Here is a 212,569-nt window from a genome sequence, read left to right on the forward strand (position 1 = left end):
CATTAAAATTTTAGACAAAGCTACAACAGAATGTGGCCTAGAGAGCCCCTTTGCAAAGTCTGATATTCACAGGTAACAGTCTTTGACTTCAAAGAGTAACAGAATACCTCAGGACTAGACTGGTCACCCCACAGAGATGCCAGAAGTCACAAGGAGCATTTGAAATGCACAACAGTATGGATACTCTTGCTTCCTGAGTTCTCTTGTGTCCTGCCATGTAAACAGACTCACTGCCTGGCTCTCCATAGGTTGGTTTGTTTGTTTTGAGACAGGCTCTTGCTATGTAGCCCAGGCTCTTCTTGAATTATTTATTTTCGTTTTGTTTTATGTGTATTGAGTGTTTTGCCTGCATATTTGCTGTGCACCATATGCATGCAATACCCGAGGAGGCCAGTGGAGGGCATCAGATCATCTGGAATTGGAGTTACGGAGGGTTGTGAGCTACTGTGTAGGTGCTGGGAACTGAACCAGTGTCCTCTGCGAGAGCAGCCAGTGTTCTTAACTACTGAGCCACCTCTCCAGCCCTCATTTGTGAATTCTTGCTCTTCCTGCCTCTATCTTCTAAATGCTAGGATCACAGCGGTGTGTCACCATGCTTGCTCTTCTTAGGTATTCTGAGAGCTGAGTCATTACTTAGAGTTACCTAATGGGCACAAGGCTACTGAACACACCAGCATGGTGGTACAATGTGTGGCCTTATCAAAGGATCAGGGCCTGGTAAGTTGACTTCTCAGAGCTTGGATACCCAGTATATGGCAAAGGAACAGATTAGGTGAGACTCAGATGTTAATGTTTAATAAAAATACATTATGATACTTTTCTGTTTTATGTACACCCTGAATGTCTGAACATTCTGGACACTACTGTATAGTTATGTACAAGTGCAAGGTCGGTGTCTTCATGACTATTTTATATACATGCTCTCCCATGCCACACAGTTCTGGGTCACAACTCCACGTCCTCTTGGTAACTGGCTCTGAGCTGAGCTCTTTGTCCCTGCCATTCCCTTCTGCTGCAAGCCTGAAGGGAGCTGTTGGCTATAAAGGAGATGCAGGTGGAGTTGGCTGTTTCTCCACTACTGGAGCAGAATCAAATGCCATTTGCTTCTTCCTTTTCAAAGAATAAACAGTATCTCTAAGGGGAAAAAAATGTAAGCAGGTAGGTGGGAACCATGGTACATATTATTTAAAGGTATGGAGCTAACATAGAAGCAATTTCTTTGGCCAAAGAAATTTGGTCCTTTGAGCAAAGCAGGGGAAATTTCCTTGTAGAACAAACCCTAGTGGGACTTCTCTCTCTCTCTCTCTCTCTCTCTCTTTCTCTCTCTCTGGCCAAGAATCCCTTTGGTGATTATGGAGATGAAGGGCTAGGCCGCTGCAAATGCTTATAGGTGCTGGGTTTTGGTGGGGGTGTGGGGCACTCTTAACTGCACAGGGAATGAGATTGGGATCTTTTCTGGAACTTCTGTCCTTTAATAACGTTATGAGAAAGCAGTGTTTTGAGAGGCGAGTCTTCCAGCAGTGCTTTGTGCATCAGTGTTTTATGGTTCAGCTTGGAAGTCTCTCTCCAGGAGTGTCTTGGCGGCAATGGGGTTAGTGCTGGCCTTAGAGAAACGCCCCCCTCTCTTGGCACTGCATTTAAAGGTGAAATGCTACGGCTTTTGTTCTTTTGAGTGTTAACTTCTCCAAAGTCCTAACTTTGAGCATGGTTGCCTAGAGGTCTGTTCTAGTCAGGCACTAGCAGAATCACAGGACATGCAGCAGGTGAAGGACGGAGAGGCTGCTGTAACGCCAGAACACTGAGCACCATAAGAGGAGAGATGCAATGTCCAGGCAGGATTCCAGGGCACAGAGCAGAGGCCATTCACCCCTCTTAGCTGTCGTTTTCTGTTAGAAGAGGGTCTTGTCCCTTCCATTCTCCCCATGTGCTTTTCATCCTCATTAGCATCCACTTCCTCCTCACACCACCAGCTGGGTCTGGGAGGAGACTGGGCAACCCACACTTGGGAGAGATGGAACCAGGGCCCTTTTCTGGCTCTGAGCAGATGCTGCCCCAATGCAAGACATCATCCCTCTTCTAGTGTCTGCGCCATCCAACCTAGGGATGGTCCACAGGCACAGGGAGAGCGGGCTGCAGGAAGACAGGGCCAAGTGTCCCACACATTCAGTGCTCTTATCGGCTCAGAGAGGCACACGACATGAGTGAGTACACTTCTGTGTGCCTTGGCAGAAGGAACCCAGAGGGTTGGCCCAGCATCAGGCTTAGAGTGATACTAGGCTGGGGCTGGTGGTCACTCAGTCCCTATTGCGAGTCCCTCTTAAATGTTTCTTGGGATGAGAAGTCTCTGCTGGCTGCAAACTAGACTTTAGAAAAAGAACAGATTGCAATGGTAGTTACTTAAATTCTACAAGAATGGAGAAACAGAGTCATGTAAAAACTTAGGCTTATTAACTTTCCAGTTGCTAGATCTATTTAAAGTCTAGGCACTTAGTGTGTGTGTGTGTGTGTGTGTGTGTGTGTGTGTGTGTGTGTGTGTATGTGTGTGCATGACAGCGTGAGATAAAGAGGAAAATGAATTAAAATTAATCAAGCTGCTATAGAGAATTATCTATTACATTTGTTTATATTCTAACACAATTGACCTTGACATTTAAAATAGCCCCCTTTGCTGGACCTGGTGGTGCATGCTTTTTATCCCAGCACTTGTGAGGCAGAGGCAGAAAGATCCCTGTGAGTTCAGTTCAGCCTGATCTACATAGTGAGTTCCAGGCCAGTTAGGGCTACACAGTGAGACCCTGTCTCCAAAAACAAAACAAGGCCCCATTGATTATACTTTGATATGACTTTCAAAGAGACACACCGTTATTAGTTCTCAGCTAGAAAAAAGCTACTTCCTGGAAGAGAGTAAAAGCACATCTTGTAAAAAGACAACAAGCTTCAAATAAGAACAATCCATCTGAGGAGTGTCGGAAGACCCTGCTGGAGAGCTGCTGGCAAGGTCATCACTTTTGCAGTTGAGACCCCCAAGAGGACTTTCCACAAGGGACCTCAGCATCACTCTCAGCTCTCACTGGTTCTATGCTGGTCTCCTCCACCCATGAGTAGAGCAGCTTATTCTTGGACTTGTAATTAAATTATTTCCTATGCGAAAGTAAAAGGTCAGATGCTGGACACAGAAGGGACGAGCCATCAACACGGCTTGTATGATCATGCACATGAGGTGGATGCTTCAAGGGTTTCCAGTCTTCTGTTCTGCACCTGCTTCCTGCCCGCACCCTCCCCTGCGACAGCTTGGTGTACCATGTGCCCTCTTTGAGGGAGAGTCCCTGGCGCAGTATCAGATGCAGGTTCCAGGCTGCGCAGGGGGCTGCTGCTTCCGGTTTCTTACTGCTCCTGACTTCTCTTTGTACACTATTGGCATCTGTTGAGAAATGTCCACCAGAGCACTGGCCACAGCAAGACCTTGGAAGAACCCATAAGAGGGACACATGTCATGATGAGCTTACTTTAAAAAAGATAATTTCTAATTTCCCTTTACACTTCCATGGTGAAAGATGAAGGTATTCACGGTAGTCCTTCCATCTCACCTTTCCTTTTCCATCTGGGTGATGGCATCAGCTCTATGCTCTTGCAGAGTTTATTTGTGCACACCTAACTACTCACTTTCCTCTCCTCCACAGCACATCACAGAAGCAGCGTGCTCTGCCTCAGGGTAGAAGCAAGGGAATGAGAATGCAGCCATACTCTGAATGTGCACCTCATCCTCTATCATTGGTTCAGCACAAGCTACTAAAATTTTAGTTATTTATTTATTTGTGTGTGTGTGAACAATGCTGCACATGTGAACCAGAGGGCAACCTTTAGAAGTTAACTCTTTCCTTCTACCTTGTGAATTCTGGGTATCTAGCTCAGGCTTGGGAAGCCTGGAGGTGAGTGACTTTATGGGCTGAGCCCCCTCACCATTCTGCATGACTTGTCTTATATCTACCATGGGCAGTGCTATACAGTGTCGTGGGCTAAGTTTTAGAATGAGCAAGGTTTTTTAACCTCCCATAGGGCAGTTTCCTTATGTGTGAAATGGGGCTGGGAGTAAGAACATCACAAAGCTTGTGTTGGAGTCAAAGAGTGACTGAGGTAATGTTTCAGAGCACACAGCAATTATCAGAACCTTTACCATTTATTCTCACAGACACTCCCAGTGACTGGCTTGTCCTTTTTGCATTGATATAATAAACCTGGCATTTGTCAGGGAAATCAGCATTCCAGGTGTGGTGGTTTGAAAAAAATGCCCCCCAAAGGGATTGGCACTATTAGGAAGCGTGACCTTGCTGGAGTAGGTGTGGTCTTGGAGGAAGTATGTCACTGTGGAGGTGGGCTTTGATGGCTCATATATGCTCAACATACCATCCAGTGTCTCAGACCATTTCCCGTTGCCTGCAAGATGTAGGACTCTCAGCTACTTCTCCAGCAAGCACTATATCTGCCTGCATGCCACCATGTCCCACGATGATAATAATGGATTGAATGTCTGAACTGAAAGGGAGCCACCCCAATTAAATGTTTTTAAGAGTTGCCATGGTCATGGTGTCTCTTCACAGCAATAGAAACCTTGATTAAGACAGCAGAGAAGTTGGAATTCTAACACTGGAGGAAGTGGCCAGCCCATACTCAGCATTTTGCCAAGGCTGTTTTAATGAGCAGAGGAGTAAGTTTGTTAATCTACTCTATTTGGTCTGTAAAGGGAGGAGGAGGAGGAAGGGGCCAGGGCCAGCGTCTGATACACAGAGAGGAGTCCACACTAGTGACGACTGTCGTTCAAGCAAAGGCATATCCAGGAAAGGGACCATTAAAAAGAAGAGGTGGGTAATGGTAGAGCACTTGCTCAGGCCCTGGATTTGGTCCCAGAAAAGATTTTAAAAAGGAACAGGCATAGGAGTTTGGCATAATGACACGTGTCTACAATCCCAGCACTGGAGATACTGAGGCAAGAGGATTAAGTCTGGGGCTAACTTGTACTACCTCATAAAGAAAAAGTATGGGAGGATTGGCATGGATAGCCCTCCCCTGATGGGGTGGCCCCAAGAACTGAGAGGGTGGGAGCATTACGTAAAGGAGGAGATAGGAAAGGCTACAAGACCTGTTGCGTCCCTATGCCCACCGGAGACCTAGCCTTTTTGAAGCACCTGTCAGTGTTTGCAGAGCTGGGTGGTAGCAGGAGACACTGGCCAGATTCCCAGATCATAGAGTGACTTGGTCCTCAGTAAGGCTAACTTAGGGGCCCAGTGTCTGGGGATGCCAAGGGAAGATGAAGACTGAGTCCTGAACTCATCATACCTAAGGCTTTCATTCTGAGGACACCACAGAGTCCTCCTAGTCTGCCAGGTAACTGGAGACCCTTCTGGACGGTTGATGAAGGGGACATGAAGTTCAGGGCTGGACAAGGATAAAAGAATACTTCTCTACTAAACTCTTCTGGCTGAGGCAATCCTGAGCCCCTAGCACCACTGCAACTGAACTGATCTACAATGTTCACATTGTTTGAGGCATTTCTAGGCAAAACTTCATAATCAATATACTCCGAAACTACATCCATACTGCCTTTGCCTTTGTGTTAAAAGTAAGAACTTTCCTTCTGGGACAGGGTTCCTCTGTGTAACCCTGGCTGGTCTGGACCCCACTATGTAGCAATCTCCCTATCTCTGCCTCCAGCTTTAAGACAAGGTTTATATAAATTAATGGCTTACATGTTTGATGGAAAGTATAAAAGACATTGGTAAAATATGTAGTAAACTGTAAAAATGTAAATGATTGTAATGAAGAAAGAATAAATGATAGATTTAGATTTGAGCCTCAGCAAAAAGGAAGAAAAAAATCTCAAAGTATAAAATAGTATACAGTAAAAGTAATTTCTCCTCCCTATTCCTGCCCAAATCACCACTAGTACCTGTTTCCTGTAGAGATGCTATTTTAGGGGAAAAATGCTGAGGAATAATTGTTTGTAATAAAAATGCCTATCTAGCTATGGGTGTAGCTTGGTTAGAAGAGGGTTTGCCTGGCACGCATTAGGCCTTAGCATTGATCCTTCGTGCCTCATAAACCAGGAATGGTGGTACATCTCAGCCCTGGGGAGGTGGAGACAGGACGATCAGAAGTTCAAAGTCATCCTTGGCTATAAACTGTGCTTAAAAACTGTTCGGGGTTCTCCCACTCCCAAAGCCTATATAATTATTTAAATTAAATTGCTAGAGAAGGCTGGGGAAAAAGAATGAAAATTGGTCTGAATTAGCCTAATGAAACTATAATTTTCAAAAATCATCTTTATGTTGTTATAATACTTCTTTATGCCCTATATTTAATATAGAGTAAAAAGCTGGGCATGGTGAGTAGTACTCTGGAAACTGAGACAGGAGGATGACTATGACTTTGAGGGCATTCTGGGTTATGTAATGAGTTCTAGTTCAGCTTGAGCTGCATAACAAGACCTTAAACAAGATGAAGAGCATGGCTAGAAATATTTACTAAAACAACACAAACTTTGAGGACATGGTTGGATGCTAGGAGCATGGAGATGATTAGTAGCATATGAAGAAGGAGAAAGTTGAAATTTAAGTTAAGAACAAGGTTTTTTTTTGTTTTTTTTTTTTTTAATTAAAAAAAGGGAGCAATAGAGCCAAGGAATCAGAAATACTGGGTGCAGAAGGAGGTGTGTGTGGCTGAGGAAGCTGTGCACTGTGAGAAGGGTCCTGGACTTCCACCCCAGGACAGAAATGTCAGTGCTCAGAACACAGTTTACGGAGTACGGAATTATCTCACGAAAGCTCTGTGCCAGACGGCACTACAGCACAGTGCCCCATACCCAGGTTCTTGGCCAGGAAGAAATGTCTGTGGTGTAGCTCTTCACAGACCTGTGTTTGCCACTGCTCCATCTACTCACCTGACTGACCAGGAGGAGGGATTCCGCCCAGTCCTCGAGGGAGCCTCACAAATACGGAGAGGACTGCAGCTTTGTTACCAAAGCAGGGCTCCAGGGCAATGGGCTTGGGAACAGTCTGGAGGAAAAAAACAAACAAGTGCCTTCACCACACTTCAGAGTCAGGCGCCTATAAGGTCGACAATCTTGGCTATGAGTGTTTCCCATAGCACTTTTCTAAAGAGCCACATGAGTGCCAAGGAAGGGCCCGTGCCAACAGTTCTCTCTAGGTCGCTGGGTTGGCAGTGTGCGTCTGGTGATCTGTCAGATAGTCCTGTACACTTGGCACAAACAGAGACCCTGATGTTAAGGAGACAGTTGTCTGTTTTATATTCAAGCTTATCCATGCATCTTTCATCCACTAAGTCATAGCCTGTTGGGTTTCAGAGCTTGTGAAAGATAGACAGCTCACCAAACGGATTCCTCATCTGCTTACTGGATGCTTTGACTCTGGAAAATTTATTCATTTTCTGTTGCAGACTTTATTTTTTTAAAAGAATTTTACAGGCTTGAGAGATAGCTTTGTTATTACTAATCTCTCTCTCTCTCTCTCTCTCTCTCTCTCTCTCTCTCTCTCTCTCTCTCTCTCTCTCTCTCTCGGCTTTATGCATGCTGCGTGATCAACCCTTCATAAAATAAAGGAAAATGGAAGTATGTTTTAGCTACTTTCTCCATCTTCAGACTGTTTTTTTAATGTTGCAAAAAGAAAAACTGAAATTCTATACTACTCATTAAACAACAGCTCCTTCATCTCCTCTCCCAAGCTTTTGGCAGTTATTATTTTATTTTGTCTCAGTGTATACCAGACACCTCTCCTTTTAAAGTATAAATCATTTCCAGTAGCAAACATCACACTCTGCTTATCTACTCGCCACTGGCAGGCACTTGGCTGCATTTCCTTTCTGGCAATTATGATGTGCTGTCATGAACACTGACATACAAAGAATGCCATACATTTTGTATTGCTTTTGTTTTCTTGAGACAAAATACTGTTTGGTGATTCTCCTGCATCTGCATTCTAAGGGCTGGAATTATAGGCATGCACCACCATGCCCAGTATACCATTTTCTAGTGGCTGCATAATTTTGTAGTATACCAACAGTGCACAAAGATTCCAACTTCTAAACATGATGTATGGTGTGTGTGCGCGCATATATGCGTGTACAAGTGCATGTGCAGGTATGCGTGCACAAGGAGGTCTTCCTCAGTTCTTCGCTTTACTTACTGAGGAGGATATCTCGTGAACCTGAAGCTCGTCAATTCCAGCTAGTCTAGCCAGCCAGTTTGCCCTGGGAATCCTATCTCTGCCTCCTGAGTATTGTCACCATATCTGCCTGGTTTTTACTTGAGTTCTGGGGCTCTGAACTCCATTCCTCATATTTATCCACTGAGCCATTTCTTCAGCTCTGTGTTTTTTTTTTGTTGTTGTTGTTGTTTTTTTTTTTTTTTTTTTTTTTTTACTCTGGGGTTTTCTGGGTGTATAGCACATACCTTTAATTCCTACACTCAGAAGGCAGATGGGTCTCTGAATTCAAGGCCAGCATAGTCTACATAGTGAGTTCTAGGACAGCCAGAGCTACATAGTAAGACCCTGTCTTGAAAAACAAACAATGAAACAAACAAAAACCCCTAAACCAAACAACAACAACAACAAAACCAAACCCAAAGTCTCTCTGTGTGTGGGAGGGGAGTAATTAATAGTAAATTGAGCTGTCCCCACCACCCCTTTAAGACAGGCTCTCTCTCACTCTGTAGCCGTGGCTATTCTGAAACTCAATATACAGACCAGGCTGGCCCGGAACTCACAGAGATTTGCCTGCCTCTGCCTCCTAAATGCTGGGATTAAATATGCGTGCCACCACACCTTGCCCAGTTTAGATATTTTCATATAAAAACTTTTAAGTATTTGGCACAAAACACTGAGAGAATAACCACCATGATTTACACGTTAAACTCTCCTCACCATGACTGACTGACGACAAGAACCAGCAACTGGGAAAGGAGAGCAAGAGCGCCTCAGTCTTCAGCTGAGCGGCAGAGAGGAGGAAAACAGGACTAATGCAGCACAACACTTGCTTCCTCTGGTTCTCCAGACTCAGACCTGAGTTTTGGAAAGCTGTTATATGAACTTTTGAACCGCTTCTCACCTTTATACTTCCCCCAATAAGATCAGGAGGCTCTTCATCTGTTTCCAAGGCAACATTTACAGAAGCAAAGGGACGGCTGGCCATCTGTTGCATCTCCCGAAGAAGTTGCTAATGAATAATATAGTATGTATTAATATGCTGAGTACTGAGATTTTATTAGTGAATACTAGATATTAAGGATGCTGCATTCTCCCCAGTTCAAACTGATCAGATGTAAACTGTTTCTGTGGCAGCGACAGAAAACTGAACTCGATTAGGCACTAGACAGTACAAGGTATTAAATTCTGTCAGACAGAGTAACACTATTGTATTTTATAAAAAGTCTACCAGTAAGAGACATAAGCTAAAATTGTGGTGGATATAATGCTATGGTATCTGCTGGCTGAATATATAAAAGGACAGAGACTTACCTCTTCATATTTCTGTTACTAGACTAAAGTCAGTCTACCCTGCTTTATGTCAAATCCTGAACCAGTATTCCCAAAGCAATGACAATAAAGAAAGATGTGCCCCCCCACATGGCCGATAGGACACGAGACTACTCTCCCTTAAGAGAGATATAAGATGAAAACAAAAATAAATGTGGTATCACAGACTAGAACAAGCAGGGCTCTGGATTTAGGGAGGGGTGGATATGTTAGGACAGGTGTTCAAAGTATCAAGGCTTTCATTTCTTCTTTCAATGTGCTTTGTGTGGTTTTCAAGACAGGGTCTCATACTGACCTCACACTCACTGGATAACCTAGAGCTTCTTTTTTTTTTTTTTTTGTTTTTCGAGACAGGGTTTCCCTGTAGTTTCTAGAGCCTGTCCTGGAACTAGCTCTTGTAGACCAGGCTGGCCTCGAACTCAGAGATCAGCCTGCCTCTGCCTCCCGAGTGCTGGGATTAAAGGCGTGCGCCACCACCGCCCGGCTAACCTAGAGCTTCTTATAGTCCTACCTCACTCAACCACACAAGGCTTGAGATGTGTTTCTGTGTTGGGTGCGATACTACAGCATATGCCTCAAATTTGGAATGTGGGCATCCCTATATCATCAATAATATGAGAGATCTTCTGAGGTGATGCCACAGAAGACAAACAGACCTTGCTTTAAGCCACCTTCTAGGAGGCAGGGTTTTGAGGCTCATAAGCCACTGTTCTGTTCTAGAAGGGAGTTTTTATGTTAAAAATTTTCTTAACATCCAGAAATAGGTTCTTATTTGTTACATCATAAGGGCTGCTCCTGTGAAGGGATCAGCCATACCTTATATCCTAATTCCTTCACTACTCTGCTGACTCCTCCCTTAGAACGTCCATAAATGGAAGGAACTTTCTTCACTCTAAGTTGCTGCTAGGTATCCTGTCCCAGCCTCCTAGACTTATAAAAAGGCCTGACTGATGACCTAATCAATCTCAGTACATCTCTTTACTGAACCTGGAAAGAATCTCCACTTACTCAGCAAACACACAGCAAAGCTGCCTGGGTTCTGTAATACTCTTAAGTGAAGAATCACAGGAAGACAGCTTCTACCCTATTACAACTCCCATTCTAAAACCTTTGCCAAGAGTCCAGGAGGTAAGGTAGGTGAAAGAACCTCCATCAGGGCCTGGGAACACAAAACAGCATCCTAACTGGGGTCAAGTCACGACTGACCTTGTATATTTAGAATGGTCATGTTCAGAGCTATAGTGGAACTCCAAACCAAGGGTAAACAATTAGCATATTAGCCGACTGAATACAACTTAAGGATATTAAAAAAAATTTCTTGAAAGGGTGTTCATCTAGTATTCTCTCTTATGATGTTGCAAATATTTTCTAGTTAATTGTTACTTTCTGTATTATCTACTTATTTAGTTTCATATACTTAAGTGATATTTTGTATACAGACAAATCTCTACTGTATTGTCTCAGTAACTTATATGAAAATCATTTTGTCTTCCTCCCAACACTAACAAGCTGCTTTTTTGCTCTTACTTTTAGTGTACAGTCTCATGTAGGTTGCCTGGCTCATTCAGTCAGCAGAACATGAGATTCTTAAGGGTATAGTCTAGAACATACAGAACAAAGCCAAGTGTTTGTGGAAACTGTGTTTAGGAACATGGGCTGTGAAGGCAGAGACCTTTCAGTAGCTACAAGGTATGGGCAAGTTACTTGACCTCCCTGAGCCTCATGGAGGGTTGAGACGAAGAAGAGTAGCTAGTCTAAGTAAAACTACCTAAAACAGTGTCTGGGATGTAGAGGTGCTCAGCTATCTAGATAATGGGTCTGTTGGCACCAACTCTAGAGCTTCATCATAATCAATGATACTGGCTATAGCTATAGTTTGGTTTTGGATCCTCCTCCTGCCCCAGTTAAAAGCTTTGTCCCTACCTTTGTGCTGTTAGAGGGTGCTGAGCCCAGAACCAAGGGCCTCAGGTTCATGCTAGGCAAGGGCTCCATCACTGACGCAAACCTGCCCTTTCACTCAAATTCTTATGAACGGCTCTTAGAAGATTGCTAAGTCAGTAAGTGGTTGTGGCTGTGGCAGAATTAATATTTATGGAACAATAATTGAAATCTACTGATATAGCATACAGTAGAATCATACAATGCAGACAAAGCAGTATGCTTTTCATATGAGTATTAGTTTCACAGAACGGGTAAAAGTGATGCCTGGAGAGGAAATGAAGTTTTCAAGGGGATTTATTACTCTTATCTGCACGGGCTTACCTCTCTCCGCCTGGATGCCCAGCAGCTCTGCTTGATCTTCCAGACCACTGCAGCCACCAGAAGCAGAGAGAGGAAACAGCTGCAGGGAAAGAGCACACAGAGAGTCAGCACCACACTGCCAAGCCTGCCTCCCACAGTGAGCAATCCTCAACATCCCAACTCCCAAGCTCCTGATGCTGTATGTGACAGACTGGCTCACAGGAAGTGGAATGTGAGAAAACCCTGGCTAGCTGACCCAAGTTTCCAATCCTGACTTCTGGAAGGTGTTACCAAGCCTTGACTTCTCACTAAGCCTCCCAGAAGGGTCAACAATGGCTTACCACAAGTAAGAAAATAAGAAAAGCAATTTTGTTAAAATGCTATACATGATAACAGATAATAATTTAATTTAAGCAAACAAATTAATCAATGTGGTAAACTTGATTGGTAAGCTCAAACAGAATGAGAAAAATAAATTTCAATTAATAATAACTTTTAATAAGAGGTAGGCCAAAGAAATTTATGTATAATGATTCTGTAATTATACATACATACGTGGTGATAAACACTGATTGTCAACTTGACAGGATCTAGAGTCACATAGGAGACAAGCATCTGGTATGTCTATGAGAGAGTTTCTATACTGAGCTAACTGAGTATCGATAATCCACCCTAAATATGGGCAGCACCATTCTATGGGCTGAGATCCCAGACTGAATAAAAAGAAGGAAGTGAGCTGAACAGCAACACTCATCTTTCTTGTTGCTGACTGCAGATGAAGGGTGACAGCCTCCCCATGGCCTGCGGTCACGACTCCTGGGCTACGAGGGGTTGGACCCCTAGACTACTCTGAGCCAAACAAACACTTCCTACCTTAAGCAGCTTCTTATCAAGGACTTGGTTGCACTACTGAAATAAAAGTAAGAATAACTCTGTTGCGAGTGTGGGTATGTGTGTACTAATTATTTTTCTTTTCAAAGATTGGGTCTTGCTATGTATCCCAGCTAGCTTGAAATATGTGATCTCTCATCTTAGATTCTTGAATGCTAGGGTGTGCCACCATGCCCAGCAATATATGCATTTACCAATAAAATAAACTTAAAATGATCAAATTTAAGCCAACAAATTTCTTAATATTAGGAGGAAAAACTTCTAATTGTCTAATGATTGTAAAGAGTTTCAGCTTTCTTTCCTCTGTAAACCATGTATTGAATGGGAAAAGCTACTATGATTCCAGAGGCAATGTTTGGTCCCTAGTTGGTGCAACTGTTTGGGAAGGATAAGGAGGTGTGGCCTTGTTGAGGGAGATGTGTTATTAGGGGTGGACTTTGAGGTTTCAAAAGCCCATATCATTCCCAGTTAGCTCTCTCTCTGCCTTACGCTTGTGGATCAGAGCTAAGCTCTAGCTACTGCTCCAACGCCATGCCTGCTCTGCCCTTGCTGTGCTCTCTGCCGTGATGGCCATGGATTCTAACCTTCTGGAACTGGGATCTCCTGATTAAACTTTTCAAGTTGCCTTATCATAGTGCTTTGTCACGGCAATAAAAAGTAACTCAGACAATGACAATTACATAGCAGGCCTTAGAGACTAGTACATTTAAGGACAGGAGGCTGGAGCATTCTAGGGTGGAGTGCCCCAAGAGAGACTAAAGGCAAGAGAACCATCGTGAAAGATCTTTGTTTTGTCAGAACACAGGTATAACTCTGGAGAAGACTCATAGGGGGAAAACAATAGTAAATAAAATTATTACATGTTGAATAAGCAAAAAGTGACCTTTTTCATCTAAAAACCTAGCAAGTAGAATCATAAGTCAATTCATGATTTTTATGGCTGGTCAAAGCATTGTGATTATAACTATTAAATGAATGGAAGGGAGTTTTTGTGTGTACCTGGTGTGTGTACCTGGTGTGTGTGTGTGTGTGTGTGTGTGTGTGTGTGTGTGTGTGTGATGGAGTATGGTAGTGTAGAGAACACCAAAAAAAAAAAAAAAACTGAGTTGGCCGGTGGCACACACCTTAATCCCAGTACTTGGGAGACAGAGCAGAAGGAACTCTGTGATTTCAAGGCCAGCCTCTTCTACAAAGAGTTTCAGGAAATCAAGCATACTATAGAGAGACCCTCAAAGTAAAAAAAGTACCTGAGTTGAAAAATCAAGATTTAGTGTTAAATGTAAAAAAGTAAATCACTAAAGCAATTTCTGTTTTGGAGGAGGATACAGGAAAGTGAGGTCAGCTCTGCTGCTTCTCTATGAGCACTGCAATAACATCATTCTCAGAGAATAAAGTATTACCAAGAAGACTATAAAACACGGGGGTTAGAAATAAAAGAGTTACCTTACTTTCACTATGGATGCTCACCAGAATCATGTCTCAAATAAGACGGAGCATATATGTAGCTCACACAGCAGTGACCACTGCTAAAACTATTTCAGCCCAAGCTTTTCCTCATATAGAAAGCCAAATTACACACACACACACACACACACACACACACACACACACACACGTGCGCGCCACACAAAATTCCCTTCCATTCATTTAAGGGTTATATTGTAATGTTAAAACAGGTCAGATTAAAATTACATTATTGTGAGTACATGCAGCTTTGCAAGAATACATAAGAACTAAGCTGGAATTAAGGGGCTGTTTCATAGGAATAGTACAGTCAGTATGAGAGGAATTACCTGAAGAAAGTCACGAAGAACTGTACCAGGTCCATAAAATTGCTGTGCTGGGAGAAGGCAATCTGTGGCAGAAAATAGCAGTGGTTACACGGGCTACAAAACGGCTCCACTGACTCAGCTTCTGCTGTTTTTTTGTTTTGTTTTGTTTTGTTTTTAACAAAATGATCTCAGCTACAGGCTACAACCTGAAACCAATAGGTTATAATTTCTAACTCAGTAACTTTACTATAAATGAACATGTTTTAGTACCAAGAATACAAAAAAAATTCCTAATGTATTTCAATACTAAGATCCAAAAGAGGCAACATTATTTTATGTAGAAGAAAAACACTGCAAATTAAACGCTGGCATAATGCTTTTTATAGCACTGTTGTATTGGTGGCAGGTATCATCTATTGTGTATCTCAGAATTGATTAAGTATGGAATCTGTAACCTTATTATCACACACTAACACCTCCCACTGGTCTGATGTCACCAGGTTCACAGGACCAGGGCTTTATTGGGAAGATAATGGTACAGCTGAGATCCTTTATCTAAAATGTTTGTGACTGCCAGGAAGTGGTGGCACACACTTTTAATTCCAGCACCCAAGAGACCCTACCTCAAATAAAATAAAATAAAATAAAATAAAATAAATGCTTGGGACTAATAAGCTTGAGATTTCAGGGTTCTTTTGGGATATTTGGCTAGACTTTTCTAGTAACTGAACATTCCTATTCTGATATTTTGAGATCCGTATAATTTAATTTCATCAGAGACAGGATCTCAAAAAGCTTGGAGTGCCCTTGAGCTCACAATTCGACCTCCAGCTTCCCAATGCTGAAATTATAGGCTTGCATCACCATCACCTGCCTGGCAAATCTGAAACTTTTTAAGCATTAGTCTTAGATTTCAGACTAGTATATGTTCAAATGAAACAATTACTAAGAAATGATAACTGTTTCACTAACGATGGTAAGCAGGATAACAACTGGGAAGCTGAACCATCAAGATGCTTGGTTCAGCAGGTGAAATCCAACTGTGGTGGAGAACTGCGATCCAGGGCCTTTGTCCCTCCAACACACACATCAGAAACACACATAAATATAAAATAGTAACAAATTACATAAAAATTTAAAAAAGATAGTCAATTGTGGAATATTTAACTAGGCAAAGATGAATCACTTTTGTCTATGCTGCATTTGTATAATTATGTAAAGATGTGTTGTTGTTTTATCTTGCCTGCCTTAGATACCTGACTGGTATAATAAAAATGTGAATGGCCAATAGCAAGGCAGTATAGGGATAGGAGGGGCTGGTGGGCAGAGAGAATAAGTAGGAGAGAGAAAAGAGAACAAGAAGAGAGAATGAGGGAGAAAGAGAGGCAGCTGCAAGCTAGCCAGACATGGAGAAAGACATACAGAATAAAAGAAAGGTAAAAAGTCCATGGCAAAATATAGATGGAGAGAAATGGGTTAAATAAGTTATAAGAGCTAGTGGGACAAACATAAGGTAAGATTGAACATTTGTAACTAATAATAAGTCTCTGTGTCATGATTTGGGAGCTTGTTGGTGCCCCCCGCCCAAAAAGCCTGTTACATTTGGTACCCAAGATGGGGCCCAAATTTCCACAAAGGGCCTGAAAATTCTAAACAAACAATAACAACAAAAAATGGATACACCTCACGAGGCTCTGCCATACAGTGATCACCTGAGCAGCTGGCATGTTAAGTAAAAACAATAAGCTAAGTAAAAGTGCCTGACACAGTGTGAGTACTGGCTTCCTAGAGCTGGGGTGGGTGAATACAGCTCCCAGTTTGACTCAGCTGCCAGTTGTACATAACCCTCAACCAAGAACGTAGGGGATAAAGCTTGGCTCTCATGGCCTGAGCAGGACATGGCCAGCATCCAACACAAAGCCACTTAGCAGTTTAAGGCTTGGCTCACATGGTCGAAAAAGGCTAGAGACATGTAGTAAAGGCAGGTCCAGATGAAAAAAACCTCTAAAGAGGTTACACTATGTTTAAAAATGTACATGGGTTTAAGAAAGAAAAGAAAATAGGTACAGATAGTAATAGAAAAAGTAAATAGTTTAAAAATAAAGTCTTTAAAGAGAAGTAAAGTAATATAAAGGAAAACAATCCATGAAAAGATGGGAAATGCACAGGGAATCTGGACCCTGTATGGTGTTGTGTTAACTCTGCATTTTTTTAAATGTTGATGAATGAATGACTGCCGCCGAGAGACATGGCATTATAAAAGAGTTTGCTGAATTAAACCAGCCTAGACACTTTAGGGATGTCTTAACTTTAAAATGGAATTCAAAAAATATATTGTGTTGGGGAAGAGATTATGCTTTTGTTTTCACAGGAAACAAAAAGCTGTAGGTTCCTTCAGGGTTGATAGAGATCAGATTTGGTCAGGGGAGACCTCCTGGAAACCCTGGCTACAGACATAAAGAGATAAACCAGGAAAACTACATGGCAGGTGATGTATATACTGACCCTCTGCATGGGAACAGTTATGAGACTGACAACAATGTTACAACTAGTTTTCCCAGGACTTGACCATTATTTAAATTTTATCAGGATTCCCTAAGATTCTGTTGCCCTCAGACTACAGGAAGAAATCTATAAAACACAACACCCAGATTCCCAAGAGATGGGGTGGGTGATTTTTGGTCATTTGGTGGGTTATGGATGTTTGTCATCATTTGGCAGGGGATAGGAATATAGGATAAAAAGACAACTATTAACCTTACCTATTTTACATTGGTATGGATTTTGGTATAGTGATACAAATTTAAAGTTATTTTTGTTATACTGTATATATGTTTCTACTTTTATTTGGGGTATTGTGCATATGCAGCTCATTTAAAAATGTAATGTAAATTAAATGTAGGTTAGTAGTTAGTCATCTATAACAATCAAACTTGTAGCTATGTTAAATATGTTTTAAGATCATACAGAGATATATTTTAGATGTAGATGGTCTTCAAACATTTCAAAGATCTATAGAATATGGCATTTAAAATGATTTGTTAACATGGGGATTTTTATGACAGTGAGACATATCTGCTACTGGCAGCACCAATCTACTTCATAAAAGAACTTCTGAGTTTGCTTTCAGTGTGGTAAAACTAGCCATTTGGGCAAGAAACTACCCTTGCCTCGACTGCTGACAATACACCATCCAAACCAGACATGCAGGACACAAAGGAAAACTACTGCTGAACTTTGCCAAGACAAAGCTTACAGTCCTTCAAAATTCCTGCTTCACAGAAAAGTCTGCCAGATATTCACAGGCTGAATATGGATGACCCAATGTTTAAGAGAAACCTTGGGTGATGGTCCAGGCAGACAGGTGTCTCTGTTATTTCTATAGTTTTGGAAGCTGCTTGCTGCTGTGAGATAATGTCGTGTACCTTGTAAAGATTTGTCATTTCTATTGATTTACTAAAACACTGATTGGCCAATAGCTAGGCAAGACAACCAGACTAGGAGAATTCTGGGAAGAGGAAAGGCTCAGTCTGCAGTCACCAGTCAGATGCAGAAGAAGCAAGATGAGAATGTCTCATTGATAAAAGGTACCAAGCCATGTGGCTAATATAGAATTATGGGTTAATTTAAGTTGTAAGAGTTAGTTAATAATAAGTCTGAGCTAATAGGCCAAACAGTTTATAATTACTATAAGCCTCTGTTTCTTTGGGACTGAATGGCTGTGGAACAGGGCAGGACAGAAACTTCCATCTACAGCTTGCACTGTACTTTCTGTTAACTCAGATAATATATCCTTTTGGGATCTTTGATGGAGTTGAAGAGTAGACAGTTATAGTTTTCCTTATGAAAACTTAATGAAAGAAGGTAAATTAGATACTGAGCTTTAGATTCATCAAGATAGGACAGATAATAGAGTGATTTCTCCAAATTTGCCAAATGCAAAGGGACTGCATATTGTAAATGTAATTCTTACTAGATAGCTGTCCTTATTTATGTAGTTTTATTATGTCAAAGTTAAAAGCTTTCCTTTTTATTTAGACAAAAGGGGGAAATGTTGTGGAATATTTAAGTAGACAAAGATATGTTACATTTGCTTACGCTTCATTTGTTTAACTATGTAAAGATGTGTTGTATTTGTGCAAATCAAATAAAATTAACCTGGGCCAGAGAGGTGAGGTTAGCAACTAGTTGGTAGAAAGTACCAGGGAAGAGCACAGTGAGGGTCTTTAAGTTGGGGCAGTGTGGAAGGAGATAGGCTTCCTGGGATGTCAGCTAAGAGAGAAAGTTAGCTGCTACTCTAACTCTCTGAGCTTGTGGGTTTCCACCCTACACTTTTAAGTTTTATTAGAATGATAGAGATTTAATTAAAGCTACCTTTAGCCACAGCAAGAGAGTCATTGCTTGCAGGGACAGAATTAACCGCTGGCTCAGTACCCTGGCTAGCAGTTTAAAGGGCAGCCATTATGATGAAGGTAACAAAGCAGTAAATGATTAGCATCTTATTCTTCTAAATTTATCTGCCCCACCCTTTCATCTGTGGTGCTGAGGATCACTCAATTCCACACAAGCTCTGTGAGTAAATCAGGTTCCAATGGTATCATAGAAGCCATAATGTGAGTTTCTGTGTCTTTATCACGTATACTCAGAAATGCAAGGTAAACAATTTTGGGTTTTGTTTTCTCACTATATAGACTAGACTGGCCTTGGCTGAACAGAGATCCACTTGCTTCTGCCTCCCAAGTGCTAAGATTAAAGGTGTGCACCATCACTATGCATGGCTTAGATTTGACTTTTTTTTTTCTTGTTTTTTTTTTTTTTTTTTCAAGACAGAGTTTTTCTGTGTATATCTAGCTGTCCTGAAACTCATTCCATAAATGAGGCTGGCCTCAAACTCACACAGATCTGCCTACCTCTGCCTCCCTCAGTGTTGGGATATATACCACTGTCGCCTGTTTTAGATTTGACTTTTAAGAATAGCTTTTATGTGCCTGGAGAGCTGGCTCAATCGTTAAGAGCACTTCTTGCTCTTGTAAAGGACTTGGGCTCAATTTATAGCACCTACATGGAAGCTCACAACTGTCTGTAACTCCAGTTCCAAGATCCAATGCCCTCTTCTGACCTTTGCACACATGTAGTACATATGCATACACATAGGCAAAACACTTATAAAATAAAATAAATAACTCCAATAAATAAAAAATTACTTTCTCTTAGCGTTTACACTTAAAGGAATCCATGAGATACTTTTACTAATTACTAGATGCTAAAACCCATGGATGCTAATATCACATTCTGAGGACCCATCTGTGGTATAATGCTTCTTAGGTATTTTCTCTTAATGTGGAGATCTTAGCCATGGTCCGATTTCTTGGCAAAGTAGAACCATACCAGTTAATGTTCTGTGTATACTCACAAAGAGCCTGAATAAACTAGGGTAGTTGGCTGGGATACCCAAGACTCTCAAGTCTTCTGTTCAGCACTGATCATCTAAAGTCTCCGTAATCACAGCCACACCATGTTTAGGAATATACCGACAACCCACCCAGAAACACCTACCCACTGTGTCAGTCTTTGTTGGTCAATCTTGAACTTAATGCTCAAGCTGAGAACTTCTGAGAATGAGAGAGTGCTATTACAATATAGACTGGTTATTTCCTTTTTCTTATTCCTCTCTTCTCCCTACCTGCTTTCCTGTCTTCCCCCACTTCCCTTCTCTCCTCTATCCTCTCTCTCCCCTCTTCTTTTCTATCCCCCTTCTTTTCTCCCATTCTCTTCTTGGCTGAGAATTAAACCCAGGGCCTGTACACACTATGGAAGCATGCAGGCACTCTACACTGTGCTGGTCTGAATGAGATGTTTCCTATAGCCTCAGGCATCTGAATACTTGTTTCCCAGTTGGTGTTGCTGTTTGGGGAGGTTTAGGAGGAGTGGGATTGTGGAGGAAGTACATCACTATGTTAATGATCTTAGCATTAAAAAGAACCCCACCATCTAGTTTACTTTCTCTGTTTTGTGTCTGAGCCCTTAGCTTCCTGTTCTTGCACCCCTGTCTGTCATGCTCCCTTGTCAGGACAAACATTTGTCGCTCTGGAACCATGAGTTCAAATAAACTTATGGGATGTACTCACTCATAATCGGTTTCTAGCCATAATTAAAGGACATCAAGCCTATAATTTGGGATCCTTGAGAAGATAATAAGAAGGTGAACCCCCCCAAAAAGATATAGTAATCCTCCTGGATATTGGAAGTAGACACGATCGCCAGGCAAAAATTGGGAACTTGAGGGTTGGGTGAGACGCGGGACCAAGGGAAGATGGGGAGAGAAAAGCGTGAAGGGGAGAATGGGGGGAGCTCGGAGGAATGGGATGCTTGGGATACAGGAAGGGTGGATATGGGAGCAGGGAAGCATATATCTTAATTTAGGGAGCCACCTGAGGGTTGTCAAGAGACTTGACCCTAGAGGGGTTCCCAGGTTTCCAGGGAGACGCCCCCACTTAGTTCCTTGGGCAGCTGAGGAGAGGGAGCCTGAAAAGGCCAGTTCCTATAGCCATACTGATGAATTTCTTGCATATCACCATAGAACCTCCACCTGGCGATAGATGAAGAAAATGACTGAGCCCCACATTGGAGCACTGGACTGAGCTCCCAAGGTCCTGATGAGGAGCAGAAGGAGAGAGAACATGAGAAAAAAAGTCAGGACCGTAAGGGGTGCGTTCACTCACTGAGTCGGTGGGACAGAACTAATGGGAGATCACCAACTCCAGTTGGAATGGGACTGATGGATCATGCGACCAAACCTGTCTCTCTGAATGTGGCCAACAGTGGGGGCAGACTGAGAAGCAAAGGACAATGGCGCTGGGCTCTGACTCTTCTGCATGGATAGGCTCTCTGGGGGCCTTCTCAGCTTGGTCGATCACCTTCCTGGACCTGGGGGGAGTTGGGAGGACCTTGGTCTTAACATTGAGTAGGGAACCCTGATGGCTCCTTGGCCTGGAGAGGGAGGGAGGGGAGGGAAGAGGGTGGAGGAGGGGAGGGAAGGGGGAGGAGGAGGGGAGGGAAGGGGGAGGAGGGGAGGAGATGGAAATTTTTAAATATAAAAAAATAAACCATGAAAAAAAAGATGCCTTGGTCATGGTGTTTTATCACAGCAATAGAAAAGTAGCTAACACAGACACCAAGCTTCATCCCTATAAATTTGGTTTTAAACATAAAGTAGGTCGTCCTTATTCAGACAATGTCAGACAACACAAACTAAATGAAAAATTAATCTTACAAAGGTAAGATTTTAGGCTGGGTGCCGTGATGCTATCAGAGGGTGAAGTGTTTGCCTCACAAGATCAATGGCCTGAGTTCAATTCCAGAGCCATGTGAAGGTGGGAAGAGAAGTGACACCACAAAGCTGTCCTCTGACCTCCACGGGAGGGCTATGGCACTCCCATGCTTTCTCTCCTCACATGTGGTAACACACATAATAAAAAATTAAAAATAGCTGATCATGGTTTTGAAAGCTTTTTGGCGGCAGGGTCCATGGACGCCTACCCCTCTGAGGAACTTTTGGCAGTAAATGGTGGGGAAGAGAGACTTTCTCCATTGGTGTCATCCTGGTAAACTGCCCATTCTGGTAAATAGCTCTCCTACCCACACTCATGGAGGCAACCCCAGTGAGACTCAGTGGGTCACTAAGGTAACAAATAAACAAATGCAGAGGGGGCTTGGCTGGGAGGAAGGGATTCAGCAGAGGGGAAAGAAAAAAAGGTAATAAGAAATAAATGTGAGCAAAATATATACCATATACATGTATGAAATTGTCAAATAATTAGTTTTAAAACATGTTTTGAATTTGGGGTTTTTTCTGATAGCGAAGGTAATAAGAACTTTCTAAACTAAAGAAATTTTGATAGGGCTTAGAGCCCAGGTTGGCCTTGAATTCACTCTTCTCCTTCCCCTCTTCCTATTCTTCTTTCCTCTCTTCATTTCCCTCCTTCCCTTTTCCCTGATGTGTTATTGCACTCAGTTTCTAAAATCTACTTATTACAAAGAAAATCTCATTATACTCTAGTAATAAAACTTCCAGGTGCTGGGGAGATAGTTGTCTACAAAGTGCTTGCCATGTAGCATGAGGACCTAAGCAGGATCCCCAGAACTCACACAGAGAGCTGGGATAGTGGTACAGTAACCCCAGCGCTGAGGAGGTAGAGACATGAGGTTCCCTGGGGTTTGTTGGCCATCCAGTCTAGCCAAATCAGCAAGCCCCAAGGTCCAGAGAGAGACTAAAAAAATAAGGTGGATGGTTCCTGAGGAATGATATCTGGAGACCTGTGGCCTCCACATGTGTACACATGTACATCTCTACCTTCTCCTGTACACACACACACACACACACACACACACACACACACACCTGTACAAAAAATTTAAAAAGACAAACTTACAACCTCATTTCCTACTCAACAGAAGGTAACTATTTATACATATTCCCAGAAATCTAAAATTCATGCCCCTACATTTCTACAACCTGATTCCAACTCACTTCCATCAACTGTTTCATTAAGAAATATTTGTCCTGGGAGATAAATGCTAAGAAACTTGGCAATCCCCAGGCTTGGGGAAAGATATTATAGATCTGCAATTCCAGAGCACTAAGTCTATCCTTCATTCAAACAAGTATTTTAAGTGATTGTACTACTGTCCTTAATACTAGAGAGTCAGCCCAGAGTGACCCTGCTTTCCTGTAGTCAGGTTCTCTTTATCTTTCATGGCCCAACACAGTTGCTCCTCCCCTATTTAGCTGGCTCTGGGGATGACTCCTGCTACTCTCTACTCTCAAACATCTAGTCTGAGATTAGACATCTAGGGCTGATGCCTATGCCCAAAGCTAAAGCCTTCCAGGAGGTTCTGATGTTTCAGTTTATAGGCCTCAGAAATCAGAAATCAGGAAATGATTCCCTTGCCTGAGCCTTTCCTGAATGATGTCTATAGCAGTTGGAACTGCACTGAAAACAAAAACCAAAACCAAAATCTTCATTTTGAAATGGAAGCTCTGGAGGGTAGGCAGTAAGTTGGGGAGGAAGTGGCAGGGAAAAGGCACTATTCTGAAGCAAAGTGAGAGCCAGGGCCCACACCCGGAGACTAGGAGATGGAATACAGAGTGGAGGCTTTATTCAAAGAACCTGGGAATATGGGATGTTGGCATGGTGGATTTGTGGAGGAGGCTGGAGCCAAGCTTGTCACATACTAGTGAGGATGGCTGTTCTCCAGAGGGTGCGAGAGAGCCCAGGGCTCTAAGAGAAGCAGTCAGTGGGCTCTCGCCATGTCTGGATTTTCTATATGTCCTTGAGTTAAGAGAAATAGTCTCTGTGAAAATATGCTTTGAATGAATTTCTCTTCATGCATGGAGTATCACCAAAAGAATAAAGAATTTAGGTAAATGACCACAGATATTTTCTTTTAAAAACTGTATACTTTGCATTTACTAAGTTATATACAAAGTACTCAAAAAACTGAGTAGACATTTCTGACTAGGGAAAAAGCAATCAAAATTTGGAGAAAGAAGAAAGGATCTATAATTTGTCCTTATCTTCCCCATCACGACCATTATATGAACATGCAAATAGGAGTTAGTTGCACTGTGAGGCAAAGCCTGTGGCTTCAGGGAGACACCTGGGAATGAGAGTTCATTCACCCAGAGTTCATTCACCTGGCTGGCTTTCTGAACACCATTCCTGCAGCTGAGAGCCTTCCTGGACCAATACCCATATACTCTAGAATCATCTGAAGGCTCTGGAGACCTCAGAAGTATCTACCCTTCACATCAGGTCTGGAGAGAGCCGAGTCAGAATGTCTGCCATGCAGAGTCTTGGTATGACCATGCTGTTCTTGCAGCAGAATTCTGACCACTGTAAGGCTGAAAACTAGGGGAGGACTGGGTCCTCCCATAGGTCTCAGCTTTGCCAAGAATGGTAGCGTCTGTGTACGCTAGCGGAGTATACTGTAAACTGGGATTGGGTTATCACCTCTTAAGAATTTTCCTATGAAACAAAAGAATTTCTTTTCCCTCTTATAATGCTAAGCATTTTATTTTTATTATGTTTAATTATGGGTGTGTATATGGGGGGGGGTAGTATGTGCATGTGAGATGAGCCCAGATAAACCCTGGGACTAGAATTACAAGCAGTTGTGAACTGCCTGACATTGATGCTCCTCCTTTATTTTTTCAAAGCCAAAATTCCATATGGATCTCTGTGTTGTGACCACAGCCCTGCACTGATTTCCAGTACCACCACCTGACCTTACACGACACCTGCCTTAATGCTGGTTTGTGTTGGAACCAAAACCGTATGACTCAGCTCTGGTCAGAACTGCCAAACCAGCTGATGCCAATGAACATGTGCCAAACACGCTAACATTCATTTACTTTTAGCCCCTCCTATGGCTTTGAACTACTTTCCAGCATCTCCACACCATTCTCTTTATCACATATATTACTAACTTAAATTTTTTGGTGGTTTAAATGAGAATGGCCCCAGAGGCTCACAGGTTTGAATACTTGGTTCCCAGTTGGTGGAAATGTTTGGGAAGGAAGTGTGTGGCTGGGGGTGAGCCTTGAGCTTTGAAAAGCCCATGCTATTCCCAGTTAGTTCTCTCTGCCTCCTATTTATGGATAAATGCTGTGTGATATTTTGATCACATTCTGATGCTCCTGATACTGACAATAAAATTTGATTTGAATCTGAGGGTGGGGCAAGCTACTAGCTGAGCAAAATTAACCATAGAGGTTTGGGAGGACTAAGGACAGAAAAAAAAGGAAGTAGCAGGGTGGGGCTTAGAGATGGTCTTGACGTCTGTTGGATGGTGGAATGACAGAGAGAAGTGTGTGTGAGAGAGATGTGTGTGTGTGTGTGTGTGAGAGAGAGAGAGAGAGAGAGAGAGTCACTTCTCTGCCATTTCTCTGTTCATGTTCTTACCCCAATATCTGACTCCTGAGTTTTTATTGATAAAGAATAATTAGATAAATGCTTTTCTGGTGTCCAACTCAGGGCATGAGATCACAAGGTAGCCACTTGCTCCTGGCTTTGCAGCTCCCTAAGCTGCTGCCATTACTGGCTTTTCTTCCTTCTCCCCCAGGCCTCTGAGCAAGTCTGGGATTTTCCTGTTGCAGCCTCTCTACAACAGCCTCCAGCGGCCGCCCATCCCTAGCCTCAAACTCCACAGGTGCCTGGGCTCCAAATGCCACTGGAGTTAGCTGCTCACCAGCAGCTGGCACTGTCCTGTGTCCTCACTTCCTGCAATGTGTGCTTCCTCTCTATGTCCCCCTGTGTCTGCTTTTCAAGTGGCTGGCTCCCTCTCCCCGTGGGGTTCAGATTTCCCCTTGACCCCCTCTTTGGGCCACTGCCACACCAAGTCAGTATCCTTGATACCCACTTGAGCTTCTACTGATGCAGCCCCCACCACACACTCTTAGACCCCAGCTACACGAAAGCAGCTGCAGCTGCCCTCAGCCAGGCCATGAACCACATATTCTCTGCCAAGTGTGCAGTGTGGTGACAGCCAGCCTCACACTTCACTGTTACCAGCAGATCTGGTGAGACACCTCCTGGGTGTTTTTTTAAAATTTAATGTCTTTATTGACTCATTGGGAGTTTCATATCATGGACTCCAATTCTGCTCTGCTCGCCTGGGAATTCTTAAGGGGAAAATTAGTTTTTTTTTTTCTTAAGGGGAAAATTAGGTTTTTTTTTTTTTTAAAGTTTTTTCCCCCATGTTAAGAATGGGGAACAATATTCCAATGCAAGGAGTTAGATCTCTGTGTAGTTCTACAAAAGACAGTTTGAAAATGGAACATTAAAATGAAAGAATAACCAACATATCTGAGATTTACATAATGTCAATTATAATCACTATCAGTTTGGTAATTCATATTTTATCCTTAAAAAAGTTGTTTGATATCAGTGCCAAATACAAAAAGTTGACTGGTAAGATATAATACTTAGAAAGACCTACTAATGAAACTAGGAAAAATATTCTCACACAGACAGAGGAGTTTAGAGCAGAACCCAACTGCACCACTGCATTATAAAACTGAAGAGGAGTAGCCCAAGTTTATTAGAAAAACAAGATTAGACAAGGCCCAAAAGAAGCTTTCATTGGCTTTTTACAAAGACTGACTTCAACTGAAAATAGAATGATATCAGATCTAAAAATTAGACAAACACTAATTGAATCTATGGCTTTTAAAAATGCTAATTCAGAATGTAAAAAGGTGATTAGGCCTTTAAAGACAAGATCAGTATCAACAGATGAGTGGGTCATAAAAACAGGCGATACTGGATCTCACCCTTATGATGATACTTGGACAGGAGAAGTGATTTCTAAAAATTTTAAGAAAAATCAAAAGGTTAGATGTTTTAATTGTGGTAAACCAGATGGTCTGAAAAGGGATTGTAGGCAAGGCATTCTTAAGAACAATGTTTTTTCTAGAGACAATCCAAATAGAAGGCCCTAGCCTTCTGGAATATGCAGAAGGCATGGCAAAGGCCAGCACTGGACTGATGAGTGCAGATCAACATGGGGCGGGGGCAAGGTAAATCTTGCAAGTACCTGTGTCAAATTTGTTTCAATCATCCCTGTTGCGTGGGGGCAACTCCTCCACAGGGCAATTAAAAGACTTAATTGCCTGTTGTGAAAAACCATACTGCTGTGGATGATAGAATTGCCTCATTTGATAAAACAAAACTTACAGGAGAGAGCATAAAACAAATATTTTGGCAACTGTCTATAGATGATGAAAGACCAAAGTTAAAAATACAAATAAGGTCGGGCGGTGGTGGCACATGCCTTTAATACCAGCACTCAGGAGGTAGTGGTAGGTGGATCTCTGTGAGTTTGAGGCCAGCCTGGTCTACAAGAGCTAGTTCCAGAATAGACCCCAAAGCTACAAAGAAACCCTCAAAAAACAAACAACAAAACAAATAAATGGCATTGAAATTGAGGGTAGACATAAGTTTGGTAGACACAGGGACAGATTTAACAATAATTGCACCAAAATCTTGGTATTCAAATTAGCCTCTTTAGGAGGTAAATGTTCAGCTTCTAGGAATTGGAGCTTCATCTCACATAAAACAAAGTGCAAGAGAAGTCAAGTGTACAGGGCCAGAAGGATGGATAGGAAAATTAAAGGCATACATGGCTAACATAGCAATAAATTTACGGGGACATGATTTGTTACAGCAATGGAAAACCCAGATTAACATTCCTCCAATCTCAGAAACAAACCATAGTATGCTTCTGAGAAAAATATTAAAAAGCATTATCAAGAATGGTCACTGAGTATTCAGGCTGTACATAAGCAGGGCATAACAGCAGCTGATCTTTCAAAGGTACCAACAGCCCTAACTTTAAAATGGTTAACTAACAAGCCTGTCTGGGTGAAACAATGGCTTTTGACATCATAGAAATTACAGGCATTAGAACAGCTGGTATAGAAGCAGTTAAATGCTCAACATATTGAAAAATAAACCAGTCCTTGGAATTCTCCTATATTTGTCACTAAAAAGAAATCTGGAAAATGGAGAATGGCAACAGATCAAAGAGCTATTAATGAGGTCATTCAGTCAATGGGCTCTTTACAGCCTGGAATTCCCTTGCTTTCTCTATTACCCGAAGGATGGTCTATTATAGTGATTGATGTAAAAGACTGCTTTTTAACTATACCTTTACAAGAACAGGATAGAGAGAAGTTTGCCTTCACAGTGCCTACTTTTAATAATTCCCAGCCTGTTAAGAGATATCAGTGGAAAATTCTTCCACAAGGGGTGTTAAACAGCCCTACCTCTGTCAATATTTTGTCAAATAGTCACTGGAAACAATTCATAAACAGTTTCCTCAATCTATATTTACTGTTCTATGGATGATATTTTACTAGCTGATTCAAATATAAATACTTTAAAGAATATGTTTGAAGAAGTAAGGAAAATTTTGCCTTGTTAGGGATTACAAGTTGCTCCTGAAAAAAATACAGACAGGAGATTCTATTAAATACCTAGGATACAAGAGGTTTACAAAAATTCAACCACAGAAAGTACAAATCATGAGAGAACAATTGTGAACTCTTGATGATTTTCAAAAACTGCAGGGAGATATTAAATGGCTATGGCCCACATCTGGATTGACAACTCCAGAGCTAGGTAATTTATTTTAAACCTTTAAAGGTGATAAGGATTTAAATAGTCTAAGAAAACTATCAGTGAGGCTGACAGAGAATTGGCTTTGGTACAAAAAAAAATACAGGATGTACATGTGGATCATTTGGATCCAGAGCTTGATCACATTATGTTTATTTTACCTACTATGCATTCCCCTACAGGGATTTTAATTCAGAGAGAAGATAATATCTTAGGATGTATATTTTTACCACATAAACAGAGTAAAATATTAAAGACCTATGAAGAAAAGGTTTCTGAATTGATTCTGAAAGAAAAATTAAGACTTTGCCAATTAGCAGGAATAGACCCAGTAGAAATTGGTACCTTTTACTAATGCTGAAATTTTCTAAAAATAGACAGAAAATGAACACTGGCAAAGAGTTTAGTAATTTTTGGAGGGGAGTGGTGTAGGAGGGTCTTCTTTCTATGTATTGCTTTCATTGGTTGAATAAAGAGACTGCCTTGGCCTTTTGATAGCACAGCCTTTAGATGGGCCTGGTAGACAGAACAGAATGCTTGGAGAAAGGAGGCAGGGTCAGAGGGAGCCACCATGGAGTCAGCCGCCGGGTCAGACATGTTGAACCTTTCCCAGTAACCCATGACATCGTGGTGAAATACAGATTAATAGAAATGGGTTAATCAAGATGTGAGAGTTAGCCATAAGAGGCTAGAAATAATGGGTCCGGCAGTGATTTAAATGAATACAGTTTGTGTTGTTATTTCGGGGATTAAGCTAGCCGGGTGGCGGGATGCGCCCGTTGCTCCTCTTACAACAGGGGACAGATTAGCAACAAATATAACAAAGCAAGAGACTTCAGTTTATAAAGAGAACTAATTGGATCCTTCCTCACACTGAACAGGGTCCACCAATTTCAGGAGCCCTACATTCTATACTGATGCAAATAAATTAGGAAATGCAGGTTATAAGTCAGGAAATTTAAATAAAGTGGCTAAATCCCTTATGATTCTGTTTAAAAGCCACAATTCTATGCTATTCTAATATTATTAGATTTTCCAGACCCTCTTAATATAGTAACTGACTCTCAATATGCAAAAAGGGTTATTTTACATATTGAAACTGCTGAACTTATTCCAAATGATTCAGAATTAACTTAATTATTAAATTAATTAATTTAATTATTTAATTAAATTAATTATTTATTCAATTAAAAGAAATAATCAGAGAAATCATCTCTTATATATAACACATATCAGATCCCATACAGGTCTACCAGGCAGGTTCTTTAGCACAAGGTAATGATGAAATTGATCAGCTATTGGTAGCAAATGCTCTAGAAGCCTCAGAACTTCAAAGAAACACCATGCTAATAGCAAGGATTTGAAGAAAGATTTTTCTATCACTTGGTAACAAGCCAAGGAAATTATAGGGAAATGTCCTACTTGTCCTTTGTATAACCAAACTCCACTATCTGCAGGAAATAACCTAAAGGGTACTCAAAGAAATTAAATTTGGCCAATGGCTGTGTTTCATTTTATAGAGTTTGGAAAATTAAAATATGATCATATAGCATGGATACATATTCAGGATTTCAATAGGCAACTGCTTTAAGTTCTGAAAAGGCTGATTCTGTAATTACAAATTTATTAGAAGTTCTAGTCATTATGGGGATACTTGTACATATTAAGACTGACAATGTTCCAGCATATGTCTCTAGTAATATGAAACAGTTTTTTCATATTACAACATAAAGCATATTACAGGTATATCACACAATACTACAGAGCAAGCAGTTATAGAAAGATCTAATCACACTCTAAAAAATATGCTTAATAAACTGAAAGGGGAAATAAAGACCCCCACAGATAGATTGCACAATGCTTTATTAACTTTAAATTTTTTAAACGTTAATGAGAAAGGAAAGACAGCTGCAGAGAGACACTGGATAATAGAAAAAAAACTACCGTATTAAATCAGCCTACATACTTTAAAGATGTTTTGACCTCAGAATGGAAACCAGGATATGTGTTACATTGGGAAAGGGGTTTTGCTTTTGTTTCCATAGGAGAAGAAAAGCTATGGATACCATCAAAGTTGATAAAGATTAGATACAGACAGGAGAGACCTCTTGATTAGAAGAGGTAACAGTTCATCAAACAGTGTGACCATTCAATACAAACTAATTTATGGTTTTGTTTGTTTGTTTGTTTGTTTGTTTGTTTTGGTTTATCAAGACAGGGTTTCTCTGTAGCTTTAGAGCCTGCCCTGGAACTAGCTCTTGTAGACCCGGCTGGCCTCAAACTCACAGAGATACGCCTGCCCCTGCCTCCCAAGTGCTAGGATTAAAGGTGTGCACCACCACTGCACCGTACAAACTAATTTATAAGACTAACAAATACCTTTCATTTGATCACATATAACTTTCCAAAAAGGAAAACTCCCCAAAGTCAGGGTTGAGGCAGGGTTTTGTTTTTGTTTTTCCAGGAGAATGAAGGCATCCAACTAAGGAATCTGAAGACCACTGGACAAATGAGACATCTGAAGAAAAAGGATGAATCATCCAGCAGAAACATCCCAAGAAAAAGAGTAAAATGAACTAATAGTATATCACATTTCCAAAAGGATAAAATTTCATAAATCTTCCCAAATGTTTGTTTCTGCTGTTCTCTATAAACATGTAATACAAATGGTCTTTTTGCAGTCCCAGTTCAATTAAAAATTAAAGCTGGCTTTGGAGTTGGAGCATGGCTCTCTCCTTCTCTAAGTCCAAGCATGCTTGTTAAAGGAAAATCCAAAATCTCTGTCACACTGTCACAACAGCCACCTGGTATGGGACAGAAGAAAAACCAAAATTAAGGGGCTAGTCTATTGCCACTAACTTTATAATCCTTTGGTTTTATTTTGACACTTTAAAGCTATTATCTCAAAATTTACAAGATTAATATGTATATATGTATTCAAACTTTCTGTCATGATGTTATGGGCATAGAGAATACTAACTAATTCTAGAAAAAAAACTTCTTCTAGCTTCCTGTACATGATTTCAGGCTTGAGTCTCTATCAGACAACTAGGAATTAAGTCTGTATACTCCAGATGTTCTTAATAAATTGTGGCCCTTTAACCTCTCTGATATCTGCTGCATATGATATTTAAAATGTTTAATTTTTTGCAGTGAATGTGACCATTCCTAACAATGACCTTTGAAGTCTCCAAACTGAAAGATGGGGGCCCCACAACAATGATTCCACCTGGACTGCGGTAATGCCACTAAGCTGACAAATACAATCCAAAGATCAGCTTTGGACTACTAACTCCTCCTAGGTGAGATGGTCCAACTTCATGCACCACTCCAGCCAGGATTTCAGATAAGCCCTATACTTTCCCATTACATGGAGACTGGCAATGATATAGCTAGCCCTTCCGGGACTTGACCATTATCTCTATTTTCTCAGGGTCCCCTAGAGATACCGTTGTCGCCTGGACAACTAGAAGCAATCTAGAGTACATAATACCCACATTACCAAGAGATGGGGTGGGTGGTTTTTGATCATGAGTTATGGATATTTGTGGATATTTGTCATTATTTAGGAGGTTGTTATTGGTAATGGTCAGGAAAAAAGCTAAACAAAGGAGGTTAGACTCAAGAATCTCATTCTGAAAACAAAAAGGGAAATATAGAAATGATAGGATAAAGGGGGTAGATTACTGAATCTACTTTTAAGCTAAAACGCAACTACTAGTTTTAAATATTTTACACTGGCATGGATTTTTGTATACTGATTCAAATTTAAGGCTATTTTTGTTATACTGTATATATGTTTCTACTTTTGTTTAAGGTATTTTTGTATATTGATATAAATTTAAGATTATTTTTGTTAGAACATACTGTGTATATGTTTCTACTCTTGTTTAAGGTATTATACATGTGCAGCTCATGGTAACAATTTAATATAAATTTCTAGTTCTTGAAAGTAATTATTACAAGCTATTTAGGACAATAAAGAAATGCAGGTTAGTAGTTAGTCACCTATAACAAGCAAACTTGTAGTCATGTTAGGTAAGTTTTCAAGGTCAACAGTTATATTTTAGATAGGTGGTCTTCAAACACTTCAGAGATCTACAGAATATGGCATTTAAGATGTTTTAACACCATAAGGCTTTTCATGAAAATGAGACACATCTGCTCCTGGCAGCATCAATTTACTTCAAAAGGGGATGATGGGCATTGAAGAATCTCCATTTGGAGTTGCTTTCTTTGTAGCCAAAGTTAGTGACTAGGCAAAGAGACTGCCCTTGCCTCAACTGTTGACAGTGTGCTGACCAAGTTGGACATGCAGGAGACAAAGACTGCTGAACTTTGCCAAGACAGTTGGGACAGTCCTTCAAATTTCCTGTTTCGCAGAAAAGTCTGTCAGATATTCTAGTCCTGAAGGTCAAAGATGGATGCCCCAACGTTACAGAGGAACCCTCGGTGACTGTCCAGGCAGTCAGCTGTTTCTGTCATTTCTATAATTTTGGAAAATTGTTTGCTCTGCACTTTCTGTTTACTCAAATAATATTTTATCCTTCTTGGGTCTCCGATGGAGATTGAAGACTAGATAGTTATAGCTTTATAGTTTTCCTTGTTACCAAATTCAAAAAAGAAACTCAAAAAACAAAGTGTATAAGGTTGACAGACATAAAAGTTTAAATTGTTTATCTAAAAAAATGTTTTGAGGTCTGAAAAAATAGTTTTAGGTTCGTAATACAAGTTAGGATAGAAAGTGAATTAGATACAAAACTTTGACCTAATCAAGATAGATAGATAATGAAGTATTTTCTCTAAATCTGCCAAGAGCAAATGGACTGAGCATTATGGCTGTAGTTCTTACCTGATAATTGTTCTTACTGTATATAGGTTTTCTGTGTCAGAGTTAAAATCTTTTCTTTATTTAGACAAAAGGGGGAAATATTGTGTGATAGTTTGATAATATTCTGATGCTCTCAAGACTGCCAATAAAATTTGCTCTGAATCAGAGAGCAAATAAGCTATTGAATCAGCTACTAGCTGACCAAAATTAACTACAGAGGTTTTGGAGAACCGAGAACAGAGAGACACAAGAGTAGTAGGGTGGGGCTTTGAGAGGGTCTGGGCCTTTTTGGATAAAGGAACCAGGGGGGAGGGAGGAAGGGAGGGAGAGAGGGAGGGAGGGAGGGAGGGAGGGAGGGAGGGAGGGAGGGAGAGAGAGAGAGAGAGAGACAGAGGAAGGGGTGACTGGTTGCTTCTGCACTACTTCTCTGATCATTCAGGTTCTTACCCTGATATCTGACTCCCGAGTTTTTATTGATAAAGAATAATTAGATAAACACTTCAGATAAGGATGTGAGCTCTCAACTATTCCTCTCTACAATGCCTGTCTTCCTGCTGCCATGTTTCCTGCCATGATAGCTATTGATTATAATCCTTTGAAACTGCAGGTCCTAATAAATGCTTTCTTTTATAAGCTGCCTTGGTTATGACATGAACATAGTAAGAGAAGAGTAACCAAGACATAAGTTGTCCCAGGAAGCGGGCTATTACTGTGATAGAGAGAGCTGAACAAGCTGCTTTTGGGTGAATGTGAAAGACTTTCAGACTTTGGAGTAGAAAAGCAGTTAAATGCTGTAAGTGGAGTTTACTGGGCCATCCTCACATCCTAATAGGAGCTTGGAAGAGAGCGGTGCTGATAGCCATGAGGCAGAAGAGGTTTCAGAGGGGAGCAATATTACCAGCTGGACTAGATAGCATTCTTAGAATACCTTGGCAATAATGTACGTGCTTTTTGCCCCTGTCCTACGAATTCATCTGAGGCTAAGTTGAAAACACTGCCCAGCTAAGCTTCCAAGTTGTAAAAAGAAAAGTCCTGAGGAATTTCCTGCTTGAAAAAGCAACAAAGGCCACTGTGTGAAGCTGTGAATGTGAAGCTTGGATTGCATAGGAGATCCCAAGTTGTTGGAGATGCCAGATCCATGAGACATCTACTAAGGAGAGTTGCAGACAGTGACTAGAACCAGTGCAAGAGAGAGAAGTGTGCTGCTGTCAGCAAAACTGGAAGGTGGGAATGAAAATTCCTGAAAAGAAGTTGGTTTTGCCTGTGAACCAGGAAACAAACAAACAAAAAACCAAAAACTCCTGTGTCTGTAGAGACTGGGACTGACTGGTATCTCAGAACTGTGGAGAAATTGGAACTTTGTAGCTTCAGAGGCTAATTATTGTGAGCTAGTTCTAGCCTTCTGGAACAGCCATTTCTGCTCTACTCTGTATCTGAACTAACACCTGGTGATAATAAATAAAAACCTCTTAGAAGCTACTAACTTAGCAAAACATTTGCCTCTACCAATCTAAGTTAATGTCATCAGATAACATCTTGGGCCTACAGAGTAGACAGACATCTCCTCCCATCTTGTACCCGCCTCTCTGATGCACCCACCAATGTATCTTAAACTTGCCTTATTTATAATTTTCTTTGTTCTGTAAAACTGTACCCCCCCCCCCAAAAAAAACCCTTCTATGTTGGAACATGGAATTTGGGGTAACCTAAATCTGTGTTCCTGGGTCATGGTCACTTAAATGACTCCAGAATAAAGTATCTTTTGTTCCCTTTAAGATGAGAGCTGTGGTTTTTATGTCAACAAAGGAAAGAATTGCCCTGCTAGGTTTTGGTCTTGCTTTGGTCCAGGATTTCCTCACTTTGCCGCAATTCCTCCCTTTTGGAATGGTTGTCTTGTGTCATTGTATGCTGGAAATACGTGATTTGCTTTTTGCTTTTGTAAGAGGTTAACAGTTAAGAGACTGCCTTGAGTCTCAGAAGACACTTTGGACTTTTAAACAGTTGAGACTGAAAGAATATGGGGACTTGGGAAGTTGGACTAAATACATCTTGCATTATAATGTGATCCCAAGCCTATGAAGCCCAGGGAATGGAATATAGTAATTTGAATGAAAATGATCCCATGGGTTCCTCTGTTGAGTATTTGGTCCCCAGCTTGATAGAAGTATTTGGGAATGACTAGGAGGTATGGCCTTGTTGGAGGAAGTACGTCACTGCGTTGAAGGTTTCAAAAGCAAAACAACATTCCCAGTTAGCTCTGTCTCATAGTTGTGTCTCCAGATGTGAGCTCTCAACTACTGCTCCTGGACCATTCCTGCCTATCTGTTACCATGCTTTCTGCCATGGTAGTCATGGGCTTTAACTCTCTCCAACTGTGAGGTCCAAATAAATGCTTTTTTTCTATAAGTTGCAATAGAAAAGTAACCAAAACAAAAAAAATCAGATAATTTTATATATATACTTGGTTAAAGTATCAGAGTATGGGCGTGGTGCTGAAGGAATGGCTCAGAGATGGCTAAGAGCACTGGCTGCTCTTCTAGAGAACCCAGGTTCAATTCCCACAGCCAACTTATCTGTAATGTAACTCCAGCTCAAGGGATCTGACAAGTTCTTCTAGCCTCTGCAGGCACCAGGCATGCATCTGGCCCACACATACATGCAGGAATAACACCCATACACAGGAAATAAAAGTAAATATTTTCTTTGAAAAATGCTATTTAAAAAAAGTATAACCAGGCCTGTTGACATAGTCCTATATTCCAGTTAGAGAGGATGATGTAATAGTATGGCAATTCAAGGCTAGCTGGGCTATAGGGTGAGTTCAAAGGCAGTCTGGGCAACTTAAGAGACCCTGTCTCAAAATAAAATGTAAAAAACGGGCTTGAAAAGTATTCTCAGAGGTGGAGCACCATGCTCACCCTTAAATTAAGCCCTACTACCAAAATAAAAATAAATAAACAAACAAAAAGAACCGAAAGACTAACTGTGAGAAAAACAAGTGCCTCTTTGTGGGCCTTGAGGTGGGCCTTCATCAGGCTCAGTCTCTCTCTCTCTCTCTCTCTCTCTCTCTCTCTCTCTCTCTCTCTCTCTCTCTCTCTCTCTCTCAGCACTGAATCTTCTGGAAGTAGAGTTACAGATGGTTGTTAGCTGCCACATGGGTGCTGGGAACTGAACCCAGGTCCTCTAGAAGAGGAGCAGCCAGTGCTCTTAACTGTTGAGACATCTAAGCAGCCCCATGTTTTCATTATTTCCTAGTCTACTGACTTTCAGCATCATCTGATCCCTTCCTGTAATAGAATCAGGCTCAGTCGCCCTTCCTCCCAGCAGGCTGCATTACTGCTACTGTCGGTTGGCTTTTCTATGGCCACTCTGAGGACGATACTGATGGAAAGATGCTGACAGACAGAATGTCCATAGAGCACCCTTGGATACGGAAGTGTGTGACTATTATCAGACAGATGCAAGAGCAGGGGACAGTGCAACTGTGCCCGCTGGAGGCGTCTTCACAGGCCTCATACTACCATCTGAGAGCTGTAGACAGGAAGCCCCCTGTGCTGGCTAGTTTTATGTCAAGTGGACAGAAGCTAAAGTCATCTGAGAAGAGGGAACCTCAATTGAGAAAATGCATCTGTAAGAGCTGTAGGCAAGCATGTAGATCATTGTCTTAACTAGTGATTGATGTGGGAGGGTCCAGCCCACAGCAGGAGGTGTCATCCCTGGGTAGGTGGTCTAGGGTCTCTAAGAAAGCAGGCTGAGCAAGCCAACACCCTCCACGGCCTTTGTCAGCATCAGCTCCTGCCTTCAGGTTCCTGCCCTGTAAACCCTTTCCTCCCCAAGTTGTGGCATTTTATCACAGCAATACTAACCCTAACCAGGGCAGCCAGTTGCTACTTTTACCAGGTAGGTAGGCTAGTTGAGGGAGAAGAGGCTCTGATCCTGATTTCTGATATTTCTAGAGTTTGCTCTGAGCATAAAACCCTAGGAAATGCCATGTGCTCACAGAGGAAGAGGACAGTACAATTTTGGGATACATCCAGGAGAGGTATATTTCCAATGACATCACAGCCTTATTTCTTGTTCCATCCCATTTGTCCTTTTTTTTAGTTATAAGAAATTATAAACCGTAAAAAAGCACAGAGAATAATCATTCCAATGTGTTCATCATGCAGCTTTAATAATTATCAGCTCATGATAAAAATGTTGTGTGTATATGTGATGTAAGCACTCTATCACTGATCCATCAACCTGGCTAATGCCTGGTCTTGTTTCTCCCTCTCTCTGAAATGGTTTCTCACAGTGTAGCCCTGAACTCACAGAGAGCCACATGCCTCTGCCTCCCTCTTAAGATGTACACCATCACACTGGGCCTTGTTTTTACCTATATTTTATCTGCTTTTACCAAGACAGCATCATTACTGTCATTTGTCATCATTATCACCATCACCCAGACAGGGTCTCCGTACCTTAGCCTGGCCTGGAACTTGCTATTTAGCTGGCTGGCCTTAAACTTTTGGTGATCTTCCTGCCCCATTACCTCTGACCTCCACAGGCATGCAATCCTCCCCACAAAATACATACATAAATAAATAAACAAGCCCTACACCAATGCAAGCACTTCTAGTTAAACACAGGGGCCACAAAGAGAGATTTGAAAGTAAGAAGGGGGCTTATTGGGAAGAAAGGATTGGGAATAAGAGGACAATAAGGGGACAGGATCAAAGTATATATTGTGAAACAAAGAATTAGTGGTTTAAGAACACTTTAGTGTTTATTTTTTTTGTTGTTCATTTGTTTGTTTTGAGACAGGGTCTGTGGTAGTTTGAACGAGAATGGCCCCCATAGGCTCCCATATATAAATGTCTGGTTCCTAGCTGGTGAAACAGATTGGTGAAGAGCTACAAGGTGTGGCCATGTTGGAGGAGGTGTGTCATTGGGGGTGGGCTTTGAAGTTACAAAAGCCTTTATCAGGCTTGGTCTCTCTTCGCCTGCTGCTTGTGGGTAAGATATGATCTCTCAGCTACTGTTCCAACTCCATGCCCACCTGCCTTGTTGCTGTCATGTTCCCCTGATAGCCACAGACTAACCCTCTGAAACTGTAATCAAGCCCCCAACTAATGCTTTCTTGTATAAGTTTTCTTGACCATGGTGTCTCTTCACAGCAATAGAAAAGTAGCTAAGACAGAGTCTCATGTAGCCTATGGTGGCCCTTGAATTCCTGATCCTCCAGTATCCATTTCCCAAGTGCTAGATTACTGGGTATACCACCACACCCAGATTATTTATAAAGATTTTTAAACATTACTTTTAACCATGTGTATGGGTATGTAAGTATGCATATGTAAACAGGTACCCAAGGAAGAAAAAGGTAGTAGAAACCCCTGGAGCTGAGTTACAGGCAGCTGGGAATTGAACTCTGGTCTTTCTGGAGGGCAGTGCATACTCTTAAGCACTGGGCCATCTCCCAAGCCCATTTTCCAGCCAGGGTCTTCTTATTCTGTAGGCCAGGTAGGCCTGGGACTCAATATGCAGCCCAGGCCTACCGTAGACTCCTAGCAATCCTTCTATCCTGGCTTCCCAAGCTCTGAGATTATAAACTACCACAACAGGCACTACAATTTTGTTTTTAGAGTATTATGACTTTATAATTCTTAAAATTCCTGAGGTATAGATAATTTAATAGGTGGTGAATATGTGCATTAATGGTATACAATAAACATAAAAGTATAGATTGGGGTTAGGGTATAGCTCATGGGAGATTATATAACTAGCAAGAGCTGGGTTTAATCATCAGCACTGCAAACACATGAGTAAATAAATAAATGTACTGTACCTGACTATTCATGACAACTAAAAACTGAAAACACCAAAACCCCCAGAAGATAAATGGGTAAACAAAAGATGGTATAACACCGATGGAATGGTCTTCTATTTTAATAAAATACTGAAACAGACTAAACATGAATATTGAAGCCAATCATAAATGACAGTATGTAGGATATTTAATAGTTGACAAGGGACAGAGATATGGGCTACTAACAGGCTTCATTTGGAAATGAAAATTTCTAAAATTTATTGTGCGGGTAGCTATAGAACTCTGAATATAATAAAAGCCAATGTTTTTTGTTTTTTTACTTTTAATGGGGTGAACTGTAATGTGTGTGAATCATTTTAATAAGCAAAGCATACTGAATGAATAATTTTCACATATCCTCTCTTGGATACAATAATTCTCTTAGCACTTATAAACATCACTCTAAAATCCAAATGAGTGCCCTGTTTGCAAGGCCAATTCTGTACTGCCTTCCCTTGTGAACACTGGTCTCTTACATGAAACACCCAGTATAGAGGAGGTTTTAATGTTAGTTCCATGTTAGAATAACAACCTCTGCTGTCGTCAGTAGCAAGCCAGGGCCTTGCTTTTACAGCTGTGGGCATGACAGAAGCCATCTGAGTCCCTGCTTCTGGGGGAGAAGAGTGAAGACAGCCTTTAGAAAGCCAGAGCTGAGGGAGAGCCCTCATTCACAACCGACCAGGAAATAGGTGTTGCTGCCCACAAAACGCCAATCACCCTCCTCACAGAACCTCTTCAGGCTTGGTGTTTATTTTTACTTTTTAAATTGCATCTACAAAGATTTTTATAGTTACTTTCAAATTCCTTCAGCAGCTATGGTGTTTGATCTGCTCCTGACTAAGAAAGGAGCCCTGAGATGAGACGCTGGAGGAAATGGAGTTTACAGCAGCCACTTGGAAAGCACCACTGTTGGGAAGAACTTCCGGGTAGGGAATTAAGATTCCCTCAGTTACTGTGCTTTAAAAAATGATGCTCAAGGTAAAAAGTTTTGCTTGCACAGAAATCATCATTTAGATATTTTCTACTGTCTACATTCAAAATATTTTTGTTTTTATTACTAGCACAGCTGCTAAGTGTAGGTGTGTGCCTATTTAGGAGCCATAGGAAAACTCAAAGAGAAACTCCAAAAAGCCCCCCTTGTTGAGAACCTGATACATTCACACCAAAACACTCCCTCAGGCTCCACCCACCAAACAATCATTGCCAGAAGTGAGAGAATGGGTGTGTTAATGACCAAGCGCACCCGGTTTCCTTGCATACATCTTTCAAACACTGAAAACACAGCAGTTATTTGTACCAGAGAGGAAGGCACACTCAGAAGAGAACTTACCTGTGCCTCTCAAGGAAAGTTTGGCTAATTCAATGCTGAGCACGCCATCGTTATTTTCCAAGAAGCCCTGAATGCAGCTCACAAGGGGATCTTTACCAAGTCACTGATCCAGTCCAGATAAGGAACACCAAAAAGTCAGGGGAATATTAACACCTCATTCAATCTTCAATGTAAAATGATTACTTTTTAAAGTAAGTGTGGGCAAGAGCTCCCCCTAGAAGGCCAGCTCTAAACCATGCCAGTGACTTTCAGAAGGTGGAGGAAGAGGGCACTGGCAGGAAAAGACTAGAGCTCAGCACTGGCAATACCAAGATGGGCTCTAGACAAAGCCACATTGGAGGAGGCCTCTTTCAAACTGGGGAAGACAGCAGTAGCAGAAGTCAAAATGCTCACTAACCATCTGAAAACTACTATGTTTTCTGGCTCTGAGCAACAGCTTGGCACTCAGCTGCACTGTCCCCATGATGAGGTCAGTTTGAAAACCATCTAAACTCCAATTATTAAGTGAGCCAAGTCCAGTGGTTCACAGAGCAATCTGACAGTGGGTGGAGACGCGGCCCAGCCATTAAGAGTAGATACTGCTCTTGCAGAGGGCTGGCATTCTGTTTCCAGTACACACATCCTGTGGCTCAGAAACGCCTGTTAACTCCGGTTCCAGAAAATTCAACACTTCTGGCCTCCTCAAGTACCTACACACATACCCATAATTCCAAATAAAATAAAGCCTTAAAAATTCTAACAAACGTCTATGACACCCAACTGAAAAGGGTAGGGAGGGAGAGGGTGGTTAATTATGCTGACTGGAGCCTAGGCCCAACCTTGCTGGGATCTTGGAAGTCATCGAAAGCCCTGCTTATCTCACTCTAAATAATCGGTGGCAGATGCCTATGTAATTCCCACTCCTGAGAGGCACACCCTGTGTATTTACTTTTTCCTGCATGGTGATCATAGATACTTCTAAAACAGACTCAGAAACTGTAAGGGAAACTTGAAGCTTTGGTATGTGTATTCATCTTATGTATGTGTGTATAATATCATATATAATGCTATAATATTTTCAAATATTTTATATAAATTGAACTATGAAGTATGCAAACTTCTAAAATTTTTTAAATAGCAAAATTTCCACAGAATTTACCAGTTGCATGATCAACAGCGCCTCCCTTTCCCTTCCCATTTTCCCCTCTCTGTGTCTGTCTGATTTGTTCTTTCCAATGTTTCAAGACAAGGGCTTCTGTAGCTCAGGCTGGATCCAAGACTTGAACACACTACATGGCCCCAACACAACATGGCCCCAACTACCATAAATTGCAATCTTTTTGCCTTATTTCCTGAACGCTAGGACTGTAAGTGTGCAATCACAATGTCCTGAATGCTAGGATGGTAGGTGTGCAATCACAATGTCCTGAATGCTAGGACTGTAGGTGTGCAATCACAATGTCCTGAATGCTAGGACTGTAGGTGTGCAATCACAATGTCCTGAACTCTAGGGTCGTAGGTGTGCAATCACAATGTCCTGAACGCTAGGGCTGTAGGTGTGCAATCACAATGTCCTGAACGCTAGGGCCGTAGGTGTGCAATCACAATGTCCTGAACGCTAGGGCTGTAGGTGTGCAATCACAATGTCCTGAATGCCAGGACTGTAGGTGTGCAATCACAATGTCCTGAATGCCAAGACTGTAAGTGTGCAATCACAATGTCCTGAATGCCAGAACTGTAGGTGTGCAATCACAATGTCCTGAATGCCAGAACTGTAGGTGTGCAATCACAATGTCCTGAATGCCAGAACTGTAGGTGTGCAATCACAATGTCCTGAACGCCAGGGCTGTAAGTGTGCAATCACAATGTCCTGAATGCCAGAACTGTAGGTGTGCAATCACAATGTCCTGAATGCTAGGATGGTAGGTGTGCAATCACAATGTCCTGAACGCTAGGATGGTAGGTGTGCAATCACAATGTCCTGAATGCTAGGATGGTAGGTGTGCAATCATAATGTTCTGCAGCTCATTTCTTTTCACCACTGCCAATTTTTTCACAGAGTACAGGCACCACAGTTTATTCATTTATTAAAGAATTATTATTTATATTATTATTATTATTATTAAGGAATTATTTATTATGGAATATTTGGGTTTCCTCTAGTTTTTGGTTATTACAAATAAAGTTGCTATATATTGCTATAAAATGCTAAAAAATTTGTATATCAGGTATTTATGTGACCCTTGGTTTTCATTTCTCTTGGTGAGGAATACAATTGCTGAGTAGTATAACCAGTACAGATTTAGCTTTGTAAGAAAGTGTCAAACTATTTCCCAAAGTAGCTAAATCATCTTATATAGCCAGCAGCAACACCAGAGTACTGGGGTTTCATCTCTTTTCCAGTAATTATTAGCTCTAAACATCTTTTCATGTGTTACCTGATATATGCAAATTATCTTGGGTGAAATGTCTCTGAGTTATTTGACTATTTTCTAATTGAACTTCAATGCCTCTATAGTTAAGTTTTGAGAGTTCTTAAATTTTGTTTTGTTTCTTTTCTTTTTTTCTTTCTCTCTCTCTTTTTTTTTTTTTTTTTTTTGAGACAGTATTTCTATGCGTAGCCCTGAGTAATTCACACTGTAGACCAGGCTTCTCTGGAACTCACAGATTTGACTGCCTCTACCTCCCAAGTGCTGGGATTAAAAGTGTGTGTGTGTGTGTGTGTGTGTGTGTGTGTGTGACTACTACCTGGTGCCTAAAAATAATTTTATGTGTTCCCAGTATGTAGCTTGCCTTTTTATCCTTTTCTTTAAAGATAAAATCTATGTAGTCCTGGCCTTGCCTGGAACAGGGTGGCCTTGAATTCAAGAGTTTCACCTGCAATACACATAGGCCAAACACTCAAACACATAAAATAAATAAATCTTAAAGAAGACAAAAAATGGTATTGATATTGTCCAATTTATTAATTTTTCTTTTCATGAATTATATTTTTAATATCAAGTCTAAAAAACTTTGTTGAACCCTTGGAGACAGAGATTCACTTTTTTTCTAAAAATTTTATACTTTTATTTATTTTTAATTAAAAAAATTTTCATGTGTATGGGTGTTTTATACCATGTGTGCCTAATGTCTGAGGAGTCCAGGGGAGGGCATCAGATCTCCTGGAACTGGAGCTACAGCTGATTGTGAGCTGTCATGTGGGTGCTGGGAATCAAACCCAGGTCCTCTGCAAGAGCAGTCATTGCTCTTTACAGCTGAGTCGTTTCTACAGTCCCTAGTTTATATCTCACATTTAGATCTGTGATCCACACTGAGGTGAATTTTGTGAGGTTCAGACTGAAGTTTGTTTTTACCTATGGCTGGCCATGTATGTTAGAACTACTTGTTAGAAAGGCCACACTTCTAAGGCCTTTGCATACTTGTTAAAAATCAGCTGACTCTTTATATGCTTTGATTTCTGGGTTCTAAAGCTACACTCCTAGCCTTTTCATGATTCAGGCCTCTAGCAGAATGCCCGAGTGCCATGCTGAAACAGCAGGCCTTAACACTGGCACAGTGCTTCCTTCCATTCTATGCTTTTCCAAAACCGTTATATCTGTTCTGTAATTTTTGTCTCTTATAGATTCTATAACATCTTTATGTATATGTATGTGTGTGTGTGAAGTTATTTTACACTGTGGTAGATACAAATAATAGTGTTCATAGCAGTCTTATTTTTAATAGTCAGAACCTAAAAACAACCTAGATGCCTCTCAACTGAAGAATGGATAAAGAAAATGTGGTACACTTACACAATGGAGTTCTACTCAGTGGTTAAAAGAAAAAAAAACCAATGACATCTTGAAATTTGCAGGCAAATGGATGGAACTAGAAAAAAATCATCCTGAGTGAGGTGACCCAGTCCCAGAAAGACAAACTTGATGTACTCACTTATAAGTAGATATTAGACATAAAGCAAAGGATAACCAGTCAGTCTATAGTACACAACCTCAGAGAAGCTAGGTAACAAGGAGAACCCTAACATAGATGGGAAAAATCCTCCTCAAATTCTTCTTACTAAAAGTTAGTTCAGGTCAGTTAAGGTACTTGCTGCCAAGCCTGATTTTGCTACAAAGCCTATGTTTGATCCCCTGATCCCCTGTGACCATGTGGTGGAAAGAGAGAACTGAGTCCTTAAAGTTTGCCTATGAGACACTCTCTCTCTCTCTCTCTCTCTCTCTCTTCTCTCTCTCTCTCTCTCTCTCTCTCTCTCTCTCTCTCTCTCTCTCTCTCTCTCTCTCTCCCTCTCTCTCTCTCTCTCTCTCTCACACACACACACACACTAAAATGTAAATGTAATAAAAATGTAAAAGATTAATTTAGTTTAGCCTTGACATCAAAACCAACACAAGGATAGGGAAGGAAAATTATTAGACACTCTTAGATGCAAATCAAGCAGATACTATAGGCAAACTTAATCTAATAATGTATAAACTAAGGAAATAGCACATCATCCCCAAGTTGAATTTATACCAGGACTACAACAGGCCCAGCTTGTACAACAGAGAGAACAGTCCTCATACTCACTAAGGAGGGAAGCTGCAGGATGTTGGGGTTAAGCTAATATGAATGACTATATGCACTTAACACAGGAAGTTTGTGAATATCCAGGGAGAGATGTCAAGGCAGCAACAAAGAATACTGGCATGACATCTCCATGGGAGCCAGGCTGGAGGCAGCACTAAGAAGCACCACCAAACACCAGTACGATTAAGTTACCCAGTAACTTCTGTGGAATGAAGCAAGAAGACAACCAAGGCCAGATTGTAGGCTACCCTAGTGTTTAATGAAGTCAAGTCTCCAAATGAATGATCAGAAAATAAAGGAAAGGAGAAACAAAATAGTGACTCAAGTGGGTGGTATGTGACAGGTGTGGGAAGGAAAAAAGCTATCTATACTGTGGGCTGATGCGTGAGAAGATAAAAAGAAATGCAAAATGCATGTGCACACGCATACAGAGGTGAGAGATCACTGGGTGTGCCTTCCTCAATCACCTGTACCTTATTTTTTGAGACAGGGTCTCTCACAATCTAGAGCTCACAGACTCAGCTTGGACTGTCTAGCCAGCAAGCCATACAGATCTTCCTGTCTCCTGCTTCCCAGTTCTGGGGTGACAGGCACTTTTTCTTTTTACTTTTTCCCTGAGACAGGGTTTCTCTATAACTTTGGGGTCTGTCCTGGAACTAGCTCTTGTAGACCAGGCTGGCCTCAAACTCACAGAGATCCTCCTGCCTCTACCTCCCAAGGGTTGGAATTAAAGGTGTGTGTCACCACCACCTGGCATGCATGTCCCACTTTTTATGTGAGTGCCAAGGATACAAATCCAGGTCCCCATGCTTGTGCAGCAAGCCCCGCACTCACTGAGCATCTCTCCAACCCCTAGAACAACATCCACGTGCTACTCAATCTCACACCAAGAATCCTCAAAGGCAAGGCATCATGGTACCATTCAGTTGCCACTGACTCCAAAAGAGTGAATTTAGTCTTCACTAAATCCATACAGTGAAGTTCAAAAGCATTTCTTACCTGAATTTTGATGGGCCAGGTGAAATTACTGACATAAACAAAGAAAGTAATGTTTGGATGGTTGCGAAAATCAAATTTCTCATTAGAGAAGCTATCTTTGTATTCCTTGATGTTGGTTTTTGAAACAACAGGCATCTCTTCTCCAGTCTGGGTTCCAGCTAAAAGGAAGCAAAGAATGAAAATAAAGACTCTTTTTTGGAAGGGGTGAGGCATGGCAGTAGACAAGAGTATTCCCTCATTAGTAATGAGGGTAATGGTTTACTGACCACTTACCACGGCAAAGGAATAGCCTTTTGAGCTCAGTCTCTACTCCACACAACACATTCTATCCCTCATCTATAGATTAGAAACACTGAAATTCTAAGAAATCATTAACTGGCCTCAGGGTTGACAGCCTACAGGGAATGGATCTTGGATATTTGAACCTAAGAAAACTGACACATAAACTTGTATCCAAACCGTCCACACTGAAATGGCACATGTGGCAATGAAATTATCACCAGAGTCCTTCCTATAAGAGGCACTGGTGGGAGCTGGAGAGATGGCCCAAGAGTTAAGAGCATCAACAGTTCTTCCAGATTAGAATCCCAACACCCACACAGCAGCTCATGGTCACCTGTTATTTCAGTTCTAGGGCACCCAACACCCTCTTCTGAGCTCCATAGGCACCAGACACATTGATGCACAGACATGCATGTAAGCAAAACATTTATACACATAAAACAGGCACTGACATTCACTCTGTACTTAACACTTTATGTCCTTTGTATTTCTTCTTCACACTGTGACATGTGACAATGTTTCAGGCCTCTGTACCAGGGACATTTATTCATCCTTCACTAAGCAGGAATGTCCTCACGTAGTCACTCAGTCCTTCCTTCTGTTACCAGCCAACACTGCACTCAGGACCTATCTAGTATAACATTGCTTCTACATGGCCTCACATTTTATATACTTCGTTGGCCAAGAACATGAGTATATTTAGATTCTAAATAAATAAATAATTTCTTTGAGAATGAGTTAAATTTCAAGCACTATAACAAGTACTTCCTTTTTTTCACTTATTCCTGTGACACTCTATATTTCAGGCACAGCTGTGAATATGGCCCAACACATTTGTAGATATCATGTTGCAACATAAGAAGGTCGGACACAATAATAAATAACAAGGTATTTTTACCATATCATTCCATAAGAAGGAAACAATCAGAAAATGTAGGTAACTTGGGGCTGGAGAGATGGCTCAACAGTTAAGAGCACTGGTTGCTCTTTCAGAGGATCTGAGTTCAATTATCAGGACAGACGTGGTAGCTCAAAATTGTCTTTAACTCCAGCTGGGAGGAGGGAGGGCACCCAATGCCCTCTTCTGGCCTTCTCAAGCACTGCACATACCTGGTACATTTACATACACACAGGCAATGGCAAACATAGACTCAAATAAAACAAACTTAACCAATTTAAAAAGGAAAGGAAAATTTGATAACTTGTTCAACACCACAGTGCAGATAAATTCAAACCAAGGTCTATCTACAGAGTTATCAAGTTACAGAGTGGTTTTCTATCTTAACTGCTATACTAGGGCCATCAGAATTGTAATGAATCACCATAAGATAAATAAGAAAGGAAAAGCTGTACTTTTGAGACTTAGTTTAATTCCTAAAGTATGGTTATCTATACATATTAAAACATTGAAAGAGTTTTCATTTCTTAACACTATGAGTCATTTTAATTGTTCACCTATGAAGAACAGACAGAGATTATCACAACACTAGAAGGTGGCACAGAAAGGACATAAGAGGTGGCAGCAGAGCAGAGAGTGAATGCCCAACAACCCACACCTACGATGTTGGAGATTATTCATTCTGAGTAATCCTAAGGTTAGATGGGAGTCTTATTTGCTCATTCAAGGTGTCATGGCTACCAAGCGGCAAAGGTGGACTATGAGCTCATTCATTTAGCTCCAGAGGCCACTTTCCCAACTCCTATCCTACATTGCTAACCCATCATTCCTCTAGCTGTGTCTTTTACCTGAGAAGCTGGTAGCCCAGGTGATGTTGAGGTTGAAGTTTTTGGAGGCATTGATAAACATGTCCAAGTCCCTGTTTTGCTGATGAGAAATGCACACGATTAGGAAATTGTTAACACTTTTCAGATTTTAAGACACAGCAACAAGCAGGTCACAGTGCTCTCAACCATCTTATCGCAGACTACTTTACATCTCAAGAGGAGCTCATGCTTAGATAAAGAGGTGGCAACATTTCCTGTCAGTTTTTCTCAACACAAGTAATAAGATGAAGATAAAATTTCATTTGGCTCCCATAGAAGTGTGAAATCTAGCACTTTATGAGATGTCAGCCCCATGAAAAAAGGACCCTCGCCTTGTGCCATCTGTCAGAGAAACTTACGTTCAGCATTTCTGAGTAGCTGTTCCCAAATGCCCAAGGTTCCTAATTACCAGGAAGAAATCTGACCTAGAGGTCCAATTTCTACTTATTTATTATAACTGAAATCCATATGATTAATCCATACATTATAAACTGTCTCTCAAATAGGAATTAGTTTCTAAAACTCTTACAACAGGTCAAATGTACTAAATTTAAAACATAATTTATATTCATTCTTGAGTTAAAAAAATTTCACTCACCAAAATAACTATAAGAAAAATATGTCTGAGTATGGTTTCTTAGCTTTGAAAATGTTGCTATCCATTTACAGCAGTTCAAAGTGCCAGTTTCATTTTGATTCTTGGTTTTAATAACTGAAGTTTTTGTGGAGCTGGACAGAAATCACTGTTGGTAAATTCTAATGATGTTTTTAGTTTTCACTGAAATTTCACTAACAAATCTTTTTGGGGGCCTACAGTGATTTCAATGTGAATGGCCTCCACAGACTCAGTTGGCAGAGCTGTTTGGGAAGGGTGAGGTGGTGTGGCCTTGTTGGAAGTGAGTCATTAGAGATGGGCTTTGAGGTCTGAGAAGCCTATGCCATTCCCAATTAGTTCTTTCTTGCTCTGTCTTCTACTTGAGGATAAGATGTAAGCTCTCAGCCACTGCTCAGCACCATGCCTGCCTGCCTACCTACTGCCATACTACTCCCTGCTTTGATGCTCACAGAATCTAACCCACTGGAACTGTGAGCCTCAAATTAAATGCTTTCTTTATAAGTTTCCTTAGACATGGTGTTTTGTCATACAAATAGAAAAGTAATTAAGATAGGACAAAATAATTGCTTTGCAAACCAATCAGATGCTATATTCTTTTTTGAAAAAATGTTATTTTATATGTATTTATATGTGGTTTTGCCTGCATATATGTCTGTGTACCATGTGCATGCCTCGTGTTGGAGAAAGTCAGAAAAGGGAATCAGATGCCCTAGAACTCTAGATACAGACAGTTGTGAGCTGTCATGAGGTGTTGAGAATGGAACCTGGTCTTCTGCAGGAGCCGCCAGTGCTCTTCAGCCTTAGACGCTGCATTCTTATGTTTTATAAATTAATCCAACCATGCTAGAAATGCTCATTTTTAAAAAGATATTTAAAACAGGTTAGAAAATTAAGATTTTTCTTTTTTTTAAAAAAAGCATCGCTTGATAGTTATACCAGAAAACCACAATGGAAACATTTGCAATACCATTTTCAAAATTGTGATTTCTAAATGAGAGGTTTCTCTCACAGAGCAGGGATTGCATTCAAGAAAATTTTATCTTCTTTTGCAAGGGGAGATGTGTGCTTAATTATTTATATTAACTAGTATCTGCTGACAGCACACAGTTAACAGCTATGTCTTCCCATGATACAGACTAAAATCCTTGTCATTTTGTAAAAGATACATGTGTTTAGATAAACCTAGTAAGAAATCTGTCATAAAACACACCAACCATCTTGTTAGCAAGCATTATAAAATTCTACAATGCTTATTTGTTTTGAAAGAGCATAGCTCAGGCTGATCTTTACCTACTATGTAGCTGAGGCTGGCCTTGAGTTGCTGATTTTCCTTCCTCCATCTCCCAACTACTGAGACTATAGGTATAGTTACCATATGTTTACTTTAAAAAAATAAAATGAACACTATTAAGTACACCCTGAAAGACTGACCCTTTAGTATCTGTTTATGACTAAGGAAGTAATAAATTTCACTTGTGGCACTTTTCTATAAGTCATGCTAAAAATCTTTTTTAAAAAATCCTGTCAAGAGCTAAGGAGATGATTCAAACATGGGGATCTGAAGTATCCATGTGAAAACAAGGTGTGGCAGTGTATACTTGTAATCCTAGTGCTAAGGAGAAGATCACAGGGCTCTATCCAACCACGCTTCTAAACAGTAGGGTAGAAAGCAATAGAGAGATACCTGATGTTGACCTCTGGCCTCCACTGGCATAGACATGGGCACATATATGTATGCGTACATACACCTCCCTCATATACAGTTCACACAGCCATTCAGATAGTACACCTAGGTGCTACAAAGATGGGTCTATGCTGAAGAGCACTTGCTGCTGGAACAGAGAGCCAGGGTTCAATTCCCAGAACCCACGTGGTTACTCACATGTAACTCCCTGTGGCATGACGTCCTGCCCTGGCGCCAGAGGTAGCAACTCCACGAGCCATAAAACCCCACTGGGCCACACCCGGCCTAGCTTCAGAATTAGCACCCAGCCTTAATCCATCCTTTGCGTTACAGATACCTATGTGAATCTTGTCTAAGAGTTTCCCATGGACACAATGCAAAACTTGGTTTAAAGGGAACCCAGAAAACCGTGGTACCTCTTTAGAAGCTTCATCCAATGTTTTGAGATATGGAAATCTACTAGCTAACGTGTAAACATAGGGAAAAATAAAAATGCCAAAGAGCCAGGGAAATGGCTTTAGTCCACAGAGTTGAGCCCCTGCGGCTGAAAGGCTAAATTTATTCTCAAGGTGTCTCTGAGTCTTCATTTCATCAACCGGCATGAATCCACACGCCCGTGCTGTGATACCCATGACGTGATACCCACGACAACTCCAGTTGCAGGGGATCCAATGCCCTCTTCTTGCCTCTACAGGCACCAGGAAAACATACATGTGGGCAAAACATCCATAAACAGGGCTGGCGAGATGGCTCAGCGGTTAAGAGCATTGCCTGCTCTTCCGAAGGTCCTGAGTTCAATTCCCAGCAACCACATGGTGGCTCACAACCATCTGTAATGAGATCTGGTGCCCTCTTCTGGCCTGCAGGCATATATGCAGGCAGAATATTGTATGCTAAATAAATAAATAAAATTCTTAAAACACCCATAAACATAAAATAATTTTTAAAAATTAAGGTGCATCTGCAAAACTTTGCCATAGAGTAATTTAAGATTGCTTACATTTACTTAAAGAGCTGTTCACCCTTAGGAACTAGAGAAACTAGTAGTTAAGAGCACTTACTACTCTTGCAGAGGACCCTGGGTTGGTTCCTAGCACACATACGATTGCTTACAATGGTCTGTAACTCCAGTTCCAGGGGATCCAACACCTACTTTTGGCCTTCACAGGCACTGTACACATGATGTACAGATATACAAGTCGGTGAAGCATTCATTACATATTAAATTTTAAAAAACTGTTCACTCAATAATTTGTCTTCTTAACACACCATCATGACATCATTCTACTACTACTTTGAAAACTCAGTGATGTTCACCTTCTGAGTAGGAAGAAGATAAAATGTGGACTCTAGACATTACCTTGTTCCCTGAGGAACTACTGGCAGCTAAAGGCTACCTGAGAAGAGGGAGTCAGTCATTTTCCGCAGGGCTGTAGTCACTGACAGGGTCCCCATGCGCCAGTAAATAACCTCCCACCCATGCTCTTGCAATCTGCAATAAACTAATTAAATTGAGGGGAACACACATACACATACTGCACCATGCAAGGGGAAGGTGACTTGTTGGTAGTATAACACTGTCAAGTAAATGAAAAAATATGTAAAAGATTACCATGTATATTCCCACCTTGATACTATTCTGCTACTATGCAGTACTTCTGTCCAGGATGACCAAGATAAAAGACCCATACAAAATTCAACACAAAATAAGACAACTTGAAAGAAATTCTTACTTCATCAGGAGTAGCCACAAAATTGATGGCTGTATAATAGCGATCGTCTTCCTGGGACAGACTAAAAGTGAACTGATAGTCAATGAGAAGGGTATCTACGGGAAAAAAGAATACATACTTAAAAATGATACAGGCAAATCATATATACCACACATATATAGTAAGAATTAAAAAAATAAGAACTGATACAAAATAAAACAGGTCTCTGAAGGCACAGCTTGTATTACTCACAAAATCAGCAGCTATGAAAGGATACTAACTATCCCCAGGATTTTGAGACTGGGTCTCATGTTGCCTAAGCTGCCCTTGAATTCCTTATCCTCCTGCCTCTGTACACAGTACAGCTGTGTGCCATTATGGGCACTTCACACAGGTTTTTTCAAACCTGTGAAACCAAATCTCTGCAGTATCCTTTGAATTACCCAGCAAACCTTACTAAGACCCTGATTGAGGTTTTGGCTCAAATTTAATTCATTTACAAATATTAACTAAATATCTATCTCTACAAGCTATGCCTTACTTAAGGATACAAAGGTATAAACCAATGACATAACAGAAACCAGGTCTTTGTGGGAAAAGGGTGGATTCAAAGTCGGGGACAAAGAATATAACTTGAGTAATATGGAAAGGAATAAAACAGTCATATAACCAATGTGCTACAGCTTCAAAGCATGTTCACTACCACAGACTACACAATTCTAAAGCCTGTTGTACCAAACAATAAAGACCTGTCTTAGAAAAGGGCAGGATTGCCAGGTGTGGTGACATCTGCCTTTAATCTCAGTAACATGGGTGAGGGACATAAACAGGTGGGAAATTGAGTTGAGCTTGGTCTACACAAGAAGTTGTAAGTCAGCCAAGGCTACATAATGAGACTCTTGAAGAGGTTTATTTTTTCCTAAATAAGATATAATATTGGCCAATAAGAATATAAAAAGATAACCAACCACACCAAGCATTAGTGAAATAAAAGAAAATCAAAACTACAATGACCTACTTTTTCATATCCATTATTCTGGTTACTACTGAAAAACAAAAACAAGCCCCCAAAATAAGTGAAAATTGAAAACTGGTACCAATAAGGATATAGAAAAATAGAAATGTGTGTTTATTGCTTTTGGAAATGTAATAAACTATAAGGTGTTGTAGAAAACAATAATAGTAGTCCCACAAAAGACAAAACCACACATATATTACCACACAGTCCAATTGTACTTCGGTGTATATTCACTCATGTGACATTACTGACAATAACCAGAAGGCAGAAGCAGCACAAGTGACTACTGACAGAGAATGGACGAGCAGAACATGCCAGGAACAATGCAGTATCAGTTCACTTGTAAAAACAAGCTTTGTTTGTTTGTTTGTTTTGCTTTTCGTTTTATGCTGGAGACTGAATCTTTGAGCATGCTAGGGTAGCACTGTATGCTCAGCTGCATGTCCAGCCCCAAAGAAAGGTGATTCTGAAGTGTGCGACATCAGGGATGAGTGTCACAGGCACCACACCAAACAGTAAGCAGACACGAAAGATGAACACTATGGCTCCATGCAGATGTCACACCCAGGCTATTCACAGAAACAGAAAACAGAATGGCTGACTACTAGGAACTGGAAAGCATGGGACAAGGAAATCACAGGTTTTATTTTATATTATTATCATACTACTACTCTAGCCCAAGGTTGGCTTTTTAATACTTTAGCAATATTGTAAAATTCTAATTGAAATTGGGAGTGACAAAAACTAGAAGAAAACATGAAGAAATAATGTTTTTACAGAATTAGATTATTACATCTGTAAGTCACTTGGGCTTGGTCTCAAACCTCTGGTTTTTGTGCCGCTCTCACCCCAGTTCTGGGCTTGTGTGCTACATGTTCAGTTTATGTTGTGCTGGGAGCTGGACCTAGAACTAACTGAGCAGTAGCTCCAGCTGATAAATCCACTTTTAATTTTTAAATAGCGTATCAAATGGTTTTTCAAAGTGACTATACCATTTTCAATTTGTCTTCTGTTTCCAGATTTTAATCTTTAATAAGTGACCAGTTTCTCTGGTCATTATGATATTAAGAATATTATCAATAACTACCTAAATTGGCTATTAAAACACTCTATCCTTTTCCAGTTTGGTAAGGTCAGTTTTCTTTTTCAACATGATTAACTAAAAAAGGTTTATTACAACAGACTGAATGCAAAAACAGATTATATTTGTCTTCTATTAAACCATAGAATTCACTTTTTTGTGTACCCAAGTTTGCTGGTCAAAGAAGTGTTGGGGTGTCATTCCTCAGGTGCCATCACCTTGTCTTTTGAGACAGGTAGACTACCTAGCAGTGAGCGCCACTCTCCAGTGCTGGAATTTGAAGCACTCGCCAACACACTTGGCTTCTGCATGGGTTCTGGGTATAAACTCAGGTGCTCACGCTTGCAGAGCAAGACCTTCACCAACCAAGTGTGAACTTCTGATTACAGTCATTTCAGGCCTGTGTCTCATTGAGTGGTTCTAAATATATAACCTACCTATGGCAACATAATAATGCTTAGTATTTTCTGAACTATTTGTTGGTTTTTAATTATTCTTCAATCACATTTTCTTTAGTGAATCTTTGCCTGTTTTCTAAAATTTGTTTTTTCTTCAGTGCTAGAGTTTTTGCTTTTTGTCTTTTGCTTTTAACTGTAACTATTTCTTACTCAGTTCTAAAAGTTCTCTCTATATCCTAGTCATCAGATTTTTATCAAATGTAGAAATTACAGGGGCAGGTATGCTACTTTAATCCCATTACTCCCAGGGCAGAGACAGGCAGTTTTGTGAGTTCAAGGTCAACCATTCTACAAATCGAGTTCTAGGCCAGCAGAGGCTACATACTGAAGCCTTTGTCTTAAATTTAAAAAGAGGGGCTGAGGGCAGCAGAGACAGCTCAGTGGCTAAGAGGACTGACTGGCTGCTCTTCCAGAGGACTCAGGTTCTATTACCAGTACTCAAATCGAAGCTCTGTTGGTAACTTCAAATCCAGGGAGCCAGATACCCTCTTCTGGCCTCCACCGACACCAGACATGCACATGTTACACAGACATACATGTTGCAATAACATGCATACACATAAAATAACAACAAAAAGGGTTTTAAAGAAAAAATGCAAGTATTATTTGAGAAAGGTTTATACTATGTAGCCAGACAGGCCTTAATCTCATGTTCTCTCAAGTGCTGGATTACGAGCATGTGGCCCTACACTCAGCTTGTTTTTAATTTTTAAAAAAATGTTTTTTTGTTTTGTGGTGCTGGGAACTGAAACCAGGACCCCGCTAGGTAAGCACTCTACTACTGAGCTACACTTGCACAGCCAATTTTTAAAATGTCATTTTTAAATTTTGAAAAAGTACACATTAACATTTTCTTTGATGAATCAGTTTTAGAAACATAACTAAGAATTCTGTAGAACCAGTGACCACTACTTGGGAAGCTGAGGTAGGAGAATACAACTTGAAAGCCCTAAAGCTACAGAAAAGCACTTTTCCTAACAAAGACACGTGCTTTCTTCTACAGCTTGTATTTACCACTGCAGATGTCAAACATTAGTTCCTTTATCTCTTGTTCTATAATCTGGAACCTACTATATAGATTTTCATACATTCAAAAAATATATTTATAATAATCCTGGCTACCTTACCAGACTCACTTTTCACTCCAAGTTAAGAATTTGGTGTTTTGCTTTTTTGCTGAAACTTCACCTGTATCTCACAAACTCTTCCGTCATTCCATCTTGAAATGTGCTGTGATAGCCTGCACCAGGGGATGGCAATGAGGCGAACTTTGGAGGAGTCAAGGAAAGCCAGCAAAGCAGATCCCTGCCAACTGCTATGGACAGACTAACAGAACTATGCCCACAACTAAAATAGCACTCACCAAGGCAGGCACATGTCTATGAGTATTTGCTATAGCCCTCAAGCATTTCATTCTTCAACTACGTAAAAGAAAGCAATGTAGTTTTGCTCAATTACTATGTTTCTAGACACAAGAATTATAAAAACTTACAATAACATGTTCCTTTGAGAGGGTTTCCCTGGTATCGGTTTTCTACCTCACATCTAGAGAAAAAAAAAGAAAGAAAATATTTTCTGTTGATATTTAAAGCACAGAATCTGCATTCATTTTTAAACCAAGCGGATCATTTCACATAAACTACACCATTATCTAGGTCAGAGGGACCAATCGATGTGCATCAGTTTTTCTGCTAACTACTCAGCAGTTTACACCAGCAATAGTCTAAAAGCAAGGCCATGAGTAATATTGCTAGATCCTTCTTATAAGGAAAACCACATTTTCACTTTTGTGTAGATTATGTATTCTTCTCAAAGTGAAGCTAAAATACTTTTAAACATTTGTTTCTCATTTCTACCCTGTTCTTCCTATGTAAACCAATTGTATTCCTTTATTTTCTTTCTTAAATTTTTTATATTTATTTATTCATTTATTTGTTTGTTTAGACAGGGTCTCATGCATAGCCCTAGCTGGCCTGGAACAAAATACAGAGAGATTCTAACTCTCTGAAGCCATAAGCCAAATTAAATGCTTTCTTTTATAAGTTACCTTGGTCATGGTGTTTTATTAGAGCAATACAAAGTAACTAAGGCAACCTATCTGAAGCAAAAAAGGCAAACATCCAAATTAATCTACTCAAGCAGGTGCTCTCAGGCTCCAGGCAGCTTCACCCCCGGCCCTCACCGGTGATACAAAGAGTGTGGTACTCACAGCTGGCACTCATCCCCCTTGACACCCTTGGTGGTGCAGAAGCACTTGCCAGTGTTGGTGTTGCACAGTGATGCATGACCGTTGCACTTGCATGCTGGAGAAAAGGAATGGAACACAGGTCACAACTGGTTTGACAGTTTATTACCACAGACTTTGATTAAGACAAATAATTTTGCCTGAAATGGGTTTGTAGGAAAGATAGACTGAAGCAAGAGAAAGCAATGAGTAAGATTCATTATTTTTCAGCTAATGATTTCTTTCTAATAATACAAAGATGGCATTAAAGGAATCACCATGCAAGGCAGGAGGAAAGACAAAGCTATTTTCTGCTGTCACCTGAAGTAATCGCTATTTTCATCTCTGTAACAGACTTTTCCAGCACTATGCTTTTTTGTTCAATAAATGTTTAAGAGCATTTGTAGTATGTCATGTGCTGGGTCCGTGCCCTGTGGAGATGACCTGCTCTATTGAGTTTTTTCTTGGCCTGAGAACTCCTTTCTTAATTTGAGCTTAAGGGGTCTTTCAACTATAGGATTCACAATATTTTTCGATTGTAAACTGGAACAAATAAAAAAAAAATGAATTCATAAGTGTGACTTATTGATTAAAAGGCCATTAACTTAACGTTCTAACAATAAAGTAGCCTATGGCTTTCAGACTTCAGACTTGAATATGAAAATGTGGAACTATTCAAATCTTAAACTTTCTGAGAAGTTCTAAGAAGAGCCCATGTGAAGCTGGGCATTTGGGAGGTACAGGCAGGAGGATAAGAAGTTCAAGTTCATCTTCAACTCCCTAGATCCTGTCTAAAACCAACCAAACAAGACCAAACCCAGGCCACTGCAAAGACTTTATCGGGGGTCCTCAGGAGGTCAGTGGCCCTCCCACCACAGATTGGCAGAGCCAGGTGTTGCAGTCTCTGACAGACGTTAGTTCAGAAGGGGGCTCCCCTGGACGCCACAGGTTTTCAACTGTATATCACTCCTACCGTCTCTGAGGTTTCCAGCAGAAGACTTATTTAGATGTCTCTGCGGCACCTTGTTATGGAAGAGAGAAACTGAAGAGACTGTTTTCATTCTGACTTCTCATTCCCAGCTTTCCTCTCTCTCCCCTCACAAGGCTGCTGACCTGGCTCCCTCACAGTGAGAAGATGACCACACATCCAGCGATGTTCTGCTTCCCCTGAGCTAATGTGCTTCCATGGGAGGATGATGTGGGAGAGTCTTCTGTTTGTGTTGATTTCATTCATTAATAAAGAAACTGCCTTGGCCCATTTAATAGGCCAGCTCTTAGGTGGGTGGAGCAGACAGAACAGGAAGAAGGAAGTGAGGTAGATGGCTCAGACAATTGCCCTGCCTGTCCTCTCTCTGAGCCAGTCGCCATGAAGCCAGCCACCAGGTCAGACATGCTGAATCTTTTCCGGTAAGACACCACTCATGGTGTTATTAGATATGGGTTAAAGCAAGAGATGTGAGAATTAGCTAATAAGAGGCTGGAACTAATGGGCCAGGCATTGTTTAAATGAATACAGTTTGTGTGTTGTTATTTTGGGGCGTAAGCTAGCCAGGCGGCCAGGAGCTGGGCGGGACGAAAAGCAGGCCTTCCCGCAGCTCCTCACTACAGGAGGAAAGATGGAACAGAGGCAGTTAGTTGGTACCTTTCCAGATGTTAACCCCTTGTTTTTACTTCTGCTCAGTGTACGTAAAGGCTTAACTCCTTCACTGCTGGTTTGTTGCTTTAACCAGCTGCCCCCAAACCTGCAAGTTTAGCTTTCCTCTTCCAGATCAGTTGAACTCTTAACAATGTTATGTAATAAGAAAGGCAGTATCCCAAACCAAGAGGCCTTTCCTTTTAAGATATTTAAGTCAGATGCAAGTACTGTACTATTCCACCTGACTTGTGACCACTAACAAAGCTGACCAGTGTGACTTACGCTGACATTTGCCTCCATTAGTCGGATCCCCATAGAAACCAGATATGCAGGTCTCGCAGTGCTTGCCGGTGGTCAGGTTCTCACACTTCTCACAGACACTCTGGTTGACACATTTGCTGTGGCCATTGCACTGGCAAGCTGAAAGGCAAAGAATTTTAAGGGTTTCGTCTGTCCCACAGGAGGAATGGGTAGGTAAATTCCACAGATTTATTTGCATATACTCTAAATGTTAATCATCAAGTTAGTTCGGCATGGTTGCACCTACAGTTCCAACTACTAGGAAGGAAAAGGCAGGCAGCATCCCTGATCTATAGTCCTACCTTGCTGAAGCCCGGAGGCTGGAGGTCAGCCTAGGTAAAATAGTGAGATTCCCATCTTAAAAAGTTTTTTTTTCAATAAAAAAAAGAAAGGAAGGAAGGAAAAAGAGCTGAGTGTGGAATTCAAGGCTATCCTTGGCTACCTAGCAAGTTTGACACCATTACAATACACACAAAACAAAACAAGGTTCACTAAAAACCAGTCTGAGAAAATAAAAATACCAAAAACAAATTAGTCTTGAAAAACCAAAAACATATTATCAAGCAAGGTGAAAGTCTACAGCAATATAAAAATAATTTTTGTTATTATTCATTATAAAAACTCATGCTTATGATAGTGTACTTGAAAAACAAAGGAAAAGAGGGAAAAAAAACAAAAAATAATCTCATTTCCCAAAAAACCATGGTTCATATTTGATATCTTTCCTTTCAGGATTTTTAAAATTATTTTTCTTTCTTTTCTTCTCCTTTTTAAAAAATGAGTAATAGTGCATGACTTTAACAAGCTACTTTCTCCAATAAATAAGTCATTTGGACAAAAATAAATAATCAGATAAACCTCAGAATTAAATGACTTTTTACATAAAATGAATTTAACAGATATTCATAGACTAGCCCACCTAAATGACAAATATACATTCTGCTCAGCAGCAAAGGGAAGCACATGCTGAGACACAAAGAAAACCTTAATAAATACAAAAAAATCTATGTATTCTATCTGTCCATTATGAAATGAAACTTAAAATCAACAGTCAACAAAACTCTAGTAAGTGTATAAATTCATTACTGAATGATGAAAAGTTCAAAGAAGAAATCAAAATATTCCTGAAACTAAATTTAAAAGAAAACACAACAAGACAAATCCCCTAAGCTCTAAGTCAGAAGCAGTTCTAAGAGGGAAGTATGTCCCAAGGACCTCATTAAGAAATCCAAAAGAGCCCAAACAAATGACTTAAGGATGCAAGGGGAAACTTTGGAAAAACAAGAACTGAAATAAAACCCAACCCAAACCCACTAGATGACAAGAAATAATTTAAAAAAAATCAAAGAAGAAATCAATGAAACTGGAACAACAAAAAACAATACAAAAAAACCTCAAGGACTCTATGAGTCGGTTCTTTAAGAAGGTAAGAGTGAGAGACCCTTGGCCCAGCTAACCACAAGGAAGAAAGAGATCCACAGAATCATAAATGAACAGGGAAACATCACAACAGACACCAAAGAAATACAGAATAAGGAAATACTTTAAAACCCCATATTCCGTTAAGTTGGAAATCTAAAAGGAATGGAAGAATTTCTTTATTCATCCAAACTACCAAAGTTAAATCATGTGGCAATTAGCAACCTAAACAGACCATAGCAAACAAAGAGAATGAAATAGTAATAAAAAGCCTTTTAACTAGACAAGAGTCCAGAACCAGACAGATTCATAGCAGAATTCTACTAGATGTTCAAAAAAGAACAATAATTCTTAAATTATATAAAAAAGAACAGAAGGATCACTCCCAAATTCATTTCCAAAGCCTGAATGACACTAATACCCAATACCCAAACTGCAGACCAATATGCCTGACAAACACAGATGCTGAAGTCTTCAATAAAATACTAGTGAACACAATACAAGCACATATCAAGATCATCCATCACAAGTAACTGGGCTTTATCCAAGAATTTCAGGTAGGCTCAACATACCTAAGTCAGTAAATACAATAAATCATATAAGTAGACTTAACAATAAAATCACATGACCATCTAAGTAGATGAAGAAAAGAGCTTGGGAAAAAAAATCCAATGCCTTCATGATAAAAGTCCTAGAGAAAATAAGTGAACATACCTCAACATAATAATGCTGTATATGACAAACTCACAGCCAACATTATCTTAAATGAGGAAAAACTCAAAGCAATCCCATTAAAATAAAAAAAAATAAGACAAGGTTGTTCACAGTCCCCACTCCTTTTTAGTACAGTGCTGGAAGCATTAGATGGAACAATAAGGCAGGAGAAAGAAATTAAAGGGATACAAATAGGAGAAGAAGTCAAATTATCCCTACTTATATATGACATGATATTATACACAAGAAATCTCAAAAAGTCCATCATTACATTTCTAGAAACAATCAACAATTTCAATAAATTCATCTTCTGGTACACAGATGTAAGTTCCAACAAACATTCATACACATGATTTTTTTAAAAAAAATAAACGTATCGAAGAATGGATAAGAAAAATGTGGTACATTTACACAATGGAAATTACACAGCAGAAAAAAAATAATGACAGCTTGAATTTTGCAGGAAAATGGACAGAGCTAGAAAACATTATTTTGAGTGAGGTAACCTAGACACAGAAAGACAATTATCACATGTATTCACTCCTAAGTGGTTTTTAAACATAAAGCAAAGAAAGCCAGCCTACAAATCACAATCCCAGAGAACTTAGACAACAATGAGGACACTAAGACAGATTTACATAGATTTAATCTACATGGGAAGTAGAAAGTAGAAAAAGACAAGATCTCCTGAGTAAATTGGGAGCTTGGGGACCTTGGGGAAGGGTTGAAGGGAAAAGGGGAGAGGCAGGGAGGGGAGCAGAGAAAAATGTAGAGCTCAATAAATATCAGTAAAATAAAAAATAAATAAATAAACTTAAAAACACTGAGTAAGAGAGCATGGACACACTCCCATTTAAAATACCAAAGACAATACAGTATCTAGGAATAAACCTAACCAAGGAGGTGAAGGACTCCTACAGTGAAAACTCAAAATCTCTGAGAGAGAGATCAGGGGAGGCACTAGAAAATGGGAGTCATCCTGAGTCCATGGATCATTAGAATTAATACTGTGAAAATCACCATCTTACCAAAAAGCAATTTACAGATTTAATGCAATCCCAATCAAAATACTGACAACATTCTTCACAAATATAGGGGAAAAAATCCAAAATCCACATGGAACCCAAAAAGAGTCTAGATAGCAAAAGCAATGTTGAGCAAAAGGAATAAAACTGTAGGGACTGCCATCACAGATTTCAAGGTATATCAATGAGCTATTGCAATACAAACAATTTGGTGTGAGCATAAAACAGACATGCAGACCAACAAAATAAAACAGAAGAACCAAACATAAATGTTCATAGCTACAGCCATCTGATAATTTCACAAAGAGGCAAAAACATAGGAAAGATAACATCTCCAACAAATGATGCTGGGAAAACCATATGTTCACAAGCAGAAGAATAAAAATAGATCTGTATCCATCGCCTTTCACAATAACTAACTCTAAAATGGACCAAAGACATAACCCAAAACACTGAAACTTTAGAAGAAAACATAGGCAGTATCCTACATGACATACGTGTAGGAAAGGACTTTCTATTGAGGACTCCATGTGCCCAGGAATTGAGGCCAACAACTGGTAAATGGGACTTCACAAAGCTAAAAAGCTTCTGTGCAGCTAAGGAAAAAAAAAAATCAATCAAGTGAAGAAGAATGGGGAGAATTTTTGCGAGCTATACATCAGACAGAGAATTAACATCCAGAACACAGAACTCAAAGGTCAGAGTCAAGGAAGCAAATGACTCAATTTAAAAATGGGCTAGGGATCTGTGCTGGCCAGTTTATGTCAAGGTTGATTCTTTACAAACAGGCAGTAAGACATCTGGATTAGAATACATAGGCATCTTACCTGGACACTGAATGAAAGACCAGTTGTATCTGCTGTCCTCGAGACACATGCTGGAGTTCAGGAGAGGCTGTGGATACACAGTTCCTGTAGAGGCCAGTGAAGGCATCCTCACAGGTCCTTTATAGCTGCCCTCGATGCATTTCCCTTTCCCAGTATTGCTAGGGTCAGTACACCAGCCACAGCCTGGCTGCTCCAAGCAATGGCTACAGGTACAATAGCCAGAGCAATTTTCAGCTATTAAAAAAAAAATTAAACTTGTAATTCATTATCACAAGTACATATACTAGCACCTTATAGTGACTACTGAAATGAAATTATTTAAAGAGCCCATGATTTTACAGAACATACAACAGAGACTTTTCCCATCTTTTCAATACAAGGAAGTTGGAAATAGAAGGGACCTGTGAGGTCCTCTACTGGAAAGCACTTTACAAACAGGCAAATTAAGATATGGAGACATTCTAGAGACTGAACTAAATGGCCCTGAAGAAGAGAAGTTATTCTGTACCATGTGACCTACCCTAGATTTATCTGATTTACTGCATGGATCATTGTACCCAATTCCTTATACACACTTTAATCTGGAAAGACCAGTCTAACCATCTTCTGAACAGACTTGAGCAGAAGGTCAAGTCCAACCTGCCGGTAAACGTCCCAGGCTCTTTTCACTTACGTGGGCAGCTGCTCATTGTATACCACTCCATACACTGGCCAAAAGGGAAGGAGGCCACATAGGCATTGGAGTCTACACACTGCTTCATGTTACTGCACCACATGCACTCGGAGCTGCTGCTAGTGCACTCGCTACACGCTGTCCGCAGGGCACATGGTGTCCGGCACTGCTTGGCACTGTGGTTTGCTGGGAATTAAGCCCAAAAGGGACACTGGTCAGCTAAGATCAAAGACTTTTCAATGTGCATTATGAAATCAGTTCAGCACTATACTACTACATGGAGGAAAATCCAAGAAACTTGGGAATCATAGGTTCTGTTTATTCAAGTGTACTTAAGCATTCAGGGGAACACGGACTTTCTTTTCAAAAAGCACTGAAGACAAAGGTGGGGAAACATAAGAACCGTGGACTCACAATGGCTCACGGTGAACTGCAGGCGTCTTTGAACCAACCTCAGTTTGTTAAAATTCTACATTTAAAAATTTGACGGGTGAAAGCATTAAATAAATTCACCAAAGCATTTAACATTCAACAAGGACGAAAAGCTTTGTTGTAAGAAATTTAGAAACCCAGGTGGCTGGAGAGATGACTCAATGGTTAAGAGCAGCTACTGCTTTTCCAGAGGACCCAATCTACTTGCCAGCACTCCTGTCAGGCTCCAAGGGGTCTGACACCTCTGTCTTCCAAGAGCACCTCTCTCTCTCTCTCTCTCTCTCTCTCTCTCTCTCTCTCTCTCTCTCTCTCTCTCTCTCTCTCTCTCTCACACACACACACACACACACACACACACACACACAAATCCCACATGATTAAAATAATAGTAAGTATTTTTTAAAGTACTTTAGAAACCTTTTCCTAAGGCAGCTCCCATGCTGTGACTCTCTGCAACATTAAACCTCAGTATTACTCAGGACCTGCTGAGAATGCAACTCAGCCTCCCAAAATAACCTGCACTTGCCCCTCTTGCCTCTGAGTTCTCATTTGTGTGTGGCTATGCTGGGCCAGCCATCATGGAGTCCGGCCTTAGCCTCAGCACGGGACTGCCACAGCCTGGGGTTGGCTCTATCGGTGTCTTCTGCAATGCCCTCCCCACAGCAGCTCTCTGAGTACTGTCCTGATTTGCTGCTTTTCTAAAGGTTTTTGGTTTCTGTGTTGTTCTTTTTTCCATAGCCTTTTTCTGCCAACACAAAGGAAATCACCTTTCAGAACGATTCTCAACACTTTTGTGGTCAACAAAGCAGTCTAGCTCAATATTAAATTAGATTCTTTCAGTAATTTTATTTTTGGTTTTGAGTATGACTCAAATCAGTCAGAAGCAAAGACTATTTCCTTCTACATTGGGATTTTGTGTTCTGTTTAAAATAAATACGCCTGAATCAGTGTTCACTAACTGCTGTCACATGTATTTTATATTTCTCAGCACTCAATCAACTACACCTCCTCCGCTTTCCTGATAAACCTCTTGGAGCACTGTACTCATCCATGTCCTTACCGGGCCTTTCACAAACACTGCCATTGAGTGGGTTGATGCAGGTTGCAGCCTTCAATCCCCGAGTACTAGGCTCTGACAAGATCCCACAGAAGCCAGCATCGCTGGGCTCAGATGGCATCCACTGCAGCAAACTATTTGTAAATGGAGACATATCCTCCCAGCACCAGTAAGAAACATTGATCTTACGAAGACCAACCCATGGAGTCAGAGTGAGCTTGGACTACAGGCAAAAAAAAAAAAAAAAAAAAGACAGTTAAGAATACAAGCAGTGTCTTTACCAAAACAGGCTTTGACATAAAAAATACTAGTTTGGGCATATCCCAGAGACACATGAAAAGCTCCTTATTCTCCAAACTCAGGCAAGGTAGATTAAAATAAGTGATCTTTTCAATATGATCACTTTGCAGAGGATAAAAATGGCTCAAAGAAGATAACACAGCAAGACTTCCAGAGATCAGTAGTAAAGAAATACTCAAGTTTCAAACTACTTGTGTTCTATGACAAGTGCTATAAAGAAACAACCATCCACAAATATGATTCATAAATGAAGTCACCTTACTAATACTTTTAAAATATAAGTTGTATGCCTAACCTGAGCCTCTATGGCCAGTTCAGATGATTTAAAATTTGTTCCATTAGTCACAGGGCACAGCCTAACACATACATTTTCTTTTCCAGTTTTCCTGCTATGTAACTGCCAAAACTCAGGCTCATGTGTGTTGTTCAAGATGATAATTTCCTTCCTTTTTTAAAGGTGAGATCACAGTCTACTGTGTATATGTATACGTTGTAGCATGAATAATAAAAACCCAGAGATAGATACTGGGGTTCAAGTTGAAGATAAGAAAAGCAAAAACAAACAAGCCACTAGAAAAGTCTTACCTCTACCAAGGCTGGGTGACTGCAGACAGAGATAAGCCTGTCTTCTCCCATTTTATATTCCCCTCTAGTGCTGGGATTAAAGGTGTGACTCCCTAGTACTGGGATTAAAGATGTGAACCACCACCACCTGGATCTATTTCTGCATTGATCTTGTGTAGCTCAGGGTGGCCTTGAACTCACAGAGATCCATCTACCACAGTCTCCCAAATCCTGAGAAAAGGTGTATGACGATACTGTCTGGAATCTAGTGGCTTAGTTTTACCTTCTGGTCTTCAGGCAAGCTTTATTTATTACAACATAAATATCACTATATTTCCCATTTGTCTAAAATAAAAAAGGCTATAACTAACATAAGAAAAACTATATACAGTAAGTACTATATATGATATATACAGGCATTAAATTCATCAATGATGTCTAGTCCATTTGCATTTGAAGAATTCAGAGAAAATACTCCATGTCTATTCTTGTCTTGGTGAGTCTATCATAACTTGCTTTCTGTGTCTGGTAAACAAGGAAGACTAACTATCTAGTCTTCAACTCCCTCCGAGACCCAAGAAGGAAATAATATTAACTGGGTAAGCAGGAAGTGAGAGCTAAGTAACTTCTGAAAATTATGAGAAATGACAGAAACAGATCTCTGCCTAGACAGTCACCCAAAGTTCCTCTGCAACATTGGAGCATCCATCTTCAGCCTACAGTCCTAGAATATCTGACAGACTTTTCTATGAAGCAGGGTTTTTGAAGGACTTCCCTGCCTTGTCTGTTAAAGGTTTGGCAATCACTCTCTTCTTGTGTCCTGCTTGTCCCATTAGGACAGAAAATTGTCCGTGGTTTGAGACAAGGGTACTTTCTTGCCCAGTGGCTTACTTTTGCCACAAAGGAAGTAAACTCCATGTGGAGTTTCTTCAAAGCCCATTATCTTCTCTGGAGTACATTGGTACTGCCAAGAGCAGACACGTCTCATTGTCATAAAAAAAAAATAAGAAAGAATCTATGTTATTAAAACATCTTAAATGCCATACTCTGTAGATCTCTGAAGTGTTTGAAAATGACATGTCTACCTAAAATATACCTCTATTTGACCTTGAAAACATACCTAATGTGACTACAAGTTCAATTGTAATAGGTGACTGAAACTAACCTGCATTTCCTTATTATCCTAAACAGTTGGTAATAATAATTTTCAAGGACTAGAAATTTGCATTACATTCTTAAATGAGTTGTATAGGTACAATACCTTAAACAAGAGTAGAAATGTATGTACAGTATGTTCTAACAAAATTTCAAATTTGCATAAACATACATTTGTATACAATATACAAAAGTCTAATCCAATGTAAAGCATTTAAAACTAGTAGTTGTTTTATAGAAGTAGACTCAATAATTTATCTTTTTATCTTATTATATCTATATCCTTCCTTTTTTCTTTTCAGAGTAGATTCAATAATCTACCCCTTTATCCTATTATATCTATAGTCCCTTTTTTCTTTTCAAAATAAAAACCTTGAATCTAATTTCCTTTGGTTAGCTTTTTTCTTGACCATTACCGATAACAACTTGTTAGCAATCCCCTAAACAATGACAAATATCCATAATCACATTTTATCTATTTATCTGAGTATGTATCACATTTAATCTAACTCCATGCTACATTTTATTTTTTAAAAAGTCACGAACCTGTAGAATAATTTCTGCCTCCTCTGTTTATGCTGTACGGAGTAAGATCCAGGGTCTCCTGGGCATGAACTCTACTACTGAGCTCCAGTCTTGGGTAGCCCTGAAATTTCTTTCTCATTTCAACTGTTTTCTTTGGGGTTTGTGTTTGTTTGTTTGGTTTTGTTTTTTGTTTTTGAGGCAAGGTGTCCCTATGTGCCCCTGGCTTATCTAGAATTCCCTATATAAACCAGGGTGGCCTTGAAGTCACAGAGATATGCCTGTCTTTGTCTCCTGAGGGCTGGGATTAAAGGCCTGATGCACAGTGCCTGGATCCCCACTGCAATTTAAAAACAAAACAAAACAAAACAACAACAACAAATCTTTATAGGAGGTGGAGGGATGTCTCAGCAGATAATGCTGCTCTTCCAGAGGACCAGAGTTTGGATCCCAGCCCCCACATCAAGCAGCTTACATCTGTAACTCTAACTCCAGGGGTTCCAATACCCTCTTCTGGCCTCTGTGAGCAGCCCCTTCCCCCCAAGCTCCCTAGTATCACAAGTACCTGTTATACATTTCAAAATCCATGCTAGTCTCCTGGCCCTTCTCCCAGCAAATACCAGTCCTCCTTATAATCCACATGATTTGTTCACTCCTTACACTCTCATCTCTTGTTATCCTCTTGCTACCTCTCCATCTCTACCTCCACTACTCTCTGATATCGAATATTTTATTAGTTATGTGACTGGAAAGAGAAAAGGACTGGATATGGCCAGGGCTAGGGGAATGGGACAGTGGGAAAGAACAGTGGAGATCGCAAGAGATAAGAGAGACTGTGTGAGCCGGACACGTGTACGGGTTATAAGGAAGAGCAGCTGAGGGAGGAAGGGCCAGGAGACTAGCCTGGACTTTGAGGTGCATAACAGGTACTTGTGATAGTGAGGGGCCTGGTGGCCAATATGTGCCTTGACATAATAACAGGCGTCACAGTGATAAGGAAATGACTCCTTTTGACAGATGGGGACCAATTTCACAAGTTTCTGAGGAATGCTAGCTTTTATCTACTGCCAGAAATCCTTCTATAGTCCAACTTGAGCTCATTTCAGGATATATGCACTTCCTGGGACTTAACAGCCAGAATCCATCCTACACTTGCACATGTCATGAGAAGGTGGTGCCAAATGAGAAATGCGATGCCGCACCCCCTTGTCTCCCGGCTAGACAAAAACATATACCCCATCTCTCCTTGACCATAGCCAGCACAGACAGAAACCTGCTCTGTGAATATCTACCTAATGAACTTTAGCATCACAATTCTTGGCCTTTGCATGAAAAATGCCAAATGGAATCATGTAACATCAACTACATGCTGTTTAAGAACTTAGCTAGACAGTATGAGAATTTGGACCTTTCTGAATTCAGAAGCCTTAGCAAGAAAGTGCCCTCTTCTGGGCTAGCCAGTTTTTACACTTCTTATTGGGGATCACATTACATGCTATAACACCTTAAGAGATGCAAATGACTTAATAACACTTAGATAGCTAGCTTTGTACCCTCCCTTCTCCCAAGGATCTAGATATGAAAATCTAGTATGAAATAATCTAATGTCACCAGATGTGGTGGTTTGAATAGGTATGGCCTCCATAGACTCATGGCCTATATATAGGGAGTGGCACTATTAGGAGGTGAGGTTTTGTAGGTGTGGCCTTGCTGGGGGAAGTGTGTCACTGTGGAGGTGGGTTTTGAGGTCTCATATGCTCAAGATACTCCCAATGTTGGACACAGTTCACTGCTGTTGCCTGAGGATCAAAACACAGAACTCTCAGTTCTTTCTCCAGCACCACATCTGCCTACACATTGCCTTGTTTCCCACCATGATGATAATGGACTGAACCTCTGAAACTGTAAGCCAGTCCCAATTAAATATTTGCATTAAGAGTTGCCATGGCCATGGTGTCTCTTCACAGTAACAGAAACCCTGACTAAGACACCAAAATACGTGTACATATTATTATTCATTCCATATATTCCTATCTCATAATAAATACAACTACCAAAATATTCAAAGTACTGAACTCTTTAATACATGAATAAAGGCATTAAAACAAAAGATTTTGAAGTACAGGTACACAGTCTATTATTAATCATTTACTGGAATTCTTTCTCTTATCAGGTACATGATATGCAACTGGGGCCTTCTACACATAAGCTGCTGTTATGCCCTCAGAAGAAAGGTGGTACTAGAAACCGAAGTTCAGAAAATGTTAACTCACCATGCTCTGAGATGACTGCATTAATCGAAGATGTTTAAGGACAAATTCCACCTTTTTCTGGGATGTAAGGGAAGCCAAAAAAGCATTGTGGTTCCTACAGGACAACTTAGCATTGTCATAATTTTCCTTAGCAGTAGTGATTTTCAGACATGAGTTTCCAACCAAATGCCAGCCAATACCACAGATATTTTCTTTTATAAAGGGGGAAAAGGAAAGAAAACAAAGTTTTAGAAATTATATAGAAGTAGTATATTACTAGTTCAATTACTGAAATCTAAGCTCATTCTTCTGATTTGAATTCCAGGTGCTTTATTGGGATACGGTGAGAGTATCAGATGCATTATTAACTTCCATGTACAAAAAACTTTTAAAATAAATTATTTCTTTTTAAAATTATGCGTATATATGCACCTCAAGTGTGGGTTTGTACATGTGACTGTAGTGCTCATAGAGGCCGTAAGAGGGCAAACTAATATTACAAGAGGTTGTGGACTGCCCAGCATGGACATTGGAGACCAACTTTGGGTCCTCTGGAAGATCAGTATGTACTCTTAACTGCTGAGTCTTCTCTCCAGCCCCAGAATAAAAGACCTTTTTAAAAAGGTTCACCAGTCACATTTCCTGACTCTTAGGAAGCATACTCTAGTCAATACTCCTACATCTTGAAGGCAAATTCTTTGGTGCCATGGTTAGAGATTGGTGTAACTCTTTTTGAAGAAAAATGGAGAAGTAAACTAAAATCTTAAATGAAAAATATATAAATAAATATGTATATGGAAAGATGGGGCAGAAAACTGCAAATGGGGCTTGGGAAATGGTTCAATGGGTAAAATACTTGTACCAAGTCTAAGGACCTAGTTCAGATCCCCAGGACCGACATAAAAAGCTAAGTATGATTTTGCTTGCTTGTAATCTCAGCTGAGGGCTAAACGTAGGAGGCTCCTGAGGCTTTCGAATCAGCCTTCTAGATAATCAGTGGGCTCCACACTTAGTGAAGGACCCTGTCTCAAAACAACTGAATGTGGGCAAGTAATAGAGGAATATACTGGAAGTTAACCTCTGGCCTCCAATGCTCACACATGTGTATACTTATCTGTGCAAAGTTGTACATATGCAGGAAAAAGTAAACTATAAATGGAACTGAACTGGGAATGGATGACTTTAAGTTTCCAAATGCTACCCTGTTTTCATGTCATGAGACAGAAGGTATAAGCAACTGCACCAGCATATCAAAAACAAGGTGAAGAGGGAGATTGGTTTAGGAAAACTTCAAAGTAATATGGCACACAAAGAAAGTCTGTAGTCTCCTCTGTGACTGTGCTGAACTACATAAAGTGTAGCATGAAAGCATGGTTGCTCCTGGACACTTGCATAAAAGTGAACAAGCAAGCGATTTCCTCAGAGCTGGAGCACACTGTTGGAGACACCAACAATGCTCATTATCCAGAACAGCTACTGGGATTCATGAGAGGCCCGTGGAAAGGTATAATTTAAGAATGGATAAACTTGCTCCTAAGAATGTGGTACTAGGGGCTGGAGAGATGGCTTGGAGGTTAAGAGCACTGGCTGCTCTTCCAGAAGACCTGGGCTCAATTCCTAGCTCCAACATGGCAGCTCACAGCTGCCTGTAACTCCAAGATCTGACACCCTAAAACAGACACCCTCACACAGACAGATATATATGCAGGCAAAGCACCAATGCACATAATAAAATAAAATAAAAAATAAATAAACTAGTTAAATGTTTTGGAGGGCCTTGGACCTTCACCAAAGCAATGTGCCTTATGCTCTGAGGAGTGGATAGGGGAGGGGAAGGGAAGGGATGGGAGGAGGGGAGAGAGTGGGAACTGGGATTGGTATGTAAAGTAAAAAAAGTTTGTTTTCTTTTTAAAAAATAAAAAAGTGGGGGGCTGGAGAGATGGCTCAGAGGTTAAGAGCATTGCCTGCTCTTCCAAAGGTCCTGAGTTTGATTCCCAGCAACCACATGGTGGCTCACAACCATCTGTAATGGGGTCTGGTGCCCTCTTCTGGCGTGCAGGCATACACACAGACAGAATATTGTATACATAATAAATAAATAAATAAAAAATAAATAAATAAGTGGGAAAAAAAAGAATGTGGTACCAGTAGTGAGATAAAATTACAGGCTTTCAAGGACTGAATTAGAACAAGTATTTTAACAGGTGCCTAAGTATTCTATTGGACATTAAAGTGTGATACACAGAACAAGATGGACAAAAAGCCTGTAGGGTTTGAATAAGAATGACCCCCTTAGGCTCGCATCAGAGAACGGCTCTATTAGAGAATGCTGGGAGGTACAGCCTTGGTGGAGTAGCTGTGGGCTTGTTAGAGGAGGCAGTCACTGGGGGCAGACTCTGAACTTTCAAAAGCCCACACCAGGTCCCATCTCTGTCACTCTCCCTCTGCTCCTCAGCTCGTGGATCAGGATGTAGCTCTCTGCTATTCCTTCCAGCTCTCGTCTGTGCGCTGCCATGCTTCTGCCATGATAATAGCCTCTGAAACTATAGCTCCCAATTTAATGTTTCCTTTCATAAGAGTTGCCTTGGTAATGGTGTCTCTTCACAGCAACAGAACATGGACTAAAATAAAGCCCATTCGGCAAACTAAATAAAATCCTTTCAAAGAGTCTAGATCCACAACCCTAATCAAGCCTCAGATGTTGGAGAGCCATAGAAGCCCCCCTTCCAGGGTATCCTGATAAATCAAATACAGCACAGAGGTTTAGTCAGGGCTTGCTTCTCTTAGTACCTAAAATTGTCACCCTGAATCTCAGCTGAAATAGTCAGGAATGAAGGTCACATCAGGAGAGGAGACTGATATAGAAATCCCTCCTCACTGAACTGTCAGGAAGTGATTCCTTATAGGGCCCTGACTGCTGCTGAGTTATCACAGCAGAAGGAGGGACAGTGGGGCACGGTGTGTGATATTGATCTCAGCTACCGACCAATTCTCGGAACTGATGATGCTTCCATTTATTTCAAAGGCCAACAGAATAAATATGTGAGAACTGTATTTAAGTTAAAAACAAATACAACATAATTCCTCTAAACAGTGAGAGAGCTTAATAGACAGAATATGCCTCTTTCCTAGGCTCACCCTAACCCCTCACTGAGGGTATCCCAGCGCAAGGCCTACCTACCAGGCAGGGCGATGCACTCCTGATTCCGGGGCTCCCACTGGCAGTTCTGGTCTAGGGCACAGCTCCTGCAGCTTGTTTTCTTATTGCAGTAGTACATGGGGTTATCCTTGGGGCAATTGTCATACTTGAAAATGGAGATCTAGAGCACAGTGGAGAAGCGCTTTCGTTTATATTCACACAAAGAACCTGGTGAGGACTAATAGGGTCCTAAAGACAGTAACAGAACCAAGGACAGTAACTGTGGATAGGAAGGGAGGGAGAAGGGGAGGGAGGGAGGGAGGTGGACAGACAGATAGAACTAGGTAGAATGAACAGAAAGTGGTACTGTGGTGGGAACACCATAGTGCATTCTCACTACCATGCCTTTAGCTGGCAAGGTAGCCCACCTTCACCACCTTCACCACCACACCTCATTCCACATTTACCTGTAAAATGTACAAGTTTTCCCAGTGCTCCCCCAACCCCCACCCATAGCAGCAGTCTCAAGTTTATATCTTATGAACTGCATTAAACTGGGAGAAAAACATGTCATGAATCATAAAGACAATAAAAGCTGGGTCACTTATCTTCTTTAGCCTATAATCACCTAAATTTAAAGTCACCGATGGTGAGCACAGACGTAATGCTGAGTCAAGATAGAAGACAAAGACATTTCGTTAAACCCTTTTGCTGAATACTACATACAAACCTCAGTAGCTGGAGGGACCCTTGGAATCAGTATGTATATAGCATCCCTTCCTAAAAGAACACCTGAGTAATAGTAAAATTCAAATCTACATCCCATTTTAAAAATACATCTGCTCATTATTTACACTATACCCAAACTCAACAAGCACTTTTTTTTTTGTCCTCTAAAATCCTTGAAAAACAGTTTCTGACCTGGCCTTCTGTGCAGCTGTGGTTCGCAGGGACACAGTGATCACTGCACCAGTGGCAGTCATTGGTATTGGCTGTGCAGCTGTAACAATCTGTGTGCTGGTCACATCTGTCATGGTCAAGGGCTATGGAGAAAAGAAAACCTCGTCAACTATGTGACAGTCTCTGTTGAGCAGAATCCGAGACAGAAAAGCTCCTAGTAATGGTTGGGAAGCAAATGTAGGATCAAACTGGAAGGAAAAAACATTGCCATGTTCAGGTTAAAATAAAACAGATATAAGCAGACAATCTGAAAGGTAACAATCCCCCTGAAAAGTACACAGAAAGTAAAAAAGCAAAGGTCTGTTAATGACTTTTGTAGCAATTCTAAGAAATAATGGAAGATCTGGGCTTTTGGATGCTTTTCTTCTCAGGACAAATATTAACTAGCAATAGAATTAACACCACAAGCTGCCCAGAAGCCAAATAAAGTAATACAAGAGACCAAGACATTCTTCCTAGCTACAAATACAAGGTACATCTGGGTGCAGGCATATCCAGTGACCAAGAACCCCACAGGAAACACTTGCTAATTGTACTCTATACACATGAATTCAAGACTGTGGGTTTCAGAACTTCCACCTTTATAGATCTGACATAATTCCCACTAATCCCCAAATGAGAAGCTACAAAGCCATGCTGCCCCACGTGCTAAACCATCTCACAGACATGACACCAACAAGCAGGAAGAGAGGCCACTGGCCTAATGTCACAGAAACTCTCCTGGTAAGTTTGTAAGGCTGTTTTTCCTGCCAAGATCATTACAACAGGATTAGGTATACCCAGAAAGTGAGACATAACTAATGGGCTTATATGAACCACCTAAGAAATATATTTCCAATACACTAACATTTAACTTGAATTTTTAAAATTGGTTATTCTACTGATTCTGTTTTGGAAGAGTCAGAAATCCTAACAGGTTCTGGTAATCTGTTTTCTATCAATGAACCAAAATTCCAATCAACAGAATGGTCTCATACTGTTGCACAACTTTATTTGGCACATATCAGGAAAACAAAGGTAGTCTATCCAATATAACTCTCATGTTAACTCCAGCACCTGCCTGTGTCTTACTAGGTAAGTAATACAATCTCATACTTTAAATTGATTGATACAAACAAACTATCTTGGAGGCATTCTTTCTATTTTTTCAAGGATTTTTGTACATGTTACTTCACTGATTTGGTGAAGTAGTGCTTGAGGAAACCACTAAGCAAGTAGATAAGAGACAAAAAACAAGACCAGCTCAGGGGCTCGTGAAGCAGGGACCTTAGTGCATCTGTCATGCTGCATTGCTGTATCCAGCTTTAGGGGCTGGAAATACCTGGTGAGGAGAGCAGCTCTGTTCTATAACTGTTCTACCAGAACAATTTGCTGTATGTGATCCCCATTCTTATCTTTAACATTAGACCTTCATCAACAATACAGCAGCCAATAGCCACATACAGTTCTTTTAATGTTGATGGTTTTGGTTTTTGTCTCAGCCTCTTGAGAATTTGGATTAGAGGCATGTGCTACTATACCTGGCTCATTACATGTACTTTTAAAGTAAATGAACCAACCAACCAAACAAATAGAACAATCAGTCCCTTAGTTAGACTAGCCACATTTCAAGTATCTGATAGCAGCAGATTGCTAGTGTCTACTACACTGAACAAAGAAAGCATGTAACGTTTCCATCATCAGAATTTTCACAGGTAGGGCTGGTGGTGCATGCCTATTATCCCAGCATGTAGGAGGCTGAAGGAAGGAAGATCACAAGAAATTTGAGGCTAGTTTGAGCTACAGAGCAAGACCCTGTTTCAAAAACCCAAAACCAAACCAAAATTCCACCAGAAAGCAAGACTTCAGACCTGGAATTGTTACACAAAGCCTGTGTAACGTTGGAAAGCTTTATAACCTGCTAACAGCTTCCAGGAGTGGCAAGACTCATTAATAAGAAATGACCAGAGAATAAGGTGAACATAAAAGTGCATGGATATTAAGTTCCTTCACAATTCAGATAAAATTAGATCTTTAAATTCTAAGTAGGAAAAAACATACTTCTTTTGGAAAAACATTCTGATTTTAACTTTTCTGCTTGTTCTTCAGTTGCCAACTCCCAGGAGGTACATCGAGACGACTCTGTGTCCCACAGACACCGGATACCAGGTCCTGCTGCTACACAAGCTGCCTCACTGCGGTGGGCGTCACACTGCTCCGAGGTAAAGACTAAGATGTCACTGAGGAGGAGGCTGTTGAAGCCACCAAACACGTACATGGTACTGAGAAGAAAGAGAGAAGGAATTTACTGAAAACACACACAACACATATATGCCATAGGGCTGCTTTTGGTTGTCGGCTTTGAAAATTTTGAGAGAGGTTTCACTGTGTAGCCCTTGCTAGTCTAGAACTTTTATAGACTTGTCTGGCCCTTTCGTTGGGACCATCTTCCTGCTTCTGCCTCCCACATGCTAGGATCTTTATATATCTGTCTTAAACTTCTGACTGTCAGTCTTTAGAAAACTTGTAAGCATTAAAAGTCCTCTGAGAAGGCCAGTGAAATGGCTCAGCAGCTAACGTACTTGCCACACAACTGGACAATCTGAGTTCAACCCTGAAACCACATAAAGGTGGAAGGAAAGAAGTGACTTCACAAAGTTGATCTCTGACTTCCATATGTGTGCTACACCAGTCACATGCTGCCACCCACATTATAAATAAATAAATAAATAATTTTAAGTGCTCTAAGAAATTATTTCAAAGCCTCAAAAACCATTACTATCATCCATTCTGTCAAATTTCATCTTCCACCCTGGCTTGTGATCACTCAGAATAGTTTCAATAATCTACCTGCCAATGTGCTACACATGGAAAATTAGTACAAAGGGAAAGTAGCATTTAAAAAATATTTATTTTTAATTATATGTATATGTGTGTGTGTCTCCATGCAGATGGATGTCCACTGAGGTCAGAAGAAGGTGTTATAGTCCCTGGAGTTGAAATGGCACCTTCTAATAGTAGGAAAAGATAAGATTCTGGGGGCTGGAGCTGACTCAGCAATCAAGAGCTTGCTGTTCTTCCCAAGGACAGAGTTTGGTTCCCAGCACCCACAACAGGTAGCTTACAAATATCTACAACTCTAAGTTTCAGGAGACCTACCTCCTTCTTCTTTCCCCTGTGGGGACCCACATGCACACATGATTACACACACAAAAAAATTAAAGAGAACAGAAAGTAAGAGAAAATTATAGATAGGAAAAGTAGTTCTGGAAGACTTTAGCCAACTGAGAAAGCAAGAATTCTAAGCCAACCAATAACTGCTTAAGGTCTTTCCCTATTCCTTGATATAAGCACAGAATTTTCTAGGAATCTTACAAGAAGCCCCATTTAAAGAAAAAACAAACAAACAAACAAACAAACAAACAAAAGAAGATGTCCTAAACCTCTAACAGTGCCTGGTTTTATCTTACCAGTCTGTAATGCCATCTAATGCATCTCCAGTGCCTCCTATAACCTCAGTTATCAAATAGAACAGACAAAGGGTCTCATAGAAACACGCTGCACAATAAAATCCCGAAACCTATATGCAGTCTGAAGTGTGGCTCTTCGTCTAAAAGCCGTACTCAGCTTTATTCTTGCCCTGAGCACTTTCCTTTTAAATCTCTGAACAGTCCGACTGTGCAACATACTGGCTAGTCCTGAGATTCCTTTTTGTATGGAAGCCATGAGTCCTGGGGTTGCCTGAGTCAAGGTCCATACAAGACTAAAGGAATTCTGTGGGTTAGATACTTCAATTAGTATGCAGGAAAAATTAATGCAGATGTCATTATGCATATGAAGAAAAATTGATTTTAGTCACAGAGAAATGCAAATTAGAAGCACATTGCTGGGCTATTTGTTACCTATCAAACAAAATAAAAGACTTTTCCATCTTCTTCTCGGAGAGGCAGCTTCGCTTCTGCCTCTCTCCCCACTTCTCTGCTTCCCCCCCCTCTATCTCTATCTCTATCTCCCCCCTCTCCCTTCTCCCTTCATAACCCCCTTGAATAAATATTCAACCTCACTCTGCAAAAAAAAATAAATAAATAAATAAATAAAAGAAAGAAAAAAAAAGTAACAAATGTTACATAATATTTGAATTGATGAGACTTCAGGGCAATAGGCTAACTCATACACTGCTGCTGGGCATGTAAGATTGTAGAAATCCACATAAGGGATTCTGGCAACTACTGAAAACAAGACTATACATTTATGCTTTTAAGCCTTAAGTCATTTTTCTAGAAACCACATAGATACAGCGCCACAGAGTGATCTTCAGTATATATTGTTAGGTGTATGAATGGTGGAGGAGTGAGCGATGCAGAGAAAAATATATAGATTATGTAGCCATTTATCTGTTTGGAGAAAAAAGGGTCTGACATACACATAGTCTATTCCCCTTTACACAAACAAGACACACAACATTTCTTTAACTTGCTTTTGCTTGATGGAGATAGGGTCTCACCTGGAACTCTATAGCCTAGACTGACCTAAATCTTAGGACTTTCAACCTTGAAGAATTCCTCTTATCTCAGACACCTGAGTGCTAGGATGATAGGCAAGAGCTACCCTGCTTGACCACCTGTATTCTTAAAAGACCAATTTAGTGACAATGGAAAAAACTAGGCCTTAGATTGTGTGTTTAAAACTCACTCTTAGAAAAGCAGAGTATGTCTGAATTAGATGTTCTTCCCCAAGCTAAACAAACAAACAAAACAATAGCCTACCATTTCCTATTCCCTTTCATTCCTTCCCAAACTAGACCTTCCTAGAGGAAAATCTAATTTCATGTCTAGGTCAAGAAATACTTACAATGCATTTGTAACATGTACAGTGGAGACATACCAAGGTTGTCAGACTCAAGTGCTACTACGTAAAGATGCTCATTAGCTAGAGTTAAGAACTACACTAGAATGAAATGAAATACATCAAATATCTTTAAATCCAAGTTCATAATGACATTTGCCCTTCAAAAGAAACCTCCTCTGCTACCTCTGGACTGCGATAAGTAAGGTGCTCTCCCAACTCTCATGTCCTAGATCGCCAAGCAAGTTTAATACTAATCCATAATGAAGAATCTGGTAACTCACTGCACTGGTCTTCAACTTTTCTCTCCAAATCAACAAAGGACTATACAAAGCATGGTGATTGTGTGGCTCTGTATTCATTACAATATCCGAAAACCAGACGATAACCAAAAAGAAAAACTCTAGGATTTGTTTCTGACCTTGCTACTGGCTCCTGAGTCTGACGTGAATCAAGTGGATTCAGTTAATAAACCAGAGGCTTAACCTGAACACTGCTGGTGTCCTCTACAGTTCTGAATACCTTAGATCACGTGACAGCTCTGGGAGGGTGGGAGGGCCTTCCAAGAGGCTTGGAGAAGGCAACTAAGACAAATGCTGCCTCTCCATCTAGAAGCCTCACAGTCTCAACAACCTTCTCTCCTTCAACCTCTCTTAAAACATAATTAGAACAATTAAGTCCGACATGGGTTATCAAGTGCTGCTTGCTAAATGATAACAAGAGATCAAAGTTTCTCCTTCAGCAAATTATTTTATACAGTTAAACTGCAACCATGACCTTCTACCATTCCCCACCTCTTCCAATCCTGCCTGAAATTCAACACACCACAAGAATTACACAAAATAAAACACTGTAATCCAGAGAGCTATTCCTGATTCTGATTCATGGCTAAACTACACTTTACGACAAACTGTCAACTTCTCCGAGTTTGTGTAAAACTTACAACTGTTTTAACAGAAGCTTCACTCATTTGATATTATTAATTAGATATCTATTAGTATACTTGCACCAAGCAAATGTCCACAATGTGCCTAACCCTGTGCTAGGAGAGCACCAGGAACACACACATGAAGATAAATGGCACAGCCAGCCACCAGCAAGGCCAGGTGGCCTGATGCTTGCTTGCCAGGTGAAAACCTCAAGAGGAACTTGGGACCTTTTCTGAGGGAAACAATCAGATTGCAATTCAAGATAACAGTCAAGTTAACAAGATAGTAGTTTCAAAATACCCCCACTTTAGTATTTATACATAGAATGGTCTTGCCACAAAACCCTATATACTTATAAAACTAATCATGTGATTAAAGATATCACCTTTTCCCAATATCTAGCTTCTAAATGGTCAATTCTTCCCAATTCCAGAATATCATTTTTGTAATTTTTCTAATACAAGTAATTTAACCAAAAATTTGAAAACCTAAGCTAATATATAAACATTACAGTATTTAAATAGTTTTAGGGTTTATATAACTTTGACTTTTGGGGGATTTTGCTTTGGTTTTGAGATAGAGTTTCTCTGTGTAACAGCTCTAGCTGTCCTGGAACTCACTTTGTAGACCAGGCGGACCTCAAACTCACAGAGATCCACCTGCCTCTGCTTCACAGAGTGCTGGGATTAAAAGCGTGTGTCACCACCACCTGGCAGGATTTATAAAACTTTGAACTTTAAAGGGGGAAGCAGAAAGCAGTAATAATTCATGGGATCTGCATGGTTATGCAGTAGATCAGCTGGCATTTAGAAGGCCAACCCACCAGAGAATTGCATATCGCCTTGACTGGCTGGGCTATCTCTTAACTGCAGATTCTCCTGTGTGGTAGCATGCTTCCCTGCAGTGTGTTCCTCATCGGGCATGTTTCCCATGTTCTGTTAGTAGGATGACTTTTCCCCAAACTGTGCAATCCGGCATATAAAAAAAAAGACAAACCTTTTGTCTCACACTGCAATTAAAAAAAAAACCTTAGAAGCCTGTTCTCTATAACCAACCCCCTGATAGGATGATTTGGCCAGACAGAGAGAGCACAGGAGGGACTTTCACAGAGCGGAATTGCAGGTGTCTGGCTTTGCTAGATCTAAGTCCTTCAAAGATTCATGATGAATTAGGGCAGTATGGCAGGTGTCTGTCCTTGTTATATCACAGTCCTTCAAGAGAGCAATAGGACCTGACTAACGATGTCTAGGTATTATTAATCACACTTAAGAAACATAAAATAATATACATATTCTTTGCCTTTTTTTAGCTTTTGCAAAGGTTTAGTTTTCTCCCTTTATAACCTGTAGTGGCTACCTTAAGAGATGGCTGGAACCTCCCCATCCCTGCAACTAGCTGATAAGGTCTGCTATGTATCGTCAAAGAGTGCCTGTGTCCCTGAGAATTTTCCTTGTAATTTTTTATTATTAACAAGTTGTTAATGAAAGGATGTGTACATATATATACATATTACAAATTCCTTGGAAATTTGTCAGTGGAAGAATTAAGATTGGAAGAGTAAAGAATGTAGAAGGGGGGCACTGGCGAGATGGCCAGAGGCTAAGAGCACTGGCTGCTCTTTGAAAGGTCCTGAGTTCAATTCCCAGCAGCCACAGGATGGTTGACAGCCATCTATGATGAGATATGGTACCCTCTTCTGGTGTGCAGGCATACATTAAGGCAGAATGCTAGAAGGATAATGTAGGAAAATGAAGAAAAAGAAGGAAAAAGAATGTAATTAGAACACGAATTGGAACAGAGATGTGTAATAGAGAATTGGAATTTGAATTAGAATTGAGACAGAGAATTAAGAGCTAAGAAATCATAGACAATAAGGGCAAGAAAATTAGAATTAAAGAAGAACAATTAAAGAGATATGACTGGAACTACAAATATGTGAACCTCTCCCTCAAATTAGAATCATCCTAAGATCCCTTTCGCTATGCCGAAGCAACCTAACCGAACCCTGGAAGAAAGTCAGCAGAGCTGGTCTCTGCAGGCTTCCAATAAATAACAGCAGCAAAATGAGAAAAGTTAACATCAGCAGGCTATTTAGTTTCTCAACCTTTAAAGCTCACTTTAAAGTTAAAGTGACCAAGTAAAGTGATCATTCTATGTGTCCTTTATGGTAAAGGCTGCATCTGAAGAAGGCACAGTGCTGGGATCAGAACTCTACCAGGTAAGAAATCTACTACTGGGCTACAGCCTCAGTCCTCTGACTAGACTAAGCTTGCGAGGGGCAGATGGACAAAGAGCTCTGCTGGTCAGAAAGGTATTCCTAAGCACACACTTTGACGCCGAGCAGACTTGAAACTTGTTATGTCTCCATAATCTCTCTGGCCCTGTTACTTTTACCATATCCTGTACTTAAATTGACCTCTTTCCTTTTTTCTCCCAAACCTCTTACCATTCAGATACAACTTTTAGAAAATTGATATAAAAAAGAATATAAGATGTAAGACAGTAACATAACCTTAGCTTTCCAGTTACCTGTTGTGCAAGACTGCTGAGTGGCCAAATCTGTTGACGTCATGGTGGAGATCAGGTCTGGGAAGCACTGACCATCGGTCACAAGCTAAGAGCAAGAAAAACACATTTCAGAAAAGATTGTCATTTGTAGTTAACAGGAATTGACAGTCTTCAGAAAGAGGAATGCAGGCCAGGTGTGGTGGCACAGTGAGCTCCAGACAGTCAGGTCTACAAAAAGAAACCCTGTCTCAAAAAGAAAGAGAGAGAGGGAGGGAGGGAGGGAGGGGGGGAGAAGGGGAGGGGGGGGGGAAGGGGGAGGAGGGAGGAGGGGGGAGGGGAGGGGAGGGAGGAGGGAGGGAGGGGGAGGGGGAGGGAGAGAGAGAGAGAGAATACTTGAGAGCTATTTATGGAAAATTTATATTGGTATAGATTCTTTGGTATTGATACAAGTTCAAATTATATTTGTTCTTTCTTTCTTTCTCTCTCTCTTTCTTTCTTTCTTTCTTTCTTTCTTTCTTTCTTTATTTATTTATTTATTTATTTATTTTTTACGTTTCCAGCTTTTATTTTCTTGATACATACTATTCTGCCCTGAAATCTTAAGTCTCTGTGGTTCTTTTCAGTGAAATCTGGGGAAAGAAACCACAGGTGAATCTTGGTTCTGGAGGGCACTGGTGATTCGTTTCTGTTCTTTAATTAGTGAGTCAATATCGTTCACATTTATATTTTTAGTTTATAAATATTTGCTGGATCCTATAATTTTATGGTTTCCTAGTTAGTTCAAACACAATTTGTTCTCTCATCTTTACCTTATTTGTCTTAGAAGGTTTATATTCTGAATGGGATGATTGACACTTTCCTCAGTGTATTAAACTGTTTCTATTATGTTACTTATACTTTCCTATGTTTTGCTTCAATAATAATTTACTTTCAAGACTTGAGATATACTTATTTATTCTTTCATAGTCTCAAGTCTGATGTTCCCCTAAAGAATTTGCCTTTGTAAGTTTACTTTTTTCTCTTGTGGCTTTGAATATTAAATCTTCATTTTACAGTTGGCAAAAAATATGCTTTTCTTCCTTTTTAGTTATACTATTACGTGTAAAGGACAACAACAGAAGTAGCAGCAGCAGCATTCCAAGGCATGAAATAAAAGCACTGCACAGACACTTCAATGAACGCAATAACTCCTGCGGCAACCCGTGATTGTCACTACTCCACTGTCTGCCTTTTCACCCGCCATGTCTGCTTTAGTCTTGAACTTTTCTTCTTTGTGGTGCTAGGGATCAGACCCAGGGCCATGTGTATGGCAAGTAAGCACCCTACTGCTGAGGTGCATCTCCAGCCCGCCAAAATATCTTCTAATTTAAAACTTTAATGCAGCTGGGCAGTGGTGACTCACACTGTTAATCCCAGCACTTGAGAGACACGGGCAGGTGATCTCTGTGAGTTCGAGGCCAGCCTGGTATATAGAGCATATTCTAGGACAGCCAGGGCAATACAGAGAAACTTGTCTTGAAAAACCAAAAATAAATAAGCAAATAAATAAAGTTTAATGCTACGCATCAAGTACACACCTCTAAACCTAGCACTTGGGGAGGTGGAGACAGGAGGATAAGGCGCTCAAGGTGAGCCTCAACTACAACTACACAGCAAATCTGAGACTTCCAACAGAGTAAAATCTTGTCTCAAAGCACACACACACACACACACACACACACACACAGAAAGAAAAGGGGGGAAAGGCAATTTTATAGTCTATGAAGCTTACGTTGGCAAAACATAGGGTTCCACAAATTTTTTATTTTTATTTGTTTTGAAGACAGGATTTCTCTGTGTAGCTCTAGCTGTCCTGGAATTTGCTCTGTTGACCAGGCTGGCCTCCAACTCAGAAATCCACCTGCCTCTGCCTCCCAAGTGCTGGAATTAAAAGCATGCACCACCATGCCAGGTTCACAACTGTTTTCTATTTGTCTCTATACTAAATTGTTTAATCTTAACCATGGGAAAATATAGGTGGAAAATAAAAACAATGCTATTAAACCTTATGTAATGTTTCATCTTTTCCTGGTTCCCCCAGATCTCCTGATTTTCCCTCTGCATGGCTCTTGCTCCAGTTTCTCTGGTGGATGGTCACGTCACTGCCACTGCAGAGCCTGCTCATGCTCACTGTCTCGCTCTCAAGACAGCCACACCTCATTCAGCTTCAACAGCAGCAGCCTTCCTGCTAAACCTCAACCCTATCTTCCTCACAGGGAGAACAGACCCTACCTAGTCAACCTTGCCTCTTTCTCTGGGACCACAGTATAGCAAGATCCCTGGAGCTCTTATCTCCTCCCCAGAGATCCTTCCTCTAACTCATTAGTTTTTGCCCTCTGTCCTTACAGCCTCCAACCACCCTGCAGCTTTCACCACAGCATGCCCAAGGCTATTATTTCTGTCTTCCCAGCATCTGCTCATTTCTCTGCTTCCTCAACTTGAAGAACTGACTTAATGTATCCATCATTCTCAACTTAAAAGCTCAGTGGCGGGCTGGAGAAATGGCTCAGAGGTTAAGATCACTGACTGTTCTTCCAGAGGTCCTAATTAAATTCTCAGCAACATTGCAGCTCACAATCATCTATAATGAGATCTGATGACTTCTTCTGGCATGCAGTCATACATACAGATAGACAGAACAATATATATATATGTGTGTGTGTGTGTGTGTGTGTGTGTGTGTGTGTGTGTGTGTGTGTGTATATATATATATATATATATATATAAAACGAATCTTAAAAAAAAAAGCTCAGTGTCTAGCACAGCCATATCTGTTAAAGAACAAAGACCTTGGGCTAGCAAGATGGCTCTGCAGTTAAGAATACTCACTGTGCAGCTCCAGAGGATTTGGGTGTAGTTCCAGCAACCACATCTCAGTTCATAACTATCTGTAATTCCAGTTCCAAAGAACCCAATGCCTACTTTTGGCCTCCATGGACACTGAACACACAGTGTACTTAACATACATGTAGGCAAAATACTCATACATATAAAATAAAAAATTTTCAAGATTTTTAAAAATGAACACCTGACCTAGACTAGTCAAAATCACAGAGACAATCAGAAGAATGTGATTTCAAGAAGCTGGAGTGAGGATGAAGAGAGGGACTATTACCTAAGGGCATGCAGATGGATGGTGATAGAGCATGAATATACTCAGCTCATTTAAACAACTTATGACGCTAAGGTGGTGAGTGTTATTATGTGCATTTTGCCACAATAAGAATAATTTTTAAAACGAACATCTAGTAGCCAGGTGTGGTGGTACACACCTTTAATCTTAGCTCTCAGGAGGCAGGGGCAGAAGTGTCTCTCTGAGTTCAAGGTCAGCTTGAACACGTAATAAGCTCCAGGCCAAAGCAAAAACAAAATCAAAAGAATATCTGATGGTATTTATATAAACGAACATTAGATGTTTATTTTCCAGGAATAAATCAACACTGCCCCCTTCTGGTCACACATACATTCACATCAAAAGCATGTGTGAAGACAGGTTTCTAGAAAATGGCACATAGCTAATGCATACCTCATTAAACTTAACATGATGCTTGTGGTTACAACTATACACAACTTCTACATAGGCAGTTATAAGAAAGGAGATACCAGTTAAATCAGCCTTAAAAAAAAGAATCCAAGCAATTAACAAGAATGATTTTAAAAAGAATTTTATGTAGTTTAATGTAAAGTAATGCTTTTCAAAAAAATGTGTAACCTTACTCAAATAAATATAAATTCTACTACTTGGGACTTCTTTATTTTTTAATTTTATTTACTCATTTTTTTTATTCAGGTTTTTCAGGACATGGTTTCTCTGTGTAGCTCTAGCTGTCATGGAATTTGATCTGTTGACCAGACTGGCCTCCAACTCAGAGATCCACTGCATCCCAAGTGCTGGGATTAAAGGTGTGCACCACTACTACCTGACTGGACTTCTTTCAAATGGAGCAATTATTTTAACATCAATCCTCAATGCTGCTCATAGGCAAAGAAAATATGCCTGAAGCTAAAACATCTTTGGAAAACTTACCAATGTCATAGGCCATGAAGTCTGAGGAGAAGCATTTGGCGCCATGGCTCATGGATGTGTCGTTGTGTGTGTTCCCTCCAAACACCAGCATGGTTCCACTCACTATCACAGCTGTATGCAAGTAACGGAAAAATCGGCTGTCCTTAAGAATGGTCCTTTTGAGTTTATTTAAAAATAATAAACACAAGGTTAGTTTTAGAAGAATACTTATCTATCTGCCAATTTACATGTATAACTTTATAACTTCAGCATCAAATGTGCAAAACCCCTATATATAAGCCATTTACTTAAAAAAATTATAAAAGTCTGTAAGAATTTTAGGAAACTATAAGAGATCTAAAATGTTCACACCCTATGGCTCTATAATTCCAGTTTCCAGGTAAAAATTATGTAAAATTACAGATCAAAATTTATGCTTAATATTTTATTAGTAAGGCAAAAGCTAGAGATCAGACCTTTCAATTGTATAGGCTGAGTGGTGCACAGCCACTGAGGACAGTGATCTCCATGACAATGAAAATTACACCCACAGCATAGTCTCTGGTGCATGTTGAGAGACAGTAAAGGGGGGAGAGACAGAGGTGGAGACCCATGTTTTATAATTATTTCACAACTCAAATTTATTTACATTTGCTAAAAGTACAGGCTGCGCTACAGCTCAGAGTGAGGAAAATTATCAGGTGCGAGCTCATCCTGTTTGACGTTTTAAAAGGATAAAACCAGCAAAGGACCCCAACAATGGCACTTTGGTCTTCAAGACAAAAGTTAAACAGTATATTAGCTGATGATGGTGCAGACCATTCATGTGTAAAGCCCTGGGTTTGATTCCCCAACACCAAAAAGGAAAAAAGAAAGAACAAGCTTTTTAAGTCTGTATAAAATCAGCACAACTCTACTCCTGAGAATTCTGGAGAGAGGAATCTATAATAGAATTCAGTGGATAAGAACTGGAATTGGTCCAAAACACTAAGCACTTTCTAACTATCCTAACAACAGAAAGCTGACAGACAGAAACAAAATAAATATTACCCATTTTTTACTGTATTTATTTCCTAACTTTGTTACACACAATGCTGAACAGAAAACAAAGCACAGCACGGTATTTTTCAACCAACGCCTGAACAGACTCCAGGCCATCAGGGGAAAGCTCTAGGAAGAGCACCCACCACATCTGAGCATCCACATCGTATCTGTAGAGGTCATCTGCAAGCCGGTATTTATTGGCACTGAAAGCCTTGTAGCCACCATGAACATACAGGGCCTTGGTCCTGTGGTCATAAACACTGCTATGACCATAGCCCCCTTGCACTAGAGCTCCCTGAGTATGTAGTATACTCCATGTGTTCTTTTCTGGAAAAGAAAAGAAAAAAACAGTTAAAGTCAATGTTACAGTCTCCTCTTCTTACTAAATATTAAATAATTTAAACTATTTAAACATTAGTTTAAAGTCTAAACAGGTTAGAGCAAAAGAAGAAAGTTCAGGCTACACTTTCATCTTATTTATAACGAAGGGAAGCTAGCCAGGCCTGGCCAGTGCAGGCCTAGAGTCCCAGGTACTAGGTAAATGAGACAGGTGAATGACAAGTTCAAGGCCTGCCACAACTCCTTAGTGAGACTTCATCTCAAAAGAAAAGGTTCTGGGGACATACCTTAATGGCAGTGTTGGTCTAAAACAAGGACCTTGGGTTCAATCCCCAGTACAATTAAAAAAAAAAAAAGGAGGAGGAGGAAGAAGGATTATTATTAGAGGGCATAGTAAAGCACAATGATATGAAAGAAGTCGTGTTAGGGGGCACCGGATGGCAAATGTTTAAGTAGTGGAAAATGGGGTGTGGGAAAAAGGAGGAACAAGAGCTGGGTTAATGAAAACTAAGGATACATGGAGAAACCTTATAAAAGCCTGCAAGGTTTTTGTTAACTCAAATCTCAGTGCCAGTCACAGGCTACCTCCCTACAGGTTACTAGTCTGAGAGGTATCTGAAATAATATAGGCTATTGCCGTGCTCTTGGTTGCTCACTATAACTACATGGTAGAATCTTACTGCTGAAGACACTGCATATTTTGGTTGTAGGATATGGAGAACCAATCTTGAACAGACCAAGAAATGCCGTCCTTGCTGGCTAGCGGTCACAGTAAGGTATGCAAGCTACTGATGGAAAGAAGCTATTTATGGTCTTACCCAATGCTGGACCCTGAATTCTACAATACTGACTTGAAAAGCAAAGATGTACCCCCTGATGCAAGAGTGACAAGACCATCAAAGGTGGGTAACCACCAGTCTCTTAAATTAGATTTGAGGGCTACTCCACAGGAGGGAATTCATGCCTGATACAGTAAGCATGATCAAAACTCATGGCTAAGGAAGTCATAGACTAAAGAGAACATATAGATTTGGTTTTTTCTAAAGTCACATTGTCAAATGCTCTCTGAATAATTGTTGTGTTTATGTAGGGAAATCTGTGCTACTCTGAGCTGTGGTCAAAGAAGCTTCTTAATGCCGGGGGGGGGGGGGGGGGAGGCGCACGCCTTTAATCCCCCAGCACTCGGGAGGCAGAGGCAGGCGGATCTCTGTGAGTTCGAGGCCAGCCTGGCCTACAAGAGTAGTTCCCGGACAGGCTACAAAACCTACAGAGAAACCTTGTCTCGAAAAAACAACAACAACAAAAAAAAAAATCAAAAAAGCAGCAGCAGCAGCAGCTTCTTATTGTAATGGGCAGTGGTTAGTTCCAAGTGCTGAGAGTAAGTGGTGGAGTGCTCAGGCACGGAAGGGTGTGTATCAGCCTCTGCCCCAAGACTCAGGGAACATCTCGGAAAGGAGGTAAGAGCCTGAGGATGAAGAAAACGTCTGTGCAATGCTGTCCTTTGAGCATGACATGGCTGTTGCACACATGAACTCACAGCAGCTGTGGTTACCTGCACAGGAACTACACAAAACCAAGCAAGTTAAAAACTCCAGAATCTAGCAGGGAGGAGTTGCCAAAACCCCTCCTACAACTGAGAAATTCCTGGCAGTAGAAGGCTGCTCTGGTCTTAAGCAGGAAGAGTCATTTTTCTTTAGGGATACTATTATATATTAGTGTCCCAGTGGATGACCCCACAACTATGCATATGGGCTGCATTAACTGGACTAAGTATATCCTCAAAAGGAGGAAATACGTCTGGGAAGGAGGTGTGTTGGGAAGAAGCCTAGGGTAGATGAATGGAGAAATCCAACATACATTGGATACATATATGAAACTTTCAAAGAACAAATTTTTAAAGATTCAGATTTCTCTCAAATTGACATTTAATTCCCTATGATCTTCAGTGATTCCTTATAATTTTCAGATATATTTTAATGATCTTTAGATGTACTTTATAGTTCTGACACTCCAATATACAATGAAAAAATTAAAATTAAACCCAAGGAAAGATTATACTCTAAGGTAAAATAACACTAAAGGACTATCCAAAAATCAGTTTAGTGTGCTTATTACTGTTTCTCATTATGCTTATTTTGGTACCTAAAGCATTTAGTGCTATCTCTGGCAAACTGACAGTAACAAATATTTGTTACAAAGGAACATCAACAACCTGAATCTTACCAGTTACAAACTGATATTAACTACTTCAAAGGCAAAGTACTGGATCAAGGTTAGGTTGAATTTTTAAACTGTCCAAATAATAAGGGTAGGGTTTTTGATCTGATATTCACGGTGCAATCACTAGAAAAAAAATGTACATACCTAAGTCATACTCCTGCACAACACTTATATATCCATAGAGTGGGCAATGACCAAAGATGACCAACATGACCACACGGCCCGTTGCCAGTGTAACAATGTGTGCAGAGTGCCCAACTACTGCATACTGCTCCTTGGCTTTGGGTGTTAGCAATACCCATGATTCATTATGAATATGAAATACTCTCAACTCATTGGTCACGTTCCCCGTTGAATCGATTTTTCCTCCATACATGTAGATTTTATCCTACAAGAAAGATGTAAACAGGATTTTAAAAATCATTAAAAATTCAAATCTAGGGCTGGAGAAGTGGTGTAGCACTTAAGAGCAGTTGCTGCTCTTAGAGAAGACAAGGGTTTGTTTTCTAGAACCCACATGGTAACTGATAACCAGTTATATATAACTCCACTTCCTGGGGCTCTTATGCCCTCCTCTTTTGGCCTCTGGTGGAACAGCATGCACAGACACACAAGCAGACAAAATACCCATACACATAAAATAGAAATAAATCTTTAAAAAAAATAATATCTGAGAACAGAAAAATATTGGCTTACAACCTCATTATTCTTAGCTTCAGATGTATGAGAAAATTTTTCAGTGAATTACTAGGAATAGGATAGAGAAAGAACAAAATAAAATAAATCATATATATGCCATATATATGATTTATATATATAATCATAATATATATGATTTATTTTGTTCATATATATGATATATATCTTTTTTTGTGTAACAGACCTGGCTGCCCTGGAACTAGCTCTTGTAGACCAGGCTGACCTCAAACTCACAGAGATCTACCTGCCTCTGCTTCCCCCTAGTGCTGGGATTAAGGGTGTGTGCCACCAATGCCTGGCAAAATCACATTCTTTATCTCTCTAAAACACCTTCTTCACATGAATTGTGTTACAGAATAAAATTACTTGAAAAATAAAGTTGCCTCATCCTACAACATATGCACAGAAACAAGGAAATAAAAAAGATGACTCAGTCATATTGCAATGTGGCTAAACTTGCTAATAGGCATGGGGTTCACTGATACTTTTTAACCTTCATTCTTAACCACTTGGCACTGTAATCATAGTATCCCAGTATAATACCACAGATTAAAATAGTTCCAACTTCAATTTCCAATTACCCCCACCACACCAAAGTTTATACCAATTAAAACCAAAGCTGAAGACTCAACGACATAAAGGAACAGGAAGAGTTGGATTTCTTGCTTGGTAAAGAGTTGAGATAGTTTACCTTATGTAATGCCAAAGAATGACCATATCTTACAACCACACTGTTCACAGAATGATTTAATGGAAGCCATTCCCTAGAAGTCAGGTCATACCTACAAAACAAACAGACCATATTTTCACCCAAACGACAAAGCAGAACATTTTGTATTCTTCTATTTATGATACAATCCAGTTCAAAGATTTTCAGTAAACAACCAGGGATATAGGGAGCTAGGTACATGCTATTCTTGCAAGCATACTTTATATCTGGGCCCAATGAGCATGTGAGAACTCACAACAGGGAGGCTGACTACACAACCCTGGGATACAGACATCTTCTGGGAGCTTCTGTAGCCTCCTGCCAACCTCTTCTACATAACAATCTAAGTCACAGGAGTTTCTGCTATGAAAGGACTTAATAGCTTACAATAACTTCTACTCATTTAATGACAAACTGAAGGCAAGTACTGACAAGGGGATAATAACTAAAAGAAAATAACTGAGCAGGTATGGCTCAGTGAGTAAAAGTGCTTGCTGCACAAGCCTGGCCACCTGAATTCTATCACTGGGACCCACACAGTGGAAAAAGAGAACTAATATGTGTGCGCATAAGCATGCACACGCACTGGGGAGACCTGGAGGGAGTGAAGGGAGAATCAAGATTATATATATGTGTGTGTGTGAAATTCTCAAAGAATAAATATTTGAATATCACTATTTCTTTTGATTTAATCAGTTGTTCAAGAAAGGTAAAATACAAAATAAAAATACTTGTAGAGCTGGAGTGATGACGGCTCCGTGGGAAAAATACCTGCTGAGCAATCGTGAGAGTCTAACTTCAGATCCTTAGCACCCTATAAAAGCCAGGTGTGGAGACACCTCTCTGCAACTCCAATCGCAGTGGTGGAAGGGTGCGGGCAGGTCCCATGGGGCTGGCCAGTCAGTCTATCCAAAAGTATGAGTTCTAAGTTAAGTGACAGATCCTGTCTCAAACCAGACACCTGATGTTGGCCTCTGGCCTCCATTCATATGCACATGCACAAGTGTACAGACTCAATACAGTTGTGTGCTCCCAATGGAAATAAGTAATATTCCTGCCTGCACCTCATGCTTATTCATATACTACTGAGCAATCACAATCAATTAAAACAGTCATTTTTTAAAAAAAAAAAAAAAGAAAGAAAACCCACTGTGGTCATTTGAGAATGGCCCCCATGGGTTCACATATTTGAGTACTTCGTCTCCAATTGGTGGAACTGTTTGGGAAGAATTAGAATGCATAGCCTTGTTGGAGGAGGTTTTGAGGTTAAGACTTTTCCAGTGTGCTCTTTTGTTCTCCCTTCTTTTGGATCAAAATGTGAGCTCTCAATTTTTCTTGCCACTGTGCTTTTATCCTGCATCAGACTCTAACCCTCTAAAAGCTCAATTAAGTGTTTTCTTATGGCATTTTAACCATAGCAATAGAAAAGTAACTAAGACAATTACCCTACTGCTATTATAAAATGCATGAAAAAATACAATCAGTACAATAAAATATGCTAAAATGTTTAAGGATGACGTGACACTCCATCACCCAGAAATAAATACTAACAGTAAGGAAATATTATTACAAACATCTTACTATACATTTACACACAGAAGACTGGCAAAATACATATATACAAAGGGGCAAAAGCCTAAATTAAATTTTAAAAAGTTTTAATGTTTATAAAATTGAAAAGAAATCAAAGCACAAAGAGAAACCAACTCCACTGTTTCTTTGTTACATTAAGTAAATGTTTCTTATGTTTATCCATATAATCTAAGTTTAGGGGAAAAAAAAACTGGGAATGGAGAGATGGTTTGGGGCTAAGCATGCTTGCTCCAGAGGAGCAAGGTTTGGTTCTCAGGTACTGGGCAGTTTATAACTGCCTGTAACTATAGCTCCAAAGGATCTGACACCTTCTCTGGCTCCAACGGCAACTACACTCAGGTTTCATACACACAGTGACTATACACATAAATAAAAATAAAAGAATATAAGACTAGATTTACTGTTGGGCACTGTGGCTGTGCCTGTAATCCCAGTAGCAGAAGGCTGAAGTAGGAAGAGTGCAGTGAGTTCTTGGCCCCTACAGGCTACAAAGTGAATTGCAGGCCAGCTTGAAAAAATAGTGTAAGACCCTGCTTCAAAAACTAAACAGGTCTGTGAGGCAGTATAGTGCCAGAGTGTTAGTTGCCTAACCCTGGGCACCACCACCGAAAAGAAAAACAAAAAACAAAACAAAACAAAAAGGGCTGGCATGGTGGCAAATGCCTTTAATACTAGCACTCAGGAGGCAGAAGCAGATGTATCTCAGTGATCCTATATAATTCCAGGCCAGTCAGGGCAGTAGGGAGATCCTGTCTGTGTGGGGAGGAGGGGAACCAACCAACTAACCACCACTAACAAAACCCAATACAAGGGCTGGTAAGAAGGCTCAGTTGTGTAAAGGCATTTGCTGCCAAACATGAAAACCTGAGTTCAATCCCTGGAACCCACATAGTGGAAAGACAAACCCAACTCCCAAACACTGTCCTCTGCATGCCAGCACATAAAAGCAACAAAAATAGGAAAGAGGTTTATCAAAACATGCTAGTAAAAAGGAAACAAATGTCTATTGAAATTGATTAATAAATCATAGTTGTATAGATAACAATAACAAAAAACATTCAAGAAACATCTCAAAATAAATATCTAAAATAATGCTAAGCTAAAGAAGCAATATGCAGAGCATCTTTAATATCAGCACTCAGGAGGCAGAGGCAGGTGCCAGCCTGGTCTACAGAGCATGTTCCAGACCAGACAGGGCCACATAGTTAGACACTGTCTAAAACAAACAAAGGAAGCAATGCACTGAATATAATTTTTATGAAGACTAAACATAATGTATGTTGATGAAGCTTTGTGTTAGAGAATTTCACAAGATAGGCAAACAGATTCATAAAAGTATGAATTACTAGGACTACCACATTTTTACATCTATTTAAAGCAAGTGACACTAACATCAGGACCATGATCGTCTCTGAGCAGAACATAAGGCCTTCCTCTGCACTTGGGAACTTTTATTTCCGACATGGACAGAGGAGAATGAACTGGCATTTGTTAGCTTTTTTTCTCTGAACTTTTCCTTCTTAGTATATACCATCTGAAGCAAACGTAATTAATTTAAATGGAAACATCTATTAAATGTGACTAACACATAAATTGGTATTTAACTTGAATATTTTGGGATATTTATTTTAAAAGTAGATAAAAATTATTTCAGTTTGTTCTAATAATTAATTACTGATAATTACTATTCACTGCTATTTAATTAACACAATCACTCACTGAAGTTTCAGCAGTATATACTATGTAGTTTAGGCTCTATTAGCTCTCTGCTTTGAAGCTGAAACCGCTAGTACTCACATTCCCAATCCCATTTCTTCTCCTAGTTTTGCTCTACAACTTGCAGTGTCCATGTTCCTAACATTCACATCCCATTTTGAAACTTTAATCCCACAGTGATTTCGTACAGAGCCTGTGTACAAGCTGAAATCTCATCACAGTCCTCCTACTATGACTTCTTCAGCTTTTCCACTCTTTATTGGTTGAATTTCACTGTCAAGTGGTGTTTTGATTTAGAGATACCACCAGAACCCAGTGATTCTATGACAGCAAGATCTGAACATTCCAACACAGCTGAAGCACAAGAAAATGACCTTACACTAACTTGATGACAGAGGCCCTTACAGAGGAAATGAAAAAATTCTCTCAGAGAAATCAAGGAAAAGACAAACAAAAAAAATGAAAAAAAAAATCAATAAATTCCTCCAAGAACCCCCCCCCTCCCAAAATAATCAAACAAGTGAGGAAAACGGTTCAAGACTTGAAAACTGAAATAGAAGCAATAAAGAAAATACAAACCGAGGGAATTATGGAAATGGAAAATCTGGGTAAACAAATAGGAATACAGATGCAAGCATCACAAACAGAATATAAGAGATGGAAGAGAGAGTATCAGGTGCTGAAGATACAATAAAAGAAATAGATTTATCAGTCAAATAAAATATTAAATCAAAAAAATTCCTAACACAAAACATATAGGAAATCTGGGACACCATGAAAAGACTAAACCTAAGAATAATAGGAATAGAAGAAGAGAAGAGTCTAGCTCAAAGGCACAGAAAAAAATATTCAACAAAATTATAGAAGAAAACGTTCCCAACCTAAAGAAGACCATGTCTATAAAAATACAAGAAATTTACCAAACATCAAATATCCTAGACCAGAAAAAAATTCCCCTCACCAAATAATAAACAAAACACTGAATATACAAAATAAAGAATATTAAGAGTTGTAAAGGAAAAAGGTCAAGTAACATATAAGAGCAGACTTATCAGAAGTACACCAGACTTCTCAATGGAGACTCTAAAAGCCAGAAGGGCCTGGATAGATGTTTTGCAGACACTAAAAGACCACGGATGCCAGCCCAAACTTATGGGAAACTGTGAAAGCAAAGCTAAAAGAAAACTCCATAGCACTAAGTGCCTACAAAAAAAAAAAAATTGGAGAGATCTCACACCTGAAAGTTCTAGAACAACAACAAAGCAAACACACCTAGGTGGAGTAGATGGCAGGAAATAATCAAACTCAGAGCTGAAATCAATAAAATAGAAACAAAGGGAACAACACAAAGAATCAATGGAACAGAGTTGATTCTTTGAGAAAATCAACAATATAGACAAATCCATATGCAAACTAACTAAAAGACAGAGAGAGAATATCCAAATTAACAAAATCAGAAACCAAAGGGGGGAGGGGCGTAACAATAGACACTGAGGAAATACAGAGAATCATTAGGTCATACTTCAAAAACCACACATTGAGAAATCTAGAAATCGACAATTTTCTTGATACCAAAATTAAATCAAGACCAGATAAACAATTAAATAGACCTGTAACTCCTAAGGAAATAAGTCATTAAAAGTCTCTAATTCCCTTCCCCGCCCCGAGAAAAAAATTCCAAGGCCAGATGGTTTTAGCGTAAAATTCTACCAGAATTTCGAAGAGCTAATACCAATACTCCTCAAACTGTCACACACATTAAAAGCAGAAGGAACATTGCCAAATTCTTTTTATAAGGCTACAGTTACCCTGATACCCAAACCACACAAAGACTCAACAAAGAAAGAGAATTACAGACCAATTTCCCTCATGAACATTGATGCGAAAATACAACAGAATCTAAGAACACATCAAAAAGATCATCCACCATGATCAAGTTGGCTACATCCCAGAGATGCAGGGATAATTCAACATATGAAAATTTATTAATGTAACCCACCATATAAATAAACTGAAAGAAAAAACTATATGATAGCCTCATGAGATGCTGAAAAACTTTTGACAAAATCCAACACAACTTCATGATAATGGTCATGGAGAGATCAGGGACAAGAAACATACTTAAACATAAAAAAAGCAATATACAGCAAGCCGACAGCCAACATCAAATTAAATGGAGAGAGACTCAAAGTAATTTCATTAATATTAGGAAGACAAGGTTGTCCACTCTCTCCATAGCTACTCAATAAAGTATTCGAAGTTCTAGCTATAGCAATAAGACAACAGAAGGAGATCAAGAGGATATGAATTGGAAAGGAAGAAGTCAAACTTTTACTATTTGAAGATATCATAGTATACATAAGTGAACCCCAAAATTCTAACAAGGAGCTCCTGGTAAAATTCTACAGCTAATAAACACCTTCAGTAATGTGGCTGGATACAAGAATAGTCTTGTATTCCCCTATATACAAATGATAAGTGGGCTAAGAAAGAAATCAGGGAAACCAAGGGAGTCAACCACATGCTCCATTTCTCTACTTTTCACCTGGTCCTTCTTAGCAACTACTTCTACAACTGGAATAGCTTTAAAAATATCCAATCAGGCCGGGTGGTGGTGGCGCACGCCTTTAATCGCAGCACTCAGGAGGCAGAGGCAGGCAGATCTCTGAGTTCGAGGCCAGCCTGGTCTACAAAAGCTAGTTCCAGGACAGGCTCTAGAAAACTACAGGGAAACCCTGTCTCGAAAAAAACAAAAAAAAAAATCCAATCAGTTTGTATATTCTAGATTTGGGACTTGTATTAGTTACTTTTCTCACCAGGGTCAGCCTGACACAAACCAGAATCACCTTGGGAAAAGAAACTTCATTTGAGGAATTGCCTCAATCAGACTGACCTATGGGCATATCTGTGAGGCATTTCTTGATGGCTAATAGATCTAGGAGGGCCCAGCCTACCATGGACAGTAAGTATGTCAATGGGCAGGTGGGTATGGGCTATATAATGCAAGAAAGCTAACTAGCTGAGCATGAGCCAGTGGGAGGGCCAGCAAGCTAGTGAGCAAGCTAGTGAGCAAGCTGGTAACATTTCCCTTAATTCCTGCCTCTGCTCCTGCTCAAGTTCCTGACTTGATTTCCCTTAGTGATGGACAGTTACCCAGAAGTATAAGATAAAATAAACCTTTTCCTCCCCAAGCTGGCTTTGCTAAGTGTTTGATCACAGCAACAGAAAGCAAACTAGAATAAAAATAAAATAAACAAAAAACAAGACTGCCTTTTTTTTTTTTTTTTGCCCAGAGAAAGAGGAAATTCAATTATAAAGTTTCAGTGGTAATCTTTTTATTTTATTATTATTTTTTGAGACAAATCTCACCATGCATAGACAAAGCTGGCCTTGAACTCACAGAGATCCACCTGCTTCTGCCCCACGATTACTGAGATATTGGCATTAAGGTGTGCAGCACCTGTACAGCTCAACTGGAATAATTCTTTTCTTCTTCTGGTAGGGAGAGGTTGAGACAGGGTTTCTTTCTGTAGCTCTGGCTGTTCTGGAACTAGTTCTGTAGTCCAGGCTGGCCTCAAACTCACAGCAATCTGCCTGCCTCTGCTGGTATTAAAGGTGATCATGACCACCTCGCTCAACTGGAATCTTAATGCAGGAGGCCAAGACCATTTATTTTGTAAGAGGATCACGAGGTGACATAAAACGGAAACTATTTTTATTGTGTTTTATATTCTTGAGACAGGGTCATACTCTGTTGTAAGAATGGTTTGAAACTCAGCTAATCTAAAAAACTGTGACAACTCTCCTGCATTAGTCTCTCAATTGCTAGGGTCACATGCAAAAGCTACCATTCCCAGATTAGGAACTGTATTTTAATACAGCTTCAAATTGTGGGTTAGTAGGGTTGTGGAAGAAAGAAAATAAAGGTAACTCCTGAAATATACTTGATAAGAATGAGTGTAAATGACTATAAAATTTAAAACTGAAATTCAATATACAACTTTGCTTTTTGATTTTGAGACAGGATTTCATGTAGCCCAGGCTGATCTCCAACTTGTTATATAGCCATGGATGACCTTAAACTCCTGATCCTCTTTTCTCTACCTCCAGAGTGTTGAGATGATAGCATATGCCATCATGTCCCATTTTTTGAGGTGCTGGGATGAACCCAGGGCTTTCTGCATGCTAGATGGGCACTCTGCCAGCAGAGCTACCGCTTGAGACAGGGTCTTCTTGTCCAAAATACTACTTTTATAAAGAACCTCTATATTCACTGAAATTCCATGAAAACTAGTAAAGCAAGAATTGTGATTATACTAATATTTGTATGAAATATATAAAACCCTAAAACTCATCTTTTGATTGAGTACACATAGAAAAGATGCTCTAATATTTTTTAAAAAGGCTTACAGACAAAACGTACCATTAATACATACATCTAGAATACATGTGAAGTAAATGAAGAATTCAACTGATCCCCGCGTGGCTATAAGTACTCACCTGAGCACCTTCTATGAACTACGTTCTGAGCTGACAGAGTGAATCAAGCCCCAACAATGAGCATGTGCAATAATGGGAACACATACACATAATTTAAGATAAGTGGCAGTGCTTGAAAGGAATTCAGAACTATGAAAAACAACCACAGGGAGAACCTGTCTGAACCAGACAGTCAGGAAAGATCTCTTGGTGAGACAATTAGATTGACCTATAAGAGTGAGAAGAAACCAGCCTTCAGGCACAGCAACAGAAAATCTAGACAGAAGGAACAGTGGTGCAAAAGCCCTGGAGTAGGATGTACATGGTGCTTCATGAGCAAAGAAAGAAGACTGTTAGGGCAGCACGAAGGCAAGAGAGAAACAAATGGAACGGGGGATGGCAAACAGTGGTTAAATGGTGACGCAGGGCCATTATATTTAACTGGGTAGTATTAGTGGGAGGCTTTTTCTATGTGTGTAGTTTTTGTATTCGTTTTTGTTTTTTGCTATATAGAGCAGGCTGGCTCCTAACTCACTATCCTCCTAACTAAACTTCCAGAATCCTGGGAGTATAGTCATGCACAACCTGTTAAGTCCCTTGAGGTTCTTGAGTGGCCAGGCCCTGCTCCTGAGGACCTCCAACAGCCAGGCTCCACCCTGGCAATAATGGCTAGGCACAGCCCCTACAGATGCAGGCAGCCAAACTCAGGTGATGGAGGAGTGTCTATGTGTTACTTTAATTGGTTAATAAAGAAACTGCCTTGGCCCCTTTAATAGGACAGAAAATTAGGTAGGCGGAGTAGACAGAATAGAATTCTGGGAGAGAGAAGGCAGACGCTTCAGGCAGTCGCCATAGTCAGTCGCCATGCTTCTCCTCTCCAAGACAGACGCAGGTTAAGATCTCTCCTGGTAAGCGACCACCTCGTGGTGCTACACAGATTACTAAATATGGGATAAAGGAAGATGTGAGAATTAACCAATAAGAGGCTGAAACTAATGGGCCAGGCAGTGTATAAAAGAATACAGTTTCCGTGTAATTATTTTGGGTGTAAAGTTAGCCGGGTGGCTGGACACAGCCCAGCCGCTCCATCTACACTCAGGACTTGAAGACCTGAGCTTGAAATCCTAACAATCCCCGGGCTCGCTCCAAGATCAGGTTTTCAAGTCCCACCAATCCCCATCCTGGAAAGCTCCATCCTCCCTCCCAAGAAATGCTATATAAACCCTGTTTTCTGCTCAGTTCTCTGTAACTTCTCTCCTAAGCAGAGGCAGCCACCCTCCTAGGTTTTTCTCTACCAATAAATCTATTGTGTGAGGTTTGTCATGTAGTGTGACTTTGTGGTATTCCTTGGCTCCTAGCTGCCAGGATACCTTTCCTACACATTTGTAACACCTGCATTGGAGAAATTCCCCTCTCCAGAGCAGAGCTATAATACATGTATTGGGGAAACCTTCCCCCTCTGAACTATAACACAATGGGAAGACTTTTCCCTCAGAGCCAACATACAGCCAAGTCTGGCTAACTATGGCTTTTAAGAATATATTAAGAGTTCTGACTCAGATGCAGAGGAAGCAAGAAAAAGCCAAAAAAGAAAAAAAAAAAAAAAGAAAAAGCCAAAAAAGGTACTGAGTCATGTGGCTAACATAGACAAGAATAATGGGCTAGGGGCTGGAGAGATGGCTCAGAGGTTAAGAGCACTGCCTGCTCTTCCAAAGGTCCTGAGTTCAATTCCCAGCAACCACATGGTGGCTCACAACCACCTGTAATGGGGTCTGGTGCCCTCTTCTGGCCTGCAGGCACATACACAGACAGAATATTGTATACATAATAAATAAATAAATATTTTTAAAAAAAGAATGGGCTAATATAAGTTATAAGAGCTAACAAGAAGCGCTTGCTGACCTTTCAGAGGACCTGGATTCAGTTCCCAACACCCACATGACAGGCCCATAGCTCTCTGGAACTCCAGTTTCACCCTCTTCTGGCACTGCTTGCATGTGGTGCACGCGCGCGCGCGCGCGCGCACACACACACACACACACGAGACATAAATAAATAAATCTTTTAAAAGAAAGAAAAAGAAAAGAAAAGGGAATGAGGAGCTGAAGACATGGCTCAGTTAGTGAAGTGCTTGTCACACAAGTTTGGGTTGTGCTTTTAACACCGTGGAGGCATAGACAGGAAGAATCCCCAGGTTTTGCTGAGTATGCACTAGATTTAGTTAGAAATCCCGTCTCAAAAAAAAAAAAAAAAACAAAAAAAAAAAAACAAAACAAAGTGGAGAGCAATTAAGAACAATCAACAATGACTACCGGCTTCCACACGGGAACAAGCGTACACACACAAGGACAGAAAATGATGGCAAGGCAAGCATAAAACCACACAAACGACACACATGGCTCTTACAAACATCTAGTGTTAGCCACAGAAAGAAAAAATCATTTTTACAAGTTTAATTCTTCCTTTTCTATTCATGGAAGCAGTGCTAGGGGTGAGTGTAGTCAGATTTTTATTTGTACATTTGTTTATTTTTGAGATAGGATCTCTGCATGTACCTACAGCAGCCTCAAAATCACAAACTTCCTGCTTCTGCACCCTAGGTTCTGGGACTGATGACAAGCACATGCCACCACACTCAGCTCTAGGTTTAGGGCAGATTTTAAAGATAGTGCCAATAAGACCTGATGATACACCATAACAGTGAGATACTTGAGTACGCACGATACTCCTCAGCTCTGCTACATGGTATAATGCCCTCCCTTGAGTATAAACAGAATCACTGACTCGCTTCTAACCAGTGGGAAGCAAAGATGACAGAGTGTCATTTCTGTGATGTGCACTGTTAGCAAGATTCAGTCAAGTCTCTCCTTGTGGCTTTATGACATAAGCATAGGCACGGGTGAGAGCCAGTGACAACTGGGCATGGAAAGACTTGAGCAGATAAAAGCAACCTCTGTGAACTAAAGGCAGCGTCCAGCATGAATCAGAGAGATAGCTTGGGGGTTAAGAGTGCTTGCTGTACTCTTAACAGGACCAAGTTTGGTTCCCAGCACCTATGTTGCAACTGTTGGTAACTCTGCCCAGGTGGATCCAACACCCTCTACTGGCCTCTTGAAGGCAATTGCACACACACAGCATTCACTTACAGAAACACATACACATAAAATAAATCCTAAAAGAAATAACATGGCAGGAAGATTTAGGATTATTATTTTCAAAGTAATAGTCATTTAGGGAAAGCTTGTTTCATTCTAAAATACATGTATGGATTTACCAAGGAGAGTATATATAGGAAATAGGAAATAGGTTTGCAAATTTTTTTGCATGGAGAATATAAAACAAAGGTAGTACAATTTCTTCAATTGTCACACTTTGGGAGGGTGAGGTTGTTTCCTATTTTGGGTATAAGGCTGATAAGATGCAGTGAGAAAAGGGACTCTATATATTAGTCCTCATGTTACATTCTCCACTTCACAGATAAGAGACAATTCCAAAGACTTGCCCAAGTAGAGAAAAACTCCCATTAAAACAAGACCTGTCACAGACATACATGCAGGCAGACACCCTCACACCTAAATATAAGAACAAGTCTTTACAATAGCAAGAACAACAAGAGATGTGGCTGAGCTGAGGTGCACAGTTCAGAGATGAGTCTCCATGCTGCAGCAGTGAACCCCTCAAAATTTCAGTTTTAAAAAAATGACTCCCCAAAAAATACACTGCAAAACCTGGGAAAGAAAACAGAATAGAAAGACTTAAAAGGCTGAAGAGGAAGGGTCTGGATTAAGTGCAATAATGGGAAGGTGGGGATTTTCCTGAAGACAAGGAGATTTATAGATGTCAACCATACTTGGAAACCTGAAGAAAACTGAGAGTCCAGAGTTCACTAAAGCACTTCTTAATTTTCAAAAAGCTGGCAAAGGAAAGGATGGTACAAAGGGAAGTCTTTATGCGACAGTGACCCTGATGGTAGCAAACTAAAGGAGAAAAGAGATGCTGTTGACAAAGTAAGAAGCTTTGCCCTAGGTCTTGATCCTCAACCAATACCTGGAGTCACAGAGAGCAATGGAGAATTGGTGCTTCTCACGAAATGGAAGGATTTCAAAGATGTTGCAGAATATTACTTTAAGATGTGTTTCATTTGTTTATGCTGTGGAATATTTGCTTAATGATGCAAAGATGTGTTGCATTCTTTTATGTTGCATGTGTTCAACCCTGTAAAGCTGTGTTACTCTGTCTTAAACACCTGATTAGTCTAATAAAGAGCTGAGCAGCCAATAGTTGGGCAGAGAAAAGACAGGCAGGACTGCTGGGCAGAGAGAATAAATAGAAGGGGGAAAGGGAGGAAGGAGCAAGGAAAGAAGTGGCCAGCCATCCAGTCACCCAGCCAGACACAGAATAAAGGGAAGAAAAGATATACAGAAATAGAGAAAGGTAAAATCCCAGAAGCAAATGGTAGTCGGGATAATTTAAGAAAAGCTGGCTAAAAAGCCAAGTTAAGGCTGGGCATTCATAAGAATAAGCCTCCGTGTTGTGTGATTTATTTCTGAGCTGGCTGGTAGGATCCCAAAGAACAAAGAGCCAAAAGAGTAAAGAGTTAAAAAAACAAACAACAACACAAAGAAGCTGATTTGGTGCTGGCAAAATGAAGTGTCCTCAAGTTGTAATTGTTTTTCTTTAGCCTTCATTTTTATGCTATGTGTACATGTCCGTGTACTCCACATCCTGCAGTGCCTGCATAGGCCACAAGAGGGCGCTAGATGCTCTAGAACTGAAGTCCCAAGTGGCTGTTACCAGGATTAAGTGCTCCTAATAGCTCAGCAGTCTTTCCATCCCCTCCACTTAATACTTTTTATTATTATTATTACATTTATTTATTTGGAGCAAGAGTGTATATTTGCCAAGCCACCAAGAAGAATGTGCCTTGACAACTTTCATGAGTCCATTCTTTCTTCCATCCATGTGGGTCTTGGGTCATCAGGCCTGTGGATCAAGTACCTTAACCTGGCCTCTGATATTCTCTATGTTCTCTAAATTTTTTGGTGATATTTTCTATCCTTTCACTTGATTTTTATATGTGCAGCTGCTAGTTGTAGTATTTTTAAGATGTTTGCCTTTAAATTCCTTGTCAGATAATTCTCAAGTATGTCACCCAATGTCATTGTCTCTTTAACTGCTTTTTTCCTCATTCAAACTGAGATTGTATCAGCTCTTGGTTGAGCAAATTTTGTATATCGCGCTGTGAGACTCTGTATCTTCTATTATAGCAGACCTTCTCTGAGACCACTCCAGTGGGATGGAGAAGGTTAACTTATTACTGCTATTACTGCCAGTGGGGGGTAAAAGTCCAAGTTCCCTACATGGCCTCTCTTGGCATTGCAGGGTGGAAGCTTTATTTTTTGCCTGGTAGAGCTGAAAGTCCTATCTCCCTATTTGGTGTCTCTGGTACTAATCCTAATAGCTAGGGTATCTCACTATATTCTGGCAAGGATGGACATCCCGGCTCTTTACTTTACAGGCACAGATGAGGCCAGGGCTAGATTTTTGTGGTATGTGGCTGGCATACAGACATTACTATTAAAATTTTGTCTTTCTAAATCTTTGGACTAAAAAGAGAACACAAGCTTTTCTGGAAGAGCTTGCTTTAAAATTACTTTTTATTCTTTGGAGATGGTAGATATATATATAATCTAGGTCTTGTATGTGCAAGGCAAGAGCCCCACCTCCGGGCTACATCCTAAATTGTTTCCTTAGGGCTTTTTTTCTCCTTCTACCTATCATTATTTTCAAATTGCCAATGTCCTCAACAGTAAGTTTAAGACACACAGGCAAAAGAAAAGCCTTAGAGCTCACTGCAGTGTTGTTCACGGTGCTCAGGAATACATAGTCAGACTGGGGTTTTTTGTTTGTTTGTTTGTTTTTGCTACTGTTTAGTTTCTCTTGTTGGTTTTACATACCGTGTTTTTAACTATAGTTAGCAATGAAAAAAATTTCTTAGTCCAGAAAGATGGCACAGAGGGAAAAAGCACTCTGCTGCGAAGTCTGATGACCTGGGTGTGACCCTGAGAGAGTGTGACCTACAGGGAGGAGGCAGGGAATGGAGTTTCCAGTCATTCTCTGACTGCCACACAAGTGCTATGGCACATGAGTTCTCACACACAAAATTAACATGGAAATGTAAAAAAAAAAAAAGTAGTGATATTCATTTGTATTTTAAAAAATAAAGCTTGTTTGAAGATCAGAACACAAAACAGCCATACTAGTTGGCCACACAGGCCAGGCAGTGGTGGCACACACACACCTTTAATCCCAGAAGCCACACTAGTAAGCCATAGAGGTTGGGCGGTGGTGCACACCTTTAATCCAGCCCTAGAGAGGAATGTAAAATGGGATGAGCAGGAACGCACTCTCTTTAAGTCTCAAGATTTTATAGAGGTTAAGAGTTTTCTAGGGGCTTTGCTGCTTTGCTTTTCTGATCTTCAGATTGAACCCCAATATCTGTCTCTGGGTTTTATTACTCGTGCTACAAAAAGATCTTTTATTTTTTCTATATGATTTAAGATTCCTGTCTCAATATTCCTTTTCCGAGGCAGCATCTATATGTGTCTCCTTTCACATTTGTCTTCAATTCTGAAATTATTTTTAGAATTGTTAACTTTGATCATTTCATTTCTGAGTTTGTCTAGTAGACCGTTCTTTCATGATGCACATCACTTTCTTATCATTAAACTTGTTTCAGAATATTAAAGCTTTCCATCAATTTTATAAGGTTTTATTTCACTGTCCTAAATTACTGTGTGTGTTTTAATGACTATATCTGGGGTGGTTCCAAAACTATATGTGACAGTTTGACTGAGAATGGCTCTAATAGGTTCATATATTTGAACATTTGGCCCTTAATTGATGGAAATGTTCTGGAAAGGATTAGGAGGTATGTATGGCCTTATCAGATAATGTCACTGGGAGTGAACTTTGAGATTTCAAAAGCCTATGCAAGGCCCAGTCTCTGCCTTCCTCCCTCCACCCCCGCTCCACACACACACACACACCATGCTTGCTTGTGGATGAGGTGTTAAGTTCTCAGCTACTGCTACAGTGCTATGACTGCCTGCTGCCATGCTCCCTGCCATGATGGTCCCAGAGTAAGCTCTCTGAAACTGTAAGCAAGTCCTTAATTAAATGCTTTCTTCTGCCTTGGTCATGGTGTTCAAAGCAATAGAACAGCAACAAAGACACTAAACCATACTGCCATAGTCCTACTCATTGTAAGGTGATTGCTAGTGCTTTATAATCACTAATAGAAAATGCATAGAAAATTTTACAGACTATAAAATACAGCATTTACAAATTAAGTATTTATAAATCTCTTCTTGAAATCTAACACTCCAAAGCTAATTCTAATGTGATAATGTATAGTCTACCTTCAAATAAGCACAGACTTCACACCCTGGAAATTATTAGACAAAGGCAGTTTATGAAATCATCTGACATATGAAAATTATTAAAATACTGAGTAACTTCTATTTATATAACCCACTATATATCTAAAGCAAAATATCAGAGACAGTATCTTAAAAAGATAAATTGTTATCATGTCAATGAATTCTTTGGAACTCTCAATTTTAAATCATCAACTGTGGTGGTTTAAATGAAAATGGCACCAGAAGCTCATAAGGAGTGGCACTACTGGGAGGTGTGGCCTTGTTGGAGGAAGTGTGAGATTGGGGACAGGCTTTGAGGTATCAGATGCTCAAGTCATACCAATTGGGGCATTTTCTTCCTGCTGCCTGTGGATTCAGACGTAGAACTCATAGCTAGCACCTTGTCTGCCTGCAGTCAGTCAAACTTCCCCCCATGATGATAATGGACTAGACCTCTCAAACTGTAAGCCAGCCCCAATTTAAAGTGTTTTGGGTTTTTTTTTTTTTTTAATGTTCTCCTTTTTAAGAATTGTCATGGTATCTCCTCGCTGCAACAGAAACCCTAAGGCATCAACATACACACACATACACACACACACACGCAGAGTTTAAGCAGAGATTTTTTTTCTCAGTAATTACTTAAGATTTCTTGTCTTTTTTATTATTTTTATGCCTTAGTTTTTTTTAAAGTGTAAACCTAAGTTTCTTACAAAAGCATTTAAACCATTTACAGAGCTGAGAGAGTAGAGCATTACAAACCTGGCAACCTGCACTAAATACCCCAAACTCATGTAAAGATGAAGGAGAAAACCAGCTCCACAAAGTTGTCTTTTGATCACCACTTATACACCATGGCACATACTACTTACACACCATGGCACACACACACTTTCACCACCACCCCCATCATATATACACACAGTAGTAATATATAAAAAATTTTAAATTATAAAGCCACTTACGCTAAAACCATGCTATAATCTGAGTGGTTGAACATATATCCGCCAACAACCCACATTATATTCCCATTGACCACAGCTTTATGAGAGGCTCTGGGGAGCTTTACATCAGAATACTCCTCTCGAATCCAGAAAGACTGGTTAGCTGGCACAGGAACTGAACACCCAGGACCTAATTAAAACAAACAACAAAACAAATAGTTTCACAAAATGCAGCATAAAAGTTTATAATTTTCCAAATTCTAATCTAAATGCAAAGAATATTCAAAGAATAGAGGTTCCTTTAGCATTTAAGCATCCAACATCTTTAACTCGTGGGGTTTTATAATTTTTTGCATGTATGAGTGTTTTGCTTACATGTATGCCTATGTACCACTTGCCTTACTGTTGCCCACTGAGGCAAGAAAAAGGCATTGGATCCCTGGGAACTGGAGTTACAGATGTTGTGAGCTGCTATGTGGGTGCTGGGAATCAAACCTAGGTCCTCTCGAAGAGCAGCCAGTGTTCTTAACCAATAAGCTTAACCAATAACCTTTAGCACCTAACTGGTGTTTTTAATTTCTTCACGATACTGACCAAAATCAATCACTCCCTAGCAAAATTTAGTATCATACAGTTCCTGATGACTTGGCAATATTCAGATTAAATTTTCAGTAAAAATCTTGCTTAAGAAGCTCTTAGGGGAAAGGGCCGACCAAGGGGTTATCAATTCAAGTGGGAAAGACCTTATGGTTAAAATATAATGACAGATCTAAATCTATCTTCTGGTAAACTCAGGAGCTGAACAGATGGAAGAGACTAGCTCTCCCCTAGCTCTCAGCTTCATTCTCTGCCCCTCTAACATGAGACCATGGTCCCTAATTTTCATGAATGAGTTACAAACGACATGTCAAACCTTTCCAGAATTCTAAGGATATCAATTAACAACCACACAGGTGTAAATTTTAAAGAATCTGGATAAAGGGAGGTGAATGCTTGAATGCCATCTGATACATATTAACATAAAACACACAGCTGCTAAAATAAACTCCCTTAAGGTTCCCTAAACTACAATCTCTGAGACCGAAAGGACAGCTCCTACCCTGCCAGTGGGGGGAGCAGGAGCACCCTCTGACATCACTTGCATTACAGATGCCTCGGTGAGGAAAGCCACAGTTGTCTGTACAATGAGGAATGTCACACGACTCCCCTTTCCAGTTCTCAGAGCATTCACATTCGACAGTATTGCTGCTGTTGCTGTTCTTGCATTCTCCTCGGCCTGAGCAATTATTCGGACACATGTCAAAACTACAGAGAGGAGAAAACTAAGTCAATAAAAGCAACACTTCAATTGTAATCAGAACCTTCTCCTACACAGCTTAAGGGTCTGATTGTCTTCAATTCAGTCACAAGTATAACCACAGGACTTACCATTTAGCCCATGTGTACTTACTGAGCTCTGTGTAGCTAGAGCCCAAGGTTTAAGTAATGAAATCACATCAACTCTATTGGATTTACATATGAAGAAGATAAGAATAAATAACTCAAAAAGTTAGAGTAATTACAAAACAAAAGAGATTTGTGCAAAATCACTCAGACTTGGCTCTAGGTTGGGAACCAGGATCCTATTCTTCCTGGTAGCTCATTACTAATGAGTTCTACGAAAGTGCCAAGTTCATGTTGGGAAATGGCAGAAAGAAAGGAATCCAATGAACTGCCGATATATTCATGGTACACAGTTCTCTGTAAAGACTCTGAGAATTAGTAGAATTTAAGATTACTGCCCAGTGATAAAGTTAAAGATCTTTAGTAACTTTATCAACTCATGTCAGACAGAGAAGAGCAGTAAACTTCATGAGTTTAACTGTGTCTCATAACATGACTTAAGATAACAGTATTGATAACTTTGACATGACATAGTTCAGACTTTTTAAAGGACTGAATTACTGGTTTATTATAACAGTTTAAGAATAAAGACTTCTACTACTGATTATTGCTGAGACACTACCAGTCTTTGTTAAATGCACAAAGCAAACGGCTGACATTTTCTTCCAGCAGCAAGAAGAATGCCCCTCTCTTCCAGGAGATGCTCAGAGACAAGACTAGAAACTGTGGTCCCAACCACTGGGGCTGACATTTGTTTAACCTTTTAGCTTCCGTTCCCTCAATTATACAATGACAAAAACAGTGAATATTTAAAAAAATATTAGTTAACAAAGTCCATATTAATTTTTAGCAAGATACCTGACTTGCTGTAAGCCCCAACACACTAGCATTATTAAAAGGCTTTTGAATATTATCAAAAATATTAAATCTAAAAATCTTACTTGTAAGTGATATTAAATCCAGTCAGATTATAAGCAGCATCACTGAAAAAATGAAGCAGTGCATAACCTGAAGTGACAGTGACCTCCGGGGCCGTCTCATTGCCATCTCTTTCAGGAACAATGAGGCCACTGGAATGCAAACACAGACCAAATTACAGCAATTTCAACAGAATTCATCTCTACAATTTTCAATCTAAGTCTAGTCAGTCGTGGATCTGCTGAGAAGCAGCCCTGAGTCTGCTGGGCTTCCTCTAGTCTGTTGTTGCCACTGCTGTTTGTTTGGTCTTCTGTTCCTGTGTTCTGACAGAGTCTGAACGTACCTCTAGCTGGCCTCAAACTCACAGACACCCCCCCCACATCTTCCCTCCTGAGTGCTGGGATTACAAGCATGCACTACCAATGCCCAGCTTCTAAAACAATTTGAAACCAATGACTTTGGATTTTTTGTTGTCGTTATAAAACTTTTTATGATCGTCTCAAGCAAGACTCTACAATCACATAAATAACAAGATATGAACTGATAATTACCAAATATGTACTGCTGAAAGAGAAAATATTTTATATATGTTTATTTAGTAATATGTATCGTATTACATGATACACCTACTATCATATATTACTTACTATATATGTTAATAGATACTAGATATATAGTAATATGCATCACTTTTCTATTTATATTTTTATATAAACCATTTATAAAAGTTTTATGTCTCAGTATGTATATTTTATAAATGGTTTATATAAAAATATAAATAGAAAAGTGAACTGAATCTATAATCCTTATACTATTAGCTTTCAGATGCATATTCTTTGCTCAACTGGTAACATACATTTTATGTCCCACTTTACAAACAGTACACAAGAAGCATTTCTGTCTCTGAAGGCTCTAAAAAGCTCTCCCTGGGATCTTAGTAAGAGCCCAGTAAATAATATTCAAAGTATTCGGTGGGTGCCAGTAAATTCACGTGAAGTAAAGAATTACTGAATCAGAAACTACCATTTTTAAGATATTTGGCCCATAAAACCATACCAACTTGTTTTCTAAAAGATATATGTTAACTTGAAGGCTGGGAATGGTGTCACATGCCTTTAACTCCTGTACTCAGGAGGCAGCTACAGAGATGTCTGTGAGTTTGAGACTAGCATGGTCTACATAGTGAGTTCCAAGTAAATATGTATGATAACTTGAAATCTCAATACAGAATAAAAGTATCCACACCCATCTCACATTACCAACAGCAAGGAAGATGTTGGTATTGCTAGTTTAATAAATGATATACTCCCAAGGTTAATTATTTTTCACGTTTATCAATTCACTACGATCACTGCCACCAATCAATCAATACCAAATGCCATGTAATATGCTCCACACATACAACTCTACCCAATGAATAAACAACTTGTCCCCTATTACCCTCTCCCTTTCACTCACTCAACCCTTAGAACCCTCACTTTTCTGAAGGTTACACCAGGTAAATTCCTATTTCAGCAGGGCTATGACCATCTTAAAAGCTCACTGACTGGCCTAGAAATTCTCTTTGTAAAAGAGATACTTTCTCATATTCACAGAAAAACAATGAATCTTACTACAGCACTGTTTATATGACAACAGGTAAAAAAAAATCACCTCACTGGTCATTCATAGGAGTTGATTAAATGAGTCGATACAAATCTAGGTCTGTAAGACTAACAAGAGGCTTGTGAAGACAATATACAGGTAGAGCAGGGAGGCACACAGCAAACAACTGGCCTAGTGCACCTGCACTTAGGTGAATGCACATAAAAGTGACTGGAAGAGTACATAAACAGGGAGTGAACATAAGAAGAGAATGGGGCTTTTCATTTAATTTGTGTGTGAACACGTGTGTGTGCATGTTGTCTGTACCTGTTGGGAGGGTTACATGTGAGTATGCATGTAGAAGCCAGAAGTCACTATCAGGTATCTTCATTCACTCTCCACTTTTTTCTTTAGAGACAGAGTTTTGCTTTGTGGTGCTGGCTGGCCTGGAACTCACAAGGCAAACCAGGATGGCCGGAATTCTCAAAGACCCACCTACCCTGCCTCTTGAGCGCTGGAATTAGAGCCACCAGATGGCTCACCTCATTTTTTGAGGTAGGATCTTACTGAGCTCACTGATTGGCTAGACGGGCTGATCAACCAGCTCCTGGCATTCTCTTGTTTCTGCCTCCCTCAACATTGCAATCAACATGCTCACAAACCACACCTGGTTTTTTATGTGAGATCTAAATTTAGATCTTCATGTTCGTGTGATAAGCAATTTAACAACTGAGCCACCTCTCCAGTCCTCACTAAAATTTTAGTCTGAAGATAAAACAGGAATGCTAAGATTCTGACAGTACGCAAGGGCACATTTTCTACTATGCATCAGTTAATAAACACTAAGTGCTTGAGCTGGAGAGAAGGCTCATTGGTTAGGAGGAGCACTTGCAAATCACCTGGGTTCTGTTCCCAGCATCTACTACCTGTAACTCCAATTCTAGGCAATTTGCCCTCTTCTTGGCCTCTGCAGGAAGGAACAAAGCAATAATGTGGTGCACATACATGTATACATGCAAACAAATTTGTAAAATAAAAATCCAATTTTAAAAAAACTACTAAATATTTAACACACTTGAGGCATTGTTCTAGATACCAGGAATACAACAATGAACAAGACAATGTCTTTGTCCTCATGGAATTCATGGAAGCCTATTACAGAGTACCACACAAGGGTGTGTATACACACAATACCACTCAGAGGTAATTCAGTGCAGGCAACAACATAGGAAATGGACAGAAAGTGCTGCTTTGGAAAGAGAGAGGAGGGCTGGAAAGAGGTGAAGTGACTTTTGATCAGACATTTAGGTGAAACTATTAGCCATATTGGTGGTTTAAATAAGCAATGTTACCCATAGTGTCAGGCATTTGAAGACTTGGTCCCTGGTTTGGTGGTGCTGTTGGAAACAGTTAGGGGAGGTAAGGCCCGTCAAGTGGGCAGGCTTGGCGTAAAAAGCCTCACGTATTCCAACTAGCACTCTGCTCTGTGCTTATGATAAAGCCCGTGAGCTCCAGTTGCCATACTTACTGCTTACTGCCACGCCTCCCAGCCAGGAAGGACTTTTCCTCTGGAGCCATAAGCCTGAATAAACTCTTTCTTCTGTAAATCACAGCAAGAGAAAGCAAACCAATACAATCTCTCATTGTGTTTTCACTGGTTTCATGAACAGAAGATGAATATCCTTTATTTAAAAGTGTTAGAACAGACATGTTGCAAATTTCAGGGTTTTAATATTTGGGAGTATGTATATACACAAAATAAAATACCTTTGGGATATTTCTAAGTCTAAACAAAAAACTTATATATCGTATTCCTCATACACATAGTCTAAAAGTAAGTTTATACAGTATCTTTAATAATTTTAAGAAATAAGGTTTCATAGTGTGACATTTTCTATTTGTGGCATCATGTAAACACACAAAAAGCTATGGATTTGGGGTCATTTCATATTTTTGACTGGAGGATATTCTATTTGTAGTAAACTCCCTTGAAACAATGAAGGGCTGTGCATTTATAAGGTTGGGCAGTCAGCACTCTTAACCACTGAGCCATCTCTCCAGCTCCATTTTTTTATTTTTTTGAGATAGGGAGTCTCAAGTCTGAAGTTCATCAATTCAGGAACTACTTGTTCACCTCCTCCCTCCAAGTGCTGAGGACACTGGCAGGTACTACTGGGTTCAGGAGTCTTCATGCTTTGCCAACTAGCCATCTCTCTAGCCCTGGAACCAGTTTTGAAAAATCACAGTACTAAAGGTATTTTCCTCATAAACCAGAAACTCAGCATAGCTGTCCCAAGCTAACACGGGATCTCGACTGCATCTGAAGCATAAGCCGACCTCACCAACTGTACTGTGTACATTTTCTAGTGTATCAGCCAGGCTTATCACTATAACAAAACACCTGAGAAAAACAATCTAAGAGCCAACAGGCTTGGAGGCACATGCCTACAATCCTAGCACTCGGGAGGTAGATTCAAGGTAATCACTGGCTGCGTTGAGTTTAAGTACAGCTGAGGTTACATGACATCCTGCCTTGAAAAATAAGCGATAACAAAACTTAAGAGAAACAGATTTATTTTGGTTTCAGGAATTTCAGCCCATCATCACGGGAGGGTACAGCAGGTAAGTTCCTCGGCTCACAGCAGTCAGGAAGCATTTGGGAAATTTTACTCATTTTCTCCCATTTCCCCTTTAATTCATCTTGGCCCCAAGTCTATGAAAACCCAATCCATATTCAGGGTGGGTCCCTCTGGTGGTTTGAAGGAGATGTCACCCATAATAGGCTTCGGCATAATACGTGGCCCCCACTTGGTGGCTATCTGGGAAGGATTAGGAGGTGAGGCCTTATTGGAGAAAGTGTGTCATTGGGGTTGAGCTTGAGGTTTCAAAGCCTCCCGCCATCCCCAATATGCCATTCTCTGCCTCTTACTTGCCGTTCAAGATATGAGCTCTTAGCTGCTGCTCCAGCCATTTACCACCTGAAACGAGTCCAGTATGGTGGTGCAAGCCTGTACTTGTTGCACTTGAGAGGTGGAGACAAGAGGTTCAGGTTAACCTCGGCGACATTGTAGCATACACAGAAAATGACCCAGTACATAAATAACAAGTGAAGAGACCATGCCAGGGACAGAACTAGTACTTACTCCATGTAATAAATGTTATGGAATGATAAAAGTAAATCCAGTATGGAGTCAATCCTGGAGACACATTTAAATTCAGAGATCAGATAATGGATGAGCTTACCTAAAGGCAGCAATCAGAGGTGCATAAATTGAGTCCCCATCATAAACATATAAATGGTCCCAGCTACATTCTGTAGCAAAATGATTGAAACGAAGTCTCATTATTCTGTTTGGCCTAGAAAAATAAGTAATTTATAATAATCATAACATTAGATACTAAGACAGATTTTTAAAGAATTTATAATAATATATAATATAAACATATAAATATAAACAGCATTCCTACATTTGTTGGAGATCTATTTAGTATTTGTATAAGTGGACATTAAACAAAAGAGGCACTGGCTCAGACTTCATGGGCCTAATAAGAATGTTTACAGTCTTGTTTTTAACATTGAACAACACAAGTCCTTCAATTTTTACATTTCTTTCCTTACTCATCTTACTTAAGATTTCATAACACATCACTTTACAACACACATTTTCTAAATTTACCAGTGTCTCTGGCTTTTCATGGCACTGTACCAAAAAGTCCTGTCTTAAGGGAACTGTTTATCAACTCTGACTTAGACTGACTCTCTTGCAGAATGTCACATAATGGGAAGACTGGTTCCAGTCCCGGTCTCCCTCGTCACTGCACACGGCACTTTGACAATTTCAGCAACCGTATCAGCGACATCCTCCCTGCTCTCCACATTCCCCACTCTCACAATTGCTAACTTTCAATGATTACCACAAACCTTACAGCCCCACCTTTGTATTTTACTATGCTCAGCATCTCAACAAAAATCCCTGAAATTTTCCAAAATAGATAAACCTATCAATTTTTCTCTCCAATATTTAACTTTCCCTCCTATCTGGAACTATCTCATTCATATGTAAGTTTGATTACATATCATATTTAAACACACAAAAAAAGATCTGTTCTGACCAGAAAGAGATTTGTGAAATCTAAAAACAATGCTACTTTTAAAAATTTCTTTAAATATAAGGAATCTTTTTCCTCAATAAAAATGATATTTAGGGCCAGGGACTTAGCTCAAGTGGTAAAAGCTTGCCTAGAATGCATTTAGCTCTAGATTTGATCCCAATACCACATAAGAAACTGGGTGTGGTGGTCACACTTCTAATCCCAGTATTCAGAAGTCAGAGACAGGAAAACTGTCACAGCGCAAAGCCAGCTGGTCTACACAATGAGCATCATGCCAGGCAGTGCTTATCAGTGTGATCCCGTCTCAATAGAAATAAAACGATGCATTTCTGCTAATATGTAGTAGGTCGTAATTGTTGCTTTTAAATGAACTAACAAACAATATTTCTTGGTTTGAGTATCTAAAATGGTAAAAAGTACAGAGACACAACAAACAAGCAATAATTATTTGGAATCTTTGAAGTTTTGTCCAGAGACTATAATGCTTTGACAAAGCTGCCTTAAATGACAGGACAAAGGAGGAGAAAAGAACTGGGCAGTGGTGGCGCACGCCTTTAATCCCAGCACTCGGGAGGCAGAGGCAGGCGGATCTCTGTGAGTTTGAGGCCAGCCTGGTCTACAGAGCAAGTTCCAGGACAGGCTCCAAAGCTACACAGAGAAACCCTGTCTGGGGGGGTGGGGGAAAGACCAGAGAGGAGACAGACAGCTGGAAGGACAAGAGGGCCAGGGACTAGGCAACAGTAGTTATTCTGATGCTTGACTTACCATTTTGTCTGTAATAAAAATCAATACTCAGAAAAAAATAACCCATTAGCATTATTGTATAAAGATTTAAACAAACCATTAAAAAGATTTTAACTGATTTTTTAAGCTAAGAGAATTAAAATATGTAAACTTCTGGTATATATAATTCATTGTAACATTAAGTCAACTTGGAACTTAAAAAACATAAATTAATAATAAAGCAGTTGCTTAGTGAGGTCCTAGGTTCGGTCCCTGGCACCCAAAAAAGGCATTTTTAATTTCTTATTTTATTATTTGCGTGTATGTGTGTGCATGTTCAGGTCATGTTCAGGAGGTCAGAGGACAACTTTCAGGAGTCAGCCTTCCACTGTGGGATCCAGGGATTAAACTCACATCACCAGACTTGCTCAGCATGCACTTTACCCACTGAGCCATCTCCTTGGCCTCCAAAAAGTAAATTTTAAAAAGTAAAACCACTTGCCAAATGAAAAGCTAGTAATGAAAGGTATTTCAGCACCAATGCATGGTGGTTCACACCTACAAATCTAGTACATGGGAGGCTGAAGCAGCAATATCAAAATTCAAGGTCAGCCTGAGTTACAGTCTCAAGAAACAAACAGTAACACATGCTTAAGTACTTTATGCTAGAATGAGCTCTCATAATAAATAAATTAAAAGAAAGTCAGCCATTATTACTTACTGTCCTTCAATGAGCCATGTGCACTTCGTTTTATATTTATAATTCCCAGGTCCATCTGTTACAAATCCAGAAGATCCAGTTAGTCTGTAATTTAAATAAAAAATGTCAGTCAAAAATTCATACAGCATTATCTTTCTTGGTTATAAACAAAATAAATTAAATAGATTTATACAATGTGCATACTACCACTAGAAGAATGACTGTAGGGTTATATTCAAACTGGATGAAATAAGTAACTGCCACACATATAAAAGGATATAAACATTCAAAGTCACAGAAGTAAACACTAACTGAATACCTAAATAATTCTAGCTATGAAAGGAAAGTTATCCTTCATACTATAAAAAATGCCCACAAAAGGGGGCTGGAGAGATGGCTCAGAGGTTAAGAGCACTGACTGCTCTTCCAGAGGTCCTGAGTTCAATTCCCAGCAACCACATGGTGGCTCACAGCCATCTATAATGAGATCTGGTGCCCTCTTCTGGCATGCAAGCATACATGGAAGGAATGTTGTATACATAAATAAATAAATCTTAAAAAAAATGCCCACAAAAGCCAGGAGTGCTGGGCTCATGCCTGTAATCCAAAAACTTAGAAGGCTGTGGCAAGAGGACCACCAGCCTGAGCTACCTGGACAGTTCCAGGTCAGTCTTGGCTAGGGTGAGACTATGCCTCAAAAACAAATAAATAATTTAAAAGTCATAAATACTTTACAAAGTTTTTAAACTCTTAGTTGAAAAGCTAAAACTACATAACCATAGGTCCAAGCAAAATACAGGTTAAAAAAACCACAGAAGACAGCAGATCATGGTGGCGCACAGCACACAGAAGACCGTCCAGACCACTGCTTCTGACGTGACCGGCCACCTACCGCCTTGACATAGCAGTACGCACCAGAACCTCTATTTCCAACTTGATAGAATTCCTGGATTTTCATACTTTTAGAACTTGCTCATGTTAGACATATCTGGAATCTCCTTAATGTTTAGACTCCACTAATTCTAATGCCTGGGTATCTTCTCATGTTTTTATCATTTACATTTTCTTCTTTGTAAATTAGTGAGAATTTTACACAAAGGGACCAGCACCGTGGTTGAGAGCACTGGCTGCTCTTCCAGAGGACCTGAGTTTGATTCTCGCACTCACATGGCAGCTCACAACCATCTGTAACTCCAGTTCTAGAGGAATCTGACACCCTCCTCTGACTTCCACAGGCACCAGGCACACACATGGTGCAAACATATACATGCAAGCAGAACATCCATATACAGAAAACAAAATAAAATTAAATTTACTATATCCATTAACCAAAGCCCAATTTGATAGCTTCTTTCCCAGGTTAAGGTTAACCGCTCTTTTATAGAACAAATACCTTTTCATGTATCTATTTTCTATAAAATATATATTCTGAGTTTGCTTTTCTCTGTTTTGTGTCAAGTATCTTTAGCTATATAGAAAATAGTATGCAATAAATACACCATGTTTCCTCATTTCCATCCAAGATAATTTTCTCCTCCTCTTACACCAGCTGTCGGGCTCTCTAAAATGTGTCTTTCATTTGATGTGCCCCTTACTGTGGAAGTAAGCTGCTGACAGTGCAGCTACCCTTCCTCAGACGCCGAGGATATTAGCAGACCATCCACATGTAATGTAAATGCTTATTTACATTAACTTCTGACGGATTTATCCTAAACCCAGCTTCTCTCATTTGGGAGAATTTGTTTTTGAGGAAAGGTACTGTGTAGTCCAGGTTGGCCTCAAATTCACTAAGTGACAGAGAGTGGCCTTGAACTACATACTCATTTAAGGTTAAGTTTTAATACACTTAGCACACAAAAAAAAATACCTAAAAAGTATTGGCTAAGCTAAAACATGAAACCCAAAACTGCGCACCCCGAAACACCTAAGCAATCTCATAATTATCAGTGACCTGAATGTTCTGTAACCTTCTTCTGTCAACCCCAACACTTGGCTTCTACCTAAAAATTCAGAATTAAACAGACCCACTCTACCCAGCACAAAGAGGAAAAGAAAACAAAGGGCACACCCTGTCCTAAGTCCAACGTGAAAACTCTATATAACCACTAGCCACAAGTGACAAGCACCTATCTACATGTACAGGAGGGCAGAGAAATTTAGCCACTATGCTAACAGATGCCCCCAAACCCAGGATTCTCTCTCCCAGAAAAGCTGACAATGCCTATAAAAGGTAATTAGTAATCTTTGTTGTAGAGTGTAATCTAATGCTAAGATATGAGACAAGTCTGGTGGACGACACCTAGGAAGTATTTTCTCATTCTTAAGAAACACAGGAAGATATGCTAACTAAATTCCCTGTTCAAGGAAGGACTTGCTGCCAGCTATAGCAGTGCATATCAGTATGTCTTTCAGGAACTGCATTACCACAGGCCACACATTTACCAGGACAGCCCAAATTTTTGAAGGTTTAAAGGTCCAAGAACTTCAATCCAACATGAGACACCTCTGATAGGCAATCCTTGTTCAAGGTGGTCCCTGGCCAGTGAGCCCCTGGTGCCCACCTATCTTTGCAGCCCCTCTCAAGCACTGGTTACAGGTGTGCACAATCACACCCAGCTTGTCTGTTAGTTCTGGGTCCAAACTCAGGCAGTTGTGGTTACGCAACAGGTACTTTACTGATTGAGCCATCTCCTGAGCCACCTCCCCAGATCTAGTTTTTGGGAAGCATTTGCTAAGTCAGAGTTTGGGGCCCAGGTTTGTTGTAACAGCATGAGAGGAAGGTGTAATAAGAAACCAGCAGGATTGGGTAAAGGAGGCAGTTGAGCTTTGGCAGCAGGGAAGCTCTTGCGTAAGGATTCCTGTCAGAGGTCTCCCATGTTGGAACACTAGAGCCAATCCCAGAACCTGAAGGGCAGGGAATCTGCAGCTCAGAAGTCTAAATCAGCCAACAGCATACTCAATTTCACAAGAAAAATTAAATTCTCCTTTCACAGGTGAAAACAGAGCTGCCATATGCTCACCACTGATTCTGACTTTCTCAAAACGTCTCACCAACATGTCCAGGAATGATTAACCAACCACCCACGTCCAAGTCTCTACCTCTGGGGCCTGTCTCAAGGTCAGGTGGTTGGTCTGTCTCTCTGTCTCCGTCTCTCACTTTTAAATGGCTTTAGAGAAGGAGTTTGGGGAATGCTCTTTCTGTTTCTGTCTTTTTTTAATAGTTTCAGAACACTGACTGCAAACCTTCTCTGAATGTCTGGTAGAATTCTGCTGGGAATCCATCTGATCCTGAACTTTATTTTTTAATCTGATAGACTTTTTAATTACAATTTCAATCTCCTCATTTGCTCAGGTTGTTGACTAATTCTTGGTTTAATTTTGGTAGTTTGGTTGAGTCTAGAAATTCATCCACTTCTTTGAGGTTTTCCAACTTTAATGGACTAGAGATTTTTAAAGTATTACATTACAAAATTCTGAAGTTTTGGTGTCTGATGTAATGTTTCCCTGTTCATTTCAGATTATGTTACTTGGATACTCTGTTATTTTGGTTAGTTGGGCCAAGGGTCGGTTGATCTTATCTTTCAAAAGATCAAATTCAGAATCACTGACTCTTTGCATTTTTCTTTGTTTCTATTTCATTAATTTCTGCTCTCATTATTTCTTGCCATCAACTAGGTTTAGTTATGGTTTGTTCTTGTTTTTCCAAAATTTTTAGTTGTCACATTAAGCCATTTATTTATGTTATTTCTGATTTTTTTTTAATGTAGGCACTTAGAACTACAAATTTCTTTCTTGAGTAGAATGTGTATTCTTTGGACATTTGGTGGAATATTTTGTAGATATCTGTTAAGCACATTTGATGTGTGATATCAATTAACTCTCATGTTTATTTTTTATTCAGATGGTATTAGATGATATTAGAGATAGTGGAATAGTAAAACTATCTACTATATGTTAATCTGTATATTTAAAGCTAGTGGTATAATTTTTATAAAATTGAGTGCACTAGAGTTTGGTGCCTACACATTTAAAATTTAAAAAATCCAAAGTCTCTAAGAGTCTATGTTCATAGTCTCTCTAAAATATCCAAAATCTCTCTGAAACTCCAAAATCTCTTTTAAATTTCTTAACTGTAGACTCCTGCAAAATAGAAAATAAGTCGCATACTTTCTTATTCCAAGAGGAAAAAACCAGGGCGCAGTGACAACAAGACCAAAGCAAACCAAAGTCCACTAGTGTAAATAAAGTTCAGGTCAGACTTCCGAGAATCATGGTCTTCTAGGCTCCAAAGGGCTTGTCTCCTAGTCTCAGGCAGGCTCCATTTCATACCCACTGTTGCCCCTGATGGTCGGTTGACCCATGGTACTGGCTTCTCTAAAATGCTGAAGGTATATGCAACCTGGCTGCACCTTCACCAATACCTCTCATAGGCTCTCTTCAGGACTGACCCCACCACATGGTGTACCAAAACCTTAACTTCTCTTCATGACCCATTCAATCCCAGGGCTTCAACATCAACGGAGACTACACATTCACCAATGGCCTCTCACTGTGCCAAGTAAGCATCAGCTTCTTTCCATGACCTTAATGCCTTCAAAACCAGCACCACCTGGGAGACTCTTACACAAACACCAAGTCTGGCTGTCTGCACGAGGCACAGCCATGCTGTACTACAAGACTACTGTACCAGAAGACGACTGCCTCTGTGGGCAGACTCTGAGGGGCGCCTCTCAAAAGGTTCTGCCTCAGTGATGCTGTTCTCTTCTTACTCTGAGCTCTCCAGCCCCAGATGACCAGTATCAACTGTCTAAGAAAGAAAGGGTTTCATTTCTGTGGCTGCTAATTCAAAATATTTTATGCCCCTGACAGCATCTTTAAGTGACTCTCAAACTTCCCTCTGAAACTTCATGTGCCAGGCCTCCATCACTTGTGTTGTTCTTGTTATCTTCCAACTGTCCACAAAGCAGCTAGCGCACTAAGCTCTGAGCATCCAACAGCTTTTCTAGCTCAAAGTTACAATGTCCTTGCACAATCCTCCCAAAACAACCTTGCCAGGCCTATGAGAGCAATGCAGCTGGGATAAACATCATGACAAAATCAACTGGGGAAGAAAGGGTTTATTTCATCTTACAGCTTGGAGCCAATCATCAGGGCAATCAGGGCAGAGAGTCAGGATAGGACGAAGTGCTGCTTACAGGCTTGCTCTCCAAGGCTTACTCAGCCTGCCCTTATTACACCTCAGGACCACCTCCGCAGGGATGACACCCCACAATGGATGGGCCCTCCCATATCAATCACTAATTAGGAAAATACTCCACAGGCTTACAGACAGGCCAGTCTGGTGGGGACATTTTCTCAACTAAGATCCCCACTTCTAAAATGATTCTAGCTGTGTCAAACTGATATAAAACTAGCCAGCACAGTCGCACTCACTGTGATTCCAATGCTGGGAGGCAGTCAGGAGAATCTCTGGGTAGACAGTCAGCCAGTCTACCTAACCTAATCTGCTAACCTAATCAGCAAGCCCAGGTCAGACCCTAGTGACAGACTGTCTCAGAATACAAAGTGGATGGCTCCTAGGACACTATGCCTAAGTGGTTAAATTTGAGCAAATTATTTCCATATCCCCAAATTTCACCTTTGAAAGTGATGATGGTAGCTGGGCGGTGGTGGCGCACGCCTTTAATCCCAGCACTCAAGGAGGCAGAGGCAAGCAGTGCTCTGTGAGCTCGAGACCAACCTGGTCTACAGAGTGAGTTCCAGGGCAGTCAAAGATACTCAGAGAAACACTGGAGGGAAGGAGGGACGGAGGGAAGGAGGGACGGAGGGAGGGAGGGAGGGAAGGAGGGAGGGAGGGAGGGAGAGAGAGAGAGAGAGAGAGAGAGAGAGAGAGAGAGAGAGAGAGAGAGAGAGAAAGGTGATGGTGACTGAACCCAAATTCTTATGAATGCTAACCCCATGTACTACCACTGAGGAGTTGGTTGCCTTTAATTAAAATTTTTTTAATAATTCTTTATAAAATGTACTTACTTATCGTAAGTATGCACGTGTTGGTGTGTGAGAATGCTCAAGTACTCATACATATGCTCAACGGTGCTCATGCCTTGATGTCTGTGTATGTGGAGGTCAAAGGACAACTTTGGGGGAACAGTTCTCTGTAGTGATATTTCACTAGTCAGCCAACAGGCCAGGCAGTGGTGGCACATACCTTTGATCCCAGCAGCCACACTAGTTAGCCACAGAAGCCGGGCGGTGGTGGTGCAAACTTTTAATCCAGCACTAGAGAGGGCTATAAGGCGGGATGAGACAGGAACTCGCTCTCTTTCAATCTGAAGATTTCAAAGAGGTAAGAGCTCTCTAGTGGCTTGGCTGTTTTGTTTTTCTTATCTTCAGGCAATCTTTATTTATTAAAATACAAATAAAATATCACCACAGTTCTCTCCTTCCACCATGACTTCCAGGTATAGAACTCAGGTCATCAAGTTTACATGGCAAGCAATTTCTTACCTACAGAGCCATTTCATTGGCCCTTGATATAATCCTTTACAATTAATACATATATTTTTATTGAAATGTGGTAGTGGCTCATGTCTTTAATCCCAGCACTCATGAGGCAGAGGCAGGTGGATTTCTGAGTTTGAGACCAGCACGGTCTACAAGGTGAGTCCCACAACAGCCAGAACTGCACAGAGAAACCCTATCTAAGAAAGAAAGAAGGAAGGGAGGGGTGAGAGAGAGGAAAAGAAAAAGGTTCATCATGAAAATGTACTCAGGTTAATGGTCCTAAAATGTAACAGATGAAGTATGCCATAATCATTAAAAACTAGTAATAATAAACCTAAATTATAGTACTATACAAGTATTACAAGTGCTAAAACATTACAAATATGTACCATGAGCTTTAGTGTTTAAGACATTCTTCTATACTCATCCGAAAGTACAAAACCACAGTTACAAGGCTCCTTCAACTTAAAAATAATCATCTACCTCAAGAGGTAAAAGGCAAAAATATTAAATTCCTTCCCTCAAGTACTGTACTCTCTTCTTGCAGCCCCTATATGTAATACCACTGCCTCTATGATTTCATCTACTCCTGTTATTAACAGTTCAAGTCTCAACTCCCATCTAAATTCCGTGTGTCAGATCCATAGCTGCTATTCCAAAGTCACTCAAGTCATCAAAGCCTCCTTTCCTTTCCCTTCTCCTCACAGTACTGGAGATCAAGCCTCAGTCTTGCTTAGGCTAGACAAGCACAATCACAAAGCTACATCTTCGTGGTCCACTGTTCTGGGTTCCCTGTGGACCTTTCAGTGACATCTCAATAGAAACTCTTCTCTTGTCCTGGCAGAGGAAGAAGGCAAGTCGAGTGAAATTTAAACCAATACCTGAAGGTTAAGAGGTAAGGAAAGCACTGTTCCAGGTAAAGGAACTACATATTGCAAGGGCTAGACAAAATGGAAAGTAATAGGAGCCAATTTTATGATTTAAATTTTTAAATCATAAATTTAAAGCCTAGTGTTCGCTGAGTTCTAAACCACATGGCAGTTTTGTTTTTCAGTTTCTTGCTCTGGTTGTTTTGTTGTGAAGAGTAAATGGAGATTAAGGACTAAGCAGGTCCCTCAGCAGAGAGGATGGTGTGGTGAGGAAGCTCATTCCTAAGGTGCTTAGAACCCTGGTCTGCTCTGGTGGATTTGTCATCAACTCTCTCAGTGGAATATAAGAAACTGGGAAAAGTTGAAGTCGAGCCAAGGATAACTGTGGGACTGAGGTTCATCCCACAGCTCGGCCTAGCCTGTGGTCTACTACCCATCCACCCCGTGGTGAAAGGGAGCTCCAAGGGGACAGGATAGTTAGTGTAGGTCTCATCACTGCTGAGTGGGATTTTTATGAGCTTCAATATTAGTGAATATTGGGAATTAAGGATTTAAGGGAAATTCAAAATTAGGTTTAGGATCAAAAATGTCATGGATAAAAGACTGTCTTTGAATCTGAAGATTGATTGCATGGTAACTGAGTTAGGGCTAACACACTAACTGAAATGATCTGTGTATTGCCCCACCCACTAGAAAAACTAGTACTGAATAAATGTATGGATAGTGAAAAAAAAAAAAAAGCTACATCTTCAGTCCTGCAGGGGTTTCTTTTAAGCCATTTTGTCATCCTCTCCCCTGAATTGTGAAACTTACGAACTCATCCTTTTCCTCACCCCCATCTATTTTACTGCACACTACTTTCATTTTTATCCCTCCCTTTCCCCCACTGCAAATGCCAGTGCCCTAATTTAAATTCTCCCATCCTCACCAAGTCTCTAGCAAAGACCTTTTAACTGATGGCTCAGTGCAACTCCCTAACCCAGGTATTTCTGGGGTACCTGCCATCTTCTTCAAACCAACCTAACCCTGCCAAAACGCCTGGAAATTTCTGCTTGCCTTAGCACAGCATACAAAGTTCATCAAAACCCAACTCCAACTGGCTTTACCTTTCCATCTCTGCCCCAGATCCCCAGACTGGACCATATCTCAATTATACTGACCATGAATTCCTTGACTTATCACATCCTGACATCAGCCTAAAACAATTTCCCTGCTGGGCATGGTGGTGCACATTTGTAATACCAGCACTTAGGGTAACGTGTTCTATATCACAGAGCTTGTTTTGAGAGAGAGAGAGAGAGAGAGAGAGAGAGAGAGCGTTCCCATGTGGGAGAACTCTGTAGTCCAGGGTGACTACAAAAGGGAGCAAGGGGGAGACAGAGAGCAGATCAATGAACTGAACTGAATTGAATTACTCACACTGGAAACAGAAATGAAAATGAAATTTTAGGCTCAATGGGTTAAGGCATTTGTTGCCAAGTTCGAAAACCTGAGTTCAATCCTCAAGACCCACATGGTGAAAGGAGAGATGACTTCCAAAAACTCTGACTTCCACACACCCACCCAATACACAAACACATAAGTATGACTTTTAAATTTAATAAGAAAACAAGAATTTAAAAGACATGATTTACAACCATAGTAAAAAATGTCAAATACTTTGACATATATAACACCTCAGCACAGAAAACTCTAAAATCTTATTAGCCAAATTAAGACTGAAATTTTTTTAAAAATCGGAGATGAAAATGTGGCTTAATCCTAGAGGGCCTGTCTAGTCTTCACAGGACCTGGGTTCTATCCTAAGCACAAAAGGGAAGGGGTGTGCTCATGGTTTGGAAGAGCTGGCATTATATAGAATCCCAATTCTCTTCAAACTGAACTACAGGTTAGGTGTACTGCCCTAACCACATTCTCAATATTCCTGACCACAAATGGCCAAGTTGTTTCTAAAATCTATATGGAAACACCATGAGACAATAAAAAATAAAACATGATTAAAGAAGAAGAATAAAGTGGTAGCTGGAGAGATGGCTCAGCATTAAGAGTACTTGCTTCACAATCATAAGGACCAAAGTTCTGATTCCCAACCCCACATAACAAGCCAGGCATGCTCACAAAGCTGCAACCTCAGCTCGAAAGGGGGCAGAGAGTCCTGCTTCAAAGGAACAGGCAAAAAGTGATAGAAGAGATACTCCGTGCCTTCTTCTGGCCTCCACCCATGTACATAAGCACTCATACACACAAACATGTACACACTCACACATACAAATCCATATATCCTTCCACACATACATACATACTTACAAAAAGGTAAGCAGTAAACGTCTACAGGCTACATGGAACAATCCAGTCCCAAAAATAAATAAGTAATGGTTGGTTAGATGACTCATCATGTAAAGACACTTCCCTCCAAGCCTGACAATCCCCAGGACTGAAATGGTGGAAGCAGAAAAGGCAACTCTGGAAAGCTATCCTCTGACTCCAAACATACACCACAGCACACGCACGCCCTCATGCACACACATTCGCATACATACAAATAAATGGCTGAACTGCACAGCAGCACCAGTCTATAATTCAACATAGTGGAAAGACTGAGCTAGGAAGACTCTGTAGGTTCAAGAACTGTAAGATTATCCTAGACAGCACAAGAATTCATCTAAAAATAATCAAAATTAAATAATAAAGTTCAAATCCTGTATGTTACACTTGTCAATTAGATTATTGTAAAGACAACAAAACTACATGCCTAGGGATAAACCAACAAATGTCATACAATTTTGAAATATATATCTATTTCAATATATGTATATGTGACATATGTATATATACTGAAATACATGAGCTCTAAATAAATGAATACATAAAATATCCTTCTAAAAGGTTTTTGAAACATCTTTTATAAAGAAGACAGGGGATAAAATGATGGTTTGATGGTTAGAGTGCATGAAAGTCCAAGCACTCATATAGAATGGCTCACAACTATCTCTAACTCCAGATCCATTAATTGCCTCTGGTCTCCATGGGCACCTGCATATATATGAAAATACCCACACACACATAATTAAAAATAATAAAACTTGTCAGGTGGTGGTGGTGCACGCCTTTAATCCCAGCACTCAAGAGGCAGAGACTGGAGAATCTATCCAGGGATACACACAAAAACCCTGTCTTAATAAAAACAATAATAATTAAAGCTTAGATAAAGACAACAAATTTCCCTGGGCTAATTTCAGTATCGGTTATTGAAATTAGGAGACAAGAGGGCTAAGAACAAGCAAGACAAATTTAAAGTGTTCTATGACAGGGTCTATTTCAAAACTTTGAGGAGATATTAATATACAAATAGAACTGAGACAAATGCTTACCTTTTATAAGATTCTTTATTATGACTAGGTAAGAGCATCAAAACAATCAACTCATAGAAATGTATTACAAGTAGACAATCAGAATGTGAAAAAAACAACGATCTCTACAAGGTTGATACAAAAAGAGAACTCCAAAATATGAAACAAGAAGCATAAGCCATATAGGAAACTGAACTGAAAATTGAACACAGTTAAAAGCTGAACTTTCCGTCTGTGCATTGAGCTGTTACAGACCATTTTCTTAGTGTGCATGACGCTGTAAGTTCAATTCCTAACATCACAAAGAAGCAAAAGATGCCATAAAATGTAAGACAAACTAGGAAAATTTGTGCTGGGTATGATCTCCAAATTATATAAATTTATAATTATCTTTTAAAAACACATTTAAGAAATCATGGGGAGATCTGAAAACAAACTACAATGATGCCAGTAATTAAGACAGTGAGATGACACCAAAGAGATAAAAATGGATGGAGCATGACTGATAAAGTAAAACTCAACCTATTCACCTACAGTAAATTGTTCTGATAAAAACTCAACATCATTCAATGATAGGGAAACAATCGCATCAACAAATGAGCCCGAACTGTCTACTCACATAGCAAGAAAATAAAGTTGGACCTCATATTATATATAAAAATTAAGTCAAAAATGGATCAAGGCCTTAAATCAAAGAGTAAATTCTATAAAACTCTTGAAAAGGAAATATAAGTGTCAATCTTCGTAATCCTGGATTGAAAAATGGGGTAAAGAGAAATGACTTCTAATGGACATAGGGCTTATTTTGCACACAATGAAACATTCTAGTACTAAATGATAAGGACAGCTGCATGACCTATGAGTACACTCAACATCATAGACTTAAACACTTTCAAATAATGAATTATATGGTATGTGACACTCAAATCAATGAGGCAGAACTGATGATCAGATTATATCAGGAAAACAGATTATGGGGCTGAAGAGATGGCTCAGCAGTTAAGAGAGCTTACAGCTCTTTCAGAGGGCATGGGTTTGGTTACAAGGATCCACGGGTGGCTCTCAGAAATCCAAATCCTCTTCTGATCTCTACAGACTCTTGCAAGCATGTGGTATACACACATACATACACATAAAATTAAGTAAGATTTTAATGAAGAACCATTATTTTAAAACAGATTACACTCTGTGAGTTCGAGACCAGCCTGGTCTACAAGAGCTAGTTCCAGGACAGGCTCCAAAGCTCCCTGTCTCGAAAAAAACAAAAAAAAACAAAAAAAAAAAACAGATTACATAAAGGAGTTTAGATGAAACCAATAATTTAAGAAAAAATTCAAGATTTTCAGTCCTAAACAATACATTTAAAAAGTAATATAACAAACTCTTCTCAGAAACTATAATGTACCAGTAATTATATCTTTGCAAGTATATAAATATAATTTTAGAAAAATGCTAAGTGCCAACTACACATCAATCTAAAATTAAGCAAGGAAATAAGTTAAAAATTATTTGGAAGGAGTTTTAAAAGTTTAATAATCACTTCCCAGTCCCTCAAAAATAACACAGTTGCAAATTACACACAGGTGCATGAAACTATGTTAAGAAGGTTAATTAGGAGTCTGGAGAGGTGGCTCAGTGGTTAAGAGCACTGGCTGCTCTTACAGAGGACCTATGTTTGATTCCCAGCACACACAAGGCAGCTCAGAACTGTCTCTAACTCCAGTTCCAGGGGATCCAATGCCCTCTTCTGGTCTCCACAGACACCAGTTACACACATAGTGCACAGACACACATGCAGAAAAAAACACCTATACATATAAAATAATTATCTTAAAGGTTAAAAGAATATCTTTAATCCTAGCACCCTGGTGTCAGCAGTAAGTAGAATTTCTGTGAGTTTGAGGCTAGCTAGCCTGGTCTATATATCAAATACAGGCTAGCCAGGACTATACAATGAGACCCTGTCTCAAAAACAAATAATAAAAATAAATATAAAAATATGATCTTGTGGGCTGGAGAGATGGCTCAGAGGTTAAGAACACTGGCTGTTCTTCCAGGGGTCCTGAGTTCAATTCCCAGCAACCACATGGTGGCTCACAACCATCTGTAATGAGGTCTGGTGCCCTCTTCTGGCATAGAGGTGTACATGGAGAAGGAGCATTGTATACATAATAAATAAATCTTTAAAAAAAAATGATCTTGTTTTTAGAAACAAGGCATTTTATATTAATGTAATAAGTACATATTTTTATTATATGCATATACACACAGAAAAGTGGAAACATACAAGGGAAATAAGCATAGTGTCACATACTAGCTACCTCAGGAAGATGGTAAGAATAGTTATGGAAGGATAACACCAGGTCTTTGATATCTGTAATATTTACTACTTAGAATAATAATATGAAAGAAATTCAGCAATACCTGGAAGTTCACAGATGATCATTTTGTTAATCTTTTCATTTCTTCTATAGGTTTGAAATACAGGATTGAGGTTGTGGCTTTTGGTTGAGTGCTTGCCTAGCATGTCTTGCACCAAATAAAAAGCCAGCCATGATGGCTCTCTTAGTTACTTTTCTATTGCTGTGGTTTAAAACACCATGACTATGATAACTTATGGAAGAAAGGACTGATTTGGGGCTTATGGTTTCAGAGAGATAACAGTACACAAAGCAGAGCAGAGGCCACAGGCAACAGGCAGTTGGGGCAGCAGAGAGTTCACATCTCCATTCAAAATCAGGAAGTAGAGAAAGCTAACCTGAAATGGTATGAGTCCTTTGAAACCTCAGAGTCAGCTCCCAGTGATGTGACTTCCTCCAGCAAGAACATACCTCCTAATACTTGCAAATAGTCATCAAGGACCAAGATTTATGAGGGACATCTTGTTCAAAACTCCACGGTGACACATCCCTATAATCCCAGCACTCAGAAGGTAGAAGCAAGAAGGTCAGAATTCAAAATCCTTGGCTACATGAGACCCTGTCTCAAAACAAAACAAAACTCTAAGAACTGGCCCAGCATCAAACATCTGATTTCTTTTAAGCAACCAAATACTTATTGCCAATGTTGGTCAGTGTTTCTCAGCCAGCGGTCCAAATGCCAATCCAACTAAAGGGTGTAATGACATTTGTTAAAGAGAAGTATGATGACATTCAAGCACAAGCTACAGAAGACTATTATAAATCAATCTAATTCGAGAAATTTGCCCCATAATCAACTTTGCTAAGCTTTCTGACCACAATCTTTCATAACTTTGTAAAACATCTCTAGTATTAAACAAACCAAAAAAAAAGATAAAAAATAAGAACTCCACAAAGTTGTCCTCAGACCTCATGGCATGTGCACATCCATATACATATATCATACACACAATAATAAATGGAATAAAGTAATTTTTAAACAAGAGAAAAATCAAGTGACAATTATAGTTGGCTTGATCTTTTCATTTATAGGGAAAAGGGAGAAAAAAACAAATAGGAAATATGCCATTCTGCAGAAAAAAATCCTTAAAATACTTGGAAACTATCATGTAAGTTAAAGCAAAAAAAAATTCTATGAGGTAATTTTTAAAGCCACTAGAAAAGAAAAAATACCTATTTTTAACAGGAGAAACAGAGTCAAATTCATTTGTTTTTCGAGACAAGTCTAAACTCAGTATTTTTAGACTAATATTACATTATTTTAAATATAGTATAAATATTAATATATATTCAATCTCAAAAAAATACTTGTGACACTGGGGATCAGACCCAGGGAGGGCACATGCTATGCGAAAAACATGACCACTGAGCTTCAGCCCCAGCTCCAGCCCCTTTCCACCTCAAGCTTGAGAGAGAATCTCGTGCACACACCCACATATGCACACACACACTCATGATCCTCTTGAAGACATTAAGACCTGCCTTGAACTCTTCTATAAACAGGAAGCCCTTAAACTTGTAACATTTCTACCTTAGGCCCCAAGTAGCTGGGATTATAGATTGGCCTATGCCACCAGGTCAAATTTGATCTTAAATTAAATGTTCATTTTAAATTATCTATGTCTTGTTTTTCTTTACATAATTGAAAGCACATCAAACATTGTAGATGGAACAGCGGGCTGTGTACTGCCACCCGGCTAGCTTTACCCAAAATAATTACACGGAAACTGTATTCATTTAAACACTTCCTGGCCCATTAGTTTCAGCCTCTTATTGGCTAATTTTCACATTTTACTTTAACCCATATTTAGTAATCTGTGTAGCACCACGAGGTGGTCGCTTACCAGGAGAGATCTTAACCTGCGTCCATCTCGGAGAGGAGATACATGGCGACTATCTGAGCCATCTATCTCACTTCCTTCTTCCTGTTCTGTCTACTCCACCCACCTAAGGGGTGGCCTATTAAATGGGCCAAGGCAGTTTCTTTATTAACAAATGAAATCAACACAAACAGAAGACTCTCCCACATCAAAACATGAAAAACATATTTTTAAAAGCTAAAATCAATTTTCTTTTATACTATTACAAGCTTTAAAATGTACATTGTAGACTCGGGATGTACTTCAGTGACAGAGTGCTTGTCTAAGCATGAATAAGACCCTAGGTTAAATTTTCAGTACTCCTCCTCACCAAAAATCAAGCCCAAAACTCTACAGTATTGCCTTAGGGTCTCTATTGCTGTGATAAAATACTATGACTAAAAGCAACTTGGGGAGGACAGGGTTTATTTCAGCATACAGTTCCACAGAGCAGTCTATGACTAAGAGAAGGTAGGGCAAGAACCTTGAGGTGGGAGTGCATACAGAGGCCATGGAGGAGTGCTGCTTGCTGGCTTGCTCCTCACGGCTTGCTCAGCCTTCAATCTTTTAGCACTGTCCAAAGAAAACTGGGTTCTCCCACGTCAATCACCAGTCAAGAAAATGCACCACACGCTTGCCCATAAACCAGTCTGGTTAGGGACTGTGGTGGTTTGAATAAAAATGGCCCCCATAGGCTCAGCCATTTGAAAGTTTAGTTCCGGGGCTGGAGAGATGGCTCAGCTCTTCCAAAGGTCCTGAGTTCAATTCCCAGCAACCACATGGTGGCTCACAACATCTGTAATGAAGTCTGGTGCCCTCTTCTGGCCTGCAGGCATATACACAGACAGAACACTGTATACTTACTAGATAGATAGATAGATAGATAGATAGATAGATAGATAGATAGATAGATAGATAGATAGATAGATAGAAAAAAGGAAAAGAAAGTTTAGTTCCCATTTAGTGGAATTGTTTGGAAAGAATTAAGAAGTGTGGCCTTGCTGGAGGAGGTATGGCACTGAGGGTAGGTTGTGAGGTTTTAAAAGCCCATGCCAGTCCCAGTCTTTCTCTCTGCCTCGCCCTTGTGAATCTGATGCAAGCCCTCAGATAATGTTCCAGTGCTATGCCTACCTGCATGCTGCCATCACACTTCCTCCCACGATGGTCATGGACTCACCCCCCAAACTTTAAGCAAGCCCCCAATTAGATGTTTCCTTTTATAAGCTTTATTTTACCTTAATTATGGTGTCTTTTCACAGGAATAGAAAAGTAACTAAGACTGGAACATTTTCTCTTATATTTTTGGTTGTGAGCCTAGCCTTTAACAGCTACATCATCTCTCCAGCCTTAGGAGCATTTTCTCAATTAAGGTTTTCTCTTCCCAGATAACTGTAGTTTGTGTCAAAGTGACACAAATCTAGTCAGCACAATTATAATCCTTATTAACAAATTACCTTTACAAGATTTATGGTGCATGTCTGTTATTATAGTACTACAGGCTGGTCTAGGCTATACACAGAGTTCAAGAGCAAGCCTGAGCTACAGAGTAAGGCCATTTCAACTGGGGGTAGGACGTGGTGACGTGGTAGGCAGGTATGTGGTGATGGGGGGGGGGGGGGCTGTGGCACACCTTTAATCCCAGCACTCAGAAGGCAGAGACAGGAGATTTCTGTGAATTCAAATAGAGCCTGGTCTACATATCAAGGTCAACCAGAACTACATAGTAAGATCCTGTCTCAAAACAACAAAAACACAAAACATGACTACAAAATAGGGGCTGGAGGATGACACTAAAAGATGGCTCTTGCCAACAATTTGAATCCAGCACCCACAGAATATAGCTCAAAACTAGCTGCAACTTCAGCTTTAAGGGATCCATTCTCTTCTGACTTCCTTGGGCACTCATGCAGATGTGCACATACTCTTAAACACACAGCAGTAATAATAATAATAATAGCAATAATAATAATAATAATTTAAGCTCAAGGATAATTTTATTTAAGTTTAAAAGAAAAACCACCCAGAGTATAAATCTCAGCAACTTCCCATAGGAGGACAATGGAGGGAGGAGGAGATAAGCCAGGCAGAAAAGCCAGGATGGGTGTTGGGGAGTGGGGGATGACAAGACACACAATGGCAGGGAGAGAGGGAGGGAGGAAGGCTTTAAAGGAAGAGTAAGGAAGCCCAAAATGTGGGCAAGCCCAAAGTGTTAGGGAGAGCATGCCTAGAAAAGATGATAATTTAGAAAAGCTGTGGCTGGGTAGACAACTGCCAAAAATAAAATCTTCTTTAAAAAGAATACAAAAAAGACCAAGATAAATTAAATGAAAATTTCATTCACTTAATAACTACCATATGGTGTTCATTTCAAATTCTAAAATAAAATATGCAATTCAGCCATGACTAAAATTAATTTCTGTAAATGAAAAATAAAGAATTTTAAACAAGTAAATATGCAGATACAGTCAGACCTAATGTTCACTCAAATTGTAACTTGAAAAAGAGGAAAAAATATGAAAACTTGAAGAATTAAAAACTGGAAGGTTAAAAATCAAACTATGATCTCAAGTGATCAAAGAAAAGCAGTTACTGCCCCAGTATGGAGGAGTGTGACATCAGCCCCAGTTGGAGGAGTGTGACATCAGCCCCAGTGTGGAGGAGTGTGACATCAGCCCCAGTGTGGAGGAGTGTGACATCAGCCTCAGAAGGCTGGCCCACACAGATAGAGGAGCGTTCAGGGACAGCCTGAGCTACACAACTCTAAGTCTCAGAAGGAGTGAAAGGGAAAATGGAGAATCGGGAAAAGGAAAAAAGGAAAGTAATTAAAGAGATATGGCATTAATAAAATAAGGAAAAAAGTACAAGAAAGCAATCCTAAGGAGAAAAAAAAGCTAGAAAATGTCAAGTCAATATTCCTGTAAACTTAGAACTAGTTTGAAAGTGTGAGGAAGGGAAAAGGAAAAGCTACAGTGCAAAAAGACTGAAGAGTAGAGACGCTACAGACAGAAGCTACGTTTGTCAAACTGCACTTGAAAAAAGTCACATAAACTAGTAAAACTCTATTTAAGTGGAACCCAGTTACGTCTCAGAGGCTGCTGACTATTCAGACCCAAGCACTTCACCCAGTGCAAGTGCAGCCTCACTACTGCCAGAGGGCGTTCACGCAGAGACCAAATTAACGTGAAATTTCTGTTCAACTACAGCCACTTCTGTATTTAAATAAAAACTGTTTTGATCATAAATGTACTCTGATTTTCCTATGTATATTTATATTCATGCCTACATACGTGAGTAAATAAAACTATTTGGCTGTCTTGGGGATCTTTAACAGAAGCTGTCTATGGTAATGTGCTACAGTATTGAGAGCAGAGTAACTCTACTTGGCTAGCCCTCCCTCCAAATCAAACTTTCCATAGCAAAACTTTCCTTTTCTTTTTTTTCCCCAAGACATTGTTTCTCTGTGGCTTTGGAGCCTGTTCTAGAACTAGTTCTTGTAGACCAGGCTGGCCTCGAACTCACAGAGATCCACCTGCCTCTGCCTCCAGAGAACTGGGATTAAAGGTGTGTGCCACCATCTCCCGGCAAGCAAAGATTTTCGATTGTAAGTGACAAGACATCAACTCTAAAATGTGGTTCCTCAGAAGAGGTCTGAGGTAGATGCAGCAAGTCCTCTACCATCCTCCCCCTTCTGGAATTCACCTGATCTGGGGTAAATTCCTCTCCAAACAGTGATAGCTGTAAAACTCAATAGCTGGTCACCAGCAAAAGAAGACAAAGCCTCTCCTTCACACACACCCACAGAGAAGAAGTCCCCAGCCGTCCTGAGAGTCCCTTTGATTAGACAGCTTAAATCACATGCCTGTGTCAGTCACTACAGCCAGAAACTGCCCTGCCTTAATGGTGGGTATATCCTCAGTCAAGAACACAACCTAAAGCTGTGGGCTCTCCCTTCCTTCCATACACCTCCACACCCCCACCTCAGCACACACAAACACTGGCTTCATCAACAATATCCATTGATGTTTCAGTTCCATTAACTGCTGTGGGTTGAACTGTGTCCTACAAGAATGTGTGCTGAATCCCTAACCCTGATCACTGTAAATGTGACTTTTGGGACTTTGCAGATACAATCAGATTTGGAAAAGGTCAAACGTGCACATCCAATGTGACTATGTCCATAAGGGAGGAGACTATGCAACAGTACCATGTGGATTGCCAAGGAATGGCAAAGACTGCTGATGCCCCGGAAGCTAAGACAAAGGCATGGAACATAGTCTCTCTGGTCTTTAGAGGAAGGCGTGCACTATTTTTACCTCATTTCAGACATGTAACCTCCAGAACTATGAGGAAATCCGTTGTGATAAGCCAGCAGTGTGCGGTACAATAACACACTAGGAAATCAAGGCACTCAGTGTGATAACCCATGCTTTTGCCTACGCAAAAACTCTTGATTCTTTCTGTAAGGTCTTTCTTCCTCAGAGGGTCTAACCACACTGAACCTCTTGGATTTCCCCAAAGTCCTGTCCTCTGGGATGCCTTCCATGAGAGCCCTGAGAAGACCGAGTCTTTCCAACACAACTAGTCCAGTATCGTATACTGCCTAGATTTCTGTCTTGACATTCTAATGGCCTATACCCACCAGAATTCTGGACTCTCTGAGGGAAGAGCAAGGCCTAATTCTCACCCTCTTATTCTCAATGTAGGGTACAGTATCTAACACCTAATAATCATTGATAAAAATAATTTATGAATTGAACAGATTGATGGCGCATCTCAAAAGAAGGTAATGCTGTGAGAAGAACTGACTCCTTTTATAAAGGACAAAAATACACAGGCATGGTAACAGACACCTTCAATCTCAGCACAACCTATGACCTCAAAACCAGCCTGGTCTACACAGTGATACCCTGTCTCAAAAACTAAAAAAAAAAAAAAAAAAAAAAAAATTAAAAAAAATGTTAAGGAACTGAAAATAAGGTCTGGCATACCCCTATAACCCCAGTACTTGGGAGGTGCAGGCAGGACCAGCAGTTTAAGGCCATCCTAGGCTAGGCTATACAGGAAGTACAAAGACAGCCTGGAAAAGCCATTTAAAAACTGGGTTAGGGTTTTAACTCAGTAGTAGAGAGTTTGCCTACCAAGAACAAGGGTCTGAGTTCAGCCCCCAGCTCAGTAGTGTGTATGTTGGGGGAGTAATAAAGGGAGGGAGTAAACATGGAATTCAACAGAGACCAAAAACAAACCAAAAGCCTAAAAGTAGAAAGATTTGAGTTGGAAAGGGGATGTTTATAAAGAAATGGGAGCCTGATGCTCAAGGCCATTCTGCAGATAAGAAGAGTCTTGCTTGGTTCTTTTGTGATCTTATTCATTTACTGAGAAAAGAAGTACTCACGTATGCCACACTGTCCGTGTGTGGAGTCAAGAGAAAAGCTTTCCAGCACTGGTCCCCTCTTGCACTGCGTGGGTACTGTGATCAAATTCAGATTGGCCGGCTTAGCTACATGTCCTTTACTTCCAAAAGAAGGGCTTTGAAAGAATTACTCTGCCAGCCATGGTGGCTAATGCCTAGAATCCTAACATTTGGGAAGTTGAGGCAGGAAGATGACAGTGAATTCAGAACTACTCTGAATTATAGAGTGAGACTGAGCAAAAAGAAGACGGTTTTCTGAGCATAACAATGACACATTTTTAGGAGATTTATAGAGAACACGTGGGATGGTTATGGGTCTGCAGCACAGACCAGTCAGTAACAAGGTGAAGAAGGGTCGGGTGCTCTAGAGAGCAGACAGTCAGAGAGGAGCAACTAATAAAACTTTAGACAGGTGCGAAGAGCCATAAGTCTACATTTGGGCTTTCCTTGGCTAAAATAGGACTTGCAACTGAAAGGAAGGGAGAGAGGGAGGGAGGGAGGGAAAGAAAGAAAAAATTTTCAATGAGGATATGAAGTTTGTTTGGTGTTAGGCTCAACTCAGAAGCTGACAGCAAAACATCCCAATAAAGATGCCAGGAAATAACAGAAGGTAGAGAGGCTCATGAGAAACAGAAGACAAAAGATACACAATCTCAGCATCTGAGAGGTCAAACCAAGAGGATTGCTGCAAGTCTGAGACCAGCCTAGACTACATAGCAAGCTGAACCAGGCCAATACCAGACTCACCCCACAAATAATGTACAGGAGAATCTCAGCCCCCAAGCACTCTTCCAAATTCTGAAAACATAGCATTAAACAAGACAGATAAAAAACTAAGTTGGGTCCATGAGCATAAAGTTAGGGCTTCAGGTCAATAATAAGAATTATCTAGCATGTATTACAAAAAACACCAAACTTGCCAGTTTCTTCAAATTTTATTTTCAGAATTCCCTTTCTCTTCTTAGAAGGGCATTTGTGTCCTCAGACCAGCAGCCAATGATTCTAGCAGTTAAGATGCTTTTATGCTATTTTTTTCTATTGTAAAAATCTACTTTGTTTCCTTTATTTTTCAAAGACTTTGCTGGAATCAAAACAGTCTTTCCAAAGAATGATCAAAAAGGTAACTGAACTCAGACAAAAAGGAAAGGCCAAATGCTATCACAGACAGCAGGATTTCAGAATCACACAAGGCCTAAGTTCAAATTCCAATTTTACACAAGTTCTGTGGCCTTGGGCAAGTTATTCAATAAATCCGCAAGTTTTGTACTTTGTTGTAGCTCAGTGATAACACACCTGGCATGTAAAAAGCCTTGAGTTTCATCCACAGGATAGAAAGAGGGGAAAAAAACAAACAATAAAACAAAACAAAAAACCAAGAACACTTCAGCGTAGGTCAAAGAGCTCAGTAAGTGAAGGTACTTGCCACCTAGCCTGACAACCCAAATTGACAGCCAGAGCCCATGTGGAAAGAGAATCAACTCCATAAAATTGCCTTCTGACCTCTAGACAGGCATGTGCAGCCATATATAGATATTCTGCGCTAATACACAAGCAATGCTCTTTTTAAACACCCACTTCAAACTCACTTTACCTACCTTTGAAATGGGAATATTAAGAATTAAAAGGGCAATTTCTAAAAAGGCATTCTAAAGGCACAATGGGGGGGATGTTGCTGTGACCATCACTACTGTTACAGTATACACTGACACAAAATAATTGCCAATAAATTCTTTAACTTGGCAATAACATTAGTAAAATTTAATACTTCATTAGTCTACATTTCTTTCAAGTAACAAAAAAGACCTACACAGTCTTCTAACACAGGAGTTACATAAATAAGTCTTAAAACCTGGGCCAGCAGGATGGTTCAGCGGATAAGGCACTTGTAACACAAGCCTTACAGCTTGAGAGCAATCCCCAGAACCTAAGCTACCTTCTGACCTCCACACAGGAATCTTCTTGTGTAAACTGAGCATGCGCACATGTCCGCTAGCCCAAAAAATTAAAACAGACACCTTGACTTGATTCCATTCTAAACCAGAATGGGAGTAGTGGGAATGTAGCTCAGTAGTAAAGTGTTTACCCAGCCCACATGAGGCTCTTGATTCAAGACCCAGCACTACACTGAAAATCAGAATCAAGTCAAAAACGTATCCACAGAAGGAAGGAACGAAGGACAGAAGGAAGGAAGAGGTAAGTTAAACCAGGATACATATTACTGTAATCAAAAGCAACATTTAACTCTTTACCCATCCTCAAAGATGAATCATTCAACTAAAAGACTGTAACTTCCTCCTCCTTTATGAGTATCTATTTATTTTTAATTTCTGAGAGAATCTCAAGTAACCCCATGTTACTCTTAAACTGCTATGTAGCTGAAGCTGGCCCTGAACTGTTCCTCCTGCCTCTCGCTCCCAAGAGCTGTGATTATAGGTGTGAGACAGATGACTCTGTCAGAAAATATATACGCATAGGATTTTAAAAGTAGTTTTAGATTTATTTTATGTGTACTGTGCACCAGGCATTGCCTAGTACCCATGGAGGTAAGAAGAGGTCATCAGTCAGGACTTCCAACCACTGAGGCAACTCTCTAGCCCTATTTTTTTTTTAATCAGATTCATAAAGGCCAGACTGACCTCAGACTTGCTATTGTAGCCCAGATAGCCCAGGCTGACTTTGAATTTCTGATCTTTCTGCTTCTGCTGCCAAAGTTCTGGGTTTACAGGTGTGTCACCACTCTTGACTTTTCATTCTTTTAAAACCTCCAGAAGCCATTTAATAGAATGGTATTGTCAGAGGCAGTCATAATTGTTTGCCCAGCAAAGCGCACTGACAGCAATTAGAACAAGCTCAAAGGGAATGTCTGCAACAGTCACTCACACCTCAGAGTACCTGAGGCATTACCCGGAGTGCCTGCCCTCTGTTTAGGCTCATCTCTGAACTGTTCATGTGAACATTCAAGCCTTTGCTCTCCCTGCCAATCCCTTTTACAGGTAGATGACCCCGACCAACACTTCTATGCCAAGTACAGGGCTGGAAAGCACCCCAAACTCGATGTGTATAAAACTAGGCTTATCTCAGCCTTCCTGTGGCCCTGTGTCTTGTAAGTGGTATCACTCAACCGCACAAAATAAGATCTACTATTTTCCTCTCTCTCTACCATCACTCTCTCTTCTAAGAACAAACCAGTCTAAAACAAAGACCTAATCATTTTATCACTCCAACACCACACAATATCTACCACATCTCCAAAACCACTGCCTCTGACCTACACCAACAGTCTCTATCAGCTGCTCGTGACTTTTCACGCCCAGTGTAAACCCATCTACTCCAAACAATACAGATGAGTCCACTCGGTACCTAACAGAGTATCCAGATTTTGAGAATTTGAAGATCCCTCCATCCATTGACCTTGGAAGCACTAAAGCTGTCTTGCCTTCAAGGCTAATACTGTTCTGGCTCCAATCAATAACTCTATAATTATTGATTGCATTCCTGTTGCATTCCATCACTCTCGGGTGAATGTTCAAAATTCTAAATCCACTTCCTACCTCTACTTGATATGGCACAGACCTCTCTGGTCTCCAGTCACTCTAATCTGTCATGATACCATTCATTCCCCATCTTGGCTTTTCAACATCAGCCCTCAGAAACATCTCAACAGAAAGATGAATTTTAGTCTCGCTTTGAAACAAGTTAGCTTCTGTTGCTATCGTTCACCTCCACACTCATGTAAAATTACAACAGATTGATAACTGGACTTAAAATACAGTTAAAGAACTTTTAAGAATGATTTATTTCAGCCAGGCAGTGGTGGCGCATGTCTTTAATCCCAAAGCTCAGGAGGCGGAGGAAGGTGGATCTAGACTTCAAGGTTAGCCTGGTCTACAGAGCTGGTTCCAAGACAGCCATGGCTACACAGAGAAACCCTGTCTCAGTGAGGGGAAAAAAGATTTATTTATTTTTATTTTGTGTATAAGTGTTTTGCCTGCATGTGTGCCTGGTGTCCTTGGAGGTCAGAAGAAGGTGTACGATTCCCTGAAACTAGAGTTACAAACGGCATAAGCCACCATGTGGGTGCTGGGAATCAAATCCAGATCCTCTGCAAGAGCAATAAGCACTCTTAACCACTGAGCCATCTCTCCAGCTCCATTATGGTATTTTTATTCCCACACTAAAAGATAAGTTCTGCAAGAACAAAATAAGATCTGTCTTGTTTATCATTGTATCTCACAGGCTAAAAGAGAAGCACTTACTTAAGAGGTCATCTTGTCACTGTTCTCTGAGTCCCCTAGCAGACCTGACATTGTCAACCAACAACTTAACATTCCAAACTTCTCCCTCACAACTGTCTTCTGCAGGGGCGCTGGCAAAACTCCACTCTCTGGCCTACACCACTTTGTCTGCACCTTTCTTTCTATCTGGATTATTTTCCCCAGTTGCACATTTGCAAATCCTACTGAACCTCAGATGCCCAAGTTCAAAGTCACTTCCTCCTCCAAACCTTCTCTACTTACTCCTAGCAAGCCACACCCTCTCTGCCCCTTTGTTTCCAGAGGTGCTCCTGTACCCCTTTCAGGTCTCAGACCAGACAACACTCACATGAGTGGTTTCTAACTTCACCAGCTGGTCGGAATCCTGTTAAGACCACCTGCTTGTATTCTGTTGATAGCTACTGTCTAAAATTATCTCGCTCATCTCTTCTGCCTATCTTCTTGTCAACTGCCTGTCACCCTTCTGTAGAACATACGATCAATGGGAGCAAGAGCCCTATTTGTCAATGTTCACATTTCCTCGCTCTCCCATGTCAGATAGAGAACAGAGTCAACAAATACCTGCCAAAGATACATATGACTCTAGTTCTTCTAACTTGGGATTCTGTGTACATAAACTTCCCTTGCTGTATTCCTAACTTCTTGTGAACCACATCAAACTCTGGCTAATCTACCTACTTGTGTGTATTATCAAGAAATCCTGTCACAACAGAAGCAAGTAAGAGATAAATGCTAATTAATTAATAAGTGATCTCTCCAAGAGGTTCTGCCAGGCCAACTCGTAAGTGTATGTTAAGGGGAACCCTGAGCTAACAGAAATCTCCTCTCTGGACAGCCCGTTCTAATATGCCACCAACAGTGAGGACCCAAAAACTAGTTTCTTCACTTCCCTTTGAACGTCAAACACTGGTACGTCTATCCTAAAATCTCCCAATCCAGCCCTATCCTGTTTCCACCCAACATGTCACTTCCACTACTGTGTTTCTAGGTACTTACATCTCCAATCTCTTGGGATGATCAAAGGTAGTACTGAAGAACTGGCTTGCTCATCTTTTCCTTGATACCTCGTTTATCCTAAATAGACTAGTTTTCAGGGCCGGCTTTTATAGTCTTCAGGACCCACAGCAGCAACAAATGCCTCCAGAGTGTTCCCATTCCTTCTCAGTCTTCCACCACAGTAGGACCCCAAGGCGACAAATGAACGTTCCTCCCAAGAGGCAAGCGACCATCAAACGCAGTGGGGCAATCCCTATCCTACCGAGTTCATGCCCCGAACCTGCCTTGGGCCTGGAACGTCGGGCTGGGCCTGCACCCCTCACCCTCACACCCACCCCCCCCCCCGCACTCACCTGAAGCGGCCCCCGCAGTGCTGGCATTGCTCGCCCACCCAGCCCGCGGGGCAGACGCACTGCCCGGTGCCAGGGTTGCAGCGGCCGCCGTTGACACACGGCCGGTCACATTCCTTGGCCTCGGCTACGGCCGAGCCTGACACCGCCGCCGCCACCGCCGCGGCCTCGGCCTCCCGGGGCAGCGGCAGCAGCAGTAGCGAAAAGAGCAGTGGCAGCAGCAGCGGCGGGGGCAGCGCCCGCGACAGCACCCACGGGAGACACAACCCGGCGCGCGGCCCCGGCCTCCAGGCCCCAGACGCGGCGCAGAGTCGGTACTGCCCGACCTTCCTGCCCGCGGGCGCTGCTGTCGCCTCCGTGCTCCCCTTCAGCAGCGCCTCAGTCGCCGCCGCCGCCGCCGCCGCCGCCACCATCTTCCTGGGGCTGAGCCGGCGCCCAGCGAACACATACACACCCCGCACGCCGGCTCTGCTTCGCCTGGCCGTGCTGGGCGGGGCCGAGCGACGGTGGCCCGGCCAGTCCATACCCAGGGCGGGGCTCGGGCTACGCCGCGGGCGGGGGCGGAGCTGGCGTGCGCGGTGGGCGGGGCCAGTGCCGTGGTCCTCGGGCTTGCGAGGTGTCAGATCTGACTCAGTCCCAGGGTCTTGGCGCGGCTGAACGCCTCTAGGGTGACAGAGGCCCTTTTCTTTTCACGTCGCGCCACACCACAAGATAGCCAGTGCCTCCCTACGGCGGCTGCCTGGCTCTGCTACACAAGGTGACTGCGGTAAGTGTTACCCTTGGGATGCCTCCCGCCCATCAGCCGGTTGCCCCAACATCTTGGTGAGAGACAGGACCGAAAGGGCTGCCTAATGGTCGCTAGCTGCGACCCTGCAGAAGTAGTACTGCATCCGAGTTTCTAAAATAGGGATAACGAAATGGCACGTGTGTTAAGAACCTGGCATTTGAATAACTGTGTAACAAATGGAATGCACACACATCCAGGCCTCCCCTACCAGACCTATGTACACCTTAAATGGCAGGGGAGAAGTGTGAGGTTGTCTTGTACCCCACGACCTGAAGAAAGAACAGCCCAGAATTACGTGGAGCACTGTCAGCTTGCACATCAGCTCCAGAGAGACCCCTTCTTCCTAACTTCAGTGCCTCCCCCTCTTCTCCCAACAGTATAACCTTGTGTGGTCCTCTACCCTGGAATCCACACTGGACCCTTGACTTCACTGCGCCAGCAGAAGAATGTAGTGAAGAGATAATGGGTCAGTTCCAGCTCTGACTTTAACTTTCTGTTGTTTGGTTGGGGTTTTGTTTTTTTGTTTTCTGGAGATGCTCCTGCTCTTCCAGCTGGGAAAGATTCAGGAAGAGGACACATGGAGAGGAAATGCCCCAGGCATTTGAACCTTGTGAGCCCTTCCTAACTGGAAGGTCAGTCATTGCTTGAAGAAGCCATCTGGGCTGTTTTGGCCATCTGTATTAGTCAGGGGTCTCTAAAGGAACAGAACGGATAGAATGAATATATATGTACACGTTATATTATATTACATATTAGGTTGGCTTACAGGATGCAGTCCTAGAATTCAATAGTGGTTGTCTCACACTAGAGAAGATGAAAGTCTGGTAGTTTTTCGATCCACAAGCCTGGACTCAGCAGTCCCAATCTGGCGCTGGGGTCCTAGAGGATTCTTTGAGAGCTGCTGGTCTTCAGTCTACACTGGAATTCTAAAGAAGCCGGTTCTAATATTGGTGAGTTGATGCCTCAGGAACAGGGTAGATGAACTCGCTGCCAAAAGTAAGGGCAAGCAGGCAAAAGCAAAGTTTCCCTCTTCTGTGTCCTGTTACCTCAGCTGCCATGAGAGGCACTGCCCAGATTTAGGGTGAGCCTTTTTGCTTCCGATAATCTGATTAAGACAATTCTTCACAGCTGGGTGGTGGTGGCACATACCTTTAATCCCAGCACTAGGGAGGCAAAGGCAGATGGATCTCTGTGAGTGTAAATCCAGCATGGTCTAAAGAGTGAGTTCCTGGACAATAAGGGCTACACAGAGAAACCCCCTGTCTTTAACAACAACAACAAAAAAGTTCTAGTTAATTCCAGATGCAGTCCAGTTGACAAGATTATTCATCGTGCCTACATTACCTAAAATAGGAACAAATCTGGCCAGGCAGTGGTGGTTCATGCCTTTAATCCCAGATATATCTCTGTGAGTTCAAGGCCAGCCTGGTCTACAGAGCAGGATAGATAGTTACATAGATGGATAAAATAGGGACAAATCTCTCCTACTACGCCTAATCCAGTGATAAACCCATTGCTATTTCAAGCCTGCTTTAGGGAGGTTAATCAGAACTTTGCCTCATAACTCTTGGACTGTGCAGAATATACCTGTGCAGATAGTTCAGAGTTTGGACATCTGTTTCTGGGAAGAAAAGAAAACCTCAAATGCACCTATGGGAGCTTTCTGATTATCCTGAGGGTACAGGATTCTAAGAACATCTTCTCAGACCTGCCCCAGTGTCAGGCTCAGGTCTTGACCTTCCCCCTCTGGTGGAGCTGAAGCACACAGCAGCCTCGCTCCAGCTCCAAACACTCGAGCACTGGGCGAGCACTGGGTTCTAGTCTTCACGTTTATTTGCCTCCTCTTCCCACCACCATCCCCTGCGGTATCCTAGGTAAGGTTGTTTGGAAGGGTTAGAAGGTGTTGGATGATGTGTGTCGCTGGAATGCTGGACTCTGAAGTTCCAAAAGCCCATGCCAGGCCCGGTCTCATGCTCTCTCTGCCTCCTCTCTCAGCTTCTGCCTGTGGACCAGGATGTAAACGCTTAGCTTCTGCTCCAATACCACGTCTGCCTGCCTGCCACCACACTTCCTGCCATGATGATCACGGATTCACCCTCTGAAACTGTAATTAAGCCCCAATTAAATGCTTGCTTCTATAAGCTGCCTTGGTCATGAGGTTTTTACACAGCAGTGGAACAGTAACTAAGACAGGGCCCATTCTCATTCAAACCACCACATGACCTATGAGCAGTGCTTACACAGATGGGTTAATTAATGCCTCTGCCACCTGGGTTCTTACTCTCCTGACACTGGATTAGTTTCCAGGAAACCAGGTTATTGTACAGTGAGTTCAGCTACCTTGGGTTTCTCTTGTTTCTCTCTGTATATACTCCCTTGCCTGCTTCTTTCTGCTGTAAGTTGACACACAAGGCTCTTAGTACATCATAATCAACCTTTTCCTTATCATTTTCCAACTTCAGATACTGTGTTTTGTTTTGGGTTTTATTGTTTATTTGCTTTTTGGGTTTTTTTTTGGGGGGGGGTCGAGACAAGATTTTTCTGTTTAGCCTTGGCTGGCCTTGAACTCACAGAGATCCACCTGTCCCTGCCTCCCAAGTGCTGGGATTAAAGGCATGTGCCACCAGTGCCCAGCCAGATATTGTTAATAACAACAGAAAATGGACTAAGAGAGTTAATTCCTCTAAAACTGGAGCCTAAAACATCATTTGAAGAAATGATTTATTAGGAGAATATGATCATAAGAAACACAGTGAAAAATCAGGAAAGGTAAGCCAAGCAAAGTTGTGGTCTTTCTTATTGGAGCTGAACTTCAGCCTGATTTTGAGGAGAACCTTGAAATGTGAATTGTACCAGAGTTAAATCTACTTTGAAGTAATGGAGGGACACCCTGCCCCTATCTCATTAAGCAGGCAACACTAACAATAAGAAGGAACTATATAAGAAAATTTGATCGGAGTGCTAATAATATAGTTGTTGTATGTCTACTGTGTACCAACACCTACAGTGAAGCAAGGCTTAATTGTTGCCCTATTAAGAGCTATCTGATTGGCAACCTGACTTTTCCCAAGCGTCACCAGACCTCTTTAGGCACTATTTAAAACATCAGTATATTTTGGTATTCCAAACGTCACCTTGTATTTTAGTTTATGTGAGGGTTAGCTGGTTCTCTGACTGTAAATGTCATGATTTCACCCAACAGCTAACCAGCAGGTCCTGTGCGACCTCTGAAAGAGGCTGATCCTGAAAGTTTAGAAAATGCACACTGGGAAGGCTCTAGATAGTAATGAGTCTCTGTTGGAAGCTCCACTGGGTATCCCATGTGAGGAATGAGTCGATTTATAGATGTAAGGTCTCAGCTTAGTCCTTAGCAGACTCTAAAGACACATTTTCAGAATACCTTGATCTGCAAACATAGGGTCAGTCTCTGAGCTGTTGGCAGAGTTCCCTCTGGACTCCACAAGTAAGCCCTATAAGTACAGGAAATGACCTTTAGATATTCTCAAGGATTCACCAGGTTTTGAGATCCATCAGTTGAAAGTCAGAGGACTTGAAATTTCCTCCTCTCTGTAGTCCTTTGTTTTGTGGTGCCAGGGGCCAAACCCAGGACCTTGAGTGTGCTGCACAGTCACTCTGCCATCAAGGTACAGCCCAAACCTAGGGTTGAACTTTCTATTGGATGAGCTGGACTCGTGCCCCTCCTCCAAATTTCTACAACAGAGAACAAGAGGCTTTTCCTGCATATAGAATAGATATCACAAAACAGCAATATTGTTAAAAGAGAGAGTTTTTCTAAGTGTGTCTGTAAAGTAGAACATAATATCAGAAGTGCCTAGTTTTTCCATCATCTTGGTTCCCTGTGGATGTCCAGGCAGGGAAGTGAACTCTGGAGAGATGAGAATGAAAACTCAGCTCAGATTGGCTTCATCGAATTGGATCAAGACTTCAGGGAGGCCGGGCGGTGGTGGCGCACGCCTTTAATCCCAGCACTCGGGAGGCAGAGGCAGGCGGAACTCTGTGAGTTCGAGGCCAGCCTGGTCTACAAGAGCTAGTTCCAGGACAGGCTCTAAAAAAAGCTGCAGAGAAACCCTGTCTCGAAAAACCAAAAAAAAAAAAAAAAAGACTTCAGGGAGTCTGATGGCAGGCAGTTTATTCCCAACAAATTTAAACACAGTATAATTTGGAAAAAATGTTTCCTGGTGTAATACAAATCCCTGGTGCACAAAGAGGCATAATTACATCAAAACTCAACTCAGAGTACATGTCATTTCCTTCAAGAAGCTGGCTTCTAGAGATAGGCTACCTGTGCCAGCTTAAGGGCCTAGGGAAAGCACTGACCTGGTTCTAGTCATGCAGATTGGTAGAGGTCATTTGGGCTGTAAGCCATCTCCGGTCCTAGTTGTAAAGTTTGGTATGGCCTGGCCTAACAGATAACACAGATCACCAGGCTATTAATCTCTTCCAGTTCCCAGATTCCTGGATGGAAGAACAGGTTTTTACCACATCTTTCCCACTGGAAATCCTGGTTTCTCTGAAGATCTGTGGAGCAAGGACCTTTGTGTTGTGCTCCCAACACCTGTGGAGGCCTTCCTGGTTCTCAGAGAGGTTTTCAGAAGCAAAGAGAAAATAAGGCTCTTCTTAAAATGAAGTTTATGCTCAAGATGAACCTGAATTCTACTTGGGTGAGATGTGCATATGTCTAAAGCAAAGAAGAAGGAGGAGGAGGAGGGGAAGAAGAAAAGAAAAGATGAAAGACGAAGAAAGAAGAGGAAGGAAGCAAATGGAATAGGTGTCAGGTTTCTTGGGCAATTCAGTAGAAAAGAGAGAGGCTCAAGAGGAAGGCACTGGATTTCTTCCTAGTAAGCACAAATAAGTCTTCCTATCCCTAATGAAAGAAAGAGGAGTTGATGCTACAGGCTTTGTTGCTTAACTACAGGCTATGTTCTGAGAAATATGCTGTTAATGTGATTCTATCACATCATGGACAGTACTTAACCAACAGAAATGCAACACCATCACTGAGGCGATAAGATCTGTGGGTTCACTGTAGTATATATGATAGGTATGCCTATTATGTGGTATGTGACCAATATAGCCCGCCAATGGTTTCTATCTTATTATATAAGAAGAGAATTGAAAACTCAAGCAAGTTGGTCAGGAATAAAAGCTGGAATCACTTCTCAGCCTTGACATTAGGATCAACTACAGAAACAGAAGCTTGAAAAGATCACATGATCCAAGTTACAGCTAGCTATCTATCTAAATATTGTGCTTTTTCAAAAAAAAAAACAGTCTGTAAATTCTTTAGCATTCCCTTTAAAAGTTAAAGAGCTGTGCACCTTAGGCTACAGTGAAGGTAGGAGCACCGTGGTTGGGAAGCTGTGCAGATTAGCAGTGGTCTTGCATGCCCACATGCCCTTCACAGGGCCCAGGCCATGTTCCTGAAATCATAATCTTGTTTATAGCCCTGTTTCTCCTAGGGTTCCCTATGCAAATGTTGTTGCTATCCAGCAGGTTCCCTGTGGGTTATGCAGCAGCTCCCTGGAGCAAACCCTACTTTCCAGCCCAGCTACACACTTGGCACTCCTTGAATAGCATCTAGTTTCCCAACCAGGGGGTCACCATTGTCCTCCACTCCTACTCTTACCGCAATGCCGTGTCCCAAGAATGTAGTAGTGCAGGCATTTAATCCCACCACTCAGGAGGCAGAAAAAGGCAGACCTCTGTGATCAACATAAAAAATTCAAGGTCAGCCAGGGCTACACAGGGAGACCCTGGGGAAGGAGGAGAAGGCTAGGGATTGGATAGAATTCAGCTATGAACCCAGGCAAGTGAAGGTGTTTGGAGGGAGGAAAGGGAAGGGGTAGATGATATAATTGCATTACAATCTCAAAAAAGTAAAATTAAAAGGCTGAAAGTGCCAACTGTAAACAAGGTTCAATGAGGGCTGAAAGAAGAGACATCTGGAAGGTCTATAAGCAGAGTGTAGGCTTGGGCAGCTTTGAAATATGTGCCAGTGAACTGGTCTGTCTTTGTATGCACTTTTTTCTCTTCTGAGAAGTTCTCACAGTCATCAGGGTTCAGATTTTACTCATGCTGGCATAGAAGCCAGGTAGCTTTGATATTAGTATAAGGTCTCCCAGAAAGGAGTCCAGAGACAAGGATTCAAGTACAGCATGCACTGTGTGTGACTCCAGGGAGCAGTTAGTGTGATAAGGAAATGAGATGGGAGGGAAAGGCACAATGTCGTGAGCCCACAAGTATTACACAGCTGGCAGATCCATTGGACTATCCACAGGGAGTGTATACATACACTCCACCCGGAGAACCCATCTTTTTCAGAGCTACGGTCACACTTGTCCTTTGCATAAGTCACTATCCGTTCTGTGAAATGTTGTGAAATCATGGCATTTTCTCCCTTCTGTAGTATCCCAGCAGTGTATAAACCTGACTTTTTCTGTAGGGCAACCCGATACCGCCCCCCAACATCATGAAGCCTTGATGTGAAAAGGATACAGTCAAGCCCTTGTTCTCACAGCCAAAATCTACATAAAAATAGTCCCCCACAGACTTTCTTTATTGACAGTGGTCACTAATAAGAAAGGAGCCTCATACAGGAGGTAGTATGTCTGCTCTAACAGCAGACTCAGGAAGGTGTAATCTTCTGCTCTTCTGCTCTGACTTAACAGGTATTAATATTCTGTATTACCTTTACCTGGTTTCAACTGAAAGAACCTCGGAGGGAGGTGTCTATCGAGGAGTCCTCCACCCAAGAACCAGAACCAATCCAATCCACTGGATGCAAAAGCACGAGGCAGTTTATTGGCTACACAGGCACCTGCGGATGCCACAGCAACCAAGTTACTGAGCATGCCGGTCTGAGGGCACATCATGTATTTATAGGTATTTAGGAGTTACATAAAAGTCTGCATAGCAACAAGCGTTTCATTGATTCTCAAATTGGCGGGCTTAGCTCACCCTGGGAATGGCCCCATGTCTATTCTTGAATTTCCCCGAAAAACCATAAAGACAGATAAAACACCCTGCAGCAAGTTGACAGTTTAGATAGAATGCCTTGGGAGGTGGAGTATTCCCTCTCCTTAGCCTAGTCAGTGAGTCTGCAACCCACAGATATCCAGTTTTAGCACCAGCTGGGGGGGGGGTGAAGCTAAATTTCAGCAGAGTTTAACATAGTACGTGGGCACGGGGGTCTTTCAAGTATGGGGGGGTCTTTCACAACTAACAAGGATCATTGTAGTGAGAGGCTGCTCATTTGTTCCCAGCCGCTCAGACCCGAAATAATCACACAGGAACTATATTATTTAAAACACTGCTTGCCCAATAGCTTAGGTGTATTGTTAGCTAGCTCTTATATCTTAAATTAACCCATTTCTATTTTATATTTTATCACCAGTGTCATGGTTTACCAGTAAAGTTCTTGGGGCACGTCTGTCTCCTTCAGAGGGTACATGGCGTCTCACTGACTCTACCTACTTTCTCCCAACATTCAATTTAGTTTTCCCGCCTAACTCTATTCAGCCCTATCAAAGGCCAAAGCAGCTTCTTTATTCATTAACCAATAAAAGCAACACATACAGAAGGCTTCCCACATCAGATCATAGCCCAGGAAATTGTTTATACAGGAAAAAGGCTTGAGTCCCTAAAACTAGCTTCAGAGAGAAGGATTCTCACCTGGGCACCCTGCTGGAGTCAAAAAGCAAACTCCCCAGAAGAGATTCCTTTTAACCCAACCAGCTAGATGCTAATGCAAATCAAGCCCACAGGTTAGTATAGCTACCAATGCTGTGTTCCCAGCCACAGGGGAACTTTACAGCCACGACCCCTCTGAGACAGAAGGCATCTCCTTGCCAGATCCACAGGTTTCTTGTGACTCTGAAAATGCATGTTTGATACTATTGTTACCACCTGTGGGATTGTTAACTTGTCTGTATGGTTATATAAACTGAAAGCTTTGTGGAGATCACCTCTTTTTTTCTTACCTTTGCCCTTATGCCCCTATGCTGCTGCTTCTTTTCCTCCTTTCTTTAATCTTCCCCCAAAGAATAAAGAAACATACAGGTAAAACATGCCTGAGTCAGTCAGTTTGTTTTACCCCTCAGATCCTGTTCCCAAGCCAGTCTTCGTTTTTCGTAGAAGTTCAGAGAGTGCTAAGGCTGGTACTCAGTAGCTCTCGATATAATATCAAACCAGTTACTCTTGAAAACAATTAGGACTTAAATCCAGGAGAGACTCTCTGGGAAATGGTGTGGGAACCAGAAAGGAGAGGGAGCTGGAGTTTGGAGGGAGGGGGTGTACATGTGTGATTAGTTCAAGGATATGACGTCAGACACAAAATCTTTGGATTCACAAATCTCCCATATAAAATAACATGGTAGCACATGACCAGCGCTCAGAAGACTAAACCAGGGTGGTCACTGAGCTCAGGAGTTCAAGGCCAGCCTGGGCAAAAAAGCAAAATGCCAATGCAAAAGAATATAAAATAAACAAATGTCTAAAAATAATGATTTAAAATCTGCATAAGCTCGATACACATGCCATTTTTGTTCTGAATCATTCTGATTCAGGTTGAATCTGCAGGTGCTGTGGGCTATATTTATATGTCAACTCCAGTTAGTCATTGTTGAAGCCACTAGAGACTAGGATGTTGATCGCTGTGGGGCCTAACTCAGAGAGATTCAGATTCTGTGATGATTTTTTTACTTTTAATTCTTTTATAAAATTATTGGGCCCTAAGGGTTGCAGATATAGCTCAGTTGGTATAGCATTTACCTAACATACAACCCCAAGTTCAGTATCCAACACAAGGAAGCTGGGTGTGGTGGTGTCCTGAGTGACTCGCCTCCAAGCCAAGCAACCACAATCTTGAAAACAATTATCCCAACTGGGCTTGTGTTTACATCCTCTGTGGAGGGGTGGGTAAGGTCATGAGAACCTCCCTTGAGCATACCCGCCTGTTATATGCAACTATGCCCTAATTGCATGTGGCCTCTGGGAAGGACAAGAGTATATAGGCCTGGGAAGACTAAGGGAGGAGGCTCTCTATATGTAGTTACAGGATGACCCTGACCCTCATCTGTTCTAAAGATTTTCAGGTGCAGCCTACTGGAGGAGGAATACATCCCTTGTAACTAACCCCCAACCTTACTCTGTAAGGAAGTCCAATAAATTTAATGTTTCCCAGAGCGAATTTGGTGGGATCATGCCTCCATTTGTTGTTGGGACCTTAGGAAAAGGTATAAATGTTGATTACCTCTCCTGGGAAAGAATTTAACAACATGGTGAATGCCTCTTATCCCAGGATTCCAGAGGTAGACGTAGGGTCAGAAGTTCAAGGTCATCTTCCACTACATGTTAGGTTGGAAGCTAGCCTGGGCTACATGAAACCCTGTCTCAAAATTTAAAAAATAATGAGGCTGGAGAGATAGATGCTCAGTGGTCAAGAGTAGATGCTCTTGTAGAGGTCCCAGGTCTGTTTCCCAACACCCACATGGAGCTCACAACCATCTGGAGCTGGAGTTACAGGGGATCTAATGCCATTTTTCTGGCCTCCATGGGCACAAGGCTTACAAACGGTGCATAGACATAAATGCAGATAAAACACCAAAACACATACACAAACAGACAAATTGACTCTTGTACTATTTATTGCCTGATCTAGCCCTGAAACCCTAAGCTCATTTGCCTTCCTGCCTCAGCGCTTGAGTGGCGGGAACTACAGGAATGTGGCACCCTGCCCTGCTTCTGGTTAATCAATCTTGTATTGGTTTATTGTTTATTTCAATCTCCTCTGTGTGTTGTACACTCTTATTACTGACTCATTTTCCTATTGGGTTATGTTTTCTTGTTGATTTTAGTATATATTACTTATATATTCAGGTATTTTTTCTTCATTATATGTGTAAACAATATAACTTCAAATTGAGGTTCATCATGTAATAAAATAAAGTTTTTTAAAATCTCTTTTTTTATTCCTTGTTTAAGAATTCCTTTCTTGATGGGTGTAGTGGCACATGCCTGTAATCCCAGCTCTCTGAAGGCAGTGGCAAGAGGATCTCTATTAGAGGCTAGCACATTTTACATAGCAAGTTTCAGCCAGAGCTGCCTAGCAAGATCGAATTCCAAGGAACAGGAAGAAAAGAGAGAAAAAAAATCAGATAATCTCAGATACTCAGAAATCTATATAAAAGGATCAACTGCAATTTCAAGACCAGCCTGGGTTATATAGTGAGATCCTGTTTCAAGAAAGGTGGTGCGGAGGGGCTGGGCAGAGGGCTTGGAGGCTAAAAGTGTGTGCTGCCTTGTAAAGGACCCAAGTTCGATTCCCTGAATCCATACCCAGCAGCTCACAACTGCCTGTAACTCCAGCTCCAAGGGATCTAATGCCCTTGCAGGACTCCACAGACATTCACACTCACGTGCACATACACACAGACACAGACTTTATATACATAATTTAAGAAATAAAAATAAATCTTTCAAATGGAGGTGTGTGGTTCAGTGGTAGCATGGGTAAGGACCAAATCCAGTCCTAGTACTGCAAAAGCCAGGTCCCTCACTCCTGGAGTGAGATACAAAATATGCTAATTTAAAAAAGAAAAACAACCAAAAATAAAATAAATACGCTAATTTATTAGGGATTCTAAACTTATTGAAATTATTGAGGTAATTATACATTATAGGAATTCAATATTCAACTTGGTTTTTTAAGATGTATTTATTTATTGTACATTGGGGTTTTGCCTGCATGTGTGTCTGTATGAAGGTATCAGATCCCCTGGAACTGGAGTTAGAGACAGTTGTAAAACACCATGTGGGTCCTGGAAATTGAACCCAGGTCCTTTGGAAGAGCAGCCAGTGCTTGCTTTTAACCACTGAGCCAATATTCAACTTGTAGCATAGAAATTTTCAATAGGGCTGGAGAGATGGCTCAGAGGTTAAGAGCATTGCCTGCTCTTCCAAAGGTCCTGAGTTCAATTCCCAGCAACCACATGGTGGCTCACAACCATCTGTAATGGGGTCTGGTACCCTCTTCTGGCCTGCAGGCATACACACAGACAGAACAGTGTATACATAATAAATAAATAAATATTTAAAAAAAAAGAAATTTTCAATAGACAATATACAATAGCGGACAAAGGAAGAATGAAATACAAAGAAAAGTTGCAGTTCACCAATATAGCACTATACAAGGGTATATAGGAGACCCCATGTTCTGTCTCTAGCTCTGAAAAAAAATAAGAAAAAGGAAGAAAATAAGAAAGAATAAGCTCTGTAACAGGGCCCTAGGCCTCCAGACCTTAGCACAACTGACTCCATGATGACCATAAAACTCAGTATTGAAGACAGCACCACCTACTAGAGAGATCCTGTCTCATGAACAAACAAACAAAAAAATAAATACAACAGAAAGTTAGTGGCCATTTGCAAACAAGACATGGCCATGGCCCGATTCAGGTTCACTTCCGTCTGTCCTTTACAAATTGTACAGTTTCTAAGAATCTTCAGCCTGGTTTGGGCCCTTTTGCTCTGACCAGGTAAAAATTATGAGTTGCAAGGAGAACCTCTTACAGTGCTGTGCCTCATGGACCCTTGAGTGTCACATTCTAGGGGATGTATTGTCAGACCCTGATGCTTACAGCTACAAGTGTGAGAGCCGGAGGCCCATTTCTCCAAGCCTCAGAAGCCAGAGATTTACTGTTCCAGGCCCTTAGGTGGGAGGTTTACTGTCTGGGCTTTGAGCGCCTGGTGGTCCCAGCACCTGGCAGCTATTACAGTCCCTACCTTCCCGCAGGAGGAAGCGGATAGCAGCTAGGAGTAGCAGATGGTGCCTTCTGCTATTACAGTTCTCATGCAGACATGGGCTAAAAGCACCCTGAGCCCTACAGGGGCAGGTATTAGAGCTCTCAAACATAGGGTATCAGAATTCCCAGCCCTTGACAGGGACTACTTTTCTAACTGTCAGGCCCGGTAGATAACAGGCACTTGGCTCACACAGTTTAACAAATAGACCCTTGGACTTCAGAGATCAGAACTACTCAGTTTTTTATTTTCTATGTACATATTTTTTTAAGAAAAAAATGACAGAAAACACACTGCTGGTAGGAGTGTAAATTGGTGCAACCTGTGTGGAAATCACCCTGGTGATCTCTTAAGAAACTAAAGATAGAACTACCACGGGTCTACTGCTCATGAGCATATACCCGAATCACTCTGGCCAGAGAAGAAGCAGGCACTCACTGAGAATCCACAGGCCATTCCTTACATCTCCCTACATTCCTCCAAATCCACCCTCCAGTCTCACCCCCAGCTCTGTAGCTCTATAGCCTTAGCTGTACCTTCTCCTCACTCTCTGCTCCCATTCCTGGGGAACTGACTCAACAGATCCTGAAGGGAAACCCTGTCCCCTCGCTCTTACAAAGCCCCTCCACTGCCCACAGCCCATCCCCATTTCTAAGTCTCAGGTCCTAGGAACACATTTACCTGGAACCTCCAAGTGGCTACCCCTCTCAAGATTCCAAAAGATTTTCCTACAAGCAACCATACACAGCCACTATACTTTCCTACAAATGAGAGGAAACCAAGGGGCAAAACACCCACCCAACAAAGATGAAAACAGATAGCAGCACCTAGATTTGCAGTCTTCCCAAAAGCCTGGATGCCAGAAACAGGACAATATGTCTGGGATGTGTCTGAGTCCAGCAGCCCTATCATAGAAGGTCCTGAATGTGCAAACATATTTGAAGCACAAATAAAAGTCCTTAAGACTGCCTTTATGAGTATAATAAAGGGCCTTTATGATGACTATTCTTGGTTGTCAACTTGACTATATCTGGAATAAACTACAATTCAGAAATGGAGGGCACACCTATTGTCTGCTTGGTTTGAAGTAGGTGAGTCCACTTCTAGTCCAGACCTTTGAGGAAGGAAGACACACTTTTAATCTGGGCCACACCTTGTGTTGGAAGCCTATATAAGGACGTGAAAGAAAGGAGCTCTTATTCTTTTTGCCTGCTTGCCCTCACCTTGCTAGTACATCCAATCCTTCACTGGCTTTGGGGCCTATTTGCGATTCTATCATATACAGAAGACCATCTGGTCTGGACAACTACTAGATCCTCAGGTTTTTCCATTCACAGATAGTCATTATAGGATTAGCCTGTAAATCATTCCAATAAAATCATGTGTGCGCAGGTGTGTGTGTGTGTGGAGAGAGAGAAAGAGAGAGAGAGAGAGAGAGAGAGAGAGAGAGAGAGAGAGAGAGAGAGGAGAGAGAGAGAGAGATTCGTTCCATAAATTCTGTGACCCTAGAGAACCCTAATACATCCTTGCAGAGGAAATGAATAAATCACTTAAAGAAATCTATAAGAACACAAACAGTGGAAGGAAATGAATGGAACATTTCAAGATCTGAAAGTGGAAATAGAATCAATAAAGAAAACCAAAACTGAGGGAAATCTGGAAATGAAAACTTTAGGAACTTGGAACGGGAACTACAGAGGAAGAATACAAGAGATGGAAGAGAGAATGTCAGACAATAAAAGAAATGAATACATTGGTCAAAATATATTAAATCTAAAGAACTCCAGGAACAAAATACCCATGAAATCTGGGATCTAAGAATAGTAGGAATAGAGGAAGAAGAGAAAACACAGGTCAAAGGCACAGAAAATATTGTCAACAATATTTTCAGAAGAAATTATAGAATTTTCTTAATCTAAAGAAGGAGATGTCTATCAAGGTACAAAAAGCATACAGAACACCAAACAGACTGGACCAGAAAAGGAAGTCCCTTGGCACATAATAATCAAAATACTAAACATTATGGAACAAAGAAAGAGACCTTGGAACACTCAGTCCTAAATGGGGTGTCTCCATCAAATCCCTCCCCGCAGAGCTCAGGAAACCCTGTGGGAGAGGAGGTGGAAAGAATGTAAGAGCCATAGGGGATGGAGGACACCAAGAAAACAAGGCCCTCTAAATCAACATGAGCAAAACTCATAAGAACTCACAGAGACTGAAGCAGCATGCCAAGATCATGTACAGGTGTGCACCAGCTCCTCTGTGCTTATTAGTTATAGCTTTCAGTTTAGTGTTATTATTGGATTACTGAGTTTGCAAATGAGTGGTCTCTAATACTTGTGCCTTCTCTTGGGCTCTTTTCCTTCTATTGGTTTGTCTTGTCCAACTTCAATGGTTTTGTGTTATTATATTTTACTTTATTAGATTTTAAAAATGAATGGATGAGTAAATGTAAGTCTAGCCACTAGTGTAAAGGTTAAAAAATATTTTCAATAAAAGAAAATTAGAGAAAATTTTTTTCATGTTGATCTCCTTAGTGAGAGTAGAATAATACATGAGTCATTAAGAAAAAATTTTTAAATTAGATTATAAAGTAAAAGAGATGACTCTCCTACAGAGAAACCCTGTCTCGAAAAACCAAGAGAGAGAGAGAGAGAGAGAGAGAGAGAGGACACTCTCTAAATTCTACCATAGAAATGCTTGTGCATATCCATGTTTATTGTAGGACTATTCACAATATGAAGGAAATGGAACCAGTTTAGATGTTCATTAAGAGATGAGCGGAAAATGAAAACGTGGTATGTATACACAACAGAATTTAATTTTTTTCCCCCCGCTGGGTGGTGTTGCACATCACCAGCACCTGGGAGGCAGAGGCAGGTGGATCTCTGTGAGTTCAAGGCCAGCCTGGTCTACAGAGCGAGTCCAGGACAGGCTCTAAAGCTACAGAGAAGCCCTGTCTCAGAAATCCCCTGCCCAAAAAAATTCAGGGGATAGTATGAACTCAGTCTTCCACTACCACAAATTATGTATTCAAGTTTCCCATTTGAGGAAGTCATGGGGCCTATCACATCTGGAGTGCAATGGGGGAGCCTCCCATGAGAAAACCACCTTCATGTGTAGGAGATTGCTTGTTTGTTTCCTGGCCGACCAGGCCTGAAATAATCACATAGAAACTATATTAATTACAACACTATTTGACCAATAACTTATGCATATTTCTAGATAACTCTACATCTTAAATTAACCCATTTCTATTCATCTGTGAATCACCTCAAAGGTGTGGCCTACTGGTAAGGTTCTGGCTGGTGACTGGCAACTTTTTCCTTGGCATCTCCTTGACTCCACCTACTTTCTTTCTATATCTCTGTTCGGATTTCCCTCCTGGCTTTACTCTAATAAGCTATTACCATTGGTAATAAAGCATTGAAAGCATACAGAAGGGACTCCCACATCATTCATGAACATGGGTTCTCCCCTGCCAGGTAAGTATACATAATAGAATTTTATTCAGCCACAGAGGGAAACAATGCCATAATTTCTTCAAGAAAACTGATGGATTTTGAAATTATTATATTAAATAATCCAAACTCAGAAAAGAAATCACCATAAGTCTCTATGATATACATGCCATAGATTTTAATTTTTATGTTTGTGCACACATGGAATTTATAGGTCATGAAACTAATTAGAAAGGAGACCATGAGAAAAGTGGAAGATGTCTTAGGAATGGAAAATAACAATTAAAAAAATCACTGGAGGTGAGAATAAGCAATAGAATTCATGTGATATGAAAGTAGAAACCTCCTGGAGGGAGGGTGTAGAAAAAGAGGTCAACAAAAATTGTTTATAAATGAAGAGGATGGGCGATGGTGGCACATGCCTTTAATCCAAGCACTCGGAAGGCAAAAGCAAGTGACTCTCTGGGTCTGTAGAATGAGTTTCAGAACAGCCAGGTCTACACAGAGAAACCTTGTCTCAATCAATCAATCAATCGATCGATAAATGATAGGTAGATAGATAAATAAATAAAAAGTGCCATAATGAAACCCATTGCTTTGTGTACCAATTATAAAACTAAATAAATTTTAAAAGTAGCCCTCCCTCTCAAGCCTGGATGAAGCCTCTTGCCAACTCAGAAAGAGTTCCGACACAGTTAAGAACATTTGTGGCCTTGTTGGTGTTGCAGAAATGATATGATTCCCCAGTGAGAAGTCACTCTGTCCACTTAGATTAATAAAGGAAAAGCCATTCCTTGTGGAACCTTAATGACTCTTGCTCAGACTATAAACCCATCCAAGGAACCGCCAATGCTGCCCTATCATCCCAACAGTTTCTTACTTAGCATCTTTACGATCTATCTCAAGCACCACTAAAATGGTACACCCGCTCCTGGGGAGACTTCTCTGAGTACCCACATCCATGCTCTCAGGTGTAGCGCACCATGCCCATCTGTGCTCTGTGCGCTGCCATAGAGTTTGTGAGCTGGGCAAAGAGCTGGAGATTGAAACACACAAAGACTCACAGACAAAGAGAGACACGGGTCATCCTTGATGCCAGAATGCCCTAAGAATGCCCCCTTTATTGTGTCCAGGGGCAGCTTATATAGGGATCCTTAACTGATAGCCATGCCCCAGCCAAACCCACCAGAAACCACTCTCCTGCCATCAGGAACTCTTGAGGGTCTCATGCTCAAAGCAGCTTTGCAGGCTGTCTCAGAGCAGAGGAAATCAAGTGGTTTACAAGAAATTCAGGATCTGGGAGTTCACTGCTCCCAACCCTCAGGGGTGCCTAACTCTTTTCCTAAACGCCTTTCTTTTTTCAGTGAACTCTGCTTCATACTGGCTCATCCTGAAATTCCCATGTGGATGTCAACAATCCCTCAAAGTGCTGCAGATGACACAGAGCTGTGGCACCACCTGTTGCTGGACACAGGTGGTCCCTTGGCTTTGCCAGTTCTGTCCCTCACTTCTTTATATGTTCCCAAGAGCACTCTAATAGCTCAAGGGCTGCCAAAATTCCATTTTAGTTTCTGCTTTTAAGATATACAATACAATGATGGCTTTGACCTACGGGAAGACAGAAGACCCTGGTGTAGCTAGTCTTTTAAGGTATTGACATGGACTCCGGGGGGAAAACATGTCTATCTCCAATGTAAAGAAATTCACCTCAGGAGGCGAGGTAGGTGGATCTTGTTATTGTTGTTTTGGTTTTGGTTTATCAAGACAGGATTTCTCTGAGTAGCTTTGGAGCCTGTCCTAGAACTCACTCTGTAGATCAGGTTGGCCTCAAACTCACAGAGATCCACCTACCCCTACCTCTGCCTCCCAAGTGCTGAGATTAAAAGCATGCGCCACCACTGCCCAACAGAAGTTTTAAATCTTAGTCATCAACAGACCATCCTTAAGTCCTATTTTTCACTAACTTAGTATAACTTTCTTAGACCTTTTGTGAGTTTGCTTTAAGCTTTCATGGTTTTGTTTTTATCTGTTATTGACTTATTGTAAACTGTTTAAACAAAGGGAAGTGTTTGTTTATGTTGTCAAATTTACGCCTAAAGGAAGTAACTCAAAATAAGTTTAAAGTAAACTTAAAAGATTTTTTTTTTTTTTGGTTTTTCGAGACAAGGTTTCTCTGTAGCTTTGGAGCCTGTCCTGGAACTAGCTCTTGTAGACCAGGCTGGTCTTGAACTCACAGAGATCCGCCTGCCTCTGCCTCCCGAGTGCTGGGATTAAAGGCGTGCGCCACCACCGCCCGGCTAAAAGATATTTTTTATGTAAAATCATACTCAAATTAGGTATATTAAGATAAAACCAAGTTATGGAAATTTGAATGCTTGAGTAAAATGGGTTAAATTTACAATGCAATTGCAAAACAGGACATCTCCAGGCTCAAGCAGTTCCTTTTCCTATGAGATCAAGGCTGGCCTAATCTACAAGAGCTAGTTCCAGGACAGCTAGGACTCTTACACAAAGAAATCCTGTCTTGAAAAACCAAAAAGAAGAAGAGGGGGAAGAGGTGAAGGAGGAGGAGCAGAAGGAGGAGGGGGGGAGGAGGAGAAGAGGAAGAAGAAGGAGAAAAGGAAGGGGAAGGAGGGGAAGGAGGAGAAGGAGGATGAGAGGGAGGAGGAGAAGGAGGAGAAGGAAGAGGAGGAGGGGAAGGAGGAGAAGGAGGAAGAGGAGGAGGAGGAAGAGGAGGAGGAGGAAGAGGAGGAGGAGGAGGAAGAGGAGGAGGAGGAGGAGGAGGAGGAAGAAGAAGAAGAAGAAGAAGAAGAAGAAGAAGAAGAAGAAGAAGAAGAAGAAGAAGAAGAAGAAGAAGAAGAAGAAGAAGGCCTAAGACATTGGCCAGAAAATTGCAACTGATAATAAAGCCTCAGAGTGGTTATTTCATAAATGGCTGCAGGAACTAGTGAGCAGGACCTGGTGGGTGGAGAGAAACCAGTCCAAGAGGACCAGCGGAATGGAGAATACTGACAGTGTCATTTGGCCCCCAAATATTTGGGGCTAACCCGTGTGGCCCACCACCCACTTCGAGTCTGGGTGCTTGTACACCTGCTCGGGGTCAGGAGAAAAGTAACTGAGAGCACTTCCTACACAGGAAGGCAGGCAGATCTGGTCTGCTAGACGTTCACAGACAGGAGAGCATGGCTGATTCCCACCACCATACACAGAGACATTTCCAGGCCACGCAGCATGCCGCATGGCAGATTTAGCTTTTACTCAGACAAGAAGGGTTTATGTGTTGCACACTGCTTCCCAGAGTTGAGGTGGTGAGCTCGGATCCCACCCAGAAGTCCCAGAGCTGGAAATGAACATACCTCCACCATGTTTGTGGGAGACTTACTGCTCCCTGGATCAGTTTCGTCCACCCTGTTGCGCTTGGCTTCTCCTGCTGTTCTGATCTGTCAAATACTAACTCTGTAAGGAGTTATTGCTCCATTGTTCCTGTGTTCTGAACATTCTGACTTTTCTGCATATTGCAATTAGGGACTTTCTGCCTGACCATTAGACCATGGTTAGGTTGCCTAGTAAGTTAGCTAGTTACTCACATACACATGAAGAACTTTCTCATTTCCCTTACCCTATATTCACCTTGATTATTCCCTTTAATAAACAGGACTTGATCAGAACCCTGTCTTGTTCCATCTCTTGTCCCTTTTCATTCTCACTCCCCCTCTAGGGTCTCTGTTGACTTATCCACAGGTTGGGGCACATGTTAAAAGGCCAAGAGAGGCAGAGCCAGCATTCAGGGCCTCAACAACCAAGCTGCTTACTATTTAAAAAAAATAATAACCAGATTTTTTTAAGGTCATAAAAGGAATTTCAGATACACAATAGGAAAGATTCAGACATAAAAGACCTCTAAATGAGTCACAGTGTGTTTTTAAAATGTATGTAGGCTTGAGAGAGAGGGGAAAAGGAGTATAGACAGTTATAAAAAGAAATAAATACTTTTTAAAATAAGGGAAGGTCTCTAAGAGACAGTAAAATAATATAAAATTAAAAAGCCACATAAAGATGGAAAATATACAGAGTCTGGATTATGTATACTATTGTGTTTTCTTTAAATTTTTCTGTTAATGAGTTAACTGCTGAAAAACATTTGATTCTGAGGTTTGCTAAGCTAAACCAACATATATATTTTAAAGGTATCTTGACCTTTAAAAATTTAAATACAAATCAAAATTTCAGTCTAAGGATATGTTACTTTGGAAAAGAGGTTCTGCTTTTGTTTACACAGAAGATAGGAACCTATGGATTCCTTCTAGGCTATTGTGGTTTAATGGAACAAAATCCCCCAATCTAAGACATTGGCCAGGCAATTGTAACTAATAATAAACCTCACAGTGGCTATTTCATAAGTGGCTGCAGGAACTAGTGAGCAGGATCTGATGGGTGGAGAGAAACCAGTCCAAGGGGACCAGCAGGACAAAAAATACTGATAGTTACACTCTAGAGCTAATCCCAATGGCTCCCCATAACTGGACTCTGACAAAATTTTACTAGTTCTGCTGGATCTACCATCACTGGTATGATTGAAATTCATGGTTGACCACATTACTCACAGGCTGTAGACATCACCCCATCATTCTCCAAGTAGATCTAATGATTGGGTCCTACTCAACTAACTGACCGTTATCCAGTACTTGACCCTTCATTAAAAAAAAAATCAAAGATTTAATCATAAAAATCAAAAGACCTTTAAAGTTAGTTATCTTTCCCTATACTCCCTCCTTTATCCTGCCTTCCATTCTCCTGCTCACTGAATCACTATGTTCTAGTTTTCCCTTTATAACACTGTGGTGGTTCAAAAGAAAATGGCCCCTAAAGGGAATCACGCTATTAGGAGGTGTGGCCTTGCTGGAGTGGGTGTGGCCTTGTTGGAGGAAGTGTCACTGTGGAGGCAGGATTTGAGGTCTCATATATGCTCAAGCCACACCCAGTAAGACAGAGCACTTCCTACTGCAAGCCAAGGTGTAGGACTCCCAGCTACTTTTCCAGCACCATGTCTACCTGCATACTACCACGTTGTACCATGATGATAATGGACTAAACCTCTGAAAATGTAAGCCACCTCAATTAAATGTTTTTCCTTTATAAGAGTTGTCATGGTCATGGTGTCTCTTCACAGCAGTAGAAACCCTAACAGAATAGGTGACAAGGACTGTGGACTTTGCCCTAAAGAGTAAAATACGTCTCAGGTTGGCTTCCAGTTGCCACTAAGTCAACATGAGCTTAAAGAACAGACCAGCCCTCCTGACCTCAAGACAGACAGGCAAAGAAGACAAAACAAGATAGACACACCAATTATAGAAATAATACTCTCCAGGCAGAACCTGTCCAGGATGCATCCTGTCATTCATACAACAATTTGGCCAGCTGTCCAATCAAAACATAGTCTCTCAGACTGGAGAGATGGCACAGGGGTTAAGGGCATTGACTGCTCTTCCAGAGGTCCTGAGTTCAATTCCCAGAATCCACATGGCAGCTAACAACTGTCTGTAGCTCCAAGATCTGACACTCTCAAAGAAACATATGTTCAGGCAAAACACCATTTTAAAAAAAAAAGAGAGAAAAACATAATCTCTCATATATTCATGATAGGTAGAATCAGAAAACCGGGTCCTCCTTTATTGGCATTCCAATAAAGAGCAGAGAAGGGAAGACTCTTCATGTGTTTCCTTCCCAGACTTTCATAAGTTTCCTCAAAGAGACTGTCTCCCTTTACCCTAAAGAGGATTCCCCAAGACGGATCCTCACATGGCCTATCTACTTTAACCAGAACTGGTACACAAGCCTAACCTCCTGGTGTTAGAAGGACTGTATTTATTTTGGTGTCTGGGAACGCGGTATTCATTCCCGACCAGTCAGGGCTAAGCGAGAGCCATGAAGCGCTGGCATGTTTTCAGGGGACACTGGCTATGGAGGTCTTGACTGAAACTAAGTCCCAAGGTGGGGTAAACTGCCTGGGGCCTCCAAGAACCAAATAATCCATGTGAGAAACACAGACCATCACAGTGATTAGGACAATTAAGAGCAATTAGTGACGACTAAATCACAAATTTTTGTCCGTGACCAAGCCAGACGATGCCTCAGAAGCTGCCTTAATGTCCAAGCTCAGTGGCACAGCATTTTTAAAGGCAAAACCACAATTACATCAGTGTTAATCAAGAGTCAGAGTGACCTTGCAAAATTTGTTTCGACAGAACATAGTTATTTCAGACACAAGGCAATTAACGTTTATTTATACCATTTTCAGTTATAGCAGTTTATGTCTCATTTGTATAAACAGTAATTATTTCAATCAATGCATCTGGCCAAAGGCCAAGGTCATAGAAATCCCAAGTGTGTTTAATGGGTTTTCTTTCTTTTTACTTTGTTTCTTTTTTTCTTTCTTTGTTTTGGTTTGGTTTATTTTTATTTTATTTATTTATTTTTGGGTTTTTTTTCTTTTAAGACAGGGTTTCTCTGTGAATCAGTCTTGGCCATCCTGAAACTCACTCTGTAGACCAGGCTGGCCTCAAACTCAGAGATCTGCCTGCCTCTAAATCCAAAGTACTGGGATTAAAGACATGCACTACCACTGTAATGGCCTGCTCTGTCTCTTTAAGAGACGTCACACCCACTCCCTCCCCCATCCACCAAGGCAAGCTGATCTTTAGCTTCCAGCTGAGTCCCTTTCTTTTCTGTCTCCTTCTCAAAAAGGCAACTTCTATCCCCCCCTTCTGTTTCTGTTTCTCTCTCTGTCTCCACCCCCCCTGCTCTTCTCCCCTTTCCCCTCCATAACTCACTAAATAAATATCCAACCTCACTCTGCATGGTGTGCCTATCCATCTGTCTCTTGCCTGCTGCATGGCTCCCTACCTTGGACCAGCTGCCTTCGGAGACCTGCGGTGTGGTCTTGTGGCGTGCCCACCCATCTGTCTCTCCTTGTGGGACCGGCTGCCCAGTTGAGGTCTCCCACCCACCATGTGGCTCCCTGCCTGGGACTTGCTGCCCCTCTTGGCCCACTGCAGCCACTTGGGGAACTGCGCAGCCCCTGCCTGGGACTGGCTGCTCTCGGGACCCGCTGCCTGCTGCCACTTTGGGGACCTTTAGCGTGGTCTCAGGACCTACTGCCCACTGCAGCCACTTGGGGACCTGCAGCATCTTACTTAGGGAATACCTCAATAAAGATGGTGGGACTTGGTCACATGACTTGGCTTTCAGTTAAGATGGCAGTAAGATCATCTGACCTCAGTCAAATGCTTCTACCCTCACACCTAGCTTCTATCTCTATCTAGCTGTATTTGTATTTACGCCAATATCTAAATCTGTAGCACATCTATATATGATGACAACAGGAAATGGGAACTGGACCCTGAAAGCATAAAGCAGTCATCAGGAATGTTACTGGTTTTTTTTCCAGTCAAGAAAGCCAGAAGGAAGCACCGGTCCTTACCTCCTCCTGAATGACCACAGTGCCTGAAGGCTTGTGTTGGGGTGCAGCAGAAACTCCATCCCAGACACTATTCCCTGCTGGTGAACAGCTTTAGAGCTAGACCTCTAAATTTTCATCATGGGAAGACATTGTTTTTATTTCCAAATTCCAGCTCATCTCTTAAATGATGTTAGGGTTACCTGGTCAGATTGGGAGATGTTACAGTAACTTTGATCAGGGCTCTTTTGAGGCCCATTAAGGGAAAGCTATTTCCTCCTGGTCAAAAGAATGGAATTTACCTCTGACCTTGGGTGGTGACCTAACATTCTAAGCTACCCAAAACAGAAGAGTTACAGAAACCCTGCCCACAGTGCAGTTGTTCACAGAGCGACTGCCGTGCACTGGACTAAACCTGCCTACTGTAACTTTCTCCTTTTCTTTGAGTGCTGGATTTAGCCTGGGTATGGCTTCCCAGCCCTGGGCATTCTCGTTCCTTTTCTCTGTTGCTGTCCTCACACCTACTATCACGAGGCTGCTTTACAGAGGGACCAGTTTCCTCCTCTTGTCTCCACTGTCCTCCTCTCCAAGCAGTTTCAGATTTACAGTTTGCCTGCCCTGGGGTTTTTCTTTTAAACTCTAATAAAATTGTCCTCAAGGTTCCTTCTGAGACCCCTTTTAAGTTCCTATATAAGTGAGACCAAGAATACCAAGTGGGGACCCCTGATTTCCCTGGTAATGTGGCAGCATCCCAGTTGGTGGTTCCCAAAATTTCTAGAAACATATCTATGACTGTATCTCCCATACACATGCCATTTTGTGTAGCGCGAATTCTAATTGGTCTTTATCATAAAAACCCAGAGTCAGATATTGGGGTAAATGCTGAAAGATCAGAGAAGTAAAGGAGCCAGCCACTAGAGAGACCTTTTACCTCTACCGATTAAAGGGGGCAAGATCCTGTCTCCACGAATCCACAGACTAAATGTAACACACGCCTGTCTCCTCCTGCCTTATATTCCTCTCTCCACCCAGCCACGTCTCTGCCTGTCTCCAACTCCCTAGTGCTGGGATTAAAGCTGTGTGACTTCCAAGTACTGGGATTAAAGGTGTGAGCCATCACACCTGGCTCTGTTTCTCATTTAGACAGATTCAATCTCAGGTAGCCAAGGGTGACCTTGAACTCACAAAGACCCACCTGCCTCTGCCTCCCAAGTGCTGGGATTAAAGGTGTGTGCCACCACTACTTGGCCTCTATGGCTAACTAGTGACTTAGCTCCACATTCTGATCTTCAGGCAAGCTTTATTTGTTAGATCACAAACAAAGTATCACAATTCTGCTCTTGTTTCATAGATGCAAAATTGTCTATAATCTCTGTAGGAAATAATTACAGAGATTTTAAAAAGGCTCCAGGAGCCCACAGCTATTCTCACTCAGAGGCTTAATATTAATTACAAATGCTCATTCAATAGCTCAGGCTTATTACTACCTAACATTTAAATCAACCCATTTTTCTTATCTATGCTTTGTCACATGGTTTGGTAACTTCTCTCAGCACAGCGTGCCCATCTTGCTCTGTCTGCATTTGCTGGCCACTCACTCCCTCTGCCCTTTTTCATCCCAGTATCCTGAGTTTGATTGGCCCACCTAATTTTATCCTGCCTTGCTTTAGGCCAATCAACGTTCTTATTAACCAATGAGAGAAATACATATTCACAGTTTACAGTGTACAAAAGGATTATTCCACAGCAGGCTCCTTTTTTTCTTTTTTTCATCATTGTTTATTCCCCTGGTTTCCTTTATCATGTATTAGGGTTTTATTGCTATGAAGAGACACTGTGACCATGGCAACACTTATAAAGAAATATATTTAATTCGGGCTGGTTTACAGTTCAGAGATTTAGTCTATTATTGCCATGGCAGGGGTCATGGAGGCACACAGGCAGACATGGTGTTGAAGTAGCAGCTGAGATCTACATCTAGATCCCCAGGCCAAAGAAAGAGACATTGAGACAGTAGGCCTTGCTTGAGCTTCTGAAACCTCAAAGACCACTCCCAGTGACACACACTTCCTCCAAGACCTCACCTACTCCAACAAGGACACATCTCCCGACAGTGCCAGTCCCTGTGAGCCCGTGGAGCCATTTTTATCCAAACTACTACATTATGTTTGCTTGGGTCTCTGATTTTCCTGTTGCCAGCCTTGCTCAGCCGTTTGATAACCTCTGCTCATGTGCCTGTGAGCTGGAGCTTTGTATCTCTGGGTGGAGTTTATTGACTGTGTTCTTGTGAGGTGGATAAGGAAGAGGCAATTTGTTGGGAGGACTACCTCCAAATATTGGTTTCTACTTTAAAAAAAATTCTGTGGGAGTGCAAGGCACAGGTGCCCTGTGTGCCTGTGGGCACCAAGAGGACAGCTCGCGGCAGTCGGTTCTACTCTTCTGCTATGTTGTTCCCAGGCATCAACCTCAGGTCATCAGAGTTGCTGGAAAATACCTTTATCAGTGAGCCATCTCACAACCTAGAAATGTTAGTTTCTGCATCTCTCTTGATCAATTTTTCTAAATAAGTCTCCTCGTAACTTTTGCCTGATGAGAGGGGTTATAAGTAGAAGGGAGTCGGTACTAGATAAGGATGCATTTTCTGAACTCTGAGCTGAGATCTAATACCAAGGTTTCTGTTCAAAATGTAAATTCACTCAGTTTCTTGGTATCTACTACAGCAGCCCTGCTCTCTAAGCCTAGAGTTTGGGGGTCAAATCTCCTTGGAGAGAAAACTCTAGTTTTCTGCCCGGGTTGAGGAGAACCAAACAGTTCAACGATGTCTTCCAGTTGCCTAGCCAGGCTGTATCTCCGACAGCACAGCTATGTAGTATTTATGAGCCTTTCTAGAATACCCTCATGGCACAAACCCCATGGTTTCCCTTTTATTGACTTACCCTCATCACTTTGGTAAAACTCAGAAAATTGAAATTCATGCTAGAACCAGAGTTCTGGTGGCTAGGAAAATCACATATTGGTTAAGAACCACTTTTCAGAAATTCTACTCCCAGGATTCCCACTGTGGCTCACAACTGTTTGTAACTTAAGTTCCAAGGGATTGGACATCCTCTTCTAGCCTCCAAGGTCACCAGGTATGCAAGTGGCAAAGAGACTTACAGGAAGGCAAAACATCCATGCACATAAAATAAAAATTGTTTTTAATTAATTTACTAAAAATTTCTAAAGATAAATCAAAATTATCAGGTGAGATTATGAATATTTATCAAAATATGTGTAACTCTTACAGGAAGGAGCAATCAGGGCCAAAAAAAAAAAACGCTGGTTGGTTTGAGCTGAGAAAACAAACTGAGCTCAGGGCCGTGCAAACAAGTGCTCACTGGGGTTAATGGAAGGAATTCCAAGGGCATTTTCTAGGTGTGACTCAAGACTAGCTAAACATCTATGGGACAATAAAACCCTGTCCTCTCACTATACCATAAGACTATAAAATTATAGGGTCTTTAATTTCTAGAGCTAAACTGTAACTTTATAGAGCCATAAAACTGTCACCTCAGTTATTGTGCATTAATTAAATAGACCGTGGCCTGGAATTTCATTCCTCTGGAGTGTGTGACCTGGGTAAATTCCATTGTACAAGCTTCCACTTTTATTCAGAGTTCAAGAACTCTGGAATCAGGCAATCATGATTTTGCCATTTTTTCAGTTAGGAATACTTTTCTATTGTTTTCCTGTGTCAGAAAAAACATCAAAAATATTTGACTATTTACGTATTTATTGGTTTTTGTTACCTATAACTCACTGCGTAGCCCCACCTGGTCAATGTATAAGAATACATAACTGGCCTCAAATTCATGATTCTCCTGCCTCAGCTCCTTGAATGCTGAGATCATAGGTGTGTACCACCAGAGCCAAGTTTAAAATATTTATTCTTTATATTTCTTGTCTTGTCTTCCTGCCTGTTCTGTTTATCCTTGTGGCTTTGACCATTTCTTGTGATTTAATGCTTGTTTGTTAACTTTAAACATCCAACCACCCCACCCAGCCAGATCCTGTATAAGCTGGTTGAGGGTCTAGCCAGACACAGCACTAACAAAAGAAGTCTACATGCTCAGATCTCATTGTAGAAATACAAACAGTATGAAGAATCAAGCCAGTATCTCCTCTCCAAACCCTACAAATCCTGTAGAAATGTTTGCCAAGGAGAATGCATATATGAACCTTAGCACACAGAATTTAAAGAGAACAATCATGAACCTCCTTAAAGAATCCAAAAGTTTAAAGAAGACCCAAAGGAACGGTTCAATTAGATTACAGAGACAGAGCTGAAGGGAATAAACACTGAGTGATGTCCAAGAAAACACAAACATGAGGCTGATGGAAATGATGGAGAACATCCAGGACTTGAGGATGGAAGTTAATCGGGGGATACAAACTTTGAAGAGGACTCTTTCTGAAATGAAAATAGGATTGTAGTAGCCAATAACCTGTTGGGGTCCCTGCAGGCATCTCAATCTATATGAGGCTAAGAATAAACTTGGCTCAGCATCACTTTAGCTGGTGCTGGGTCAAAAACTTCTGGAGTCTGACCAAGCAGGTTCTTTTCTTTACAGGGTTAAGCACAGTAAAACATTGGGAAAGGTTTCCATATGACAATTATCACAACAAACCCTTAAGCTCCAGTCTTCTGGGCAAGCAAGCAGCTATTTCCTTCCCTTGAAGAAAAATGCCTTGCGTGTTTAACAATTCTAGATTTTCTAATGCTTTCTGTGAGCTGTGTTTCTATACCTCCCCATTTTTAATTTTTAGAAGAAAACTAGCAGCTATAATTGAGGCCATGGTTGAATGCATTGTCACCATGGCTAGTCGAATTGATGTGGCAGGCATAAGAGAATTATCAGAATAACGAACAGAGGACAAAGGAAATCCATCTTAACCATGATGACTATTCAAAGGTCACTTAAGAGATTTTGTCTATCTCTTTATGCAAATAATTAATTTGTTTATCAATAGTATGGGAAAATGTGACACAGTAAAGCAATACACGTCGGAAAATTGTTGACGATCAAGATTATGCTGAAGCAACAAATAATCTATGGTAGCTCTATGTTATAAAACCATGGTCTTCAATTCTTCTGTCTCTTGGTTGATTTCTGATATCTTTGTTGTAATATTAGTAGTAATAATTATAGTCAAATAGGCCATTTTTGAGACCTCTGTTGTATTCCAGTAACTATTCCTGGGAGAGGCAATAAAAAAAGCCGATGTGACTGCAACCATTACAGGATCCAATGGATGCGAATAATCATCCCTGTTCTCGGGAAGTGCTCTCTTATTTCTATTGATTGGTTGCAAAAATCTGCTGAGCAAAATCGGTGCAATATGGCCTGTCCCACAAAAACCTTTATAACCTGCAGGAAGGCAATATAGGCAGCATTACCACAAATAATAAATAAATAGTAAAAATGGTCCATCCCGAAGGTAGTTATTTACCAGAGGGAAAGGTATGCTTAGATGTATAATTGTGATCAGGGAACATATAAGTAGGTTTAAAACATAAACAATGGTAGAAAAACACCATTGACAGGCGTATCAGAGGAAGCACAATAAATATGGGTGTGAAGGGTTTTATATTGTCCCTGTTATTTGTACACAGCATTTGTAAATTACTCTTGAGCCATATAAATTTTGTTTGAAGAGCCTAAGAATAGACAGGCCATCTCTGATACAAAATGATCATTCTTGTTGACTGCCATGTGCCAAATGAAGAGAGAGGTTTTTCTTCTAAATCACTGGAAACAGTATTATTCTAGATACAATAATGTCAACTTTAGTAGTCAATCCATCAGGTATTCCCTTCTCCATTTTTATACAGCTATAGTTTTCACTATCACAACTAGCCTGTCCTGGAACTCGCTTTGTAGACCATGCTGGCATCAAACTCACAGAGATCCACCTGCTCCTGCCTCCCAAGTGCTGGGATTAAAGGCATGTGCCACCATCACCCGGCTATCAGAACTGTTGAGAGTACTTCCATATTATTGCATTTGGACTGATCAGTTAGATTATCAAAATATCTCCCACTCATGTGACTAAATATTTATATACCTTCTTTTGTCCAGACAAATGGTCCTAAAGGATAATAACAATCCTTGGCAAACCATACCATGCTGTATCCCATAACAGATGTGCTTTTTAATCCCATGCCCTCACAAAAGGCATTTACAGTACTGCGTTGACAGGCTGAGAGTTAACATGTAATACGGTCAGTAAGCATAACAACATCATTTTGGGTCAGTAGTATTGTAGCCTTGCTGTTTCCCCAAAGTCTCAGCTTGATGAGTTAGAACAGTGGTTCTTTACCTGGAACTAGCTCTTGTAGACCAGGCTGGTCTCGAACTCACAGAGATCCGCCTGCCTCTGCCTCCCGAGTGCTGGGATTAAAGGCGTGCGCCACCACCGCCCGGCCTAATGCTGTGATTCTTTAAGACAGATAGATCCTCATTTTGTGGTAACCCCCAACCATAAAGTTATTTTGTTGCTACTTTATAACTGTATTTTGCTGCTGTTATGAATCATAATGTAAATATTTATTGAGATAAGGGTTTCCCACGGGGGTCACGACCCACAACTTGAGAACCACTGAGTTAGAATCTTGCTGCCTCCCCCAGTTATCAGCTTGCATTCCCTCTTGGGACATCTTCTCTTTGTGGGCTGGTTTGTCATCTACCTTCATGTTTCATTGGTCTGGTGGTCAGGGGCCACCTGGGACTTTGCTCATTTTCTGGAAAGGCGTAAGTATAACCTTGCCCCGATGATAACATCAGTTTCTTCCATTGATTAGTTTTTAGATCTTTTCATTTAGCATATACTTTATGTGTCTGTTCTAGGGAAGGATGCTTTGGGACTGCAGAAAAAGCATTATCCTTTAAGGTGAAAAAAGAAGGTTTGGGTTTATTTTGTTTGTTTTTCAAGACAGGGTTTACAGATGTGTAACATTCCTAGCTGTCCTGGAACTCATTTTGTAGACCAAACTGGCTGTGAACTCACTGGGATCCACCTGCCTCTGCCACCAAAGTGCTGGGATTAAAGGCATGTGTTACCACCCAAAAGGAAAAAAATTAATTTAAAGTTAGCATAACCAAGCATAGTACAGTATGAGTGGATATAGGTGAGAGTATATACTTCCCTTTTTACTTTTAAAATTTGTCAATAAAGTATTTGATGGTGTTTTATAATAACTTGATCCTGCGGCTAGTCGGGGATTCCAGAAATATAATTAATATTTTATAAATTTCAAAAATTTTAAAAATGTCTGTTAGGATTAGTAATACAATCACTAGTATTTAGTTGTAATAAGTCCTAGAAAGGACATGTAGAAGAGTTATATGACAAAGTGTCAGATAAGACACGATTGTTTGGCTGCTGTCTCATATCAACAGAATCCTAAGTTATTTAAGTGCCATGTTCTACAGATCTTTGAAGTGGTTGAAAGTAAACTATCTATGCTGAACACAATCTCTATGTAACTAAAGAACCTAATTGGTCTGACTAAAAGTATAAAAACACGAATGATTATTGAACTTTAGTACTTACTGCTTATATAACTTAAAGATTAAGACTTCATATCAGAATATTAAACAATATTTAAACTGTGCAGTAAAAAGGACAATGACATCAAAATGTAAACAATGTAGAAATATCTTAATCAGAAGTAGAAATATGTAATGCAATATGATAAATATATCCTAAAGTGTATCAATATGCAAAATGTCTTAAACAGAGGTAGAAACATGCATGTATACAATTTGACAAAATAACTTTGCATAGGTATACAAATATTATAAGAAGGAATAACAAATATAATTTAAACTTGTATAATATAGAAGAAGCAATACCAGTGTAAATTGTCCACAAATAATAGCTCATAAGTATTCACTCTATTATTCACTATTATTATCATTATTAGTGTGAATAAGTTCACACTAAATTACCTGTTATCCTATTTAATCTTTCTTTTTTTGAGATCTCTAGGCCTACATAATTTTCACCCCAACCCCCAACCCCATGTGAGTGATAATTATTCCTTAAATGGTATGTCTCTAACTGTGAGGACAAGTTTTGTTGGGAGATGGGATGTTGCTTTCTAGAATTGCTTCCTGCTGTCATGGGGGTGACTTTTTAAAATGGGATCCTGTAAAAGTAAAATGATGGTTAAGTTTCAGAATTGCTGTTTTGTATAATTACAAATGGTCTCTGAGTAGTTGGTAGGGTCTTTTTGTTTGTTTGTTTGTTTGTTTGTTTGTTTGTTTTGAAGTTCTTATTTAGAGTTCTGGCCAGAACGTTGTAAGAAGGTTCACCATTTCCACAGCTGGTACCCCCAAAACAGTCTCATAGTAGCTCTATAAGCATCATGACGTCATATCAACCAGGTGGAGTCATTGATATGGGGCCCCATGTTCTTCCTGGAAGATTCAACGGTTGCTTCAGGGAAATCTACTATTCATTATGGAAAACCTAAACATTATTCATATAGACACATATTCAATGAAATATATGATATAAATGGGCATGGAGAAAAGTAAAATATTTCCTATCTATCTTCTTTCTGTCCCATACCAGATGGCTCCTGACATGAGACAGAAATTCTGAATTTTTTATTTTAACAACGTGCTTGGATTTAGAGAAGGAGAACCACTTTCCAACTCCAAAGACAGCTCTTATTTTTAGGTAGAGATGTATACATTTCCAAACAATCTAATTTTACCATGAAAATAATACAGCATCATAAGGCAGATTTCTCTTTGCTTGTTGATTCCTTCTGGATAGCTAGCTTCTTATCTTTAGGCATCTAGATGTCCAAGGTCTCACCACTCTTAAGATGAGCATTTTCCTGCAAGGACAAGAACAGAACCCTGCCTCAACCCTTATGAGGTTTCCTTACCGCCTGTATGATTGTCACCTTTATGGATGAGCCATTATTTCTCTTTCTCAAGAGGTTTCTCTTTTTCAAACTGAATCTTTATCAATTTTGATGGTATCCATAGCTTTTCTTCTCCTGTGGAAACAAGAGCAAAATTCCTTCCCCAATGTAGCACATCTCCTGGTATCCATTGTGAGGTCAGCACATCCTTGAAATATACTGGCTGATTTAATTTAGAGATTTTTCTATTATTCAATGTCTCTCTGCTGCTGTTGTTCCTTTCTCATTAGCATTAAGAAAATTCAAGGTTAATAAAGCATTATGCAATCGATTTCTGGGGGTATTTTCCATCACTTTCTATTTGTTTAGTATATCCTTTATAGTTCAGTTTGATCCTTCTATAACTACCTGACCTGTAGGATTGTTTGGTATACCTTTAATATGCTTTATATTATAATAAGCAAAAAACTGTTTCATTTTCTTAGACACATATGCTGGACCATTGTCTGTCTTTATTTCTGCAGGTATATACATGATGGCCATAACTTCTAATAAATGCATGATTACTGAATCGGCCTTTTCTGAGCTCAAGGCAGTTGCCCATTGAAAACCTGAATAAGTATCAATGGTGTGGTGTACATATTTTAATTTTCCAAATTCTGTAAAGTGGAACACATCCATCTGCCAGATTTCATTCGTTTGAGTACTTTCGGGTTACTCCTTGCTGGCAATGGCAATCTCTTTATAATCTCCGTAGTTTGTTGCCATGTAATAGGAAACTCTTTCTTTGTTATTGAAATGATGTTTCTTATGAAATTCTGAGGCCTTCAGCACACTTCCAATCAATAATCAATGAATTTCTGCATTACCTTGTGCTAGAGGACCTGGAAGACCCATATGGGATTGGATGTGTGTTATGTATATGGGGCAAAGCCTATTCCTGATTATATCTTGAACCTGTATGAATAATGAAGTCAATTCTGTATTATATGCTATAAATTTAGCAGTTTCAATATGCAAGACAACTCTTTCTGCATCTTTTGAATCAGTAACTATATTGAGAGGTTCTTTAAAATCTCTTAGTACCATGAGAATAGCATATAATTCTGCCTTTTGGACAGAATTATGAGGGCCTTGTTCCACCTTACTTAATTCTTCTGATTTGTAACCTGCCTTTCCTGATTTACTTGCATCTGTATAAAAATGTATGGGCTTCAGTTATTGGTGCATCACATACAATTCAGGGGAGAATCCAAGAAGTTCTCTTTAGTTAATTCTATCATTTTGGGGATAATTGCTATTAATTTCTCCTTCAAAATTATCACAATCTCTTTGCCAAGGTTCATTGTCTTCCCATAATTTTTAAATTTCATCAACAGTAAAAGGAACTATAATCTCTGCTGGGTCTATACCTGCTAATTGATGAAGTCTCAATTTTCCTTTTATAATTAATTCAGAGACTTTTCCCACATAAGTTTTGAATTTTTTTACTTGATTTATGTAGTAAAAAGATCCATTCTAAGATAATATCTTCCCTCTGCATTAAAATTCCTATAGAGTAAATTCTGGAAGGCAATATGACTAGAATATGGTTAAAATTTTGATTTACTCTGTCTACATGTACCTTCTGTAATTTCTCTTCAATGACCATCAATGCTTTTTCCACTTCAGCTGTTAATTCTCTAGGACTATTTAAGTCTTTGTCACCATCTAAGATTTTGTTTACATGAACTATTAGGTCAGGTGTTATCCCAACAGCTGGTCATAGACTGGAAATATCTCCTAACAATCTTTGAAAAGTCATTAAGAGTTCACAGTCTCTCCTAATTTGTGCCTTTTGTGTTATTTTCTGTAAACCTATTTTGTAACTTAGATAATTTACAGAATCTCCTCTTTATTTTTTTCAGGAGCAATTTGTAATCCCCATTACTTCTTCAAACATTCTTTCTAAAGTATCTGCATTTGAGTCAGATAACAAAGTGTCATCCATGTAATGATAAATTATAGACTTAGGAAATTGCTTGCATATTATTTCCAATGGCTGATTTACAAAGTATTGGCACAGGGTGGGACTATTGAGCATATCCTGTGGGAGGATAATCCACTAGTTTCTCCTAGTAGGTTGAGAATTAATATAAGTAGGCACTGTGAAAGTAAATTTTTCTCAATCTTTTTCTTGTAAAGTGTAGAAATAATCCTTTAAATCAATAAGTATAAGAGGCCATCCTCTTTGGTACTAGAGAAGGCAGAGGAATTCCAGACTGTAGAGGGCTCATAGGTTGGATAAACTTTTTGACAGCTCTTAGATCTGTCACCATTCTCCATTTTCCACATTTCTTTTAAACAACAAGTACCGGAGAATTCCAAGTGCTGGTTGATTCTTCAATATGGTAGACATCTAATTGCTCCTGTACCAGCTGTTCTAAAGCCTGCAGTTTGTCTTCCATTAAAGGCCATTGTTTAACCCATCTGGGTTTCTCAGTTAACCAGTTTAAATGAGCCATAAAGGGCCTGGAGATTAAACGAACACACAAGAGACGTGGGTCATTCATGAAGAGATAATGCCAAAAGCCATTTATCCAAGCTTAGGAAAAACTTTATATACCTAGCTGCTGCACAATGGAATTCCCCCCAGGAAGGTGGGAAATTACTAAGCCCAAAATTGAGTAAACAATGGCCTTATAGCTAACTACCAGGAGGGCAGAGGGAGCACAGGAACAAACAGGATGTTTAGCTAGAAATTGCAACAAGATGGCTGGCCAGAAATTGTCTTCAAGATAAATTCAGAAAGGAAGGGTAGACCTGTGGGCCCTACAGGCCTTAACTTAGACTTTCTTCCAGCTAGTTTTTATAATTTAATTAACCTATAATCTATGTTCTGCCATGTGGTTCAGTTACTTCTTTCTAGTATAGTAAATCTGACTTGGTCTGGGACTGCTGGCAAAAATCCAAGTGTCTAGATTCTTCCTCCTCTTCCTCTCTCTCCTCAGAAACCATGTCTATCCTCCCCTGCTTAGCTATTGGCCACTCAGCTTTTTTAAAAAAATGGAATTTTATTTTGATGAAAAACTCGAGTTTACAATCATTTAGTAAATAAAGAGCAAACAGTTCATTTTCCTATCCCATAACTCTTAAGAAAAAAAGCATTAGTAAATAAATATCTGAGCTGATAAAGGGTAAGGCAGATTGGACAGTAAACCGTCTCCTGATGTTCACCCTTCCTGCACATGACTCACTGTAAAGGGGTTCAGGCTCTAGAGATGAGTGAACCGACATTAGGAGCATCAGATCTCTCCTCATCACTTAAACAAACTCAAGATAAATATGTTTTTGCTTCTTGTGGGCCAACTACCCATACTGTACTGAGGAATACTCTGACAGAAGCGCTTGTGTTACACTGTGCACCACCGCTCTAACATGGCTTCAACAGCTCCATTTAACCACCGTCTATAAAGTACAACTCTTAATAGTATGAATTTTATCCGGGGCATGATGAGTATCAATCTACAGTGAAGGTACCCCAGCTGCCAATTCCCAGGACTTCCGAGAAGACTGAGATGTATGAAAAAGGACTGTCCCCGTACAAAGAACCAATTCCACAAACCTACTGGTAAACAAATGCATTTATAGAACTGGAACCAGGATGCTAAAGTTGTACTCATTAAAAAAAAAAAACCATTCAGCTGCCTTTGGTCTTTAAAAAAAAGCCTACACTGCAGTATCCTAAACACGTGCATCTCACAATGAAGATAAGTGGCCTGGCAGTGCAGAATGAGGAATGTGACGTCACTGTGAAGAGTAGCATGCTATGGTTTCAGGAACAGCAGCACCACAGCATTTGATTCTGTGTATCAGGATCGAGGTCATTAATGCCCGAGGCGGGGTAGCTGGAGTAGGGTGCATGACTACCAGCTGGTCCTGGGGAATGTCTGTGGCAGCCGCCGCCAGGTTGGTGATAGATTTACTCTCTTCACACACTGAAAGTCTACATGCCGACTCTTTCCTTCCTCCTTCTCCCAGGACATTCGAATAAAGGGTCTTTGGACGTAGTTGTAAATGACTTCTGGGCGACCTCCTGGCCTTTTCTTTACTTTTTCTTTGTAGGTAGGATAGCCTTCTATTCCCAGTCTAATCTTCTTAAGACCCCTCTCCTTCAAAACTGACTTGGCCACATCTCTGTTTTCAATGTACTTGAAAAATCTATATAATTTTGTGCTATAGATAATTTGTGAATATTCCTCTCCCATCTGTGGTGGATACTCCTCATCCCAATCAACCACATCATCATCCATAAGCACCACTATATGGCACTCTCGTTCCCCACTCTGGGCACTCGCTACCATGAGAGGGAGGATCATTTCTTCCAGATAAAACTCAAATTGTCTACGAGCACCATCATTTGATAACTCATGCATAAGGGCACTGAGATCTCTACATTTAATTGTACTGTATTCAAAAGAGACACAAAGGTAATCGCATGCTTCTCTCAGCTCAGGAATAGATATGCCATCAGGACAGCGGATGATTCCTGTCTTATAGTAATCCAAAATAGCTCCAAACACAGTAGACCCGATTCCTTCTGCCACCTCATACTCTCCCTTTTCATTAGGACGTTTGAAATTATGTTCTCGGGCAGATCCAAACATCCTGCCCAACATTGTATCTGGCTGTGCGGTGAAAATGGCCGGGTCCACAACAAATCTGGTGTTATCTACTATCAGTATCACTCGCTCAGACGTCCTCGCGCTCCGCGCGCCTTCTTTTGCGTTCTCATACATAAACACCATCTCCCCGGATGTCGTACAGCTACCATCTGAGCTCGACTGACTGCTGTTTCTGCTGCTGCTCCCAGCACTGCTCACGGAGCCATTCGGGGACGCTCTTTGAGGACGAGGACTGCTTGGACGACATGAGCTATGATCTTTTTCTCGTTCAACATGGTGCTGTCGTGTTGGTGAAGTCACATTTCTAATACAAGGAGTAAGCTGACACTCTGCTCGCTCATGAGATGAATCTCGTGATCTGTCACTTGACCTTCGACTATCTCTTGATCGCTCGTGGCCCCCACTAGCACCATGCAGACTCATTTTAGTCTGGTCGACTCCTCTCTTAGCAACACGCGAGGCAGTGACAGTTAGATGTGTAAGTGTTCCATTTCCTTCTCCCTCATAGAGGTCCAGCCTGCTCAGATAAACCGCCCTATTGTGATGCGCCCTCTTCGGATTGTCGCTGCGGTGGCTCAAAGATGACAGGAAAGGGGTGGGGCACGGGTTACTCTGCCCTGCGAGCCCCTGAGACTGCCAGGGCAAGGAGAAGGGCTCCAGAGTGATGTCCCGCTTCCCCAGCCTACTCAACCGGAACCCTCCAGTGCTAGGTTTGACGCGGATGCTCCACCAGCTCTGCCTATCAGAGCCTCCCCGGCAGGTTGCAGGCTGGCTCCTCAGCTGGCCACTCGGCTATTTATTACAACAATCACAGCAACACATCTTCCCACAGTAAACAAATATACAAAACACTCGAAGGAACGCCTTACTAATGGAATGGATTGAGCAGAAGAGAAAATATCAGGACTTAAAGTAGAAGATCTAGACAAAGTAGGCAAAGAATATGAGAAACCCACAGGAAAAGACCAGACAAGAAATGTGGGACACCATGAAAAGATCAAACCTTCAAATTATATGCATAGTGAGAGAGAATTCCAAGTCAGTTTCATAGACCAGATCTTCAACAAAATTATAGAATAAAACTCCTCCCAAACTAAGGAAAGACACACCCATACAGCTATAAGAAGTATGCAGAACTCCAAAAAGATAAGACAAAAGTTTTCACACCATCTCACAGTTAAAACACTAAGTATACATAACAAAGAAAGTGCATTGGAAGCTGCAAGAGAAGACTCAAGTGACCGTATAAAGGAAAACACATCAGAACAACAGCTGGTTTCTTCCTTCCTTCCTTTCCTCCCTTCCCCCCTCCCTCCCTCCTTCCTTCCTTTCTTTCTTTTTGGTTTTCCGAGACAGGGTTTCTCACTGTAGCTTTGGAGCCTATCCTGGAACTATCTCTTGTAGACCAGGCTGGCCTCGAACTCACAAAGATCTGCCTGCCTCTGCCTCCCGAGTGCTGGGATTAAAGGCGTGCGCCACCACCGCCCGGCTAACATCTGGTTTCTTAATGGAAACTGTGAAAGCCAGAATATCTTAGAGCAATGCATTCCAAGTCCTAAAAGACCATGCTGGCTAACCTAGACCAGATATCATGAAAGGTGAGATTATAAGGCTGAGTACTGTATTGGAATTGCTTTATGAAAGAGGTAGAATTAGACATACAGGACCCCAGTTTTTGTTCTATATGGGAGAGTTCTGAGAGGGAGAAGGGGATGTGTACCCTAACCAATCCATCTACACTGTCCACGTCTTGCAACAAAAGAGCTGCAGCTGGCTTCTTAGACAGGGTTGGGTTCCATAGCAGCATGTGAGCCTGTGAGAGGAGGGGTAAAGGTGGGTGCTAGAGCCAGGCGGCTGTTGCGGCCTGGCACCAGAGAGGAGAAATGATCCCGTGGGGTTGATGGAATAGTTAGTTGTGGGGGAGAGCTGAAGAGGGCAGCAGAGCCTGTGAGGGTACGAGCAGAAAGAGGTAGTGAGGCAGGCGGCAAGCTGGCATGAGGTGAAGAAGTGAAAGTGTCTGTCTGCTGAGTTTGGAAAGGTGTGAGTTCCTTAGTGGGGTCCCGAGTGGGAGCTGAAGAAGCAGAAGTAGCTGCCTGCTGAGGTCAGGAAGGTGGGGTTTACAAGCTGGGTCCAGAGCAGAAGTAGAAGGTTCTTCCAGCTCAGATGGCAGAGCCAGGAACATGTGAGCAGGTGAACACCTTGCAAGGACTGAGGGCTTAGGCTTAGAGCTTAGATAGTAAAAGGCTTGGATATAAGGACACTCCTTCCCTCTAACTGTGTGCTGACAGTAGTTAGAAAACTCCTGTAGAATATCAGGATCAAAGGTGCTGTTAGGCAGGCACTTTAAATTGTTATCTAATTGGTAACAAGACCTTTTTTCCAAGCAAAGATGGACAGGTGTGGGAATCTGTAAGTAGGGCATTAAGGCCTGGGGTTTCAGGGCCTCTGAAAGGCATCCCAGGGGAGAGGTTGAATTGACGGTCTTCGATGGCTTGTTACCTATAGCTGAAACCATGAAAACCTGTGAGAACGGTGACACCACAAGGCTTATTGGAAGATGTCTCCTCTCTATAGGCAGAGTGTTGAAGCCTGACTGGCTCTGGTCAGGGTGACTCGGAAGCCAGAGAGGCTAGAGCCTGCTCTGAGTGGTCTCTCATGGTGGGAACCACTTGTGAGTGGTCCAAAAGAAAAGAAAAAGAAAAATCTGAGGGACCCTAGGCCCCAAGGCAAATGCACTGCTAAGCATATGCAGTGCTAGCGTGGGTAGACTACCCTGGGTTGTCTGATAGGTTTTTAGCTATGGGAAAAAACCAGAGATGAATGTCAGTGAAGGGCTCAACCATAGCCATGAGGGCCATGGTTGGGGGCTTTCCCTCCATTTCTAGGAACACTAAAAGATTTCCGGAGCTCAATGGTCAGTTCCTTGGGTTCAGAGAAATGGTTAAGTAGACCAGAATCAGAAAAATCACCAATTGAAGTCAGTGGAGTGGGTAGAGGTTGCACTCAGGCAGATAGAACATGTGGTTGTTGTAGAAAAAAAAAATACCTGGTTCTGGATCCTGACCCTGGGAGAGGGGCAGGAGAGCCTACTGAGTCTCACGGCACCAATGAAATTACCTGGCACAAGTGAGAAGGAAGCACAAAACATGCAACAAACCTGCTTAGGAATTTATTAGAGGAGACATGTACAGGCCTGGTGACATCAGTGTGCAGAAAGAGAGGGCTGAAGATGATACATCCAGCTTTTAAAGGGTGCCTAGCGCATATGCACAGGGAGATGAGGTAGCTACATCATACGCAGATGACAAAGCTCACGCATGCGCGCAAGGGCTTACATAGCTGCATCATACGTAGGTGATGCAACCATGCCACATGGGGGTCAAGCAGGGCCTTTTAAGGTCCCTGGGGTGGCTTGGTATTTTTTCCTAAGGGTTTATCTGCATGTGTGTGGTCTGGAACCCAGAAGTACCAGCCATGCTGGTTGGCTAAAATCATAGTAGAAACAACCTAAGAAAATTATATCCAATAAACCAATTCTAAGAAAATACAAGAAGCAATATTTTGGACTAATGACAGAAATGAGCATAGCCAAGAAAGTCATAATTACTGACATGAAATACCTCTGAGAACACAACAACACTCAAAATCAACACAATTACTACAATTAAAATGCACATTTCTATAGGACTAATTCTAATTTTTCTTAAATAATAAAAATCCAGAGTTAGATATAGGGGATAATGCTGAAAGATCAGAGAAGCAGAGCAGCCAACCACTAGAGAGTTATTACCTCTACCAATACTCAGAGATGGAAGGGGGAATCCTGTCTCTGCAAATTTTCAGACTGAATGCTGTTTCTACAAAACTACAGACTGCATGCTCAGACTAAATTCTCAGACTGCATCTGAGCTCCTGTCTCCTCCCACCTTACATTCCTCTCTCTGCCCAGCCATATCACTCCTGTCTCCACCTCCCTAATGCTGGGATTAAAGGCCTGTGATCCCAAGTGCTGGGATTAAATGTGTGTGCCACTAGTTACCTGGTCTCTATGACTAACTAGTAGCTTAGCTCTGCACTCTGATCTTCAGGCAAGCTTTATTTCTTAGATTACAAACAAAATATCACTGCACATTTCAATAATAACTTTAAATATTAATGTCCTCAATTTCCCAATTAAAAGACACAGGCTGACTGAATTAGTCAATAAACAAAATTCATCTATCTATTGTTTAGAAGAAGCACATATTAACTTTAAAGATATGCAGTATCTTAGAGTAAAAGGATGGACAAAAGTACTCCAACCAAATAGGACTAGGAAACAAACAGGCATGGTTATCCTAATATCTGACAGAGTAGACTTTAAAACCTATCAGAAGAGATGAAGAGGAACACTTTATTCTAATTAAGGGAACAGTTAACCAAGAAGCTATTACTATCCTAAATGTATAGGCATTAAACTCTAGGGCACCCAATTTCATGTTTAAAATGTACTACTAGATTTAAAGGCACAGATTAACATCAACCATTAATAGTAGGTGAATTCAGTGCCTCACTATCTCCAATAAACACTTGCACAAAAAATAAACAGAGGAACATCAGAATTAAATGACATCAACTGCAGAAACCAGGAAAGTCACAAGGGCCCATGGCCATGGTTGGGAACAGGCGAACACTAGCAAGAAGAATAGCAGGGTACCAGTGATCTGATGGGGAAATGGAGGAAGGGGAGGAAAAGGGAGCTCTAATTAGGGATGGGGAGGGAGATAAATACAGATGAAGAGTGGAGGGCAAAATAGCAGTAAGGGTGTCCTGAAAAAGTCATAAAGAATCATACTATTAACTATTACCTAGAAAGACTTAGAGCACAATGTGTCTGTGTATAAATATAGCTAAATGAAATTTTTTTATGCACTGACAATGCTCCATTGAAAGACCTTCAGGACTACTGTTTTCTATATTTCTTTCTTTTTTTTTTTTTTTTTGGTTTTTCGAGACAGGGTTTCCCTGTAGTTTCTAGAGCCTGTCCTGGAACTAGCTCTTGTAGACCAGACTGGTCTCGAACTCACAGAGATCCGCCTGCCTCTGCCTCCCAAGTGCTGGGATTAAAGGCGTGCGCCACCACCGCCCGGCTTCTATATTTCTGAATATCTATGTATTCTATAGGAATAAACACTTTCTTTCTTTCTTCCTTCCTCCCTCCCTTCCCTCTTCCCTTTCTTCTTTCTTTTTCTCTTGGGTAATTAGTGGTGCGATTCCTTTCCCAGCCCAGCAAGGCGCTTTTGAATGACAAGTGTCTGTCAAAATCTGTCAAAAACATATGAAGGACTATCAGATGGGAGCATTTCTTTTCTCTCATTAGCATTAGTACTACTTTAAGATGCTTTTTGAATATGTTTTACTTGCATGTATGGATGTACTCCATGTGCATGCTGGTGCCTGCAGAGGCTAGAAGAAGCTATTAGATCCCTGGACTTGGGTTACAGATGATTGTGAGCTTCCATGTGGGTGTAGAAAACCTAACTGAGGTTCTCTGCAAGAGCAGTAAGTGTTCTTAATTAATGAGTCGTTTCTCCAGCCTTTCTCTTTTTATATGAAACTATATATTTATGGTTTATTTATTTTGAAATGCTGGGGTCAAACTCAAGGTGTTGAACATGGGAGGTAAGCTGTGGTGATGTCTCATTTGTACTCTAACAAATAAAGCTTGCCTGAAGATCAGAGGGTAGAGCTAGCCACCAGTTAACCACAGCGGTCTGGAGGTCTGTATAGACGGACAGAAATGATATGGCTAGGTGGAGAGAGGAATATAAGGTGGGAGGAAACGTGAGGTCAGCCCCTCTTTCGGCTGAGAAGTTAGGAAGGTAACAGTTAACTGTGGCTTGTTCCTTTCTATCTCAGATGCTTCAGCATTTGCCCCAATATCTGGCTCTGGGTTTTTATTATTAAGACCAATTAGAATTTGTATAACAGTTGACACCCAACTTTACAGCATGAATTCACACACACACACACACACACACACACACACACACACACACACAAAACTCTTGCCTGTGGCTTTGCAGCCACTGGCACACATGGGGTCTCCCGCCAGTCTCACTGCCCCACTAGCTAGGTTGTCTTTCTTTTTTTCTCCAAACCTCTGAGCGAGTTTGAAATTTTCCTGTTGTAGCCTCTCTAATACAGTCTCAAGCTGCCACCTAAACTCCAGAAGCAGCTGGGTTCCTGATGCCACAGGACTTACCTGCCCTAGACCGACTGACTGGCTCCTGCCACAAGTGCTTTTTCTGTACAATCCCATGTGCGTTATTTTCAGAGAGCCAGATCCCCCTACCCCGTGGGCTGTGAGCCTCCCCTAAACCCTCTCCTTGAGCTACTTCCGCACTAGGTAGCTGCCTTGACACCGGCTGCTCAGGCTTCTGTTGTTGCAAGCACCACACACTCTCAGCTCAGAGCTCCATGCTGGCAGCTGCATCTGGCCTCACCCAGACTGCTCACCACCTGTGTTCTCAGGGTAAACATCTACGCAGCAGCAGCTTCACACTCAATCATCAGCAGTTTGGTGAGACAACTGGGCACTCTTAAAGGGGGAACTAGTTAAAAGAGAGAGTTTTTCCCATGCTAAAAAATGGGAAATACTATTACGATGGAGGGAGCTAGGTCTCTGTATGATTACACATGGATGGTTTAAAATTGAAGCAATTAAATGAAGGATGAGCAATTTACCCAGGATTGACATAATTTTGATCATCTTTATTGTTGGTTTGATAATTCACGGTTTATTGCTAATAAAGTTGGCTGTTATGAATATCAAGATACAGTCTTGGAAAAACTTATTAAAACAGATCATAGAGATATTCAGATCCAGATAGAGGAATTTAATGGAGAACCAACTTCAGTATTGCATTACAAGGTTAGAGAGGAATAGCCTAGGGTTTTCAAACAAACAACCTTCATTTGTCCAGTCACCTTCTAGGAACTGTCAGATGGCAGCTCTCCCCAGGGCTGTTTACGCACTCACTGGAATCCGGTGGAAATGTTAGATTTAAGGAGATTCAAGGAAGCCATTATCTCATATGACATGCATTCACCTTTTTTTGAAGCAAATGTTAAACTCATGGTCAACTTGTAATAGAATTATCCCTCAAGACTGGAGAGACTTGGTCACAACAGTTTTGGAGCCTGGTCCTCACTTACAATGGAGGATCTGATGGAAAGATGAGGCTAAGACCATTGAACGACGAAGTAGGGTTAGAGGTATAGAAACCTCCCAAGATCAACTTCTTGGAAAGGGAGATTATGCTAATGTACAAAGGCAATCTCTGTATGATGATCTTACGATAGTGACAAGGACTTTATAGTCCCAGGAAAACATCAGCTGAAGCTAAGGGAGAACTGACTGGTGGAAGAGATATTACACAATACACATGTGGATCATGGGGATCCGAAATCTTAACTGCATTCTGGTCATATTACCCTCCAAGCATTTCTCTACAGGGATTGTAATGCAGAAGAAAGATATTATTTTAGAATATATCTTTTTATCACACAAATTAAGTAAAAATTAAAAACTTATGTGAAAGAGGACTCTGAGTTCCTTCTGAAAGGAAAATTGAGACTTCACCAATTAGCAGGAATAGACACAGCAGAAATTGTACTACCATTCACTAATGATGAATTATATGATATTCGCATGGTATTAATAACTTTTACAGAACCTCTTAACATAATTACCAATTTTTAATATGCAGAAAGTTGTTTTAAATATTGAAACTGCTGAATTTATACCAGATGGTACAGAATTGACTTTATTATTTATTCAGTTACAAGAAATAATCAGGAATAGGAATTAGCCCATGTACATAAGACACATCCAATCCCATACAAACCTGTCATGTCTGCTAGTACAAGGGCATGAAGAAGTTGATCAGCTATTGATTGGAAATGTGCTGGAGGTATTAGAATTTCATGAAAAACATCATGTAAAAAGCAAACGTTATGAAAAAGACTTTTCTATCACGTAGCAACAAGCCAAGGAAATTATAAGGCAATGTCCTACTTGTTCTTTATATAACCAAACACCACTACATTCAGGAAGTAACCCAAAAGGTAATCAAAGAATGAAATCTGGCAGATAGATATGTTCCACTTTGTAGAATTTGGAAAATTAAAATATGTACACCACACTATTGATACCTATTTAGTATTTCAATGGGAAACTGCTTTGAGTTTGGAAAAGGCTGATTTGGCAATCACACATTTTCTAGAAGGTATGGGTATACCTATACAAAATGCCTCTAGTAAAATGAAACACTTTTTTGCTTTTTACAATATAAAGCATATTACAGGTGTACCACAAAATCCTACAGTGCAAGCAGTTATAGAAAGATTAAATCTAAATCTAAAGAATATGCTAAATAAACAGAAAGGGGTAATAAAGATCCCCAGAAATTGATTGCATAGTGTTTTATTAACTTTAGATTTTCTAAATGTTAATGAGAAAGGGAAAACAGCTGCAGAGAGATATTAGCTAATAGAAAAGATACAGAATTAAATCAACTGGTATACTTTAAAGATGTGTTGGCCTCAGAATAAAAACCAGGACATGTGCTATGAAGGGGTTTTGCTTTTGTTTCCACAGAAGAAAAGCTATGGATACCATCAAAATTGATAAAGGTTCGATTTGAACAAGAGAGACCTCTTAATTAGAAGAGATGATAGTTCATCAAACAGCATGGTCATTCAGTCAAACTAACCTATAAAACTTACAAATGCTTTTCATGTGGTCAGATATAACTTGCCAAAAGAGAACATCCCCAAAGTTAGGGTCAGTGCAGGATTTTGTTTCTGTCTTTACAGGAGAATGAAGGCATCCATCTAAGGGATCTGAAGACCACTGAACAAATGAGATGTCTGAAGAAAAAGGATGAATCATCCAAAGATGTCTGAAGAAAAAGAGTAAATTGGCTTATTGGTATATCTTATCTCCAACAGGATAAAAATTCATAAATCTTTTCAAATGTTTGTTTCTGCTATTTTCTATAGATAAATAATGCAAATGGTCTTTTTGCAGTCCCAGTCTAATTAAAAATTAAAGCTGGCTTTGGAGTTGGAGTGTGACTCTCTCCTTCTCTAAACCCAAACATGCTTGTTAAAGTAAAATCCAAAATCTCTGTCTTATATCAGAAGAGATACCAAAATATGGACTATTATGTTGCCAGTAATCTTGTAATATTTTGGTTTTATTTTGAATCTTGGACAGTTTTTCTTAAGGTATAAATATTATATCTCAAATTTATAAGATGAATATATATATATTAAACCTTTTGTCATTATATTAATGGTCACAGGGAGTACTAACTAATTCTAGAATATGGCTTCATCTAGATTCCTGTACATGATTTCAGCTTTGAGTCTTTATCAGATAACTAAGAATCAAGTTTTTGTATTCCAGATGTCCATAATGAATTATGGTCCTTAACCCTCTCCGATATCTGCGGCATATGACATTTAAAATGTTTAACTTTTCTGCCATGAACCAAGACTATGCCTAACAGTGAACTTTCAAGTCTCCAAAAGGAGGATGGGGCCCCACAATGAGGATTCCACCAGAAGTATGATAACACCACTACGCTGAAAAATACCACCTAAAGATCAGGTTTGGACTACAAACTGCTCAGGACAATTTTGAGGTGGCTACCTGAGATGATCCAGCCTCACAGACTATTCTAACCAGGACTTGAGACAAGCCCTGCACTTTCCCATTATGCAGAGACTGGACAACAAATGATATAGCTACCTCCCCTAGGAGTTGACCGTTAACCCAATTTTTTCTTTTCAGGATCTCCTAAAGATGCTGCTGCCCCCAGACAGCAGGAAGTAATTTAAAGAACGTGATGCCCACATTCCATGGGGGGGGGGCTGTTTTTGGTCTTTCATTGTGTTATGGATATTTATCATTGTTTAGGGGGATTGGTCACAAATTGTTTTTAGTAATGGTAAGGCAAAATTGAACAAAGGAGATTAGATTCAGAGTTCTTGTTAGGTAGACAGGTTGGTCATCTTTAAACACTTCAGAGATCTGCAGAATATAGCATTTAAGATGTTTTAGATAGGTTCTTTTTTTTATCACAGTGAGATATGTTTGCTCCTGGTAGCACCAATCTACTTCCCAGAAGATAATGAACATTGAAGAAACTTCACATGGAGTTTACTTTCTTTGTGGCAAAAGTAAAACATTGAACAAGAAAGTGCTCTTGTCTCAACTGCTGACAGTATGCTGTCCAAATTGGATTAGCAGGACACAGAAGAGTGACTACCAAACCTTGCTAAGATAAGGTAGGACAGACTTCAAAATTTCTGTTTCAAAGTCTGTCATATATGCTAGGCCTGTAGGCTGAAGACGGATGACCCAACATTGCAGAAGAACTTTGGGTGATTGTTCAGGCAGCCAGCTATTTCTGTCACATCTCATATTTTTTGGAAGTTGCTTGCTTGTACTTCCTGTTATGATTGTTCACACAAGCCACACCCACTCCCTCCCCCATTCACTGAGGCAGGCTGATCTTCAGCTTCCGGCCTGAGCTCACTCTCTTTTCCGTCTTCCTCTTGGAGAGGCAGTTTCGCTTCTGCCTCTCTCCCCACTTCTCCGCCCCCCCCTTTTCTCTCTCTCTCTGTCCTCTTCTCCTTCTTCCCCCACCCTCTAAGTAATTAATATCCAATTCTATTCTGTACAATGTTTCTGTCCATGTGCCTCCTACCCACTGCCTGCTCACACCACTGGGCTAGCTGGGACCAGCCCGCCCACCATGTGTCTCCCTGCCTGGGACCAGACACCCCTTGGGGACCGCAGCTGTCTCTGCGTGGTACTGGCTGCACCCAGGGCCCTCTGCCTGCTGCCACATGGCCTGCTACCACCATTTGGGAACTTACAACATTTCTGCTGCCTATTGCCACCAGGGATCTTGCAGCATTTTTTAAAAAATCATAACACTTCCTGCTTACTCAGATAATATTATTTCCTTCTCAGGTCTCCAATAGAGTTGAAGACTTTATAATTATACTTTTTCTTGTTACCATATTCAGAAAAGAAATTCACTAAAGAGGTATAAAGTGTATAAGGTTGAGAGACATTAAAAAATAGTTTTGGTAATGCAAGTTAGAATAGAAAGTGAATTATGTGCAACCTTTTGTACTCATCAAGATAGGATAGATATTGTTGTGATCTGCTGACCTGGGTACCCTGTCCCTTTAAGAGACAAGCCCCTTCCATTTCCAACCCTCCCATTTATAACCCTCTCTCTTCCACCAAGGCAAGCAGATCTCCTGCCTCCTCCAGCTTGCCCTCTCCCTTTCCATCCCTCTTCTGAAGATGTAACTTTCTCTCTACTCTCTCTCCTTCTCTTTCTCTCCCTCTCTCTCTGTCTCTGTGCCTCTCTTTCTTCTTTACCTTTCTCCCCTTCCCCTCTTCTTTCTCCCGTCTATAACTCACTAAATAAACTCTATATCCAAACTCTCTCTGCATGGCATATCTGTTTGTCTCTCACTGACCATGGTCTCCTACCTACCAAGGGCCTAAGGTAACCTGCTGAGGCCTCTCATGGGACTGCCACCCCTTGTGGGACCATTCCCCCACTACCATATCTTTATAAAAGAATAACAGATATGGGGGCTGAAGAGATGACTCAGAGGTTAAGAGCACTGGCTGCTCTTTCAGAGGTCCTGAGTTCAATTCCCAGCACCTACACAGTGGCTCACAACTAACCTTCTGTAATGATATCTGGTGTCCTCTTCTGGAGTGTGTATACATAATAAGTAAATCTTTAAAAAAAAAAAGAAGGTGGAACTTCCATGTTTTTTTTAAAAAAAGAATAACAGATATGAAGTATTTTCTCTGAGTTTATCAATTGTTTATGGGCTAAACATTGTTGATATATTTATTGCCTGTATATATTATACATAGTTATTGTACTTATTGTATATAATTTTTCTTATAGTGTAACCTTTTTATTTTAGACAAACAAGGGGAAATGTGGTGATATCTTGTTTGTGCTCTATCAAATAAAGCTTACCTGAAGATCATAAGGGCAGAGCTAGCCACTAGTTAATCAAACAGGTCTGAAGATCTGTATAGACAGCCAGGAAGTGATATGGCTGGGCAGAGAGAATATAAGGTGGGAGGAAACATGAGGTCAACTCTTTTTTAGCTAAGGAGTTAACAAGGTAAGAGTTGACTGTGGCTTGTTCCTTTCTCAGATCCTTCAGCATTTACCCCTGATATCTGGCTCTGGGATTTTATTATTAAAACCAATTAGAACTCATGCAACAGCAAACTCTCCACCACAACTTTATCTAGCTCAGTTTGCATCATTTCTGCCAGAACATGTTTTCAAGAATTTCAAGCCTTTGTCCGAAAATATAATGAAGAGAGAAAGTGGGTAGAGGTTTATAGGTTTCTCCCCACCCCCTCAATAGGTTTCTTCAGTGACATAGTAAGCTGGATCAAGCTGAATTGAAAAGTATAACAACAGGTTTATTTGAGCAAAGCAACTCCTGAGTGAGATCTCCAGTCCCAGAGATCAAGGCTGGAGAAGCCATGCCCACAAATGAAAGCAGGGAGACTGTAGGTGAGGGGTGATCATGCTTCTGTCACAAGCTGGGTTTGTGCCAAAGAATGGCCAAAAGTTGAGCAATCAGGCAAGGACTTGTGCTGCTGGCAGTAATGGGAGGAAGTTGCAAAAGTTGCCAAGAATGCCGAACTTTGCCTTTTAGCGCTTTTTTTTTGGGGGGGGGGGGTGTTGGAGACTCTCTGAGAGGGTGGGGTTTAGAGAGAGAGAGAGACAAGAATAGGGCTTTCTGGGTCATGCAGAAGTGAGCTGGAGATTCTAAAAAGACAACATAACCTTTTTGAGTATATGGGCACTGGTTCAAATTTGACTACTTCCTATTGGCATGGGGTGACAAGGAGAGGTGGAGCTGGGAGTTGGTGGGCTCATGCTCAGCGAGAGGTATGGGTGAAGAAGCATTCTATTAGCAGCCACCCAGGAGACCTTGTGAATCCATTCCTGGAGAAGACAGAGAAAGCACGTTGCTAGGAGAAAAATAGATTATTACCACTGGCCCTATGAATGGGACTAGCCGTGGGAAGAGTGAAGATTGCCAGAAAGAACAGAATGAAGATGTTGCCCGATTGTATTGGTAAAGTTCTTCAGAGAGTTTGTGCAGTGACTTGATATTAGTTTTCACCAGATTTGTTGATACAGTAACAGCACTCTTTCCCCAGGAACATATAGGTGTAAAACAGCTGAAACAGATTTACACCTTAGTGTCATAGCAAAGGCTATGGCTTTGGGTTAAAAGGCATAAACATTTTTCCTATGTTTAGAGAGCCTGATATATGTTTTAGTCTAATGAAATTCACTTTTAAGTCTGTACTTAGAAGAGAACCAACAGAAATTTAAAATCTTGAACTTGTTACTGAGTAGTATATATTCAGTGCTTCATCAGTTTATCAGAATTTCATTTATCAATGCTTAAACTCTGAACCTCTGAAATCCCAGTGTGACAATACTATAGAGAGTGGACCAAAGTCTAAAACATCTTTACATAACTTAACTCAATTAGTTATATCTTACAACTTGCATTTATACATCTTAAATCATTTTCTGTGTTCCTTTAGTGGAAAGTTACATCTGAAACCTGTTTATCTTTTACTATGAAACCTTTGAACAAGGCAAACTTGTTTTTCAACAAGAAACTTACTGAACTAACTAAAGAACTACCAAGGTGGCTGTAGTGTGTCAGGGGGAGCTATGAAACTGGTGAAACTACCACTAGCCTAGTCATCAAATGATGTGGGATTCCCCTCTGTATTCTGTGATTATGTTTTATTACCATTGGTTAATAAAGAATCTGCTTTGGGTCTATGACAGTGCAGAACTGGGTAAGGTAGGAATTCCAAGCAGAGATAGAGGAGAAAAGAAGGCAGAGTCAGAGAGATGCCATGTAGCTGCCAAGGGAGATAGACACTCCCTCCCTGGAACTTTACTGGTAAACCATGAGCCTCATGGTAAAATATAAAATAATAATAATGGGTTAATTTAAGATGTAAGTGCTAGCTAGAAATATGCTTGAGCTATTGGCTAAACAGTATTGCAATTAATATAGTTTCTGTGTGATTATTTTGGGTCTGGGCAGCTAGAAAGCAAATGAACAGCCTCCATCTACAATCAAACATCATCAGGTCAGAGAAGGATAAATTATAACAGAAAATATAACAAATAGCTTGTATATCAATTAAAATGGCAGAAACTAGTCTGTTACCTAGACGGTCATCACAGGTTTCTGTAGTCTCCTTGGTGTTGGGGACAGAGGTACCAGGACAACATCAGCTTTCAGCTTCCAGGCCCAGAAGGTGAAAGGCTTTCCTCTTGGGAATGTGGGCATCATGTTCTCTAGACTGTTTCCTATTGCCTGGGGCTGATGGCATCTTCATGGGACCCCGGAGGCCTCTGTAGATGCTTGCTGCATTTCTGAGGATGGCACTTCAATCCAATAGTCCCCAAACTGAGGGCAGCCTCGGCACCTTGGAATATCCCAAAGCACGTGCCTTCTGAAGTGCCTCTCAGACCCAGAGTTCTGGAGTAAAAGTCCAGATTTAGAAATTGGGTGGGTGGTCTGATTCTCTTTGGGGGGCCTCCAGAAAATGTTAATCCCACCGGTTGTGAGTAAGACCACTACCACCATTTAATGTCAAATTTGAAGCAAGTTTTAATTAAATACTAGCCAGGTGGATGGGCTCTGACTAGGTCCATATATCCAGGTTCCTGGGAAATGGTCCAAAATCATGATTTTCAGCAGCTTAAGAAGGAAAATCCACAGCTCATTGTGTTTCTCATCCGGTCCAATGAGGGACAAGCATACATCCTAATAGACTGCCACCCTTCATACCTTCCACCCATGTGTGACCAAGCACATCCGCTGCAGATGGTTTAAACAAACTTGGTTAGGGGAGTGAAAACACATGGCTTATTATCTCCCACAAACAATAGCCTCCAGCATTTCAGGAACTATTTGTCCTTGCGCGAGGGCTTGCAGATCAGAGGCATTTTTGTTTCATGGATATGAAGGCATAGAAATTAAAACTTAAAAATGTAACTTTGGCTCTCACATTCCCCAATTGAGTTGTATTGTAAATCAAATCCTTGACTCTGTAATGTCTATATTGTGATCTAATAAACATCAGCTCCATGGTACCCAGTCTGAAAAGATCATTTAGTTAAGGCATCAGTCATGAAAGAGTCAACAGAATTAGAAGCAGAAGGATCAAAAGCCCTGTGATGACTGACATCAGAGTTACTATCTAGAAGGAACCTGGAAATGAGAACAGAGACTAGTTATTTACTGATGTAGAAGGTCCTTCTGTATTTGTGTTGCTTTCATTGGTTGAATAAAGAAACTGCCTTGGCCTTTTGATAGGGCAGCACTTAGGCAGGCAGAGTAGACAGAACGGGATGCTGGGAAGAAGGGCAGTGTGGCAGATACCATGAATCTCCATAGAGCTAATGGGCCAGGCAGTGATTTAATTAATACAGTTTCTGTGTGATTATTTCAGGTGTAAGCTAGCAGGGCAGCGGGGACAAATGGCAGGCCCTATCTCCCTTCAACAATTTACTTTGTCTCAGATTCCCTTTTTTGCAATGATTTTTTTTCTTTTTTAAGTACAATTAGATTATTTAAAATGGTTGCTGAGTGGTTTATACAGAAGCAACAATTAAAGCTATATCTTAACCTCCCTATTTTACATAGAGGAGGTTAGGTGCCCTATCATACTATAGAACTATTTCTGCTAGCGAATCTCCCTGTTGGTAGATCCAGGTATACTTTGTTTTAACAAGTACCTTTCCTAATAAGCCAATAGTCACTATAGGTAGCTATTTTGTCCCCTGTGCCAGGGAGTTTCCTTTTGATCTAACATTCTAGCCTGCTGGGAGACAAGGGGTGATGTACTCTCTTCTGTAACTACTTCCTGCTGAAACTAGGATGTTGTTGTCAAGCCCCAGGAAGGCTGGAATGCTAATTAAAGGCAAGGAGTAAATTCAGGCAATGGGGCATTCACAAGAAGCATCTGGTTTGTTGACCCAGCTGAAGAGATAGGGAGCATTCACATAAGTTGAACTGGTCCACATCAGCTTTCAGTAAGTCCAGGGCTTGTAGTTGTTTGGAGCATGCTGTAGTCAGTAGCTGATGCTTGATTGTGTCTGTCAGTCAAGCAGAAATCTGCTGGGACAGATTATAGACTAGGGTCAAAAGTTAAAATTTAGGAACTTAAAGGAAAACCTTACATTTTGAACTTTAGAACCATAGTCCTTGCAGTTGGTGAAGGGGAGAAGCCTAAGATGAGGAGAGAGAGAAATACCATTCTCAGAAATAGACATATGAGGAAACTTAGGCTGTACTTATCTGGATCCTTTTGACCTGTGAGAAGTGGGTTCAAGTCTTATGACTCCTTTCATTCTCTGAAGCTTACATGATATTTTTTTTAGTTTACAAAAAGACATAAAAGTTTTAGATATATTAGCATTGCCAGTCTGTACTGAAATCTGCATTACAGAAAAGCAGGTAACAGGTTTCTGTGAAACAGCTGGAGTAGACTCACACCTTTGGAGTCCTAGCAAAAGCTGCTAAAGATTTGGTTTAAAAAGCATGATCATTCTTCCTCTGTCCAGAGAACTAGATACAGATTAGACAGAAATGTCTTTAGCCTGATGAGAAGCACCTTTAAGTCAATACTTGGAGGGCATCTAAAGGAAATTTAAAATCTTGAGCTTGTGACTGAACAGTAAGTAGTCAGTACTCTAACAGCGTATTAGAACTCCATCTATCAATGTTAAAACACTGAACTTTTGAAATCTTAGTGTAACAGTATCATAGGAGGGGAAAGAAATCTGCAGTATTTCCCATTTTCATATACCTTAAACATTTATGGCTTTACAACTTGCATTTACATCTTAAATAAATTTCCGAGACCGTTTGAACTGACTTTCGCTTTCACATCCTCAGACCCATATACCTTAAAACAGTCTTACCCTTAAAATTGCATAGACTTTCATATCTTTAATCTTTTATATATCTTAAAACATTATTGGACCCTCAGAACTTGCATAGACGCTAACCTTTTTTCTTCCCATCTAGTCATTTTTCCAGATACACAAACAGTTATTACTGAGAACAGTCATTTTATTTTTCTGCATCCTCCCCCGCCATAATAGGTTTCTCCACCAAAGCAGTAAGCCAGATCAAAGCCAAACTGAAGAAGTTTAACAACAGGTTTATTTGAGCAAAACAATTCCCAGATGAATTCCCCTGTCCCAGAGATCAAGGCTGAAGAAGCCGCAATCAAAAACGAAAACAGAAAGACTTTATAGTTTGTAGGTGAGGGGTAATGATGTGTCCATCTCAAGCTGGGTTTGTGCCCAAGTGTGGTCAAAAGCTAAGCACTTTGGTGGGACTTGGGCTGCTGGCAGCAACAGGGGAGGAAGCTGCAACAGTCACCAAGGAACTGGGCCTTTTGGCGCCTTTGCTTTGTTGGAGACTCTCTGAGAGGGTGGGGTTTGAAGACAGGAAAGGGGCCTTCAGAATCATGCAGGAGTGAACTGGAGGTTCCAACTGAACAGAGGTAGCTGAGAAAGGACATAGAACACACACATGGGCCCAAGTTTCTCTGTTCGACAGAATTCTGGAGGAGAGGCAGTTTGAGAATTTGACAGCCATTTCAAGGGCAAGATGCCTCTGCTCCTTACCAGACTTGAGACTCTGGAAGGTCACCCGTAATTCAGCTCCAAGTGAACTCAGGAAAATCAATACGCTGATTGGCCAAGCAACAGTACACCCTCAGTTGGATTCCTGCCATCATTCTCAGGGACCTGGGGTGGAGCAAAGTTCCTGAGATCCAGATTTGTAATACAGTGGCAGGAGTTACTGAGTAAATTGTCTAACATGGACAGGGGTAGAAGACAAAGGGGTAGGACAAAGACTAAAGCCCACAGTGGGGATAAATCATGTGAGTTTTATCCTTCCCCCATCCCCTGCCTCAATCTCTGGGGGCTGGAGAGTCACCTGGGAGTTGCTTTGCTCAGAATACACCTGGTCTTTTACTTTTTAATTTGGCTTGATCTGGCTGACACATTGACTAAGAAACCTATCATTGGGATACAGAAAACCTATTAAGACCCACATACCAGAAGGAGAGAATGGATTTCCCACAGGTCGTTCTCCGACTCCTGCATGTGTGCGCACGCACACACACACACTTGTACATGCACACACACAAATAAATAATAAACATAATAAAAGAAAAAACATTTCAGTGTGGGTTGTCCTGGAGCTGTACATCAATAGAAGAGCACTTGCCTAGTACCCATGATGCCCTGGTTCTACTTGTAGCCCCACACAGGCCACAAGAGGATTCTAAGTGACCCTGTTTCGCAGTTATCTATGATGTAAAAGCATGACTAACAGTCTTTTTTTTTTTTTTTTTTTTTTGGTTTTTCGAGACAGGGTTTCTCTGCAGCTTTTTTAGAGCCTGGCCTGGAACTAGCTCTTGTAGACCAGGCTGGCCTCAAACTCACAGAGATCCGCCTGCCTCTGCCTCCCGAGTGCTGGGATTAAAGGCGTGCGCCACCACCGCCCGGCTGACTAACAGTCTTTAAAGAACAAATATGCAGCTTCTTGGGTTTCTGTACCATCTCATTCTTTTATCTAGATGGCTGAAAACAGGTTGACTGACTGACTGACTGATTGATTGATTGACTGATTTCTAGATTGTTATCTTCCTGCTGACACTGATAGTTCATAAGACCCATTGTTTTTTCACTGAATGGGATCCGATGACTTAGCTTTTTATTGACTTTTTTTCCCCCACAGAACATGAACCGTTCTGCTTCTCTTTCTCTCCTATTTCTCCATTATATACTTGCTCATCATAATGGGACCTGGATCTCGAGGACACAGGCTGGCCTGTGGGTGGCTTGCGCCTGCCTGACTTAATGTAATAGTTTGCTATAGCCCCTTCTCTCCCATTCACTCTGCTTCCCGGTCACGTTGAGGTGAGCAGCTTTGCTCTCCTGCATGGTCCCCATGATGAGGCTCTGTTTCACCAGAGACCCACAAGCAAGGGAGCCAAATGAACTTTTTTTTCCTTGTATTTCCTCAGGTGTTTTGTCACAGGGTGCAGCTCTTTCAAGTGCAGCTGAATGGTCCTCCTGCTGTGGAGAAATGTAGACTGGAAGAAGTGAAGGCAGTGAGAAGCAAGCTCATGTGGGAGGGCTTCTTGCCACCTGGGGCCATGGCGACATCCAGACCCCAGCAGCTAACAGTGGCCATGTCTGGGTCCATGGTACTACCATAGCCGGGGGCTGTTCTACTCTGATGCCCATGCAGGATGTGGGGTCCACTTTCCCAAGTGCTGAAGCGGGAGGGTCAGCTCCATCGTCCAGTGTCTGAGCTGCCGCTGGTCACTATGAAGGTGTCCAAGAGCCATGACACTGCTGGAGTCACACTGATCTAGGTGGCCTGTGCTGCCATCCGGGGCCGTGCTGTTGTCCAGACCTGAGCTGCTGCCAAGGGCCATGTCTGGGTCTGTGGCCCTATAGCAGCCAGTATCTGAGTCACTGTCGTGTTGCAGTGAGGGCCATGTGGTTGCCTGGGGTCTGTCTGGTCAGCAACATGGAACCATGTTTGTTGCCCAAGGGCCATGCTGCATCCAGGTCCATACAGATCCGAATGGCCTGTGTTACCACCTGGGGTCATGGTGTCATCTAGGCCTGGGCTGCTGCCAAGGGTCATGTCTGGGTCCAGGGTCCTGCTGCAACCAGGATCTGTGTTGATGTCTGTGACCCGTGTCTCCTCATGGGGCCATAGGAATCATGTATGATGAAACCAGAGGCCTTGAACCAGACCAATAACTCATTGCAATAAACATTTACAAGTAAAGCTGACTGAATAAAAGGGAACACTATGTGACACACAGAAGCCCCCAGTGCCACCAGGACCAATGAAGAGGTGTTGGAGAGGTGGGAAAGATGGAGAAGTGAAGAGGGTTTTTTGTTTGTTTTTTTTGTATTTTTTTTTTTTTGTGTGTGTGTTTGCTTGTATTCTTTTCTTTAGGTGGGACACTGCAGGGGTAAAGGGAGGATATGGAAGAGAGTGGGATTAGGATGTATGATGTGAAATTCCCAAAGAGTCAAAAACGAAATTATGTTAAATAATAAAAAATATTATATTAGAAGACATGTCCCAAATGATCTACTTTCTGCAACTTGGTCAGTTTCCTCCACTTCCAAGTAGCTATTAAGGTGTGCGTCCATCAGTGAATTAAACCATTTGTTTCCAGAATATCTGAGTTCTAACACACACCTTTATCAAAAAAAGACGGTGTGTATTTGGACGTGTTGCTATGTGCCTGTAATCCTATCACCTGAGAAGCAGATGTAGGGGACTACATCAAGTTTTAGGGTACTCTTGTGTAAAGGAATGTAAAACAACTTCCTTCCTTTTTCTTTTTCTATGAATTCAACTTGAGCTGTGAGTCAAAATGATCTTCTCTTTCTTTCCTCCTGCTATTCTCTGATCTATAACTTAATTTAGTACATTAGTACATCTCAAAATTCTCTTATCACAAGCTTCAAATTTTTCCCATAACTTTGAATTCTTAGTTTTGTTTATTTGTGGGGGGCAGGACTTTACTATGTAGAGCAGGCTGGTCTCTACTCACAGAAATTCTCCCTGCCTCTGCCTTCTGTATGCTGTGATAAAGGTGTGTGCCACCATATCCGGCCAAAATCTTAGTTTTGTAACTCTTCTGGTTTTAATTGGAATCTGCTGATCTTCATTCCAGGCCACAGGTGCTATTCAAATCCAACTCACAAGAGCCCTCATTTTAAGATCAGCGATTATTATTGTGCCATGCTCTCATTATGACAGAGAGCAGTTAAGAGTCAAGGCAAGCTTCATACTTCTTATTTTTTAATCTTAATTTATTATTATTATTATTATTATATCATCATCATTAGTGTGTGTATCTACATGCATGTGTATGATGTATGGTGTGTGGGGGCATTGCTGAGGTATGCATGTGAAAGTCAAACAACTTGGTTGAGTTGGTTCTCTCCACACCTTTACGTGGGTTCTGGGGATCAAACTCAGGTTGCCAGGCTAGTTCTGCAAGTGTTTTTACCCACTGAGCTATCTCACTGGCCACACACAGACACTTTTAAAACCTCTTCTTAAGCAAAATGAAAAGTGTGGGACAGCTATGCTCTAAGAAAGCAGTGAGCTATCCACTCTGGTTTATTTCCTGGGGCATCTTTTTGTAGGTCCAAGATGAGGAGGTGGATGCTGGGGTAGAGAATGGGTAGCTTTTTGTCTTGATTGACAGGCTTGGATTTCGTCAGCCTTTGTTTGCTGTGCATGTTCTTTCTCATGATGCAGTTGATTGTAATCTTATATATGCCCAATCATGCATAGGCATGATTTTAGGTAATTTTCCCTAAAAGTTCACTCAGGGGACACAGTTTGCCTCACTGTGCATGCACCCAAAAAACCAGTCTGGGCTAGTTTCCCACTGCATCTAGTTCCAAGTATGCTCTTGAATGCATTTGACCACAAAAGGGGAGTTATTGAGGTTGCTGTGGAGCTCTAAATTTTCTTTAGGTCCCCATAAGATTATCAGAGCCCCCAACCAGTAGGAAGTAGCCTGGAAAACTACGCTCACATTCCAAAAAAAATGGACTATGGATGTTATTGTTTTCTCAAAAAAAAAGAGGGGGAAATGATGCGGGACAATTCTGTATTCTGTCAATTGTGTTTTAAATAAATGCTGATTGGCCAGTAGCCAGGAAGGAAGTATAGGCAGGACAACCAGACAGGAAGTAGAGGTGGGGCAATGAGAACAGGAGTAGTCTGGGAAGAATGAAGATTTTCCCCCAGTACTGCCCAGATACAGAAGAAGGAAGATGTGACCTTCCCTGCTGAAAAAGGTACCGAGCCATGTGGCTAACATAGATAAGAATGGTAGGCTAATATAAGTTATAAGGTTAATAAGAAGCCTGTGCTAATGGGCCAATCAGTTTATAACTTATGTAGACCTCTGTGTTATTTTCTTTGGGGTTTACCGGCTGTGGGAACTGAGCAGGACAGAAACCCCAACAAGCAGGCCCTCGTGTTACAGGTCCTCCATTCTGGATTATGCAGAAGGTGTGGCAAGGGCAGGCATTGGACTAATGAATGTAGAATAACAAGGGACAGTCAAGGTAACCCTTTGCCAAGTTCAAGAAACTCGTTGAGAGTCCTCTTACAGGCCTTCATTCCAAGTTCAGTTATTTCACATCACCATGAAGGAAACGCCTTCCCAGAGCAACTGAAGAACCCAATGCCTATTATAAGAAACCATACTGCTCTGGAAGATAGAATACCCATAGAAGATAAAACAAAATTTCAGAAGATAAATCAAAATGGACAAAGATATTATTTTAACAAGAGAGACCTCTTGATTAGAGAGATGATAGTTCATCAAATAGCATGGCTGTTCAATCTCAACTAACTTTAAAACTAACAAATGTTTTTCATTTGATCAAATATAGCTTACTAAAAGGGAAACTCCCCAAAGTTAGGGTTGAAGAGAGTTTTGTTTTTATCTTTTCAGGAAAATAAAAACAACCATCTTGAGGAATTTAAAGAACTTTAGACAAATAAGCATCCAAAGGAGAAGGGAGAACTACCTGGAAAAAAATACCAAGAAAAAGAATAATCTGATCTAATGTGCTCTCTGAAGTCTCCAAAAAGATAATAGAATCCCACAATGATGAATCCACCTGGACTATGATAACAACACTAAACTGAAAAATACCACCCAAAAATTAGCTTTGGACAATGAAGTGCTCAGGACCATTTTGAGGTGGCTAGTAGGGATGATCCAGCCTCATAGGCTACTCTAACCAGGACTAGAGACAAGCACTATACTTCCCCATGACACAGAGATTGGACAAGAAATGATACAGTTACCTTTCCCAGGACTTGACAATTAACCTACATTTTTCTTTACAGGATCCCTTAAAGATGTCGCCCCCCCCCCCCAGACAGTAGGAAGTAACTTTAGGAACATGACACCCACATTCCCAAGAGGTGGGGTGGGTAGATTTTGGTCGTTCAGTGGGTTATGGATATTTGTTGTTGTTTAAGGTGGTTGATTACAAGTTATTATTGGTAACAGGAAAAAGGATGAACAAAGTAGGCTAGATTCAGCGTTCTTGTTTTAAAATGAAAAGGAAATATAGAAATGGTAGGATAGGGGCTGGAGAAATGCCTCAGAGGTTAAGAACACTAGCTGCTCTTCCAGAGGTCCTGATTTCAATTCCCAGCAACCACATGGTGGCTCACAGACATCTATAATGAGGTCTATTGTCCTCTTCTGTCCTGCAGGCATACATGCAGTCAGAACACTTCATACATTAAAAAAATAAATAAACCTTCAAAAAAAGACATGATAGGACAAAATGGTATATTATTAAATATACTCTGAAAAGAAAAAGAGGAATATAGAAATAGAATAAACAGGTAGATTATGAATCTACTTTTAAACCAAAAAAGCAACTACTAGTTTTGGATATTTTACATTGGTATGGATTTTTGTATATTGATACAAATTTAAGGTTATTTTTATTAGATTATACTGTGCATATATTTCTAATCTTGTTCAAGGTACTGCACCTGTACAACTCACTTAACAATGTAATGCAAATTTCAAATCCTTTAAAGTTATTATGGCCAACTGTAATGCCCAACATTTGTAATGCCACGCTTGCACTACAGGATGGGTGGTTCATGAGCCAGGCAGGGGCCTGGAGATTGACACACACAGACAGAGAGACAGAGACATGAGTCATTCTTGAATTCCCCAAGAATGTCCCCTTTATTGTGTTCAGGGGCAGCTTATATAGTGCTCTGGCCACACCCCAGCTCTCAAAATCTTTCAGCTGCAGACTCATCAGGAATTATTCCCCTGCCTTCAGGGTCTCATGCTCAGAGAAGCTGCAGGCTGCTCAGAGCAGAGGAAAACAAGTTGTTTTGCTCAGAGCAACTGCAAGCATAACAAGTTGTTTATAGGAAATTCAGGGTCTGGGGATCCACTGTCCCCAACAACCAACTATTTAGGATGATAAAGTATGTGGCTTAGTAGTTAGTCACCTATTACAATCAAACTTGTAGTCATTAAGGTATGTTTTCAAGGTCAAACAGAGATATATTTTAGGTAGTCATCTTCAAATACTTCAAAGATCTACAGAATACAACGTTCAAGATGTCTTAATAACATAGATTCTTTTTTATGACAATGAGACATGTCTGCTCCTGGCAGGAAGGATGATGGGCATCAAAGGAACTCCATATGGAGTTTATTTTCTTAGTAATAAAAATTAGGCACTTGGCAAGAAAGTGTCCTTGCTTGACTGCTGATAGAATACTGTCCAAATTGGACAAGCTGGACACAAAAGAAAGGACTGTAGAAATTTGTGAAGAGAAAGTAGGACAGTCCTTCAAAAACCCTGTTTCATAGAAAAGTCTGTCAATATTCTAGGCCTGTAGGCTGAAGATGGGTGCCCCAATGTTACAGAGGAACCTTGGGTTACTCTTCAGGTAGGCAGCTGTTTCTGTCATTTCTCACATCTCTTTGAAAGTCACTTGCTCGCACTTCCTGCTTACTCAGTTTATATCATTTCTTTTTCAGGTCTCTGAGGTAGTTGAAGACGAGATAGTTATAATTATAGTCTTCCTTGTTTATCAGACTCAGAAAAGAAATAAATAGGTGTAAAGTGTATAAGGTTGAGACATCAAAAGATAGTTTTGGATGGTAATGCAAGTTAAGATAGAAAGTGAATTAAGTATAAGACTTTCGACTCACCAAGATAGGATAGATAATGGAGTATTTTCTCTGAATTTGTCAAATGCAAATAGACTAGATATTGCTGATGTATTATTGCCTATCATCTTACTTATTGTATATATTGTATATCATTATTATTGTACTTAATGTATATGGTTTTTCTTATATTAGTTATAACCTTTTTAATTTTAGGCAAAACAGGTGGCAATGTGGTGATATTTTGTTTGTGCTTTAACAAATAAAGTTTGCCTGACAGAGTGTGGAGCTAGCTATTAGTTAGCCATAGAGGTCAAGCAGGGAAGGCACACACCTTTAATCCCAACACTTGGGAGGGAGAGGTAGACAGATGTGAGTTCAAGGCCACCCTGGGCTATGCGAGATTGGTCCAGTCAAAAAGAGAAACAGAACCAGGTGGTGGTGGCAGCTCACACCTTTAATTGCTGTACTTGGGAGTCATACACAATTCCAACATAAAGGTAGAAGAGACAGAAAGGGATATGACTGAGTGGAGAGAGGAATAGAAGACAAGAAGAGACAGGAGCACATGGCATTCAGTCTAAGCATTCAGTCTGAGAATTCATAAAGACAGGATCTTGCCCCCTTAGGTCTAAAGATTCAGTAAAGGTAAAAAGTCTCTCTAGTGACTGCCTCCTTTACTTCTCTGATCTTCTAGCATTCACCCTGATATCTGACTCCAGGTTTTTATTATTAAGACCAATTAGGATTCATGCCACACATCTTCTTAATGAAATGTTACAGAAACACGTGTCAATTACAATTCTTGTTTCTGCATCTGATCACATGACCCTAGCTGATATTTATAGCTACCTTCCTCTACTACTTATTCTGTAATTCCTCCACCCTCAGCAAGCATCTCAACCGGTCCCAGGTCTTTTCCTGCAAGAATGACTCATGTCCTCAACCCTAGAGTGTCATGGCCCTTCGTCATCCTTCCTGGATTAGGCTATTGTAATTTTCCATTGGTTTTAACCACAGGACGTGGTAACATCCTAAAGGATCTCTTGCACTACTGACATAATCTTTACCTCCGTAGTGAAGAGGCAATCCAATTCCCCCCTGGTAGTCTGAATCAATCACCCCTCCTAATGCTGTTATTCCTTTCTTAGCCTGTTGGCTTAAGGCTATCATGAGCCCAAGGTATCCAAGTTTCTAAGTTTCCAGATCATGGGAATGTTTGCTGTGTCTCCAGGCAGGAACACTCACTCCTCTGAAACCAGAACTGCTAGGTCAGTAGAACTGAAGGTTAAGGGGACATGAAGTGAAAATTTCCCTAGAGAGTTAGTAGGGGTAATAGTGAGTGGAACCATCCCCATTTCTAGCCCTTGATTCCTAACTTTTGATGCTGGCTATAAGAGAAACTGTACCTTACAATGGATACTGATTCAAAGCATGTACTTTGAACTCCTGAAGAACCCTACCCTCACACTCCAGGATACTGCCACTTAATTGCCATGTAATTCTATCTTCAAAAAGTTTCCCTAATTGGCACTATAACTATGTCTTCAAAGGCCATTCCACCATTCTAGCAAGTCGGCTGTTTTAGGATGGTGTGGAACATGGTAAGACCAGTAGATTCCATAAGCATAGGCCCCTTGTCCCACATCTCTGGCTGTGAAGTGAGTTCCATGGTCAGAAGCAACGTTGTGTGGAATACCATTGCTGTGGATAAGACATTTTATAAGTACATGGATGCTGCTCTAGTGGAGGCATTACATGCAGGATTCATAACAATCTATTACAGTGAGGACAAAGCATCGATTGACCTTCCCATAAAGGAAGTGGTCCAATGTAGACAACTGCCTAGCAGGTCACTAGCTGGTCACTTGGGAATGATTCCATATCAGAGGCTGTTAGTCTTTGCTGCTGGCAGATGTGACACTCAGCAGTGGCGGTAGCCGGACCAGCCTTGGAGAGAGGAAGTTCATATTGTTGAATTTATGCACAACCTCCATCTCTCCCACTTTTTTCCTGGGCCCAGTAGGGTGAGAAAGGCATGACTTCTGTTATCAGTAGTAAACTCCAGGAACTGAGGGAGATAGAGACTGAGCAGGCCACTCCAGGGAAGCACTTACCAGACATAGGAGATGAGGAGAGATGAGTGATTAGAGCAGGTGGAAAAGAAGCTGAAGAGGTGGATTCTAAAATTTGGAGTCAAAAATGGTAGGTGGCAAAAGTCAGCAGAAACAAATGATCCATATAAAAGATCCAGTCAAATCGACAGCTTTGTTCAGTTAGGACAAGCTGAGCCCCTGGGAAAGACATCCATTGTGTCCCTACTGAGTTTTGGCACCAGAGGTATTTGAGGGGACATGGTAAAGAAATTGCCGACATGGCTGCTCCATATATTGTTAAGGTTTTTATTGTAGGTGTGAGAGAACAGCCAGAGGCATCTGGAAGAGTCCAAAGAAGAGAAGGAAGCAGACTGAATACGGCCAAAAGACTGGACATGGCTCGGGCTCTCTGTGAGAGAAGGGAAGAACAGCAGGGAATGGAGAACAGAGAAAGCATAGTGAGAATGGGTGGGTGGGGGAAGGACACCTTGCCATTATAAAGAAACAAATGGGTATTTGGGAGAAGGGAAGCCTGGGGAGGTGAGAAGGGCTAGGATGCTAGTGTGGAATCTGAAATGTATAACAAGTACTTGTGGATACAGAGGGAGCCTGGAGGCCAGCATGGGCTTTGATATGCAACTACAGGTATATGCCAATGGAGCCTTATGTCCAGTCTGCCAGAGGTAAGGCAGATGGGAACCAGTTTCACAAGTTCCTGAAGAATGCTGGCTTTTATCTAATTGCCAGAAGTCCTCTTATAGTCCAGGTTGAGCTCATTTCTGGATATTTGGACAGATTGTTTGGAGGTTGGGGATTGTACAATGACAGGAGTAGCTGGGAAAAGTCTGACTGTCCACAGAACCAGTCATCCTATCTACTTGATTACTGAACTCCTCCTTAGCTGGTTACTTTTTGTTGAACGTTTACATGGGACACAATTATTTGGGCATGGTGGCATATGTCTTTAATCCAAGCACTTACGTGTAGCATAAATAATAAAAACCCAGAAAATCAGAAAAGCAACACAGCCAACGACTAGAGAGCTCTTACCTCTATGAAATCTTCAGCCTGAAAGGAGAGCAAGTTCCTGTCTCATCCTGCCTTATATTCCTCTCTAGTGCTGGTATTAAAGGTGTGCACTACCATTGTCCAGCCTCTATGACTGACTAGTGTGGCTTATTAGATTAAAAAAGGTGTGTGTCACCACTGCCTGGCCTGTATGGCTGACTAGTGTGGTTAATTTTACACTATGATCTTCAGGCAAGCTTTATTTATTAAAACACAAATATCACTATACTTAGGAAGCAGAGGCTGGTGGGTCTCTAAATTTGAGACCAGCCCAGTCTATAGAGTGAGTGCCAGGACAGCCAGAGATACACAGAGAAACCCTGTCAAAAAAAATTCACAGGACACAATTATCTTCACATACTTTGCCCATTTGGAGAGATTCCCCCCAAATTTCTTCCCCAGATGTCTTTCTCATCAGTTTTTCAGTCATATTCTTTCCACATCCCTGAGCATCTAAGCAATCCATTGGCTGCAGCCCATGAATCAGTAAACATGGTACATCTGGCCATTTCTCCTTCTAAGCAAAATGTATGTTTACAGTCCAGAGTTCTGCCCACTGTGAAGATTTCCCTTCAATAGTGTCCTAGAAAGGGATTGTGATGTTCCCGCTCTCCATTTGTGGATGATGTCTTCACAGCGTGCAGAGGTATCAGTAACCCAGGCCCTAGTCTTTTCTTCCTCAGTCAACTGCTTATAGGCTGCTGTGGGAACTCCTTCAGCCAATAGATACTTTGAGATACTGGCCCTCTTTTGTTGTGTTGACGTGAGAGATGATTGATCCTGGCAGCACCAATCTACTCCCAAGAGAATGTTGGGCACTGAAGACACTCCACTTGGAGCTTGTTTTCTTCTTGGCAAAACTGTCCTTTGGGGCAAAGAACTGCCCCGCCTCAATCACTGACAAAATGCACAGTGTCCAGACTGGACAAGCAGGATAAGTAAAAAGACTGCCAAACCTTGCCAAGACTGCCTCTGAAAATGGTCTGTCAGTTACTCTAGGCCTTAGCCAAAGTTGGTTGTTCCTGTTGCAAGGAAGGGGTCGCTTGTTCTTCCCGGCCACCCGGATAGCTTACACCCGAAATTATCACACAGAAACTATATTAATTAAATCACTGCTTGGCCCATTAATTCTAACTTCCTATTGGCTATCTCTTACATATTGATTTAACCCATTTCTATTAATCTGCATATTGCCACGTGGCAGTGGCTTACTGGCAAAGATTCATTCTGACTCTGGCGGCAGATGCATGGAGTTCCCTCACTCCACCCTTCTTTCTCCCCACATTCACTTCTGTCTTCCCTGCCCACCTAAGCTTTGCCCTATCAACAGGCCAAGGCAGTTTCTTTATTCATTAATGGTAATTATAGCACACAGAGGGGACTCCCACATCATGCCCCAATGCTGCAAATGAGACTTTGGGTGACTGCCCAGGTAGCCAGTTGTTTCTGTCATTTCTTACACCTTTTAGAAGTTGCTTTATTGTACTTCCTGTTTACTCAAGTAGTATTATTTCTCTTCTCAGGTCTTTGATGGGTTGAAGACTTAGCCAAGCCATTTTTAATATAAGACTTAGGCTCCTTAGGATAGAATAACTATTGAAACATTTAGCATGTTTCTTGCTTGATGTTGTTTATGCTGGCTGTAATTCTAATTTTTATGTATGTTTTTGCCTCTTCTTTGGCCTGGACAATACTTGATATTTGTTCTTATTGTATATAGTTTTGTATATATAAAATAATAATAATATATAATAATAAATAATAACTCTCTTATTTAGACAAGAGGGGGAGTTGCTGTGGGAACTCCTTCAACCAATAGCTTTTAAGATACTGGCCCATTTTGGGCGTGGTCTCACATACTATAAATTCAGAGGAAAAGCACGCAAGGGCCTCTTGGCTGCTGGATTCAGCTCCAGTTCCCAGCGCAAGAGTAGATGGCTACTCTTTCTGGAAGTTTATCCCAGTTAATCCTTTGATATACTGTATTCTGGGCTACTGTGGAACTGGTTTGTACACCAACAATAGGCATAACCCCTGAGGCCATAGGTAAGCTTGGGAACAGAAGGCCTTTACCAGGAGTAGAAACCATTGGCATTTGGGCAACTTCCTGATCACGTAACTTGCTTGTGCCTTCAGGATCAGCTTGGGCCCGGCCACATCTATATCACTTCAATTTGATATTGGAATGCTGTTGTGCGTAGCAGGAATAATAAAAACTCAGAGACAGATAATGGGTTCAAGATGACGATCAGAAAAGAAAAGCAGCCAAACCACTAGAAAGATCTTACCTCTACCAAACAAACAAACAAAGGGAGATACGGCAATGCTCTCCAGCAACCTCAGACTCAACCTCCCAAGTTCCTGTGTCTTCCCCTTATATTTCTCTCTCTGCCCAGTCATATAGCTCCTGTCTCCACCTCCCTAGTGCTGGAATTAAAAGCATGTGATCCCAAGTGCCAGGATCACCTTTGTGTGAGCTCTGTCTCCCAAGTCTTGTGATTAAAGGTGTACGCCACCACTCCCTGTCCCGTATGGCTCACTAGTATGGTTGCTTTGCCCTCTGATCTTCCTGCAGGCAATCTTTATTTATTAAAATACAAATAATAGCCAGGCGGCGGTGGCGCACGCCTTTAATCCCAGCACTCGGGAGGCAGAGGCAGGCGGATCTCTGTGAGTTCGAGACCAGCCTGGTCTACAAGAGCTAGTTTCAGGACAGGCTCCAAAGACAGAGAAACCCGTCTCGAAAAACCAAAAAAAAAAAATATATATATATATCACTATAATAGCCAGCTCATAATGGGCATCTCAGTTTGCATGGTAACTAGGTGGCCCATTGTTCTGGAACCATTTTGAGTGACCATGGATCCAGAAAACTGTTTACCCCAAAGTCTGTTTCAACATGAAAGCAGTTTCATGAAGTTTTTATAGTTTTACAGAAAAAAATAAATCAAGGCAAGTTTGAAATACATTGGTGGGTACATCAGAGAGGCTGTTACAGCAAGATGGGAAGCTTTTTTATAGGTCCAAGATGCTATCTGATGACATTCTCAGTTTTTTTTTGTTTGGGTTTTGGATTTTTGTTTCTTTTGAGACAGGGTCTCTCTGCATAGCCCTGTCTGTCTTGGAAAACTATGTAGACCAGGCTGGTCTTGAACTCATAGGACTGCCTGCCCCTGCCTCCAGAGTGCTGGGATTAAAAGTATGTGCTACCATGCCTGGTGATAATTTTAGCTTTGAGGTTAGCTAAGCCAATAGATTCCAAAGCTTTTGACCTTTTAGTCACAGTATGTTAATTCTGACACAAACTGGGCAAGAAATGTCTGTTCTAGGGGCCAAAGGCAGCCCAAGATAAGGTAATTAGCATCTGGACCAGCAACATCCCAACCTCTCCCATGAGTGCAGTTTTCAATCAGTCTTGCAGACAGAAATTCTCTGCAGGAATCCTTGTTCACACTATGTCTCTTCAACAGCACATGAAAAGATGACTAGCCAACCACTACCTCATATCCAGCAAGATGACTACAATCCAAAAGGTATTAAATGTTCGGAAACGTGGAAGAATTGGAACCCTCATACCTTGGTAATATGGATATAAATGGTGCAGCTTTTTTTTGATAAGTTTAGAACTGCCTCAAATAATTACACATAGTTTCTGTATGATCAAGCAGTCCACTTCAAGGAGTATTCTACATATACAAGAGAATTAAATTAAATTAAAGATGTCTACACAAAATCTTGTCAACATCTCTTCATACTGACTTCATGCCAAGGCAGAGAAAAGGTGGAAACAACCCACTGTTCAATTACCTGATAAACGAATAAGCAAGATGTGATATATGCACACCGCGGCATTGGCCAAACGTCAGTGGCACACAGTTTTGGTCTGTGCTACAAATTGCATCAGCCTTCCAGCTAGGCGTGAAGATGTAGACCTGTAATATATTTAGGAGGCTGAAGCGAGAGGATCAGGAGTTCAAGGCCAGCCTAGGCTACAGAAAAACCTATCAAAGGAGAGAGGGGGAGGTAAATATCACGTTTGCTTGCAAATGAAAGCTGCATTCTCAAAGCAGACTCCGAACAAAGCCAGAGACATAGATAGCGATTGGGTCTGTAGAGGCCTGTGGTGTTTCAATAAACTGACCGTTTAGCAATTTACAGACTAATGGATGTTAACAACTGTGGTCTGCGAACAAAGCGGCTGAGAACCGCTCTTTCATTCCGATGTCCAGTCATTGAGCTGCTGATTGGGCTACTGTCAAAGATTATTTGGCTTTCAGAAGCTGTTCATAACTGGCTGATTTGGAAGCCCCTGAAGAGAGGCTGTCTCTGATTGGCTGGTTTTCACAGACTGTGTTGGTTACCTCTAAACAATGGTTACATGTTCATGGCTTGGGTCTGGAGGCAAATTTTTATTTTTCCTTTCATGAATATAAAAAGAAACACTTTTATTTCCCTCTTCTTT

At 40.8% G+C, this 212,569-nt stretch overlaps 2 protein-coding genes, 1 long non-coding RNA gene and 1 pseudogene across 4 annotated transcripts; 1 reads left to right on the forward strand and 3 right to left on the reverse strand.

Moving 5' to 3' along the window:
* Positions 1–434: 434 nt before the first annotated feature.
* Positions 435–143,370, reverse strand: Atrn (attractin). 2 transcript variants are annotated; one of them, XM_038329374.2, is made up of 29 exons: positions 142,926–143,370; positions 116,912–116,995; positions 114,598–114,711; positions 109,794–109,922; positions 108,569–108,774; positions 107,491–107,659; positions 91,302–91,392; positions 90,056–90,299; positions 87,496–87,679; positions 86,330–86,484; positions 82,285–82,369; positions 76,043–76,263; positions 73,964–74,085; positions 73,085–73,223; positions 69,925–70,115; positions 65,114–65,333; positions 63,622–63,807; positions 62,949–63,182; positions 58,946–59,083; positions 57,013–57,106; positions 56,296–56,348; positions 52,268–52,362; positions 48,217–48,295; positions 46,189–46,346; positions 14,471–14,532; positions 11,808–11,886; positions 9,118–9,225; positions 6,935–7,049; positions 435–3,462 (listed from the first exon to the last, which is right to left on the reverse strand). In XM_038329374.2, the coding sequence occupies exons 1-29, from the start codon at positions 143,333–143,335 to the stop codon at positions 3,338–3,340; spliced, it is 4,290 nt and encodes a 1,429-aa protein (XP_038185302.1). In that variant the 5' UTR covers positions 143,336–143,370; the 3' UTR covers positions 435–3,337. The 2 variants fall into 2 exon arrangements, with proteins under 2 accessions (XP_038185302.1, XP_038185303.1); XM_038329375.2 differs by lacking the exons at positions 435–3,462; positions 6,935–7,049; positions 9,118–9,225; positions 11,808–11,886; positions 14,471–14,532 and adding an exon at positions 31,372–31,433 and having other exon boundaries at positions 142,926–143,368.
* Positions 143,371–143,530: 160 nt separating this feature from the next.
* Positions 143,531–153,588, forward strand: LOC119815833. The gene is made up of 3 exons (XR_005285582.1): positions 143,531–143,688; positions 148,175–148,568; positions 150,399–153,588. It is a non-coding gene; the product is annotated as an uncharacterized LOC119815833 (long non-coding RNA).
* Positions 153,589–158,516: 4,928 nt separating this feature from the next.
* Positions 158,517–158,670, reverse strand: LOC119815993 (annotated as a pseudogene).
* Positions 158,671–179,152: 20,482 nt separating this feature from the next.
* Positions 179,153–180,489, reverse strand: LOC119815190 (BTB/POZ domain-containing protein 10-like). The gene is given in 2 exon segments (XM_038331367.1): positions 179,153–179,332; positions 179,335–180,489. Coding segments are annotated over 2 exon segments (1,299 nt in total). The 5' UTR covers positions 180,454–180,489.
* Between the last annotated feature and the right edge of the window lie 32,080 nt (positions 180,490–212,569).

Source organism: Arvicola amphibius, chromosome 5 (assembly GCF_903992535.2).
Source record: "Arvicola amphibius chromosome 5, mArvAmp1.2, whole genome shotgun sequence".
NCBI classification, from domain to species: Eukaryota; Metazoa; Chordata; class Mammalia; order Rodentia; family Cricetidae; genus Arvicola; species Arvicola amphibius.

Coding starts and splice junctions, on each gene's coding strand:
- Atrn (XM_038329374.2), bottom strand. CDS start 143,335: ATGGTGGCGGCGGCGGCGGCGGCGGCGGCGACTGAGGCGCTGCTGAAG. Junction 116,996..142,925: donor CACTGCGGGGGCCGCTTCAG/GTGAGTGCGGGG, acceptor TTTAAATTACAG/ACTAACTGGATCTTCTGGAT. Junction 57,107..58,945: donor TAATGGAGGCAAATGTCAGC/GTAAGTCACACT, acceptor CCTTTTCTCCAG/CATGCAAGTGCAACGGTCAT.